Source organism: Oncorhynchus kisutch, linkage group LG10 (assembly GCF_002021735.2).
Source record: "Oncorhynchus kisutch isolate 150728-3 linkage group LG10, Okis_V2, whole genome shotgun sequence".
Lineage (NCBI taxonomy): Eukaryota > Metazoa > Chordata > Actinopteri > Salmoniformes > Salmonidae > Oncorhynchus > Oncorhynchus kisutch.
In genome coordinates, this window is record NC_034183.2 from 65961964 (window position 1) to 66250321 (window position 288358).

The window sequence follows — 288358 nt, forward strand, 5'->3', positions numbered from 1 at the left end:
TGGAGACATCTTTCACCAAACAACCATTGATATAAATATAAGCTTACTATGAAATTGATTTAATCACCAAAACACAAAATAATGATATCTTCTCAATTAAGTTGTTTTAACGACCAGTTAATGACAAATTGCCCTTTGAATGTCCATTACACTGTTTTCACATCAGGCAATACACTTGCACTACCCATCAAAATTGACTGAATAATTTCTATCCCATGTGTGATAAAAAGTATGATCATTAAAGATATCTTTCATAATCATTGATGCAAAAATAAATGTATTGTTCAGATATAATTACAACATAGGTGTACTGTAACCAAATGAAAGAAATGAAAGAAACAGAATGTTTAGCATTAGCTTGCATCAAGCCTGTCTTGAGCACTGTTTCAGTTTTAAATACCCAATATTTAGAAAAAAACGGACGACTTTAGTTAAGGCTGGGAATGTCAATACAATCAAACTAGCAAGGGCAGTTTTAATGATCTAAAGTTGTGCTGCTGCTACTGCCTGTAAACACACAGTCCAGTTCGAAGTGAATGATGGCAGGCCCATGTGGCAAATGGCTTATTTGCATATAGGCCTACTGTAGCTCTGATTGGCTATGGCGCACCGGTCTGCGTAGACTCCGGGCTTGGACGAGACAGATGTTTTTGGTTTTTTTTATTTACTGCAGTGCCTATTAATTATCCTAACGCACTGCCGCTTTCCCACTCCATATTGCTACAGAATTTTTACAAATGCCTTACTATACGTCATTCCCAAGCATTCTATACATTTATGAAAACGTGAAAATTACCATGTCTAAATGCTCGCTTGTCCGATAAAAAAAAAAAGGTGTAATATTCTTCCTGTAGATGTATATGAACAGATGTCAGTTCCACCTTAAGGCAGAACAGGTCTGCGCAAAGTATAGTGTCATTGTTTTCAGGGAGGTATGACCATGACGATAGGAGGGACAGGAGGCAGACTCAGGCCAAGGGCAGGGCAGCCACTTAAAATGGCTTTAAAGTATTTTTTTACTCTCCAGCCAAATATGTTGTAGGTAGATAAGTGATAATGCACTGATATATTATCTTATTATAACCATGACCACTTACCTGACCTATGACCTATGACCCCTGAAATGCTGATACTGCACTCTGCCTTTGTATGACAAACAACTATATGGTAATGCAAAAGAAAAGTACAGTATCTACAATCTAAATGTGTTTATCAAACCTTTTGACTGTCTCATGGTGTGTGTGAGGGCATGTCATGATCGGGATGGCCTGAACTCAGAGCCCAATAGAATACCAAGGCAAACTGCAGGAACTTCACTTAGTAACTTCACTTACTGCTGTTTGCGTTGGTTCTTACGTGGATATTGTAGTTACTGCACATTTGAAACTCAATTTTCTATGAAAAAGGAAGATAATTGAACCAGGAGACTACAAAGCCTGATTTCAGTCTTAACTTAATTTGACCAAATGTGTAGTTACCGCTGTTTTCAATTGTATGACAGAGAACATCTCTGATCTTGTCAATATCAGATTCTAAATGTTTTGCAGTAAAATCCTAATAGTCAAATCAAATCAAAGTTTATTGGTTGCGTACACAGATTTACAGATGTTATCGCATGTGCACAAGTACTGGTACCCATTGAGTAATTTTTCTCTTTTTCTCTCTGCATTGTAGGAAAGGGACCATAAGTAAGTATTTCACTGTTAATCTACACCTGTTATTTAAGAAGTGACAAATACAATTTTATGTTATTTTATTTGTGCAGCAAAATGCTTGTAAAATGCTTATAAATGCTTCATCATCATAATAGTACATTATAGTATATATATATTTATACTTTACAAACATGCTTTTTCATTATCTAGTTCTCTAAAACTGTAGTAGAAAAAAAATCTAAAATCTATAGGTTTACCAAACGGTTAAGTGATTATCAATTAAGAGCAGTCGGTTAATAGTAAAATGTCATTTAAAAAATGAGAAGACAATCATAGCAAAAGTAAAGTGAACATTGCATTGTGAAAAGCAATTACTTTAAACAAACATGTATTCCATTGTGAATGTGAAACATGTATTGCATTGTGAATGTGAAACATGTATTGCATTGTGAATGTGAAACATGTATTGCATTGTGAATGTGAAACATGTATTGCATTGTGAATGTGAAACATGTATTGCATTGTGAATGTGAAACATGTATTGCATTGTGAATGTGAAACATGTATTGCATTGTGAATGTGAAACATGTATTGATGTGAAACATGTATTGCATTGTGAATGTGAAACATGTATTGCATTGTGAATGTGAAACATGTATTGCATTGTGAATGTGAAACATGTATTGCATTGTGAATGTGAAACATGTATTGCATTGTGAATGTGAAACATGTATTGCATTGTGAATGTGAAACATGTATTGCATTGTGAATGTGAAACATGTATTGCATTGTGAATGTGAAACATGTATTGCATTGTGAATGTGAAACATGTATTGCATTGTGAATGTGAAACATGTATTGCATTGTGAATGTGAAACATGTATTGCATTGTGAATGTGAAACATGTATTGCATTGTGAATGTGAAACATGTATTGCATTGTGAATGTGAAACATGTATTGCATTGTGAATGTGAAACATGTATTGCATTGTGAATGTGAAACATGTATTGCATTGTGAATGTGAAACATGTATTGCATTGTGAATGTGAAACATGTATTCCATTGTGAATGTGAAACATGTATTGCATTGTGAATGTGAAACATGTATTGCATTGTGAATGTGAAACATGTATTGCATTGTGAATGTGAAACATGTATTGCATTGTGAATGTGAAACATGTATTCCATTGTGAATGTGAAACATGTATTGCATTGTGAATGTGAAACATGTATTGCATTGTGAATGTGAAACATGTATTGCATTGTGAATGTGAAACATGTATTGCATTGTGAATGTGAAACATGTATTGCATTGTGAATGTGAAACATGTATTCCATTGTGAATGTGAAACATGTATTGCATTGTGAATGTGAAACATGTATTGCATTGTGAATGTGAAACATGTATTGCATTGTGAATGTGAAACATGTATTGCATTGTGAATGTGAAACATGTATTTCCAGATGAAACACTAATTAAGTTTGGTAAAAAAGTGACTGTATGATTTGATGTTGTACTTACTCAATTGAGTTGAGAAATTACTACCTTTCTCATGATGTGGTTTGAGTTCTGTACTAAGTGTTGTGAAAATCTACCACATTCTGCACCAAAGCAAATGAAAAGATCTGTATTCAGAGAGCAGTGACACTCACACACACGCTTCTCTGATCCATAGTATACACAGGCTCAGAAACCATTACACACTTAGATGTTCCCTTTGTCCTTTGCAACAACAGAAAAGCACCCTGTGAAAACATAAGCCATAACCGCATAACTATAAACTACGCCACTTAAGCAATAAACCAATAAACATAACGAAGAAGCGTGCATTTGACCAATGAGTGTGAAGGGGGATCAGGCAACAACAGAACATCTGCCTGGCTCCCTGGTCTCTTTGTGGAAATCAGCTCTATTGTGTTTCCTCCATTCCTCCACACTCATTGAATGGCTGTAGGGGTCTGGTCACGATCAAGTTTAGAAAGAGGGACACCCATTGAGTAACGCCTTCTCAGAGCACAGTGTTTTCAATAACTAACAAGCCAAAGCATCAACTGAGCAATTTTATCATGTAACACTATATCCAGTTATACTGAATTGTGTTATGTCAACTATCCACTTGTTGGTTTTAGACTGTAACAAAGATTCCAATTCAAAATTAACATATTGACCAATACACATGCCAAACACTAGGAATCCACTAAACCAAATTTCGAATAAACATTTAAGTGGACAGACTGCTGAAGCAATTAGAACTCCACAATATCAATTGGAACTCCAAAATACTAAAACAAAGCAGACTGATCAATGCTCAATTGTATTGATGGAAATGAGACTGCCTCATTCTCACCTCTGTTTGAGCGTGGCCACGTCAGCAGCCATGTTGTCCCTCTCTATCTCCAGCCGGGCCTTCCCAGCGCTGAGTCCGTCCACCTGCCTGCGCAGCTCCCTCAGCTCCTCCTGGAAGATGTCTCCCAGACGGCTGGGCTCCTTCCCCCTCAGTTGGGTCAGCTCCGTCACCAGCACTGTGTTCTGCTGCTCCAGGAAGCGCACCTTCTCTATAAAGCTGGCGAAGCGGTCGTTCAGACCCATCATCTCCACCTTCTCGTTGGTGCGCGTCTCCCGGTACTGGGCCTTGAGGAGTGAGTCAGCCGAGAAGTCCAGCCGGTTCCCAGGGGTCCCCAGGAGCAGGGCCCCTCCAGCCGACCCCAGGGAGAGACGGGAAATGGTGCTGGAGTGGGTCAGGTGGCGGGGGGTCCCATGGAGGGAGAAGCGGCTGGAGGAGAGACTGCTGAGCCGCACGCCCCCACCCACGCTGCCGGCCCCCTGGGGCCCGAAACGCTTCCTGTAAGACGACAGGACTCTCTGACTCTCCATGGCTGGAATGAAACCCTGTCAGGGCACACACATGCCTTTTATAGGGATAGACATCCCCCATCCTGAGAGAGAGTACACAGGGAGGGGCGGGAGGGAAGGGCCGGTCACTGAATAGGACAGAGAGAGGGACAGACAGAAAGAGAGAGTTAGAGACAGACAGAGAGAGAAAGAGAGAGAGAGAGAGAGAGAGAGAGAGAGAGAGAGAGAGAGAGAGAGAGGAGGGTGGTTTATGTGACACTCAAAAGCTGTGTGCCAGGTATTGTTTGTGCTCGTCCACTCAGCTACAAATGTCTCCTGGCCTTTCTCTCTCTCCCTCTCTCTCTCGTCCTTGTTTGAATAGGATTTGGTGCAACAGAGCTTGGCTACCAAATCAAAGCTGCCTCCCACACATGCTCAGTCACACAGACACAGATGGGGACAGAGTGTGATTGAAAGGGAAGAAAAGAAGCAGGGAGGTGAAGGAATGAGATCTCTTTTCCTCCATCCCTGTTAGTTGGTGACTAATAGGGTCAGAAAAAGAGAGGGACAGAGAAAAAGGGGACAGAGAGAGGGTCAGATAGTAGCTGTGTTCTTGTGTGGCACTCTGTCTCGCTTGGCGTCCAAAATATCCTACTAAGCACTCCAGATTTATTGGTATTACTCTGATTGGCTCGCGCCACTCTGTGTGTGACAGCAGCACCGTCTAGGAGCGTCTCACACCCCATCCCTGTTCCTCTGCTCCTCTTTAGTCTTCTCCTTGTCGGAGTCAAAATGGGAATGAATATAATTACATAACACAGCAAGAAAATATCAAGTTAGTTCAGGTTGCCTCTCTTTCTTGTCTTATCTAGGTACATCAAATAGAAGTCAAGAACAGTTCATCAATTATTGAATATCTACATTGACCACAGTATCTCCAAACTATTGTGAGATACTGAAGACAAAAGTAGGAGAGTAAACAGAGGGGAGTAGAAACAAAATAACATTATAATAGCTAAATGGCATTATTAGATTAACTCTTATTCAACAGCTGACCTGCATATCAGTATGTGAAAATCATACTGGGAGAAAAACAATTGAATCATTGTCCTTGTAGTCATGGATACATAATAAAAGCCACTGTACTAAACAGTCAACAAGTGACACCATTACAGTGTGCTAGCCGATTGGAGAAGCTTTGGGGCCACAGGGCTGAACAGTAGCAGCTATACATCTCCACCTCTTTGCCCCCCCTGGAGTTTCTGACCATGATGTCACTGACAGGCTACAGATGGATACATAAGACCTATAGACCACATCTATCAGTGGGTTGGAGGGCTTCTCTTTGGACGGACACACAGCCACACACCGGAGCATGGCAACATAACACACACACATTATTAATCCATCACTATCACTACCGTTATTAACTGTGATCAACTACAGAGGAAGCTATGGGTCAGAGGATGGGCCAGTAAGACCAGAGGCAGCCAGTTGGATTGCAGCCTCTTAGCAACAATACGACCACTCCCTCTTCCTTAAGTCACATCTCATAAAGCCCTGTTGTAAGTGATGGCAGCTCATTCAATCAGACTTAATGACTGCTTAGCCTGAAAAGAGGGCAATTGGACCTGGAGAAAGAAGTCTGTGTTCGGCATGGTCAAGAAGCCCAACGAGTTCTGGGTACCTATCCAAACAACAATATGAATGCCAAAGTAAGTATTAGGTTACTATAAAAGGGAACACCTGGTCAGTTGTACAACTGAATGCATCTTCCACATTTAACATAAATCCTCTGAATCTAAGCAGTGCCTTAATTGATGTCATCAGCACCCAAGAGAAGTTGTTGGGGATGAATTACCTTTCTCAAGGGCAGAATGACAGGTTTTTCAACCTTGCTGGCTCAGGGATTCAAACCAGCAACCTTTCAGTTACGAGCCCAATGCTCTTAACCGCTAGGCTATCTGAGGGTGAGGCAGTCTGTGAGTTATTAGATAATTGAAACTGTCACAGGACTCCAGCAGAAGGATGGTTGGAGAATGGGGGGATGGACGTAAAACCTAGTCTGAACCCGACAAACCAGCAGCCAGTCCGTTACGAATCAATTTCCATCCATTGTCATGGCAACCCCAGGGCCAGTTACTTCAAAACATGTTAAACTCTTGTTGACTCTCATCTAATAGGGATGTGACTCTGGGATGGGATGAAGCCTTATATAAACATCCACAGCTATTATACAGTCATGCTGCCCAGATATGATCCTAACATGCACAAACAACCAGGTCTATGATCTCTCAAGCTACTATACCAGCAAGATCCTAGGGCCTTTTCCATCCTGCTCGCCTCTGTTCTCCCTCTCCCCTCCAACCAACTCTGGCCCTGCAACAGGTAGTAAAATCCACATCGCAGACCATAGAAACCCTCTTTGTTACCAAAACACTCTGTTAAAAGAAATGTGTAGCCAGTGGGAGCCAGTGAGACTGGAAGACTGTAAATACAGAAAACAACAGAGTGACTTGAATTCCAATTGGTCCCTGTTGATAGAGGTTAACTGAGTGGGTCCACTGTAAGTCTGGCTGGATGTGTTGTTTTAAAAGCTTCCATCTAGCAGGATTAATAATGTGGTCTCAGCATTAAGGTGACACTAATTGTATCGCCCCCTGGATTTCTGAGACAGTCACTGTGGTTGCCTCAGATCTGGTCACTTAGGCAATATCTGTCAGAGGAGAAACATTCAGAAAGAGAGAAAGATGGAAAGAGACGAGAGAGAGAGAGGGAGAGGGAGAGAGAGAGAGAGAGCGAGAGAGAGAGAGAGAGAGAGAGAGAGAGAAAGAAAGATAGAGAGAGATTGGTCAGAGTGAAAGAGGGTGTCCCCCTCTCTCCTCTCAGAGCCAGTGGAAGGCCAACAAAACATCTGATTCCTGTGGGGCAACATGAGGAGGAGCCCATCTCATTTGCAAGGAGCAGAAGAAAAGGCGCCTTGCCTGGGTGTTGAGCAGAATCTTAATGCTGTTCCTCCAGACTGATCTCCCTCCAGAACCACAGGGACGGCCAGCTCTGTTTGCCTGCACACGGCTCCCCCCACCTCACCATTCGGGCCTTTTGGACCCTTTCTTTTACTGCCGGTTTAAACCCCTTTCCACTCTCTCCTATGGGAACTACCCTACCTCAGACCCCCTTGCATCCCCAGCCTCCTCTCTATGCCAATGAGACCACCCCAAATTCTGACCATTCAGCTGGATACACCTCATCCCCCACCCATAACAGAACTCACACAGCAGCCCCTTCTTCTCCACTAGATTAAGCACGCCCCATCAACTCAATGATATGGGCCCCTAGTCAGCTCAATCACGTATAAATCCCCCCGTCACATGACATAATCTTAGTCCTCACATTGAGCTCAGGGACCCGGGACCCCATCTCTTAAAGAGTCCATTGATAACAGCAGAGCCTGGGGAATGGGGGTCCCAGTGACCCATGGGTCTCACCTCAACTCACACACACATACTATGCCCACACACAGCATGCAGTGTACTAATCACTGATGTACAGTAGCACTGATGAACAGTATCACTGATGACCAGTATCACTGATGAACAGTATCACTGATGAACAGTATCACTGATGTGCAGTATCACTGATATACAGTATCACTGATGTGCAGTATCACTGATGTGCAGTATCACTGATGTGCAGTATCACTGATGAACAGTTTTAACTGATGAACAGTATCACTGATGTGCAGTATCACTGACGTGCAGTACCACTGATGTGCAGTACCACTGATGTGCAGTAACACTGATGTGCATTATAACTGATGTGCAGTATCACTGATGTGCATGCTAGCATTAGCACAGGCCCTCTCAGGTATGATGGGACGTAGTATGTAGTTGTTAGTGTTGGAAGGTGCAGTTGTGAAATCTTAATATGCCAGATGTGGCTGCATAGGTCCAGTCCCCGCTGGTTCCCCCTGTGTGTGTGTGTGTGTGTGTTGAGAGCTTAACTGGAGCAGACAGGCAGGCTGAATCACTGACTATGACTCCGCACCACTGGGTCCAAACTGAGTGTGGTCACAAAGCCTGGGGAGCCAGTTTAGCCTCTGTCCAGCAGTCTGCCTGTCAGCACTAATGCTGGACCCCAGCAGCCCAGAGAAATACCTAACAAACAGAACTGCATAACAAACAGACCCAGACACATAGCACACGAAGAGAACCACATACCTTCCAAACACTACCACATATCACAAAAACACTACCACTGACCACAATAACATACTGACTACAATAACTCACTGACCACAATAACACTAACAGTGACCACAATAACACTACCACTGACTACAATAACAATACCACTGACAACAATAACACCACCACTGACTACAATAACACTACCACTGACACTACCACTGACTACAATAACACTACCTCTGATCACAATAACACTACCACTGACCACAATAACACTACCACTGATCACAATAACACTACCACTGATCACAATAACACTACCACTGACCACAATAACACTACCACTGATCACAATAACACTACCACTGACCACAATAACACTACCACTGACTACAATAACACTACCACTGATCACAATAACACTACCACTGACCACAATAACACTACCACTGATCACAATAACACTACCACTGACCACAATAACACTACCACTGACTACAATAACACTACCACTGATCACAATAACACTACCACTGACCACAATAACACTACCACTGATCACAATAACACTACCACTGATCACAATAACACTACCACTGACCACAATAACACTACCACTGATCACAATAACACTACCACTGACCACAATAACACTACCACTGATCACAATAACACTACCACTGATCACAATAACACTGATCACAATAACACTACCACTACCACTGACCACAATAACACTACCACTGATCACAATAACACTGATCACAATAACACTGCCATTAACCACATCAACAGACCTGCAGGCCACATGGAGCGGTGCATTGCAGGTGTAGGGGAAGGTTATGTAACTGCTATCAGATCCTGGTAGTCAGGGGCCATGGGTCAGATCCACAGGAAGAAAATGGAACAAGCAGCATGCTAAAACACACACAGAGAAAGTGCATCACCAGAAAACAAAGCAATAAAGTATTATCTGCATCCATCCCCTTGTCACAGTAACTAAGAAAAGGAACCTTTGTTGGGTCCAAGCTTTCCTCTGTCCCATGGCCACACAGATTAACAGAGCTCTCTCCGCCTCCTCTTCTGTCTTAAAGGGAGGGAGAAAGAGATGGAGCAAGCATCAGTCGGGTTGCTTCTTTCTCCCAACAATGAGCTCTATTCAGTGAGATGTTCTTTTATTTACTGGACTGGGCCAGTCTGACTTTCCAACCTGCTGGCTGCTCAAAGATAATGAAGACACACATGGACAGACTAGCCAGTGTCTCCCAGAGCCACTGGCCCAAAAACATCTTCTGCAATGCCAAACACACCTCCATCAGAGCGGTGTACATGACTGGAACGTACACCAAACATTACGCAAACAAACAAGTAAGCAGGTCAGAATATTGGACCAGAGACAAAGAACATTTATTTGTTTTTGAAATTAGGCACTTAAAGATATAGAAAAACAATGTCATTTAACATACTGTTCCTTTTTCTACGTAAATACATTTGATAAACTGGAGTGACTTTGCACTGCAAGTCCCCTGTCATGAAACATACTCATTTATACATTTACATACATGTATATATCTAAACGTTTCCGTTTCATTTGTTTACCCCAGGGTTCTTCTGTTAACAGAAACATTTGTTTTGGCTCTTTGCATATAACAGGACCATTTCTAATACTGAACTGATTCTTAGCTGCCTTCTTTAACATCTAGCAGCCACATGATATCCATTTGATTCACTTATGAAAGTATTTTAGAGCCAGTAACACTGAAATAAATGGAAATAAATGGAAAATAAAACTAAAAAAGGTAATTGTAGAAAGCCCTTTGCTCAGTGTGGAGGGCCCCAGACATTGGGCACCGGTCGGTCTCTCGAACCCTGAGCTAAACAAAGTCGTCATGTTGGGTGGAACCCCGGTCTCTGGCATCTACCTGATCAGAACTCCTCCATCCCTTTCCTGCTCAGCTCAGTCTAACTAACACACACATTCAGCCCTTCTGCTCTGCAAGAACGACACTAAAAGAAGGTCATTCTGGTGAGACATAGCATTCTAGTGCATACTCTTAAAATCCCTTCTATTTCCCACACATCACGCCAGCAAGGAGAAATATGGAGGAAGTTCAGCAGCCTTTAAATCCTAGGCAGTGGCCTTGTTAATGAAGTAGTGAAACTGTGAGAGGTTTGACAGGGCAGTCCAACTGGAAGGGTCCAATGGAACAGTGTTGCCATTTAATAAAGCATGGACCATTAGACATAATATATTATACTGGAGCTAGGAATGTGGATATGTTTCTTGTTTTGGAGCAGAGACCAGGTAAGATAGCCAGAGGTCGTTTTCCACCCAAAGTGTTTCACTAATAAACCCCAATGTTGTCATTTCTGCAAAACCAGCTGCTTTAACAATTTATCATTTCGAACGGCAACATTTATCTCATAGGTCTAAATGCATCCTCATTAGATTTCAAATTGTCTAGAGTCATTATATAAAAAATATATTTATACATATATATTTGAATATAAAAATTCAGGAATGGATGAACATAGGGATTTAAATAAAAGTGAAAGAAATGTAATATTTAAAGTTAAAAAAAAAAGTTAATTTCGTAAGGCGAACAATAACCAACAACATTCATTTGACATAAAAGTGCATCTGACTCAAATGAATCCTAAATGGCAGAGTTCCACTGTTTGGCGTAGCGTTTTCCTAGATACACTTGTCAACACATAGAAAGCTGGTAAACCTAATGGCAACTGACTTTCAAATAAAGGTATTAGGATTGTATTTGTCTAAGACTAAAATAAAATCTCTCTTTCAATCACAAAGTACAATATCATTTGTAATATTGTGTAGTTAGCATATCCTCCAACCAAACTGGAAACCAACCCCTTCATGAATGAAATCGGTCATTTTTGGTAAACTCAGAAAACCCTGGGCTGTGATATTGAGGGGCTGCAGTGGAGAGTTGGAGTATAAGGCACAGTCATCACAATGGTCTACTGTGAAGGTCATAATGACAACACAAAAACACTGATGTCTCTGGTTCCATGTTGTATGGTGAGGACAGGACAGATCAGCATGGGCTTCCATCAGGGACTGTGAGTCTTCAAAAGAGCATCAAGAGGCACTTTCTCAAAAATACAAAGAATATCAGAGACGGATCAGAGGACAAAGTGAAAAATTAAATCCATCCCGTCTCTATAACACTGAGTGGTGCATCTGTTGGTTTCATCAGTTACCATGTTGAAGCACTGAGCTGTGGCTGTGGGTCTGCTGTCTTGGCCTAAGTAGACCACACACTGCTCTGCTCAAGCTTACTGTAAGTCCCATATGAACAGTTCATTACCTCAGGGGTCTCATCTAACAGCCCATCTAGAGAATGTAAACTTAGTTTGGCATATTTGAAAGGCACATTCGGTGGCAGTGCTTGATCAAATCCCATCTTGAGCCACATATAATAGATTTGATGTGTTTGGAGTGTCTGTGTGTGTGTGTGTGTGTGTGTGTGTGTGTGTGTGTGTGTGTGTGTGTGTGTGTGTGTGTGTGTGTGTGTGTGTGTGTGTGTGTGTGTGTGTGTGTGTGTGATCCTCTCACAGACCAACAAGGTGATAGCTGAATAGATACAGTTCGTATGGAGTTGGTGGGTCCAGTTCTCCACAGCAGACAGCTGAACACCGATCAGTCATATAGCTCCCCCTAGTGGGGGAAGTTGGAGGTGAATTTGATAATTGTAGTTAACAGCTTGGAATAATGGCACTGTGCTATTATCCATCATAATGGATCATGTGTATTTGTGGGTTAAGGAATGAGTGTGACTGGTGGTGAGTCTGGTTTGGGGAGAGAGCTCTAGGATGGAAAGGGCCAAGTTCCAAATTCCAAGTCTAGAGTCTAGATGTCAGCTGTAGGCCTTGAGTCCCGAGGTGCGGTTGAGACAGAGAGAGTGTACTAGTACTTCCCCTCAGCAGAGGATCTGGGAGAAGGGGTGTCTGAGCAGCTCCTCAGCACTGGGCCGGTGCTTGGCCTCCACAAAGATGCGGTGGATGAAGTCACGGGTGTGGTCCGAGGTGTGTGAGGGCAGCAGAGGTTTGGTGGGCTGGGTGGCGATCTTAAAGATGGCTGCCATGGCCTCGTATTCGGCCCAGGGAGGCTTCTCTGTCAGCATCTCCACCACTGTGCAGCCCAGGCTCCTGGGGAAGGAGACACACACACAGGGTTAAGAGAACACCCATACGAGCTCAAATACACATTTAAACACTTGCCGCCCAATCTCCCCTTCCACAAAACATGTGTAAATATTGGAAAATAAATGGTGCCTTCCTGTATTATACTTAAGCTAAAAAATGTATTCTATTCTACTGAGCCATTTACTTTATGTCTGTATTCTTATCTATTATTATTTGTTGTTGCATTGTTGAGAAGGAACCTGCAAGTCAGCATTTTGTTAGACGGTCTACATGTGTATCCTGTACATACTGTCTGACTAATACAACTTCAAACTTGAAACATGTTCACACTCAAACATCAGAATAGGACATTCAATGCAATACACAATTGTATAACTTATTGACTTGTGTGAATTGACAAAAACAGTGTTAACACACTGAAAAAACAAAGGGCAGCTTTTCCCCACTACAGGCACGAAGGGAAAAGGCCATCCCTCTGCTCTTCTGCTTTCCCAGGCCCCACTGGAATGTTTTGGTGGAAACTTTTTCCCTGTTGACAATTAAAGGGTGCTTTTGCTGGCTACGGGAGGCCATTTCTGTCCTGGAGTCAGACAGAGCAGGGGGCTGGTGAGGGGAGCTAGGTTTAGGGACAGACTCCCCTTTGGACCTATTACCCCCTACCGACGCTTCCGGCCTGGTCTGGACCCCCAAGGGAGCAATGAATTCGGGAACATTCCGAACCCTGTCACAAGCTGGCTGGTTGACTGGCGCTTGGCCAATCACATCCCTTGCCTGATGGGATACTACACAATCAGATTGCACAGGGTAATTCCTGGGCAGCAGGTGGGCCCGACCAATTTCAGGGCCCTGTACGTGGGAGTGATGCAGTCCTTCTCAACATTCTCTTTTAAATATAGCACTTTTACTATTTTATATATAGCAATTTTTCCCTTGAAGAAGAATGGTTTCCCCCTTTTAGAACAGCTATTTTCCTCCCTTCACGTTCCAGCAGTCCAGCCACTCTATCAGGGAAGGAGACTACTTATAAGGAAAGCATCTGACACTTGACCTGAAGATACATTCACACACTCCCAGATGAGACATCTATCCCCCACCTCCCCCCTATCAACACAACTAATCAGGATCACCTGCATGTGTATAAGACCTCTTACCCAAACCCAAACCCCATGTGTCCCGGTCCTTACCAGACGTCAGCCTTCCTGCCGTAGCCCTCTCCACTGATCACCTCGGGGCTCATCCAGTAGGGGGTGCCAGTGACCGAGCGGATGCCCGTGCCAGACATGCAGATGGTCTGCAGCCTCTTGCTGGCGCCAAAATCTCCCAGCTTCACGTTTCCCGCCGAATCCCGCAGGATGTTGGCACCTGGATAAGGAGACGACAGAGTAACACCATGTGACACAGACTCACCCAACCACCTTCCTTGTATTTTAAATGTAGGTTTTAGGTCCTTGTGCTTGAGTCTGGAAGTCTATAGCCATTTAGTTCACTATCTTTACTACAAATGGCCATCTGAGCAGTGTGTTGACATAACTACCTTTGATGTCACGGTGAACGATCATGTTGCTGTGCAGATAGGACATGCCCTCCAGGATCTGCCGTGTGTACTTCCTCGTCACGTTTTCCGTCAGCGCCCCGTAGGCCTTCAACTGGTCTTTGACTGAACCCTGAAAGACAAGAAGGAAGTGCATGGTTTATACTCCTATTCCCAGGAGAGACTGGGACACAGTCCAGGACAGAACACTACAGATACCCTTTAACCCCCAACACTCCAGCCCTGAGCCGATGTGTGAAGAATAGACTGACCCCCGGCATGTACTCCATGAAGATGGTGAGGGTCTTTTCGTTGTGGTCCCTCAGACAGCCGTAGTACTGGACGATGCGTTCGTGGTGGAGGTTCTTTAACAACTGGATCTCACACTCCAGAGCACTCACCTCCTACAGACAGACAGACAGACAGACAGACAGACAGACAGACAGACAGACAGACAGACAGACAGAGATCAACAGGTTTGTTGTACTCGACAACAACAACAACAAATCCTCAACATTACATGATATGAATGAGTCATCTGTCCACCAAAAGCTATACAAAGACAACAAAAAAATCTGACAAATGGAAAAAGCATTTCAGACACACAGACCAGCTCTCTCTGCAGATAGGACATTAGCGGTAACAGTCCAGTTCCTCAAAAGCAGTTCCTCTGTTTACCTCAGAGAATATGGCCACAGAGATCACATCACAGAGCGAGAGCGGAAGAGGGAAATGGAGATATATACAAAGTATCCACAACACAAAGACCCACTAAATAGATAAAAACAATAACAACGGATTAACATCCGCTGCAGGCTGGGGGGCCAGTGACAGAGAGACAGAGAGACAGAGAGACAGAGAGAGACAGAGAGAGACAGAGAGAGACAGAGAGACAGAGAGAGACAGCGAGAGAGAGAGAGAGAGAGAGAGAGAGAGAGAGAGAGAGAGAGAGAGAGAGAGAGAAATAGAGAGAGAGCGAGAGAGCGAGAGAGAGAGAGAGAGAGAGAATGGGAGAGAGAGAATGGGAGAGAGAGGGAGAGTGCGAGAGAGAAGAGGAGAGTTTAAGGGGCAAAGCTGGCTCTGCTATTCTCCCCCTCCTCACCCCCCTGCAAATACTCCACTCAGATACAGGAAGTGACAGTGCATGTTTTCTCTGTGGCAGACAGGAAAAGACATTAAAGAGGGGGGAGAGAGAAAGGAAAGAAAGTCCCTTGAATCTCCTCAAAGTTCATTGCTCTCAGAGACAGAGATGAGCACTCAGTCAGGATTTGACTGTGTTAGTGATTCAGAGCATAAGTTTATCTGATTCCTGACCACATATCGTTGAATAGCGCCTTTTGTGTTTAAGACAGTTGACCAACAATTAGCTAGTAAAACTCAGTCAGGTTAAACACAGCACCATACCGCATTCCTCCACAATCGCCTCTTAAGAGTAAAGTAGCTTGCTGAACACATGACCTCATTCTTGGCATTGCTCCAGGCTAAAGGTGCTCCAGGCTAAGCCTCTGCACCAATCTTTAACAATACACGGGAACTCAAGTCATACAGAGTTTTCCTTCAGGCTGGGGAGTCTGAGTCATCTTGGCATAAATACATTACAGTAGCCTGGTTGTGAACAGTAGACTTTGATATAAAAGCAGAAAACAATCTGTGTAGTAGCATACTGTTCCGGCACCCCCTGCTGTCTCACCTTGCTGGTGTCAGGACTGTCCGGGTCAAACACCACCTGCTTGGCGGCCAGCTCCCGTCCCGTGTCCACATCGTAACACAGGTAAACCCTCCCAAACGCCCCCTGGCCCAGCAGCTTGCCCCGCCTCCACGTCATTGGAGCACTGGGGGCTGTGGAGCGAGGGGCATACACCATACATATCAACCTCTCCATATAGTAAACATGACACCATACACTCAAAACACACTGCATTCATCATACAAACTAACTCCCTTATTTAAAATGTGTAGGATACAAAAATAGATTTATTAGTATTAAATCTCTAATAACTATAAAATATATGTGAAATATGTGTAATATATGTAAATATACGATGAAGAGGCAGGGTCGGGACTCACACTTGTGGGCGACAGGGCGCTCCTGTGGGCGGAGCCTGCCCTGCTTGTCCACTAGCTGCCAGCTGCCCAGACTCTCCTCGCTGCCGTTGAGGGAGCGCCGTGAGGGCACCAGGGTGAACAGGTTACCCTGGGGGCGACGGATCCGCGGGAACGTTCTCCGACCTGGGGGGATGAGAGGAGAGTTGAGGGTGAAGGAGTGATGAGAGAAGAACCAAGAGACCAAGAGAAGGAGGAGATGGTTCAAGGGAGGGGTCAGGGGAGGGGTCAGGGAAAAGGTCAAATACAAAGTAATATGGCACAAAGTGGTTTGGTGAGAGGAACAGTGAACAGTGCCCCTACCTTCACTATGGTCCTTGTGATGCAGGGAGACATGGTACCTGCGGGGGTATGTCCCTCCCTTCCCCACCACCTTATCATACACATGGTTCTCCCGGTCTGAGAGGGAGGAAGGAGTAAAGAGAGCGAGCGAGAGGGTGAAGGTTAGACTACAACAGGATTCAGACTCAGCTCAGTCATACTGCATTCACGTGAGGCTCTGCTGCTAAGAGCTGCCTTGTTGCTCTGTGCTGTTGCTGACTACATTGTTGCATTGTTGCTAGGAGTTGCATTGTGGTTTAGGCCTGTTGCTAAGGGGCTTGCGAGCGGCTCTCTTGCCAGCACTGTAAATGGGTTACCATGAATTTGACAGTAGCTTACAGGAAGCTTGGATGGAAGTAAAATTCTGTATTTCATATTACCGTACACCTGATATAATATGAATACGGTATCAAAGCAAGTACTGTGTAATGACACAAAGTAAAATATCATAAAACTGACTGTATTATACTGTAAAAAACTAAATGCTACCGTAATCAGAATGAATGAATGAATATGTGGATGACTGTATTTTACTGTAATTACATGGGATTGGTGCAATCAGGTTGGCTGCTAAGTGTTTACACATTACAGCACATTAATTCATATTTGGTGCTTTATATCACTTGCACTTCTAGAGGCCTTAACAAAGGCTTCCAAACTGGCCGCGACTTCAGGTCAAAACAGGCCAAAAGGACATGGCAAAATGCTCAACCATTTGCTGCCACTCCAATCTGCCCTAATATTTTTTTTATTGATGGGCCACTTTCACCACATAAGAGTAAAATTGGTCCAGCATTCTCACTCACGGGTGCAACAAATATAGCCTCTTACAAGGCATGCCTCAAAATATAGTAATAAGCCCGAGACAACAATACCATGCACACACTAGTGGTCATAAGGTTTTTGGCGCTCTAAAGATACAGTACGGTACTGTATTCGTGAGGTGGAATTACAGTACCATTCGAAATACAGCAATTTCCCCATAATTTACAGTATGCTACAGTAAAACTTCCAATGTTTTTTACTGTTGATAATACCTCAAATTACTGTATAAATGACAGTTTTCCGTGACAGTGAGGATCTATATCTTATGTAGTGATATCAGGATTCCTCCTGGGCACCCACCAGAGACGTTCTCCTGCTGCCGGTTATCAGGGTAGCTCTTGGCTCGGTGCATGCGTGACTTCCTCAGGGAGGGGCTGGGAGGAAGGACAAATAAAGAGAGAGTGAGAGTTGATGGTCACTTCCTCAAAATACGTACACTGTCTTTATAACCAAAGTCAAGTATTGTGTACAAGTATTGTGTACATGTGAGGTAGAATCAGGGGTAAAAGTAGATTTCTTACCGGTATCGCGCATACACTTTTTAAAAATAGGTGTAATTATATAATTACATATATAATCCGTATTAATTTCAAATATGATCTCTGTGGGCCTAGTAAAGATTTGACATATCACTTTTAACATGTTATACCTGTTTTTTTATTTAGAATTATCCCCAATTGGTAGTTACAGTCTTGTCCCATCGCTGCAACTCCCCTACGAACTCGGAAAAGGCAAAGGTCGAAACAAGACCCTGCCAAACCACACTGCTTCTTGACACAGTGCTCGCTTAACCCGGAAGAGGAAACACTGTCCAGCTGGCGATCAAAGTCAGCTTTCAGGTGCCCCAAGTCAGCTTTCAGGTGCCCCAAGTCAGCTTGAAGGCACTCGACCCGCCACAAGGAGTCACTAGAATGCCAAACCCTCCGCTAACCCAGACGAGAAGGGGCCATTTGTGCGCCACCTCATGGGTCTCCCAGTCACTGCAGGCTGTGACACAGTCTGGGATCGAACCCGGGACTGTAGTGACACCTCAAGCTCTGTGATGCAGTGCCTTAGACCACTGCGCCACTCGGGAGGACCATGTTAGATCTGTTAACATAGGCAGCACATGGGTTTCAAGTTTGGGGAAGCTAATTTACACCATAAAAATGTACCTTTATAATAAAGCATTCCATCCATCCTCACATTTGCAGACGTATTAAAGATAGCCTACTATTCCTAATGTGATGATTAGATTGGATACTCATCATTTAAGCTAATAATATAAAAATAAATGTTCATAAAAAATACTTGAATGCATAATGGATAGAGTAGACTCTAGGCTATATCAGATACACTTCTCCTCCTTTCCAAGCACAGGAAAATGTTGGCCTTTCATGCAATTCTACTACACTTTTTATGACTGGTGACATTAGCAGAATACATTCTTTATACAACAAAAATGACAGGGTAGCCTACTCTGCTGAAACTGACAACCTGATCAATTAAAACAACGTTGTCTGATCCATATAATGGCCCTTGAAAAGGGGAAACATAAAATACAATATAGTACATCTAACCTGGAGGAGGAAATTGTTGTCCAAAAACAAACAAAAGTGTCACTGACTCAATGGTAAAGTGAATATGCAGACTGACCAGGGATATGGACGATGTTCTCCACTGGTGCCAATAAGAGTGGTAGGTAGCCAAGTGGTTAGAGCGTTGGGCCAGCAACTGAAAGAATGGTGGATCGAATCCCCGAGCTGACAAAGTAATAATCTGTTGTTCAGCCCCTGAACAAGGCAGTTAACCCACCGTCCCTAGGCTGTATTTGTAAATAAGAACTGGTTCTTAACTGACCTGCCTAGTTAAAAAAAAGATAGGCTACTGTTTGCTCAATCTCTTCACAGATATAGTCATTTCTTTTTCAACAATTACATTTTTTTAGATCGTCGGCCTGGGTCTCTCTGCTTTTCACTGACAGTTACAACTCAAATGTGGCATTTGCCACATGCTGCCCAAATTGCGGGCCCTTCCAACTGTAGGCTATACAAAACAAAAAGAAGCTAATGATTCTCTGTGGCCAAATCATGCTTTCTGGTGTAGTAGCCTATTTTTATGAATTTATTTATTTCTGTATAGACAGGAGCTATATAATTTTGGCGATTTAATTCAATTTACTTCAGTGAAAGCTTCCCCTAGCCTTATGCACACACCGCCTATGCCTTTTAATGTGGTATAAACACAACCAGTCATGTTTTCATCTGATTGTCAAACAAATAATCACTTCAAAAAAGCGGTCCTGTAGACTAACAGTACAGGTTCGTCCACTCACAAAATAATTCATCCAAAGCATCCAAATCCCAACAGTGCACTGATGAATGGAAAGAGACATCTGTTACAAAACACCCACATGTATTCTAATGACATTGTCATTAGGCCTAAACTTGTAGCCTGAATTGATGCACCCACTGTTGGTCGCGCGCCTCAGTCTTGGCCACTCAGCACCACCTTGTCCACCGTGTTTCGTTCTCGGCCTCTCATCTCCAAGGCATGTAAGTGTTCTCCTCGAACCACAACACAATTTGGGGCGTATACCACCCGGTTTAAAGTCAATTCACTCATTTTTCATGTAGCTGACATTAGGTCATGTTAAATAATGCCATAATAGCCTATAGCTTTCTTGCCATTTTGTGTTAATAGTGATTTACCAGTATGGAGTACCGCCACTATTTATTTTGCCGGGACGCCGTGCCAGACCGTACTGGCTTACTTTCGCCCCGGGGTAGAATGTGGGGTAGAGTCCTGCACTCACCTGTCTGAGCTACTGTCCAGCGACTGGCAACTTCCTGAGACAGAGTTCTCTGCACTGCTCCAGGGGTCCAGCACCTAGGGAGAGGAGACACAATATTAGCCCTACAGTGTGTGTGTGTGTGTGTGTGTGTGTGTGTGTGTGTGTGTGTGTGTGTGTGTGTGTGTGTGTGTGTGTGTGTGTGTGTGTGTGTGTGTGTGTGTGTGTGTGTGTGTGTGTGTGTGTGTGTGTGTGTGTGTGTGTGTGTGTGTGTGTGTGTGTGTGTGTGTGTGTGTGTGTGTGTTCGTGCACTTGTTTGTGTACAGTGCAATGACTCACACACTGGTCGCTCTCTGGGATGAACTCTCCCTCACTGTTGATGCTGGTGTAGGAGCCCTGGCGGGCAATCCTCTGCTGCCGCTCAGGGACATAGCCTGGAGGGGGGGAGCTACGGCCTGTGTTCTGAGAGCCTGGGACGGGAGAGAGGAGGAGGAGGATAAGAAATAGGACTGTGACTTGGCCATATGACACTGTTCTAAACCAAAGGAAATCAATACATGAGATACATGAGATAATGGGATTCTGGTGTACCAAGATCAATGACAGGTAGCCTAGTGGTTAAAAGTGTTTGGGCCAGTAACCGAAAGGTCGTGGATTCGAACCTCTGAGCAGACTAGGTGAAAAATCTGTCAATGTGCCCTTGAGCAAGGAACTTAATCCTAATTGCTTTGGATAAGAGCATCTGCTAAATGAAAAAAATAGATACACAAAAAAAGTTAAACAATGGATTATGTGAGAGAAAAGAAGATACGTCCCTAACACTGATAACAGATATGATCTCTCTCTCTCTCTCTCTCTAACCAAAGAATGAAATGAGGGGGAAAAATATCTAAATGATTAATAATGTGATTGTTTGAAATGTAACTCTGCCTCAGGTGGTGGATCTGCAGAGAATTTAGGATTTGTACAGTTTACCTCACGCAGCACTAATTTTAACCCTCTCCCAAAACAGCCAGTGTTTCTAAAACCAGGACATTGACCCGCCATGCTAATAGTGTCTCTAAATCTGATTGGCGTGTGGCCAGCAGGCCATTGTAGAACAGCCAGTGATGGTTGACAGGAAGAGGACCTACTGCTAAGAGGGGAAGCCAGAGAAATAACAGCAGCTAGAGAGAGTGGGGGGATAGAGAGAGAGTGGGGGATAGAGAGAGAGTGGGGGGATAGAGAGAGAGTGGGGGGATAGAGAGAGAGACAAAGAGAAAGCTAGCAAAATAAATGAGTTAAGAGAGCAAGACATGACAAACACCAAACCAGACAATATACAACATTACTGTCTCTACATATTGAGAGATACCACTACCCTTCCCTTTCTATTGTAAAAAAAAGGTTATAGTGAGAGAAATGGAAAAAGAGGTTGTTGAAAGCAAAGGCAGAAGAATAGAGGAAGCAGCTAAGAGTTGAATCTGCTTGTTCATACTCACTGGTGGAGAGGTGGCGCCCCCTGGGCTCGGAGGGCTGGTACACTGTGCTGACATCACCCGTGGACTGGGAGGCTTTGATCCTCACCTGCTTACTCACCGTGTGGTGGGAAGAGGGAGAGGGAGAGGGGGAGGCCTAGGGGTGGGATGAGAGGGGTGTGGTCAGTGTCCACATATAGACTGTACACACTACCCCATTACATATGATTTTAATAACATCTTATTGATTAATGTGTGTGTTTATTTCTGTATGTCTGTGTATTTATGTGTGTGTGTGTGTGTGTGTGTGTGTGTGTGTGTGTGTGTGTGTGTGTGTGTGTGTGTGTGTGTGTGTGTGTGTGTGTGTGTGTGTGTGTGTAGTACATTGCACTGCTCCTGCGTCAGCAGCAAGATCTTGATGCTCTTAATCTTGGAGCTGCGGTCCAGCAGGTCAATGGCCTTGTCCAGGTCATCCTGACCACGCAGAGGGATGGACAGCTGGACACACAGCACACAGAAATGACAACCAAAGCACAGAGACACTACGGGATAATCTCCATTAAACATGCATCTTAGTACTTAGAGAAATGCAGAGAAAGAGATGTGGGGTTAGCTGTACCTCATTGTTCATATAGTGCAAGTCTAGCTGTTGGCCAAAGACAGTCTTGACCTTCTGTTGGATTTCTTCAAACTGCACAGGCCTCCCAAACATCAGTATCCTACACAAATAAAAAAGACATAGACAAACAGTGGGTAAGATGGACAGACAAACAGTGGGTAAGATGGACAGACAAACAGTGGGTAAGATGGACAGACAAACAGTGGGTAAGATGGACAGACAAACAGTGGGTAAGATGGACAGACAAACAGTGGGTAAGATGGACAGACAAACAGTGGGTAAGATGGACAGACAAACAGTGGGTAAGATGGACAGACAAACAGTGGGTAAGATGGACAGACAAACAGTGGGTAAGATGGACAGACAAACAGTGGGTAAGATGGACAGACAAACAGTGGGTAGATGGACAGACAAACAGTGGGTAAGATGGACAGACAAACAGTGGGTAAGATGGACAGACAAACAGTGGGTAAGATGGACAGACAAACAGTGGGTAAGATGGACAGACAAACAGTGGGTAAGATGGACAGACAAACAGTGGGTAAGATGGACAGACAAACAGTGGGTAAGATGGACAGACAAACAGTGGGTAAGATGGACAGACAAACAGTGGGTAAGATGGACAGACAAACAGTGGGTAAGATGGACAGACAAACAGTGGGTAAGATGGACAGACAAACAGTGGGTAAGATGGACAGACAAACAGTGGGTAGATGGACAGACAAACAGTGGGTAAGATGGACAGACAAACAGTGGGTAAGATGGACAGACAAACAGTGGGTAAGATGGACAGACAAACAGTGGGTAAGATGGACAGACAAACAGTGGGTAAGATGGACAGACAAACAGTGGGTAAGATGGACAGACAAACAGTGGGTAAGATGGACAGACAAACAGTGGGTAAGATGGACAGACAAACAGACAGAAGGATAAAAAGTGTTTCGGTCTAGAAACTATATCCTCTTTAGATCTGCAACACAAGCGTGCACACACACTTTTACAAACATATTCCGTTTCCAGTGTGTGCAGATTCCTCTAAGCACACCTAACATAGCTGTGGTTTCTGCTGGCTGCCACAGATAAACCACAGTCCTTTCCCTTTCCATTCTCCGCTTCACATACCATTCTGACTGGAGATCTGGAGTGCATTTGCGCTGAGCTGACCATGCTCTTCTCATAGACAAAGACGTGATAAAACAAGCACACACACACACACACAAAGACACACACACACACAAAGACACATCCAAAAACAAGAAAACCCACTCACCTCCTCTCTCCACTGAACTCAAACTTTATTCTGACATCGTCCTGAGGGAGTAAAGAAGAAGCCCCGTCAAGAGGGTTCATGGGAGGTTACAGGGTCATGATGGGGTCATGAAGGGAAACAATACTGTATGTCATGTGGAGATGATGATGACATGCCTGTCTGAGGAGAGTGTGTGTTGTTGACTGAGTGGGGTGGTAGATGGTTTACCTGTCTCTTAGCAGGGGCAGGGTTGGGCAGAGTCTTGGGTTTCCCCGTGTCATAAGGGGGCCCAGGCTGGCGCCTCGTCATCTGGAGGGCCACTAGGTCCTTCATTATGGAGTGGAGAGCCTGACGCTCATCTATAGTGGGAGAACGTTTAGTGGAAACACAAATTTACCATGAGATCAAATTGAAGTGTAATGGTGTGTGTGTGCGCATGCACGTATAGCCATATAAATCCCACTTCTAGTTGTGTACACAGAAAATGTGTGTTTTTATATAATCCCACATTGAGAGTGTTCAGCTAGCGACAGGGTAATGGAGCCAGTGAGAGGACAGACTGCAGTGTTTTGATATTTCTATTCCCATGTTTGATCTCTGAGTGATCTCTGCATTGGCTGTGTTAGCTCACAAAGGGAAATATTCCCCTAGTGTAGTTTGGACAGACATCACACAGCAGTAGGGCAGGAGAGAGAACCAGAGCCCCATCTCCATAACACTGAAAATCAATCCTTCACCTGCCGGCCCGGCCAGCGTCTGGAAAATCAGCTCAGCTCAACTCACACAGGCCCGGGGCTGGGGAATAGTGTGTGTAGGTCTGTGTGTGTTTGTGTGTGTGTGTGTGTGTGTGTGTGTGTGTGTGTTCATCTGAGTGTACATTGATGTGTAATACTGTGTTCCAACATCATCATAATCAACACAAGGAACTCACTCATTTTGGCGATGTGTGTGTGAGCACTTTCTAAGCCAACCACCTTCAGAGATCTTCAGATCTTCAGACTCCTCACTCTGCAGTGCCACCCATCAACATCCTGCAGAGAATGCACCAATATGTTAACATGGGAAATATATTTCAGAACCTAAGCTGCAGTTGTCATCAAATTCACAAGTCATCATCATATTCATCATCTTTATGTTCAACGTATTTTGTAGCACTGGCAATAGATGATCTTTTAGTGTGAAGTGTACGATATCATCCGTCCTTAAAAAACATTATATTTATCTTTGATATAAACATACTAAATTGATTGTAATTTAAAGATAGGGTGCATGGAAAATGAATATAAGAAAATGTCATTTCTGAAGTACCATCCATTTCTCAAGGAAAGCATGGAACATAAACTAAAATTACTTTTCTGGGACGAGGCCTGGCCGATCAGGAAACTGCAATTTAAAAAGCACTGGAGCTGTGTGTGTGTGTGTGTGTGTGTGTGTGTGTGTGTGTGTGTGTGTGTGTGTGTGTGTGTGTGTGTGTGTGTGTGTGTGTGTGTGTGTGTGTGTGTGTGTGTGTGTGTGTGTGTGTGTGTGTGTGTGTGTGTGTGACAGAGAGAAACTTTGCACATGACAAAAAGTGAGAGTTGTAAAGCTCTGAAACTTGAGCTCCACTGGCACTGACAGATTTGGTATGAAGCACATGAAAAAGTTTTACTGTGAATATTCTGACAGCTTTAAACTTCTCCGACTGTATGAGCCATAAAACAGTCACTCAACCACGTCATAACTCCACTGTTAATTTTAAGAGGGCAATATTCTCTTAAAAACGATGACAGAATTGTGCCAGGTATACATTTTCCCCTGATTTACCATTACCCCCGACAAGGTAGCGTATTAAGGTGTATAGTGTATCCAAGAAGACAACAGCATTAGACACTCTCGTATGTCCTTTAGCGGAGTAGGTTGCCATATCTATGACAAAGAAACCCTGGAATTCGAAAAACACTGACACAACTATAAGACTATAATTCAGCAGAGATTAGTGTGCTTGGAAAATGTGTGCTTTCTTTGGTAAGTGAAAGGGTATTTTAGTATTCTCTTTACCTAAAGTGGACCAGACACATATATGGGCCTTACACTACAGTAACAATCAGCACAATACTATTGGTCTTATTACACTGTAACAACTTAGTAAGTACAGAAACATATTGAGGACCAATATAGTGCTCAGTAGGGGTGCACAATATCATTTAGCTATGCTAGTTATTACTTTATAGTTTCGTTACTTAGTTTTATTACACGTACTGGATTCATCATCAGAGAATACTGCCTATGTAAGGTAGTGTTGCCCAAGGCACTGCTGTTCCTTTTTTTATAAGGTCAGACCCTCAATCTTCTCTGATCAATATCGTTCTATTATTGATCCAAATAGAGCCGGTCAGGAGAGGAACCCAATCCAGAAGGCACTAGTGTCAACACAGCAGTTATCACCAGTCACCTCCCAATGACCTGAGCATGCCTGGCCACTTTGCCCAGGGGGGTTAGCACACTGTAACTCAACTCTAAGTTCATATATAAATTCAGAGAAACACATTGGACCTCTAAGGTGAGTGACATATATTAACCGAATGAAATGTATATTGTTATTAGAATCTGAGAGGACTGATGTTGAAATGGAATGAAACAGGTGTGCTGCTGATTGAGCATTCTTGTAAATAATACACCACTGCACATATGCCACATGTCAACGCTGCCCCTGCCTCATAAACAACAGGAAAGAGAGGAGGATGAAGATGGGAGGTGAGTGGCTGATGAGGTAGAGTGGTATGATGAAGAGGGGTGGAAGTATAAATGGGCAACAGCAGCAGCAACTGAAGCACTTCAGTGGCCTTTTGGAATTCTGGGTAATAATCACCCACTGGAATGCCAGGTATGTCCGTCTGGCCCCCTCGCCACTCACATTCTCCTCACCCAAGAGACACACTAAATGTGCCTACCCTTTGTACCCACAAACCAAAGGCCTGCTACCATTGGCCCTCCCTCCTCCTATAAAAACATGGAGAGAAATCCCAGGGTCACAGATAGCTTCAGGACACACCAACCAAACATCTTATCTATCTCTGTTATACATTGACTGTCCTCTCAGGTCTGTCGTTCTGCTCCCCCGCTCTCCTGATTTTAATTACCTTCACAGAGGAATGTGGGGAATTCAGCGAGGAGAGAGGCCGCACACTGCCAGCCCAGGCAGCTGTGTTCCCTTTATTTTACTTGCATGGCATTTTCAGGACTCACCGGATTTACATGGCTTTTCCTCCCTCCCCTTCTCTCTGCCTGCTTTTAGGTGTTTAGTCTAAGGCTGTTTTTCCCAACCACGGCCCTTGCGCTGTCTCAGTGGCTTACATCTAAAAAACCCTGATCAGTCCCTGGCCTCACGTCTCTCCTTGCTTAACATGCTCAAGTGCTCTGGGTTGGTGTGACCTGCTATGTTCACAGCTGCACTGCAAGGCTTGAGTAAAAACTTGCCATAAAAGTTTGTAGTGCGGCCTAGTGGTGCAACTCAGAGTACTGTCTGCCAAGTTTTTTGTACAGCAAAACAAAAACACAGATCCAAAACAGCCTCCCAGCAGAGTTAGCTGGAGCCCCACTTATGGATTGACTACCACCTCCATGAGTAATGGCTAGCGAGGAAAGAGAGGAGGCAGATGATCAGGGAGGGAGGAAAATTCCCTTGCAAAACGTTAGTTGGACAACATTTCATGCATAGAACTTCCTGTACTGGTTCAGATGTAGGATCTTAATTGGATCACTCTTCTGTTGCTGAGAATTTTTTTTTCAGTTTTAATAAGTATTCTAAAGTTTGTAATTTCCACTTTGAAAGGTCACACTTGTTTTGTCCTAACAAAAAATATATCAACCACTACAGAAATGTCCATTAAAGGAGCAAGATGCAGAAATTGCTCAGCCATTTTCTGTTTTTTTTATATATTCGAATAGTTCGCCTAATTTCAGTTTATGTGGCAAAACAAACAATGTAATGTGTAGAGAATCATTGTACCATCTAAACCGGTGTGAAATATATTTTCAATAACCAGAAATATTGTATGTTCAGCTGTTTGAAGCTGGTATACAAAACCAAAAGTAAAAAAAGCAAAAACAAAACAAGATAATGGGAAGCATAGAAATAGTGCACATAGAACAGATCTACCACTTCTTAGACTTGCTTTCAATAAGAATGCCATATCTATAACTCAGAATGCTATGTGAATTTGGTTGGGCCACCTAAAAAGTTACATACTGCAGCTTTAATTATAATCCACATAATAATTCACGTTTTCTGTTGCTGCAGGGTAATTTTCCTGCTGTAGCAAACTGGCTCAAATTAAGATCCTACATCTGTATCATTCTAAACTCCAGTTCTTGTGGGCCACAGTGTCTGCTGGTTTTCATCATTGCTTTTTAGGGAGTAATTCACTTTGACTTGGGGGACCAGAACTGGGGGCTGTCCAATTGATCAAGTAATGAATGTCATGGAGGAAGGAGAGAAATCCTAGGCTATGAGAATTACAGGTGATGTAGAACTAGGCCTTAAGAGGCGTAAGGACACTTAACTATTCATTAATTTGATGAAAAATAAATTATAACACTTTGAGTAGAGCTTATTGAGTGGAGTCATTTAGCCATATTCAGCATATAAGGGTGTGAGTGTTTCTATAGGCTGGATTCCTTTTGAAATTGTTCTGTGGTGTGATGTGTTGAATATGCATGAGCTCTCACCTGTGTTGTTGACCTGATGATTAACCTCTGTCTGGAAGATGAGAGCCGTTCCCTCTAGCGGGGGTCCTGGTTCAACTTCTAACTTGGTGCTCAGGAGAGATGCTGCAGCGTCGGTTTGAACCGTTATCTCCAGAGCATCATCCTCATCTTTGATCCCCAGTCTTTGTTGTTGATTCACTCACACAACCACACCGAGATACAGAGGGATGAGGGCGCCATGGTGGGGTTGCCCCCAGGTGCGGGGGCACTAGTGCGCGCGCTGGTGGTCCACGAAAGTTTGTTACGCACTAGCCAGTAAATATAAATTCTAATGAGCAGTAGGCCTAGAAAACACAATGTCGTCACATCGAGATCGTCACTGTACATGCGTATACATTTGGATTTCTCTAATGCCAAATTAATTGAACAGAAATATAGTCCAAAATCCGTTACATTAGACTGCGCTCAGAAAGTGACCAAAAAATAAAGTGTCAACCTTCCGTCACCACAAAAACGTTCGACAACTTGCCCATATTTCCAAACTTTATCAAAAAAGAAAAACGTCCGATGGCATTTCATTGTGGAACAAGAAGCCCAATTTACACACTAGAATAGAAAAAACGAACATAGGCCATCGTCATAATTTTCTCTATTCAATAATCAATATTTCCCAGTGACATTTTGTCAGCATGGAACGGGTGAACTAACACAAAAGATGTAACAATAACCGTGTTGCCTTTATGAAATCCATTTGCAACAGTGTAACAGTACACCAAAGGAAAAGGACGAAGCGATTTCCGTGATTTTGATGGCCTCTTTTCCTGCTAAATTTGCAGCTTTTTCCTTTTTGTTCTATGCCCTTTTTCTCTCCTAACTGTATTGTTCCATCTCTGTACAGAATAATTATTATAAATCCATAAACTGCAAACAGGCACCAGACTTTTTATAACAAAGAAATCAGGTGAAAAAAAAGTAATTCAATACACAACATGGTGGAAATGGGAGATGAAGATTCAACTACGAAAGCAGGCTATTATTTTCGGAATAATTATGTAAGATTATAGGAGACAGATGCAACACATAGTTGACCACAGACAATTAAACATTTGCATCGATAACAAGTTATGATCGAATGGTTTTATCGAGAAAATATAATGTGCGCATAACTGAACTTTTACCATCTCCGCGGTGCCCGATATGCAGTGGAAGAACTCAACAAAAGTGGAAAGAACGGTGCTTTCTTTGTAGAATAGAAGTGATAAACATGCACCAACTGTTCAGAAGACTTAAGCGAAAGATATTCCATAAATTCAGGTCCTGATGCTCACCGTCATAAAGTAAAATGTATTTTTAATGCAACCAATTTCCTGACAGAAAAAACAATCCGTCACCGGAACCCCTATAGAACGCTTCTTACAAAACGAGAAAAAGGTGTACATTCCCAATGCTTTGTAGGCTTATGATTCAATATTCTGAATGCCGTGGTTGGTCATGGGCAAAGGTGCATCATAATAACTCAGATTTGTGTTCCATTTGGGTAAAGCATACAGTAACTAAAACGACTCCGTGCTTTTCTCGGGGGCGCGCTGTTCCTCTGTCGATTTCTTGCTCCTGGTAGCGCGCACAATATTAATGGCGCGCTCAAAACCAGACTTGCGACCATCCACACATACATTGATGACGTAGGCTGCATGAAAAGTAAAGGCCTACAAATTTCACTTATGCGTTCTCCATCACATAAGGACTTTTTAGACAGAGCGCTGACAATAAATACCATTATGAAGACCAAATATCATTCTTAATTAAAAGTATATGGCATTTGACTTCAATTTGACTGAACTCATGAACTTCAGTGACATTTGACACATTAAATTCAACATAGGGTCTTACAAATCTGCACCCAGGGATGTAATATAGTTTGTGTGAGTGTAGATTATTCCATAGAAGTATAAGGTCAGCAAGACTTGATGAATAATGCCACAAAATACATATTTTATAGTGTTTAATCCATGGTTCAATAGCAAAAACATGGCCTATATGGCCTGTTCTGTCAGAGAATTTTCCTGCACGTCAAGAAATGCAAACATGTATGTATTCAAGGTATAAAAAGGCTTCTAAAGTTTGTAATTTCCACTTTAAAATGTCAGACTTGATTTGCACTAATAAAACATTTACAGATGTAGAATCGTAATTTGAGCCTGAACAGAATCCTGCATCAACAGGAAATGTGAATGATGTGGATTTTAATTTATGGACATTTTTGTAGGGGTTGATACAGATGTAGAATCTTAATTTGATCACCCTGTTGGAGGATACATTTTAAATGTGTAGTGTATTTGAGATTTTAAAATGATTCTGAAGTTTGTCATTTCCACTATGAAATTTCAGTCTTGATTTTCCCTTATGAAAAATGTAATGTCAAATCAAGGCTGAAATTTCAAAGTGGAAATTACAACCTTCAGAATCCTTTTAAAATCTCAAATACAATATAGGTTAAAAATTTCTCCTCCAACAGGGTGATCAAATTAAGATTATATATCTGTATTAACCCCTACAAAAAACATCCACTTATCATCCACTTAATAATAAAAATGTCCTGTTGCTGCAGGATTATTTTCCTGCTGAGGGAACTGGTTCGAATTAAGATAGCACATCTGTACCAGGAGACAATATTGATGCTCTGTTCTGTTTTCTTCATCCACCTTGAACTAAAACAACTCCTGTTGTCGAGCATCTGAAAGAGTCTATAATAAACACACTAGCTCCTATACAAAAAAAGCCTACTATTTACCCAACTGAACAAATATGAAATATGCACTGCCTTTACTCATGTAATAAAGACAACCACACTTAGCAACATCAGCATCTTCATTTATTTTTCCAAAAGCATGTAAACAATTAAAATAAACTACTGAAAGAAAATGATAAAACCAAATACATTTGATTGTGTGTGTGTGGGTGGGTGGGGGGGGGACGACAAATCACATTATTTATAATCATGTTCTTCTACAACACAATTTAACTGGAGTAATAATCCAAAAGAAGGAGAGGAGAGGTGAAAGACGAGTAAGAGCCAAAACGTCCTTTAGCTTGTAAGGCCATCATCCACAGGTCAAGTTATACAGAATGTTTTGTTTTTAAATGCATACATTTAGACAACAGTAACACCTGCATTGAAAAATAAATGTTAAGTCTACATCCAATTTTGCACACAACTACATGACTCGCAGAACACAGACAGTCACACAGCTCTCTGACCTGAGCCTCCTGGTACCAGTATGGAAAAGTGTACCTCTTTTTTTTCTCTCTCTATATACAAAGAAAGTTTATTCACAGGATAACGCCATTGTACCTTGGCACACTCCTCACATATTACAGAATATATGGACACAGTTTTATTTGATATGATGTTCTTGGTTACAAAGCATTCTGGGTGGTCTCGAGGACCGTTACAAAATGTTAAAAACAAATAGATAACTTTACAAACTGTGTGGAGGATGAGCGGGTGAGTAAACTTCTGGCTGAGTGAAGCCACACATATCCACCACAGGGACTAAGTGGAAAACAAGCAGAAGGATTATTTTCATTCACAGGGGAATAGGCTGGAACAGGGAGAAAGGTATGTGCATTAAAAAAAAATTACAAATAAAAATAGTTTTGAAAATGCAATAATTTGGCTTTACTTTACAAAAAGTAACATTTTATTTCCTATTCTGCACAACATGCTCTAATTAAGCAATGAAGCCAGAGGTGTGGTATATGTCCAACATAACACAAACCCCCAAGGTGCCATATTGCTATTATAAACTGGTTACCAATGTAATTAGATCAGTAAAAATAAGTGATTTGTCATAACCGTGGTATGCGGTCTGAAACCACAGCTTTCAGCCAATCAGCATTCAGGGCTCAAACTACCCAGTCTATAATTCACAGTAAACTTTCCATCACAATATACATTGAGTCATTCAAGTGTTGTGGCATTGAATACTTCCCAAATGATGTAATTCAATGGTTTTAGTCTCATTCTAAAGCAAAATCTTCCAAATCTAAATCTTGTCTATTGAGTTTGTTGGCCAAAATAGGTGTTGCTTTCAAACTTTTCAACCTAAAAATACCTGTAGCACACCGTTTTATCCCGAGGCCAGTCCCACATCTTAAACAATGAGTAAAAGGTATACAGAAGAAATTACTGGGGGCAAATGTGTTTGACAATTGTGTGATATGTAATATCTCAAGCCTTTACTGGGACTGGCTGAACTGACTCAAGCATTTCCTACCCCTCTTCTCCCACCAGGAGGCGCTACTCTGAAGTTCAGAGCACTGTAGGCCTGGGCTTTACTCACTGCGTAGGAATTCCCCTGAACATGCCCCAGGTCAAACATTTCCTGTTAGCGCCCACCCCTCATATAGTACTTAGTCCTGGTGCTCAAAAATCAAAGATGAAGCAGCAGCGAGACATCCCACTCCCTCACATTAGTCAATAAAGTAGACCAGACCCAGCTGCTATCTATCACATTGGTGTCGATGAGAGATCCACCCTGTTCAGCAGACTGAAACTGACAATTTCCCCCGCCAATGGTAAACGGCCTGAAGTGAACCATCTTCACAAATCCACCACCTCTGCTCAGAATCACGTGATGCAGTCGAGACAAGAAAGCCATGAGGCATTTATATTAAAAAAAGATATTTATGTTCGCAGATGTGATGTCACTGGAAAAGCACGATAATATATACATTTTTTTTTACATTATGTGATTTCACTTGAGGCCCCGTCAGGACATCCCAGTCATATGTGAATTTCTGCCACATTCAGAACATGGAATTCTCAGACTTTCGAGCATTCAAGACAACAGGGAACTCAAAGAAAAAAAACTGATGGATTTTATTTTCAAAACAGTCATCCAACTCATAATTCTGCGTCAGGAACTCGGGCCTCTTTCTAGAGCTGACTTTCCCAACTGGCAGATCACAGACATCGGGATTTCTTCCCCCCACCAGAGTTCACAGTTGTCTTGAAAGATCCGAAAGTCCCACTTAGTTTTACACACCAACTTAGCCCAATTTAGTACATGAACAGACAGCTCTGCATGGACAGGAAGCAGCAGGGGATATTAGCGTGACAGTTGTGGTTTCCTGTTAGGCTATGTTCCCTGTCAATCAAACATTGACTTGTCTGGTTAACATGCATGTTCATATGTGCACAGTATAGTGTGATATGTTCACTAAGCTCAAGCTATGTACAACACCTATGAGATACTTCTCATATTCAGAATAAAGATTAAAAAAGCCTCTACGAGTGAGAGCAACTTATCGCATGACCGTCAAACCAAGCAAATAACAGAGCAAAGAGAGCATTTTAAAACCAGTAAAGTGAGATTAAGAGTCAATGAAGCAGATTAGTTTTAAATCACCCAGAACACAGGAGGGCAGTACAGACTAAAGGTACAGCTAAGACTCATACAGGACAAACATGCAGAACTGAAACCTAGCAGCCATTCAGATCATAGGAGCAAAAAAACATTTGAACAATGAGACAGAATTCAACTAAATGTACCCAGAGAGAGAGAGAGAGAGAGAGAACGTGTGACAGTTTTACAGTACCGTGTTTGTTTCTCAGATAAGTGAACCCTGACAAACTCACAAATTGGCTTCCGCCGGTGCTAACACAATGCAGAGGACTGGTCTTTAAAATTGGTGTTAGATTTAATTGACGATATGGAACTGAAAAGGAGGTCATAAAATACAAACTTGCTAATGAACCTAGCTCAGTATGGTTGACCTGAGTATGCTCTACAGCTGAGGGTGAACGCCAGCTTCTCTAACCATATGTTCACCTGAGCATACGGTCCCTTGCGCCTGTTGCGTCAAAAGGGTGCAAATTTATCCGAAAAATAAACAAGAAACAATGATATGTAGTCCTCAAAAAGACCGCAAAAACATACCACTGGTTTGTGAATAAGCAGTTTGGTCTCAATCAACAATTTCAAAAGAGCAAATGTAAAATGACACCAAAACCAAATTAAAGGAATAAACGCTCCATTAAATAAAATGTCGAGCAACAGGGGGCGACTGGCCAGTCATCGTGGGTGTGTGTCTTCCATGTGGAGCGAGAGCACAGGAGCGTTGACTGCACCCCTCATGACACGTTGGTGCTCTTTATGACACGTTGGTGCTCTTTATGACACGTTGGTGCTCTTTATGACACGTTGGTGCTCTTTATGACACGTTGGTGCTCTTTATGACACGTTGGAGGTGGAGAAGAGGCAGCTTTGGGGATGAGATGGGAAATGCCAGTAGGATACTGCTGACCTGCAAAACTACCCAAAATCTAAAACTAACCCTGACCGTTACCAATTCTGAAAATAAAAGTCGGTTTGCAGGTCAGGAGTGTCCGTATAGCCTTTCCCGTGGGAGAACGGTTGGGACACAGACAGGCGTGGCTACGCAGTCTTAGTTATGTTCTCTCCCTCCTTGGAGGTCCAAAGCTCCTTGTGTTGCTTGCGGCCAAAGCCCTCATCATAGTTGCCTTTGCTCTTGAAGAGCTGCTGGAAGTGCGGCTTGCAGTAGAAATCCCCCGAAAGGGCAGCAAATGTGCCCAGGCTGCAGGGAGGGGCAGAATATAAACAAAAGAACATCACTGTTTCATATGGAGTAATTGAGTGAGAGAGTCTCACCTGAGTTTGGTGTTGCAGTGTTTGCAGCAGAAACAGGCCGAGTGGAATATCAGGTTGTTAGCCACCAATCTCTCCATGGGGTAGACGGTCTTCTCACATGACGAGCACACCTCCCTTGGTGTCTTGAAGCTGAAGGACTACGCACATGAACAAAACCCACACCGTTACTATGGCTTCAAACATGTGTTTCAATGGATAAATGAAGCATCATCTCAACTTGCTCAGTTGTCTATAACCAATCTATCGAAATGAGTTGCTGTTGAGAGTATGTGAAAACATATACTGGTATATAAACTGTAGTTCCATTATGGATGACATTTAAATGACATCTGAGTAAAGGTCAGTAGGGTGAGATACACTGGGCCAGACAGACAGGTAATGGAGAAGGATAGTGATTAAAAGATAATGTCCGGGACAAAGGGGGGGGGGTGATAATGGAGGTATATTTACTTTGGAGCGCTGGACAGGTTTATCTTCAGGGGCATTTCTGTTGTCCTGGAATACAAATGAGTGAACCTCAGTAGTTTCCTATTTAGTGTTATTACAACAGAAGTGTAAGCATTCAGGATTTCCCCTGTTATATTGACAATACCATGTCCATAATATCCCTCTCATCTCAGTCGTTTCTCCACTCCTGCTCTCTCCCTCCCAGCAGCTCCATCTGTCAGTGTACTGTACTCCCCAGAGGGCAGGTCAGCTACCTTCTGTCTGGACATGTGAGTAGGTACACTGAACACACAATCATAGGGAAGCACAACCATTTCAAATATTAACCCCAAGCGTGACATTACGGACATCCTCTGGATGCTCTCGACTTGCACAGCGGTTTAAGAAAGCAACCAATGCCACTGTTACACTACATCACTAAACTGGAATTCTGAAGTACAACTTTGAGTCAATAAAAAACCCATTTGTTCACAAACCTTACAACAGTTCAGTGAGAGCTTGGCCTTAACAGAGAGCACCATTCAGGTCTATAGAACTAAAAGGCCTTATGTAATGGAGGCCTGTCTCATTTCTCTACTCGTGGCTCCAAAGCCCAACACTCTGACACAAACATCCATGGGCTTCCTGCTTCAACTTGACTCTACAGAGAGGCCCTGAACACTCATTCCTCTCCATGACAACTGCATTATACTGTACACAAACAAGTTACTTTCAACATACAAACATGAACTTCTAGACCCTACTGTCGGCACTGACTCCGTCAAAACCCATGAGGGCAGGCTAGGTATCATATTGTCTGCCATATTGCCAACAGATGTTGCCCTAGCAGATCATTGTGGAGTAGCTTAGAGTCGGTTTGAAACTAGGTCACAAAAGTCTGAATGTCCACAGGGCAGATACGGGTCAAGCAATTGGTCTCAGCTGTCACACCTTGCTCCAAACACACCTGGTGAAGAACTATACTGCAAAACTATGTGACCGACAGGCTTCAGAAAATTCTCCACATTGACATCCACGCCCTGAAGCTGGACTAGCAGATTTAGGCAGACGCACTGTAAAGGCCATGTCCACTTGTGTGCAGGCCAGACTGCTCTCTGGGAAAGTCCACTGCTGACTGTTATGGAAGGAGATTGGTGGAAGTAGTCAGGGTGGGCTCATTTGACAGACAACTGTGCGACAGCTCTTTCATGAAGCCCGTGCAACAGAAAGGAAGATATTCAGGCAACATTCACACACATTGAAGGGGAGTGGACACAGAGCACTGACCCACAGGGATATGGGTTGTTTACAACAAATCCAGCTCCTCATTGGGTCTGCTCAATTAGAACGCGTTGGAACGGCCCGAAAAACTAAATTTAAACTTAAATAATGTTGAGCCGTTACAAGCGGTTCAGAGTGAAACCCATCAGACACTGATTCAATCATGCTGCACTTCACAATTGGCAGCTATTAGGGTCAGAGAAGAGCTCCCCAAAAGCCCTTACACATCATCTAGCATGTGCACAGATGATACAGTAACCAAAGAGACTTTGGGAATCCACTTTGTATTCTATTATATTGAAATGATCAAATTAGTCATTTTTGCATTGGCGTAACTGTCGCTCACTCACTACTGAACCCTGATGTGAAAATCATGTCAGATGTCTTCAAACTGAATGACTGAGGAAGCTGGGGTGTTGCCTTAGTTTGTGAGAACGGAATGTCTGATGGAGGGACTGCAACTTCCTGTAGATGCAATCGCCATCCGGACCATCTTCCTCCTCACAAAGTCTCCTTCATTCTCATATTTGGGTAGGGTACAGGGTGCACTGCTTGGTTGGCTGCATGGTAAACTCACTTCCTGTTGCAACCATGAGTAACACTCAACAGGAGCTTCATATTTCATAAGATAAATAAACTGCTTCAAAAGGCAATGGTTTCTGTTTTAGCACAGCATGCAACGTACAGTACATTACAGAAAGGTTCATCACCAATTCAGGCTGCACAAGATAAAACTGTAGCCCAGAATTGCCATAGCCACTAAAAGATAATGAAAACAAGAATAGATACCATGGCAGGCAAGCACACAGTCAGTCCTGGAAGGCTTCTACATGGCTGGTGCCCATCTGTCTTCTTTTGCCTTATTTGTACATGGAGACGCCGACCAAAGAATGACGTTGTGGCAGGAAGTAGTGATGACACAGACTTTAAGAGTCCCTGCGGGGAGCCTGCCACAGCTAACTGCCACCCCACTGGGCTTAGAGCACAGGCTGATTACAGCAGATAAGAACTACCACAGGGAATGATCAGTGCAGACCAAACCTCCCCTTAAATGGTGAGAAGGACAATATGAACATTGTAGTGTGCCAACTGTGCACACAGCTAAAGGTAGGTCAAAAACAGTAGGCTAGATGCAGGCTGCCCATTAGATTAACACATGGCAATTAAATTACAATTTGGTGTACCCATTTAGATTAGTTTGAACCACTTACTGAAGAGAGAAAAGAGCACTTCACAGATTTTGCTAGATCAGGCTCCCACCTTTAGCAACATTAATATTCAGTCTCTTACCAGTCATTTATTCACACTAAGCGGAAGAGACACTGTATCTCTGTTTGAGTTTCAGGTAGGCTACACTTCATGTATGTGAGATTCTTCCATGCAGCCATTTGAAGAGTTAGGCCCTGCTGTGCTGCACCCACAGTCAGATCAGGTTGAGACTCTCCCTCTCTGATGAGGAGCTCCTAATCTCATTACAATGACAAATCCCATTGCCTGTTCCCCTGGAGCTCAGACCACCACAACAATGGCAGGGGGTCTGGGGGTGACTGCACCCTGCCTCGAAGAAAGAGGAGGCCTTCACTGGGGTTGTCTGTTCAGGCCCAGGGAAACCACACTGAGGCTAGCTCTTCCCTAATAAAAGTATTGAGGGAAGGGTTCAGAGCATCAAGTGCCTGCTTGCACGGGTATTTACTTAACTTTTACCCCAGGCTGTTGTCACACACGGAGCGAGAGATCAGCCAGTGTTCTTACGGTAACGTACACAGTTGTGAAACTTGCCCTAGATGTTGAAAGAAGTCAGTGGCCATTCATTTCAGTTAGTCTCTCAGCGCATCTTATTTTTAGACCGCTGACTTGCACCCCTTTATGAGACAGAGGGATGAAAAATAAACAGGAAAAATGCACTACGACTACAGCCTGTTAAAGGGCCACCCATTCTGAATGTTATATTCAGAATGGGTGAACGTCTCCATGAAAAGAAAAATGGCAGACGTTATACACCCCCCCCCCCCCCCCAACAGAATTGTTTTTTGTTCTTGTTTTTTTTTTACTTTAAAAATATATATATATATATATTTTGTACATAATGTTCCCACTAGTCTCTTATGGCCGAAAATAACTGGACATCAGGACCACGATTACTCAGCATGGACAGGCAGAATCCTTTTTTCCTTAAACGAGTCTGACAAGCCCGACATGAACAATATACCGCTTTCTCGGGAATAGGCCAAGATCTCTGTGATTTACGGCCAAAGAGCGGACTGCCTTCTGAGAAATTGTAGGAGATTGAATAAACCCCCACTTCCCTACATTCTGCTAGCAAACATGCAATCTTTTGAGAATAAAATTGATGAGTTACGCTGAAGATTAAACTACCAATGGGACATTAAAAACTGTAACATCTTATACTTCACGGAGTAGTGGCTGAACGACGACACCATCAACATACAGCTGGCTGGTTATACGCTGTACCGGCAGGATAGAGCAGCGGCGTCTGGTAAGACAAGGGGCGGCGGACTATGTATTTTTGTAAATAACAGCTGGTGCACAATATCTAAGGAAGTCTCGAGCTATTGCGTATCTGAGTTAGAGTATCTTATGATAAGCTGTAGACCACACTATCTGTATTTTTCATAGCTGTTTACATACCACCACAGTCAGAGGCTGGCACTAAGACAGCATTGAATGAGCTCTATTCTGTCATAAGCGAACAAGAAAAATGCTCACCCAGAGGCGGTGCTCTTAATAGCCGGGGACTTTAATGCAGGGAAACTTAAATCCGTCATACCAAATTTCTATCAGCATGTTAAATGTGCAACCAGAGGGGAAAAAATTCAGAAAGCAGGAAGCACCAGTGACTAGATCAATATATATTTTTTAAAAGTGGTCAGATGAAGTAGATGCTAAGCTACAGGACTGTTTTGCTAGCACGGACTGGAATATGTTCCTGTATTCCTGCAATGGCATCGAGTAGTACACTACATCAGTCATTGGTTTCATCAATAAGTGCATCAATGACGTCGTCCCCACAGTGACCACAGTACATACCAACCTGAAGCCATAGATTACAGGCAACAGCCGCACTGAACTAAAGCTGCCACTTCAAGGAGTGGGACTCTAACCCAGGAAGCTTATATGAAATCATGCTATGCCCTCCGACGAACCGTCAAACAGGCAAAGCGTCAATACAGGACTAAGACGGAATCTGACGCTCGTCAGATGTGGCAGGGCTGTCAAACCATTACAGACTACAAAGGGAAGCACAGTCAAGAGCTGCGCAGTAATACGAGCTTAACTACTTTATGCTCGCTGTGAGGCAAATGGCACTGAAACATGCATGAGAGCACCAGTTGTTCCAGAAGACTGTGTGATCATGCTCTCCGCAGCTGATGTGAGTAAGACCTTCAGACGGGTCAACATTCACAAGGCCGCATGGCCAGAGTTTACCAGGATGTGTACTGCGAGCATGCGCTGAACTGGAAAGTGTCTTCAATTACATTTTCAACCTCTCCCTGTACGAGTCTGTAATACCAACATGTTTTAAACAGACCACCAAAATTCCTGTGCCCAAGAACCCCAAGGTAACTTGCCGAAATGACTACCGAACCGTAGCACTCACGTCTGTAGCCACGAAGTGCTTTGAAAGGCTGGTCATGGCTCACAACACCATTATCTAAGAAACCCGAGACGCACTAAAATTTGCATACCAGCCCAACAGATGGCACAATCTCTATTGCACTCCACACTACCCTTTCCCACCTGGACAAAAGGAACACCTACGTGAGAAACCTATTCATTGACAACAGCTCAGCGTTCAATACCATAGTGCCCTTAAAGCTCATCAATAAGCTAAGGACCCTGGGACTAAACACCTCCCTTTGCTTCTGGATCCTGGACTTCCTGACGGACCGCCCCCAGGTAGTAAGGGTAGGTAACAACACATCCGCCAAGCTGATACTCAACACGGGCCCTCAGGGGTGCGTGCTCAGTCCCCTCCTGTACTCCCTGTTCCCGCATGACTGCGTGGCCAGGCACGACTCCAACACCACCATTAAATTTGCTAATGACAACAGTGGTAGGCCTGATCACTGACAACGACGAGAGCCTACAGGGAGTTGTTCAGATACCTGGCCGTGTGGTGCCAGGACAACAACCTCTCCCTCAATGTGATCAAGACAAAGGAGAGGATTGTGGACTACAGGAAAAGGAGAACCGAGCAAACCCCCCGTTCTCATCGACGGGGCTGCAGTTTAGCAGGTAGAGAGCTTCAAGTTCCTTGGTGTCCACATCACCAACAAACTAACATGGTCCAAGCTAGAGGTTGAACGATTATGATTTTTCAACGCCGATAACGATTATTGGAGGACCAAAAAAAGATGATATCGATTAAGTCGGCCAATCTTTATTTATTTGTGTAATAATGACAATTACAACAATACTGAATGAACACCTATTTGAACTTAATACAGCAATAAAATCTATTTAGCATCAAATAAATAATGAAACATGTTCAATTTGGTTTAAATAATGCAAAAACAACGTGTTGGAGAAGAAAGTAAAAGTGCAATATGTGCCATGTAAAAAAGCTAACGTTTAAGTTCCTTGCTCAGAACATATGAAAGTGGTGGTGAAAGTGGTGGAAATTGGTGGTTCCTTTTAACATGAGACTTCAATATTCCAAGGTAAGAGGTTTTAGGTTAAAGTTATTACAGGACTATTTATCTCTATACCATTTGTATTTCATATACCTTTGACTATTGGATGTTCTTATAGGCACTTTCGTATTTCCAGTGTAACAGTTTTGCTACCGTCCCTCTCCTCGCCCCTACCTGGGCTCGAACCAGGAACACATCCACAACAGCCACCCTCGAAGCAGCGTTACCCATGCAGAGCAAGGGGAACATCTACTCCAAATCTCAGAGCGAGTGACGTTTGAACCGCTATTAGCGCACACACCGCGCACTAAATAGTTAGCCATTTCACATCGGTTACACCACCCTAATCTTGGGAGTTGATAGGCTTGAAGTCATAAACAGCTAATTTTATCTGTCATAGTTGAAGTGTACCTGTGATGAAAATTACAGGCCTCATCTTTTTAAGTGGGAGAACTTGCACAATTGGTGGCTGACTAAATACTTTTTTGCCCCACTGTATGCAACGCAGGACACGCTAGATAAACTAGTAATTTCAACCATGTGTAGTTAACTAGTGATTATGATTGATTGATTGTTTTTTTATAAGATAAGTTTAATGCTAGCTAGCAACTTACCTTGGCTTATTACTGCATTCGCGTAACAGGCAGGCTCCTCGTGGAGTGCAATGAGAGGCAGGTGGTTAGCGCGTTGGACTAGTTAACTGTAAAGTTGCAAGATTGAATCCCGGAGCTGACAAGGTAAGAATCTGTTGTTCTGCCCCTGAACAAGGCAGTTAAACCACCATCCCTAGGCCATCATTGAAAATAAGAATGTGTTCTTAACTGACTCGCCTAGTTAAATAAATAGAAATACAGATTTCCGATTGTTCTGAAAACTTGAAATCGGCCCCAATTAATCGGCCATTACGATTAATCGGTCGACCTCTAGTCCAAGCACATCAAGACAGTCGGTGCCCTCTTCATGACAAAACCTATCCGCCCTCAGAAGACTGAAAAGATTTGGCACGGGTGCTCAAAAGGTTCTACAGCTGCACCATCGAGAGCATGGTGCATCACTGGTTGCATCACTGCCTGGTTTGGCAACTGCGCGGTCTATGACTGCAAGGCACTACAGAGGGTAGTGTGTGTGGCCCAGTACATCACCGGGGCGAAGCTTCCTGCCATTCAGGACCTCTATACCAGGCGGTGTCAGAGGAAGGCCCTAAAAATGGTCAAAGAGTCCAGCTACCCTAGTCATAGACTGTTCTCTCTGCTACTGCACATTAAGCGGTATCGGAGCGCCAGGTCTAGGTCAAAGAGGCTTCTAAACAGCTTCTACCCCTAAGCCATTAGACTCCTGAACACCTAATCAAATGGCTACCCAGACTACTTGCATTGCTCCCCCTTTACACCGCTGCTACTCTGTTTTCTATTTATAGTCACTTTACTAGCTCTACCTACATGTACATAATACCTCAACTAACCAGTCCCCCCTGTATATAGTCTCGCTATTGTTATTTTACTGCTGCGCTTTAATTACTTGTTAGTTTTATTTCTTATCTGGATTACATTTTTTATATTTAAACCGCACTGTTGGTTAGGGGCTCGTAAGTAAGCATTTCACTGTAAGGTCTCACTTGTTGTATTCGGCGCATGTGACAAATACAATTTGATATTTGTGATCCGAGTGATGTTCTATCGATTCCCTGGGTCATTTCATGTTTTCATATGCATCCGAGTTGATGGCGTTCAAGCAGGCAGAAATACATCTGGTATGACGTAGCAGTGATAAAGTCTCACTATACTGGAAGTTAATAGGAATACGACTTTTAGATTTCGAAAACATCATACATGTCAGATTTAAACATTTAGGAGGATTTCTCCTCTCAAATGAGCAATTTGTGCCAATTCATTTATTTTATACTGGAGCCAAAAAGACTCCGTCACTCCTTGAAGGAGAGCGCTCCTTGTCCCAGAATCGAACGCGTGGCCCATTGACGTAGCATGGACAACTTTTGCACGGTATATCTGTCGTTGTGAATGTCAGTCTCCACTCTGAGGCACATCGATCTACAGATTGAACATGGTGAGATTGTAAACTCCTATATTGATAGTGCAGTATGTTAAGGCGATTTCACAGCTAACTAGCTAGAGATAGATGGTACTGGGGTGATAAGGGAAAGTCAGCGGACATTTCTGGTCACAGGTGGATCTGAAACAAGGCCACCATGTCCAATGAACAAGCCTCAGATAACAAATAAGTGAGGCAATATCGAGGCAGTAAAACCACTAAATTAGCAAGTTTCTTTCCAACCTCTGTCAGTTGAAGTCTTTCTTCACTTGCACATGTCAGGGGAGGCCATTTCCTGTGAGGCTGCGGTGAGAGAGATTGTCCTTATACGACTAGTGACAGAGAGCCTCAATGCCATAATCACAGATGTGAAACCTGTCTAGGGAGGTAACAGCTGACACTGACAAACAGGGGTCAAGATTCCCACTGGCATAACCGAACATTTTAACGACATCCCATCTCAAAAAGGTGAACGAGAAATGTTTAATTAGAGATTTGAACCCACAACATTTGGCTCATGGTCAGCTTTTAACAATATTGCGCTCTATTGACTTTAGTGTGTAGGTACCCAGCGAGAAGCCGCTGATCATGAATTTAATGAAGTCACTCAAAAAACAGCCCTCAGCGTCAAACCTCAGAACTGATACGACGTATCGCACAGAGAAGAGAAAGTTGCGCAACCAAAGCCTGTGGAGGGACAGGAATTCAGGAAGGCAGGTCCCATCGCGTTGACCAAAACACATGCAAATCTGAAGTCTACCATTCCATTGGAATTTCACCAAACATGGGAGATTGTACAACTAAAGCGCAAGATAACTTCTGCCCCCTTTGCCTGTTGTGTCAGGCTGTGTGACAGCAGAGGCAGGAGACAAAAGCATGAACTTTTAAGCCTACGTATCCCAAGATATGAAAGGTGGGTGGTGTGTGATGCAGTAGGCATTCCTCAGTAAACCAGGTTGCCCACAGTACACACTGCACATGTAGGCACTTTGCTGCTGTCATTCTCACGTGAGGCGAGGTTGCTGTGGAGAATGTTGAATTTTTTACTGGGCAGTGTGCAGTTTGTCCTTGGGTCCTCCCAATGTGACTGCAATTGCTTGGTACTAGGTTGTAAGAACAGCCAATAGGAAGGTTATCTAACCGATGGAAACGTTTAAACGTCTTGTTCAGTGTGCATCAAAAAAAAAATAGTGTTATTCACAACAAGCAACGATACAATAGAGCAGGTGTAAACACAATGAACCGTTAGTGCCATTTAGGAGGTTGGTTTTCAAGAGGCTTCCATGTCACAATAATAAAGACAGGAGAGGAAAGGTTTGGGGCAGAAACGGCTGGGATAAATCCCATAATGCTGTGTGAATGAAGTCTTACATCCCTCCAGGGGATTAAAAACAATGATTATTGGATTATTTCTGACATGTTTATCTCCCTGACTATGGTTCATTGCTAGTTAACTATATTTGGGACTTCTACACAAGTGCGCTACATAATTACTGAATCAAATTCATGTTTAAAAAAACATTAATTTTGAAAACGCAATCAACAAGGGAATAGCATTTGTCATTATGCCATGTCTTAGTTTATCTTATGTCAGGCTATTGTTCAATGATACCCTGACTCAAAAACTATGAATAATTTAAAAGCGCCCTTAGGCTAGCTAAAATGGCCATAACCAACTGGGAAGCTTTGGCAATCTACCTTTACTCATTCATAGTCCTCTTCCATCTAGCACACAACAGCTGGATGCATCTCCCACTCACACCCTCCACTGATCTGCACCTAAAACATACAGCACCTGACCGTTCTCTATTTGCACTCCCTGTCCAATGACTGTAGTATGGTGCTGTTATCTACACCATCCCAACAGACCATCTCTGTGACGCCTGTAAAAAGAAAATCTGACACCATGAGGACTTGGCCAGCTATGGAGGAAAGCTCAATGAAGTGCATGTGGAGCTGTTCACTCAAAAACAAGTGGAAACATTTCCCATAGTTGTATAAAGGAAACATGTGCACTATATGGTTACTTCAATTGGACCTGCAAGTGATGTAATGAACACATTTTACATTGTGACCAAAGCCTCCCCTCCACTCTGACAGACAGAGGCAGTATGTGCCTTTGACGAATCATTGGGCAATGGTGCATATGGCTGTACAATGGAAATGTTCCGAGCAAACTGCAGGTGCAATTCTCAATGCATCCTAAGTGTCAATACAAGTAGACAGTCTTGGCACGTTCAACGTAGACAGTGAAACCATCTTCTCTCCGCGCAGAAGACAATCACTCAGAACAAACGTCTCGCCACAGAAGCTTGCCCCACAAATCCGCCAGCAATGACGTAAATTTGTCTTCAACCATGTGTCAATCCTCGGCAAACACTGGGCCAAAATTACAGACAGCACATCTACAGATCCCCAGTCTGTACCCACAAAGTGGTGGTAAACGAAAATTATCATATGCCAAGGCAGTAATTATGGAGATCGGCGTTTTGATTTGATAGAGAGCTGGTCTGGCAAGACCGCAGACAGCGCTGTAAATGTGTTCTCCAAGGTCTCAACTTGGAGAACATTATGCGGGAATGGAAGAGAAGACCATTTGAAACAGGTACTTTACCCACTCTGCTAGTGCCGGGCCATGCTGCTACTGTCATGAGCTCACAGGGAGCCAGATAATTCACAGGAGTGTTACAATAAATCAATATATGATATAATTGATGCATTTCTAGGCTAATACCGTTCACCATGACACAGCGTTGGCTTGCAATGATGCGGTCGGCTCATTGCCTTCCAGTTCTTAACAACCGCCTTGCGCCTACCACACCAGAATCCCTTCCACAGCCCTTTATGTAACCAGGACAGACGCCAGGTTGTGTGCACCAAATAATGGCTGGCATGATTAGGTAATAACAGTACGTAGACATTAAGATTGTCATCAGCCAGCCAGAGAGCGCTTCTGAAGCCAAACTGGGTGATGTATATGATTGGCAGGCGTAAACTTCATAAATGGTCAAAATAAAAACATGTATACTACGCACAGCCACAATCTGTTGAGAAAACCAACAAAGGAGAACGACAGTGCACATTTCCGTCTGATTATACATCAGAATGATCAAACTAAAAGTTAAACAAGTGCACTTTATCCAAAACATGACAGACAATATGACCGTTTAAAGCTTCACTTGAGGCAAAACATAAAATAAAGCCTCAACCAGTGTGAATAGTGCCCGATATTGCGCTAGCTCGCAAGCTAACGTAACTATAAATATGTATCGTTCGAGAGAAGCTCATTTTGAGTGAAATGCCGTTCATAATGCCGGATTGATCAATTAGCGTGCAACAAAAAATTATTAGAGATGGCAAGTTGGCACAGTGCAATAAAATAGCGTTACATTGCACGTTTTTGCCCTATTTAAAAACAGAACAGAAGGGTAAACATGAGTCATTCCACCAAAAAACGGAATGGATGGCTAGCAACCTTGGTAGCTAGCGAGTTAGCGTCGAGTGGACATCACCTCATCACAAAAGGAGAGGGAGGGGGAAGAGGGTATGCTATCGCTAGCTAGCCATCTCTGCACAATAAACGCGAGAAATGGGCGAGAAGCACTTACCATCTGTGTACTTTCGTCAACGTTTAAATAGAAAGACAATTTAGTGATCAATAGGCTGTGATCGATTGCTTTCTCATTCGTTTCCCCGATTTCTGCTGTCAGGATTCTTCCTACAGACCCGGCGAGTTACCTCAGCTTGGCTCCCCTGCTCTTGTTTTTCAAGAGTCGTTTTTTTTGTTCTTTATATTAGCAGGATGTTGCACGCTATTGGTTCCAGTCACCCCCTCTCCCCGCCACCCGGTTCCCCTCCAGCCCACCCCGCTCTCTTACACCACCTCCCTCTACTCAAACGGTAATTCTTAAGAAAAAGGAATTTAAAAAAAAGATTAACAGTGTAAATCAGTCCTAGGTTTAAAAGAAAAAAGAAAGTAACAAATGAATATGCATACATCACAACTAATTGTCACCCCTTTTGCTGACAGGGTTAAAAACAAGCATCTTTTCGACACTTTAAAAAATATATTAACAAATCAATAAAAGTAGTACATGGGGGAAACACCTTTCCACTCTCATCTACACAGTCTGACTGTACTGCCACTAATGTGTTGTGTGCTGCAGATGACAAAGAACCCAAAGTGCACTGTACATGTAACAAGTCTCAGCACATTTCTGTCCAAAGTCCAGTGACTGAGGTTTATGTCTGGGTAGGTAGGTATTCTTTAGCCCAGCATAGAACAAGTTCCACATTTAAGATGCTGAGAAATCCTGCCGAATTCAAATAATTTGTAACAGCTCGAAGAATAGCACCCTCAACCCTTAATTCCTGCTCAGATTAACTAACATTCACAGCCCAATCTTGCCAACAGTTGGCTTTGTGATGGGAACCTGTTTAAATATGACATCCATGCAAAAGTTGAACATGATAATAGTAGCACTTAAAATACCATGAAAGCAATTGGTTGTGTTTGGTAATAAAAAAAAGAGTTGCGTGTGAAATGGCTGTGTCGTTTGCTGCTGATGTCTTCATTAACTGTTAGGTCCATGTAAGTGCATTTTGTGTGGAGTCAAGGGTGACCGAGTCCAGTTACTGAAAACAGATGTTGAGAGGCCTTCATCACACTAGAAGTAGAAGGGTGTGTGGGTCTAAGTGGGGGATGGTGTATAGGCTATCCTGTACTGAAAGAAAAGGGTTGGGGTTGTTACTCTTGAGACTGGAAAACACCTACCATCTAGTGGGGGGTTATTGTGATTGCATTATGGTTGTTGGTGGTGGTGTGGGATCATTTACCATGTTTTATACCAGAGCCCAGTGGCCTGTACACACATTACTTTCAGTATCAGACATACATACTGTACGCTCTGTTTTTGAGGCGACTCAAGTCTGAAGACCTTACAGGTCTATGGCAATGCCTGCAGTAGTATTGCACGTAACACATTGATGTTCGCTCGATGAGTATCAGAGATTGTATCAGATCAGAGGTGTTGTGTGTGGCTGCATTAATAAAGAGTAACTGGTACGATGAAAATCATAACTGGTACTTTACGCATAAGGTCTTTGTAAACAAACATATGAATGTCACTTTGTAAAAGCAGAAGCAGCCTGTGTCCACCACCTTTTTCCTGTCATCTATCCAGCTAGTTTTTCACCCTGTATTTGAATACTGAGTATTGACATTAGTGCAACATTAACTATGAATCCTGCTAACCTTCAGAAAGCACGGCAGTGGGGTGTTTAGTTACTTCAGTGAGGAGTCTGTCACCAAGGGTTTTGCTGGAGCCATCCAGTGCAGTGAATGACTCATTACATAATCTGGTCAAATTTGCAATCAGAAGAGCCACGGCTCTTACCTCTGATGTCTCCCTGCACCACACTGATGAGTCCACCAGAATATCTTTGGCCAACCTCGCAATCTCACAGAGCTGAACAAAAGAGCTGAAAGGACAAGAGTGATGTTTAGGTTCATAGGATGGGGTTGTCTTTTCTAATTGCAAAATAAAAGGAGGGGGGGAGGGAATGCCATGGGTAGCTCTGTAAAGCTTATGACATGCACTAAATTAAATCCACTTGAACAAAAAGGGTTTAGATGCTACAATGCTATTCGATTAGCATACGAGTAAAGTGCAAAAGTATGCACAGAAATCAGGGGTTCTCAAACTTTATGGGGCCATGGACCCCTTATATTAGCAAATTCATCAGCGATCCCCCACAATCTGAACACAATAGCAAAAAAAACACCTCCTTTTACTCTCTATTCCAGACGTTCTAGATGACCAATTCGCATAGCTTTTAGCCGTACCCTTATCCTACTCCTCCTCTGTTCCTCTGGTGATGTAGAGGTGAATCCAGGCCCTGCAGTGCCAAGGTCCACTCCTACTCCCCAGGCACTCTTTTGATGACTTCTGTAACCGTTATAGCCTTGGTTTCATGCATGTTAACATTAGAAGCCTCCTCCCTAAGTTTGTTTTATTCGCTGCTTTAGCACACTCTGCCAACCCGGATATTCTAGCCGTGTCTGAATCCTGGCTTAGGAAGACCACCAAAAATTCAGAAATGTTCATCCCTAACTACAACATTTTCAGACAAGATAGAACGGCCAAAGGGGGCAGTGTTGCAATCTACTGCAAATATAGCCTGCAGAGTTCTGTCCTACTATCCAGGTCTGTACCCAAACAATTTGAACTTCTACTTTTAAAAATCCACCTCTCGAAAAACAAGTCTCTCACCGTAGCCGCTTGCTATAGACCACCCTCTGCCCCCAGCTGTGCTTTGGACACCATATGTTAACTGATTGCCCCCCATCTATCTTCAGAGCTCGTGCTGCTAGGCAACCTAAACTGGAACATGTTTAACACCATCCTACATTAACAGCCATCCTACAATTTAAGCTTGATGCCCTCAATCTCACACAAATGATCAATGAACCTACCAGGTACCACCCCAAAGCTGTAAACATGGGCACCCTCATAGATCACATCCTAACCAACTTGCCCTCTAAATACACCTCTGCTGTTTTCAACCAAGACCTCAGCGATCACTACCTCATTGCCTGCATCCGTAATGGGTCAGCGGTCAAACGACCTCCACTCATCACTATCAAATGCTCCCTGAAACACTTCAGCGAGCAGGCCTTTCTAATCGACCTGGCCGGGGTATCCTGGAAGGATATTGATCTCATCCCGTCAGTAGAGGATGCCAGTTTTTTTTCTCACCATCTTAAATAAGCATGCCCCATTCAAGAAATTTAGAACCAGGAACAGATATAGCCCTGGATTCTCTCCAGACCTGACTGCCCTTAACCAACACAAAAACATCCTATGGCACTCTGCATTAGCATCGAACAGCCCCTGTGATATGCAACTTTTCAGGGAAGCTAGAAACCAATATACACAGGCAGTTAGAAAAGCCAAGGCTAGCTTTTTCAAGCAGAAATGTGCTTCCTGCAACACAAACTCTAAAAAGTTCTGGGACACTGTAAAGTTCATAGAGAATAAGAACACCTCCTCCCAGCTGCCCACTGCACTAGAGATAGGAAACACTGTCACCACCGATAAATCCACTATAATTGAGAATTTCAATAAGCATTTTTCTACAGCTGGCCATGCTTTCCACCTGGCTACCCCTACCCCAGTCAACAGCACTGCACCCCCCACAGCAACTTGCCCAAGCCATCCCCATTTCTCCTTCTCCCAAATCCAGTCAGCTGATGTTCTGAAAGAGCTGCAAAATCTGGACCACTACTAATCAGCCGGGCTAGACAATCTGGACCCTTTCTTTCTAAAATTATCTGCCGAAATTGTTGCCACCCCTATTACTAGTGTGTTCAACCTCTCTCGTGTCATCTGAGATTCCCAAAGACTGGAAAGCAGCTGCGGTCATCCCCCTCTTCAAAGGGGGGGGACACTCTTGACCCAAACTGCTACAGACCTATATCTATCCTACCCTGCCATTCTAAGGTCTTCGAAAGCCAAGTCAACAAACAGATTACCGACCATTTCGAATCCCACCATAACTTCTCCGCTATGCAATCTGGTTTCAGAGCTGGTCATGGGTGCACCTCAGCCATGCTCAAGGTCCTAAACGATATCTTAACCGCCATCGATAAGAAACAATACTCTGCAGCCGTATTCATTGACCTGGCCAAGGCTTTCGACTCTGTCAATCACCACATCCTCATCGGCAGACTCGATAGCCTTGGTTTTTCAAATTATTGCCTCGCCTGGTTCACCAACTACTTCTCTGATAGAGTTCAGTGTGTCAAATCGGAGGGTCTGTTGTCCAGGACTCTGGCAGTCTCTATGGGGGTGCCACAGGGTTCAATTCTTGGACCGACTCTCTTCTCTGTATACATCAATGATGTTGCTCTTGCTGCTGGTGAGTCTCTGATCCACCTCTACGCAGACGACACCATTCTGTATACTTCTGGCCCTTCTTTGGACACTGTGTTAATAACCCTCCAGGCGAGCTTCAATGCCATACAACTCTCCTTCCGTGGCCTCCAATTGCTTCTTGAAATACAAGTAAAACTAAATGCCTGCTCTTCAATCGATCGCTGCCTGCACCTGCCCAACATCACTACTCTGGACGGCTCTGACTTAGAATATGTGGACAACTAGGTGTCTGGTTAGACTGTAAACTCTCCTTCCAGACTCACATCAAACATCTCCAATCCAAAGTTAAATCTAGAATTGGCTTCCTATTTTGCAACAAAGCATCCTTCACTCATGCTGCAAAATATACCCTTGTAAAACTGACCATCCTACCAATCCTCGACTTTGGCGATGTCATTTACAAAATAGCCTCCAATACCCTACTCAATAAATTGGATGCAGTCTATCACTGTGCCATCCGTTGTCACTAAAGCCCCATATACTACCCACCACTGCGACCTGTACGCTCTTGTTGGCTGGCCCTCGCTTCATACTCGTCGCCAATCCCACTGGCTCCAGGTCATCTACAAGACCCTGCTAGGTAAAGTCCCCCCTTATCTCAGCTCGCCTTCTTCCTTTGGCCGCCTCTCCTTCCAGTTCTCTGCGGCCAATGACTGAAACGAACTATAAAAATCTCAAACTGGAAACACTTACCTCCCTCACTAGCTTTAAGCACCAGCTGTCAGAGCAGCTCACAGATTACTACACCTGTACATAGCCCATCTATAATTTAGCCCAAACAACTACCTCTTTCCCTACTGTATTTATTTAGCTCCTTTGCACCCAACTATTTCTCTCTACTTTGCACATTCTTCCACTGCAAATCAACCATTCCAGTGTTTAACTTGCTAGATTATATTTACTTCCCCACCATAGCCTTTATTTGCTATTACCTCCCTTATCTTACTTGCTCACATTGTATATAGACTTATTTTTCTACTGTATGTTTGTTTTACTCCATGTCTAACTCTGTGTTGTTGTATGTGTCGAACTGCTTTGCTTTATCTTGGCCAGGTCGCAATTGTAAATGAGAACTTGTTCTCAACTAGCCTACCTGGTTAAATAAAGGTGTTCTCAACTTGCCTACCTGGTTAAATAAAGGTGAAATAAATCAAATACAAGGAGTTTAACTTTGACTCCGGGCAGTGAATGGCCAGACAACGCAAGTCTCAGGCCCATGGAAGGAATATTTGAAAGGCAGATAATTTCCTGAAATTCTACAGATTGTCATTTGGCAAAGAGATTTAGTTGTTGTTGCAGTTTTAAAACTAATATCCTGCAAGAGAGAAAACTTAGCAGTTTTAATGCTAAAATTACAGTGCATTCATGAAAAAAAATGGGAGAGGGAATACAAGTATTGAGTTGAAAAATGTATAATTGGTGGAGAACTGAGGATACCAATATTCCTGTGAGCCTCCCAGGCCCATGTTGCCCAGGGTTAAGAACATACATTGTAAATTAATTAGTATTACACCCTCTAAATTTATTCCATGGATCCCTTGGCCAAATCGGTTAGTAATATTAATTTAAAAAAATAAAGTACATTTTCGATATACACTGAACAAAAATTTTTAACACAACATGCAACAATTTCAAAGAGTTTACTGAGTTACAGTTCATATAAGGATATCAGTTCATAGAAATACATTCATTAGGCCCTAATCTATGGATTTCACATAACTGGAAATCCATAGATTGTCCATAGTTTATGCCTGCCCATACCATAACCATACCACCACTATGGGGCACTCTGTTCACAACGTTGACATCAGCAAACCGCTCGCCCACACAACGCCAAACACACTGTCTAGCATCTGCTCGGGTACAGTTGAAACCGTGATTCATCCTTGAAGAGCACACTTTTGACGAAAAGATCATGATCATTAGACTCCTCTTTAAGTCTACGTATTTCTCCAAAGCTCAGTTGTCCTAAGTCTGCACAACACTGCTAGGACCTATGATCAAGAGAGACACTCAAGTTTTTTAATACTATATCTCTTGACACTTGACTCTGATGAAAATAGTCTTGGCCTCTAAACCGTCAAGCTGCATATACTGGACTCTATTCCAACTAAACTACTGAAAGAGCTGCTTCCTTTGCTTGGCCCTCCTATGTTGAATATAATACCCGGCTCCCTATCCACCGGATATGTACCAAAGTCACTAAAAGTGGCCATAATAAAGCCTCTCTTGAAAAAGCCAAACCTTGACCCAGAAAATATAAAAAACTATCAACCTATATCGAATCTCCCATTCCTCTCAAAAATGTTAGAAAAAGCTGTTGCGCAGCAACTCACTGCCTTCCTGAAGACAAACAATGTATACTAAATGCTTCAGTCTGGTTTTAGACCCCATCATAGCACAGACTGCACTCGTGAAGGTGGTAAATTACCTTTTAATGGTGTCAGACCAAGGCTCTGCATCTGTCCTCATGCTCCCAGACCTTAGTGCTGCTTTTGATACCATCGATGACCACATTTTTTGGAGAGATTGGAAACCCAAATTGGTCTACACGGACAAGTAATGACCTGGTTTAGATCTTATCTGTCGGAAAGATATCAGTTTGTCTCCTGACAAATAAACTGTACATTTCAGTGTTCCTCAAGGTTCCGTTTTAGTCCACTATTATTTTACCTGTTGGTGATGTCATTTGGAAACAATGTTAACTTTCATTGCTTTGCGGACGACACACAGCCGCACATTTCGATGAAACATGGTGAAGCCCAAAAATTACCCACCCTGGAAGCCTGCGTTTCAGACATAAGGAAGTGGACGGCGACAAATGTTTCACTTTTAAACTCGGACGAAACAGATGCTAGTTCTCGGTCCTAAGAAACAAAGATCTTCTGTTGGATCTGACAATTAATCTTGATGGTTGTACAGCCATCTCAAATAAAAATGAAGGACCTCTGCGTTACTCTGGACCCTGATCTCTCTTTTGACGAACATATCAAGAATATTTCAAGGACAGCTTTTTTCCATCTTCGATACATTGCAAAAATCAGAAACGTTCTGTCCAAAAATTATGCACAAAAATGTATCCATGCTTTTGTCACTTCTAGATTATATCTGAAGTATTTCTCCTGTCTCATCCGGTGTCCTGTGTGAATTTAAGTATGCTCCCTCTAATTCTTTCTTTTCTCGTTCGAGAGAAATTGGCAATACGGCCAACCAGCTTTACAACCGCAGACATGTGGGTGAGCAGTTTGCTGAAGTCAACGTTGTGAACAGAGTACTCCATGGCGGCAGTGCGGTTGTGGTTTGGGCAGGCATAATTAACACAATTGCAGTTTATTGATGACAATTTGAATGACAATCCTGAGGCCCATTGTTGAGCCATTCATCCACCGCCATCACCTCATGTTTCAGCATGATAATACACGGCCCCATGTCACAAGGATCTGTACACAATTCCTGGAAGCCTAAAATATTTGTTCTTCCACGGCCTGCATACTCAGACATGTTGTCCATTGAGCCTGTATACTTTGGACGGTATCAATACACAGCAGTCACTGCAAAGATACAGGTGTCCGTCCCAATCAGTTGCCTGGGAGGAAGGAAACAGCTCAGATTTCACCATGAGGCCAACGGTGACTATAAAACAGTTGGAGTATAATGGGTGTAATAGAAAAAACTAGAGAATAAAACAATATTCCAAAACATGCATCCTGTTTGCAACAAGGCACTAAAGTAATACAGCAAAAACAGTGGCTAACTAATTAACTTTGTCATGAATACAAAGTGTTATGTTTGAGGAAAATCCAATACTTTACCAAGTACCATTCCATATATTCAAGCATAGTGGTGGCTGCATCATCTTATGGGTATGCTTATAATCGTGAGGATCAGACCCCCCCAGTTTTCACCTAAAATGACATACCCAAATCTAGCTGCATGTAGCTCAGGATCTGAAGCAAGGATATGCATGTTCTTGATACCATTTGAAAGGAAACACTGAAGTTTGTGGAAATGTTAAATTAATGTAGGAGAATAACACATTAGGTCTGGTAAAAGATAAAAAAACATGCGTTTTAGTTTCTCTTTTAACCATCATTTTTGAAACGCAAGAGAAAGGCCATAATGTATTATTCCAGCACAGGCACAATTTAGATTTTGGACATTAGACGGCAGCAGTATATGTGCAACGTTTTTGACAGATGGAAGATGGTAGAAAAATAAAATAAATCCTCACCGGTTTTGAATAACAAAATGTGGAATAGGTCAAGGGATATGAATACTTTCTAAATGTACTGTAGGCTGCGACTAGCTGGAGAAGGAGCGCTCTGGGAGGTTTGGTACACTGACCACTGGAAGGAGAGCGACTTGGCGGGGTGTAGCTGGTAGCCTGCGGCGGGGGTAGCAAGTAGCCTGTGGGTAGCCTATTGGCAGGGAATTTAGTAGACCATATGGTACGGCGCTTGGTAGGCCTCCTGGTAGGATGCTTTATTGGCCACTTGGTAGGATGCTTGGTATTCTGCTACACTCCCCCCAGTGTGTTACCATCCCAGGTTTTGGCACCATGAAAATAGCTTAAAGTCTGATTCAGCTGGGTGGGAGTTAACACAATGGGTAGGTCTTCAAGAAAACATGGAGCTAGTAGTAAAACAGGCTTAGTCTTTATGGCTTCATTTATGGGTAAGTGTTCCATGCTGGTTTGGTTTGAAAGGGGCTAGTTAGTGCAGGTGGGGATATTTAAAGAGGTAGTCCCGCCTCTTTCAGGTGGACGTGATTTGGTTGATTACAGTGACTGAGATGTGTGGCGACCAATAAGTAGCAGACTCCCCTCCAGGTAGGAGGGGTTTTGTACACTAAGGCTGCGTTTAGACAGGCAGCCCAATTATGATATTTTTTGCATTAATTGGTCTTTTAACCAATCACCAATCAAATATTTTCACATCAGATCTTTTTCATTGCTGATCTGATTGGACAAAAGACCAATTAGTGAGAGAAAAAAATCTGAATGGAGCTGCCTGTGTAAATGCACCCTGTACCTTTAACAAGTGTACATGTGCACATAAGGAGAACCTCAATTGCATAGTCCATGAGTCCTCTCTCCTCAAAACCCATTGGATGAGAAAGCAAAGGGTCCCTCCTCTCTGACCTCTTCTCATGGGTTTTGGGGAGGCAAAAACAGAGGTGTCACAGTCTGTCCATTTGAATCAGTCTTTACCTGCCAAAGTCATGTTACAATATATCTGTTATCCTGTTAGAGCTTTCGTGCCGAATCCACTGTAGTGTTTCAGGTGCCACATTTATTGTCATGTCACACCAGTATGTAGGAGGTAGATTCCAAGATGTGGGAAGTGTGCAGGAGGGCATTGGACAGAGGATTGTGTAGATTCTGTGGAAAAAGTTGTGTGTGCAACTGTAGGGGTGCCCATGTTGTTAGGGATCTGAGGTGTCCGGTGCGAGAGGCCGGTTGAGGTGGCCAGAGTCAGAGTAGTGTAGAAGGTGTCATATGCTGAGGCTGTGAAGAAGGTAGAGGAGGATGGGTCAAGGGTGAGGGATCCTGGCAGGATCCCTGTGAGTCGTAGATCTGTGCCAGCAAAGAGGGATAGACCAACGAGTGATATATACTTCAGAAATAAAAAATAGATGTTCTGGTGGCAACTGCAGAGAAGGATTTGGTTGTATGAGATTTGACTTCATAAGAGTTACAGTGTGTGTTGAGTGGTGGTGTCCCGTCCTCCCAGGCCGTTGGCATGGTGTAGAAGCAGATAGGGTCAACGTAGTGGAATGGACTAGTGGGTTTTTAATGAGTGTAGGGTTAGTTGAAGGGTGTTTTTATTCAGTATTTTCTATCACAAAGCTGATTTATACTATAGTCCAGTTTGGGGCGGTAAGGCAACATATTGGATGCCAACTGCTGTTAAACCGGCATCTGCTAACCGGATCTGCTAGCTAAACACCAGGAATAGCACTCTCTTATTTCTCACATGGTCAATCAGAAGAACATGGCCTTTTCTCAATTGCATACTCCTCACACCCTCCCTCTTCCTCAAAACCCATTGGAAGAGAAGATCAGAGGGGAGGGACTGGGACCTCTGGGGAGGGACCTCTGGATTTCTCTTCCAATGGGTTTTGAGGAGGTGGCAAGGACAGCGGATACAAGGAGATTGCAATTGAGATTCTCCATATGTGTGAGGAAAGAGACACACCCAGAGTTGTGGCTGGCTCTGGATACCTTCTCAAAAGGTACCCAACAAACCACCCAAAAAGACACAACTAAAAACCACATGATTTTATTAACAAAAATTAGATGTATCTACTCAGTCTTAACCCTATTGTCTATGGAAGTTACATATACACCGAGGAACAAAAAGGCATCAAGGGTTAAATACAAAAAGGAGTTGCCAATTATATCCTCACAATGTCACAGCTTGTGTGCAAATTACAGATATAACAGAGAATCTCACAGGTATTATCATGCCTAAGACTAGTCATTTTCAAAACAGAAGCCGCTTCCAAAATGGAAGCTTTTGAAACATAATGTAATGGCGCTAGAGTCGTTTTTCACAAGCATATAACCACTTCTACAATATCAGGTGTCAAAACGTAGTGAGTGGTGACAAATGTGGGACCAAGTGAATTTATATTTATTACAGTTCAGAACTGCTGTGTCAGCTGCAGCTAAGTTTAGAATGCACACTTATAGAACTGCCATTGACAAATTACAAACAGAAAAGGAAACTATAGACACACAAAATAAACTGCCAAAGCCATTTTTTTTAATCAAAAATACTTGACATCCTCCTGTGAATGAACTCAAGCGTAGCCTCACACAAAAATTAACAAATACATTTTTACATACACTCCACTTTCAAAAGCATAAAAAACACCTACGTGACACAGAGGCACTTTACTAAGAAGTGAATACAAGCTGCAAAGTTCACAAACACAGATGGATTCACAGGAAGTAGTACACTTATAATAATAAAAAAGGAGATCTGTCATTAACGTGGGTTGATAATATACACTCACATTTAGTCCAATAGGGCTATTGGGTTACTCAGGGCTAAGAGTTTAACTAGAACGACAGGGGGTGGACGTAAGAATACAACAGACATCTCAATCACAGGTGTTTTCTGTGGCGTCAAGACTGCATAACAGCTCCACTGCTCCCTTCTATTGACCAGAAAGATTGATCATCTCACTTATGGTGAGGTTAAACTATCTGGATGGTATATTTACGGTAGATTTCTTTCTCCGTGCACAGTAGAGTGGAACTCTATCCAAAATCTCAACACTTCTTCAGACAAGCTGACAATCAGGAGCCATGTTTCTGAATCCCCAACCAATGCAGGATAGCATATCTTTCCCCTTGCATTTAGACCGCGCAGTAGGGTCGGTTCACACATTAACCCTTGAAATTCTGTGCATGTTTCAGCTGAAATGACCAGCTGTGCATCTACAGACTAGGCATGCTCATCTAAGAACAGTTGGTTGGTTGCTTTACAGGTGATGTGTTTTGTGCTTTAGTTGTCCCACCTACTCTTTTTGCGTTTTGGTGGATCTGGGACTGCAAAGCTGTCTTCCTCTCGGTCTCCTTTCCCCTCAGCTCTGTCCCCCCTTCCTTCACTCCCTGCCCTGTCTCCACTCTCCCTGTCACCTCTACAATCGTCTCGCTCTCTGTCCCTTCTACTTCCGTCTCCATTACGACTATCGCCATGGCGCCCGCTGCTGCCATGGCGATCCTTGTCCCCGTATCTGTCGCGGTCTGCGTGGCGGTCCCGCTCCCCATAGCGGTCCCGCTCTCCCCCGCCACTGTGCCGCTCGCTCCTGTCTCTCCTGTCACGATAGTGGCCATCTCCATGGCGACTCCTGTCATCACCATGTCTGTCACGGGGCCCTTCCCTGGGTGAGGGTGGGGCGGCATTCCCCTGAGGAGCAGTGGCCTGGCTGTCTGACACAGAGCTCAGGGAGCCAGCGCTGGTGAAGCCTGCCATCTTGGTGCCCATGCCGAGGGCAGCTGGAGGGGCCATGGCTAAGGAGGGGGGCCCACGGGGCCGGTCTGGGCCCTCAGGGGCCCCGGTGGGGACGGAGCTCAGACTTCCAGCGCTGGTCCAGCCTGAAGAGCTACTGGACTTAGTGGTGAGTTTAGGAACCATGCCGGACGCCGCCACAAAGTGGTTCTTATACTGAGACTGAAAAATAGACAACGATTAAAGAGGGACTTCTAGACGTACAGAAATAATGAGAAAAGGGGATAATTTAAAGCTGACAGAATAGATAGTGAGAGACAGTTTAATTACCTGGAAGGCTGACTTCATTGCTGACATGCGGTCTCCCATGGCTCCGGTAGGCTTGCTGTAGCCCTCATAGTTACCCATGGCAGCACCACCACTACGCTCCTGGAGAAACAACAAAATGTCAACAATTACCAAGAGTTACACTATTATGCCACTGATCTACCAACAAGATAAAACACTACAAATAACACAACTTATGTTACAAATAGACATGGCCAACTCACAGAACTTTCAGCTCCCAATCCTGGCCTCTCTCTGTAGCCCAGACCACCTCCTCCAATGTTTAGCTTCTTCCCTTTGCCGCCCTTGAAGCGTGATTTCCTGAACCAGGGATTCTGAGAGGAATACATCAAAGGAGGTCAGTAAAGACATCATATAAAATCAACCTTTCCATAACCGTCCTCAATGGTCAGTCAGGGACATGTAGAATGGCTTACCTGCATTGCCAAGTCCATCAGCTCCTTAGAGACGCTTTGATTGGCTCCCTCCAGGTTACGCACAAGGTCTCCTGCAAATGATGTGTCTTTACTGGTGAGAAGGGTGTAGGCAACACCCTTTTCTCCAGCACGACCTGTTCGCCCAATTCGGTGTGTGTGTGTGTCGATGTCCCGAGCCACGTCATAGTTCACTACTGTGCGTATTGAAGGGATATCCAGACCACGGGCTAGGGAGGAAATGGCAAAGAAGGAGTGAATGATAGAATGACAAGTATGTAGGAGCACTGGAATTCAGGCAAAAACAATCAAATCATTGTCAGTGTCTGTGCAATCATACACAGATCTCTGATGATTGGAGCGTTGTGCCACATTCATTCCCCACCCCACCTGCCACGTCGGTGGCCACCAGCACGGGCAGACTCTTCTTCTTGAAGTCAGCGATGACCTTGTTCCTCTCACTCTGGTCCATGTCTCCGTGCAGCAGGCCCAGGCTGTGGCCCTCCTGGGTCAGGTTGGTGGCCAGCTCTTCACAGTTGGCCTTCTTGGTGACGAAGATAAGTACAGAGCCAGAGGAGGTAAACTCCACCAGGCGGCGGGTCAGCCAGCCCCACTTCTCCACCCCACTGGGCATGATCTCCACTACCTGGGTCACATCCTCATTGGCCTGGGGAGGAAGGATGGAGGATTGAAGAGCATTAGATGACTAAACTCCAGAAAATGTTCTGCCGCCAGCTGGTTGACTGTTCTGGCAATGTAGAACTTTAAATAAATGATAGAAGTGGCAATCAGAGGGTGTTAGAAGAGCCACGGGTCTGACCTCCCCGATGTCTCCCTGCACCACGCGGATGGGGTCCACCAGGATATCTCTAGCCAGCCTCTCAATCTTCTTACGGAAGGTGGCGCTGAACAGAAGAGCTGTGAGGACAGGAGTAAAGTTAAGGTTCATAGGACGGGGTAGTCTTGTCTAAAGCCTCTAACAAGTGAACATGCACACATACACACACTTACTCTGTCGATCAGGTCGGACATGGCTGGCAATGGATCTCACTTGATACTCTGAAAAAAGTTAGCAAAAGTATATGATATAAATAGGTGTCAAACCAACTTCAGTGAACAATCTTCTGGGCCTAGTGGTCATTGGGAACAAAAGAAAGAAGGGAAAGCCAACTTACCAAAGCCCATATCAAACATTCTATCTGCCTCATCAAACACCAGGTATGTCACTCGCTGCAGAGAGGTGGCCTTCTTTTTCACATGGTCAATTAGACGACCCTGTGTGAAGAACAACATACACAACCCAAGAAGTGAAATGACCTCAGGGGATTATTTTCCTCCAATACATAAAGACTAAACACAGTCTACCACAGTGATTGTCAACTAGAGCTCTTACCGGGGTGCACACAACAATCTCTGCCCCCTCCTGAAGAGCCTTGGCCTGCTCCCACATGCTGCCTCCTCCATACACCGCCACCGAGCGCAGGGAGTAGGCTTTCCCAAAACGCTTACACTCCGCATGGATCTAGGGAGCATAACAATCATTTTCAGGGGCCCAATCAACTTTTTGTAATGGAAATGTTTTGTTCCTGACCCATCTCTCCCTGGCTGTCTTACCTGCTGACAGAGCTCCCTGGTGGGGCACACAATGACTGCGATGGGCCCCTCTCCAGTCTCCAGTTCCTTCTGGTCCATGATGTGAACTAGCATGGGCCAGATGAAGGCTGCAGTCTTGCCACTACCAGTTTTCGCAATGCCAATCATGTCACGCCCACTAAGGGCAATGGGAACTCCCTACAGGACAGATGGGGAAGAAAATACAGGTGAGGCCAATTTGCTACTAAAGCAATATGAAAGTACCAAAAAGAAAGACCTATGAAACAAGCTGCTTAGGTACCTGGCACTGAATAGGTGTTGGCTGAGTGTACTCCGACTTGCGGATTATGTGCATCAGCTGCTCGTCAAACCCAAAGTGGGCGAAGCTGGTGGAGAGTTTAGGAGGGGCGGCACCAGACACCTACCAAAGTCAATGAAGCAAAATAAATAGACAAAGCTTTTGATTAAAGAGACGATGGGATCATACAACAGTTGTCTGTAAGTGGTATGTTGGCTAGGATTGTGTGGTTGTATGTGTGGGTGCCCTTCTCCGGACACTTACCCGCAGGTTGAGTTTGTGTCTCAGCTCAAACACCTCGGTGCCTGTCAGGCTGAGAAGCTCCTCATGCTCGTTGTAGAAGTTCCTCTCAAAAGGTGGGTAGTCAATCTATAAGGGGATGACATAAATGTATGACCTCAGACACTAAAATAAATAAAAATCTTCAATTGACAAGATAACATAACTTCCTGCCTCTTGGCTCAGATAGGTGCAGCTGTTACCTCAGAGTGGTCCATCGGGGGCAGGGGCATGATGATCTTCTTAGTGGTGGGGGCAATGGGATTCCCATCACTGTCGTAGTCTATGTTCTCATCCTCGTCCTCTGCGGTCAGCCCAGCTGTGGGATTCTCTGCCATGTAGCGGAAGTAGGCTTCCTGCACAGAGCACAGCCGCATGAGTCAACCAGGGTCAGCTTAAACGCCTAATGTAGCACACATTCATGCAGGCACTCTTACCACTCTCATAACCGGGGGATATACATTCAAATACAGTCAACGGCAAAATGCTCTGATGATCACCCATATCAATGTCGGAGTCTAAGCCATTTTATGTTTTAACACTCAGTTTAAACCAGTCTTTGCGTTATTCGGGCTGAAATGTTTCAGTGTCAGATTTTATAACCCCCCTTCACAAAGTAGTAAGAACAGCAACAGTTAATAGTAAACATTCATTACAGTATGGCATATTTGAAAAGAGATGATAAACTATTAATCAACATGCTTAGTTTAGGCATGGGTATATATAAAAAAAAGATGTATAATTGACACCACAAGTATGCATGTAGATATCCAAGAAGGATAGGGCGAAGGATTCAACCTGCAATTGGGTTTGTTAGCATAGTGTGAGAGAGCTATAGAGTAAAAGAGAGAAAAAAGAGCGAGAGATGTGGTAGGTGGTGAGACTTGGCCATAGATGGGTCGGGAGGGGAGGTTGGGGTCTGGAGGCTCTCTGATCAGTAGTAAATTAGGAACGTTGGATGGATCACTTACTTGTTCATCTTCCTCTTCAATGTCATCACGTATACCCCTGTAAAAACAAGCGGAGAAAAAAAAACTTCCCTGCGACTCGTTTGTTCACCCATGATTCCCCACAACCTGTCTAATGTCACGCTTATCCCCTCCCTACAAAGTCGCCATGCAAGGCAGGCTTGATTAGTTACCTACAGTATGGACCAACTGGGGAAATTTAAGGTAATTGACAAGGTAATTTAAGGTAATTGGCAAGACAGATTATTTCAAATGAGACATATCTCTGCTCCACAGCGGTGAATGATTGCAGTTGAATTGGGAAATGTATATCTACAGTATCTTAATAACATGCTAGAGTTTTGGGTTGAGAATAGATTAATAATTTTGACACTTGACTAATTACCATGGAAATATGTGCAAATCAATATACAGGTGCATGGGAACAATGTACTACACCTGCTTGCCTGGTGGCCTTGAATAGGGCCTTTGCTAATAATATTTTTGCTTATATTATTGACAAAGTAATTTTGAAGGACCTAAGCTTAAAGGGTAGAAATTGAAGGGATCTTACTTTTCAACCTTCTTTTCCTTCTCTTTTTCCTCCAGTTTCTTCATGTCTTTAGCTGCTTGGTCCTAGAGCAGACAAGAGGGTGAACAATATACCCCTCTGCAATATTTCCCAAAAGCTCTGTGACAATAACCCCAGATTTTAAACAGACGAACTATGGAGAAAATGTGTATATTCCAACATGATCCAGGTCTAAGAGGGGAATCCTTGACTCACCTCCACTTGGGCCATGAAGGCATCCAGAGGATCATCCTCACTGTCTGAGCCCCCTCCAGACCGGAATTGTTGCCGTGTGGGGGAGTTCTCAGCTGGGATATATGGCAAATCTGTGCTGCTTGACTCCTCTTCATCATCTTCAAAATATCTGGAAATGGGTTAGGAAAGTTGTCACCAGTCAAATGTCATTGAAATCAATGTAATACATCCTGCATAACTGGTTGATCATACAGCATACGAAGCACACCAAACCCAACCCTAAAGGAAAGTTTAGTCTATACTCACGCATTCTCTTCATCAAAATTTGCTCTTTTTGTTCCTATCTTGTAGAAGGCAGGGAGTTGCTGGTTCTTGCCATAACCTCCAGCTGTCCCTGCGCCTCCGAAGGACGTGTGGGATTTCTGAGGCACATGAAGTTCTTCTTTCTTTCCTCCTCCACCACCACCACCAAGGGAAAATCCTCCAAAACCGAACCCTCGCTTACCACTTGGGCCACCCTTGCTCCAGTTCATAGCTGTCCTACAGAAGTAAGGGGAAAATAAAAAAACATCACATTTGGTATTTGACTGTTGTACATTGCTGTTGCATTCCAGTCCATTCATCACAGGCCTTGTGTGTCACCCACAAACGTCTGCTAAATGCTAATCATCTCGTAAATCACTGTCTGGGGGATGTCAAAGATTATCTGTGGCTTCTGGCAAATTGAACATAAAATATTGCATTAATCTGTGTCTAGCTAATGTTTGGATCTCATTAATTGGCTAAATTAAACTAGCTAACGTTAGCATGCTACTCTTCTCTAGGGCCGCAGCAGCACGACGAAGAAGTGGGTGTGTGACAAATGATTGACTGAGCAAATATGGCTTGTCAAAGGATATTTGCAAAAGCAGTTAAATCTAGTGTACCTTATACACTATAAACTAACCTCATGGATTCATGTACTGTTTATTTACCTGTTTTCACCACCAAGAAAGATCTGTTTACCACTGCCAAATCTCACAGCGCGACTCGAAAGTGTTTTGCGTCATTACCGTGTGTAGACGTAGATTACGCGCGACGGATTGCTTCTCACAACAACGAACCAATCAACGCAAACATGTGACATTAGTTTCCGCCCCTTTTCGATAAGAGTTGTTTGTTGAAAATTTGAGCTAACAAACTCACTTCACCAGATACTAGCTAGCTATTTCTTCAAGTTAACATCCAGGTAGGTTACTAGCTATCGTGGTTTATATAGCTACCGAATCTGTGTTGTTTAATGTAATGAAAAAGAGAGCGTAAGCTAGCCACGCTAACGTTAGTTATTATTATTTTTACATAGCTATATGTTACTGTAGCTAGCTAACGTTAGCTAGTAGTCCTGATAATAAAATGTTTTTGGGCTTATCTATATTATTTGTGGAATAGTTTTCAAACATTTCAACTTAAATGATTCTATAGGCAATAGGTGGGTTATAGTTAGCTACATGTCTTGTTCGTAGCGAAGTAACGTTAACGTGTTTCCTTTCCTCTGTTACTGTGTTAGTATTTATTTTGGAGGTATTTTTTCTGGATGGGGTTTCAGCGGTTCTAGCTGCCACAATCGACAGATCCATGTCTTTTCTGGTGAGTGAACTCTGTCAGCGCTCCCCTGCCTGATGACGTTAGAGCTCAGTCTAGAAAATGTATCAAATACTTGTGCTGAATCCTTACCAGTCAGAGTCACAGCAGTGATCAGTTATTGGAGAAGTGATTGATCTGTGGTATCTGCCCTATCTGTCTCTTTCTCCCTCTCTCAATCCCAGCGTTGGGTCTCAGAAATTGAGTGTGGAGAGCCTGAGGGATTTTGAGTTTTTTGGAGGTAAGGTCATGCAGCTTCCCCAATCAACTGCTGCTTACACACAAGACCTATCATCAGCTATGAAGTTGCCCAACCCTCATACAGAACCTGCTAGCTATATCCTAAGTGCAGCTTTGCTTTTGAAACAAGATATTGCATTGCACAGTTTTTAAAAAGCAACACACTCTAACAAACAATTGGCATAATACAATTTAAACCTACAGGAATCCAATCAGCATTGGTTCTTTGGCAATATGTGGCTGGATACCTGTCTCCCACATAGATTGAGGACACATAAGAGCTACTGCTTGCTTCAATGTTCTGCAGATGTCAGATGTCTCACTGTACCGTACATGTGTGCCATGAAGAGAGTTTGTTCCAGTGTGATGTCTCCTTGTCTGGCAGACTTGATCAATGCCGTAAATGTGCAGCCTCAGAATACTGCATGTCAGATTAATATTCTGTTGCGCCGTCGGTCATTGTAGTAGATACGAAGTTGACATGATACCTAGGTCAAATATTTATTAAGGGTAACAAGTGTGGTGGGGATGAGGCAGGTTCAAAGAGATGTTTCTACAGTATATGGGTCTTATTAGACACTAACATGAGGACAGGAAATAGCTGAATAGCTGGGGGGGTGGCTTCACTATCAAGCTTTGCATTATCTTAATATTTCTGTGTGCTCAGCTCACATTGCATAATTGTTCTGTGTTCGTTCATATGCTTAATTTCAAGTTTGGTTTTGGCTACTTCCTGTTCCCATGGTGATGCATAATCACTCAATCTTGCTAGACTGAATCCTCAGATTCTTCACTGATTTAACAGATGTATCAGAGGTATCTAATTAGCTTAAACTGAATCGTCCTTGTTATGTGAGCCAGCTAGCAGCATTGATCTGACTCCTGCAACAAACACCACATGCTATACTTTACACTTACAGTGTACCTAATGGTTCCTGAGCTGCTCTAAACACAGATCCTTCTCGTGTGTGTGTTTGTCATTGATGTGGTTTCTCTACCACAGAGCAAGCTCAGGGAAGCTCTCACAGGAAAGTAAGTGTGGTACTCCAGTCACTACTCTCGATTGTTCCATCTGCCTGTATGTGAGGGTGGAGCCAACGTGAATGAATTCACAAGCCCTGTGTGCTTTTGTGCATGGGCATCTGATTCACAATGCTGTGCTGTATGTGCTTTGTATTTTGAGGCCCATCTTCACCCACCAGGGTTTCCTATTGGGGGAGTTGGGAGATTGGTGGAGTTCACAGTAGTGATGTTCTCTTGATGAGACATGGTTGGGTTGGAGGAGAGAGAGCAACTGAGGTTGTCAAGTCTGATGAAAAAAAGATGTGATCAGTATAAGTGGACAGATGGATCACCCCATTAATACTACGTGTTACCTGATGGCTCCATCGGTTGCTCCAGAGATCAAAACAGTCCTTCCTGATTCATAAAGTTGACCACAGTTTGTGTATTTTAGAGTGGGCAATGATGGGTCATCCGTAATTACCTGGCTTAATTGACCTGCACTTGTCTTTTACGGCTGTCACGGAAAACGGCTGTTTGGTCTCAGCTGACATATAATCTCCCTGTAAAGCCGGCCTTAATGGGCCCTTAGGAACCTCGGTGTGGTCTTAACATGGTGTTACTATTTGATTTATGGTTTCTGTTGTTCTTCACTGAAAGTCCTCACTAATTTTGACCAAGCCTGTTTCATGTTTGAAGTAGTGTAAGTCTGTTGCCTGTGTTCACTGTAGTTCTCCCTTACTAGAAAGCAGAGGGCATGTAGGTGGGGGGTGGGAGGGTATTAGCAACTGGTCATTTGTTCATGTCTAATGTGTCACTGTTGTGGAAATCTCTGGATCCACCAATGGTTGTGAACTGGAGTTGAATGGAATGGATAGTGTTCCATGTGTTCCATTTTTGGCAACACATGGCAACCCCGTCTGAGTGATTTAACGTGATGGGCATCTACCTCGCAATGCTGGCTGGAAATTGGTAGAGAAATGGTTATTAAGCTGTTACTGCATATTTATTTTTATTAATAACCTAAAACAGTTGAAGTCAGAAGTTCGCATGCATCTTAGCCAAATACATTCAAACTCAGTTTTTCACAATTCCTGACATTTAATCGTAGTAAAAATTCCCTGTCTTAGGTCAGTTGGGATCACCACTTTATTTTAAGAATGCGAAATGTCAGAATAATAGTGATTTATTTCAGCTTTTATTTCATTCATCACATTCCCAGTGGATCAGAAGTGTACATATCCTCAGTTAGTATTTGGTAGCATTGCCTTTAAATTGTTTAACTTGGGTAGTCTTCCACAAGCTTCCCACAATAAGTTGGGTGAATTTTGGCCCATTCCTCCTGACAGAGCTGGTGTAACTTAGTCAGGTTTGAAGGCCTCCTTGTTCGTACACACTTTTTCAGTTCTGCCCACAAATGTTCTATATGATTGAGGTCAGGGCTTTGTGATGGCCACTCCAATACCTTGACTTTGTTGTCCTTAAGCTATTTTTCCACAACTTTGGAAGTATGCTTGTGGTCATTGTCCATTTGGAAGAACCATTTGCGACCGAGCTTTAACTTCCTGACTGATGTCTTCAATATATCCACATAATTATCCAGTCCCTCCTGCAGCAAAGCACCCCCACAACATGATGCTGCCACCCCCGTGCTTCACAGTTGGGATGGTGTTCTTTGGCTTGCAAGCCTCCCCTTTTTCCTTCAAACATAATGATGGTCATTATGGCCAAACAGTTCTATTTTTGGTTCATCAGACCAGAGGACATTTCTCCAAAAAGTATGATCTTTGTCCCCATGTGCAGTTGCAAACCCTGTCTCGCTTTTTTATGGCGGTTTTGGAGCACTGGCTTCTTCCTTGCTGAGGGGCCTTTCAGGTTATGGCGCTATAGGACTCATTTTACTATGGATATAGATACTTTTGTACATGTTTCCTCCAGCATTTTCACAAGTTCCTTTGCTGTTGTTCTGGGATTGATTAGAACTTTTTGCACCAAAGTACGTTCATCTCTAGGAGACAGAATGTGTCTCCTTCCTGAGCAGTATGGCGGCTGCGTAGTCCCATGGTGTTTATACTTGCGTACCTTTGTTTGTACAGATGAACATGGTACCTTCAGGCATTTGGAAATTGCTCCCAAGGATGAACCAGACTTGTGGAGGTCTACAATTTTTTTCCTGAGGTCTTGGCTGATTTCTTTTGATTTTCCCATGTCAGGCAAAGAGGCACTGAGTTTGAAGGTAGGCCTTGAAATACATCCACAAGTACACCTTCAATTGACTCAAATGATGTCAATTAGCTTATCAGAAGCTTCTAAAGCCATTACATTTTCTGTAATTGTCCAAGCTGTTTAAAGGCACAGTCAACATAGTGTATGTTCATTTCTGACTCACTGGAATTGTAATACAGTGAAATAATCTGTCTGTAAACAATTGTTGGGAAAATTAATTGTGTCGTGCACAAAGTAGATGTCATAACTGACTTGCCAAAACTGTAGTTTGTTAACAAGACATTTGTGGAGTGGTTGAAACACTTAGGTTGCAGTCATTTAAACTAGTTTATGTAAACTTCCTACTTCAACTGTACGTTTAGGCCAACACCCCGTACCAGGGCTCTACAGTGGTACCATTTTGGTCGCATATGCATCAAAATATTTTACTGTTACCTGGAATTTTAATTCGGGAGCACCAGTTGTTGTTTGTAAATGTTGTTAATTCTTGTCATTAATTCTTGTTTTAACTTAGGAGCACGTGTTCCTTGTAAAACATTTTTTAGCATAGAGCCCTACATACATACATTTTTTTCCAGTCAAACATTTTGACAGTGACATTTTTTTTTCTGAGCATCTTTTAAGACTGTTGTTGGATCCCTATTTTGTCTTCTGAGATGATACACGAGATGCTCACATCTCCGCCAAACAATGGGAGTCATTGTTCCAAAGGCAGGAAGGCAGGAAACAAGTTTAAGTCCAAAATAAGCCCATTGAAACACATTAGGCTTATTTTGGACACATTTTGGTGAGAGTGCAACCTCTTGCTTCGCCTCTTCCTCTCTGAACACACTCATTATTATTTTCGGGTACCCACTCTGCATGCATCTTACCACAAGCGTTAATATTTCAAGCACAATGGTGTAATGAGGTTTAGAGAAGGCATGATTCATAATTGATGTAGCTTATAATTTGCCACCAACAGAATTCTAACCTGAAGTTAGATGTTCTCCACTCAGGTTCCACAAGTACTGCTCGTACACACTCTGTTCTGTAGTCTGACTGTATATGATTTAGGATCAACAGTCACGTCTGACCAAGCCTTTGCAGGCCACTCTCACAATGCCACAAGTAATGCCCAACACTAAGGGACAATTTAGGCTATCATTTCCAACGCTGCCGCCTCTCTCCCCAGGCCCATGAAGACAGCCACGAGAGCCTGACCTCAGTCCCACGGCGGGACACCATGGGAAGCTTCCTCCCCGACAGCAGCGCCTATGAGCTCCTGACCATCATCGGTCAGTCAGTCTCAGGCTTCCAACCCCAGTGACTTGGCTGCCAAGGCGCTTGTGTGTTTGTTGTTGAATACATTGTTTGTGCTCCTGTCTCTAGTCTAATTTGGTGTGTTTTGCTGTGCTAGGTCGAGGCCTGAAGGACTTGATGACCATCAACCTTGCCAGATACAGACCCACAGGGGAACAAGTAGCAATCCGTCGGATTGACTTGGAGTCCTGCACCAATGAAATGGTCAACTACCTGCAGGTCTGGACCTGTCACCATCCATCTGTCACATTTCCCTTTGCCTCTGCCAGGCAGACAGACATCAGTCAAATCGTCATTGTCTTTATATCCCTCTTTCACTCCTCCCCTCTGAATGCATTCATCCCTTGCTTTATGACATCACCTGTTATGTTATCTAATCTCCCTCTCTGTCCATTAAACCTAACCCAGTCTAATCTGTCTCTCTCAGGCTGAGCTCCATGTATCTAAGCTGTTCCACCACTCCAGCATCCTGCCCTACAGGAGCATCTTCATAGCAGAGAACGAGCTGTGGGTCATCTCTCCCTTCATGGCCTATGGTGAGGAGTCAGACAGAGCACTGACTGTAAACACTACACCACTCTGGTCCTAGTCAAATGTAGTCAAAAGCTAAATGTAGACCGGAGAACTCTAGTTACCATTCCCACACTAAGGTAATTCGTTTCCACCTAATCCTACTATTCAGTCCTCTGCTCTCTCTCTGACTAATGTAGTGTCTAACATGTCCTAGGGTCAGCCAGAGACCTGATCAGCAGCCACTTCACTGATGGGATGAATGAGCTGGCCATCGCCTACATCCTACTGGGCATGCTCAAAGCCCTGGACTACATCCACCACATGGGCTATGTACACCGGTAAGTACAAAGTACACACAGGCCCAGGACTTTTCATGCAGGATTGTGACATGGCGTCTAATTTTGTGTGTTTAGGAGCGTGAAGGCCAGCCACGTGTTGATCTCGGTAGACGGTCAGGTGTGTATGTCTGGTCTGAGGAGCATCATCAGTCTGATCCGTCACGGCCAGCGGGCCAGAGTGGTCCATGACTTCCCCCAGTACAGCATCAAGGTGCTTCCCTGGCTCAGCCCAGAGGTGCTGCAGCAGGTAACTCCATACCACTCCTGGCTAACACAATACCTTGCTTTTAAACTATAATACCTTAATTTGTTTATCGGTCAACCCTGGTGTGTGTCAGAATCTACAGGGATACGACTTCCGGTCAGACATCTACAGTCTTGGCATCACAGCCTGTGAGCTAGCCAATGGACATGTGCCCTTCAAAGACATGCCAGCCACACAGGTGACTAGTGGCCAGATCAACCCCTCACCCGATCTTTATTCTGAAAGATATATATTATTCTCCTCAATTGACTGTTATCTCTCTCCATTCCTCTTCCTCCCCCCTGTCCTCTTCGTGGTCCTCTGTCTTTAGATGTTGCTGGAGAAGCTGAACGGGACAGTCCCCTGTCTGTTGGACACCACCACCATCCCCCCAGAGGAGCTGACCATGAAGCCCTCCCGCTCTGGGGCTGACTCTGGGATCTGTGAGGGCCCCAGCACCGGAGGGGCCCACCACTCTAACGGAGAGCCCTCCTCCTCGGGGAGCCACCCCTATAGTCGTACCTTCTCTCCCCACTTCCATGCTTTTGTGGAGCTGTGTCTCCAGAGGGACCCAGAGAAGAGGTGAGCCACGCCAAGCTAGGCTGCTGGTCCTCACATTGTCTTATGAATTTTCGCTCATTTAATTGTTTATTCCCCCCCCTCAGACCCTCAGCCAGTGCTCTCATTGGTCATTCCTTCTTCAAACAGGTCAGTAGGATCTAGTTCCTCCCCCCTCAACATCAATGTGAAACATTTGTCATAATGGCTTCATTCAGTCACACACTTGATTATTAGAATCCCCATGAGATTTCTTTCCATTCTTCCCTAGATCAAGCGTCGGCCATCGGAGGCTCTGCCTGAGCTGTTCCGGCCCATAACGCCCATCACAGGCTTTGAGAGTACCCAGCCTCAGGACGCTGCCTCTGTACTGGCCAGCCTGGAGTCTGGCCTCAGCCACATGGATGTGGATGACTGGGACTTCTGACCACAGAGGAACAGGAAAGAGGTGTGTGTAGTAACCAAGAGATGCTCTGAGAAGACTTCGGACTGGATTTACGCTTTGTTCTTATTAAATGGTCCATGTAAATAATTCAAACTAAGCAGTTTCTCCTCCCTTTGACTGGGTTTAAAAGCCAGCTGCCATCTCTAGTCTAAAAGATGCATGAGCAGACAGACCCTTGCACTGACTGATACCCAATTCCTCTCACGCACACATCTCTCCAGATTCTACTACAGCTCTGGACCCGTCGAAGAACCGTATGGGCGAGATTGTCGTCAGCTCTTTCACTTGCCAATGGAAATGTTCCATTAAAGGTATAGCAGCTGTACTTGACCCATCTGACATTAAAGACCAGGAACTGACCGCATTACCAAGGGTTGATCCAATCAGCCTTCTAGCCAGCACAACAGATGGAAGATTCCAGAAGTTTGTCCAAGGCTATCACAAACCAGACAGTGTTTGCATTTCCTCACAGCTGAGAAGAGGCTCTCATACTGAACTGTCAGTTTTACAGAGAGGGAAGAAAATCTATTTCTACCTGAAACCAGCAAAGCAAGTTAACACTAGACTGTGCCAACTGAGGTCCATGTATTTGATTAACCTTCCTGTTATTGACCATTTATGTCCTGTGAATGTTACAATGGTGCTTGTTCCAGATAGTTTGTCTGGGTTTCATGAAGGGAAAGTGTTGGGAGTGTCAACTATTTTACTTGATAATAAATACCTTTCACCTCCGGGCTCTCACTGTCATTGTATTGTAAGTAATCAGTCAACTATTCAAAAATCAAGTTTTATTCCGGAAGGCTTGACAATGAAACAGTGGAGAGGAGACGACAGACGCTGAAATTGGACAGGTACTGTATTTACAGTAGGTTGCTAATCTTCTTCATCAGAGGGTGGCTGGTCTAGCATGGCTTGGTGTTTGGCGATCTTGGCTGCCAGCTCTGTGGAGAGAGAGAACATTTAGGGCTACTGCCTGGAGCTTTAACTCCACTCAGCCTTACACAGCCACGGGCCTGAATATTCGAGCAGTGAGCTTTTTCTATTTGACTGACTATAGACGAGTCCTTTACCCGATTACATAATCTCTTGCCTGACTACCAAAACTCCTTGCTCTGGCCAAACGCCACTGGACATGAATTTCTGGAGCTGAGTACCTCCCCTAAGATTCCTAGAATGGAAATACATTCTTGACTGTCTGATTGGGTCCAGAACACACAGGGGTAAAGCAACTTAAATAATGTGTCATTGGTACTCTGGTTAGAGACTATCCAATTGCTGATGACCTTGTTTTGTACAACACTCATTTTAGCATCACAACAAACTTCAATGATTGTGGTCTCAGACTAATGTATGTAGCGAACGATAGAGCAGAGGAATTCAGCTTGAGTCAGGCAACATAAGCTCCATGGTTAACAAACTGCTTTAGTTTTGTTTTCTTAGCTTAAAGTGATGCTTTGGTGGCCCATCCAAGACCTAATGTTCATGCCATACCACTATGCTGACCATGGTAATTGAGATGCATTATCCTCACCTTTAGCTGGGTTGAAGACGCCGTTGGTCTGGACGTTACATACATAGCAGCGCTGGGACTTGCGGTAGTGCTGAAGAGCACAGGTCTCACAGAAGTAGTGCCGACACCTGCGGGAGACAAGACATGAGTAGTTTGATTAGCTGGAAGTTTCTCTACACACAATTAATGGTGAAGGAGTTCTTAGAGCATTGTCTTACTTGGTGATGACGGGGTTCTTAAAGGACTCTCGGCAGATGAAGCATTTGAAGGGCATGTCCTCCTCGTCACTGCTCACCTCGTAGTTCTCATCATCTACATACAGACCACACATCACTGAACAGCTGTATCACACACACACACATACACGTCAACTCTAATCTGAATCTTAAATCTACACAGCCCTGAGTTTCTCCCCTGTTGTGACCTCACCGTTGGCCCCATAGCGCCCCTCGTCCAGCTCCCTCTCAATCTGCCAGCCATGTTTGTAGTCTGAGCGGTCATGGAGGAATTTGCAGCTGTCTAAGGAGGAAAAAGAAACTTGAAGAGACTTCCACAGATGATTAATTAAAGTTGGGAAAGGAGGACCTATGCAAAGCTCGACATTGGGGGAGGCAACCTTCCAGCAAAGTCCTTACTCACCTCCAAAGCCACAGAAGCCAGTCTCTTTGTAGTCCTTACAGATGTCTGGCTGGTAGTCCCACCTCACTGTGGCTCTCAGGTGCTCTGGGGCCCGAATTGGGCCCTTCCTGACAAAAGAAAAGAGAAAACACTGATGATGCAAATACATAGCAAAAACTATTAAAATTTTCCAAGACATTTCAACTTTACTCTGTCACAACATGCATCCACACCTGACCATGCCAGATGATGCATTTCCCATGGTGGAGTCTTTGGGCTTGATGTGCTTTTTGTAGTTGTTCATTCCTCTGTAGATCTTATCATCCTCTTTACCGGTCAGCTCCTGGTGAGGGAGAGGATAGAGACCCTTATTAAGCATTTGCGGACCAACGCTGTCCCAATTTACAACAAAACTGGGGGAAGAATGCAAATGATACAATACTAAGATGAAGATACATGAAGGAATCAAAGTTCCTCCAACAAGAGACAGAGGTCTTGCCTCCTGGATCTTCTGACTCCTCTCAAAGATGGCCTGAGCATCATTGTCCTTTGCTGTGTCCAGCTCATAGATTGCAGTTGCTCCCATGTCATCTGGCCCCTCTGGTTTCTATACACAGCGAAGGGAGGAGGACGAGATTGATAGCTTTATACAGGGATGAGCAATAAAAGGGCAGGGAGGATATAAATACAAAACATTATTCCTAGATTAATGGGTAGAGAGGTATTTTTCAAAATAACTCACCGCTGACCGTGTGGACTTGTAAGCGACAGTGACTTTCTTTCTTTCTTTCTCCTCGTCACTTTCAGCAGATGACACCACCTCCCTCTCTACTTTTTTTGTCTGGGAAGATGATAAGAATGATTTCACACTATAAAAAATGTTTCGTATAAAGACTGATTCGTTTGTAGTCAGTCATGCGACGTTACCCTTTGAATCATTGGGTTTGCTGAACCAGTCTTTTTTTCTTTTCTGACGACGGCATTCTTGTCTTCGTCACTGTTGCCATCTGGCAATGAGGCAAGCATCAGCATGTGAGTGGGACATTTCAGTGTTTACAGTACTCGGCCACATACACAATCATTTCCATGGCTTGGGTGTTTTATAGTTGGCAGTAGTTTTGTTTTTACTTAGCCCAATCTTAACGCCTTACTAAATAAACGTAAAATGTTAGCTAACTAGGTTAGTTCGCTACTATAGCTAGCTCGAGGACTATTACTAATAGCCATGGTTTTCATGCACAATGCAGTCTTTTTGTTAGCTTTTGAAACAACACTGAGCTCACCTTTGTCGCTGTCACTGGCTTTTCTCTTCCGAGCGTTGCATTTTTTGGTAGATTTTTTAAATAGAAAAGTACAGGTTGCCTTGGGTTCCCCTGACTCCGCCATCTTTCATTCTGTTTACAAAAAAATGGTGAAGTACGATTTTAGAGCGACCTCTAGCGTCGAGGAGTCACAATAATTTGGTACAGTATTCCACCTTGCGGCCAATTATCTACAGTACAACATATACAATTAAGTAGACTACATTTGCATTTATTTCATGCCAATTTCTAATTGTTTTATTGCATATTATTTGTAAGATATCTTGTGGCGCAACTAAATAATATCCTTTTCTATAGTGTTATAAAACCGCAAAGCACATTATGATAAAAAGTAGGATTATTAAATTATAGGATATTTTATGTAGGATAAATCAACATATGTGCATTGGGTATCTTGATGCAGAGGGTATTTTAATTATACTGTCTGTCTATTCACCCTGCCCAACTCGACCCTGCACAACTCCATCGTTGTGCGTCAACGTAGAGCCCACTAATTAAGCATCAGCTTCTCGCGGAGAAGTGAGGACACCGGAATATATGGCATAGGCCTGGGGAGGGAGGGGTCTTGGTGGTGCTGGGCTACGGGAAGGCTCCGTACCGCTGCTGAATGGAATCCGGCTGTGTCCGAAAAGCAATGGCTATGGGTTTGACATCGAAAAAGGCATCTTCTCGGAGCGTCGGCGTGGAGCGAAAAAATCTCATCACCGTATGCAGGTAAACACAAGGGAGCAGAGGTTTCGTGTGGTTGGCACGTCATGTTAACCACACATATTAGTTAATGCATGCATGGAAATCAATGTGCAATGGCTTAGGCTACAATGTATTAAGCGTTCGAATAATTTGCGGCTGCAATAGTTAAGTGTTAGGGCCAGCTGTGTCCTGTGTTTGTTCCCAATCATATATTCTCATAAGAAAACGAAAAGAAAAACAAAATGCAACATAATACCCAGCTATGGACACTGTGGTAGCCTATACATAAGGCTACTTGGGAAAATTTAAATGGATACATTTAAAAAAAAAAATGTATCTTGGTAAATAACGGTGAGAGAATCGGATCGCTTTAAAAATAAACAGCCACATATGCGGTTTCACCTTGGTGGACACCCCGCTGTCTCCGCCGCTATGTCGGCCTATTTGAAAGGAAAGTGGATTAAATGGGGTGTGTGAGGCCTATGTTTGAGAGAGCATAGGTCCACCAGAATTCCCCAGGTCGGTGATGTCGCAATGACGACAACCTTCTTGGAACGAGGACATTATTTACCGCTTATAGAAATGCTGCTCCAAGATAATGACATCACAGTGAAATCGGATGTTTATTATGGTCATTGAATGCTGCTGTGCTGTACTCATTATGCACTAAAAACACCCAGAGGAATTTCACCCGATGGCTCTCAGAAAGAAGTATAGGCCTACAACATTTTTGCCAGCTCGTCTATACCAGAGTAACTGATACCTACAGCTGATACTGCTGATAATATAGCAGTCATACCCCTGTGTCTGGTTGTCATGAATGCTATTTGATAACTTGGTGAAGGACAAGTTATGTTTTACCCAAAGTAGCCTAATGTATCATCAGTGCTCCATCCTAGAATATTCCTATTTGTAAAGGCATAATTAATGTGAATAGTTCATGATGATAAATATTTGTCATGTAAATTAATATAATATAATACTCTATTAAATTGTGTATATATATATATATATATATATATATATATATCACAATTATTTCAAGAGTGCATATGTGTTTTTGCAAAATACCCAATGTGTCTTGTCTCTGTGTCCTTATGCATCTATACTAGAGGTCGACCAATTAATCGGAATGGACTATTAATTAGGGACGATTTCAACAATCGGAAATCGGTCTTTTTGGACACCGATTTGGCCGATTTTATTTCTTAATAATTTTTTTACACCTTTTATTTAACTAGGCAAGTCAGTTAAGTACACATTCTTATTTTCAATGATGGCCTAGGAACGGTGGGTTAACTGCCTCGTTCAGGGGCAGAATGACAGATTTGTACCTTGTCAGCTCGCGGATTCAATCTTGCAACCTTACAGTTAACTAGTCCAACGCTCGAACCACCTGCCTCTCATTGCACTCCACGAGGAGCCTGCCTGTTAACGCGAATGCAATAAGCCAAGTTAAGTTGCTAGCTAGCATTAAACTTATCTTATAAAAAACAATCAATCAATCATAATCACTAGTTAACTACACAAAGTTGATGATATTACTAGTTTATCTAGCGTGTCCTGCGTTGCATATAATTGATGCAGTGCGTATTCGTGAAAAAGGACTGTCGTTGCTCCAAACTGTACCTAACCATAAACATCAATGCCTTTCTTAAAATGAATACACAAAAGTATATATTTTTTAATCTGCATATTTAGCTAAAAGAAATCCAGGTTAGCAGGCAATATTAACCAGGTGAAATTGTGTCACTTCTCTTGCGTTCATTACACGCAGAGTCAGGGTATATGCAACAGTTTGGGCCACCTAATTTGCCAGAATTTTACGTAATTATGACATAACATTGAAGGTTGTGCAATGTAACAGGAATATTTAGACTTATGGATGCCACCCGTTAGATAAAATACGGAACGGTTCCCTATTTCACTGAAAGAATAAACGTCTTGTTTTCGAGATGATAGTTTCCGGATTCGACCATATTAATGACCTAAGGCTCGTATTTCTGTGTGTTATTATGGTATAATTAAGTCTATGATTTGATAGAGCAGTCTGACTGAGCGATGGTAGGCACCAGCAGGTTCGTAAGCATTCATTCAAACAGCACATTTGTGCGTTTTGCCAGCAGCTCTTCGTTGTGCTTCAAGCATTGCGCTGTTTATGACTTCAAGTCTATCAACTCTCTAGATTAGGCTGGTGTAAGCGATGTGAAATGGCTAGCTAGTTAGTGGGGTGCGCGCTAATAGCGTTTCAAACGTCACTCCCTCTGAGACTTGGAGTGGTTGTTCCCCTTGCTCTGCATGGGTAACGATGCTTTGAGTGTGACTGCTGTCGTTGTGTTCGTGGTTCGAGCCCAGGGAGGAGCGAGGAGAGGGACTGAGGCTTTACTGTTATACTGGCAATACTAAAGCACCTATAAGAACATCCAATAGTCAAAGCTATATGAAATACAAATGGTATAGAGAGAAATAGTCTTATAATTCCTATAATAACTACAACCTAAATTGTAATTGTAATCTATACTGTAAGCTTCCTCTTCACTGTGTGTCCTCATCTCCGTCTCGAGTCATCATGGATTATATCCCTGTCTTCATATAAGGAGCTCCAGTAGGAACAGCAACTGGATTGTTGCCTCAGAAACGTGTGGGTCTGTGGCCTGCAGCTTGTATGTTAGCAATGTGAATATATTATCTGTGGGCACCCTCATGATTAGATGTGAAACTATCAGATGAGGCTTGTATGTGTCCAGTGTGTGCTGTCACTCTGTGCGGCCAGGAGACCCATTGTCTTGCTGTCAGGGACACAACATTTTATCTCCTGAGGGAGGCATTGTTCTAAGGGGACCAACGGGAGTGACATCACTCAAGCTCCTGGTGCTCTCACTAAATCATTTCTCGACAAAAAAAATAGCAGAAAATGAGTTATGCATTCAATGTGGAGTGTTGGGAGGCTTATATGGTTCATTGTTACAAATCATGGATATCTTGCCATCCTTCCAATCCGATGACATCGACATTGGCCACATCCTCATGATATGACATGTTGAGTTTAGTGTTTGTTTGCTGCTTGGATAGAAGAATAGAGACAAATGAAAACTCCAGGAACACGATCAAGCACTTTTTTATTACAGCACCTCTCTGTCAAGGGTTCTGTCTGCATTTAGTGGAACATAGTGTAATAGAACACATAGAACAGACATGGATCATGACCATAAATAAAGAATGTTTTCAAAGACATAGACTTCAGACTCCAAGAAGGATTAGCGAGAGAACAAAGAGACATTTGTTGCAGTTCGGTCATTTTTCATACACTGACCGTGCCAAGGACATTTTAATCCAAGACATTTAAAGAGACAGGCACAGGACACAAAACAAAACAAAAAATGTTCACAACAGTTTTTCATCAGTAATGCTAATCATACAGTTGTCTCCACTGGGAAAGACATGAATTACTTTTCAATGAGAGCTATGAATTAAGTTTAATGCAAGGGTAATACATGTATTCCCCAGGCTTTGAATATCTGAAAGCATCTGTGTCGATGTCAAGTCTACCTTTTGTATTGTGCAGTCTAAGATGGGCTGTAAGTCATAGAGGCCTCTTTTCCTGCCAGACAGATGTGTATAATACTTCCATGTGTCAGCCAATGACAGCCCTTGTCCCAGGTGGTGTTCAAGTTGACAAAGGTTGTGAATGTTTGTGACCTCAGGACCTCTGGCTGTGCATAGAGTCAGGCTGATGTTGTGTGTGTCTCATTGTGTAGGCAGGGCTACCAGCAGGGCAGAGCAGGGCAGCCTTGGGGCAAAGAATAGAGGGTGGATCTGTGCTCCAGACTAATGCCAAGAGTAATGGAGGGAGTCATGAAAAAGGTTTGACTGATATGGACACAGTTATCTTCAGATCATTAGCCATCCCTCCCAACGAAGCCCAAATTAGTGTTCAGTTAGCACACCAGCCCAAGCATGATCCTTCTTCTAACACTAGTGCACGTGTATATATTTTCAATTTGAATACAAAACATTTCCTCCACTATCACAACATGCACATTTACCAGACATCGGCACACATAGATTAACATGCTTGGATTTCCTATTTTTCATTTTTTTTGGAAGTAAATCCTTGTTTCGAGGCCTATTTGTGTATGATAATAGAACATTCAGAGTTGTTCTTGATTACTGAATTTGAATCTGTTTACCCTTGGTGAAATGCTGGACCCAGTACTTCATCCCCATGCCAATTTGTCATCAGGGATCATAATGGATTTTGCCAAAGTGGCATCACACTCCCATTCAGAGCTCTTCCTCCAAGTCATTAACATGGTTGTTGTAGTGCTATACTGATATAGTAGGGTTCAGTAATACTAGTAGACCTACTCTGTGATGGCACATCTCATGGGTTGGCCCTGTTTTCGACACCAAAGCCAAGATATAGTGACTTCTAAAATGCAGTGATCTGATGTGTCGAAGTGACCTCCCCATTACATCATGTTTCATCGACTGAACTTATTTTGATGACAGAGATTTCCATGCACAGCAATAGACAGTACAGTGACGGAAATCTGGAAATACTCTCAACATCACAGGAAACTATTGTTGCTTCCCTGGCTCAAAGGTCTTAGGTCAATAGTTAAGTCAGCAGAGGTCATAGATATACAGTATGGTCCAGCTGGTAGTCTCCAAGTGGAAAAGTCTCATGTATTCATGTACTAATTTGATGTGTGTTTGAAAATGCCTGAAGAAATCTGTTGGAACTTGGCACCATGAACTTTTCAAGTCCTGAGAAAAAAATAACTTCAGAAGGAGATACCACTCATGCCTTAAGCTGGCTTTCATTTATAAGTATTTACCATGGCCAGAATAATAATAAAATGTCAAGAATAAAATAAGTCTTACATAACAGTATAGCTGTTGCTATGGGCTACATATGTTTTTAAAACATGGCGGGACCAGAGTGTCATCTGTACTTGGTTCATCTGAGAGAAACAGACTGTACCAATAGCTGCTATTTTACCTTATTGAAAGAGGCCAAACCAGGAGAAACAGCTATCACTAGGGAATCTTGTTACAGGCCAGTTGATATTTTACTTTGTTGCATATTCTGGCCTAAGAGCTCTCATGACGAGGTCCATGACTGGATGAACACTGTTGGTGCCAACACGTTGAACCTAAGAAAACAACATAAATAAGATAGTTAAAGATTTGGAGGTCCTACCCTATTGCACCCGTGCTCCCTGTAAATAAAAGGGGATGAGATGAGAAGGAAGAACAAGTCATCTTTTGAGTTTTGAAGCCTTCAATTGTTTTGGGTGTGGCTGGGGAGAATGTGCCATTACTGTCTCTGTTGCAATATCCTGAGGAGGACATATAAAGTGGGACCAGCTGCACAATGATTGTGAAGTACTTTGAAACTTGAATGTGGGTTCTGTGAGGGACTGGACAGTATGGTTCTTCACTCTGTGTGTGTCCTTTCTTGTGTTAAACAATGGCAAAGCACCACAAATGGTCCCACTCTTCATCTCTCTCTCTCTCTCTCTCTCTCTCTCTCTCTCTCTCTCTCTCAGCCTCTCTCTCTCTCAGCCTCTCTCTCAGCCTCTCTCTCAGCCACTCTCTCTCTGTCTCTCTCTCTACCTCTCTCTCTCTCTACCTCTCTCTCTCTCAGCCTCAGGGTTCCACTGCTCTACATTTTTCCTCATAAAAAACGTTCTCATCCACTCAGAAGTTGCTGTCCCATTGTTCATTGTGCACATTAAAGCAGCACTCAGAGCCTGCCATCCTAGAATAACAAATTATCATTGTAATATTGGTGTTCTTTTCAGCCTGATTATCCTCTTGTTTTCACATATTTCTAGCATATTATTGCACAAATGACCTCTGCCTTACTAAACATAAGCAAGGTTCATTGGCATTGCAATGTGAACGTTACCAGCAGGACCAAACACTTAACATTCCAGTATATATCACTTGAACCTTTCCCCACCTACCTCTTCTCCTATTACCATATCTACTGTCTGTGACATACTATATCCTTCATATCACATCCCCTCATCATGTTCATTATTATGAATTATGCCTTCAGTTCCTCCCAGCCCAGCACCTCTATTTTTCTACTCCTCCAAATGCACAAACACTGGCCATGAGACACCCTGCCTGGTTCCTCATTCTCTTCACATTCACTTCACTGAGATGTGACCACACCGTTCCAGCTATCGATATTGCCTGATGTGACACATTATTTTGGTCATAACATTTGTAATCTCTCCGTCAGAGCAAATAAGTAAACTAATTCTATCTCGTCCCATGATATTGCATGGCGCATAGACACAGGGCTTGCATCTCCTCCCTTGGCTGAGCTCATCTCCCCTATGGGAGGGATCCTCCAGGTGCACGCACACCCAGTAGAGAATCTGAAACACACTATCAGACAGACAGTGTTCACTTCACATGGCCGGGGCCAGGGAGGAATCCTCCAATGTCAGCTGATCCTGCTGGTTAGGCCAAGACTGGAGAGAGGAGAGGGGAGGGGGGCGATGAGGGAGAGAGTCAGACAAAGTGGGGAAGAGATACAATTGTGATTGAGAGCTGTCAATCCTAATCTTCTGAGATTATTTTGGACAAATTAGAGTACCCTGATCCTAAATTGTATTGTAAATGAAGCACAACTGAACGTAAGTACAGTAGGAAAGGTAGCAAAAAGAACAAGAGGACGTTTGAAGAGAGCTGAGAGTGGGTTTGGCTGGGATCCGAGAGGAGTGAGGGGGGCACAAAAGATGTTTGTTTTAAAGCCGGGCAGTTGTTTTTCAGTGACAAATCGTACCAAGTGTATCTTGCTGTGGCACTCAATCCATTAGCATTTAAATCATACCAGTTATTACTGCTCAAACTCCCCTTCATACCGAGAGACATTATCCATTTCTAATCATTCAACCACAGTATTAGATTCGGATGTTGTAATCACATAAACTGATTTTACTGATAATCAGAGATGACCATCTTGCTAACTACGGATTTCCTTGACATATCAGGACTGCAGAAATACCTAAAGTGCCTAATTGTCATAGAATATTGCAACAATGTAGCAGGCCAAATGTTCTCAAAGTTTTGTTCTCTAGGCAACTGAATAGGGTGTCCAACAATAACATGTACAACAGACATTGACTTCTGCACAACACATAACTCACCTGGAATCATGAGTAGAGTCATTGACTTCTGCACAACACATAACTCATCTGGAATCATGGGTAGAGTCATTGACTTCTGCACAACACATAACTCACCTGGAATCATGGGTAGAGTAGAACACATCTAAGAATTCTAAAACCACTGACCTGTTTCTTTGATAAAATCCTGTTTGATCAAAACAGTAAAATGGTCCAAAGCAAAATAATCCAGTGTTTTAGAAGTCAGTTTAGATATAGTCTGTGTAGATGTTGCGGTGATGTCCTTATGTCCCCTGTGATGGTGTTGTTGTATGTTGTCTTTCCGTTTTGTTGAGTTAGCCACCAGTCCCTCCACCCAATGATGTCCCCTCTCATCTAGAGGGTCTTGCGTTTGGCGAAAAAGGCTTTTCGAAACGAGGTGGTGGTGGTGCCCCTGCTGAAGGAGGCATTGCCCATAGTGAGCTTGGTCTTGGCACTGGCGATGGTGGAGGCGCCCAGAGAAGTGGTCTTCTTGCCCCTGGTGATAGACGAGTTGCCCACAGTGAGCTTGGTCTTGCCCCTCTTGATAGTGGTGTTTCCCAGGGAGAGGGCCGTCTTCCCCTCGGTGATGCTGGTGTTGCCCATTGAGAAGAAGGTTGAATTCCTGACCCTGCTGAGGTGGTGGATTTTGGGGTTCACTCGGCGCGACACATTGCACGCTCATGCAGCACACCCCGCTCAGTAAAGCTTGGTTGTGATAGTAACAGTAACGAGAGTCCAGAGTAGACCAGAATGCTAAGTGTGGATAGTGCTACCCCCGTGTCACATAATGCCTTCGTTGAGCTTATAGACGTGGGCTCTGGAAGGCCACATACCACCCATGTGTCCCTGTGATTGGACAGAGGCAGCCGTAGGTGGCTGTAGCCTATCTGAGGGCTTGGTACAGTGGAACGATTGTCCCATCACCACCACGACGCGGCTGAAGGAGACATTGTTGCCCAGAGGACAATATGTGGTGACATCACTTGATCCTGCGGCATTGTTGGCTATATTCCCTGATTGTAAATCCTTAGTTCTGTGTGAAGCTTTATAGAACATGTGCATCATGAAACATATCATGTGAGACATTATTATATAGGAAAGGATGTTGACGTAAGTTCATGTTTTCCATCAATGACCTATGACCTCTCTTCTCAAATGTGCAATGTGGCTTCAGTCTCCAATATGGGTGTGGCTCTTAGGATTTTTCCAAGTGTCTGTGTCCATAAAATGGTCTATTCCATCTAGGGATTATCAGATAATCTTCTATTCCATTTGTCTATGGTCCTTGTCCTTTAGTATGCAAATAATTCATTATTCCACTTCAGGACAGAACATATCATTTGTTTCCTACTACTTGTATGTTATATAATATGTCAAATTTGCAAACAAATAAAATCAAGCCAAACCGTGTTGAAGCAGTTATTTTATAAGCATCAGGTTACATCAATCAATCAGTTATGACAGACACATTTCCTAGTTTAAGACCGTCCTTTATAAACTGAACATAGCATAGTTATTGTAATGTGTTCAACCTTGAAACAGACCAATTTCATCAGCATGCAATTGTTGTTTTATAACAAATGGGGACATTTAAGCTGTATTTTTGCTTCAGAGAATTACTGTTGAGGTTCTCTGTTGAACAGCACACTGATGATGACACATGCTCTGTCCAGTGTCTCCACATACACCACACACAGCTGTGTCCTCCTGCCTCCCTCCCTGCCAACACACCACCAACCTCATCTCCTCTGTCACACATCTGAATATCTGATTTCAAGCCTGTTAGATCCGTAACACATCCGAACAATACTTTCATCATGTGGGATTCATTTTGAAAGACATGCTCAATGTTTCTCTTCGAAAACATGAATGCTTCATTGACACTCGAGCTGCAGAATGCTGCACATTGATCAGACACATGGAATAATTGATTACAAATGGACATGATTTAAGCTACTACTGACCTGCTGAAACTGAGCAGATTAAAGTCCCTCTGTTTTGAGTGTAACGGTATACAATAATCACAGGTGGAAATCCCAGTAGATGTTCCGTGTAGTTTGTCTGCCCCTAGTGAGGCTGGATTTGACCACAGACACAGACTTCTCTCCATGGGTGAAGGTGAGAGTGGTCAGAGAGCTGGTGGTCTGGTCTCGTGTCACGGAGGTCTTTCCCATGGTCACAGTGATCTTTCCCAGGGTAGCGGTGGTTCTGCTCCACGAGACTGAGGACTTGCCCCAGGAGATGGCGTACTTAGTCTTCAGAATCAAGATCCTGCCCTTAGTGAAGCTAGTCTTGCTGGACAGGAAGGTGACTTTCCACTCCTCCTCTTCAGTCAAGTCTTTTTTTGACGTCCTGGTTGCTTTGGGAGTCTTGGACCTGGCGTCTGAGCTCCTGTCCATTTATTCTAGGTGGTCCTGCGCTTTGACATCAGAGCCTTCCGGAAGGAGGTGGTGGTGGTTCCCCTGGTGAAACTAGCTCCGCCAAGAGCTACTGTGGTCTTCTCCCTACTGATGGTGGAGTCCCCCATGGAGGTGGTGGTCACTCCTCTGGAGACAGAGGTGTTGCCCATCGCGACCGTGGTCTTGCCCCTGGCTATGGAAGTTTTGCCCACTGCCAGGGCAGTCTTGCCCTCGGTGATGCTAGTGTTTCCCATGGAACAAGAGGCAGTCAGCCCTAGTCTGTGCCTGGACTCTCTCTTAGCTTACACTCAGCAGGCACAGCATAGCCTCTTGTGCTTAGCTCTCAGTGGGATGTGCAGTGAAATCTTGAGGTCATCAACCAAACTAAATCCGTGGCTACAGCTGTCCTAAATAGATCAGACCACCGTGTATAGAGAGGGGGGGGGGTGTATTTGGTCATACTCTGATGCCGGCTGGTTCCTTACAGGGATCAGACCAAGGGACGGACAGGACCTGGGAGCCCATACTGAACAAAGGCTGCCACGCCGACAACCGTGTCATCTGTCATTGGTTGGGACAAGGGGGTTAATTGTGTTGTTGTCACGGACACTTTGAAGGGGGACATTGTGTTGCACACAAGACAATTGGGGTTGACCTCAGATGCATTCGATGGCATTGTTCCCAAAGAACTCCTCTCAGCTATTGTTTAGCACAAGTCAAGTACAGTAGTACATTTGTCTCTGCCTGTCTGCTTCTACTGTTGTTTTTTACATGATTTCTTTACTTTCAACATACTGTACCTCTTTGCTACTTGCATTTTATTGCATATATAATAGTTTCGCAAATATGTACGTAGTTATCTTGTTTGTTTCTCATTCCTCTGTCTCTCTCTTCTCCTCTCTTTTAGATTTTCGGTGAAGACACTCCTGGAAAAGTACACAGCCGAGCCCATCGATGACTCATCCGAGGAGTTTGTCAACTTCGCTGCAATCTTGGAACACATCCTCAGCCACCGCTTCAAAGGTAACATGGCAGGTATAGGACATGGAACTGTCCATCAGTCTCTCGGTCTTCTAACTCAGGATACGGAAGCCTCAAGGCTTACCCTAGTTTCAAATGTTACTATTTACCCATTTACATAATATGTATAATGTCACACATACAGTGGGGCAAAAAAGTATTTAGTCAGCCACCAATTGTGCAAGTTCTCCCACTTAAAAAGATGAGAGAGGCCTGTCATTTTCATCATATGTACACTTCAACTATGACAGACAAAATGAGGGAAAAAATCCAGAAAATCACATTGTAGGATTTTAAATTAATTTATTTGCACATTATGGTGGAAAATAAGTATTTGGTCACCTACAAACAAGCAAGATTTCTGGCTCTCACAGACCTGTAACTTCTTCTTTAAGAGGCTCCTCTGTCCTCCACTCGTTACCTGTATTAATGTCACCTGTTTGAACTTGTTATCAGTATAAAAGACACCTGTCCACAACCTCAAACAGTCACACTCCAAACTCCACTATGGCCAAGACCAAAGAGCTGTCAAAGGACACCAGAAACATAATTGTAGACCCGCACCAGGCTGGGAAGACTGAATCTGCAATAGGTAAGCAGCTTGGATTGAAGAAATCAACTGTGGGAGCAATTATTAGGAAATGGAAGACATACAAGACCACTGATAATCTCCCTCGATCTGGGGCTCCACGCAAGATCTCACCCCGTGGGGTCAAAATGATCACAAGAACGGTGAACAAAAATCGCAGAACCACACGGGGGGACCTAGTGAATGACCTGCAGAGAGCTGGGACCAAAGTAACAAAGCCTACCATCAGTAACACACTACGCCGCCAGGGACTCAAATCCTGCAGTGCCAGACGTGTCCCCCTGCTTAAGCCAGTACATGTCCAGGCCCGTCTGAAGTTTGCTAGAGAGCATTTGGATGATCCAGAAGAAGATTGGGAGAATGTCATATGGTCAGATGAAACCAAAATATAACTTTTTGGTAAAAACTCAACTCGTCGTGTTTGGAGGACAAAGAATGCTGAGTTGCATCCAAAGAACACCATACCTACTGTGAAGCATGGGGGTGGAAACATCATGCTTTGGGGCTGTTTTTCTGCAAAGGGACCAGGACGACTGATCCGTGTAAAGGAAAGAAAGAATGGGGCAATGTATCGTGAGATTTTGAGTGAAAACCTCCTTCCATCAGCAAGGGCATTGAAGATGAAACGTGGCTGGGTCTTTCAGCATGACAATGATCCCAAACACACCACCCGGGCAACGAAGGAGTGGCTTCGTAAGAAGCATTTCAAGGTCCTGGAGTGGCCTAGCCAATCTCCAGATCTCAACCCCATAGAAAATCTTTGGAGGGAGTTGAAAGTCCGTGTTGCCCAGCAACAGCCCCAAAACATCACTGCTCTAGAGGAGATCTGCATGGAGGAATGGGCCAAAATACCAGCAACAGTGTGTGAAGACTTACAGAAAACGTTTGACTTCTGTCATTGCCAACAAAGGGTATATAACAAAGTATTGAGATAAACTTTTGTTATTGACCAAATACTTATTTTCCACCATAATTTGCAAATAAATTCATAAAAAATCCTACAATGTGATTCTCTCATTTTGTCTGTCATAGTTGAAGTGTACCTATGATGAAAATGTCAGGCCTTTCATCTTTTTAAGTGGGAGAACTTGCACAATTGGTGGCTGACTAAATACTTTTTTGCCCCACTGTATAATAGGCAAATGTAATGATTTTTACATGAGCTCATGGCATGCCCATCTGTTTTGACTGAGTTAAAGTGCTGATGCAAAGCCAATCTGCTGTGTTGCGTTGAGCGACAGGGACACTGTGTGGGCTGTTGTAGGAGATGGGAGTCATTGTCAGTGTTTTATCTGTGGACCAGGTCCTGGAAGCTGGTTCATCTCAGATGGCCAGCGAAGTTTCTGGGACTACATCCGGCTGGCATGCAGCAAGGTGCAGAACAACTGCATCGCCAGCATCGAAAACATTGAGAACATCAGCACCTCACGAGCCAAGGCAAGGACTGGGATCGTGTGTGTGTGTGTGTGTGTGTGTGTGTGTGTGTGTGTGTGTGTGACTAGATCAAAAAATCCCTTAGCTGGCACTCACGCCCTCGTTCCCTCTGACCCCCCCCTTTCGTTCTTTCTCTCCTTCCATTGTTTCCTGCAGGGTCGGGCATGGATCCGTGTGGCGCTGATGGAGAAGCGTCTGTCTGAGTATGTGGCCACAGCCTTGAGGGACACACGGACAACCAGGTCAGATATACCACAAAATAGTATCCCATCTAGCCTATTAACTGCCAAGCTACGTTCGAAACAACATGCAAAACATAACTAATCATAAGGCTTTGCACTGCAGGAGGTTCTATGATGACGGAGCCATCATACTGAGAGAGGAGGCCACTGTTCTGACAGGCATGCTCATTGGCCTCAGTGCCATAGACTTCAGGTGAGGCAGCATTACTCAGGCCTGCAGAATCATAGCATTATTATTTGTTACATTGTTATCTTAAAGTTCACAATTCTTTCTCTGTCCAGTTTTTGCTTGAAGGGGGAGGCGCTGGATGGGAAGTCCCCTGCTGTGATTGACTTCACACCTTACCTGAAGTTCACTCAGAGGTGAGACAACCACATGCCCACTTCGCGAATATATGTCATACTAGTCAGTAGCTTAGTCATACCCATAGATATGACTATAAGCGGTGTGTAACTCCCCTGCTATATGTCCCCTGCTTACAGCTATGACTACCTGAGTGATGAGGATGACCGGTGCAGTGTGGACAGCAGTGCCAGTGACGAAAGTGTCCCAGAACACCCTTACATCCCCCTGGTCACTGACGAGGAGAGCTGGAGGAACAAGTGTCGCAAGATGGAGCAGAGGTTTAAGATTGTGTATGCACAGAAGGTGACCTTTTGACCTCCTGATAACCTTACATTCCTAAAGACATGGGGCATAGAATATCTTCCAGCTTTTCAGGTCTCCAGAGATGTTCCATCGGGTTCAAGTCCAGGCTCTGGCTGGGCCACTCAAGGACATTTCAAGACTTGTCCCCGAAGCCACTCCTGCGTTGTCTTGGCTGTGTGCTTAGGGTTGTTGTCCTGTTGGAAGGTGAACCTTCACTCCAGTCTGAGATCCTGAGCGCTCTGTAGCAGGTTTTCATCAAGGATCTCTCTGTACTTTGCTCTGTTCATCTTTCCCTCAATCCTGAGCAGTCCCCCTGTTCCTGCCTTTGAAAAACATCCCCACAACAGGATGCTGCCACCACCATGCTTCACCGTAGGGATGGTGCCAAGTTTCTTCCAGATGTAACGCTTGGCATTCAGACCTAAAGAGTTCAATCTTGGTTTCATCAGACCAGATAATCTTGTTGCTCATGGTCTGGGAGTCTTTAGGTGACTTTTGGCAACTTCCAAGTGGACTTTCATGTGCCTTTTACTGAGGAGTGGCTTCCATCTGGCCACTCAACCATAAAGGCCTGATTGGTAAAGTGCTGCAGAGATGGTTGTCCTTCTGGAAGAGTCTTGGTGGTTCTAAACTTCTTCAATTTAAGAATGATGGAAGCCACTGTGTTTTGGGGGGCCTTTAATGCTGCAGACATTTTTTGGTACACTTTCCCAGATCTGTGCCTCAACACAATCCTGTCTCTGAGCTCTACGGACAATTCCTTCGACCTCATGGCTTGGTTTTTGCTCTGCACCGTCAACTGTGGGACCTTATGTAGACAGGTGTGAGCCTTTCCAAATCATGTCCAATCAATTGAATTTACGACAGGTGGAAACCAATCAAGTTGTAGAAACATCTCAAGGATGATCAATGGAAACAGAATGCATCTGAGCTCAATTTCGAGTTTCATAGTAAAGGGTCTGAATATTTATGTAAATAAGGTATTTCAGTTTTTAAGATGTGTCATAATGGTGTATTGTGTGTAGATTGAGGAATTTATTTGATTTGAACCATTTTAGAACAAGGCTGTAATGTAACAAAATGTGGAAAAAGTCAAGGGGTCTGAATACTTTCCGAAGGCACTGTATATAGAGTAATAATTATGTACTTTTGGGGTATGCAGAACAGTCTATCTGTGTGCACTCCAGTCCTATCTTCTAACTGTGTGTCTGCGTCTGGGTCTGTGTCTGTGATGCAGGGCTACCTGGAGGAGCTGGTGCGTCTGCGGGAGTCCCAGCTGAAGAACGTGGAGACGGAGAACAAGAAGCTGAGTGCCAGGCTGGAGGAGCTCAGAGTCCAGAGCCTGCAGGAGAAGAAGGAGCTGGAGTCCATCGTACTGGAGCTGCAGGCACAACTGTGAGAGCAGTATACAAATGCACACACACTAGTATACATTGACGGGGACACATAAAACATCATAAACAGACACACACAAATGCAGTACATCACATATCAGATGATGTTAAGAGTTAATCACAAGCGTGTTCCTTCCAGCACTGCCCTCATCCCCTGTGATTCCTCCCACCTGACTAAGGATCTGTCCATCCCTCTGGTCAACCAGTGGCCCTCCATACGAGGCTACAACAACCAGGGGGACGTCAAGCTCTTCCGCAGGTATATCTACTGAATGAGTACATTTAAAGCTGCATTATGTAACTTTTTGGGCGACCCAAACAAATCCACATAGAAATGGGTGATATAGACATGTCATTCTCATTGAAAGGAAGTATAAGAAGTGTATATCTGTTCTATGTGTGGTATTTCTATGCTTCACGTTCTTAAGTTTAATTTTTGCATCTTTTACTTACGGTTTTGTATAGCATCTGCAGCGGGTTTTGGTTATGGGAAATATATTTCACAGCGGTTTAGATGGTACAATGATTCTCTACACTATACTTACTTGTTTTGTCACATTAACTAAAATTAGTCAAACTATTATAATTTTAGCAAACAGGGAATTTCAAAGCGATTTCTACACAGATGTTATTGTAACCGTATTTCATGATGTCACTCATCCCTTCAGGAGAAGCTTCCACAGTTTGGAGCAGCTCTCAGCTGACGTCAGTCTGAACTCTGATTCCCAGAAGACCGATGGGCAACAGAACGGAGATACAGGTTGGTGCTCAACAGATAAATGTACATTATACAAACACATTTGTAGACGCACATCAATGCATACTGATGCTGCAGAAATATGTGAACCGAGTCACCCACTGTCATACATGCATCAACACAAAACCACACAGAAACAGAAACCCACTTAGAAGAATGCATCCACATGTCCTCACAAGCGCACACATACAAAGGCATGTTTGAACAGTGTCTATGGTGTATTTTATGTGGGTGTTTAAGTTATGCTGATAGCCAAAGTGTGCTTTAGGGACATAGTTTTATTGTGTTTTGTCTATTCTCTCCTCTGTAGGAAAAGACTACACCCCTTCTATGCTGGGTCTCTGTGGCTCTCTGTCCTCTCTCCCCAGCTGCAAGTCCATGTCCAGCCTCAAGTCCAGTGAGTGTCTGGTCAACATCAGCATGGAACCCAGCCCTGCACTCTCCCCCAGCTAGGGGGCGCCATGCCACCAGAGCTCTGTCTGCCCAGCGCAAAGCCAACAACCAACCAACCCAAACCGCCTGCCTCAACCTGGAGACACTCAATAGATCATGAACATCTACCTACAAACTATCACTATTAACACAGTTACCAACAAAACCCTTTTCAACCAAACCCTTCTCCATCCAACTCCACTCAACCCACTGCTTCATGTCTGCAAAGATTAGAGGGGGAAAAGCTCTTCAATATTTCTGGATTATTGTGTGGATTAAATTAAAGTTATAATGAAACTAAAAGGATCCTAGTTCTTCTGTGCCCCTCCTCACCCACACCCTCTCTCATATCCTCACACTGTTCCATCCTGCTCTTTCACTGTTGTGTGTGTGTGAATTCCTATGTCAAAATGTTGGCCTTTAATGCCTTTTGAACACATCTAACTAGCGTAATTCAAAGCTACAAAACTATCCAAAAGCATATTTATTGATCTATTTAAATTCTCCTCTCCTCTAGATCTCCTTATCCAAGTCTTTCTCTGCACCTGACTCATCTGGTCATTGTACTGTCTGTGTGTCAGTCTGTCCCAGCCCTGCCTCAGCCTATACTATCCTCTTGCCTGCCTGTCAAAATGACAGACAAACTGGAATGACGCACTTGCGATTAAGTCAGAACACTTGGAGGACAAGGATGAACTGAATTCTAACAAAACCATCAGCTGTTCTTAGGTGTTTGAGTGGCTGCAGGTTGAGTGTTGCTAACATGGTGGCTAGATGTGTATTTGATGCATGTGGCTGAATGATATTGGCATTGTTCCTCCATTGTACTGGGTTTTGGATGGCCTGAATCTCCAAATCATTGACCTGCTTGAGTAATCAGACATTACTGTTTCAGCATGTGTTCATGTGTGCAGCAATTGGTTACGTCTGTCTATCAACAGTTTTGTTGTCATGTTGCTTTTTATATTTTGTTGATGAATCTGATTTTATAAATCAAGTGTTCTGTTATTTTTCCACATGCATATTTGGTTATTTTTGTTCAATGACCAATGCTATTAGTTGCAATAAACTGCCTTATTTTTGTTATGTCAATCACTTTTCAGTGAGTATTTTTTTCTCTGCAAGGGGTGTAAATGTTATTAAAGTATGTTTACCCTGAACTACTCCACTGGTTTCAACAGTATACATCTGTAATACTCATGTTGATTTTCTACTAACATAAGGATTCCATTTAAGCAGCCCTTGATTAAGTTGAGACAAGTATGTTAGTAAGCTATTGGGCCAAGAAAAAAGTAATTGATTTCAGTGCATTGTGCTGCAAACCTGCAGGATATGATTGAATGCACAGAAGTAGAATGGACAAATCATTGTCTTGAATGTGGATACCTTTCTATTCAATATATTTCTATGCATTTAATCCTGTACAAAAGGTGAACTCCAGATGGATAATTTTTTGATAAACTGGGCCCAGGATTGTGTCCAAGTGCTCTATGGTGCTCTATGGCACCATCTAGTGGTCCATTTACTGTGTCCCCAATCAATCAATTGGTGGGCAGTGCGTCTGCAGGGGTGGTGTCCAATTAACCGTCACATCAGGTCATTGTTCTGTTTCTGGAAGGCAGAGGGTTGGTATGTTTGATAGAACTTTGTAAAAACCAAATGTAAGATTTAGGATTGATTTGTAGGTCTATGCATGTTGGTAATGGGACATTTAGATCACTAAAGTTCACATTTAGTTTAGAGTGATTAACACTATGCTTAGCATAATTATATTTTCCCTTTCTGTAACACACATGATGTCCAGTGTTTGTGACACTCAAGGTGTGGGTTGATGGTCAATAGACTTATGTTATGGATTATTATCATATCTGTTGACAGTGGGTGATGCCAGACGATGTACAAGGACACACTTATTATTCACTGTAGTATTGTATTTATGACACTGTGACTCTGTAGCAGCTGACCAAGTCACTGCCTTCTGTTTTGACAAACCTCAAGCTTCTTGGGCTGGTGTTTCTATAGCTTCATAAATCAGACTTTTATACCAAATCTTGGTATACAGTCTGAAGCAAAGCACTGCAGAATCCTGGTAATGTTCCCTACAAGCCAGAATGTTGAATAAAATGACATTTGAACTTACTCTATTGGTTGTCTGTGCAGTTGGTCCTTCAGCTGTTGGAAATTTGAGAGAAAATATCCATCGGAAAGTATTGTTTACCCAGCTTTTTAGCGCACCGGTACTGAAGTAGACATTTCTAGCACTTGGCACAAAACCATGTAAACACCTTGTATTATGTGTGCATGTACTTCCATCTCGTGTGTTCAGTCATGAGCAAACACATCTTGATTGCCACACAGAGCCATGTGTTGAAGTCTGTTTAATACTTTCCTGTGGATATTTTGTCATATTCTGACTAGCTGAACGACCAACACCCAGGACAATCATCAGAGTATGTTTCGTTTTGCCTACACAATTGAAGGCCCACGTTTGTGACAAGAACATTTGGTGCTGTCTGATTAGTATATAAGGGCCAGTCTCCAAGATGTCAGTTAGACATTTTCTGTGCTGGATGTGTCTCCTTGTTACAACTTCTTATAAACCAGATTGTTTTTTGATTGACTTAGTCTGCGAATGCTCTTTTTTGTAAACCTAGACATTACTTTTACAATATGATTTTGTCTTGTGCAGATGATTATGTCTAAGTCCACTTCAAAGCCTTCCAGGCTCTTGGATTTGATGTTCTGTGCTGGCTTTGTGTTGGGGTTCTGTCTCTGTTTCATTGCCATTGCTTACTACAAAGCACATCAGATCTCTCAGGAGACCGTGCCCTTGTCCTCACGGACCAGCAGCCTCTTGGGTGAGCTCCCTTCAGGTAAATTGGAGCTACAGTATTTTTTTTACATCTCTCTGAATATCTCCAATACTCTCAGCCACATGATCATATCTCTCTCTCTCTCTCTCTCTCTCTCTCTCTCTCAGTACACTACTCTGCTGTTGCCACTAATGCCTCAGTCCTCTCGCCATTGCCTCCCTCCCCCACCCCTTCTTCGGGTCGACTGCTCTGCTGGGTGTTGACCTCACCCCAGACTCTGTGGACCAGAGCTAAACACATAGTGAACACCTGGGGGCCTCGCTGTGACACACTGCTCTTCATGAGCTCTAAGCCGGACCTCCTGTTCCCTGGGACCGTGCTGGCTTTGGCAACAGAGGAGGGACGGGCCAACCTGTACAATAAGACCATGGCCGCTTTCAACTTACTGCATGACGGGTAATGCTCCCACAGCACCAGTATGTTCTCCTAATCTCTCTCACATTGATGGAGGACATGATTCTGGTGGTCTAGAATCCATGTGGTATAGGAGATCTACAGTGCATTTGGAAAGTATTCAGACCCCTTCAATTTTTCCACATTTTGTTCTGTTACAGATGTATTCTAAAATTTATAAAATTAAATATACACACAATATCCTATAATGACAAAGTGAAAACAGGTTTTTAGAAATGTTTGCAAATACCTTACACTGAAACACCTTATTTACATAAGTATTCAGACCCTTTGCTATGAGACTTGAAATTGAGCTCAGGTGCATTCTGTTCCCATTGATTATCCTTGAGATGTTTCTTCAACCTGATTGGAGTCCACCTGTGGTAAATTCAATTGATTGGACATGATTTGGAAAGGCACACACCTGTCTATATAAGGTCCCACAGTTGACAGTGCATGTCAGAGCAAAACCAAGCTATGAGCTCGTAGGAATTGTCCGTAGAGCTCTGAGATAGGATTGTGTCGAGGCACAGATCTGGGAAAGGGTCACAACATTTCTGCAGCATTGAAGTTCCCCAAGAACACAGTGGCCTCCATCTTTCTTAAATTGAAGAAGTTTGTAACCACCAAGACTCTCACTAGAGCTAGCCGCCTGGCCAAACTGAGCAATCGGGGGTGACCGAGAACCCGATGGTCACTCTGACAGAGCTCCAGAATTCCTCTGTAGAGATGTGAGAATCTTTCAGAAGGACAACCATCTCTACAGCACTCCAACAATCAGTTATTTATGGTAGTGGCCAGACGGAAGCCACTCCTCAGTAAAAGACACATGACAGCCCGTTGAAGTTTGCCAAAAGACACCTAAAGGACTCTCGGACCATGAGAAATAAGATTCCCTGGTCTGATGAAATCAAGATTGAACTCTTTGGCCTGAATGCCAAGCGTCACGTCTGATGGAAGCACCATGTTGTGGGGATTTTTTTCAGTGGCAGGGACAGGGAGACTAGGCAGTATCGAGGGAAAGGAAAGATGAACGGAGCAAAGAACAGAGATATCCTTGATGAAAACCTGCTCCAGAGCGCTCAGGACCTCAGATTGGGGTGAAGGTTCACCTTCCAACAGGACAAAGACCCTGAGCACACAGCTAAGGCAATGCAGGAGTGGCTTCGGGACAAGTCTCAATGTTCTTAAGTGGCCTACCCAGATCCCGGGCTTTAACCTGATCGAACATGAATATAGCTGTGCAGCGAAGCTCCTCATCCAACCTGACAGAACTTGAGAGGATCTGCAGAGAAGAATGTGAGATACTCCCCAAATACAGGTGTGCCAAGCTTGTAACATCATACTCAATAAGACTCGAGGCTGTAATTGCTGCCAAAGGTGCTTCAACAAAGGGTCTGAATACTTATGCAAATGTAATATTACAGTTTATATTTTGGACATTTGCAAGAATGTATAAAAAACTGTTTTTGTTTTGTGATGGAGTATTGTGTGTAGATTGATTTCGAAAATAAAGAATTTTAGAATAAGACTGGAATATAAGAAAAAGTGAAGGGGTCTGAATACTTACCGAATGTATGTAGTGCAATGTGGATGGATGGGCTGATGTCACTGTCAGTCAGGTGACCTATGTAAAGATGCTCTTTTTTTGGTCACCCATCTACATACAATGTCCCATAAATTTGCAAACATTTCTGAAAACATTCTCGTTTACATGAGTATTCACACACCGGAGTCAATACATGTTAGAATCATATTTGGCTTGATGATTACAGCTGTGAGTTTTTCTGGGTAAGTCTCTAAGAACTTTGTACACCTGGATGGTACAATATTTATACATTATTCTTTTTAAAGATCTTTAAGTTTTGTTGATCATTGCTAGACAGCCATTATGAAGTCTTGTCATAGATTTCCAAAAAATTATTCCACTTCGACTTTATGGGGTTAATCCATTTTAAATTCAGGCTGTAACACAACAAAATGTTGGAAAGGTCAAGGGTGTGAATGTGTTCTGAAAGCACTATTTGTATGTGCTGGTGAAGGAGACAAACTCTGCCTTCTGTCTTTGACCCTCCTCTTTCCCTCAATTTCCAGTTACCTAGACAAGGCTGACTGGTTCCTCAAAGCTGATGATGACACCTATGTAATTGTGGAAAACTTGCGTCTGCTCCTGTCTCGGTTCAGCCCAGACAAGCCTGTGTATCTGGGCAGACGTTTTCGCCGCTTTGTCCATCAAGGCTACATGAGTGGTGGTGCTGGCTATGTACTGAGCCGCGAGTCTGTGAGACGCTACGTCAGGGCCCTGCACCATGGAACCTGCACCCAGTCCACCTCTGCAGAGGACCTACTACTGGGCTTCTGCCTCCAGAAGCTGGGAGTCCCGGCAGGGGACTCTAGAGACCACCAACACAGGGAAACCTTCCACCCCCTGTGGCTGGGTAAACTTCTCTGTACCAAAGACATACTGCCCAAATGGTTCCACCAGTACAACTATTACCCTTCCAAAGTGGTAAGTAGGTCTTCACTCTCAGTAGAACACATATCAAATGACCTCCCTTCAGTGCCATTGAGCTTCCTGCTCATCTGTTTTTTTCCTTTCTTTCTCCCTCTGTCAGGGTCCAGACTGTTGCTCCAATTCATCTATATCCTTCCATTACGTTGAGCCAGTCAGAATGTACATGCTAGATTACTTCCTGTACCATCTCAGTCCAGTGGGGGGCCACAGCCCAAAGCGGGGTGAGACCAGAGAGGAATAAGCAGAGACCCCTTTCTATGGATTTGACAGTGACATCCCTGATAATAAATAATAATATACATGCTCGCACCGTAATTAATGATGTAATTCTCTTGTAAAGAGTTGTCTTGCAAACATTAAAACCAATGTTGTTACTAAACTCTTTAAGGTCCATGCTAGTTCAAACCAATTCATCATGATCTCGTCTGGATATTTGCCTAGTTACAGTATGTATTCATAAATTGAGTCTGTCATTAGTCATAGAGATCCTATTAAATACTATTCTAATTCCTAATTATATGGTTAAAATGCTGTCTTCCAGTGACATACTATGTTAGCTGAGGTTCCATATTGGTGGGTGCGATTTAATAAATCAATAATAATTTAACCTCAACCCGGGTAGTTTGAACTGTATAAGAGGCCCCTTGGAGCCCGTAGATCACTGAAGCGTTACTGGCCATTTGATTTGTTTTCTTCTCCAACGCAGGTCTGTTGCGTCATATTGTTTCAGAATATATGATAAGAGCTCTCATTTTCAATGTCTTACTTCAGCAGCATCAGCGAACATAATTTGGTAGATCTATGGGCAAGCTGCAAGATCTGAACAGAACTCAACATTCTGGCTTGTATATTGGCCTTTTTAACACTCAAGTTGATCCAATATTGACAATGTCTTGATAAATGATATACTAAACAAATATAAACGCAATGTGTAAAGTGTTGGTCCCATGTTTCATTAGCTGAAATAAAAGATCCCAGCCATTTTCCATATGCACAAAAAAGCTTCTCTCAAATGTTGTGCACAAATCTGTTAACGTCCCTGTTAGTGAATTTCTCCTTTTCCAAGATATGCCACACCTGTCAGGTGGATGATTGTCAAGAAGCTTATTAAACAACATCATCATTATACAGGTGCACCTTGTGCTGGGGACAATAAAATGGCATTCTAAAATGTGCAGTTTTGTCACACAATGCAATGCCACAGATGTCTCCAGTTTTGAGGGAGCATGCAGTTGCCATGCATAATGCAGGAATGTCCACTAGAGCTGTGCCAGATAATTTAATGTTAACTTTACTATTATCCACCTCGACGTGGTCTTAGAGAATTTAGCAGTATGTCCAACCAGGCTTCACAACCGCAGACCACGTGTAACCACACCAACCCAGGACCTCCACATTTGACTTCTTCACCTGCGGGCTCATCTTAGACCAACCAGCTGGACAGTTGATGAAACTGGATTTGTCCAACCGAAGAATTTCTGCTCAAACTGTCAGAAACCATCTCGGGAAGTTCATCTGCGTGCTCGTCGTCCACACCAGGGTCTTGACCTGACTGCAGTTCGGTTTCGTAACCGACTTCAATGGGTAAAGGCTCAATTTCATGGCCACTGGCACACTGGCGAAGTGTGGTCTTTATGGATGAATCCCGGTTTCAACTGTACTGTGCAGAATGCGTGTATGGCGTTGTGGGGGTGAACGGTTTGCTGATGTCAACGTTGTGAACAGAGTACCCCATGGTGGCAGTGGGGTTATGGTATGGGAAGGCATAAGCTAAGGACAACGAACACATTTGCATTTTATCATTGACAATTTGAATGCACAGAGATACTGTGACGAGATCCTGAGGCCCATTGTTGTGCCGTTCATCTGCTGCCACCACCACCACATATTTCATCATAATAATGCATGGCCCTATGTCGCAAGGATCTGCACACAATTCCTTTAAGCTGAAACGGTCTCAGTTCTTCCATGGCCTGCATACTCACCAGACATGTCACCCATTGAGCATGTTTGGTATGCTCTGGATCGACAAATACAGCCGTGTGTTCCAGTTCCAGCCAATATCCAGAAACTTTTCCAACCAATTATATGTGAAGGAGATGTGTCACTCTGTGTGAGGGAAATGGTCACACCAGATATTGACAGGTTTTCTGATCCACACCCGCCCTTTTTTTTAAAGGTATATGTGAACAACAAATGCATATCTGTATTCCCAGTCATGCAAAATCAATAGATTAGGGCCTAATTAATTTATTTCAATTGGCTGATTTCCTTATATGAATGAAGAAACTAAAATCTTTGAAATTGTTGCATGTTGCTTTTATATTTTTTTTATCCGTGTTGATAAGGAGTTTAATCCATAATATTCGAACATTAAAGAGGAATGTGTGCGAATGTATTGTGGGGGCAAAGGCATAGGAGTGGGGGGCCCTGGTGTACACTGCTGGTTTGAGATTTAATCAACTAGGAGGGAACATTATGACTTTCGAGGGCAGACCCTTGATAGATAGAGTTTATGACCAATAAAAGGGAAGTCGTATTTTTCAGTACCCAACCAGATCAAGGATGTGTCATTCGCCTCGCCCACTTGTAAGTAAATTGGACACGAGAATTTAGCTAGTTGAGCTGTTGTCAGTTTCAGACAAGATTTGGCAATATTTTGTCAACTGTGTAGGCTGATAGTTTACATAAAGTTAAGTTATAATAGCCAAGGGTGGATGATCAGGTTGGGCATTTAATAGTTTTATTGTGAACTGAATGCAGAGCTAATATTTTAGATTTATTTATTTTAGTTCGAGAGAAAAGTTGGAGGAAATCATGGTCATCACAAAAGAAGGCTGGCTGCTAGCAAGAAGCTAACCATGTTGGATACTTATCATAAATATTGAAATACTGGCTAATTTAAACTGAAGAAGAGGTAGCTAGAACTACTGATTGTGATCTTTGATACGGTTGCCTGTTGAAGTCGAAGTGTTTGGCTCCTTCATTTTGCACTTGGGTTGGGGGGGGGGGGGATGTCGTGCAGAAGTGAAGCGGCTCGGGGGGGCACCCCTTGTCTACAACCACTTCGAGCCACTGTCCCATTCCAGCTTCACAACAAAGCACAACCGCGCTGCAAAGATTCCAAGACTGGTAAATAAAAATTATCATTTTGGTGCCAAATAATGTCACTTGCCAAATATTACACTATGGTGGGAATGTCGCTAGAGTTTGCATTTTTATTGCTGTCTATCACTAGTCTAAGGGGTATGTGGGCTATCTATAATGATGATCTGTTATAGTATTTTACTGCTTAGCTACATGGGTCTATTTTACGTGCAGTAGCCTCTGGCCTCAATTTTTCTAAACAGACCACCGATTTACAGTGAATATAGCCTAATTTCTGCCATGCATCAACCATCACCCACCCTGCTCAAGCTTGTGTTTTGCTGTGGGTCTCTGGTCCAAGCGCACCAAGACCATCGTAAAGAGGGCACAACAAAACCTATTCCACCTCAGGAGACATGGGTCCTCAGATCCTCAAAAGGTTCTACAGCTGCACCATCGAGAGCATCCTGGTTGCATCACTGCCTGGTATTGCAACTGCTCGGCCTCCGACCGTAAGGCACTAGTAGTAGTGCGAACGGCCCAGTACATCACCGGGGCCAAGCTTCCTGCCATCCATGACCTCTATACCAGGCGGTGTCAGAGGAAGACTCCAGCCATCCTAGTCATAGACTGTTCTCTCTGCACCGGAGCGGCAAGTCTTGGTCCATGAGGCTTCTAAACAGCTTCTATCCCCAAGCCATGAGACTGCTGAACATCTATTCAACTGGCTACCCAGACTATTTGCACCCCCCCCCCCCTTTACACCCCTGCTACTCTCTGTTGTCATCTATGCAAAGTCACTTTATTAACTCTACCTACATGTACATATGACCTCGACGAACCGGCGCACCCGCACCTGTACCCCCCTGTATATAGTCTCGCTATTGTTATTTTACCGCTGCTCTTTAATTACTATTAATTACTATTAATTACTATTAATTACTATTTTTTTAAACTGCATTGTTGATTTAAGGACTTGTAAGTAAGCATTTCACTGTGAGTTCTACACCTGTTGTATTTGGCTCATGTGACTAATACAATTTGATTAACCACGTTTCCATCCAGAGTATTAATGCGACTAAAGTGGTACCATATAAGAAATAAGTCACTACAAGTAGTTTCAGTACAATTTTATAAATGCCGACAGTTTATTTGTTTGTTTGAAATGGTGGGATCTTTTTGTGTCAGTAAAATGTATTATGTGAGAATTACTAGTGGAAATGCCTTTATTAGCAAATATTGATATAATAACTGCAATGGAGGCTGGTGGGAGGTGCTATAGGAGGATTGGCTCATTGTAAAGACTGGAATGGTATAAATGGAACAGTATCGAACACATCAAATATAAGGAAACCACATGTATGACTCCATTCCATTAATTGCGTTACAGCCTTTACAATGAGCCCATCCTCCTATAGCTCCTCCCACCAGCCTCCACTGAATAACCATCATATTGAAGTGAACTTGGAGTCAAGATGATATGGTGTGTGTGGTCCTCCCATTATTACTGGGGGAAACCATGCAGTTTATTAGGCTACAGATGAAATAAGTTCTGAACTTCACAGGGTGATGAAAGTGCATGGTGATTTTGATGCTCCATTCCAATAGATAGAGGGTATTGTTCTGGTGACATGATTGATGCCGTTTGACAAATAAAAATATTCTCGCTCTTATCCATTTTAATCTCATCGTGTAGACCACCCTACCCACACTGTATCTTTGAGCTGTTTGGTAGAGCCAGAGGAAGCACATTTTCTATTTAACGCATCAGGTTTGGTGACAACTATCAAACATCACATAGCTTTACTATACGCTACATATCGTGATTATTTTAATCAGTCAAATTTAATCAGTCAAATTAATCAGTAAAATGGTGGAGGGAAGTGGTGTGAGTTGGGGAATAGGTTTCAGGAGTAGAATCGTTGCCAGTCTTGTGCAACATGTCTTTGGAGGGCTTTGCTTTAGGCTCAGTGGCTTGGCTCACACCTGCCAGAGATTACTTACAAAGAGCTGCCAATACACACCTACTTGTACTACGAGCTCACCGAGCCCTACGAGGGGAGGTGGGGGCCGGGGGAGGCCATTTTATGAACTCCTGCTGGTGCTAAAGTAGTTTTGAGCCTCCTTTTATGATGTGACTATTTGTTCCAACTACGTTGCACCGGTAGGCTGAGCATTGAGTTTGTCAGACCAATATGCTATCAAACTGGGGCACCGTCACACAAAACAGCCCTCCATACAAGATTAGCATCTGTCTTCTGTTACAAATATTAACCTCATCACACACACACAGTATAAAGCAGAAACGTTTCATATCAGTAAATGTGATGTCTTTTGGCTGTTTCCTTCAGGCGACAGGAGAAAGTCTCGCCCCCCAAAGCCGACCATTCGTCGCACCCTGTCCCTGGATACAATTGTTGGACCATATCTGCAGGGCCGGTGGCCCAAGGAGGCAGAGAGCCAAGGAGTCACCTGTGTCAATGACAAGGCCACACAGGTAAACACCCCAGACTCAGTCACAGCCCAAATGTGAATTTAACATTAACAGCCATTAACTCCTATAGATCTGAAACCGAGAGGAATATACTCTTGTCAAGCCTGTGTTGATATTGCTTAAAAGCCATTTTTAGGGCCTCCTACAAATCGCCCTACAAATGGCTTTTGTGGTCTAGGGCACTGCATCGCAGTGCTAGCCTTGCCACCAGAGACTCTGGGTTCTCGCCCAGGCTCTGTCACAGCCGGCCGCGACCGGGAGGTCCGTGGGGCGATGCACAATTGGCCTAGTGTCGTCCGGGTTAGGGAGGGTTTGGCCGGTAGGGATATCCTTGTCTCATCGCGCACTAGCGACTCTTGTGGTGGGCCGGGCGCAGTGCACGCTAACCAGGTTGCTAGGTGCACGGTGTTTCCTCCGACACATTGGTGCGGCTGGCTTCCGGGTTGGATGCGCGCTGTGTTAAGAAGCAGTGCGGCTTGGTTGGGTTGTGTTTCGCACGACGCATGGCTTTCGACCTTCGTCTCTCCCGAGCCCTTACGGGAGTTGTAGCGATGAGACAAGATAGTAGCTACTAAACAATTGGATACCGGGAGAAAAGGGGGTAACATTTTTATTAAAAGAAAAAAAAGAAGCCATTTGTAGCTGCACATTCAATTTGTCACCGTTGTTGCTTATAATGGCCAGACTTTTAATCTATGAAAATGTGTGTTATAAACACTTGTCCTATTCTGTAATATAAAGTCCACAGTGAGGCTATCTGAGGCTGGTGCTGCAGGTGTCTAGCAGTTCCATTCTGAAGCTGAGGAGCAGTTGAAGGCAGCCAACTGGATATAGTTGTTTTGTTCTCTTCATCCTCTACTGTCTCTTCAACCTCAACCCCCCCCCCCCCCCCCCCCCCCCCCCCCCCAATCTGGTGCACAAAGCCTGGTCTAACCTAACCACACTCCACCACGGTGCCCTCAATCTTGACACAGTTTATACTGAACAAACCCCCTGCCCTCTATTGTACAGAACAGACCCCTCTCGACCTCATTATACAGCCCCCTCCCCTCACTGCTTTATTTAAGATGATATAACTGTCTCCTATTGTCTGCCATTATCTCCTTTCTTCAGTAATGAAACTGCCACATTTTCCCATACAACCAGCTTCTTGTGGATATGGGGAGTTCCCCTCTGCCACAAACACACAAACTAAAGAGATACCCAATCTAAACAATTTGTAGTAACAGGTTCAAAACCCCTTTGTAATATTTAAAAGTAAATCTACATCAAATAAAACACGAGGCTGAACTGGCATTCAAAGCGTAAAACACCCAGAACATTCCATCACCTTTTGACCGGATCTTTTTATAGCCCTGTGTCCCGTGATCTCTCCGGTCATGTTTGGTGTCAGAAGGGAGGAGGGGGAGGGGGGGGTGTAGGGAGCAGTAACACTACACTGGCAGGGTTGGGTAACTGACTGTCCCTCCGTGACACATTTAGCCACAATGTCTGACCAAGGCTCCACCAGATTGGGCGGAAGATGGCATCAAGGTTTTTTGTCATTTATAGGCTGGGACCGACTCTGTTACACTACTGTGCGTCATGACATCAGTGTGGAACTCTGTGAGATGACTGAGAGCTCTAGGAGACTAGACCCAGAGAGAAGACTGTAAACGTGACCTGGAGAGGAACCTGCATTTGGAGGAGAGGAGGCACAGAGAAAATAGCTAAATTAGGGGGAGGCAGAACAGGAAAAAATAAATTGATGTTGAGGTGAAATTGGCCATCAGCAAGAGGATCCTGTCCAGGCTGTGTGTGAAGCAGGAGTGTGGAGACGAGGGAGGGCAGCTCAGCAGATAGACCGCCACACACCCACATCCTCCCGTCTGCCAGCAACGCTCACCCCAGGGCTTGTGGGCATTAGAGGAGTGGGGCCTATGTCGGTAGGAACTCTCCACTGTCCTCTCTCTTCTTCCTCCTCCTCCTGCATCTGAAGACATGGAGCTCAGTTGTGATGAATGAAGGAGGGACAGCACAGGATGTCACCATGTTGATTACCTAAACTCTGTGGCGGTCTCCTATTCTGTGTGAATGCAGCTGTCGGTCTACATGTTTTGTGTACTAATGTTAAACTGTGTCTGTGCTGTTGTAGTCTTTTTTTTTGCTGTAGCTGACGTGTGTCACTTGTGTATTTGCATTGCTGTGGTTTTTGTTTTACTCCTTTGTAGGGGGTGTTGTCAGCAACAGTGGTTTACTCCTCGTCTGCCTCTGCACAGCTGTGTAGCTGGCAGGTGTGCCTGACAGCTGTAGTGCACCACTTCTGTACTCTAGTCAAATCATGTAGCTCGGGTGATGTTTCACTTCCATAGGTGTCAATTGTACAGCGAGAGAAGAGCAAAATGGGTTCACTGCTCTGTAATGTTCTACTGAAAGGTCAATCTTAGAACTCGTAGATAAAGCTACCAGTTGTGTCGTTAAATGATCGACAAGAACATAATCCTGTCTGACTCCAATCCGATCTGCAAAGTTTCCACAGCAAAAAAATATTTTCAAGTCAGTTTAGTTTTTCAGAAAGTGTGTGTTGTGTGCAGAGTTGTATAAGCAACGTGTGGCTGGTTACAATAACAACCCTGCTCCTTCCATAGACTCCCAGCTCCTGGGCAGAGGAGACTCGGGGAAGAAGAAGTGTTGGCGGACACAAACGCTCAGCATCATGGGGCAGTGCGGAACACTTGAGGGATGTGAGTACTTTTGAATGTAAATGTTTACTAAAAAAGGTCCTTTAACCAGGAGCTTGTCAATCAAACATCATTCTCACAATACACCAGTAAAACTCAGAGATGGGACTATTTTTACTCTCCTGTTGTCTGCAGAGACTCGTCCAGTCACACCCCTCTCTCCCTGTTGAATATTCCTCCCCTCATTCTTTCCTCTGAAAGACGAGCGTCTCTTCTAAGTCCTTTTCCCTCTATGACTTGGCCTCAGGTGGTTAAGCTCAAGCACCAGCTGCAGAAGCGCTCCCGACACGCCCCTCCCTCTGGGGGATATGAGCGTCCCCACCACCCCATACCTGGAGGCCATGTGCCAGGCGCTACACAGGTACATCCTATACAGCCCTCTCCATAATACTGTGGATTTGATCTGTACTCTGAGCCCATCCTTATTTATACTGCAACTTGTTTACTTGAATTTAAAATGTTATTTTTGATTTTGAATGTCCCCTGGATGACTGTAACGTAAGATCATGTATGCAGACAGTGGGACCCAGGAGGTGTTGGGAGTATTCACTGACACAGAACACTGATGGTTGGCCTCCTGAGTTTCTCAGGCAGAGTAGAGGGACGTTAGCAACAGGGCCAGAAAAACAGCACTGCTTTTCTTAGGAGCTGGTGTCATCAAGCTGCCTGGTTGCACCATCGCCACGCTATGACAGGAATGCACATTGACAGGAATAAACTCGTACTCATACGCGTAGCTACATGGCCTTTGGTACATACCCTCACACTCAAGCCCCTTTGTGTGGAACAGATCAAATCAGACCATACACACTCCTGTGCTCCATTTTCATGTGACCTTGGTGACCCCCCCCCCCCCCCCCCCCCCCAGACGGTGCCCCTGAGCAGGTTGGCCCCTCGGCTGCGGCGCAGTGTGGAAGGTCTGAACCTGGAGCTGGAGGGTGTCTTTGTGTCAGAGACACCTGAGGACCAGCACAAGGTGAGCATATTTAAATACAGCCTATCTGCTTGGGTACCGGCTGGCTTAGATCCATGATCTCAACCCTCTATGGATCCACTGGATCCCTCTAGTGACAGCCAATTAGCTCTTATTTCTCTCCAATGACCAGTGTCCCATAGCCTCACCGTACCCTCTCCATGTTCCCCTGTTAGATCCTGGATGTCCCAGATGGCCACAGAGCCCCAGTTCCTGCCCAGAGGTGCAGCAGTGGTACCCAGAGTGAACCCTCCCCTGCCTCGTTCGACCCTGCTTTGCTCTCTCCATCTGAGTCTCCCTGTTCCCTGAACCCAGCTCTACTCTCCCCATCTCAGTCTCCCTGCCGAATGGGAGAGCCAGGTGAGTAAATGTTATTTAAAAAAAATATTTAACCTTTATTTAACCAGGTAGGCTAGTTGAGAACAAGTTCTCATTTGCAACTGCGACCTGGCCAAGATAAAGCATAGCAGTGTGAACAGACAACACAGAGTTACACATGGAGTAAACAATTAACAAGTCAATAACACAGTAGAAAAAAAGGGGAGTCTATATACATTGTGTGCAAAAGGCATGAGGTGGTAGGCGAATAATTACAATTTTGCAGATTAACACTGGAGTGATAAATGATCAGATGGTCATGTACAGGTAGAGATATTGGTGTGCAAAAGAGCAGAAAAGTAAATAAATAAAAACAGTATGGGGATGAGGTAGGTAAAAATGGGTGGGCTATTTACCGATAGACTATGTACAGCTGCAGCGATCGGTTAGCTGCTCAGATAGCAGATGTTTGAAGTTGGTGAGGGAGATAAAAGTCTCCAACTTCAGCGATTTTTGCAATTCGTTCCAGTCACAGGCAGCAGAGAACTGGAACGAAAGGCGGCCAAATGAGGTGTTGGCTTTAGGGATGATCAGTGAGATACACCTGCTGGAGCGCGTGCTACGGATGGGTGTTGCCATCGTGACCAGTGAACTGAGATAAGGCGGAGCTTTACCTAGCATGGACTTGTAGATGACCTGGAGCCAGTGGGTCTGGCGACGAATATGTAGCGAGGGCCAGCCGACTAGAGCATACAAGTCGCAGTGGTGGGTGGTATAAGGTGCTTTAGTGACAAAACGGATGGCACTGTGATAAACTGCATCCAGTTTGCTGAGTAGAGTGTTGGAACAATTTTGTAGATGACATCGCCGAAGTCGAGGATCGGTAGGATAGTCAGTTTTACTAGGGTAAGTTTGGCGGCGTGAGTGAAGGAGGCTTTGTTGCGGAATCGAAAGCCGACTCTTGATTTGATTTTCGATTGGAGATGTTTGATATGAGGCTGGAAGGAGAGTTTACAGTCTAGCCAGACACCTAGGTACTTATAGATGTCCACATATTCAAGGTCGGAACCATCCAGGGTGGTGATGCTGGTCAGGCGTGCGGGTGCAGGCAGCGAACGGTTGAAAAGCATGCATTTGGTTTTTACTAGCGTTTAAGAGCAGTTGGAGGCCACGGAAGGAGTGTTGTATGGCATTGAAGCTCGTTTGGAGGTTAGATAGCACAGTGTCCAAGGACGGGCCGGAAGTATATAGAATGGTGTCGTCTGCGTAGAGGTGGATCAGGGAATCGCCCGCAGCAAGAGCAACATCATTGATATATACAGAGAAAAGAGTCTGCCCGAGGATTGAACCCTGTGGCACCCCCATAGAGACTGCAGGAGGACCGGACAGCATGCCCTCCGATTTGACACACTGAACTCTGTCTGCAAAGTAATTGGTGAACCAGGCAAGGCAGTCATCCGAAAAACCGAGGCTACTGAGTCTGCCGATAAGAATATGGTGATTAACAGAGTCGAAAGCCTTGGCAAGGTCGATGAAGACGGCTGCACAGTACTGTCTTTTATCGATGGCGGTTATGATATCGTTTAGTACCTTGAGCGTGGCTGAGGTGCACCCGTGACCGGCTCGGAAACCGGATTGCACAGCGGAGAAGGTACGGTGGGATTCGAGATGGTCAGTGACCTGTTTGTTGACTTGGCTTTCGAAGACCTTAGATAGGCAGGGCAGGATGGATATAGGTCTGTAACAGTTTGGGTCCAGGGTGTCTCCCCCTTTGAAGAGGGGGATGACTGCGGCAGCTTTCCAATCCTTGGGGATCTCAGACGATATGAAAGAGAGGTTGAACAGGCTGGTAATAGGGGTTGCGACAATGGCGGCGGATAGTTTCAGAAATAGAGGGTCCAGATTGTCAAGCCCAGCTGATTTGTACGGGTCTAGGTTTTGCAGCTCTTTCAGAACATCTGCTATCTGGATTTGGGTAAAGGAGAACCTGGAGAGGCTTGGGCGAGTAGCTGCGGGGGGGGGCGGAGCTGTTGGCCGAGGTTGGAGTAGCCAGGCGGAAGGCATGGCCAGCTGTTGAGAAATGCTTGTTGAAGTTTTCGATAATCATGGATTTATCGGTGGTGACCGTGTTACCTAGCCTCAGTGCAGTGGGCAGCTGGGAGGAGGTGCTCTTGTTCTCCATGGACTTCACAGTGTCCCAGAACCTTTTGGAGTTGGAGCTACAGGATGCAAACTTCTGCCTGAAGAAGCTGGCCTTAGCTTTCCTGACTGACTACGTGTATTGGTTGGATGGTTTGTTAGACATGAATGACTTAAATACCATAGTGGACCTTTTTTAAATCATTTTTTTCCTGCTCTGTGCAGACCCTGTGGACTGTGAGACCGTGTGCCCCTCTCCAGTTGTTCTGGACGCCTCCCTGTTGCAGCCCTCCTCCTCCTCCCCTCGTCCCAACAAGACCTACTCCTTCCAGAGGGAGCCCCCTGAAGGCTGTGAGCGAGTACGCGTAGTGTGTGAAGAGGCTATGTGAGTATTGAAACACATCGACTTTGTGTAATTAGAAATAATTTGGGCTAATCATCTCTTTCTGTCCCTCAACCCCAGGTCTCCCTGTCAGAGAGAGCCTCTCCTCCAGGTATCCTGCCCTGACCCCAACAAGGTGAATTTCACTCCACATGGAGGCTCTGCCTTCTGCCCTGTCAGTCTGCTCAAGCCCTTGCTGCCCTCCATGGACCTCCTGTTCCGCGGCCTGTCAGTCTCGCCTGTCACAGGCTGCTCAGGTCAAGGCTCTGCCCCCTACCAGACCGTTGGGCATTCGGTTGGGGGCTACATGAGTGGACCCCTCCAGGACACAACCACCATGTGACTGTGGAGATGGGGTTGTTTTCAGACTAATGAGGATGGATTTATCCTAATAGGAGATTAAATCAAGATGGCTGCCACCACCTTGTCAGGGACTGTTATGACAAGCCTCCAGATCTATTCAACTAAGATCAACAAAAAGAGAGACCTCTACAGGGGGTTCTCTGTGGGATCAGGATCAAATCTGTCATTGGTGTTCTATCCTGATTCTCAGAGGGACTTGCTGCTCTGGGTACATTGATAGTCACTTGCCCTCTTGGTTAGGGGGGGTAAATAAATTGTACAAATGTTTGGGTCAGAGATGTACTAATTATTGATGCCCGGGTTGACTCATAACCCGCAGTCCCCGCGGTTCTATCTGCGGGGTGGATGGGTTTAGTCATGAAATATTGTGTGGTGGGTGGCAGGCTAGTTGAATAAAGAGAAATAATACCTTTTTAAAAAATCCATAAATGTGTAATTATTGTGCAATTTATAAAGGCTGCATTAAGGTTAATCTTTCATTATTTTCGGCTATCTGGTATTCGTGCATAAACCTAATCTGCAGGGTTTAACTGTAGGCACGCCAAATAGCCCACACAGCCAATCGCCAATATTTTTGGGAACAGGCAGAAAAAGTTATCAATCCACGGAGTCAAAAAGGACATCGTTAAAGTTTTAATTCAATAAGACAAAAGCTACGACAGGAGAGTTGAAAACAAAGAGAAGGGAGGACCAGAAAAGTCATGTTTGGAAACGATTTGTTGAAGCGGTAAAAGAGGATGATGGCCGTGTTGTGTGTGATTGTGAGGCGCTATACGCTTGACAGTTACAAGACGGAACTTCAAATAGGCCTATGGCATGTCAAGGGAACTGTGAAATCTGGGCACTGACTTTGTCTATAACCGCTCACATAGCCTTAATAATAACTCCTGCAGAATTAAGCATTTCTTGCAGTAAAATTATACACTAAATGGCGGGTTAAATTTGGAACAGGAGTGGAGAAATATGATTTATTCTTGAGAGAATGCTATGCTCAGATACCATCTGTAGAGGTGCTGTCTTCATCATAAAAGCTGATAGTATTTCAACCACACAAAAAAATGCATCAAAACCGAACTGAAATCTTAGCAGAAACACGTTGGGTCGTTTTCACAGCTTTACCCCATACAGCCGGTCAAACTGATGTCATTTGGGCAAATCTTTCCCTTAATATTTTTGTTGTTGAGTTATTGTGTTTTCTCCCCAGTCCCTAAAATGTCTTTGCTCCGCGAAAGGTGACCGAGAACTTTACCAATATCAATATGCTGTATGATCTCAACAGTGTAAAGAATGCATTGATCGTTGGGATCTAGAGCCATGCGTTTTGATTTTAAATGCATTGATCGGTGGGATCTAGAGCCATGCGTTTTGATTTTAAATGCATTGATCGGTGGGATCTAGAGCCATGCGTTTTGATTTTAAATGCATTGATCGGTGGGATCTAGAGCCATGCGTTTTGATTTTAAATGCGTTTTTGATTGCGGCCCTGTTTCTACCCTTTATATAAATGTATTGATGTATGCAAATACACCCAGTGTATGTATGCAACTGAGGCACATATAATATTTTTTTATCGCAAAAATATATAAAAAATGCGTGACCTACACAAAAGAAAATGTACATCATCCCACCGTTGGGGCATGGACTCTACAAGGTGTTCAATGTCGGCGCGAATGCTTCCCACAGGTGTCAAGTTTGCTGGATGTCCTTTGGGTGGTGGACCCTTCTTGATACACAAAGGAAACTTTTGGGCGTGAAAAAACCCAGCCACGTTGCAGTTCTTGACCCAAACCGGTGCGTCTTGCAACTAACGTTACTACCATACCCCATATGTATGTGTGCACTCCAGAGAGTAAATATGTTATTCATACCCTGATTATTTATCTCCCTTTACAATACCTATGTATTCTCATGAACATTTGAACTGAAAGTTGAAGAACAAGTTAATTGGGCCTCAGTCAGTTGTCAATAGTGCATGTCTGAAATTGTACTGACTCTGTCAGTATACTAGCTAGCTACATCTACCATTTCTAAGTGCTCAACTCCTCATGGAAATTTTGCTTAGTAGGCCTATGACACACTCATTTTGCATTAAAAAATAATTACATTCACATAGTTTAACAATAATCTTTGCTTCAAACATTTAGGATTATGTCCATTGTTGCCATCACACAAACCTGTAAGAAGATACACATACAGTATGGATGCAACATCAAATGTGCTTCATCAACACCATGCAGGAGATCATAACTGAACAAAACATTTGGCTTCCGGATCACTTCCCCAAAATATAGTTAATGGAACTTTTGTTCACAATACCTAAGTGTTCATTAGACTTCCATATGTCTATTTAACATTCCCATAAGTTTGCAAGGGTCTGCAAAAGTGTTAAAATGTTAAAAAATATATATAACAGTTGGACAATGAATGAAGATACTCTAAAAATTTAGATTTTTAAAAATCAAATCAGATATTGTTCAGACATTTTGGTGGGAAATCAGGTATTCAATTTATAAAAAAATGTCTCAATTTTTTCTTATGTATTCATATACATAAGTAAATGTTTGGAGGTATACAAAACATGACAGACTATCCAGGTGAAAGCCATGATCCACTTCAAATGTGAAGATGAAGGGGAGGAGACAGGTTAAAGAAGGATTTTTAAGTCTTGGGACATGGATTGCGTGTGTCCATTAAGAGGGGGAATGGTCAAGACAAAAGTCAGAACGGGGTATGTCCGTTTCTGGGTCCCAATGTTTATCATGAATTTGGATCTTGTCTTTCTATTCTCTTGTCCCATTGATGGGGGTGAATGTATTGTTTTTGAATCAGTTTGTGAAGTAATTGTTCATTATGATAGACATTTCCCATATTTAGGGCCTAGTAGAATGTTTTTACAGTTGGTTTGTGAGTATACCTAGCGAGTACTCACTTTGTGACTTGACCTATCCCTTGCTCAGGTTGATGAGGAGCAATGTTTATGGCAATAGTGGCTGTTCCTATATCAGTTTGAAATGCATGTAGTGTCATGCATGAGCATGAACCTCTGCTCTCTTCTGATGTAAAGGCACAGTCTGAATCGTTTCGACATAGTTGTCTTTCCCCCCAGCTTCGGATACGTTTTACCTTACTGTTTTGTGGTGTAAAATGACATTGTTTCACCAATATGTAGGTGTTCTTCCATTACTTTCCTGTATAATTTCACGTTTTAAGCATTGAAGTTGTTTAAACATGTTTTTAGTTTGACAGTGGACACTAACACTAAATGGACATTAAACCAATAGTGAATGGGTTCAGTCATGATTATTGAACAATGCTAAAATGTGGTGCATTACAATGTTGTTAAATTTGTCTTCACACGTGTCGCTGTGTCTCTGGATTAGAAGCCCCGCCCATTCTCTCGTCCGTCTGTTTCAATGGCCGAATCTAGTGGTTTGTTGTCTTATTTGAACCAATAGAATCCATCCACATCCCAGTACGAAAAAAGACACGCGACAAGTTCGAGAAAGCCCCGCAAATGTTTTCAATAGTCGTCTGTGTAGACTGCCATTTAAATTAACAATAAATCAAAGAGTATAGCTCATATATATTACAGCTGAATATTTTGATACATAAACAAAAGTAAGAACATTTACGAGCTACCTTGTATGCTGCATATAAGTTGATTCAAATGAGAAAACAAATCACATGGTTCATGCATAGTTATAAAATTGTAGCATCTGCCAACACTGTTTTAAATGAATGGTATAGTAGCTACAAACTCAGGCATATCCGTTGAGGGCTCCTAATGAACCACTGAGGTCTTTGAGCCAGCTTGTTCTCTGACGTATCTCAATGAAAACAACTACACTCCGGTATCCTTTCCACCGGGAAAATTGTCTGAATGGGATGCCTTTGACATAACCTGGATCGGGAAAGGAGTAACGTTTGCTAGTACGAGAGACCTGCAAATAAGGACATATATTCCGGAGTCAACACTATACTGCGACAGCTGGATTGACAACAATGATGGATTTAGCTAATTGCTAACAACCAACCCACCAATCTAACGTTGGCTAACTAACGTCAGCTAGCTAACAGGGACATTTAGCTAAATATTTGAAGAGGAACCACGGACTGATCTGCAGTCACATTAGCAACTGTCTGCCCAGTTAGGGTAACGTTATAGCGTCACCATTTCCGGGCTTGTGATATCTGAGATTGTGGAGCGGGACGTTGCTTTGAGGGGTACGGGGATCGGATCTGTATCGGTTTCCATACCCGGACAGCTAGAGGACAGCATGGCTGCAGGAAAGGGAGCGGGGAAGCCCTCGCTACTGCAGAACGAGCGTATACGATTCATTGTCTGTTTCCTCGGAGTCTTCGTTTGTTATTTTTACTATGGCATATTACAAGAAACAATGTAAGTAGTTTCCTGGTCTGACATCCGAGCGACATCATTGATTTCAAAACATAGGCTCTTGATGCACATTGCTTTTATTGGCTGTTTCTTTGTGCACATATGTTAGTTGGTGATGCTGTATGCAACAAGTTCATGTCATTATTGAATGTAGGAAGGGGCCAACTCTACAGAGCTGAAAATGTTCAAAAAACTATATCCCTATGTAGATATGTCTTGAATGTTATGTCACTCAAGGGTGAGGAATCTCATCTTGTTTCCAGTGATGATTTGTATCTGTAGTCAACCAGAGCAGACTACTAGCTACTACAGACTACTACCTCACCTCTCATTCTCTTTTTATAGCCTACAGATACTCCACAGTTTAATTAACAAATAATTCCCTTGCTGAATATCAAGGCCTGTGTGTTGCTGTGTGTCACACCTGTTTTATATGTGTAATAAGAAGTGGATTAACTCTGGATTAACATGAGTGGTTGCACTGATAAACTGTCATAATGCTGTTTGTCTGACTTACCCAGTACCCGAGGACAGTATGGTGAGGGGGAGAAGAAGGAGAAGTTTGTTTATGCCACAACGCTGGTATTCATCCAATGCATCATCAATGCTGGGTTTGCCAAGATCTGTGAGTAAACCACACATAGTCATCAATCGTGGCCTTTCACCTTCTGTCCAACACAGTTATCTCCAACATATCTTGCCCCCTGTGGGTGTTTGAATGGTCTGTTGGTATTGAATCTCCATGTATTATAGATGTCTCTTCTCTACCTGCTCCCCATTAGTGATTCAGTTTTTTGAGGGTTCCAGACCAGACCACACCAAGAGCTGGCTCTATGGAGTGTGTTCCCTGTCTTATCTTGGAGCCATGGTATCCAGCAACTCTGCCCTACAGTATGTCAACTACCCCACACAGGTCAGTCTTATCCCTCAGCCCATACAGTATCTCGCTGTCATCATCATAATTTGTTGTGATATTTTGTTATTTTAATATCTAAACAACCTCTCTATTGTTGTCACAGGTGTTGGGGAAGTCTTGTAAGCCCATCCCAGGTAGGTGTAATAATTATATTATTGCTCATCCTGACCCCACTCTCAACACCTGAATATGTAATTAACAAGTCATATGCAGCCTTTGGCTTGGTGACCAGTGCAGGTTTGAGGGGTTAGTTTGCCTTATTTCATTGCATGGCCTCTTACTGCAGCAGTGTGTCATGTTTCAGTGTCAGCCAGACTCCCTTATCTGCATTTCCAGTGCCATTTTTAAAGCTGCAATATGTAACGTTTTGGGTGACCGAACCAAATTCACATCGAAATATGAGTTATAGATTTGTCATTCTCATTGCAAGCCAGTCTAAGAAGCGGTCTATCTGTTCTATGTGCACTATTTCTATCCTTCCCTATCTTAAGTTTTGTTTTTGCATCTTTTACTTTGGGTTTTGTATGGTACAATGATTATTTACACTATACATGGCTTGTTTTGTCACGTACACTGAAGTTTGACAAACTATTAGAATTCTAGCAACCAGGATATATCTGTGTGATTTCCGCATATTTAACCTTTTTTAAACTACACATCCCATCAGCCCTTCCAAACTCAGTGTCCCTGTTTAATGAACATACATTCTATTTGCATGCCCCTGCTGTGAGTCTCTGACTCCCCATGTAGACAACCCTATGACTGCAAGTCTCATGCTAACAATAAGTTAGCATGAGCCTAGTCTTCTGTCCCACCCAGTATGTTGCAATATGTAAACACTGTCTAAGGTTAGTGTGTTCTATAGTAATACACTGACCAGTCTTATCCCTTGAGCACGTGCAGCCCATTAATCTACATAGCCATGGTTTTTACCCCGTGGCTGACTTGTCTTTCTATGTGCACATCAACCTAATAGACCAGTGATGGTTGCTGCTGATAACCGCCCCTCACATCCCTTTGCCTTTGGTTCTACAGTGATGATTCTGGGTGTATTTGTACTGAGGAAGAAATACCCACTGGCCAAGTACCTGTGTGTGCTGTTGATCGTCAGCGGAGTGGCCCTGTTCCTCTATAAACCCAACAAGAGTGTCACTTCCACAGAATCTGCTTTCGGCTTCGGGGAGATCCTGTTGGTGAGTGTAACTGTCCTCATCTGCCTGTGGTATTATCTCTGTGACCTCGTCTGTGTTTCTCTCTGCCTATATGTGTATTTGCTGTCTGTGCCTCTGTGGGTTTGTAAATGTGACCTTCTCTCTCTCCTTGTATCCTAGCTGCTATCTCTGACCATGGACGGTTTGACTGGTGTGGCCCAGGACCACATGAGGAATCTCTTCCAGACCAGTGCCAACCACATGATGCTCAACATTAACATGTGGTCCACCCTGGTGCTGGGACTAGGTGAGACACCTGTTGTCCCTCACTAGTGTGAAAATATACACTTTGTTTGATCTTTCTGCTTTGTGTTTCTTCTGTATATCTATCTCTGCCAACTCCCCGTCTCTACTAAATACACCATTATTTATTCAATAAAATATCTTCATCTCAGATCCTCCTTCTCAGTCTAAGTGTCCAAATCTCATGCTTTTCTACAGCCTTACTTTTATCAAAAAACTTTTTTTCGGTTTTGGCCAAAGCAGTCCCCACTTCCCCAGTTCTATTCAACCCAATCAAACTGCTGTTACTGCCCTGTACCAGTAGGGGGAGCCCTTAACCCACTGTTGATTTTGAGGCATTTTCACCATAAAGTCATGGAACCAAATCTCAGCATGGGTTTGATTCCAAAACAATTAAAATAATTAATTGACTTCTCCCCCCATTTGTAGCAGAAGAAAAGGCTAACCAATCCTTTAACTTGAGATTAAAAAATAAGAATCAAACAGCCTAGTTAAATAAAGGTTACATTTAAAAATAAAAAGCAATTGTTACATGCATGAAAAAATAAATAAATTTATGCTGAATTGTGTCACTTTCAGTAAATTATCCCATGTGTTTTTCTTTCAGGGGTGTTGTGGACAGGTGAGGTATGGGACTTCCTGAGCTTCACAGACCGTCACCCCAGCATCTTCTGGAACATCCTTTTGTTTGGAATAACTAGTGCTTTAGGCCAGGTGGGTCTCACATGGGTGTGACTGTGTGTGTTAAAAGGAAAACATTTCCATGTCTGCAAATCACATTCTACATTTGAATTGGTTCACATGCGTGTGATTCTTATGGCTAAGTGCCAGTATGTGGTTTACAGTGGTCTTTCTCTATTTTGCTCTCATTCTCATTGCAGTGGGTCTTTTATAGTAACAGTCATTCACTCCTCTTCCTCTCTTAGACCTTCATCTTCATGACTGTGGTGTACTTCGGCCCTCTCACCTGCTCCATCGTCACTACCACACGGAAGTTCTTTACCATCCTGGGCTCTGTCCTTCTGTTCGGCAACGTCCTCAACACCATGCAGTGGGTCGGCACTATCCTGGTGTTCCTTGGTGAGTAACAACATTAACTTGTTAACTCTTAATATCTCTCTGATGTTGTGACCATCTCTCTGTTTCTCTCTCTCTCTCTCTCTCTCTCTCTCGCCATCTCCCTCCACCATGTGCTCATGTGTCTGTAGTAACTTTATGCTTCACCTCGTAGTTGAAATGCTGAGCTGCTCTTCAGCTGCTTATGGAGATGTTCCATTAGAGCTCATAGGCCTCAACTAGTAGTGAAGTCTCTTTTTGGTTGATGAGATGACTAGACACCTCTACTGTCTTAATTGTATCATGTGCTTTTTCATTTTAAGGTCTCGGGTTTGATGCCAAATTTGGCAAGACACCAAAGAAGACCACACACTAAGGAACCTGGAATATGTGTCATGGCAAAACTGACAAACTGAAAGTCCAGTGGACAGAAATCCATCTCTCTCTGATTTTCTTACCACATCCTGCCTAGGCAGTACACCTACATACACTTAGTCATTGTTAGTTACCATATTATCATTTGTTTTTACATAATCATGAAAGAAGCCCCTATGTTCTCAAACGTCCCCATTCTCCTGAACCTACTAAGACAGACAAGCATCATCTACTTAGACCGCAAGACCACATCCACATGAAGAGTAAATGGGGCAGAATGAGATGGGTGGGCGGAGGAAAGATGACAACATGCACGTCAAATCCCTTGTGGTTGTTGAGGCTGCTCCTCCCTTTGGACTACATCTGAACCACACAGGCCTATGAATCTCAGCTCCAAGATTTACCTCATGAACTCATCACCAAGGAATGCCTGGTTTTCACTGGGATTTGTAACCGTAGTAAAGATATTGGTTACAGAAAAACAGCCTAATAAACGAGTCGATTGTCTCGTCAGTTAGAGGTTTTCCAAGTAAAACTCTATTATCAGATCTCAAGTTGGTGAGACCTGCACAAGATTCTGAACGTTGACATGCTGTAGATGAGGAGTTTTACCACTTCCATGTAGTTGACTCAGGATGTTAGTCGTCATTTCCATTATTATCTTGGCAGACAACTAGCCTCTCTGTATTATGGAAATAATAAACATAAAATACTGTAAATGAACCAAATTGTTTATGATACTCATGACCAATCTGATAGCTAAATTGTGTTGCTTTTAAAAAATAAAAGTAGGATATGCCATGAATACATAGTAAAAGGAAAACAATAATATGGTATCAGCATAGTTATGTTTAATAAATTGCTGTTATTGAAAGTTTTGGCCAAACTGGATGAAAATCTGCCAACGTACAATTATTTTCCAGAGAATTAAAACCAGATGAAATTAAACAGAAGGAGACATGATTTGGCTTGAATCTGTGTTTTGATATGACAATTAAACATGTTTTCCATGGTTCTAGGATTGGAACACCAGGCTGACAATGACCTTGTTCTTTCTCAAAATTATAGATGTATCATGTGAGCATGTCATGGGAGTGAATTTGTTTGACTTAATACTGAAAGACTTTTGGAAGGTTTGTTCATTGTAGTCTATCAAATTATGTCTACTTCACTGGTTGGAACTTTCCCACACAGCATCATAGACAGGCTGTGCAGAAACTCTTATGAGTTTCTCATATGTTAATGACCAATTTTCTGTGAAAATACAATTCAGAGGAAACTAACGTTGGTAGATGTTGGCGAGGCAATCTGATTAACAGGGTGAGCTGCAGGACAGAGCACACAGAAAATGAAATTGTCCAGCTCACTGTTTGGGCAAGCTATCCCGAGGTCCTGCTGATAGAATGAATGAATGAATTACAACACATGTAGTGTGAGGATGCTGTTCTCTGATGTAGCATCACCCTTATAATATACAAGAATGCTGTCAAATAGCAGTAGTTGAACAGTACGATACTGTTTTACAGCCTCCTTCGTTCAACACCAGAGGACCTGATGGTGCAGTGGTTTGGACGCAGGTTTGAGTCCCGGTCGGGTACCCAACAAAATTGCTGTGTTATCAGAAGTGGAATGATGTGCGCTTCCTAGGGGATAGTGTTGCATCCCACCTAGTTAAGAGCTTCCGACAGCTAGGCATCGTGGCTCAGGTATAGGATGAACAGATGAAGGATTAGTTTGATTCAAGCTTGGTCTACCCCTGAAGACGCTGGAGTATCATTACTGAAAGTACTGTAGGTGTGTGAGACAGAGTCAAGTGAAAGTAATCTTCCATCCCTCTACAAATATTCTCCCATGATTGCTTCTGTTGTATGACTGGTGGGATTCATCTTCAAACCTACTGAGGCCTTGTTCAAATACTTTGAAAAAGCATCCTTCCTTATTCCCTTCCTTGAAGTAGGCTAATCAGTGATTGAATATAATCAGATATAATTGGACTGGTAAAAGGTTTAGTAGGTTGAGGTACTTTATTTACTGTCAGATGACAAACATATTATGTGGTGGGATGAACTAAACCATCTCTGCCTACTGGTTGAAAATTAAGACTGCAGTGTAAAATGTATTTTTTTGAGAAGAAGGAGAGGAATGGAGACTTTGATCAAGGGAGAAGGAAAGTGAGTCCCATGAGAGGATAAAAACTAGATGTATGTTGGGAGAAGTGCAATATTATCACATGGGGACATATTTTTGGAATACGGTGGAAGAATGGAGGGAAAGAGAGGGGTGGTGGTTGAAGAGAGTGAGTGTGGTAGAGGGTGAAATTGAAGATGGCGAAAAAAAGGGAGATGGGAGATGGAAGAAGGCTGGTAGCAAGTGCAAACAGAGTGAGCCGTACACTGGATCCAGTTCTGGAGGCGAAATGGAAGTAAATGAGTGCTAATTACCAGAGGTGGCCCAGTTTTTGGTACCAGGTTTGGTGAGGTTCTTGGAGCCTGAGCCTTGTACAGATGTTCAGGATAAATATGAGTCTGTTACAGTAGGAGTGACATTTTTGGAGAAAGTAGGCCCCTGCTTTTTGGCTGATCCATATGTGGTTTCAGGGTGGGTGATAACGGAGTTGGGTGCTGTGTAGTCGGTGTAGATAACCCGAAGTGGGCTTGTGATAATTATTTGTATTTCTGTCAGTCAGAGGGAGCGGTAGCTCCGCGCCACACGAATGGGGACAAGAGTGATGACTTGTTTCTTTCTCAAGAACAGGGTGCCATTGAAAGGAGTGATTACTGGGGTAGCGGTGAATGTGGACCAGATGAAGGGGAAGATACCCGGTGTTTGTGATGCTTGTCGTTTGGTGCGACGCAGACAGGGTGGCGTGAGTGGTGAAACAGAGGAGTCATTATCTGTTCTTTTGAGTTTTGAGGTTGAGTCTTTGTCTGACAAAGTGATGTTAGGACATTTCAGTAATCCCGAACAAGCTTTTGAGCTGAATCCATTTGGTTGTTACAGGTGTCAAGCTTATGGGCACATGGCAGCAGGGTGTAGGAGGTAGGTTCCGAGGTGTGAGAAGTATGCAGAAGGGCATGAGACAAAGGAATGTGTAGTATTGGAGAAAGAAGCGCTATGTGTTAATTGTAGGGGTGCCCATGGATCAGAAGTGTCTGTTGCGAGAGAGGCAGGTTGAGGTTACCAGGATTAGAGAAGTGCAGAGGGTGTCGTATGCTGAGGCAGTGAAGAAAGTAGAGGAAGATGGTTCAAGGGGGAGGGATCCTGTGAGGATCTGTGTGAGTCGTAGATCTGTGCCAGCGCAGAAGGATAGGCCTATGAGTGACATATGCTTCAGTAAGATTGGCTTCTTAACGTTTATAGCAATGGTTATCAACCACAGGGATGGAACGTACTGTTTATCAACCACAGGGATGGAACGTACTGGTTATCAACCACAGGGATGGAACGTACTGGTTATCAACCACAGGGATGGAACGTACTGGTTATCAACCACAGGGATGGAATGTACTGGTTATCAACCACAGGGATGGAACGTACTGGTTATCAACCACAGGGATGGAACGTAAGTCCCAGAAAATAGAGGTTCTGGTGGCAGCTGCAGAGAAATATTTGGGTGTACAAGATTTTACTTCAGAAGAGTTACAAGGTGTGTTGAGTGGTGGTGTCCAGATAGGGTTTTAAATATTGGAATAGGGTGGTGGGTTTATAATCATTAGATGACAGTTTTTTCTTCATATTATTGTATTTAATTTTGTTCCGTAAAGCATAAGGGATAGATAGACCCGAGTGTAGTTAGTGGCAGTAATGCAACATATATTGGATGGATGCCAACCGCCGTTAAACCACACCAAAGAAGAAGAACGAGTTGAGGACTCAAGGGCGTGAGGAATCTCCACAGACAGAACAATGAGACAGATATTTTACCGGATGTATAAATGTGAAGCATCCGGTTTGCGTTTCCACTTACTACCAGATATGGTGACGAGGAAGCTAAGTGGCCGGCAAGGGAGAATGGATCTCACTGGCTCGTGATTTTCTCCCACCTCCTTGCTTGTTCTACCCACTATGATTCGTTCATCTGCTCCCATTGGAAACGACAGACTGTGGTCTATCTTGGGTTAGTTATAAAAATCATTGATGTCTCTGAAACGCATCTGAAAATACGCTCAGCTACTTCCTGGCAAGGCCTACATTAATCCGGTTATTTCTGTACAAATTGGGAGAAGTAAACCCTCACAATGCTGAGCACAGTTAGCCGGCAACTTAAAAGCCACCCAGCAGTAAGTACATGTGAAATCGGGAAGTTTGCTAAATCGTATATATTTTTTGGGGGGCGGGGGATTTGCGTCGTGCTAACGTTAACTTCGAAGCTAATCACATTGCGACTTTTAATACATTACTTGTTAACCCCAAATGTCGCCTTTTTGCCATGTATTGTTTCGTTTTTCGAAAAAGACAAGATTGAATATAACGATATGGTGTTTGCTGCATTGATCGTTGATTGACAAGTGATGGCATTTACCACAGACCGTAACGGCCCTGTTTGCTAACTAGTTAGCTACTGTAGCCAGTTGGCGCCAGTATGGGTTATGTACTTGAAAGGGCAAGGTCTCAAAAATAATTGAATGTATAGTTACTTATTTACACTTTTTAAGTGGGAGGGAGCGAGCGAGCGTGTTTAGCTAACGTTAGATGGTTAGTTGTTGGAATTGCGACCTGGCAAAAAAGGCCTCAACTCGGTCAAGGACGAGGCGGTTAACCGAGGACGTAACGTTACTAGCTATGAAACCACTTGTTTTTTTAAATGACACTTTATTTGGTGTGTATTAGGTAACTGTAGTCTTGGGACTTTGGCGAAAGTATTTTTTGGGGGGAGGAAAGCAATCGAGTTAACTAAATATTTTTAGATTTACCCTCGGTCCTGCCATTCTGCAGGTTGCAGGTAATCGTCTCCACCAGAGGTCGGGAGTATTTTTCTTTTCACGTGGAGTGCCAATGTACAATTTATCTAACCAGTTATGGTTTTCATGCACATTTTAGTGGAACATTTTAATTTCCATTACAATAATGTATTTGTTTAGTATTGCCAACTAGGTAAAAAATAATCAACATAAAGCCAACAAATAACATTGCAAGTAAATCATATCCTGTTTAAACTAAATATCATGTAAATCACACTGACTATGCATGAAGTTTTGTTCATTTCTTGTTCTTCAATAGCTTTAATCTCTCTACTCTGTCTGCAACGAACTTGAAACATTGTATTAACTGGGTCTGGCCCACAGTTTGAACTGGCAACTATATCAACTCTTCTAGGTCCTCCAGAGTTTAATGAGCCACTGGATCAGAGCATTACTTTTTTATTTTCATGCCGAGGCTCGGTGGTTATCGAAAGTGAGCAAGCTGGAAAGATTTTTCGAATATAGTGAGCAACTAACTAACTTTTGTCATTATCAATGGATGTAAAGTAAACAGACTGACTTGCTGTTTGAGGAAGAGAAAATAAAGACTTTGAGAAGCTCCACAGCTCATTAGTGGTAGTGAGTTAAGACCATCAGAAATACTATCGGACATCCCCAAATGGGCACATTCATACCTTTTGCGTGTAGGCCATGTAGCCTAGATTTACTTCTGTGTAATCAGGTGTGCGTCCTTACTCAACATTGACAGGAGCGCCCCAAACATAATACAATGAATAAATTGACCAAACTTGTAAATGGAATGAAACAAGTGTAGAATACATTGTGAGCTCTGTAAACGTGTCCACTCCGACAATGAGAATGGTAAACGACTAATAATATATTTTATTAACTTAAATTACCGTAACCAAACAAATGTAGATTGGAATTGACGTCAAATGTACCACTGGTCATAAGTCCCCTTTTCAGGACCCTGTCTTTTGAAAGATAATTTGTAAAAAAAAATACGTAACTTCACAGAACCTCATTGTAAAGGGTTTAAATACTGTTTCTCATGCTTGTTCAATGAACCATAAACAATTAATAAACATGCACCTGTGGAACGATCGTTAAGACACTAACAGCTTACAGACAGTAGGCAATTAAGGTCACAGTAATGAAAACTTAGGACACTAAAAGAGGGCTTTCTACTGACTCTGAAAACACCAAAAGAAAGATGCCCAGGGTCCCTGCTCATCTGTGTGAACGTGCCCTAGGCATGCTGCAAGGAGGCATGAAAGACTGCAGATGTGGCCAGGGGAATAAATTGCAATGACCGTACTGTGAGACACCTAAGACAGCGCTATAGGGAGACAGGAGGGACAGCTGATCGTCCTCGTGGTGGCAGACCTCGTGTAACACCTGCACAGGATCGTTACATCTGAACCTCGCACCTGCGGGACAGGTACAGGATGGCAACAACTGCCCGAGTTATACCAAGAATGCACAATCCCTCCATCAGTGCTCAGACTGTCTGCAGTAGGCTGAGGGATGCAGGACTGAGGGCTTGTAGGCCTGTTGTAAAGGCAGGTCCTCACCAGACATCACCGGCAACAACGTTGCCTATGGGCACAAACCCACCGTCACTGGACCAGACAGGACTGAAAAAAGGTCTCAAAGTGCTCTTCACCGACAAGTCATGGTTTTGTCTCACCAGGGGTGATGGTCGGATTCGTGTTTATCGTGGAAGGAATGAGGGTTACACCGAGGCCTGTATTCTGGAGCGGATCGATTTGGAGGTGGAGGGTTCGTCATGGTCTGGGGCAGTGTGTCCCAGCATCGTCTGCCTTTTGACAAGCTCCGTCTATCTCAACACTGTGCTTTACAGGGAAGACATCCTCCTCCCTCATGTGGTACCCTTCCTGCAGGCTCATCCTGACATGACCCTCCAGCATGACAATGCCACCAGCCATACTGCTCGTTCTGTGCGTGATTTCCTGCAAGACATGAATGTCAGTGTTCTGCCACGGCCAGCGACGAGCCCAGATCTCAATCCCATTGATCACGTCTGGGACCTGTTGGATCGGAGGGCTAGGGCCATTTCCCCCAGGAATGTCTGGGAACCTGCAGGTGCCTTGGTGGAAGAGTGGGGTAACATCAAGAACTGGCATATCTGGTGCAGTCCATGAGGAGGAGATGTACTGCAGCTGGTGGCCACACCAGATACTGACAGTTACTTTTGACACCCCCCCCCCCCCCCCCCACACACAAAAAAAAAAAAATTGGTTTGAAAGAGTGAATGCACACGAATTGGTGGGAGAGAGCAGATTCTGGAGAGACACGAACCGTATACATCTAAGCCACACTTACCTTCACTCAACATGTTTTAATTATACCTAAGACACATTTTCTTCACACATACTATAGACCAAAGGAATACTCTCAAACAGCTACAGGTCCAAAGCAGTAGCCATTTATGGAAAGCCAATGGAATTTAATTTGTTTTCACATTTTTCTCAAATACCCACACTGCACCCGTGCCTTGCGTTGCCGATGCTCATCTTAGTGTGATGAACTGTGTCGTCCCCAGCGGCCTCCGCAATGGATTAGTCCACTGAGACGGGCACGAATCAGACAGGTGTCTACTGTGCCATTTAAAATAAAAAAAACATCTATCGACCAGTTGACTGAATGGGGTCAGCCATTTTTCCCTTGATTGCCACCTTACCCTGTCCTCTATTGTTCCCCCTAAATCTTTTCTATTCCCTCCAGCTGGTCCCCCTTTTCATCTTCATCGGTGGTGGGACGGTTATGTCTGGAGCGTATCTCTTGCGCCTGGCAATGGGACCCCATGTCAGGTAAGGGCCCTTGTAGAACACGCTGCTAATAAGGCTCCATTCCAAATGGAGAACGTCTGAAATGAGAACCGCATAGTAACTGGATTGACCTTGAGTGTTTTAGTCTTAAGTCAGACGTCAATTTCAATGTGCAGGACGGGTATATTGCTATTGGTTAAACGTTTCATGTCAATATTTATGTTGTAGTTGGAATCGCAATGGCAACCCCGAGCCATGGAACAAGACGGAACCCACACAGCAGCACAAGGTAGGTCACTCACTTACAGGATGATCCATTATGTCTGGATTAATGTATCACGATGGTCAGTGCATTAAACTTGGTCCCTGCCGCACATGGTCTTGAGCAGAGGTTGTACAGCACAGTGAGGGAACATGTTAATGTAGTGGATTGAGCCAAAAATGTAATTGAGCTGTCGTCTGATTCCACTCATCCCATAGTAGAATTAATTACACAGTATAATCCTGTTAGTTTAAGTAATCTGATCAACCAATCTAAATGTCAGTTACAAAAACAAAGCAAGTTTGACACGTACTAAATAACAAACCTGGGAATGATTCAGAAAGTAAAGGCAGGTTTTTGCTTAGAATGTTATTCATCAATATTTGATTTCTGATTTCCTTAAACTTTATTGTTCCTCTATTTCATTCATAGTTTTACTCCGTGAACATGGACTACAGCAAGCTGAAGAAAGAGGGTCCTGACTTCTAAACTCTTCTGCTGGACCAAAGGCTTGAGGAAAAAAATGACTTATTCTGACACTGACTTCCCTTACACCTCTAACTTGAACCAGTTGATGCAAAGAGGCTAAACCGCACAAGTTCTGTCCCCTTTGACCTTTGAACTATATTTAAAAAATATATATATATAAATAAATAAAATCCCTCATACCTCATGGTTGTGCAGCAATAAAGTGAAGGAGTATTTTCTTCAGTGTACAGAGGAAATTGTCTTTCTTTTTAGTCGGTGTTTAAAGGGATTCAGGACTGATTTAATCCCAAAACATGATATTCTGGTACCATGTTCTAGTTTGAAATCATGAAGTCAGTCATTTTTGTTTCCCCCACACTAGCTTGACTCAATATTTTGCTCTTGGTTTTTGCCTCATGCCACCTTTTGTCCTTGCCCTCCTTTTCCGCCTGGCGGCTCTATCTGCGTGCATGTATATCATAATACGCTTGACTACGGTCCCGTATGTAATTTACAGTATGACAACATGCTTGGTCCTGCATATGCTCACCCACAAGTTATCAGGTGAGCCCTTGACGTGCTGTGTGCCTTTGATAGATCTTCACATGGTCTGACCATCTGTTCAAGGCTGCACTGCACCATTATAGGCAAATGTTGTCTGAAGGTCTGCAATCACTCACTGACTAAGACCAGGCAGGTGGGAGTAAAGGATAACAGACAAACTATAAAGGTTGTCATTGTATTAGCAACCAATAAAGCAATGATAATGTTCCCAAGAGTAATAAACGGAGCAGGTAAAACCGGCTTCTCAGGGAGACTGGTGCGGAGGTGTTTCTCCTAGAATGTCATGGCTCTGCCTGATGAGTTTGTGAATGTCATCAGGTCACACTGCGTCTCTCAGGCTGGGAAAACTCTGAAAACGATGTACAGCCAACACAACACTGGAAATGTCAAGGATGGCTTCACATTGGCATAAAACTCCACATAAGAACTTCTTCAACCCTCTTAAAGGTTGGAACAGGCTTTGTCTCCAATACAATAATTGTTTCAGTTGAGAGATGACACTGTTTCCTTCACAACTTTAATTTGTTTTACAAAGAACCCCTTTGATTACACTGAAATATTCAGGTTGTAGAAAACTAATCTGAAGGCTACTTTCTGTGCTTTCAGAGACCACTGTAATTGGGGCCATGAGTATTTTTCTGACCGTGAGACCTCTGCTTAGTCATACAAAATATTGTCACAATATAAAACTGGATATACACTGCTCCAAAAAATAAAGGGAACACTAAAATAACATCCTAGATCTGAATGAATGAAATCTTAAATACTTTTTTCTTTACAAAGTTGAATGTGCTGACAAAATCACACAAAAAATTATCAATGGAAATCAAATTTATCAACTCATGGAGGTCTGGATTTGGAGTCACACTCAAAATTAAAGTGGAAAACCACACTACAGGCGGATCCAACTGTGGTGTAATGTCCTTAAAACAAGTCAAAATGAGGCTCAGTAGTGTGTGGCCTCCACATGCCTGTATGACCTCCCTACAACGCCTGGGCATGCTCCTGATGAGGTGGCGGATGGTCTCCTGAGGGATCTCCCAGACCTGGACTAAAGCATCCGCCAACTTCTGGACAGTGTGGTACACACCTGTGGACGTCGGGCCCTCATACCACCCTCATGGAGTCTGTTTCTGACCGTTTGAGCAGACATGCACATTTGTAGGTGGTATGAGGGCCCGACGTCCACAGGTGTCTACCACAGACTGTCCAGAAGTTCATTTTGGTCATTTTGCAGGGCTCTGGCAGTGCTCCTCCTGCTCCTCCTTGCACAAAGGCGGTTGTAGCGGTCCTGCTGGTTTGTTGCCCTCCTACGGCCTCCTCCACGTCTCCTGATGTACTGGCCTGTCTCCTGGTAGCGCCTCCATGCTCTGGACACTACGCTGACAGACACAGCAAACCTTCTGGCCACATCTCGCATTGATGTGCCATCCTGGATGAGCTGCACTACCTGAGCCACTTGTGTGGGTTGTAGACTCCGTCTCATGCTACTACTAGAGTGAAAGCACCGCCAGCATTCAAAGTGACCAAAACATCAGCCAGGAAGCATAGGAACTGAGAAGTGGTCTGTGGTTATCACCTGCAGAACCACTCCTTTATTGGGAGTGTCTTGCTAATTGCCTATAATTTCCACCTGTTGTCTATTCCATTTGCACAACAGCATGTGAAATTTATTGTCAATCAGTGTTGCTTCCTAAGTGGACAGTTTGATTTCACAGAAGTGTGATTGACTTGGAGTTACATTGTGTTGTTTAAGTGTTCCCTTTATTTTTTTGAGCAGTGTATATTATTGGTCCTCTTTATTACGTGGGACGGCTCCCTAGAACTGGAAGAACAGTCAACAGTGACAAACTGTGTGCACTGTACAAAGAAACGTTTGCATGACTTCAAGGGTCCTGGGCTCACATTAACCACTGGCCAGCATTGTTACCCTTTTTCACATGACCTCTTGGTCACATCTGCCAGCAACACCAAAGTCTAGCAACACACTGTCCATTCAGAATGTACTTTTTATTTTTATTTAACAAGGCAAGTCAGTTAAGAACAAATTCTTACTTACAATGACAGCCTACCGGGGAACAGTGGGTTAACTGCCTTGTTCAGGGGCAGAAAAACAGATTTTTACCTTGTCAGCTCCGGGAGTCGATCCAGCAACCTTTTGGTTACTGGCCCAACGCTCTAACCACTTGGCTACCTGCCGCCCCATGTACCTATCTCCTGCTTCATATTTTCTGACAATCTGAGTAGGTACTTGGGATGCTTCCACCACAGTTTGTATGTGAGCACACAGGTACTAATGACATATTTACATTAATGTGTACTTGATGCTATGCAGACAAAGTTGTATCATTTTTTATTTATAGTACCAGTCAAAGGTTTGGACACACCTACTAATTTCAGGGTTTGGACACACCTACTAATTTCAGGGTTTGGACACACCTACTAATTTCAGGGTTTTAATTTATATGTACTATTTGTACATTGTAAAATAATAGTGAAGACATCAAAACTATGAAATAACACATGATATCATGTAGTAACCAAAAACGTGTTAAACAAATCAAAATTATATTTTATATTTGAGATTCTTCAAATTAGCCACTCTTTGCATTGATGACAGCTTTGCACACTCTTGGAATTCAGATTCACTACATTATTTCATATGTGTTATTTCATAGTTTGGATGTCTTCACTATTATTCTACAATGTAGAAAATAATAAAAAATAAAGAAAAACCCTTGAATGAGTAGGTGTCCAAACTTTTGACTGGTACTGTATGTCTGTACTCGATAGACATTAGTTCTGTCACACAGGCATGTTTAGGTTACATAGCAGTTTAGCCTGGTATAATGTATCACTGGATGGCACTCAGCATTTGATGCCAATCCCAGACACCCAGGCAATCTGAGTCACATGATAATACCTGCATGCACACACAGGCCAGCAGGGTTTCAATAACAGCATAAACAATACAGAGATCTGTCTCCATGTTTGGTGAGTAGTGAATCTGAAGGTATTACGAATCGGTGGTTTCACTGGTAAACGCAGCAACACTGGTCACATAGTTCACATGCCACCAGCCCACTTTCATTAGTTTTCAGATTCAATATACAACAGCAATAATTCTGCAATGCCCCCCTCCCTCCTTTGCTCATTCCCCCAACATCACTGTGGTTCACAGAGTTCAACTGCAATTTCAAATCTGAAGTAAACATGACATTTAGTCTTCTGATATTAATCATGTTTTCTTTGACAATTTCTAACCCATTAAGGCAAAGAGCCGGGGTTTCTATCTTTACCAGAACAGTCACTGCTCTCTCTCTCTGGCTATATGAATGTTTACCCAGGATCATAGCATTCTCAGTAGAAGGATCCTCTGGTAAATCTGGGATATGAATATCTTATATTAGATATATTTGCAGAGATATTGAGAGATTTAGATGGCTTCAGTGCTCTGTGCTGTGTATTATTATTTGATGAAAACAATGAAGAATCGGAATCATGAGGTGGATTTTAATGATAAACTGTACAGTATATCAAGATTTATTGCACTACAAATAAGGTTTGACAGGCAGCAGGTGACCCCTCACACCTACAGCTGTGCAGTACCGACCCCAGTGTATAATACCAACGACACACTCTCATCTGACATGCAGATGTGGTGATGACAGGTGGCAGGGGTTGCTAAAGGGGAAACCAGGCTCATTATTGAGTTACAGGCTGACTGTGCTAAAATCTGATTCAATTAGAGTGATGGATATGCTCATGTGTTGACAGCCCTCTCTGTCTCCAGAACTGTGGTTTCACAGGCACCCTACACACCCAGACCAGAAACGGCTGTAGTTTACCACTCCGTACATGATCACTCTCATAGTCACCCAACACGATTCTTCTAAATACCTGTCTTCCTTTGGCCTAGTTTCGTTCATTCAGAGAGAAAAGGGGCGAGGTTGTGGAGAGGTCATCTTAGCTATATTTTTCCTGTCTAAATAAAAGTTTGGCTCTTTCTCCGCTCCCTTTCTCACACTGATCACTATCATTCTTCCTCTGCCATCATTTTGTTATCTAATACAACTCAATCATGCACAGATAAACCCATAGGCATATGTACAGAGTGAAGTCAATGCTGTTGTATACCAAGACAATCACATTGATCCTAGGGCTCCTTCACTCCCTCTGACAAAGTGCCATTTGCTGCAGACACCCAGAAAGGTCAGGGCTGTCGATGTAGTTTTGAGTGTTAGATTGAGTAAGGACACTGCAATTTCACAGCCAATTCAAAGGAAATACCATTGGAATGAATCAGGGACTGTGCTGGAGTCTAGGGTGCCTAGTCACTTTGGAAACATTTCCTGATTCTGAAGTTAAATGGCAGCTACTGTCTGTGTGTTATCGACACCTTTACTCAGAGGAGTAAGATACAATAGGAGAATATAGACAACAAAAAAACCACAACAGATTAACAAACATCTATAACCAAGTTCTTATCATCCATGGCATCTGTGTGTTGATTGAAATCTAATCTAATCTTTTCTTCAACCGTGGAAAGAAAGCAGGTCAAAATGTAAATAGCTGAAAATAGAACATCTGGCTGGGCCTTGTCAGTCACCGGTGCGTAATGAAATATGGAAATGAGGGCGCTCTTCAAAGAGATGCGGGCCTTCCGTGCCGTCTTGGGTCTCCAGCAGGCCCCTCAACAGCCCTGGTAGAACCCCGCCCCCCTGAAACACACGATGCATTTTCAGGTGCTGTGGCCCGAGCCACCAGCGCTGCCAGCTCGTTAGCGCTTGCAGACTGGCAAGGCTGGCAGGTGGCATCATTAAACTTCAAACCCGCTTTCGACCTGGGGTTCCGCTGCAAGAAGACCGCCCGCTCACACGCTTGCCAGCAGCTGATTAGCGCCACACCACCACCCAACACCCAACACACCTTACCCCCCTCTGCTACCATCACCAGCCCAAATAGAAAGCACCCTGTCTCTGGCCAAGCATAATATCTTTATCAATAACACCAGTCTGTCTTCCTTTTGTTTTCCCCAACATCACGCTTCTCTTTTCTTCTCCTCCACTGAAGGCTGACGGCATGTCTTCCCCTGGCAATTTCCTCTGTGATTGAGTCATGAATGATAATGGCTGAATTATTTGCTGAAATGGTCTCGTAGGATTAATTTTATGTTCACTGATAATGGAAGGGCTTTGCCTGTCTTGATAATGGTAAACTGGTGAGAGAGACGGATCATATGTCTTTGTAGGCAGCCTGACTGTATTTTCATTGCCAAATTGTAGAATCATCGATGTATTTTTATATTTTGTGTAGTGATTCAACTTATGGACGACAGGATCCATTTCCACATGTTCTGCTTTATTACCACAATATCTAAGAGTGACCAGAAATCCTGTGAGTCTTTCAAACTTCTACTTTCAGATCCACATGATCTCACCATCGCTTCAGATCCCAACAGGCTGTGTAACTGACCTCCCATCATGACATGCAAAGCCCCAGAGTGTTGTCAGGGATCTGTGGCCCTCCCATTGGCCCCCTTGGTCAATCTACATAGCACAGTCTGTCACTATAACAGCCAGAGCCCTGAGGAGGTACAGTCTAGAAAGACCCAGTGAGATTCCCTCAGTCCTGTCTCTTAATATAAATCACAGACATTTCAGTTGGGACTCTTTCTATAATGCTGAGAGGAAGCTTTTGCTAACTGTACCTTTTTAACTAGACAGAAGAAGATCTGATAATGTGCTCCAAAAGCACCCCTGGGAGATGTAAGGACTGCTGTGAGGAGAAACAAGAGTTTTGCTGCTGTAAGACTATAAGAAAAGGGGCCTTACTCATAATTCAGATCTGTAGCTAATGAACACGGACACCCACACAACTGAGGCAGACTCCAGGAGAAACTGGAACAGGACTGAACCAAAATGTCTTCTGACGGGAGTGAGACAGATGTAGGTCTAAGGAAGCCCTAGAGTAAAAAATAAACACATTTAGAAATATGTGTAGCTTGTCTCTCCTTCTGCAAGGGAAACAGTTTCCAGTTTTTGGATTGTTATCTTTTATGTCACGTTGCTATCTTGGTACCAGTAATTAGTGTCCAGGGCATGAACACAAACAAATGAGCATGAGGCTAATAGGAAGACTGGTAGATCAAGCAACATTGGCTTGTTTATGTCCCATAACACTCCACTCTGTATGGCTGTAGAGATCTTCTCCATTGATTTGCCACATGAGCAGTGGCACAGAGATCACACAGTTACTCTCATCAACTTCACAGCCTTGGGGCTTTGACACAATCCAGTGAACCCCACTATGCTGTTCCTCCTGAGTCAGGACTGGCTTCTCATCATGTTGTCACACAGTGCACACAAGCCACGCGTACAAAGAAGTCATAGTGGACCACAGACAGAAATGTTCCACTTCCTTATTGCAGAGGATTGCTGGGTATGTTACTGTAGCTCTCAACATGACAGCTGATGAAAATGAATGTACATTCATACACACTCTGTGAGTTGGGGTGAAAAGCATAAGCCTCCGAAGATATTGTCACGACTTCCGCCGAAGTCGGTCCCTCTCCTTGTTCGTCACCGGCCTTCTAGCCATATCCGATCCACTTTTGATTTTCCATTTGTTTTGTCTTTGTCTTACACACCTGGTTTCAATCCGCCAATTACCTGTTCATTATTTAACCCTCTGTTCCCCCATGTTTGTTTGTGAGTGATTGTTTCTATGTAGGAGGGTCCGTTATTGTGGGCTCTGTTTTTGTATTGCATTTATTATACAGTATGTTGAGTAAAATACGTTTGTTTACTCACATCTGCACCTGACTCCTATACACCAGCTACACACAGACTTCCTTACAGATATCGAACACTCCTCTCTAATAGGAGTACATGCAACAGGTTCTTCATCACAATTATTTCTCCCTCTGCATTGTTGGGAAGGGCCCGTCAGTAAGCATTTATTTTTTTCTTTCTCCCCAATTTCATGGTATCCAATTGTTACTAATCTTGTCTCTACGGGCTTGGGAGAGACGAAGGTTGAAAGCCATGCGTCCTCCGAAACACAACCCAACCGCACTGCTTCTTAACACAATGCGCATCCAACTTGGAAGCCAGCCGCACCAATGTGTCGGAGGAAACACTGTGCACCTGGCGACCTGGTTAGCGTGCACTGTGCCCGGCCCGCCACAGGAGTCGCTAGACAAGGATATCCCTACCGGCCAAACCCTCCCTAACCCGTAAGACGCTAGGCCAATTGTGCATCGCACAGACCTCCCGGCCACGGCCGGCTGCGACAGAGCCTGGGCACGAACCCAGAGTCTCTGGTGGCACAGCTAGCACTGCGATGCAGTGCCCTAGACCACTGCACCACCCGGGAGGCCCTTCAGTAAGCATTTCACTGGTAGTGTACACTTGTTGTCTACGATACATGTGACAAATAATATGTGATTTGAATTCACAGATTGCTTTGACAAAATAATTGATTTGTTGTTATTTCCTCCACATGGAGGCAGCAGAGTGTGTGTGTGTTTGGCAGCAGAGGTGAGGACTAGGCAGGGCGACCCCTCTCTGTAAGCGTTTGACCCCCGGGGTTTGGCATGGCCACCATGTTCCCCTGGCTGCTGGCCCTCATCCTGAGCAGTCAGAATGGTAGAGCAGCGCTGGGACTGGAGCAGAACCTTCGGACTCCATCTGTCGCCTTCTCCACAGTCACAGCAGAGCAGAGGGAGACAGAGAGAGCCACAGACAGGCGTGCCCACCCCCACCAGCTGCCAGCACTCCCAGCATCTGACTTTCCTTCCTCCTCATCTCCTCTAGTTCTCCTTCCCGCTTAGCCTCATTCTGTTAAAGCTCAAAGTGTCTTCACCCAGGATGTTATTATTTTTGGTGGCTATTTGTGATAACCTACAATTTCTACATTTGGAGTAAAAGTATCTGTAGAAAGCACCAGGTCAGATGGGAAGTGCTCTTGCTACAGTGAGAATATGAGTGTGTGCAATATATGACGCTGGCCCTAGGGGGCGGTGTCACCTCTTTTACATGCCAGCCACTGTATTTTAATTATGTGAAGGTCCCAAACACTGCTGGGACACAAGAGTCGTGTTCTGATACACTGGGACTGGTTTTTGTATTCTGAGCTCAAGTGCTTCTAAATGGTACCACAAGGTTTTCACATTGGGATTCACTATTCACATTCTGTCCTTCCCCTGTCTTACAGCCTACTGCAGAAATGAACCTGTGACCGCAGATGTGTTTGACTGAGAGAGAGAAAAAAAACGTGACTAATTCTGATACATCTCTGGTGGACCGTTCCCATTTAGTTGCAAATTGATACAGGCTAGAGAGGAATTTTCAAAACAGACAATCAGCCAGACCTGATTAGGCTGTATGTAGCCAATTAACTCAGCCTCAACAGCTACAGACAAATCGTCTTGCTGTAGTCTTTAGTATGTATGCTACCCCGTTCCCCATAACACATTGGACATTCAATATTATGGATGTGTAACTCCATAATATAGCAGATTTAATTTGTCCACAAGGTTGATGTTACTTATTGAAAACTGAATCGTATAGTCAAAGCAAAAATGTTATGAGACCTGGAGACTTCTAGCATAGTTAAAACCAAAACGTTATGCACAGCTAAAGTGAAAACTCATCAGGAGCTATGCTGGTCATTATAGCTGGAGCCTCGAGGCAATGATATGAAAATGCAAGACAAATAAATAAACTAAACTATTTGACTAGACTTTCATATCAGTTTTTCCTTCCTGACAAATGCGTACGTGCATGAGGCAGAGTTGAGATTATCACAATATAGTATTCATGCTGGCAGTACTTTGATGAGAGACAGGGATATAACCTAGGCCTACATCCAAACCACTGTGCGTAGACTGCTGTTCAGTGTCAGACGCCACACGGGGGCCACGAAATGCACGCTCTCCTAAAACCGGAGAGCTAAACAATCATTTGTCCCTGCAAATATCCTCAGCAATAGCATCCACAGTCACGTAGTCCATTAAGCGACACATTGTGACATGGTGCGAATTTGGCGTCTGATTTCTTAGGGCCTCTATTCCCCCAGACAGACCTGGCACTGATTGTGTCCCTGCTGGGTCACTAAACTCAGCGCTTTGTGAAACCTGCAGGCTATCAATTGCAAGAAGATTGATGGATGTGCAGCAGAGCATTTATTCAATGGCCCAACATGACATTATTTGTTTACAAATGCCTATGATGTGATGGCCATCCTCATAAAATCATTTAAAACATATGCTTATGCTGAAAGGTGCTTATACCTCTTTTCTAAACTCATTGACCTCTCTTACAGTGACAAATATTTGCCTATCCTCCCTGTCCTATTGACACATGGGTGGTTTGATATGCGAGTGTGGTGAAACATTTTCATTTTCTACCTTGGTTTGCTCTAACGTCCCGTGAGACGGCAGATGGTTGTGCTGCGGCTCAGCTCACAATCACACTGAAGAAATGGTCAAGCGCTACTGGGACGATTACCGCCTACACCTTTGACTTTCCGCTCTGGGCCTGCTGTGATGCATCACATTCGGAATTCCGACAGTGGTTTTATAAAGCTATTTCAGCCACCCAGGTGCTTTTATACGCATGCTTCCCCCCTGCCCACACAGAAGAACAACCATCCAACTAAAACCCCATTTCATCATCTCTTTGTGTGAGGATATTGGGCCACATATCAAAGAAGTCTGGTCATATGTTTAGCCAACTGAAAAGAATATGGTGGATGTGCAACCAACCAGGCTAGCCTAGTACAGCTTGGCTCAGCTTGGTTTGGCTCAGTGTTGTGAAAAGAGTAATAGGCTAAGCAGCAAATGGGAGCGAGTGCTAAATAGTAGCATAGCCATATGCTTTTCTTGTGTTTTCTGTTAGAAATCTGTCTACATAAGTGACATCACTTATTTTCAATGAACATCTCCCTGTGTGTTTTACCTGAGTTGAGTAACAGCTGATGCAGGAATTCTGCTCTGGACCATGCTAATAATTGTAGGTCTATTCCTGATGTTTAAAGCACCAGGCTCGTTAACCATATGAGCCTACTGTATTGCTGCCATATTTGCACAATATAGTGGAGACAAATGCATATCTGCACTTTCATAGGAAGTCTAATCCCATTGCAAGTTATTGCCTTCATTTGTCTCCCGTGTTATCATTACTGTGCATGTGATTGACACTCCCGCAAGAATCTATTTGGCAGGCTCACCTTCTGTTCCTCTCCTGTAATGTGCAAGCCCCGCGTGATGGAAACTTCTCTCGGGGCCGATGCACCTATCTTCTGATCATCCTTTATCTCTGACTGAACATATTGGATTATTGATTTTGCGAAAAGACTCGGCGTGTCGGGAGTGTGTGGTTGTGAGCGTTCAACAGACCCACATTCCTCTGTTGCAAGTTGATCAAAATAACCCTGACATCTATCAACATACAGACACAAAATGGGACATAAAGAGCAGGTTATTTATTATTTATTCCATTGCAGTTTAAATTCCATTCGCTATGTAATTGGGCCTATGAAATAGGGGACAGAGCTGTCCATGGTGCTGAAATTTCTCACACGCAATATCGAATCTCAGAGAAGTGGCGAAAAGAGATTGAGAGCAGATGATTACGGAAACCCTTCCTTCCAAACCTTACTCTACTCTCTGTGCCGTTGTTGGGTTGACTCGTGGGTGTTTTTTTTACGCAAGGTAGGCACACATATGGCTCCAATGTGGAAGTGGATTAGGCAAAGTGGAGTGAGGTCATTAAACACAAGTTAATAATCACACACACACACACACACACACACACACACACACACACACACACACACACACACACACACACACACACACACACACACACACACACACACACACACACACACACACACACACACACACACACACACACACACACACACCATCAGAGACGGACCATCTGGAATCTCACTCGTCCTCTGAAGAGATTAATTACTGGACTGTAGCTCCAGCGCCAGCAGCATCCACAGGCAGTCCTCCTCAGCAGTACAGTGGGGGGAGGAGGAGAGGGGAAAGCTGGGAAGAGAACACAGACAAAACAGGTAGCACTTTCATGGCTCCTCAGGAGACTGTGTGAATTAGGGCAGTCTGATAGGGAAATCAGCAGGAGGAGGGAAGAGGCTTCAGTCAGGAGGAAGACATCAACTTGGGACATGGATTTTATTGATATTAGTGTGTAAACTCAGTCGTGTTTGTGTGAGAGAGGGAAAGAGGCAGAGAGAGAGAGAGAGAGAGAGAGAGAGAGAGAGAAAGGCAGAGAGTCAGATGGAGCGAGAGATGGAGAAAGAGAGAGAGAGAGAGAGAGAGAGAGAGAGAGAGAGAGAGAGAGAGAGAGAGAGAGAGAGAGAGAGAGAGAGAGAGAGAGAGAGAGAGAGAGAGAGAGAGAGAGAGAGAGAGAGAGAGAGAGAGAGAGAGAGAGAGAGAGAGAGAGAGAGAGAGAGAGAGAGAGAGAGAGAGAGAGAGAGAGAGAGAGAGAGAGAGAGAGAGAGAGAGAGAAAAAGACAGAGTCAGATGGAGCGAGAGATGGAGAAAAAGTGAAAGAGGCAGAGAGAGAGAGTATTTGTCTGCAAAGGCCTCCCCAAGTGGGACGCCTCTCGCTGTTCACTGACGTCAATGGAGCAGTGACATGTGACTCATTAGAGCAGCAGACACATGACTTGTTTGCTAGCTGTTCAGTTTCAAGGCCCCCAACCACCCCACCACAACCAGCACCCTGTCCCCTACCCTCTACCAGACAGCTTGTGGCATACAGTGTGTAAAGCAGAGAAAGCCCCAGGGACCCGCTCCCCGTGTCCCCCCGCTGTCTAAATGAATTAGTAACATGCAATGCTACAAACACTAGCAGATCACAGATTCATGCAAAGCAACATCTGTGCACACCTGAGCATCACAGTGACAGCGGGAACCCTCTTGAACTTACTAGGAAAGTACACCTAAAGGAAACTTGTAACTGTCACCATATGGAATGTGTAGTTGTTTGAGTACAAATACTCACATGATGTGCCAAAACTGAGTGTCTCAGCATAACTGCATAGACAATATGGTTGTCCTCCCTGTAATGTGTTTACCAGTGTGGTTGTCTTGTCTTGTCATATTTAGAACTCAGATAATTGGTGTGTGTTCAGGTGAAGTCATTCCCACTTGATTCACTGACTGTGTGTATAACTGGCTTGTGTTGACAAAGCCCTACCCCTCCCACTGCTTCCTCAACACTTCAGTTAGACTGCAGAGAATCTCAATATCTCGTCTCCTCTGCCTGGCTCTCTGTTAGGACTCTCTCTCTGTCTCTTCTTGCTATCTGTCCATTTTTTCTCAACATTTCCACCTATGTCATGTTTCTTCTCCTCTCTTCCCGTCTTTCCTTCTCTCGTTCTCTCTCTCCTCCAGACAAATGCCTCCAGTGACAGAAACAGCTCTGCTGGTCTGCTCTGAATTTACATACTGTATGTAAATGAGTGCCAATGTTGTTCATAGATCTGTAATTAACCAAACAGCCGAAGCTTACAGACAAACGTCTGTCTCCATTACTTTTCCAATCATAGAGTTTCTGGTGCGCTGCTTTTAAGTGGCTAACCCAATTACCTTCTCACTCCTGCCTTCCCACGATTGGTTGAAACTAATGTCCTAGATGGGACTGCAGGTCTTTGACTATTGGAGCTGGAGGTTGTTTCAGGATGAAAAGAAGCTCTCCCTCTGAATGCCTGAACGGATGCAATTATATTCATTATTGGTTCTTGGGCCGAGCGTTTATATAATAATGTGATACTTTCATGTTTTTAACATACCACTGCCTGGGAATATGTGTCATCTATATGAATTATGTGCTGTACAAAGAAGACTTAAGCCATTCCCAGTCTGTCAGTTGATTTGAGGAGGTAGGACACAGTTTGATCTGGTGATGCCATGTGAGAATGGCCCTAGGAGTGTCACCCCCCCAAAAAAGGTTATTTTCATATACACCAGATAAGTGCAGTGAAATGTGTTGTTTTACAGGGTCAGCCATAGTAGTAGGGTGCACCTGGAGCAAATTGGGTAAAATGCCTTGCTCAAGAGCACATCAACAGGTTTTTTAACTTGTCGGCTCAGGTACTCGAACCAGCGACCTCTTGGTTACTGGCCCAACGGTCAAACCCGTTAGGCTACCTGCCAACCTTCCAACCCTCTATTTGTTAGTAACATGTGTGATGATGGGTCAACCCAGGTCCTGCTAGTTCAGACTATGAAGATTTGAGGTCAGTGTGACCTGTCCCAGTGTGAGGTCTATGAAGGTTTTCCAATAACACCTTGAACCTGGATAACTCCTCTACAGACTGGGATTCAAAGGATTCAAAGGCCATTTGTGCCTCTGAGAAGTCAACGTCTGAAGCTATCCAAATCCAGGTCATGCATTTCTGATCTCTCTCTCTCTGGACAAATCAACAATGTGATTGATGGCTGAAGTGAAGAGGGAGCGGTAATAAGAAAAGTCAGTATTGCTTTGGGAGATGATAAGGTATTACTAAGACACTGATGACAGAGATGTTAAATGTTTCTCTTTCAGCTCTTCTCTACGACACTGAAATGAGAACACACTATTCTCTGCGTCTCAGAATCTCTGAACACACAACTGAGATAGGATGGGCTTTACTCTGTATCACTTCATAGTGCCTTAATGAGGCTTAAGTTGATGGCATCTTTAAAGGCCACAGCAGTTTTTGTTTCTCTATAAGCACTGCTGCACTAATGGCTTAATTTGGGGATGGAAGAGAACAAAAAGTGCATTGACCTGCGGCTTGGAGTCGTTACGCCCTTTCAATGACAGGAAAACAGATTGATAAAGACAAGTACAAACCCATACTGAGCTGATTGGTATCTACTGCAGTGAGCAGACATACAGTATGAGCTAAACAGTGTGAAGAACATGACTTGTGTGCCAGAATGTCTTAGTTGGAAGTGCAGCAGTGCAGGTACAGTATATGGCACAGGGCCCTGAGATTCACCTCGCTGAGAAGTCAATCATAGCAGAATGTTTTTATTCCCTGGCTTCATGATGCAATTATCATTCCAATTGCATAGTGCTGGCTACAGCCTAACTGTGTCCAAACAGCTTCCACTTCAAATATTTCTCCCTCACTTTTCATCTCCTAGTAGCTAATTAAGATATTAGTAATTGGCTCCTTTGACAAGCAATGTGGGGAGAAAACTGAAATAGCAAATAGGACATCTATCTGGGAAGCATTATATTGGTTGTGTATAGAAAATATCCCCTTCCCATCTTGGGCAAACTGAGAATCTGGTTCCCACAAATGTATGCTAATGTCCCAGAGCACACAAACTATCTTGTTATGCTCTCAGTCCTCAAGAGGCCTTTCTGGAAATGTTCAAACTATCTTTTCAACTTAATAACTTCATTGCAGGACTCCTTTCCACCCGGGCTGACTGATTGAGTATGCATTTCAAGCTCGTCATAAGAGAGGTAGCAAGCACAAACAGCACTGATTTCTTCTTTACAATAAAGAAAACGACCTCAGTTTGGAATAGTGGAACTGTCTCTAATTGGAGGAGAAAGAGTCCCTTTCTAACGGCGTTGGGATTTTGAAAAAGTCAATTTGCCAGAGTAAGGAATCATTAAACACACCATTAAAGCCCTCTCCTTTAATATCGTTGAAGGGAGTTTTAGCCCATTTAGTCTGTGGATTGGGAGTTGTGAGCTTTTTCTATGCATATTTTCATTTCCTTGGCAGGGAAGTCAAGGATACAAGCCTGATCAAGCAAACACACACTGAATCTGCATTATCCATTGAGTGTAGGCCTAAAGTCCAGCATTCATTTCCATACAAACCACAGTGAAATAAAGTAGAATACCATGTGACAGTAAGCATCTAAATGACAGAGTCTGACTTGTAGTTTTTTGTTTCTGTCTTTACAGTTGATTTTTTTCACTCAGCGGTCTGACATGGCCTGCAGCGAGGGGCTTGTGAGTCTCGGTGGATATGTTGGCCTAAGCAGCCGGGTCTGAAGTGATTATGTGAGTGCAGTGGGAGAGATTCCTTCAGGGCCTGTGGGAAGACTACACACCCTCTATGTTGACCAGAGAGAGAGAGAGAGAGAGAGAGAGAGAGAGAGAGAGAGGGAGAGAGGGAGAGAGGGAGAGAGGGAGAGAGAGAGAGAGGGAGAGAGAGAGAGAGAGAGAGAGAGAGAGAGAGAGAGAGAGAGAGAGAGAGAGAGAGAGAGAGAGAGAGAGAGAGATCTGAGGTCTCAAATTCCGTTCTAATTATTATTATGCAAAGCATGTGGACAATGGACATATCATTGCGGGACTATTACTTTCTAGTACAGGAGGCTAATATGCTTCAAGTCATTCCTCTGTGACTGTTCACACATTTTGTGTGGGGATATTTTAAAAAAAATATATATATATTTTTTCATTAATTATGATATATTGTGATATAAGTTTGACTGAATAATTTTAAACAGATTTTTGCCACTGTATTTCCCCTGTTCAAGTTATCCCTTTGAAATGAGTCTTGATTGTGTAAACAACACAAACAGTAATTAAGCAGTAAAAGCCCGCCATAATGACCTGTAACAATTAATTATTCATATTATCTCGCTTTGTCTTTTAAAGTGCTGCCAAGCAATCAAATTCGTTTATTTTTCCTTCTTGCCATTGCCTTGTTTACTCTATAAGCACGTCCTGCAACGATCTCGTTTTCAGAACTGAGGAGCTAATCCAAAGAAAGGCAAGCTGTCGTTTATCGCTGCCTAACAGACAAATCCACTCTAAATGGCCGGAGATATTCACTCATTGGCTCAATAAATCCATTTGTGAATTTACCCAGGGACTCCGGCGCATTGTTGTGGTTGATGTTGTTGTTTACTCTCCTTTTTTACTGACTCCTCGGTCTAGACTCTTCAACTTTAAGGATAATTATGTAAATAAACAGCACATAAATGGAAAATGGGGAGATAAACACTTCAACATACAAAAATAAATTGTTGGATTGAGTGGTTGGTATCCACTTGTTTTTAAAATTATTATTAAAAAAAAATGTACCCTCTTTTTCGTGGTATCCAATTGTTAGTAGTTACTGTCTTGTCTCATCGCTACAAAAAAAGCCATGCGTCCTCCGAAACACAACCCAACCAAGCCGCACTGCTTCTTAACACTGCGCTCATCCAACCCAGAAGCCAGCCACACCAATGTGTCAGAGGAAACACGGTGCACCTGGCGACCTTGTGCACTGCGCCCGGCCTGCCACAGGAGTCGCTGGTGCGCGATGAGACAAGGATATCCCTACCGGCCACAGACCTCAGACCGGGAGGTCTGTGATGCTATATCCCTACCGGCCACAGACCTCAGACCGGGAGGTCTGTGACGCTAGGCCTGCCCCACAGACCTCCCGGTCGCGGCCGGCTGCGACAGAGCCTGGGCGCGAACCCAGGGTCTCTGGTGGCACAGCTAGCGCTGCGATGCAGTGCCCTAGACCACTGCGCCACCCGGGAGGCCCAGTATCCACTTGCTTTTAATTAAATGTAGAGAAGTGCACTGGGAATGTATTCAACCTTCCTCTCTGCTCAATGTTTCATAATTCTCTTCATTTCTTAGGGTCTTCCTTTTACCCCATCTATTATTTATTCTCACTCTCCTCACATGTCCTCAGTACAGTCCACTAAATGACCTAAACTGCACCTCAGCCCCTCATCCTGTCATATCCAACCTTCCTCATTTCCTCCTGTACCTTCTCTCTCCCAACCCTAACCCTCCCGTTCCCCCTCCCTGCTGTCCCTCCTCCCATGGTGTGGTTGGTGTAGTAATTGAGTGAGAGCGGTGAACCTGGAGTGCTACGTGTAATCCACACTCTATAAGCACTCTAATTAAAGTGCAAATTCAATACTCCCTCATCAACATTTTACTGGCTGCACATTTGCTCGCCTGACACCCCTCAGGTAATTACAGGGAGACTGGTAGTTCAATCATTCACCAGCAAAAAACATGAGCAAAAAACATGAGCTAAAAACATGAGCAAAAAACATGAGCAAAAAACATGAGCAAAAAACATGAGCAAAAAACATGAGCTAAAAACATGAGCAAAAAACATGAGCAAAAAACATGAGCTAAAAACATGAGCAAAAAACATGAGCTAAAAACACGAGCAAAAAAAAGACAATGTGCTGGCTTTTTATGGTGTGGGGATAGGAGTGCACAACTGAAGCACACTGACTGTACCACCACTTGAGCTGCCTCCCGGAAATCTTGCCTTCACTTTTTGGCTTTCACATTCAGGTAATCATTCAGGTAATCTAATTCCTTTCTTTCTAATGATAATGATTACATTATCAAAACCAATGAAGTGATAAGTGTGGCCAAATGAGAGGATATTCTCCAGATGCTACGCATAATGAAAGCCCATCCATGAGCACACATATGCACGCACACACAACGATTTTTCCCCAGTATGTGTTTGTTTGTGTGTTTCACTAAGTGTGTGTGCTTGTGTGTGTGTGTGTGTGTGTGTGTGTGAGTAGGAGTATGGTTTTGCAGCTTTAATTAAACTTCCACTATTTTCTCTCAGCTTGTCCCCAAAGGGCCCGTCTTCTTCCCCACCACATGCTTATTTATTTATAATTGCATTAAAGTCCTTCAGAGTGGAGCTACTGGAGAACATGGTGCCAACCCTGCAGACTGAGCAGACACTGTCACAGGGTAATACACTACTATGTGGTGACTGCATTCTATTGGCTTGGAATAACAAGGATTTTGCATAACTCATGAACATGTGTGTTATGTTTGGTAGTAAAAATCACAAATGAAATATGTCATTGTATTCCTGTCAAGCCTGTTCCCCTTGCTATGAGTGGGAAAGAGCAAACACATTCACTGTTTCGGGAACATCACCAATGTTCAAGCCAACATCCAGATGCCGGTGTCAATGCATTTTTTTTGTTTTAGTAAGAGTTCAATAAACGTTTAAAGTTATCTTTTTTCTTCTTGACAAATATTTTACATTTCTTTACTATATTTCTATAAACGTCTTCTGCCTTCAAAACTATATATCCCGGTAGACAACTGCTTGAAAGAAGATCACAGAAATAGAATCTAAGAACTTCAGTTTAAGATGAATTGGAAGATGGAAGATTAAAGTCCACAAAATAATATGCAATCTGTCTGTGAAAATCACATCTTTCATTTCAAAGCTGTGACATTGTCACTTTCTGCTTCAATAGTTTTCACAAGGGCCACACAACGTTTTGGAACGTTCAGATAGAACAAACATGCCTCTCTGACATCTAGAATAAGGAATCACATCAGCTCTATTTGTGGTATTTCTATCTACAACATTTTAGTAATGAACATGGCCCTGGTATGAGATTTATTTAACTAGGCAAGTCAGTTAAGAACAAATTCATATTTTCAATGATGGCCTAGGAACAGTGGGTTAACTGCCTTGTTCAGTGGCAGACCTACAGATTTATACGTTGTCAGCTCAGGGATTTGAACTTGCGTTTACTAGCCCAACTCTCTAACCACTAGGCTACCTTGCCGCCGCCTGGCGAGTAGTGCGGACAAAGTGGAGGAAATGGAGAAAAGGTTGGGGAAGCAACAGCTGTGCTGGAATGCGATCTTTATGGGTGACAGTTCTGATGATATGGAGTGGAAGGATGAGGCTCAAGGATCTGAATGGTCTGTAGTGGAAAGACATAGGAAGAAGAGAGATCATGATACTGAAAGCAGTGGAGCGCCTAGTATGGAAAGCATAAAGACACCATAAGGTAGGAAGTAAGAGTAAAAATGTCTCGGGGTGGAAAGTTGTGATGGTGTTTGATGAGAACACAGGGCCTTATTTACACCCTATCCGATTAAAAGAGAGGCTAGAGAGGCTCAGAGATAAAGAATCTGTCATGTTGTATCATATGCAGATTGGTGGAACTACAGTGCGAACTCCTGTAGTAAGTGGACTTCCTTTCGGGGCTGGTGCTTCTGCTGGTCCTGGCATGGTTTCAAGACCTGTTCAGAAATCTTGGGCTTTTGAATGTGCTTTGTCAAAGGACACTTTGATAATGAATGAAGTTGACTTCATAGCTTTCATTGGTAAGGTTATCAACACGGCTTTGGTTGTGGAAAGCAGAAATGCCAGGTTGAAGGTTATTGTGGAAATGGCAAAATAGTTATTGGAGGTAACAAATGTTACTGTGGAAAAGTTTGCTGACATGCTGAATAATCCTAAAGGTGGATTGTTTCAGAATGATATAGATTAAGTTTAATGGGATTGGGGGGCCTGGGAGGGATTTTGGGGGGAGCATGTGCTAGAAGTTAGTAGGGATTTATTTTATTATTTTATTTTATACCTAACAGAAATATAAACGCAACATGTAAAGTGTTGGTCCCATGTTTCATGAGCTAAAATGAAAAGATCCCAGAAATCTTCCATATGCATAAAAAGCTTATTTCTCTCAAATGTGGTGCACATGTTTGTTTACATCCCTGTTAGTGAGCATTTCTTCTTTGTCAAGATAATCCATTGATTGGTGTGGCATATCAAGAAGCTGATTAAACAGCATGGTCATTACACAGTGCACCTTGTGCTTGGGACAATTAAAGGCCACTCTAAAATGTGCAGTTTTGTCACAAAACACAATGCCACAGATGTCTCAAGATTTGAGGGAGTGTGCAATTGGTATGCTAATTGGGGGAATGTCCACCACAGCTGCTGCCGGAGAATTTAATGTTCATAAGCCTCCTCCAATGTCAATTTGACAGTATGTCTAACCGGCCTCACAACCGTAGGCCACGTGTAACCACGCCAGCCCAGGACCTCCACATCCGGCTTTTTCACCTGCGGGATCGTCTGAGACGAGCGACCCGTACAGCTGATGAAACTGTCGGTTTGCACAACTGAAGAATTTCTGCACAAACTGTCATAAACTGTCTCAGGGAAGCTCATCATCCTCAACAGGGCAAATGCTCACCTTCGATGGCCACTGGGACACTGGAGAAGTGTGCTCTTCACGGATGAATCCCAGTTTTAACTGTACCAGGCAGATGGCAGTCATGGTGTATGGCACGTGTGGGCGAGCGGTTTACTGATGTCAACGTTGTGAACAGAGTGCCCCACGGTGGCGGTGGGGTTATGGTATGGGCAGGCATAAGCTACGGCCAATGAGCACAATCACATTTTATCAATGGCAATTTCAATGCAAAGAGATACCGTGAGGAGATCCTGAGGCCCATTGTCGTGCCATTTATCTGACGCCATAACATATTGTTTCAGCATGATAATACACGGTCCCATGTCGCAATTATCTGAATACAATTCCTGGAAGCTGAAAATGTCCCAGTTCTTCCATGGCCTGCATATTCACCAGACATGTCACCCATTGAGCATGTTTAGGATGCTCTGGATCGACATGTATGACAGCTTGTTACAGTTCCCGCAAATATCCAGCAACTTCACACAGCCACTGAAGAGGAGTGGGACAACATTTCACAGGCCACAATCAAAAGGCTGATAAACTCTATGCGAAGGAGATGTGTTGCGCTGCATGAGGCAAATGGTGTGACCAACAGATGCATATCTGTATTCCCATTCATGTGAAACCCATAAATTAGTGCCTAATGAAATCATTTCAATTGATTGATTTCCTTATATGAACTGTAACTCAGTAAAATCTTTGAAATTGTTGCATGTTCTTACAATGTTCTTATGGGGATGGCTGCCGTTTTACGGGCTCCTAACCAACTGTGCTATTTGTTTGTTTTTTGCATTGTTTGTAACTTATTTTGTAGGGTGGTCATGGTTCACATCAAAACCATCATCCCGGAAACCCTAGACCCACTCCAATGCGCATACCGCCCCAACAGATCCACAGAGGACGCAATCTCAATCGCACTCCACACTGCCTTTTCCCACCTGGACAAAAGGAACACCGACTGTATGTGAGAATGCTGTTCATTGACTACAGCTCATCGTTCAAGCCCACATAGCTCATCGCTAAGCTAAGGACCCTGGGACTAAATACCTCCCTTTGCAACTGGATCCTGGACTTCCTGACTGGCTGCTTCCAGGTGGTAAATGATAGGCAACAACACATCTGCCCCACTGATCCTCCATACGGGGGCCCCTCAGGGGTGCGTGCTAAGTCCCCTCCTGTACTCCATGTTCACCCACGACTGCATGGTTAAGCACGACTCCTACACCATCATTAAGTTTGCTGACGACACAACAGTGGTGGGCCTGATCATCGACAAGGATGAGACAGCCTATAGGGAGGAGGTCAGATACCTGGCAGTGTGGTGCCAGGACAACATCCTCTCCCTCAATGTGAGCAAGACAAAGGAGATGATTGTGGACTACTGGAAAAGGATGGCTGAACAGGCCCCCATTAACAATGATGGGGCTGTAGTGGAGAGAATTTCAAGTTCCTTGGTGTACACATCACCAACAAACTATCATGGTCCAAACACACCAAGACAGTCGCGAAGAGAGCACGACAACACCTTTTCTCCCTTCGGAGACTGAACAGATTTGGAATTTGTCCCCAGATCCTCAAAAAGTTCTACAACTGCACCATCGAGAGCATCCGGACCGGTTGTATCACCTCTTGATATGGCAACTGCTCGGAATCTGACCGTAAGGTGTTAGAGAGGGCAGTGCATACGGCCCAATACATCACTGGGTCCAAGATTCCTGCCATCCAGGACCTATATACTTGGTGGTGTCAGAGGAAGGCCCAAAAAATTGTCAAAGACTCCAGTCACCCAAATCATAGACTGTTCTCTCTGCTACCGCACAACAAGTGATACCGGAGCCCCAAGTCTAGGTCCAAAAGGTTCCTAAACAGCTTCTACCCCAAGTCATAAGACTGCTGAACAATTAATAAAATGGCTCCCCTGACTATTTACACTGGTTTTTTTTGTTGTTGAATTTTTTGAATTGTTGTAGTAGCTACTATCTTGTCTCATCGCTACAACTCCCGTATGGGATCGGGAGAGACGAAGGTTGAAAGTCATGCGTCCTCCGATACACAACCCAACCAAGCCGCACTGCTTCTTAACACAGGGCGCATCCAACCCGGAAGCCAGCCGCACCAATGCGCCGGAGGGTGCGAACCCAGGGACTCTGATGGCACAGCTGGCGCTGCAGTACAGCATCCTTAACCACTGCGCCACCCGGGAGGTCTTATTTACACTGTTTTTACACTGCTGCTACTTCACTGTTTATTATCTATGCATAGTCACTTTACCCCTACCTACATGAACAAATGACCTCTACTAACTTGTATCCCAGCATATTGACTCGGGACCGGTACCCTGTGTATATAGCCTTGTTATTGTTATGTAATTTTATTGAAGAAGAAGAGGAAGAAGAAGACTGTATCATCAGGATTTTTCACATACTGACGGTCCTATCACAGCATGGCAATTATATACTGTATATAATTGATACTTTATTGTAAACCAATTCAAAATATATAGAAAAACAGTACGTTTACAACAGAGTATACAAGCATTACAAACGACAGTGAGGGGAATACAGACAATACATTATAAAAATAACTTGTCTTGATTGTTTTTTTTTTGCTATGAGAAGAATGAATTGTGTTTATTTAATGTTCAATTTAATTCTCAAAAAGAATAAACAGATGTTTTTGACTCTTATATTTACATTAATAAATGTATTCATAAGACATGTACATACATTAAAGTATTTAGCTAAAATAACAAAGCATGGCAATGTTTTGGTATGGGCGTGCATACTTTCGTCACAGGCATAACCCGGATGTAGAGGGCCAGTGCTGACAACAAAAAAATCTTATCCTGTCGTGGAACAGACTGAAAAAGGGTGAGTTTTAAAACAAAAGGAAACATTGCTTTGAACAAATTCTAAACTTTGCTTGTACTCGCTTTCATTCTGAGATCAAACACAAGTGAACGTGTGAGTTTGGTATCTGACAGGAATACGTAAGGCACTAAGCCAACTTGTATCTATCTATTTTACCTTCTCAACAATCTCGACTGTTGATGTTCGAGATAGCTCGCTAGCTGGTTAAGTGTAGCTTGCTAACGTTAGCTAGCTAACTAGCCAACAGACTGGTAGCTAGCTCGTTGGAAGCAAGCCCTGACAAATCGTCTACCAAACATGAGCTAATCGTGCTAAAATGTAGCAAACTACTTGTTGTAGTTTCCTACTTAACCAGCTTGCTAGCTAGTTGGTTAGCCAGCTGAGCTAGTTAGCTAGCCAATCTACGCTGCCTCGCGCTTGTCTGACAATGGTTTGACAGCTGGTTTTAGCTTGACCATTTGTGAAGGAAATATTCATTTTATGCAGTTGCTGTGCGGGAGAGAGGTGGGTTATTCCTAGAAATGAATACATGAGTAATTCTCACAGGGGCCCTGTGCGTAAGTAAAAGCTTCTTTTTTTTTGTTGCCACATTATGAACCCACAATTTGCTCTGAAGCCACCATCCCACAACTGCCTGTATCCTGCCAAATAGTGACCATCACTTGTCTCCCGTATTTGTTTGCATGAGTTGTGCAGCACAGTGTCATTTGCCAGAAACGGAACCGTTTTCTTTTGCCAGAAACTGAGCTCCATAGAGAATGTGAAGAGCCAGGCTGAGTGGTTGCTGCATTGCAGAATAAGGTCATGCCTAAAGATGAGCAAACTCTGAAATTGTCAGTATGGTTAACAACGCACAGACAGAGAGAATTAAGGTGGCAGATGTTTTTTAAGTGGGCGTTTTGGGGCACGGCTGGTATTTCACCAAATAAAATGTTGACGCAAGATTCGTTTTAGTACATGAAGTGCTGTGGGAATTCTCAATCATTCTTGTGTGGTCCTTCAGCATTTTTCTAGATTGTAAACACATGCAGGTTGAAACTGAGGGAGCAATGTTGGAGTTTAGTTGAGCATCTGAGTGGTTTAGTGAGGTATGCTCTGAGACAGCATAGATAACTACTGGGACACCCACTACAGTCCCAGTCCTAAAAGCTGCCCTCAAGAAGCTGCACTAGAAGTACTCATTCACCTGCCACACACCTGCTCCAACAGACACCTCAAAACTGATAGGCCTACACTATTTCAGTGTAAGTGAGAGTTTTGGCTCTATTGATGAGGAAAATGGGGCCTGTGAAATTCTGAAGACAGACAGGTGTTTAGTTGTGGCTTGAGTGTAGAGACTTCATCTTGGAAGCTGTTTAACTGGGAAAGTAATTTTGGTGTGAGTGGAGTACTTGTCTGACTGGAGTACTTACTTTGATTTGACATGCTGGCCTCAACAGTCAGTGTGGCTGTGCTGAGAGACAGCCATCTCATAATGGTAAGAGAAAACCGTTGTCAACAGGAATGTTTTTCTCTGTATGAAGACAAATTTTGTACGTGCTTCCAGACTGCGTTGACAGGAAAGGATCCTCAGAGCAGGCACAAGGTTCCATTGTTCCGTAGTTAGTCAGGCTGTAGTCAGTGATTTGTCCAAAATGGTAAAATACATTTCCGTTGCATAACACCTTCATGACCATGACTGGCGATGGAACACTTCAAAAGTTACCGGTACTGCAATGCCTACCTAGTCATTTCACTGCACACAAACTCCTAGCCAGCCATCACTTCCCAGCCAACTCCATCCATTCTATGTTATGATATGCTAAATTGGACAGCACTCGATTTAGCGGAGATGCACTCTACACAACATCCCCCGGCCCTCCTCACCATCCATAGGACAAAACACTTTGTTTTATTTACGTGAGGTGCTTCTGTAACTGCTAGGAATAACAGCCAATCGAAGTGCATAGCGGAGGGCAAGCTAATGTAATCTGACAGCAATGGAGTGGTAGAGGCCGCTCAGGCATCGTAAAGCTGTCGCTGTTTAAGCTCCTAAATTTGTCGCTAATACCCGCCAGCCTCCGCTTCCACATGGCCACAGAGCCGTGAGGAGAAGAGCACCGGAGTGTGCATCCAGGCAGTTTAGTTGTGTAACTGTGTCTTACCACCTGTGTTAAGTGTATATATATATGTGGTAATGGGTATGTGTGCAGCTCCAGTAAATGTGTGTGAGTCAGTGTGACACTACAGGTACAGCTTTAGAAGAAGCCCATTTCTCACAATGCTGATTACTTGTGAGGGAATGCAACAAGTATTGAATTAGTTTGCTGAGAGGTTGGAAATTGAAATATGGATTGGGGTCGCAAACGCCTGCCTGTGCTATTGGCTGTTTCAGATGTGTGGGATGAAATGTATTTTGTGTGACTGATGCAGACAGTGGTGGTATCTAATGGTTTTCCTCTGCTCGTTCCTGCATTCCAATAACAAGATGGGAGCAGGAGTGACACAGACAAAGTGGATGTTTTTAGTCACCTTAAAGAGACGCCAGGCCATTTTTCAGCCAGACGAACACCAAGCCTGCCGCTCTTCCATTACATTATGGCGTCCATTTTAAAGTGAAAGACACACCCAGGGCAGGTTTCTCAAAAGCATCATAAGGCTAAGTTCATCGTTAGAGCCTTCGTAGGAGCATTGTTAAATCCAAGCTTTTTCTGCAAACCATCGTTATTAACGTTGCACTTGAAAATGCTTGGAATTTAATGCTTGCCTCAGAACAGCTAAATGCGCAGAACAGAACAGCTAAGTGCGCTGTTAGATGCCCTCCCACGTAATTTTAAACACAGAAGATCTCCGCGAAACAGAATCAAATGGTTTATCTGTCTCTCTGTGACTGCCGATAAATAGAGTTGTCAATGTCTTTGCAATTAATTCCAAGCTTCGTTAAAAAATATTATTCAAATGAAAACAAAGATCTACATTCAAATATAAACAGTAAGCTATAGGCCTTTTTCAATCAAAAAAATACATTTCATGTTCAATCAATTGTTCTATTTTGCTAAGTTCTCTAATTTGACACAATATATTTCATCGTGTGTAGCCTAACATGTGCAATGATGTGCCAAATCTGTGACTTAGTGCATTTTATTTGGTAAGCAATACGAATAAGACGCCTCAATATTTGCAGCCTTAGGTGGTAACTTCTGTCTAAGTTCTGATCCATCGTCAGTATTGTGAAATCATTCTAATGTTAAGGCAAGATTTTTAATGGAAAAAGCTAATCCGAGAGCAGCACTGCCTTTTCTTTCCAGCCTATCAGTATCGACACATGCTCCTACAATGCACTTAGCGACCATTCTCTCTGCGTGGTGTTTTGGGAAAGGCGTATTACATCTTTGCCCGTTATTGGAAAGATGCATTGTTGAAACACTCGTAAGTGTAAATTCCATCGGTATCGGGAAACCGGACACAGCTCATTCCATCTGCCATTTAGATGTATTTAAATGTGCTGCCTTGCTGTGCTGGTGGCAGTTTAGCTTAGTGAGCATCTGGCTGGCTGGGTGTGGAGAGTTTGGGCTGGAGGCCTGCCTGGTCTGGGGGCTTGAGGCCTACTTCTCCCTGGCCGAGTGGCCTTGCCGCTGACCCCGAGAAGCGATTTGAATATCAATGACAATGCAGTGATTTAGAAGCGGCTGTGGCCCCAAAGTCAGATCTAATCGTGCTGGTATTTACTGCCATTTGAGCTTGGACAGCAGCAGTTGACCATCTTGCTGTTGTGATGCGAGGCCAATTGAATTCAAAGGTAATTTCCACGTGGCTGTTTGGTATTTGGGGAATGAATCACCCATCTAGGGTTGGGTGAGACAGGGTTTAAGCGCTGTGCAAATTCAAGTTCAAAGGTGAAATGATTCAAAGAGATGCCCAGACAGGGATGGAGGGAGTAAGATAAGGGAGAATTTACAGAGGGAGATACTAAACTATCCTAAATTGGGAGTGAGAGCAACAGGTTTAATGCAGGTGGAGTGAGGAGTGTTATGTGCAAAGATGGCGATAAAAAGATGAACAAATCTAGATAAGATGGAACGAGAAAGGGAGTTGTATAGTAGGAGAGGCGGAGGTATAGAGAGAGTGAGTGAGATGGGCGGGGGGGGGGGGGGGGTGTGATGTTGGGGGGAATAGGATTGTGGTAGTGAAATCAATAGTTCATACCATTCTGAAATGGAGTTTTTTTTTTTCTTCAGAGAAACAGGTATGGAGGGTATAATATGAAATGGCTCTGGCTGAGGACTGTTACTCGAGCAGCAGTATCGATTCCTGGGTCGTGTTCCAATTATAGTTGGGTGTTTTTGTCCGAGGCCCTCGTTCCGCAGCCCTTAAAAAGCTGGGGACAAGGCTGGACAAAGGTTTTGGGTGCCGACTGACTTTGTCTTAACGCGTCCCCAAAGCGGCCCACTTTTTCAGTCATCAGAGAAGTTAGCTGGGAAATATCGTGTGCTGTCTCACTGGGTGTCTGAGGACATCACCAGAGAATGGAGATTTCCCCCATGGCCGTCCCTCTTAAGAGATTCACTGGCATTACAGCATAAAGAGAAAATAATCTTGTTTGTGTGTAGGTTTGTCAGTGTGTGTCTGTGGCTAAGTGGATTTGAGTTTCTCTGTTGTGGGAGTGGGTTTGCATAACCTATGTGCAGGAAACCATACATTTTTGTACACTTGTGTGATTGAGTGTGTGTATTTGTGGGGGCAGGTTGGAAAAACAACACCAGGTTGCTGACTGGCTGAATGGCAGTAGAATGACAGCAGATTGCTCTGTGGCTTCCTCCACGCTGCACTTAGCCGTTCATTGTGTGTGCAGCCAGACATGAGCAGAGAAATTGCAGCTGTTTGTTGCCTTTGTTCCTGGAGGATTTCCAAGGTAAAATGGCATGTAATTCCCAGCCTGATGTCCTTGCCTTTGTGCCTGCTTTTAGAGGGCCTTATCTGGGTTTGGAACGGGGCTGCTGGATCGTGGAATAATGTAGGACAACTTTCTGGTACTCTTGAGGTTCTGTAAAGAGTTATTGTGTTGTTTGTCTCTACTAGTGGACTCTCTTTCTCTAGCGTCTGTCCCGTCTGTATTTTATTCCTTCTCTCTCCCTCCCATCTCTCCAAATAATGTCAGGCTCATGCAATATGTTGTTTCCCCACTTGTGTGTTAATGAAGTGGATGAATATTCATGAGGCAGAGCTGACATCGCTGTGGAGATCTTGTCAAGGGAATATGGAGTGGCAGGGCTAGACATGAACTTTTTGCTTGTCATGCCACTAACACCATTTGCACATCATTGTATGATCAAGGACCCATGCATTACTATATTTTTTTACCATAGAGAATCAGACCAAAATGTATGCTACACTCTTTGCGTAGTCGAGCCCGTCTCAAAATACAACAGGATGGTTAGCCACCCTTGGTAGCCTATAAAATAGTGCAACGTTACAATTACAACAAAATATTTTTCCCTACAGGGCTCGACATTAAGGGAGTCCCGTTGTCCCTGTGATGATGATAAATGTTTTAAAACGGACTGTTTTAAATTCATCCAACCACTGCACATAAAATAAAAAATAAAACATTCCACTGAGGCTGATGCAACAGATCAGACCGTTTAGCTTAAAATGTTTTATTTCTTTATATTTTCAGCTCAACAATGCGATCATGGCTGTAGGCTATGCGCGAATGTTCCCGAATGCAATTAGCAGGACATTTTTCTTTCTCAAAAGTGCACCGCATGCACCAGTGGTTTCATGTAAAATTTAAGGGGAGATCTAAAGATGCATTAACTAGCATTGCTTACTAATATGACTAGGATTATGCTGTTGGACAATAAAATAACGTTGTTTCGAAAACCAGTAGAACATGAGAATCATGCTGTTTTCAATAGCGTGTTAATAAAATAATTCCCTCAACATTCCTATGGTTGGATTTTGGCTATGCTACTTTGAAACAAGGTACATGCTTCATAAAATTACATTATATGGCCAGGTTTTAAACCATTGTTTATGGTTAAATAGTTAAAAATGCAAACCGCCACCTGCTCAGATTTAAGGTGGGTGACGTGTGGTGCGCCACAGGCACTGTCCTTCACTCTCCAGTCTTGTGACCATTTGATCTGAAGGAACTGTGCCTCCAGTATGTCGACAGAATCAAGCCTTTAGATGCTCATGTTAATTATCCTTCATTATATTTGTCAATCATCACTATATTTTTGTAATTAAGTCTCATTAAAGTTTGGTCACATTTTTTTAGCACCTCATGTCCGCATTGGTTTGAACATGAAGCTGTAGCCAATATGCATATCACCTACATTTTGACATGTAGGATTTTTTTTATTTCTGTACATTAATAAAACTAGGGGTGTGAACATTTAAATAATGTTGGGATCCTTAACGTTAAGAAAAAGCCCTAACCGAACCCCCACCCCACATATTAAAGTCATAATGCACTTATCCCACTTTCCCCCCCCCTTTGTTATAGCCTAACTAGACTAGGGTCTTCGAAAGCCAAGTCAACAAACAGATTACCGACCATTTCGAATCTCACCATACCTTCTCTGCTATGCAATCTGGTTTCAGAGCTGGTCATGGGTGCACCTCAGCCACGCTCAAGGTCCTAAACGATATCTTAACCGCCATCGATAAGAAACATTACTGTGCAGCCGTATTCATTGATCTGGCCAAGGCTTTCGACTCTGTCAATCACCATATCCTCATCGGCAGACTCGACAGCCTTGGTTTCTCAAATGATTGCCTCGCCTGGTTCACCAACTACTTCTCTGATAGAATTCAGTGTGTCAAATCGGAGGGTCTTCTGTCCGGACCTCTGGCAGTCTCTATGGGGGTGCCACAGGGTTCAATTCTTGGACCGACTCTCTTCTCTGTATACATCAATGAGGTCGCTCTTGCTGCTGGTGAGTCCCTGATCCACCTCTACGCAGACGACACCATTCTGTATACTTCCGGCCCTTCTCTGGACACTGTGTTAACAACCCTCCAGGCAAGCTTCAATGCCATACAACTCTCCTTCCGTGGCCTCCAATTGCTCTTAAATACAAGTAAAACTAAATGCATGCTCTTCAACCGATCGCTACCTGCACCTACCCGCCTGTCCAACATCACTACTCTGGACGGCTCTGACTTAGAATACGTGGACAACTACAAATACTTAGGTGTCTGGTTAGATTGTAAACTCTCCTTCCAGACCCATATCAAACATCTCCAATCCAAAGTTAAATCTAGAATTGGCTTCCTATTTCGCAACAAAGCATCCTTCACTCATGCTGCCAAACATACCCTTGTAAAACTGACCATCCTACCAATCCTCGACTTTGGCGATGTCATTTACAAAATAGCCTCCAATACCCTACTCAACAAATTGGATGCAGTCTATCACAGTGCAATCCGTTTTATCACCAAAGCCCCATATACTACCCACCATTGCGACCTGTACGCTCTCGTTGGCTGGCCCTCGTTTCATACTCGTCGCCAAACCCACTGGCTCCATGTCATCTACAAGACCCTGCTAGGTAAAGTCCCCCCTTATCTCAGCTCGCTGGTCACCATAGCATCTCCCACCTGTAGCACACGCTCCAGCAGGTATATCTCTCTAGTCACCCCCAAAACCAATTCTTTCTTTGGCCGCCTCTCCTTCCAGTTCTCTGCTGCCAATGACTGGAACGAACTACAAAAATCTCTGAAACTGGAAACACTTATCTCCCTCACTAGCTTTAAGCACCAACTGTCAGAGCAGCTCACAGATTACTGCACCTGTACATAGCCCACCTATAATTTAGCCCAAACAACTACCTCTTTCCCAACTGTATTTAATTTTTATTTATTTATTTATTTTGCTCCTTTGCACCCCATTATTTTTTTATTTCTACTTTGCACATTCTTCCATTGCAAAACTACCATTCCAGTATTTTACTTGCTATATTGTATTTACTTTGCCATCATGGCCTTTTTTTGCCTTTACCTCCCTTCTCACCTCATTTGCTCACATTGTATATAGACTTGTTTATACTGCATTATTGACTGTATGTTTGTTTTTACTCCATGTGTAACTCTGTGTCGTTTTATCTGTCGAACTGCTTTGCTTTATCTTGGCCAGGTCGCAATTGTAAATGAGAACTTGTTCTCAACTTGCCTACCTGGTTAAATAAAGGTTAAATAAATAAATAAATAAATAAATGGCTATAAAGGCTGACAGAATGTAGTGTAATTTAAATAAACTCCGAGAGGAAGAGGTGAACTTGAGGCTACTTTGGTGGAAGACAATTAAGACATTGCGAGATGCAGATTACCAAGACGAGTACGGTTCTGCCTGCCCCTCCTCTCTCTCCCTCATGCTGGCCTGCCTGCTCTTTCTCTTTGCTAATGACCCAAGTGTGTGTTCAGTCTGGTCTGTTGCATGTAGAATATCCTCGCTTAGGCTATTCATGGCACTGGTGTTGGCGGTATACAGTATCTTCGGGCCGGTCTTGCACGGGGTAGGCTTAGCCTAGCTACGCGTAGCTACAGAAAAACATAAATTTTCCAAAGAAGGAGAGGTGTCACAAAAGACAGGAATAGTGTTAAAATTAATCACTAACCTTTGATCTTCACCGTACGGCACTCCCAGGACTCCATGTTTGACAATAAATGTGTGTTTTGTTCGGTAAGGTTCATCTTTATGTCCAAAAACCTCATTTGAAATTGGTGCGTTACGTTCAGAAATGCATCGTCTCAAACTAGAGGTCGACTGATTAATCGGAATGGCCGATTAATTAGGGCCGATTTCAAGTTTTCATAACAATCGGAAATGGGTATTTCTGGAAACCAAATCTTTTGTATTTTTTTTTACACCTTTTATTTAACTAGGCAAGTCAGTTAAGAAAAATTCTTATTTACAATGACGGCCTAGGTACGGTCGGTTAACTGCCTCGTTCAGGGGCAGGATGACAGATTTTTACCCTGTCAGCTCGGGCCGCCTGGCTCGTTGCGAACTAATTTGCCAGAATTTTACGTAATTATGACAACATTGAAGGTTATACAATTTAACAGGAATATTTAGACTTATGGATGCCACCCGTTAGCTAAAATACGGTTCTGTATTTCACTGAAAGAAAAAATGTTTTGTTTTCCAGATGATCGTTTCCGTATTCAACCATATTAATGACCTAAGGCTGGAATTTCTGGGTGTTGTTTTGTTATAATTAAGTCTATGATTTGATAGAGCAGTCTGACTGAGCGATGGTAGGCACCAGCAGGCTCGTAAGCATTCATTCAAACAGCACTTTTGTGCGTTTTGCCAGCAGCTCTTCGTTGTGCTTCAAGCATTGCGCTGTTTATGACTTCACGTCTATCAACTCTCGAGATTAGGCTGGTGTAAGCGATGTGAAATGGCTCGCTAGTTAGTGGGGTGCGCGCTAATATCGTTTCAAACGTCACTCCCTCTGAGACTTGGAGTGGTTGTTCCCCTTGCTCTGCATGGCTAACGATGCTTCGAGGATGGCTGTTGTCCATGTGTTCCTGGTTCGTGCCCAGGTAGGGGTGAGGAGAGGGACGGAAGCTATACTGTTACACTGGCAATACTAAAGTGCCTATAAGAACACCCAATAGTCAAAGGTATATGAAATACAAATGGTATAGAGGGAAATAGTCCTATAAATACTATATTAACTACAACCTAAAACTTCTTACCTGGGAATATTGAAGACTCATGTTAAAAGGAACCACCAGCTTTCATATGTTCTCATGTTCTGAGCAAGGAACTTAAACGTTAGCTTTCTTACATGGCACATCCTTAAGTCTAAATATTCCTGTTAAATTCTACAACCTTCAATGTTGTCACTTTTACTTTCTTCTCCAACACTTTGTTTTTGCATTATTTAAACCAAATTGAACATGTTTCATTATTTATTTGAGGCTAAATTGATTTTATTGATGTATTATATTCAGTTAAAATAAGTGTTCATTCAATATTGTTGTAATTGTCATTATTACACTTTAAAAAATTAAAAAATAATAATAATTGGCCGCTTAATCGTTATCAGCTTTTTGTTCCTCCAATAATCGGTATCGGCGTTGAAAAATCATAATCGGCCGACCTCTATCTCAAACAAACATCCGGTGAAAGTGCAGAGAGCCACATAAAATTACAGAAATACTCATCATCAACATTGATCTAAGATACAAGTGTTATACGATTATAGATCAACTTCTCCTTAATGCAACCGCTGTGTCACATAAAAAAAAAACTTAATGGTAAAAGCACACCATGCAATTATGTTAGGTCAGCGCCTAGCCACAAAAAAAACAGCCATTTTTCAACCAAGGAGAGGTGTCACAACTCAGAAATAGCATAATAAATATTCACTTACCTTTGATCTTCATCGGAATGCACTCCCAGGAATCCCAGTTCCACAAATGTTTGATAAAGTCTATCATTTATGTCCAAATACCTCCTTCTTGTTAGCGTGTTTAGTTCACAAATCCAAATTCACAAGGCGCAGGCACTTAGGCCAGATGAAAAGTCAAAACAGTTCCATTACAGTTCGTAGAAACATGTCAAACAATGTATACAATCAATCTTTAGGATGTTTTTTTATCATAAATCTTCATTGATATTCCAACCGGACAATTCCGTTGTCTTTAGAAATTAAAGGGGTGGAAAGACCTTGGGCCATTGTTACTCTAACTTCCGCGACGCATATAAGGCCCTGCCCCGCCCCCCTTTCGGAAAAGCTGACCACGACTCCATTTTGTTGATCCCTGCCTACAGACAGAATCTAAAACAAGAGGCTCCCACGCTGAGTTCTGTCCAACGCTGGTCCGACCAAGCTGACAAAACACACTCCAAGACTGCTTCCATCACGTGGACTGGGATATGTTTCGTATTGCGTCAGATAACAATATTGACGAATACGCTGATTCGGTGTGCGAGTTCATTAGAACGTGCGTTGAAGATGTCGTTCCCATAGGAACAATTAAAACATTCCCTAACCAGAAACCGTGGATTGATGGCAGCATTCGCGTGAAACTGAAAGCGCGAACCACTGCTTTTAATCAGGGCAAGGTGTCTGGTAACATGACCGAATACAAACAGTGCAGCTATTCCCTCCGCAAGGCTATCAAACAAGCTAAGCGTCAGTACAGAGACAAAGTAGAATCTCAATTCAACGGCTCAGACACGAGGCATGTGGCAGGGTCTACAGTCAATCACGGACTACAGGAAGAAATCCAGCCCAGTCACGGACCAGGATGTCTTGCTCCCAGGCAGACTAAATAACTTTTTTGCCCGCTTTGAGGACAATACAGTGCCACTGACACGGCCTGCAACGAAAACATGCGGTCTCTCCTTCACTGCAGCCGAGGTGAGTAAGACATTTAAACGTGTTAACCCTCGCAAGGCTACAGGCCCAGACGGCATCCCCAGCCGCGCCCTCAGAGCATGCGCAGACCAGCTGGCCGGTGTGTTTACGGACATATTCAATCAATCCCTATACCAGTCTGCTGTTCCCACATGCTTCAAGAGGGCCACCATTGTTCCTGTTCCCAAGAAAGCTAAGGTAACTGAGCTAAACGACTACCGCCCCGTAGCACTCACTTCTGTCATCATGAAGTGCTTTGAGAGACTAGTCAAGGACCATATCACCTTCACCCTACCTGACACCCTAGACCCACTCCAATTTGCTCACCGCCCAAATAGGTCCACAGACGATGCAATCTCAACCACACTACACACTGCCCTAACCCATCTGGACAAGAGGAATACCTATGTGAGAATGCTGTTCATCGACTACAGCTCGGCATTCAACACCATAGTACCCTCCAAGCTCGTCATCAAGCTCGAGACCCTGGGTCTTGACCCCGCCCTGTGCAACTGGGTACTGGACTTCCTGACGGGCCGCCCCCAGGTGGTGAGGGTAGGCAACAACATCTCCTCCCCGCTGATCCTCAACACTGGGGCCCCACAAGGGTGCGTTCTGAGCCCTCTCCTGTACTCCCTGTTCACCCACGACTGCGTGGCCACGCACGCCTCCAACTCAATCATCAAGTTTGCGGACGAAACAACAGTGGTAGGCTTGATTACCAACAACGACGAGACGGCCTACAGGGAGGAGGTGAGGGCCCTCGGAGTGTGGTGTCAGGAAAATAACCTCACACTCAACGTCAACAAAACTAAGGAGATGATTGTGGACTTCAGGAAACAGCAGAGGGAACACCCCCCCCTATCCACATCGATGGAACAGTAGTGGAGAGGGTAGCAAGTTTTAAGTTCCTCGGCATACACATCACAGACAAACTGAATTGGTCCACTCACACAGACAGCATCGTGAAGAAGGCGCAGCAGAGCCTCTTCAACCTCAGGAGGCTGAAGAAATTTGGCTTGTCACCAAAAGCACTCACAAACTTCTACAGATGCACAATCGAGAGCATCCTGGCGGGCTGTATCACCGCCTGGTACGGCAACTGCTCCGCCCACAACCGTAAGGCTCTCCAGAGGGTAGTGAGGTCTGCACAACGCATCACCGGGGGCAAACTACCTGCCCTCCAGGACACCTACACCACCCGATGTTACAGGAAGGCCATAAAGATCATCAAGGACATCAACCACCCGAGCCACTGCCTGTTCACCCCGCTATCATCCAGAAGGCAAGGTCAGTACAGGTGCATCAAAGCTGGGACCGAGAGACTGAAAAACAGCTTCTATCTCAAGGCCATCAGACTGTTAAACAGCCACCACTAACATTGAGTGGCTGCTGCCAACACACTGACTCAACTCCAGCCACTTTAATAATGGGAATTGATGGGAAATGATGTAAATATATCACTAGCCACTTTAAACAATGCTACCTTATATATTGTTACTTACCCTACATTATTAATCTCATATGCATACGTATATACTGTACTCTATATCATCGACTGCATCCTTATGTAATACATGTATCACTAGCCACTTTAACTATGCCACTTTGTTTACATACTCATCTCATATGTATATACTGTACTCGATACCATCTACTGTATCTTGCCTATGCTGCTCTGTACCATCACTCATTCATATATCCTTATGTACATATTCTTTATCCCCTTACACTGTGTATAAGACAGTAGTTTTGGAATTGTTAGTTAGATTACTTGTTGGTTATTACTGCATTGTCGGAACTAGAAGCACAAGCATTTCGCTACACTTGCATTAACATCTGCTAACCATGTGTATGTGACAAATAAAATTAGATTTGATTTGAAGGGAACGTAGCTCGCGCTCACGGCCGCGCTCGTGACTTAGCTCATGGCATTCTGCCAGACCCCTGGTTCAAATGGCTCTTATTCGCTCCCCCTTCATAGTAGAAGCCTGAAACAAGGTTCTAAAGACTGTTGACATCTAGTGGAAGCCTTGGGAAGTGCAATATGACCCCATAGACACTGTATATTGGATAGGCAATGACTTGAAAAACTACAAACCTCAGGTTTCCCACTTCCTGGTTGGATGTTTTCTCAGGTTTTTGCCTGCCATATGAGTTATGTTATGCTCAGACATCATTCAAACAGTTTTAGAAACTTCAGAGTTTTCTATTCAAATGTACTAATTATATGCATTTTCTAGCTGTTTACTCTGGGCACCTTATTCATTAAAGCTACTCAATACTGCCCCCCAGTCCCAAAGAAGTTAAACGGACCCCCCCCCCCCCCCCCCCCCCCCCCCAAACATGGCAGTTTAAACGTTTAGAAAAAATGTCCATTTGGCACATCCCTAGATATAACATTACTCTAATGTTGGCCTCTGATCCAATTCTGATTAGAGTAATTGTTTGATATTGTGATTTTTGTATGAGGCATTTTTACTTCAACTTAAATCTATATTCTTCAGCCCATTTCAGAAATAAAAGCTCTGTATATGAGCTATGTATATGATGTATGCTGTGCTTACTTCTCTCACACATTGCCAATGTATCTCTCATCGTCTTTCATTATTTCTGCTTTGTATTGCTTTTCAGTGTACAAATACTCAACCTCTTTTTGCTTGGCAGCCTTTCATTTGAATTCTCGCTCTCTCATTCTTTTTCCCTCTCTTCCTTTCTCTCCTCCATTGCTCCAAACCTCTGTCTCCATGGCAGGGGATGTCAGACCCCTGCAGTCCACTGCTAAAGCATCTCATGCGGTCTGTAAAATCTTTGATCTCCCATGCACTGAGCCACAACAGCAAAGTGTGTGGATGTTGCGGCACAAGAAAGAAACGTGTGCATGTGACATTGTGTGTGCTCAAACCTTTCATTTGGCAGTGTGAGGGTGTCAGCATTTGTGGGAGAAACTCTTTAATAAGAGGGAAGAGCTTGTCCTCTCTATACTTGTTTCTGTTGGGCTTTTTCCTAGTGTGTCCTTTCCTTTCTTCTGTCGTTCGATAGAGCAGTAGTTTAATCAGTTGATATTTAACCCTGTCAGCTCCAGACAGTTTGACAGATCTCCAGTCTCATTCTCCCAGACATGCTCCCTATGGTCAGGGAAGGGTGGAGGTTGGTCAATTCATCAACACTCTATTACAAGACACCTCCATCTTCATAAATCCATTCACCAGATATCTATAGGCTATACACAACCCACTGCTATAGGCTTTATACAACCCACTGTCACTTTACCTGTCTCATCACTCACTAAAACTGCTGCTGGGAGAGCAAGAGCATGTGTTGTTGATGATATTGAAAATGGGGTTACATTCCCCACTAACCTTGGGGGTAGCACCCTGACTTTGGGGGCAGCAGCCGAACTTAAGCAGCTAATTACAGTGTAATTGATCCAAGCTTCTTGGGGGCAGCTATGGAGGCAGACAGCCCTTTGAATATGCCCCACTGTCATCTCCTTGGACACCTCAGGGTCCTGATGACAGGGAAGGACACTCATCTTGTCTGTCTCTCTGTCCCTCGCTCCTCTGACGGTGTGTGTGGGCTGTGTCCTGCCTCCCCCCTGTCCGTCCGTTCGCTCTCCTCGCCCCTCGACTGATCAAAGCCCCTTTGAGGGTCCTGAGTGGTTCTGAGCTAATAGCTGATAGTGATCTGATGTGTGTGTCTTCTCAGTGATTAGACACCCAATGACAGGCTGAGCCAGCCCTGCCTACCGATTTTATCCTTTAAATGGGCGATCTGCAGTTGCGGCATCCATTTTTTTATTTTTATGTATGAATGGTAAGTACCCATTTGATTCTTGAAGAATATAACTTAGAAATGCCTCATGAGCTTAGTTCTACTGTCGTACCCAATCAGAACCCAAAATGTAAGCTTGTTTTACTCCACTGTTTGTAAACTAAGTGTAAACAAATACTATATAGCCTCAAAACATAGTTCAAGCTTACATTTTGTCAGTCCTTGCATTCATAGCTCTGCCTATGAATTTCATAGTGGTTACATTTCTCCAGCCCCATCCCTCAACTGCAGATTGCCCCTTTTAATGTTGCACCTTCCCCAGCAGCCGACTCAATTATCAGTGATTAAGTTAGTGTCAGTCTTTAGCGCTGAGCCATACCTCTCCTCCCCGCCGTGTGGCACAGAGGCCCCGAACAGAGCTACTGATCCCAAGTCAGCACTGTGGAGGGACGTACAGTATGTAGACAGCTCTAAGTATAACCCCTGTCCTCAACTCCGATCCCCAGACAACAAGGTGACAGCGTACTGAAAGTTGGCAACACCCCCAAAGCCTTAACCTCGGCGAGGAGGAAGAGGCATTGCATTACATTATAGGATAAATGTATAAAGCTATCCTGGTGCTTAGGTTCTTATCCAAGCTGAGATGACCCTGCTTTCAGAAGGAGAAACAAGGACAGGGCCTTACATTGCAGAATGATATTAGTGATTCTTATTATTCCATTTAGATTTTGAACTTGCAGGGGGTTACCGAAGATAGCATGGAGATATATATCCCCCCCCACCCCTCCACCAGCTTCTCTCTAGAGTAGAGGACTGGCCTTGGTGGTGGCACAGGCGTGTGTGGATTATTGTGAGGCGTCTCAAAAATAAAAAAAACTTGGCTGCAAGGTCACGTCGCTTCTCTGCCTCATCCCCCTAATCCTGGCCTGTAAATAAATATCTAACACCCCCCACACTAACACCGTAATACCTCCCCTTAGCTACACACACCCTCTAACCCTCTCTGTTCTGCCCTGAAGTCTCCAGGAGGCACACCTTGCATGTCTTTGCCTGTAGCGTTTTGACAAGTGAATAAACATCAGCTGCTTCATTGCACCCCTGCCTCCCAGCCTCTACCAAACATATAATGCTCCCCTCTCTTCCACCTCTATCTTATCTGCCCCTCACTTGTCCTCTACTCTCCCTCTAACTCTACCGTATCTCACAGGCTGTAAGTGGAAGCCAACCCTTGTAGGCTGGTTATGGATCCCCACAATCACTGGGCTATTACCTCTACCCTGTCATTACATATAGACTAAAGACTAGAAGTGGGTCTTATCTATCTATAGAAAACCTAGCTAAATGCTCTCTCCTTAGGCTCTGAGTCCTCTCAGGGGACAGACAGACGGGTGTGGGTTGGACAGGTAGGGAGTTCTCAGTTTGGATTTAAATGTATACACCTCTGAATTAGGATGCAAATACCGTTTGCAGATTTGGTGGGCGTAGCTCTCTCCTGGTTTGGGGCTCTAACCACGATCTCCCTCCCTGTGCCTCCCTCCCTGTGTTGTCCAGTGAGCAGCAGCAGTGATCAGTAAGGAGAGCTGGTAATCTGCCGTAGCCTTAGCTAGCGCTCTCTGAGCGAAGATTGATGGCCCTCCTGGAAAGGCTGCTATTGTGGATGGGCAGAGAAAAAGAGGGGAGGGTGGAAATGGATTTAGAATGGGAAATTTCAAGGAGAGGGATAGAGGGAGATGGTGTGAGAGGAAGTGTGATAGTGGGAAAAGTAGATAGAGATGGTGCTTGAGAGGTTAGGAGATGAATATGGGACGAGTTGATTAAATTATGTGAAGGAGAAGGGGGCTGTGTTTATCTGAATGTGTGTTTGTGTAAACATGACCGGAGATTAGGCTTGGACTCATCAGTCCTCACTCATTATTATCCGACTCTAACACACGCAGTACTCACGCACACACAATTGTCTCTTGGTTTAAGCCATTTGAATTCAATAAAAAAAATGTTTTCAATCCCCTTTGATTTAAGCAAAACTTTCCATTGATGTTTGATCATGGAAGAAAGGGCCAGAAAGTGACTTTTTGGACCTGATTGCCAAAACATTCAGGAGATAAAGGTGCTCAAAGTTAATCCACTTTGCATACCATACCATGAGACTAGAGGTCGACCGATTAATCGGAATGGCCGATTTAATTAGGGACGATTTCAAGTTTTCATAACAATCGGAAATTGGTATTTTTGGATGCCGATTTGCCAAATTATTATTATTATTATTAGAATAAAAAATAAAAAACTTTTTATCTAGGCAAGTCAGTTAAGAACACATTCTTATTTTCAATGACTGCCTAGGAACGGTGGGTCAACTGCCTCGTTCAGGGGCAGAACGACAGGTTTATACCGTGTCAGCTCGGGGGATCCAATCTTGCAACCTTACAGTTAACAAGTCCAACGCAATAACGACCTGCCTCTCTCTCGTTGCACTCCACGAGGAGCCTGCCTGTTACGTGAATGCAGTAAGCCAAGGTAAGTTGCTAGCTAGCATTAAACGTATCTTATAAAAAACAATCAATCAATCATAATCACTAGTTAACTACACATGGTTGATATTATCTAGCGTGTACTGCGTTGCATATAATCTGACTGAGAATACAAGTATCTAAGTATCTGACTGAGCGGTGGTAGGCAGAAGCAGGCGTGTAAACATTGATTCAAACAGCACTTTAGTGCGTTTTGCCAGTAGCTCTTCGTTGTGCATCAAACATTGCGCTGTTTAGGACTTCAAGCCTATCAACTCTCGAGATGAGGCTGGTGTAACCGAAGTGAAATGGCTAGCTAGTTAGCGCGAGCTAATAACGTTTCTGAGCCGTGGGGTGGTTGTTTCCCTTGCTCTGCATGGGTAACGCTGCTTCGATGTGGCTGTTGTCGTTGTGTTGCTGGTTCGAGCCCAGGGAGGAGCGAGGAGAGGGACGGAAGCTATACTGTTACACTGGCAATACTAAAGCACCTATAAGAACATCCAATAGTCAAAGGTTAATGAAATACAAATGGTATAGAGGGAAATAGTCCTATAATTCCTATAACTACAACCTAAAACTTCTTAGTCATGGTCTAGTCATGGTGGGTTTCAGTGCATTCCTCTGGATGTTTGCAACACAGCCAAATCTCATTTTTTTTTTTTTTGCGTGGAGTATTGACCGAAGTGAGCTGATTTGAAGACAACGATAAATGACTACCTGACGCACCAATAATTTTAGCGAAGCTTCATTGATTGACTATATTTCTGCCCAATGACCACTGATCTTCTTGAAATCTAGCTGGGTAGATAGCCAATGAGCTGAGGTAAACGCCAGTATGTAATGGTTTTGGGTTGGACCACAATTCCTTGTTTGTTATCGCACGCGCAGGGAACTCCATTCTCGCCTTGACGATCAGAGGAGGATTTTTACGAGCAGCTGTATTTCGGAGAAGTTGTAGTTTCAACGATTTCATTGAAGATATCATGGCGAATAAGTCAGGTAAAGCGAAGTCAAACTCTAAAGTGAAAGTGAGACAGATTTTTTGTTTGAGGAATCTTGGAGTGTTATGATTCAAACAAACTGAGGAGCTGTTTCTGCAAGGACAGGACGTACTTCTGGACGGGTAAGTGCTAATGCCGTTTTATGAAATATAAAAATATATATATTATATATTTTTTTAAACATACACACACACACACACACAACAATGGCCGGAGTTGAATGGAACAGCACTTCACCTTAGTGACTGTTCCCTCTGCTCTATACAATACATATCTGTTTATTTTATGTGATGATAAAAGGCTCATACAATACACATTTTTTTTGTTTTCTTTCACAGTGATAGCGACTCCGACTGGGAGCCCCCGGTGCCTTACTGCCCGCTCTACCTGTGCCCCCAGTGGTGTTCATATGCCACAGTTCATTACTGCAGGCATGACTGTGCCTCAGGGCCAAAAGGGCACAGCATGGAGGCGTCGTTGTGTTCTGTGTCGCATGAAATGCACCACTTGTTGAGTTTGCCTCTGCTTTACATCAGAAAGAGACTGCTATGGGACATGGCACAGGCAGCAAAATATTATGACGAGGACTTCCAAGGGGTGTACCGTTTTTTAAATATTTTTTTATATTTATTTTCTAATATTTTTGTAACTTTTTTTTTTGTGTGTGTGTGTTAGAATTGCTTTTTGATATGTTGTATATAGTTATTTGCACTGCTGTATATAGTTATAGGTCATTTCACCAATTCGGCCACTTGGGTACATTTGGGCAACTTGTGTGGGACACCTGGGTGACTTCATGCTAAATGTCATGTAGCTCACCCATTCCTGAAGTTATCAGTCTGAAACTTTGCACACCTACAGTTGCCCTCTTGTGTTATCCATCAAAATTATATCCAGCATCCTATCTGACTGTGTGGCTATTCTAGTACATGTGAAAGATGATGCTACAACAATAAAAAACAGAAAACGTATGCTCTTATATTCTCCTACATTCAATTAACATTTCCACAAACTTCAGAATGTTTCCATTTAAATGATACCAAGAATATGCATATCCTTGCCTCTGGGGCTGAGCTACAGGCAGTTAGATTTGGGTATGTCTTCAGGTGGAAATTGAGAACAAAGGGATGCAGCCATAACAGGTTATTAACAGTTAGGTGAGACAATACATCACAATTGTATCAAGTACATTTCCCTCAACACATTTCTTCCAGATGTTTTTGAAAGATGGGCAGGGACTCCGCTGCCCTGACTTTAGGGGGAAGCTTGTTCCACCAAGTTGCAGGAGTTTGATGGCAGAATCATCACTGCTTTGATGTTTGCAGAGAATGACAGTGTTGTCCAGGGTCACGTCAAGGTTCTTTGCGCTCTGGGAGGGGGGCACCTTGGAGTTGTCAACTGTGATGGAGAGGTCTTGGAGTGGGCAGGCCTTCAACGGGAAGAAGAGCAGCTCTGTTTTGTTGAGTTTGAGGTGGTGGGGCGACATCCAAGCTGAGATATGCCAGCCAAGCAGAGATGTGTATCTCCACCTGGCTGTCAGAAGGGGGGAAGGAGAAAAAGTAGTGTCATCTGCATAGCAATGATAGGAAGACCATGAAAGGTTATAACAGAGCAGAATTACTTGGTGTAAAGAGGAGCGGGAATAGAACTGAGCCCTGGGGGACACCAGTAGTGAGAGTAAGTGGTGCAGACACCGAGTCAGCTTTGGCAGAGTGGAGAGCAGTCTTGGATGAGTGACACGACTTGAAGCCTAACTGGTTAGGATCAACAAGATCTTTCTGAGAGTTACAGCACTCTCAAGTGTTTTGGAAAGAAAAGGGATACCGGACTGTAGTTGTTGATGTCGAGGGATGAAGAGTCGGTTTCTTAAGGAGAGGCAAACTTCAAGTCAGAGGGGACTTAGCCAGTGGTCAGGGATGTGTTGAGGAATGGGAGAAGGTCTGTAGAGTTGGTCTGGAGGAGGTGATGTGGACAGGTTATTGGGTAGCCAGCCTTCATTAGTCGCAGGATTTCATCTAGAGAGGGAGGAGAGTAAGAGGTCAAATAGTTCTGTGGGAGTTATGTGTCCCCCGCAACAGGACCTGCCGCACTGCTCTGCTTCACTGCTTCTTAACACACTGCTCACTTAACCCGGAAGCTAGCTGCACCAATGTCCGCCAATGTGTTGGAGGAAAGACCGTCCAACTGAGGTCAGCTTGCAGGCACCCGGTCGGCCACAAGGAGTCGCTAGAGCATGATGAACCAAGGAAATCCCCCGGCCAAACCCTCCCCTAACCCGAATGACGCTGGGCCAATTATGCGCCACCCCATGGGGCTCCCGGGCCACGGCCGGCTGTGACACAACCCGGAATCGAACTGGCCTTAGACCACTGTGTCACTCGGGAGGCCATATCTTATTGTTTTGACAATATCGCAATGTTATTTTTGCGCTAATTCAAAACTACAGTATTTTTCCTTCTTATTATTGTTCTCCAACTTATTTTTTTAAATAGATTGATTAAAATGCATTTTCTCATGGTTCTCTGTTGTGCCTCTGCAGCAGACCATATGGTGAGCAATATGGTTGAAACATCGAGTTGCAATACATACAGAATCGTGAGAATCGCAACACGTATTGTATTGGCACCTAAGTATCATGATAATATCGTATTGTGAGATGCCTGGCAATTCCCAGCCATAGTATTAAGTAGCCACCAGATTGGCTGATGGTGTACATCCCCTGGACAGGATGCTAGTCTATCGTATTAGGCATATTACTCCTTTATGGCCCTGTGTGTGTGTGAATAACTTAGATCCTCCACTGTGTGTGCAGCAGCAGCACAGGGTTGACTGGCCCAGTTATGCTCATAATTATGACAGTTATTCACTCTTAGTGGCTCTTTTTGAACATAGTCAAGGGCTTGATGTGACCCCCTGGCCAGCTGCCGCTCTCTAAATATTCCTCTTTCAAGTCTTAGGGGGTTTCAGCAGCGGTGAACCTGTGAGGAACAGTCCTTTTTTCTTTATTTTTCCCCGTATCATGGCTGACGTCTTTTAATGTCTATCCCCATCTCTCCCCGTCCCTTTCCGCCCTCTGCTTAATTTGTCTTCAATCCTTTCTAGTTTTGTTTTTATCCTCTCCTTGTCTAGTCTGCTGCCCCCTTCTCTCTTTTTCATCAGCCTGTAGTACATCGACCCATCTTTCATCCTGCCTCTCATCTCCCATTCTTCCTCTCACTTTGCTTTTTCTGCTATCCATTTGTTTTCTTCTTACACTTTTGTTTCCCCCCCCTGCTACTCTCCTGTCTCTCTCAGCTCCATCCTCCTCCCCTCCCTCTCCCTCCATCCTCCTCCCCTCCCTCTCCCTCATTTCCCTCCTCACCATCCAATCCCTGCTCTCTGAAGCTGAGGAGATGTAGGTTTGCTCTGCCATGGAGTCTTGACAGGATGGATGGCAGCGGGTGTCTGTGTTGTCATCTCATCTCCCCTCCAACCTGACTAAACGATCAGGCTCACTGGTGGACAGACAGACAGGCCGGGGCAGGGAGTGCAGAGGCAAGGAGGGTGGCAGTGCGCGGCCACAGCGTTTACCCAACCTGATTACAGGATCACACACTGCAGGTCAACCCTAATTTCCTGGAGTCCCAACTCATTACCACACCGCTGACCAATGCCTATCAGTCAGGGAGGGAGGGAGGGGAAGAGAAGGAGGAAGGTGGGAGACTGATGCATAGAAAATGAGTACAGGTCAGAGAAAGGAGAAAAGTGGGTGAAGGAGGGATGGTCAGAAGATATTGAGATGAGAGAAATCACAGAGTAAATGATCATAGGTCATAGACAGGGCGAGGAGGATAGCTGTTGCAGTGAGTCAAGGGGATTTTAGTCTCCGATTCAGACCGTAGAGGTAGTAGATCTAAGTAGCTGTTCCGCTGTTATGTAGTTCTGAAGGCTGGATTAGCCAAATGACTTTCACTGTACAGACCAACCAGGAAAGCTCTGCCCACCACAGGACCACGGAGACACACCCTCTTCACCTCACACAGTTGACTCATTATTTTGTACACAGTCTGACATAATCACAGCATATTGTCAGACCTAAGTTTCTCTTAATCCCCATTTTGCCTGTTAAAATGGTGTTTGAACCAGGAGGCATTAGTGATTTTGGAACCAAAAAATATCGACCGGACTCATGCTTCTGTTGTCAGGTTTTGAATACACATCTGCTTGTCCAGTCAATAAGAACACTCACATATTCATTGCAGGTGAGCTATTGATCAAGCCTCTGTCCCCCTGAGACACACACCTCTGAGAGTAGCAATGCCTCTCAAATTCTGTGCTTGCATTTTCCCCCTATATTTTGCATCTGATTGACATTTGTGACTGGCTTGTGTAAACCTGAGGGTGTTAAGATGATTCCATTCATTCCTTCAGTCCACCTCTCTTCTCTCTGAGTTTCTGACCCAGGGGCTATGGCAGGGTCTGGATTAAAGAGAAGGGGGAAGAGTGTTCTTTATTCAGAGCATGTCACAGAGAGACATTGTTAGTCAGAGTGGTATTGCACTTGGCTTCGCATTGTGATTCAGGTTGGATTGGCTTTCTTCATGGTCTCAAGTTGGGCCTATTTGTTTTAGATTACTGCTCTGAAACAGTAATTTGTCTTACAAACCAGAAGAGCTTGAAGTGTCTCACATTCCTCAGCTATTGTCTTTGTACATGTCTGTAGGCTTAATTATATAACTTATCTTAAACCTGATGAAGTTTATATCTTGTTCAGTTATGTGGGAGTCTCTGCAGGAACTAGAAGTGCTAGTGTTTATTACTAGACATTAGGGATGCACCGATATGACATTGTTGGCTGATATCCAATATTTTCATTGTCAAAAAAAAACTATACTGATAACACATTTTGGGGAATATTCAGAGGTGGCAACTTTCCATGGGAATTGATATTAATACCATTTTAAATGTAGATGTTTTTTGCATTGGATATATTTACCATATCATATGGAGACAGAAACATAAACCTTATCATAAGTAGACATAATTGCAAATGATTAAATCCTTCCAATAAAAAAAAACAACAACTATTTAGTTACAAATTGAACTTTAATTAAATGAGTTGACTCTTCAGATGGGATGATTTCACTGAACAACAAAATGGAATATTGAATGATCCCCAATGATCCATCAGTTCTTCCAAAAACATATTCAACATAGGTAAAATGACAGTCTAGAAACTTAAGCTTTAGATGTCTTCTCCCTGGACCTCCTCAATGTCCACCTCTTGAACATCAGACTCTGAGGCCTCATCTTCACTGTCACTTTCCAACCTTGTTGAGGATGGCTCGTTGTCAGGTTCAAAAAGCCTAAAATTTGCCCCGATGGCCACCAATTCTTCAACCCTTGTATTGGTCAGCCTGTTGCGTGCTTTGGTATGTGTTCCCAAACAAGTTCCAGTTGCGCTCTGAGGCGGCTGATGTTGGTGGGATTTGGAGGATGATGGAGGCAACAGGGATAAGAGCCTCAGATCCAAGTCCCTTCCACCAGGTGGCTGATGAGATATGTTGGCACGACTGCCATATTGCGTCTCCATCCCAAAGCCCTTGCTTGGAAGTGTACTTCGCTAGACTGTCTAGAACCTTGCCCTCATCCAGGCCAAGGTGGCGAGACACAATAGTGATGACACCATAGGCCTTGTTGATCTCTGCACCAGACAGGATGCTTTTGCCAGCATACTTGGGGTCCAATATGTACGGGCTTCAGGCAGAAGTCGTCATGCTTTTTGATTTATTTCAGAACTACAGTTTCCTCTGCTTGGAGCAACAGTGAAGTGGGAAGGGCAGTACGGATTTCTTCTCTTACATCTGCAAGCAGAGTCTGAACATCAGACAGGATGGCATTGTCTCCCTAAATCTGTGCAATGGCTACTGCTATAGGTTTCAGGCTGCTTACCACTCTCTCCCAAAATACATAAAGAGGATCCTCCTGGATGAGGGGGCTGTCCATTTCAGCAGACTGTGATATGGACATTTCTTGGAGAGACTCCTTCCCCTCCAGGAGACAAACATGATGACAGCACCACCCCAACGGGTGTTGCTGGGCGGCTTCAATGGGGTGCTCTTATTCTTCTCACTTTGCTTGGTGAGGTTGATTGCTGCTATAACTTCATGACCCTTCACATACTAACCATTTCCTTGGCTCTCTTGTAATATTGTTTTCAGGACCATGATGTCCTTGAAGAGCAGATTCAATGCATGAGCAGCACAGCCAATGGGTGTGATGTGAGGGTAGGACTCCTCCACATTAGACCAAGCTGCCTTCATGTTTGCAGCATTGTCTGTCAGCAGAGCAAATACCTTCTGTGGTTCAAGGTCATTGATGACTGCCTTCAGCTCATCTGCAATGTCGAGACCGGTGTGTCTGTTGTCCCATATGTCTGTGCTCTTGTAGAATACTGGTTGAGGGGTTGAGATGATGTAGCTAATTATTCCTTGCCCACGAACATTCAACCACCCATCGTAGATGATTGCAATGCAGTCTCCTTTCTCTATGATTTGCTTGACCTTCACTTGAACTCTGTTGAACTATGCATCCAGCAAATTAGTAGATAAAGCATGTCTGGTTAGAGGGGTGTACGCTGGGTGAAGAATATTCAGAAATCTCTTCCAATACACATTGCCTGTGAGCATCATAGGTGAACCAGATGCATACATAGCTCGAGCAAGACATTCATCACCATTTCTCTGACTACGTTCCTCCATTGAGTAAAAAAAACTTCTGATTCCAGGAAGACCGTGAGCTGTTGCTATCAATAAGGTGTCTGATTAGGGTCGCAAAGGGTCGAACTTTCCGGTAAATTTCCAGAATTTCTCCCAGAAATTTTACATGGGAAGTTAAGCTTTGGAATTTTGGGAATTTTGCTTAAATTCATCAAAAGTTAGCTTATAACAGTGAACCTTTTTTTGTGGGATTTTTATTAAACTATCCCCAGTTCAATGGAATTGCAACCCTCTGCATGCACAGTTCATTCTTCAATCACATGTACAGCTGATTCTCAAGATCTTGCACACTTATGAGATGCTATTGAGCCCACACTACTACACTGTCTGAGCCAAGGACTACATGATTTCTGGTTTTGATGATAATTCTGGGTGGGGTGAATATGTTTTATATGACATGTTTTTTTTGTTGTTAACTAGTAAATAGTAGCCTACAGCTACTATTTAATCATTTCTAACTTGTTAACAATTTCTGCTAGTTAGTATTTGCTACCATGTGGATTTTTGCTTGCTGGAGCCTGCTAACTGAGGAGTGTTAATGCACCTGTTTCCATCCTCTAGGACCTTTCTGAGAGTATCTAACTGCTTAACTATTTATCTGTACATGGAATTGTGTTTTTTTTCTCCCTTTTTTTCTAATCTTTACAGGAAAATGCCATGGGCACTATCTGATGTGTAGAGACATTTCACTGCAGCTAATGTAGAAGGAAAAGCTGTGTACATTTGCAAATAATGTGCCAAATGATATGTGAAGAATGCAACAAAGATGCATAATCATCTGGCCAAGTGCATAAAGTTCCCTCAGCGCTCACAACAAGCAACCTCTGACAAAAGTCCCTCTATTTCTATTCGAGGTGGAAATGATGAACTAGACCTTATCGATAGCAACAGCTCACAATCCTCCTGGAATCAGATGTTTTTTTTGACTCAATGGAGGAACGTAGTCAGAGAAATGGTGATGAATGTCTTGCTCGAGCTGTGTATGCAACTGGTTCACCTCTGATCCTCACAGGCAATTTCTCAATGTTCTTTGCCCAGTGTACACCCATCCAACCAGACATGCTTTATCTACTCATTTTCTGGATGCATAGTTCAACAGAGTTGAACTGTCTGCATCGAAGTAGCGGTCCTTGTACCTAGCATCGAGATTGATGGTGACACAGTAAAGAGGCTCAGAGAGAATGCCACTGAATTGCTTGTTCACAGCCTCGAGTACTTTTGTAAGTTTTAACCTCCCGGTCTGTTGGCAGTTTTGTTAAGCAGGCGTTTCAATGCCATGACAGAGGGTATCCCGTCTGCTGCAGACGCTGTTGATTAGCTTATTTCTCCAGTTGTTCGAATAGCGCTAGGAGTGTGTTCATGTTTCAAACATGTTCTCAAATGCCATTGAAATGGCAGCAGCGGTATGAGAACCAGCACATTATTGAGCGTGCAATACGTCCTTCCTCAGTACGAAATCCTCGTCGACCCACTGTGCTGTCAAACTCAGCATGCTCACGGGGCTGACATCGCTGGTCCAAATGTCAGTCGTGAAGCTAATAGCAGTGAGCTCATAGATGTGCGTCTCAACAATACTGTGTAATACTGCCTAACTCCGGTAGGGCAACATCTGAAAAATAGTGTGTACCGGGGCTTGACCAGTCGGGGAAAGCCAACATCCACAACAGAGAAGGGTTGATTGTCAAGGGCAATGAATTCCTTTATCTTGGCGTTAATGGATTTTGCCTTTGAGTTGTCTCGCGGACATTTTCTTACTCTTTCAATTGACTGCTGGACTCGTTTGGTTGTTGGAAGAGTGCGCTTCGTATTTTTCTGCTTTTGTTCTGTGAAGCGCTGTATTTTTCGTGGCGTCATTACGTCATCTACCTACGTTATATTGGTATGCACGTCAGCTTTAACATCGGTTTTGCATATTGGCGTAAGACATCGGGCCGATGTTGGCATTTGTTTCTAATATTGTCCCTTTCCGATATGCTCACCGATTTATTGTGCATCCCTACTAGACATAATGAAGTGTTTTAATAATTCTGCTGTGTGGCATCAGTCTGGTTTTTACCTCAAATCAGACACCTCACAAAATGAATCCCGCTCCTCCATGGGGGAGACAGGGCCACCTCAGCCATGTCGACAGAGGGCGAGGGAATGAGACAGACATACTTCTCCTACACCAGAGACTCGAACTGTTCAGCCAGGGAGAGAGAGGCCAGACAGACAGCACTGTTATTAGAGTCTCACTGAGATCGTCTTCTGATTGAACTACTGGGGCCCTACTTTGTACTGTCTGGCTGGACTTTCCTTGCTAAACTTACACTACACATTCACAAAAGTATTATTAAGTAGAGGTACCTGAGTCCTTTCAGATTGGAGGTCGACTGATTTATTTGAATGGCTGACTAATTTGGCCCGATTTCAAGTTTTCATAAAATCGGAAATCGGTAATTTTTTCTTTTTTTCTTTACACTTTTCTTTAATCTTTATTTAACTAGGCAAGTCAGTTAAGAACACGTTCTTCTTTTCAATGACTTCCTAGGAACGGTGGGTTGACTGCATTGTTCAGGGGCTGAACAACAGATTTGTACCTTGTCAGCTCAGGGATTCAATCTTGCAACCTTACAGTTAACTAGTCCAACGCTCTAACCACCTGCCTCACGAGGACCCCGCCTGTTATGCGAATGCAGTAAGAAGCCAAGGTAAGTTGCTAGCTAACATTAAACTTATCTTATAAAAACAATCAATCATAATCACTAGTTATAACTACACATGGTTGATGATATTACTAGTTTATCTAGCGTGTCCTGCGTTGCATATAATCGATGCGGTGCGCATTCGCGAAAAAGGACTGTCGTTGCTCCAACGTGTACCTAACCATAAACACCAATGCCTTTCTTAAAATCAATACACAGAAGTATATATTTTAAACCTGCATATTTAGCTAAAAGAAATCCAGGTTAGCAGGCAATATTAACCAGGTGAAATTGTGTCACTTCTCTTGTGCTCATTGCACGCAGAGTCAGGGTATATGCAACAGTTTGGGCCGCCTGGCTCATTGCGAACAAATTTGCCAGAATTTTACGTAATTATGACATAACGTTGAAGGTTGTACAATGTAACAGGGATAGTTAGACTAATGGATGCCACCCATTAGATAAAATATGGAATGGTTCCGTATTTCACTGAAAGAATAAATGTTTTGTTTTCGAGATGAGTTTCCGGATTCGACCATATTAATGACCTAAGGCTCGTATTTCTGTGTGTTATCCTGCTATAATTAAGTCTATGATTTGATAGAGCAGTCTGACTGAGCGATGGTAGGCACCAGCAGGCTCATAAGCATTCATTCAAACAGCACTTTCGTGCGTTTTGCCAGCAGCTCTGCTGTTAATGCATTCAAGCCCATCAACTCCCGAGATTAGACTGGTGTAACGGTGTGATGTTAAATGGCTAGCTAGTTAGCGGGGTGCGCGCTAATAGTGTTTCAAACATCACTCGCTCTGAGACTCGTCGCAATCTCTTGTTTGTGTTCTCCTTCTCTGCAGCCGGACAGGAGGCCCAGGCAAACAGAGGGACACAGCCAGAGACGCAGACAGACAGACGTACAGATAGAGGACTGCTCCCAGACTGACAGACAGAGGGCCCAGCTGGCCCAGCCATGGCATCAGCCAGCAGCACAGATGTTTGAGGGACTTTGATCTGGGTGAGTACCAACTGGGTTGGAGATAAGGGGTGAGGGGGAGTGTACCAACACAGGGAAGTTGGGTGATTTTGGGTGGGGCAGTGACTGGTGGCTGGTTTGAAGAGACTGAGGGAAATTTTGAGAGAGAAAAAAATAACTAGGTGTGGGAGAATTTTTTTTGACAGGGGAAGGTTACTTTTAGATGGGAGAAGGTGTGAGATTTAGGGTTTGAATAAATGAATGACGCAAAGAAATGAAAGAGGAAAGAGGACAAAGATAGACAAATGAGAGGAAAGAGGGTGGATGCAAAGACGGCACAATTAGATGTAGGTGGCAGCATTGAATCATTCAATATATGATTCAGATGTCTGTCTTCAAAAAGCTAAAGTAACACTTCATTTCTAATAAAGGACTTACATGTGTGAAAAGGGGAATAATTATCAGTGTTGGTGTGAGAGATGAGGGAGGGGAGGATATTGTAACTGTAAATGACCTGTGACAGAACTGTACACTGGAGAGAACAGAGGATTTTTATGAAATAAAGTGTTTGTAGAAGTTCTAGTCAACTTAACAAATCGTGAAATATGATCTGAAACAACCCTCTAGGTGGAACAAAAGGTGAACAGAATCCGTTATGTAGAAATTGACCATCGCCCACACGGTATTTCTCAGATTAAATTACACGTATGTATGTTAAAATAGTTCTGTGTGCTTATTGTGTGTGAAGGCCCTCGTGCATGCTGTTGTGTGTATGAGTCATGTGCGGGGCAGTGATCAGAGACCAGTGTCTCTTTATGGAGACAGAGTAATTAGTTCAGGGCTTTAGAGGACCTGTCACTGGTTTTCTCACATACCCCAGCCCCCTTCCACCTCACCTCATCCGCTCCTCGGTCAGTGGCTCCATCTCCTGTCCCCCTCCCTCACGGCTGCTCCAGGTAATTGACGCTACTTAATTGACGCTACAATTCTCCCGGATCCGGGATGGGTAGTTCCAAGAGTTAATTAAAACCTCTTGGAACTACCCATCCGGGAGAATTGTCAGCAACTACACTAATTAGCATAGCGCAACGGCCAAATAATCTTACTAGAAAATATTCATATTCATGAAATCACAAGTGAAATATAGTGAAACACAGCTTAGCCTTTTGTTAATCACCCTGTCATCTCAGATTTTGAAATTATGCTTTACAGCGATAGCAAGACAAGCGTTTGTAAGTTTATCGATAGCCTAGCATAGCATTATGTCCAGCTAGCAGCAGGCATCTTGGTCACAAATCAGAAAAGCAATCAAATTAACCGTTTACCTTTTGATCTTCGGATGTTTTCACTGACGAGACTCAGTTAGCCAGCAAATGTTCCTTTTGTTCCATAAAGATTATTTTTATACCCAAATACCTCCGTTTGTTTGTCACGTTATTTTCAGAAATCCACCGGAAATAGCGGTCACGACAACGCCGAATTATATCCATAATATCGACAGAAACATGGCAAATGTTTTTTATAATCAATCCTCAAGGTGTTTTTCAAATATCTATTCGATAATATATCAACTGGAACAATTGGCTTTTCAGTAGGACCGGGAGGAAAAATGGCTACCTCTCTCTTTTACGCAAGAATCACTCTGAGAGCCATCAGCTGGCCACTTGCGCAATGTGGTTGTTTACGCTCATTCTTCAACATAAAGGCGTGAAACTACGTCTAAAGGCTGTAGACACCTTAGAGAAGACGTAGAAAAAGGAATCTGGTTGATATCCCTTTAAATGGAGGATAGGCATGAAAAGGAACAGAAGGGTTTCAAAATAAGAGGCACTTCCTGATTGAATTTTCCTCAGGGTTTCGCCTGCAATATCAGTTCTGTTATACTCACAGACAATATTTTAACAGTTTTTTGGAAACTGTAGTGTTTTCTATCTTAAGCTGTCAATTATATGCATATTCTAGCATCTGGTCCTGAGAAATAGGCCGTTTTCTTTGGGCATGTTATTTTTCCAAAAATGAAAATAGTGCCCCCTAGCTTCAAGAGGTTTAAAGGTCTTTTCACAGTAATTATTTGGGGACGTATTTACCACCCAGCGGCCAACTTTGATCAACTGTGCTCTACATTTACTGACTGGCATCGCCTGTCGCTTGGCAACCTGGAAAGGTGTTTGATTCCTCTCCCTTTATTTCACTCTTTCACTTTCTTTCACTCTCTCAATCACTCTTCTCTTTCACCTGGTTTCTGTCTCACATTCGGCCTCCTGGTTCTAATTCCTGTTGCTGCGGCAACCCTGTAGCTGTTCTGCCGGTGGCTCCCCCAGTCTCAAACAGGCTGCTTGTGTGGAGTTGCTTAATGATTTGGTTTTATTTCTATTTCTCCCCCCGAAGGGCCACAATCAAACTGTGATCAGCTCCTCTACCACCCTGTCTATCCCTCTTTCCTTCTTTCCTTTCCTCACCTCTGCCTATTTTCCCAGCCACACCTTCCCTTAAGCATCTACAGGTACTTGCTCTGTGATGTGCTGTTTACGTTTACTGGTTTGTGAATTGTTTCCTTTGAGTGGGAACTTTCTCACTCCATCACTCTCTCTGCGTCATTGTCTGGTGTTGTCACCATGAGTCTGTGGGAACTGAATCAGTCTCGGTGGTGAGTTTGACTGGCCGGGTGGAGATTGGAATGTGCCAGACTCTAATGACCATTAGAGTGTGTTAATCTGTGAGATGTGTGGCTGGGGGAAAGTTAACTCTGGCACAGACTGACAGGATGGACTGGAAGATTAAAGGGTCTGGCTGCTGAGAGTGATGGCTGGAGTATTATGTTGAGGATAAGCTGCAGTGAGGAGAATGGGTAATGTTAAACTAAACTGGTGTGCTCTGAGAAGCAGTGAGGACTTTTAAAATGTCACCCGGGACTGTGCGTGCGTGCGCATCTGTGCACACCTAACACCTGAGCAGCCTTATCTGCCTGGCATTTCCAACCTCAGAGAATACTGCTGCAGCCGGCGCTATCTGCTGACTCACCAAAAGGCCTCCCTGAGAGAACATATTGAGAGGCAGCGAGCACAGGTACACTTAACCTTAACTTGAATTAGGAAAGGTCAGACGGGGAGGGTGAGGTACGAGGTGGGGACAGCCACTTACAGCACTGTTATTGTTTGGATCTTATCTTAATAGACTCTGGCTGGGTGGATGTGATGCCTGTTGCCTGCCAGGCAGCTTTGCACAGCGCTCTGTGGCCAGAAAATACACTGATCCAGGATCAGACTGGATGTTAGGTCGACAACATGCATCACTGAGATGGCGAAGTGGTCTGGAATCAGGTTGCAAAAGTTGCAAAGCTTTACAATTCTGTATATTTGTCTCAGTCCCAGTCCTGAGTCAAGACTGTGTTTGGTACTGACTAGACGCGGTGGCATTTAGAGGCCAGCCACCACACACACACACACCAAGGTGTCTGGAGTCTAGATGTACTCAACACTCAGCGTAAGCTCAACACTTCATCACAACCGCAGGGCTTTAAAAATAAACAGTTTGGCCACAGCTACAGGTGGTGGCATCTCTGTTAGTCTTCAGGCACTGCTTCGTCACCTTCCACAGAGAGGCGCTGCTCATTCTCAGCTTTCACTGTATAACTAACTCACTGTTTAATTCATGTATGGATAATATACATGTAGAAAGGTGAGATGGAAGTACGTAAAGCATTTAAAATAGCGCTGCAGAAATGTAAATGAGGGAAGGAGTGTGTGTGCATGCGGTACGAAGTGCAGTGTGTAAATGTGGTAATTGGGAAGCAGAGTGACGTCGGGGCACCAGAAGAGTAGCCCCTGTCGCATGACGAGCAGCAGACGGATAGAGCTGAACTTATTAGTGCTGCTGCCTTCCCCTCCTTTCCGCAAGTTGAAAAGAGCAACACGAGAAGACGGAAAGAGGGAGAGCACAGCTTTTCCTTCAGCTTCTCCAACCCCCCCCCCCCTCTCTCTTCTCTCCCTCCTTCCTTTCTGCTTGTCTACTTTGTTGAGTATTCGTCCAAAAATGGCCAAGAAAAAGGCTGTTGTCCATGTTACTTGTTGTTGTATCGTCTCTGTCCATGTATTGCACTTCACTTGGACCCTCCATCATCTGACTAGCCCTTCTATCTCCATTACTAGCAGCTCTGGCGATTGTGTACTACAGTGGGCTGACATGCCTATTCCACAGGGTGTTTGTGCTGTTGAATGGTCCTGCTTAGTCTCATTGTGTGTGGGGGAGGCACATGTTCTCCTGGGAGGGGCAGGAAGGGAGGCTGTGTTCTCTCTGTTAGAAATGAGGGAGACTCTTCAGAGATTGGGTGACGGCTGTACTCCGTTATCTCCCTGTGGCAGGCGTTTGCCCTTGATCGCAGTGTCTCAGCACACCAGCATGACAACTTAAGAGAGGGGTTGATCTTAATTGGATCTGCTGAAGTATGTGCTTTTGAAGCTGATATGCTGGTGGCGATTGCAGCTATAGGTGTTCACATTCTTCCATGACTGTATATTGCTCCTAAAGTAGTTTAGTCTCTCTCTGTGAGATGCCTTGTGGAGAGGCAGGTGGGCAGTGGGTGGTCTGGGCCTTGGTGTCTGACCCTCACTGTCAGCCGTGTCTGTGTGTGTTAGGGAGTACATTTAGAAATGACAGGTTTCCATTTTTAATGAGAAGAAAAAAGCCTGTCCTCAGCTCAAAATGCTCGCCCCCTTGTCTTTCTGTTTCTCTATGCAGCGGTGGACCTGAGTAGACCCACACACTCTGGCGGCTCTCTCTGGCGGCTCTCTCTGGCGGCTCTCTCTGGTGTAGAGGTCGACCGAATATGATTTTTCAACGCCGATACCGATTATTGGACGACCAAAAAAGCCAATATTAATCGGACGATTTTAAAAATATATTTTTTTAAGTATTTATTTGTAATAATGACAATTACATCAATACTGAATGAACACTTATTTTAACTTAATACAATACATCAATAAAATCAATATAGCCTCAAATAAATAATGAAACATGTTCAATTTGGTTTAAATAATGCAAAAACAAAGTGTTGGAGAAGAAAGTAAAAGTGCAATATGTGCCATGTAAGAAAGCTAACGTATCAGTTCCTTGCTCAGAACATGAGAACGTATGAAAGCTGGTGGTTCCTTTTAACATGAGTCTTCAATATTCCCAGGTAAGAAGTTTTAGGTTGTAGTTATTATAGGAATTATAGGACTATTAGATGTTCTTATAGGCACTTTAGTATTGCCAGTGTAACAATATAGCTTCCGTCCCTCTCCTCGCACCTCCCTGGGCTCGAACCAGCAACACAACGACAACAGCCACCATCGAAGCAGCGTTACCCATGCAGAGCAAGGGGAACAACTACTAGAAGGCTCAGAGCGAGTGACATTTGAACACTATTAGCACTCGCTATCTAGCTAGCCATTTCACTTCGGTTACACCAGCCTCATCTCGATAGTTGATAGGCTTGAAGTCCTAAACAGCGCAATGCTTGACGCACAACGAAGAGCTACAGTCAAAACGCATGAAAGTGCTGTTTGAATGAATGTTTATGCGCCTGCTTCTGCCTACCCACCGCTCAGTCAGATACTTAGATACTTGTATGCTTGTATGCTCAGCCATGTGTAGTTAACTAGTGATTATGATTGATTGTTTTTTATAAGATAAGTTTAATGCTAGCTAGCAACTTAACTTGGCTTACTGCATTCGTGTAACAGACAATCTCCTTGTGGAGTGCAACGAGAGTGAGGCAGGTCGTTATTGCGTTGGACTAACTGTAAGGTTGCAAGATTGGATCCCCCGAGCTGACAAGGTGAAAATCTGTTGTTCTGCCCCTGATCAAGGCAGTTAACCCACAGTTCCTAGGCCGTCATTGAAAATAAGAATGTGTTCTAAACTGACTTGCCTAGTTAAGTAAAGGTATTTTTTTTTTAAACTACAAAAATCAATACAAATAGTTTTAAAAAATCGGCAAATCGGCGCCCAAAAATACAGATTTCCGGCCATTCCGATTAATTTGTCGACCTCTACCCTGAAGTTTCTAAAACTGTTTGAATGATGTCTGTGAGTATAACAGAACTCATATGGCAGGCGAAAACCTGAGAAAAATCCAACCAGGAAGTGGGACATCTGAGGCTTGTAGTTTAAAACTCACCCAATATCCCACTGTATCTACAATAGGGGCTATGTTGCACTTCCTAGGGCTTCCACTAGATGTCAACAGTCTTTAGAACATTGTTTCAGGCTTCAACTGTGAAGTGGGACCGAATGAGAGAGGAATGAGTCAGGTGTCTGGCAGATTGCCACAGGCTCTGAGGTGCGGTCACGAGAGAGTTAGCTCTCGTTCCGTTGCTTTTCTACAGATATAGGAATTCGGTTGGAACATTATTGAAGAATTATTATAAAAACATCCTAAAAATTGATTCTATACTTAGTTTGACAAGTTTCTTCGGGCTGTAACTTTTCGTCCGACGTTCGGCTGGACCTGAACGCCTTTTGGATTTGTTTACCAAACGCCCTAACAAAAGAAGCTATTTGGACCTAAATGATGGAATTTATCGAACAAAACAAACATTTATTGTGGAACTGCAATTCCTGGGAGTGCATTCATCCAAGGTAAGTGAATAGTTTTATAATGCTATTTTTGACTAATGTTGACTGCGCAACATGGTGGATATTTCTTTTGGCTGGTTTTGGCTCTGAGCGCTGTGCTCATTATGCTTTTTCCGTAAAGTTTTTTTGAAATCTTACACAGCGGTTGCGTTAAAGAGAAGTGTATCTGAAGTTCCATGCATAACACTTGAATTTTCATCAACATTTATTTATTGCTGTGAATTCATGTGGCTCTCTGCACAATCACCGCATGTTTTAGAACTACTGAACGTAACGTGCCAATGAAATGATAAAAAAATATAAATATACACTTTATCGAACAAAACATCCATGTATTGTGTAACATGAAGTCCTATGAGTGTCATCTGATAAAGATGATCAAAGGTTAGTGATTAATTTGATCTCTATTTCTGCTTTTTGTGAAATGTGAAAAATGTGTTTTTTGTGCGTTGGTGGTGACCTAACATAATCGTTTGTGGTGCTTTTGCTGTAAATCATTTTTTAAATCCGATACTGTGGCTGGATTAACGAGAATTTTATATTTAAAACGGTGTAAAATACTTGTATGCTTGAGGAATTTTAATTGAGATTTTTGTTGTTTTGAATTTGGTGCCCTGCACTTTCACTTGCTGTTGGCGAGGTGGGACGCTACCGTCCCACATATCCCCAGAGAGGTTAAATAAAGGTGTAAAAAAATCGGCGTCCAAAAATACAGATTTCCGATTGTTATGAAAACTTGAAATCAGTCCCAAATTAATCGGCCATTCGGATAAATCGGTCGACCTCTAGTCTGAATGCCGTCGTTCGTCATCCTTCTCTGGTGAAACAAACCTTATTGAAAAGGGGTTTTGTTAGCCTTTCCTGTTGGCAACTTGTACACGCTCTGATTGTCCACCAGAGGTCACAATTTCCTTAGTTGTCCGGTCTCCAATGGGCTGTTTCATAAGAGCAGCTACTTAGCTGTACTAGTGATTATCTGAGAGGATTTTCTCGTTTCTACCTCTGGTGGATAGTCAAAGTTCCAAACTCACTTTACATGCGCAGCTTCAGACTTGCGGTGTCCTGGTCTGGTAAGTTCATTTTCATCACCTCGTGTTGAGTTTCAGAGTTTCTAACCATTTCAACGTGTGGACCACGGACAAGTTTTTCTTCACCTCGTGTTGGTTCAATATTTCAACCATTTCCCACATGTAGCTAACGCTCCATGCTTTTCTGGTCTGATATCTTAATTCTTAACTCTGCCTTTTTATATCTGGTGAAAAGGGGCGTTCCATTATCCTGACACGATCTATGAGCTCCCTCGGGGCGTGGCTACTTACTGGTGCAAAGCGTCATCAAAACTATGATCTTGTTAGGAATGTGGTGTTAGTTTTCTATCTTAACAAAAAATAGTTTAATCATTTCATATTATGTTCACATCAGATTGAGTTAAAATATTTTCATTTAATGTTTTTAATGACAAAATATACATTTGTTTTCCACATCTACACTTTGACCATTTCCCACATTTGTTCTAATGTTCACTTTTTGGATGTTAGAGTTTTTGGCTGGCAAAAGTCTTTTGTAGAAAGACATTCCGATCCCAATACTAGAGACCCAGAGAGTTCTCTTCTGCTTGATTTACGACCGGGTGTGAGGTGTCAGAAGTCTCCCCCCTCAACCATTGCCAAGTTGATCTGACCCATTGTGATCTTCATGTGTAGTCATGACAGAACTGAGGATTGTGGAGCAAGACTAGATAAGACCTTGTGTTAGGCCTCTAAGTAAACTGCATTTATAGTATACATGTTATGTAATGTAGCCTTCTATATTAGACCATAAATCTAATATAGATCTAAATCTAAGTCTGTCTTAGCTCTCATATCTGTCGGTATAGACCAGTCAAGTTGTCAGGGGCAGGAAGAACTGTCACAGAAATGTTGTATTTCAAGAACAGAAAATAGGCCGAATGTTGACCAAAGCTGCCAGACATATGTTAAAACTACAACATTTAGGCACATTGATTGTTTCCAGGCAACATGATTTGCGAGAGGAGAGGAATCAGAAGAGAAGGTATGGAGAAATGGAGCTTAAGACAGGCTTAGTTTTTGGTCCCTTTATGAGCAAGGACTGCTAATTACCAAGCTCTCTGGTCCTCAAATGTGTTTTGAAATCCACTTGATGTGGAAAATGGAGACGAAAGTGTGTTACCTGGCAAAGTCAGACTGAAGGACGTCTACTTCAAAAACATTATCTAATTCTCTTTTTGTTTGCTTTTTCTCTCATGCTCTCCTTTGAATTTGAACACTTTTAGAGCATTTTAGAGTATCTCTCTGGGTTGTTTATCAGGTTGCAGTTTTAAATTCAAAGGAGATTTGGGTCCACATTGAGACACTTTTTATGGTCGAAGGGGAGAGTCTTGGGGATCCCCACTGTCTGTCTGAAAGCGCTCTTCTTACCTTACTGATGGCTTGGAAGTCAAGTGTGGAAGTCAAGTGTCGCTTCACATTTACAGATAGTTACATCTATATTTACACCTCTTCTAGGTGTAATTATTGCTTTCACAGGCCTCCAGACGATAGGAGTGTGGTTTGTAGAGACTTTGCTGAGAGAAGTGCACAGGTCAATGAGAGAATACAGTAGATCGGCTGTGGGGTTGCACCATCCATCTAAGTTGCACCATCCATCTAAAAGGTGGTTACTGCCATGTTATGGCAATCAGCAGCCTTTCATGCTCCTCTGTTGGAGACTAATGGAACAATGGAGAAAAAATGAAAACATTTAAACAAGGCGAAGAGAGACTCCCTCTCACTTAATTTGCATTTTCATTATAAATCACATAATTACGAGTAAGGTATCACACCAGCCCCCCCCCCCCCCCCCCCCCCTCTTCCTCCCAGCTTCGCTTCATAGGTTAGAAGAACTAACTCCCAAGTATTTTTTTAGGTTAGATAAATAAATAGGGGGAGTGGGAAAACAGCAGACTGCGGCAAAGGTTAAAGCAGCATTACTATTAGCTCTGAAGTGTGTTGGTTTATACACAATCCCCCCTGGCAACTTGATGTGCAGGAGATGGTTATATAGCTACGGTCTACTGTTATGTCTGTTCAAAGTGCTTCTATGGCCGCTGTCATCTTTAATCAGGAGAAGGTTGGCGTGTTAAGGGCTCCTAAAGCTCAACACTATATGTCTTTGTCAGGAAATCCTGTACATTTGGATTTTTTTTTAACTTACATGTGGTGTTTGACTGTGCCTATGTGACTGTTTGTGAGCTTACAACTGTGTTTATTTGTCTGCCCTTACAATTGCACACAGGTGTTCTTTTGTGAGTGTAGCTCTAATTGATCCTACTGGAACTGTGAGCAAGGCTTCAGACCTGTGATGTAATGAGAGGGGACTAGGTCACATGGCAGCTGGCCAGCTTTGAGGGGAAGCAGGGAGGGGAGAGGGTTGGGATATAAGATGTGATGGAGCCAAAGAAGGGGAGAGAGTGAGATCTAGGTTTAATGCCATGTCAACCTTCTGGGGGCAGAAGGTTTTGCAGAAAAACAACCCCAAAGCATGATGTTTCCACCCCCATGCTTCACAGTAGGTATGGTGTTCTTTGGATGCAACTCAGCATTCTTTGTCCTCCAAACACGACGAGTTGAGTTTATACCAAAAAGTTATATTTTGGTTTAATCTGGTCATATGACATTCTCCCAATCTTCTTCTGGATCATCCAAATGCTCTCTAGCAAACTTCAGATGGGCCTGGACATGTACTGGTTTAAACAGGGGGACACATTTGGCACTGCAGGATTTGAGTCCCTGGCGGCGTAGTGTGTTACTGATGGTAGGCTTTGTTACTTTGGTCCCAGCTCTCTGCAGGTCATTCGCTAGGTCCCCCCGTGTGGTTCTGGGATTTTTGCTCACCGTTCTTGTGATCATTTTGACCCCACGGGGTGAGATCTTGCGTGGAGCCCTAGATCGAGGGAGATTATCAGTGGTCTTGTATGTCTTCCATTTCCTAATAATTGCTCCCACAGTTGATTTCTTCAAACCAAGCTGCTTACCTATTGCAGATTCAGTCTTCCCAGCCTGGTGCAGGTCTACAATTTTGTTTCTGGTGTCCTTTGACAGCTCTTTGGTCTTGGCCATAGTGGAGTTTGGAGTGTGACTGTTTGAGGTTGTGGACAGGTGTCTTTTATACTGATAACAAGTTCAAACAGGTGCCTCTTAAAGAAGTTGTTACAGGTCTGTGAGAGCCAGAAATCTTGCTTGTCTGTTGGTGACCAAATACTTATTTTCCACCATAATTTGCAAATAAATCCATAAAAAATCCTACAATGTGACTTTCTGAATTTTTTTTCTTCTCATTTTGTCTGTCATAGTTGAAGTGTACCTATGATGAAAATTACAGGCCTCATCTTTTTTTAAGTGGGAGAACTTGCACAATTGGTGGCTGACTAAATACTTGTTTGCCCCACTATGTTGTATTCTCTTGCCCTTAAGGCCAGTATCTCTTCCTGTCTTTATTTACAGTAGCCATCATACTACATTATCCTCTCGCCAATCTCTGTTACCTTATCCTGTTACCTTTTGATTCCTGTATCTGGAAATCAAGTTACCCCTTTACTCCTCTCTGTATGTCACCTGTTCCTTTGACCCTCACTGATCTTGGAGCAGTTTTTATCCCAGACTCAGTGAGACTCCAAGATCATATCAGCGCTAAGATCACACTTCAATTGCTCACCACACAGCAGCCGGCTAGCATGCAGGGAAAATTGTACATACTCTAATAGCAGAGTGTTTCAGTGATCAGTTATGACTGGTCTGTTTGTCTGTCTATTTGGTGGGGAACCTTCAGTCAGTACCATGTGTGTTTTTCAGTTGGGGGGGTCAGAGCCTTCAGCTGATCAATCTAGTCTGGTCTGGACACACTGCTTTAATACGCTCCCTTTCATCGCTCTACCACCCTAGCCGCTTTTAATTCAACCTGACCTTCTAATTAGCAGACTTCATTAACCCTCTGTCAGATGTCTCGCCAGAGCTGGAGGAAAGGAAGATGTGGGGGAGGTGGGGGGTGATGTTAAAATAAGGTAACGAGAATCTACGTATTTTGATATGTGGATAAACTTCACCTCCCACTTCCTCTGGCTGCACATCCTCCCCCTGGCCAGGTGGTGGCGGTGTCTGGCTGCTCGGCACGAGCTAGCGTGTGTCTTCTCTCAGCAGGAAGCGGGCCCGGAGGGAGAGGCTGCTGGGTGGTGCCGTGTATTTGATGTTTCTCTTTCATGTTGCAAGTGAAAGGGAATTTAAATGGAGAGCCGTTATGCGTCTGCTTTTTTCCCCCAGAATGAATGTTTATTTTTTTCTTGAGTAGAGCAGTAGCCAGCTGTAATGAATTCCAGAAGGGGTTCCATCTTCTCTTGTCATCCAGCAGGACCTCCTATTTCACAGCAGGCCCGGCATCTTTAAGTCCCTGCCATATGTTGACATGTTGTTCAGGCTAAATTTGAACTACTCTATATGGATGTATTTAGACACTCACTAGTCCAGGGTTGAGCAATAACTTCGGCTTGAGGGCCACCCCGGGATTCCAAAATTCAGCAGTTTTTTCCGGACTGATTTGTTTGTCTAAAGCAGTTTGTGGACCAGAGAAGTTATTTGAAAATGTAGAGGTCCATTATCACTTCTCGATACATTGTCTAGTTTTAGAATTTCAAGTGACCTGGATTGTTTTTTAACCTTTAACCTTTAACCTACTCAAACCACCCCGAGGACTGACTGAATGGGCTCGGAGGCCGGATACGGCCGTCACTACACAAATTGACTACACTTGCACTAGTGTAGGATTATGTCTATCTACAAATGTTCAATATATACCCAGGGCTTTCTTCATGTGGTTCCTTTTTATTTATGTCTCTCAAACTAGAGTATGTAATATCTTGTGTTTATTAAGAAGTGGACTGTTGAATCTGCAAGCTCCCCACAAGCTACTGTCCAGCTGTATATTAACTCTAGGAGAGAGAGAATGGAGTGTTCTGAATGCTGATAGATTGGAATCATGGCTGGTCTGCCACATACAGTGGTATGTGTATTTAAGTATTTAATACACTGCCGATTTTGCAGGTTTTCCTACTTCCAAAGCATGAAAAGGTCAATTTTTTTAAAATCATAGGTACACTTCAACGGTGAGAGACATAATCAAAAACAAAAATCCAGAAAATCACATTGTATGATTTAAGTAATTAATTAGCATTTTATTGCATGACATAAGTATTTGATCACCTACCAACCAGTAAGAATTCCGTCTCTCACAGACCTGTTAGTTTTTCTTTAAGAAGCCCTCCTGTTCTCCACTCATTACCTGTATTAACTGCACCTGTTTAAACTCGTTACCTATAGACACCTGTCCACACACTCAATCTAACAGACTCCAACCTCTCCACAATGGCCAAGACCAGAGGGCTGTGTAAGGACATCAGGGATAAAATTGTAGACCTGCACAAGGCTGGGATGGGCTGCAGGACAATAGGCAAGCAGCTTGGTGAGATTATTAGAAAATGGAAGAAGTTTAAGATGACGGTCAAATGCAAGTTCTCACCTCGTGGGGCATCAATGATCATGAGGAAGGTGAGGGATCAGCCCAGAAATACACGGCAGGACCTAGTCAATGATCTGAAGAGAGCTGGGACCACAGTCTCAAAGAAAACCATTAGTAACACACTACACCGTCATGGATTAAAATCCTGCAGCGCACGCAAGGTCCCCATTGGATGCCTCGACTGTCAGTTAGACTACCTGAACTCACCTGGGATGACTGAGAAACATTCATATTGCCCAGGCTTTCCCCAGTTCCAAGATGGCGTAGCAGTCAGACGTCTTTGTCCTTGTCGTGTCCCGTGTATATATCTTTTTTCTTCGCATATATTTAAAAAATATATATTTTTCTTAACCACATCTTCAACATACTCTCCTTCAATCCGCCTCACCCAATGTGGTATGGATCTGCTATTTTCTTTCTTTTGAACCGGAACCCCCAACAGAAGCTAGCCAGCTAACTAGGTCGTATTCATCGGCTAACCTTGCCAGTCTGCACAGCGTGACTCAAACCAGAGCAAATCACCTTTTCTCCATGTCTCTGGTTTCCTACCGCAAGCTCTGAACCTTTTCACCTGGATCATCGCAACTAGCTAGCTGCTATCCGAGTGGCCACTCCTGGCTAACATCTCTGTCCTGAAGCAAGAACCAATTAGCCTGGAGCTAGCCTTTGCTAGGACCATCTCCCGGCGAGCTGAAGATGTCCATCAGCCACTCCTTGGGCTACAATACCTTTTTGCCAATTGGCCTGGACCCCTTTTACTGCAGACACGGAGTCCCGCCGATCCATCATGACTGGACTACGGATGTCATCTGCCCGAGAGGGTTTTTCAACTGGCTCCTCCGTTGCGTCGTCCACTGAATGCCCATCTGCTAGCCGCGGCCCGCTAGCTGTCGAGAGCATATTGGACTGTTAGCTGAATATGTCCATCGGCCAATTTCAAGGGCCACTATGCCTATTTTGCCAATTGGCCTGGACCCTTTTACCACACGGAGCCCTGCTGATCCATCACGACTGGACTGACGACATAACAGCACGAGGGGGCTACAACAGACTTCTTCCTTTGCGACGTCCCCCTTCTGCTAGCTTGCTATCCCAAGGCCCGCTAGCTGTCTGCATCGCCCCGTCTCCAGGCCGCCGAGCTACTCACTGGACCCCTATGATCACTCTGCTTCGCATGCCTCTCCCTAATGTCAATATGCCTTGTCCATTGCTGTTTTGGTTAGTGATTATTGCCTTATTTCACTGTAGACCCTCTGGCCCTGCTCAACACGCTTTAGCTAACCATTTAGTTCCACCTCCCACACATGTGGTGACCTCACCTGGTTTTAAAGACCTAGTAATATTTTACATCAATAGCAGTCAATATTAATCGTCACCTTAATTCAGTCTCATCTGAAAGTTGTAAATTCTTGGTTATCTTCACGAACCCTGGCTAACAGGTTGAATCAGCAATACAAAATTGGATTTAATTATTTATTTACTAAATACCTAACTAATCACACAGAATTACATATACAAAGAATGAATCATACCTTGATTACAAATTACGTCATAGGGAATGACCCTATGACAGCTGGTTACACAAAAAAGAGTCTGGGTTTGAGTGAAAGAGCGGGAAGACTAAGGGACAAAGGGAGAAGCTGTGCTATCGTAAATACAGTATCTTATACATTCTAAATTACCGCCCATTTGGAAAAGGAAAATGCAATAAATATTTACTCTGAGCTGCGCTTCGGTAGGTTGGTGGTAGATGGAAGGCCGTGTCGCCAAACCGAGTCCTTTGTCCTTTGGAGAATGTCTCTGGTGGTCAATTGGATACGTTGTAGTAAGGTCGTTGTGTGGTAGACGGGATCCTCTGTCTGTTCTTTCCTAGCCCGCGTTTGCAGCTGCTGTAGCGAACTCAATGGCTAGGAGGTATCACTTCTGTAGTGAATAAGAGTTCAAAGTTCATACCATTCGCAACCAAAGCTCACGCTGAGGTTGGCTTAGTTCTGTAGTTGACATGTTAGTCCTTTTAACGCAGAGGCTGCAGACCTCACATACTTGTAACAGGAGGTTATATTGTCGTCAAGGGCTTATATAGTGGAGTGAGAAGGGCGTGTTTCACAGTCTACAGCCCATGTCTCTTCACATGGGGCGGGTCACTGATTGAGCAGAGCCCAAACCTTATGAAAACCCAAATCTCTCATTTGGAAGCAAAAATTACGTTTAATCTCTTCACCAACAATTTTATATTTAAACATTTAAATTGAACAACAATTCCATGTGGATCCGATAACTACAATGTGCAGACTTTCCACTGTAGAGTTTGTCATCTTATCATTGATGAGAATGTCTCAGATGACAATCGGATTGACATCATATTCATTAAGTACCACCGCATATGTTCAATTGGTCGGATTACCAGAATATAGTTCATTTCCCCCCACCTTCTGATGTTCCCAGAATCTCTATGTTAACCAAGGGGTTTTCAAATTTCACATCAGTAGGGTAGAGAGAGGAGAAAGGGGGGAAGAGGTATTTATGACTGTCATAAACCTACCCCCAGGTAAACACCCCCCATCTATCTTCAGAGCTCGTGCTGTTCGGTGACCTAAACTGGGACATGCTTTAACACCCTGGCCATCTACAATCTAAGCTTGATGCCCTCAATCTCACACAAATGATCAATGAACCTACCAGGTACAACCCCAAATCCGTAAACACGAGCACCTTCATAGATATCATCCTAAACAACCTGCCCTCCAAATACACCTCTGCTGTTTTCAACCAGGATCTCAGCGATCACTGCCTCATTGCCTGCGTCCATAATGGGTCTGCGGTCGAACGACCACCCCTCATCACTGTCAAACGCTCCCTAAAACACTTCAGCGGGCAGGCCTTTCTAATCGACCTGGCTCGGGTATCAAAAAAGCCCTTGGTTCAAAGAAGTTCTGAGACACTGTAAAGTCCATGGAGAATAAGAGCACCTCCTCTCCTATCCTCAGTGTAGTAGGCAGCTGGAACAATGTCATCACCGATAAATCCACGATAATTGAGAATTTCAAAAAGCATTTTTCTACGGCTGGCCATGCTTTCCATCTGGCTACCCCTACCCCGGTCAACAGCACTGCATCCCCCACAGCAACTTGCCCAAGCCTCCCCATTTCTCCTTCACCCAAATCCAGATAGCTGATGTTCTGAAAGAGCGGCAAAATCTGGACCCCTACAATTCAGCCGGGCTAGACAATCTGGACCCTTTCTTCCTAAAATTATCTGCCGAAATTGTTGCAACCCTTATTACCAGCCTGTTCAACCTCTCTGTCGTATCGTCGGAGATCCCCAAAGATTGGAAAGCTGCCTCGGTCATCAGACACTCTAGACCCAAACTGTTACAGACCTATATCTATCCTACCCTGCCTTTCTAAGGTCTTTGAAAGCCAAGTTAACAAACAGATCACTGACCAATTATAATCCTACCGTACCTTCTCTGCAATGCAATCTGGTTTCCGAGCTGGTCATGTGGGTGCACCACAGCCACTCTCAAGGTCCTAAACGAAATCATAACCACCATCGATAAGAGACAATACTGTGCAGCTGTATTCATCGACCTGTCCAAGGCTTTCCAAGGCATTTGACTCTGTCAATCAGCCTTGGTTTCTCAAATGACTGCCTCGCCTGGTTCACCATCTACTTCTCAGACGGAGTTCAGTGTGTCAAATCGGAGGGCCTGCTGTCCGGACATCTGACAGTCTCTATAGGGGTGCCACAGGGTTCAATTCTCGGGCCGACTCTTTTCTCTGTATACATCAATGATGTCGCTCTTGCTGTTGGTGATTCTCTGATCCACCTCTACGCAAACGACACCATTCTGTATACTTCTGGCCCTTCTTTGGACACTGTGTGAACTAACCTCCAGACGCGCTTCAATGCCATCCAACTCTCCTTGTGCGGCCTCAAACTGCTCTTAAATGCAAGTAAAACTAAATGCTCTTCAACTGATCGCTGCCCACCTGAACGTTTCTGACTTCGAATATGTGGACAACTACAAATACCTAGTTGTCTGGTTAGACTGTAAACTCTCCTTCCAGACTCTCATTAAGCATCTCCAACCCAAAATTAAATCTAGAATCGTCTTCCTATTTCGCAACAAAGCATCCTTCACTCATGCTGCCAAACTGAACCTCGTAAAACTGACTCTCCTACCGATCCTAGACTTTGGTGATGTCATTTACAAAATAGCCTCCAACACTCTACTCAGACTGCATCAAGTTTGCTATCACAGTGCCATCCGTTTCGTCACCAAAGCCTCATAAACCACCCACCACTGCGACCTGTATACTCTCGTTGGCTGGCCCTCGCTTCATTTTCAGGCGCCAAACCCACTGGCTCCAGGTCATCTATAAGTCTTTGCTAGGTAAAGCTCTGCCTTATCTCAGCTCACAGGTCACCATAGCAGCACCCACCCGTAGCACGTGCTCCAGCAGGTATATTTCACTGGTCACCCCCAAAGCCAATTCCTCCTTTGGTTGCCTTTCCTTCCAGTTCTCTGCTGCCAATGACTGGAACAAACTGCAAAAATCACTGAAGCTGGAGACTCATATCTCCCTCACTAACTTTAAGCACCAGCTGTCAGAGCACCTCACAAATCACTGAACCTGTAAATAGCCCACCCAACTTCCTCATCCCCATACTGTTATTTATTTTGCTCCTTTGCACCCCAGTATCTCTACTTGTACATTCATCTTCTGCACATCTGTCACTCCAGTTTTTAATTGCTATATTGAAATTATTTTGCTACTCTGGCCTATTTATTGCCTTACCTCCCTTATTCTCCCTCATTTGCACACACTGTATATAGATCTTTCTATTGTATTATTGATTGTTTGTTTATTCCATGTGTAACTCAGTGTTATTTGTGTCACATTGCTTTTCTTTATCTTGGCCAGGTCGCAGTTGTAAATGAGAACTTGTTCTCAACTAGCCTGCCTGGTTAAATAATTATTTATTTATTTATATATATTTATTTATATATATATATATATATATACAGTGTCTTGCGAAAGTATTCTGCCCCCTTGAACTTTGCAACCTTTTGCCACATTTCAGGCTTCAAACATAAATATATAAAACTGTATTTTTTTGTGAAGAATCAACAAGTGGGACACAATCATGAAGTGGATCGACATTTATTGGATATTTCAAACTTTTTTAACAAATCAAAAACGGAAAAAATGGGCGTGCAAAATTATTCAGCCCCCTTAAGTTAATACTTTGTAGCGCCACCTTTTGCTGCGATTACAGCTGTGAGTCGCTTGGGGTATGTCTCTATCAGTTTTGCACATCGAGAGACTGAAATTCTTTCCCATTCCTCCTTGCAAAACAGCTCGAGCTCAGTGAGGTTGGATGGAGAGCATTTGTGAACAGCAGTTTTCAGTTCTTTCCACAGATTCTCGATTGGATTCAGGTCTGGACTTTGACTTGGCCATTCTAACACCTAGATATGTTTATTTTTGAACCATTCCATTGTAGATTTTGCTTTATGTTTTGGATCATTGTCTTGTTGGAAGACAAATCTCCGTCCCAGTCTCAGGTCTTTTGGAGACTCCATCAGGTTTTCTTCCAGAATGGTCCTGTATTTGGCTCCATCCATCTTCCCATCAATTTTAACCATCTTCCCTGTCCCTGCTGAAGAAAAGCAGGCCCAAACCATGATGCTGCCACCACCATGTTTGACAGTGGGGATGGTGTGTTCAGGGTGATGGGCTGTGTTGCTTTTACGCCAAACATAACGTTTTGCATCGTTGCCAAAAAGTTACATTTTGGTTTCATCTGACCAGAGCACCTTCTTCCACATGTTTGGTGTGTCTCCCAGGTGGCTTGTGGCAAACTTTAAATGACACTTTTTATGGATATCTTTAAGAAATGGCTTTCTTCTTGCCACTCTTCCATAAAGGCCAGATTTGTGCAATATACAGCTGATTGTTGTCCTATGGACAGAGTCTCCCACCTCAGCTGTAGATCTCTGCAGTTCATCCAGAGTGATCATGGGCCTCTTGGCTGCATCTCTGATCAGTCTTCTCCTTGTATGAGCTGAAAGTTTAGAGGGACGGCCAGGTCTTGGTAGATTTGCAGTGGTCTGATACTCCTTCCATTTCAATATTATCGCTTGCACAGTGCTCCTTGGGATGTTTAAAGCTTGGGAAATCTTTTTGTATCCAAATCCGGCTTTTAACTTCTTCACAACAGTATCTCGGGCCTGCCTGGTGTGTTCCTTGTTCTTCATGATGCTCTCTGCGCTTTTAACGGACCTCTGAGACTATCACAGTGCAGGTGCATTTATACGGAGACTTGATTACACACAGGTGGATTGTATTTATCATCATTAGTCATTTAGGTCAACATTGGATCATTCAGAGATCCTCACTGAACTTCTGGAGAGAGTTTGCTGCACTGAAAGTAAAGGGGCTGAATCATTTTGCACGCCCAATTTTTCCGTTTTTGATTTGTTAAAAAAGTTTGAAATATCCAATAAATGTCGTTCCACTTCATGATTGTGTCCCACTTGTTGTTGATTCTTCACAAAAAAATACAGTTTTATGTCTTTATGTTTGAAGCCTGAAATGTGGCAAAAGGTCGCAAAGTTCAAGGGGGCCGAATACTTTCGCAAGGCACTGTGTGTATATATATATATATATATATACATATGAGGTGAGAATACACATGGCAGGGGAAAAAAATATCACCACAGCAGTACGTCAGAGAGCGTTGAGGGTTGTGTGGATTATGTGCTCCCCTGAAAACAATCACTAGACAATGTATGAGGTAAGGATGGCAGTGGTGTGTTGAGGATGGGATAGGGAAATGAGATGTGGGCGGTAGGCATTCACGCATGTACACACGTACACAACCCGAGAAACACTCAACACACCACTGCCATCCTTACCTCATACATTGTCTAGTGATTGTTTTCAGGGGAGCACATAATCCACACAACCCTCAACGCTCTCTGACGTACTGCTGTGGTGATATTTTTTTCCCCTGCCATGTGTATTCTCACCTGTTAGTCCTCCTGTCCATTGGTGCTGACTGTCACCAACTGAATCACCATGATGAATGAACCGTCTCAAGATTTTGAAGTGAGGGAGTACAAGGATTACCACACACACACACACACACACACACACTACCACACGCCCCACTATCTCTGAGTTGTTCCTGTCATTTGTCTGCTTCTCTGCTCCTGATGATTGTCATGAAAAGACAAATCAATCCCCAGCTTTATTCTGTTTAAGTGTCATCTGGGTGTATTTAGAAAAGCTGTGAAGTTGTTAGCGATGGTGCCAGTATTGTCATGTTTTCTTAGTGGTTCCCTCGTGATCGCTGTTGGCAGCACACACGTTGGGAGACATTAGCCTATACAGAGACATGCAAACACACAGCTTAAGGAAACATACGGGGGCACACATTTATTGCACACATGCAACGCACACACTCCGCCACACAGCAGTTTGCATGTGTGCATGCATTTGTGCACTTAAGCTGCATATTTGTTACACCCATGAACACACACTAGTTCACACAGACTATAATTCATTGTTAGGAAGTCTCAGGTAATTTAAATTGCAAATCAGTGCTGCCTTGTTCTTCATCTTTTGATTAATATTGTATTGTTTTACTGAGTGAAAATGCCACCAGTGTTTTTCATCAGATGCAAATAGAACAAAATAAGAAACAGAAAGATCAGATCCAACAAAGTTCTCTAAACATTCATGAAGTCCGTGGAGGTCTGTGTGTCATCTCACCCGTCTCCACTCTGCCAGGCAGAGGTGGACCCCCCCATTGCCCTTTCCTTCCCTTTCGCTCTCTCACACACAGATTCTGGGAAGTTATCTAGGTCCTGAACTTCCCATCCAATCAGCCACTAATTAAGAAGCAAAGCGAAGGGATTGTCTGGCTGCGAGACAGGGGGACTTGCAGGTTGACTGAGAAAAGAGAGAGAGAACGAGAGAAGTCTTTGCCCTGAAACCCTGTGATAGCTTCAATTTGACATGTGCAGGATGAGTGAGAAAATAGAGAAAGGAGCAGGGGGGAGAGGGAGGAAAGGAGCAGGGGGGAGAGGGAGGAAAGGAGCAGGGGGGAGAGGGAGGAAAGGAGCAGGGGGGAGAGGGAGGAAAGGAGCAGGGGGGAGAGGGAGGAAAGGAGCAGGGGGGAGAGGGAGGAAAGGAGCAGGGGGGAGAGGGAGGAAAGGAGCAGGGGGGAGAGGGAGGAAAGGAGCAGGGGGGAGAGGGAGGAAAGGAGCAGGGGGGAGAGGGAGGAAAGGAGCAGGGGGGAGAGGGAGGAAAGGAGCAGGGGGGAGAGGGAGGAAAGGAGCAGGGGGGAGAGGGAGGAAAGGAGCAGGGGGGAGAGGGAGGAAAGGAGCAGGGGGGAGAGGGAGGAAAGGAGCAGGGGGGAGAGGGAGGAAAGGAGCAGGGGGGAGAGGGAGGAAAGGAGCCAGGGGAGAGGGAGGAAAGGAGCCAGGGGAGAGGGAGGAAAGGAGCCAGGGGAGAGGGAGGAAAGGAGCCAGGGGAGAGGGAGGAAAGGAGCCAGGGGAGAGGGAGGAAAGGAGCCAGGGGAGAGGGAGGAAAGGAGCCAGAGGAGAGGGAAGAAAGGAGAACAAAAGATCATTTGTTTTTTATTTAACCAGGCAAGTCAATTAAGAACACATTTTGTGTGGTTCTGTAAAGGTGATATTGAAGAGAAGTCATTGGTTAAAGTCACAGTTCTCTCTCATATATTGTAGATCTATGGTTCAACTGAAGTCAATGCTGTTTTTCTATTGTGGCTGTATTCACACATGTACCTTGAAAAACAGAGTGAATAACTTGTGCACACAAATTGATAGAAGTTTGCACATTTTGGAATAGGCTATGACATTTCCAAGTCAATGTGCTTTTTGAAAGTTGTATGTGACCTTGTGTAGGCTACTTGAGTGAGTGGAGATTGGCAGGCAGGCGTGGGATGATGGTCTTAAGCCTTGCTCTTCACTCGGTCACAGATCGGCTGGCGCTCCACTCCGCTCAAAGCAAAAGAAAGGCAGAGCCATGGCAGATAAACGAGGGCTTTTCTCACTGAAGCCGAGTGAGCAGCGTTCACAGCCTCTCTGCTTTGAATGCAGAGGCCCTTTGAAAACAAATGAATTCAGAGCTGTTTTGTCCTACTTACTGAGCAATACCGCTCAATTACAATTAGCCTTTTAGCACGCACGCACTGACTATAACACCTATGATAATGCGACTCTCTCTGGTTGTAGTGTGTTGCTGTGGGTTAGCTGGACATTCCCCAGACGTTATCCTTGGCTGGACCCTGGTGCTGTGTGTGGCGGTCTGGTTGAATACTTAGCCCATTCAGTGGTGTTTTGTTGGGCTCAGCCACCCCTCCACTCTGCCTTCCTCCTGGCTGGTGCTCAGGCTCCACTCAGGCCCCCCCTGCCTCAACGCTGGCGATGTCAAGAGTCCCGAGTCCCCCTCCCCCCGCGGACATGTCCAGCGGCCCTGTGGCTGAGAGCTGGTGTTACACTCAGGTAAGCGTGGGGATTGGTGTGTGTGTGTGTGTACATGTATCTGTTTTTCTATGTACAGTACTTACACCTGTCAGTCTGTCTGTCAGTCAGTCAGTACTGGTGTTTTTGATAACAGCCTGTTTAAAGAAGAGGGATGTATTTCTATTGATGTGTTTTTCATCTCGCTGTCCTTGAATTTTTTTTTGTTTGCAGCATTTTAATATCCTTTCTTCTCCCCCTGTTTGTTGTCAGTGTTTATTGAGATGAAAGGCAGGTTTGATGTGTGGTTTTGAAGTCCAGCCTGACCAACCAGCCACTTAGCTACCTGTATGGAATAGATAAATAAATTAAAGTCATCATGTCTGATTCCTGCCGTGTGTGTGTGTCCCTACCTCTGTTAGATCAAAGTGGTGAAGTTCTCTTACATGTGGACCATCAACAACTTCAGCTTCTGTCGTGAGGAGATGGGCGAGGTCATCAAGAGCTCCACCTTCTCTTCGGGAGCCAATGACAAGCTTAAATGGTGAGTGGAGGCGGGGCCAAGAAGTGGGTGCTATGGATAAGCCAGAAGGGAAGACAGGACCAATAACTTGTCCATGATTGATCTGATTTAGACTCCTGTTGGACAGAGTTTGGTCTCTATTATTTTGGACAGTTACTGAGCATAGTTGACTGACCTCGTCTCTGTATGACTGAGTCTGATGATCACTGATGCTGATCCCTCCCTCTGTGTTCAGGTGTTTGCGTGTAAACCCTAAAGGCCTGGACGAGGAGAGTAAAGACTACCTGTCCCTCTACCTGCTCCTGGTCAGCTGTCCCAAGAGCGAGGTGCGTGCCAAGTTCAAGTTCTCCATCCTCAATGCCAAGGGAGAGGAGACTAAGGCTATGGGTAAGTCACACTTGATTTTAGTTGATTTGGATCCCCATTAGCTAATGCCATGACGACAGCTAGTCTTCCTGTGGTCCGACACATGACAAATGGCATTACAGACAAAAATACTTTAAAATGTACATGCATTAATAACATTAACAAGTAGACATTACGGACATTTAAAATACCTGAAAGGTAACAGTCAATTCAGGTGTCAGTATCTGTCCAGTCATATGGCCAATCTTAGTAGATGTACTTTTTAATGTTTTCTTGGATGTGAATAATTTTTTTGCTTGGGAAATATCTATCCCCAACAACCCACCATCTCTATAGGGTCAGTGGTGCTCTGCCATTGTAATCCCATAGTGTACCTGGCTTGATATTATGTAGGTGTGTGAGAGGTAATGTGATAACAGAACTACTAATAACAATCCACTCTTGAACCTCTCAGCTCAAACCTGTAGCTTGGCAGTAGAACATGGAAGACATGTTGACTAATAGGAACAAGGTTATGAGGTTTGAGAGATGTATTACCTGTGTCTCTGAGGTTTACTAAGTGAGTGTGTGCATAGGAGGGGGTGAGGGAGCCAAAGTGTCTAATTCAGTGTGCGGGCCGAGGTGTTGATAGCCATATGGGTGTGTATAATCACTGCAGGTGGGATTTGTTCCCCCCCATATTTAATTCAAAGTAGCATGGAGCAATTTTTGTCTTCTGCCTCTTCTCTGGCTGATGAATTGGAAAGGATGTGTTTCTTCCAATGCCTGCTCTTTTTAATTAGGTTATGTTATGGGGAGGAAAAGCAAAGTTGTGTGGAATTGAATTAGAGTGGGCCAGATGTGACCGCTTCCTGGTTACCAGGCTCTCTACCTGGTTGGTTGTCTCTCCTCCGGCACCCCGTCGAGCACAGGAAGTATGGGAGGAGGTGAGGAGAGAGGCAGAGGAGGAATGCTTGTATCAGAGGTGTATGCAGCAAGACTGTTTACAACCACCCGCAGTGCAGGTCGTGTAGAAAGGGAAATGGTTTTCCTGCTGAGAAACGTCTACCGCGTGAACTCAACCCCTCCCTCCCTCCCTCACACACTTTCCCTCTCTCCGTTCTACACTCTACATCTTCATTGTGGCAGTGCATTTTCACTCCTCAACAACAACAACACATTCACAAACACTGCTGTTATGAAACAGGCCCTGGGCCGCATACTGTAATTGTGCATCAAGCACACTTGAGAGGCTCTTAAGGTACAGTTAATGCATAGTTGGCTGTGCCCATTTCGCTGCACCACTCTAAGAGGGTAGCCTGCAGAGTGGGTGGTAAACACCACCTAGAGCCATTTCATTCCTTCACTCGGTCAGCTCACCTGAATCTGCCTCTCCACATGACCACTGAAATAGATTAAAGAAGGAGAATATTGAGAGAAGTGGAGAAAATGTCTTCTGTTCTCCTCTTCGTGTCTCTGGGGGGTTTGCTGTAAATTGTGTTCTTTGGTGGTAGACCCCCCCGTCCCCCAGATGCACCCCATCTTCCCATCAGCTCTCTGCTCGCCTTGTCGCTGGAGAAAATTACCCGCAGCCACCGTATTCGTGACAAGGGACTTCAGCGAGCACTCTGTCTGAGAATATGGCAGTGAAGATAGCTCTATCTGTTCTGGATCATTTAGAATCCAATTAAATCCATGCCTCCTGAAGAGAACCCAGGCCAAATAAAACCAAAGTGCCTTAATTAAGAAGGCTGTGGCTCAGAGTGTGAGGACTGTTTATGTGGCATGTCACTGCTGGGGCTCTCCACACAGTCTCACAGGGCCACACACTCCACTGAAATGGATAGTAAGTCCAAGTACAGATTGGTGTGATACATAGCTAAATAAACAGATACATAGGTGGTTAGAAATATGGTTAAAGATGATTGTGAGTAATGTAAATATGCTGCATATATCATTTGCTGCCTTAAACATGAACTGTTTCAAGTGGATCTGACCTTCAACCTCATACTGTTCAGCCACACCCACCAGAATAGAGCACCTCAATCAGTAATGTATGTTGGTCTCCTCTGTTGGTCTCTGATGGTGTTACTGCCTGCTAATGGAGATAGATTTGGGCTCCACTGGCAGCCCCCTACCTCTCTCCCCCGAACATCCTCTCTTCTCTGCCACATAATTTCTCTCCCTGGCTTAGTCGCTAGCTAGCTGGCTCTCCTGTGGGATTGTGGATGAACGGTTTGTAACGTGTCTCTTGCCCCCCCCCCCCCCCCCCCTCTTCTCCTGTGCCAGATAAAGCAGCCTGCTGGCAGACACACTGCTGCACCGACAGCTCTGAGAACACACAGAGAGAGAGAGGAAGTCTCCTGCTATATGGCGGTGGTGGCTAGGGTTTATTTAAATGGCGCAGGGCTGAGTGTTCTTCTCAGACAGTGGGCTTTGTAGTGCTTTTTAGGTGCAAAGTGCTAAGGAGAGGTTATGTCTCCAGTGTGTTTGGTCACAGGTTCAAGTTCAGGTTAATTTGCTGTGTGTACACAGGTCTTCACACACTGTATATTTTAAAAGAACTATCTCATTTGCCAGTAGAGTGTTTGTGGTATTGTGGTTAGTGTGTTTAGTTCCACATGGTCTCCTGGCTGATTGAAACCTCTGTCTGAATGCTTGCCTGTGGTTGTCAGAGCTAGTTGCCCGCGGTTACTGATGGGGGCGGTCAGGTATTCAGTGTTGTTGTGTTGTGGGAAGAGTCATTGGACAGTCTTTCCATAATCACATATCGACACGGCTAGAAGGAACGTCATTACACATGTTTGTGCTGACACTTGCTTATAGAGCTCATTATTCAATAGAGATGAGATTTTCTTCGGGAATGGCGTGTGTGTGTGTGCTCGTTTGTGTATTTGTGGTGTGTGTGTGAGTGAGCTTGTGTGTCTGCCTTCCTTGGTTATATGTCAGCCTATGTAGGTGCGTGGGGGTTGATGCAAATGCAGGTGCTCCATTACACATACTGAAGTGTTGTCTATCATGCTGTTAGACATTGGACTGTATGTGTTGTGTACTGTATTTAATGAATGGGATTTAGACTAAAGGGCAGCTATTGAAGTGGAGGGAAGAAGTGGGATGGGGATGTAGGCAGTAGTGGTTGGGAGGATGGTTGGGAGGATGGGGTTGAAGTGTGTCTGTGTATGAAGGTCTAGGTGTGTGAATGCTTGATTGTGTTTGTGGAATGGGGAAAAGCTCCAGGCTCCTTTTGGGATTCTCTAAACCTCCTTCCAGAGAACAGATGATCACGGAGGGATGGAGGGATTAGAGTTGTCTTTTGAACTGATGTACATACTGTACATTACACTTTCTCTGTCATGCCCGCACACACACTCTTAGTGTGACCCACACTATTGATTAGTGCTCCTTTGTTGGCCCGGAGTGTGATGTTTGCCAGCCAGTCTTCTGGGTGACCTTCTCACTGTGTGTTTCAACCATGCCCCTGAGCCACAGCCTGAATATGTATGCTATGCTCTCTAAAACAGCCTGGCTCTACTCTCGTTCTATCTTTCCCTTCTCCTCTCTAAAACTCTGTCCCGGTCTCTCTCGCCTTCCTATTTTTTTCCCTTATCTCTTGTCTCACTCCATCTATCTACATATCTCACCTCACATGCCACCTCTGCCTGTACTGTTAGTGACTGCTTCTATCCACTGTTTGAGTGACATGCTTCCATCCACTGTTTGAGTGACATGCTTCCATCGCTGGTCTTCTCACTCCTCTTCCTCCTCTCCTATTTGTTATTCCTGGTGTGTTCCTCCCCTCCTGACTTGGTGACCCAGCCTGCTGTGACCCGACCGTGACCACATGCGGTCTGACCTGAGGTTGATCCCATGCCAGCGTGAGGTTCTGGTCCTGCTCAGGAGACCCAGTCGAGGCAGCAGGGTCAGCTGAGCTCAGCTTAATACACACACGCATACAAACGCACAGGCGCACGCACATGTGCAAACAGACATACACCTTAGTGTGGAGAGTGAGCAGGGACTGAGCAGTAGAGGAGAAATCTCACCTCTCTCCCTCTTCCTGCCGTTGGACTCCTCACCCTTTCTCCTCCGTCCTCTGTGCTCCCGTTCCGTCCCTCCCTCCTCCCAGCTAGCCCTCTCTCCCTCTTCCTGCCGTTGGACTCCTCTCACCCTTTCTCCTCTGTCCTCTGTGCTCCCGTTCCGTCCCTCCCTCCTCCCAGCTAGCCCTCTCTCCCTCTTCCTGCCGTTGGACTCCTCTCACTCTTTCTCCTCTGTGCTCCCATTCTGTCCCTCCCTCCTCCCAGCTAGCCCTCTCTCCCTCTTCCTGCCGTTGGACTCCTCTCACTCTTTCTCCTCTGTTCTCTGTGCTCCCGTTCCATCCCTCCCTCCTCCCAGCTAGCCCTCTCTCTCTCTCCTCACACCTCCATTAGGCTGAGACCCAGCCCCGTAGGAAGTTGTCACAGGCTGCTGGTCTTCTTCCATATACCCTGATAACACACAGGACAATCCCTCCACCACACAGGGAGAGGAGCTGCTGGCCAGGGGACCATGCCTGAGTCTCTCACATATCGGAAAGGAAATAGAGAAAAGGCAGACTGAAAGATTTCAGACAAACAGGCAGACAAGGATAAGACTAAGATGCAGTGCTTTTGCTCTGTGTGTTTGTGTATCCAACCATACACTACTTGGCATGTCAAGTCCATAAAAGTTTGACGTGGCTTTCAACAACACAGGTTTCAGATGAGGGAGAGACTGACGCAAAGCCTTTAAAGGAAAGTCTTCTGACATCAGTTCCTATTATGCAGAGAGGAAAAGAGGAGAGTGACGATGAATAAAGTAGGAAAAAAAGAGTAGAGAAAAGAGCCTTTGGAGTGTTTGGATTTCTGTCAGTCTGAGAGGGTGGCTGTCAGGGCCTGTTTGTAGCCCATCTCCAGAGGAGGGATTAGAGGGAGAGGACCCCCTGATTGAGCACTGGGGTGGAGAACTGGATATGCGCTCAACTCCACCACTGTCTGTAGACATCCCAAATGACAGCATATTCCCTATTCCATATAGCCCATAGGGCTCTGGTCAATGTAGTGCACTATAAAGGGAATAGGGTGCCATTTGGAGTGCAGCCCCTGCCTGCCTGTTTGACTACTGTACCCACCCACTGTATCATACCGCTGCTGGTGAATTTCACATGGGGTAACAGCTCTGCTGAAAGCTCTATCTGAATGACTCCCACTTGGATATGGCAGGAGATCTCTTAAGGCTTGGACACCAGTAGTGTTAGCTGGCCGATGGTACTCAGCACCCCTGCACAGAGTTCTGGCTGTAATTTGCTAACCAATTCTTCATGTAGAATCAGGTGAAAACGTCTGCAGCCAGACGTCCATCAGTGGGTTTTTCCTAAAACACACCACGCCGAAAGAGCGGCAGACGAACGGCAGATGGGCTGTCGGCCTGGTGTGTGTGTGGTTCTTTAGACCCCAGGGATCCTCATCCTATATAGCAGGAGGGGCCTGCCCCACAGGAGCTTCTTAGATGGGATCATGTCATTCTATACATGACCAAGGATCTTTATGTGACGTTTCATTGGAGATCTTTGAGAGGGTCTTGGAGTAGTAAAATGTCTGGGCAGGGAATTCATTGTGATCTGACTTGGCAGACTCTTTGATCCAAAGCCATTTACTACAAATATAAATGCACTCACTTTACTGTATGTGATCCCTGAGGGACTTGAACCCATGGCCTTGGCGTTGTTAGCATCTGTCTTACCAACTGGGCCATCAGAACCACTATGGTACAGCAGTGTCTCTGACTGTAGTTATTGTGTTATGTACGTTGAGTATGTCCTCAGTGGTTGTGTCCCAAATAACACCCTATTCCCTATGTAGTGCACTACTTTTGTAGTACACTATATAGGGAAAAGGGTGCCATTCTGGACGCAGCCAGTGTATGTACGTATTCCTGGTGAAGGACCGCATGAAGGCATTTCTCTTGTGTGTTTGTAGTGCACAGAACCCTCCCTGCCTCTTCTCAGGCAGACATACTTGGCAGTCCATAAGCACTTTATAATGGGATGCTTTGATCCCTGCTTATCCCACCTGCTTATCGTGCCTGTGTGCCAGAGATGAGGGAGTGTATGAAAAATGTCTGTGGAGTGTGGCATCGTTTTCTTATGAGGTGTTAAAAGTCCCCTGCAGGTGACACTTCCTTCATTCAACCTCCTGTCTGGCTGTGCTCACTCTCACTTTCTCCTTTATCATGGTCATGACAGACACACGTGCACTAACTGTCTGTGTTGTTCCCTTTTACAGAGAGCCAGAGGGCATACCGGTTTGTCCAGGGGAAGGACTGGGGCTTTAAGAAATTCATCAGGAGAGACTTCCTGCTGGACGAGGCCAATGGGCTGCTGCCTGACGACAAGCTCACTCTCTTCTGTGAGGTAGGACACAAGTTCACACAACATAGAGATATAGGTAACTGCCAAAATAAAGGAAATAAAGTAAATTAGGCCTTCAAAGTATATTAAAAGCAGGTGCAGGTGTTAATTAAGAAATTAACATCCCATCATGCTTAGGGTCATGTATAAAAAAAGCCCAGTTGTCGATTAATTTGTCTACCCTGGCTAGAATAATGGATGTCAATGACTTTGAAAGAGGGTCTCAAAGGAGCATATGGTGTGTGTCAGTCACCAGATCTCAACCCAAATGAACACTTTATATTAGATTCTGGAGTGGCGCCTGAGACGGTGTTTTCCACCACCGTCAACAGAACACCAAATGATGGAATTTCAATGGTGTCGGATCTCTCTAATAGAGTTCCAGACATGTGTAGAATGTATGCTAAGGCACGTTGAAGCTGTTCTGGTTCGTGGTGCCCAACGCCCTATAATGTTGGCAGTTAGATGTATCTCTATAGACGGGTTGGTTGTTTAGCAACTACATTGACTTGTGCTCTACTGTGGGGCAAAACAGACGGGGTTGACTTATATTGTTGATAACATGTAAACAATATTTTGTCCCCAATGTTTATTGAAAACCTAAATAAAGTTGCACAATGAGAGCTTGTCTCAATACTTTGTTGCGGTTGTTGGTTAACCTCTCTGGGATATGTGGGACGCGTCCCACCTGGCCAAAAGCCAGGGAAAATGCAGAGCGCCAAATTCAAATAAATTACTATAAAAATCAAACTTTCATTAAATCACACACGCGAGATAGCAAATTAAAGCTACACTTGTTGTGAATCCAGCCAACGTGTCAGATTTCAAAAAGGCTTTTCGGCTAAAGCAAACGATGCTATTATCTGAGGATAGCACCTCTGTAAACAAAGAGAGAAACCATATTTCAACCCTGCAGGCGTGACACATAACGCAGAAATAAAAATATAATTCATGCCTTTGACGAGCTTATTTTGTTGGCACTCCAATATGTCCCATAAACATCACAAATGGTCCTTTTGTTTGATTAATTCCGTCGATATATATCCAAAATGTCAATTTATTTGGCGCTTTTGATCCAGAAAAACACCGGCTCCAACTTGCGCAACGTGACTACAAAATATCTCAAAAGTTACCTGTTGCTAAAACATTTCAAACTACTTTTGTAATACAACTTTAGGTATTTTTTAACGTAAATAATCGATACGATTGAAGACGGGATGATCTGTGTTCAGTAAAGGAAGAAAACAAACTGAAGCATGCTTTCTGGTCACGCGCCTCTATCTAACAGTACACTTCAAGTGACCCTCGTTCAAGATGGCCGTACTTCTTCATTACACAAAGGAATAACCTCAACCAATTTCTAAAGACTGTTGACATCAGTGGAAGCGATAGCAACTTTTATTTTTTATTTTACCTTTATTTAACTAGGCAAGTCAGTTAAGAACAAATTCTTATTTTCAATGACGGCCTAGGAACAGTGGGTTAACTGCCTTGTTCAGGGACAGAACGACAGATTTGTATATTGTCAACTAACTGCAAGAAGGTCCCTTAGAAATCTGGATTCCCAATGAAAACCCATTGAAAAGAGTGTGACCCCCCCAAAAAATCTGAATGGTTTGTCCTCGGGGTTTCGCCTGCTAAATAAGTTCTGTTTTACTCACGGACATGATTCAAACAGTTTTAGGAACCTCAGTGTTTTCTATCCAAATCTACTAATACTATGCATATCTTATCTTCTGGGGATGAGTAGCAGGCAGTTGAATTTGGGCATGCATTTCATCTGGATGTGGAAATACTGCCCCCTGTCACCAATAAGTTAACTAGCTAGATAGCACATGTTTTGCCATGTTAGCATAGATGTAAGATCAGTCAAAACACTTCACACAAGGCATGGTATCAAAAACCAGATCAAATGAGCTGAAACGAGACACTTACAATTCACCACATCCTAGTTTCTTGTCGTTGTTGCAAGCAATCTGGCCATCCAAAACCATAACACACGGCCTTATGCCGCTTTGAAGTGTGCACACCGCTAACCCGTTTATAGGACACACACCGCTAACCCGTTTATAGGACACACACCGCTAACCCGTTTATAGGACACACACCGCTAACCCGTTTATAGGACACACACCGCTAACCCGTTTATAGGACACACACCGCTAACCCGTTTATAGAACACACACAGCTAACCCGTTTATAGGACACACACCGCTAACCCATTTATAGGACACACACCGCTAACCCGTTTATAGGACACACACCGCTAACCCATTTATAGGACACGCACCGCTAACCCGTTTATAGGACACACACCGCTAACCCGTTTATAGGACACACACCGCAAACCCGTTTATAGGAAACACACAGCTACACTGGGACTAGGGCCAGGAGTCTGTCCTAACCATGTGACCTGACCAGGAAAACCTCATGGGTCATCACTAGTTGCCACAAAGTCATAAACCCTGTCTATTTCTGCAATTACTCTTCGCCAACCCCAACCACACTGATAACCTTATGCCTAACTTTTTAAATTAAGACCAAAAAGGTCTGTGTGGATTCTTATTCCGTCAGTTTGTCAGTAGGGCTCAGGTCAGATGCTGTGTAGGGTTGGGCTAGATTATATCCCCTGTTATTACTAGGCTGTAACAGAGGGGGCAGCAGAGGTCAACCATCTCTCTCTCTGTGTCGCCCAGCCCCCCCTGTTGGATCGGGGAACAGATTAGAGGTTAACTTTCTGGATATGCTAATGTTCTCGTCATGCATTCGCCCATGAATGTTTAAAAAGCATGGTGGTGGCTGTTTAAAGCAAACCTAATTAACCCTGTGGGTATGGTGCTGGAATCCATGTCTTGAAGTTCCCAACTTGTTTGTTACGAGAGAAAGCGGAGCGATGTGCAAGTCTGTTTAAAGTGCTTCCATACTGGGCCTATTGACAGACGAGTAGGAGGGGCATAGCAGCTACTACAGAGCTGTAGGGGTGGTGAGGTGTGACTGCGTGTACTGTGTGTGTGACTGCGTGTACTGTGTGTGTGACTGCGTGTACTGTGTGTGTGACTGCGTGTACTGTGTGTGTGACTGCGTGTACTGTGTGTGTATGCACATGTGTATGTGAGAGAGGCTTGGCATAGAGAGTACTTCCAACACAGCCCTCCCCAGTGGTGTTGGCTGCTGGTTGGTTATAGTCCTGGGTGGCTGCCCCTCTCTTGTGTTAATCTCTGGTAATTACACCAGCTCCGTTAATGAGGAAACCCATGTGGATTTGGCTGGGCGGTACACTGTATTTTACTATATACCAGCATTGATGCGGACCAGTTTAGGTTTTTACCTTAACTTCTATAACGGTATTTGAATGTTTGGTTTGTAATATGCCATGTGTAATGTCCATTTCCTCGCAGACCTAGCCCTGCCCCGTCTCACTCAAGGAGCTCATTTGTTGTTGCTTAACCACAAGACACTTGTGTTCTGTCTGCATGATCAATGCAGCACATGCAACAACGATGTTTCCACTTAGCTTCTTAATATAAATCCACAAGCGTTCTATAAATACACTATGAGTTTGAGTTTCTTACAACCAGACCTCAACGAACACCTTTGGGATGAATTGGAACGCTGACTGCAAGCCAGGCCTAATCGCTCAACATCATTGCCCGATCTCACTAATGCTCTTGTGGCTGAATGGAAGCAAATCCCTGCAGCAATGTTCCAACATCTAGTGGAAAGCCTTCCCAGAAGAGTGGTGGCAGTTATAGCAGCAAAGGGGGGACCAAGTCCATATTAATGGCCATGTTTTTTGCCATATCACCCAGCCCTAGTGTGGGTTACTGTAGTGAGTTAGTGACCCTGGAATAAATGAAAAGGGTTGGAGTGTGAGCGTGCAATAGAGAGAACACTCTTACTTTCCGTGGGAAAGTAAGAGTGTAAAGTACTTCAATATTCCTGGTCCTTGTTCCCCCTGGGATGCAGTCTTTACTACCATTGGAGAACTGTCTCCTCGTTCTCTCATTCTCTTTCCTTCTCTTTTTTTTTTCTTTCTCTTCATTTTTGTATCTCTTTCTCTCCCCTCTCTCTCTCTCTCGCTCCACTCTTTCTCTCTCCTTTTGTAAGAATGCTGTTCATTGACTACTGCTCAGCATTCAACACCATCGTCCCCTCTAAGCTCGTCACCAAGCTTAGGATCCTGGTACTGAACATCTCACTCTGAAGCTGGATCCTGGGCTTCCCGACGGGCCGACCCCAGGTGGTGAAGGGTAGGCAACATCACCTTCACCAAACTGACTCTCAACATGGGACCCCCACTGGGGTGTCCAAATCTCTAAGGATTTAAAATGGTCCACGTGCACAGTCATGAAGAAGGTGTGACGGCGCTTCTTCCCCCTCAGGAGGTTGAAAAGGTTTGGCAATGGGCCCTCACATCCTCAAAGGTCTACAGCTGCGCTATTGGGAGCATCTTCACTGGCTGCATCACTGCTTGGTACGACAACAACACCGCCCTCGATCGCATGGTGATAGAAGATGGTGCGAACAGGCCAGTACATCACTGGGGCCGAGTTCCCTGCCATCCAGGACCTCTATCAGGCGGTGTGAAAGGAAGACCCAGAAAATCATTAGACTCCAGCCCCCCAAGCCATAGACTGTTCTCTCTATTGCACGCTCACAGGACTCTACACACTAACGCACACTGACACTCCAACACACACACACGCACAACACGCACACATTTATACTGAATCTACATACATGCACACACACTCACATACAATCATAAACAGAGTAGCAGCAGTGTAAATTATCATACACTGAGTATACAAAACATTAAGGACGCCTGTTCTTTCCATGACAGACTGATGAGGTGAATCCAGGTGAAAGCTATGATCCCTTATTGATGTAACTTGTTAAATCCACTTGAATCATTGTAGATGAAGAGGAGGAGACAGATTAAAGAAGGATTTTTAAGCCTTGAGACAATTAAGACATGGATTGTGTGTGCCATTCAGAGGGTGAATGGGCAAGACACCATTTTTAAATGCCTTTCAACAGGTTATGGTAGTAGGTGCCAGGCGCACCTGTTTGTGTCAAGAACTGCAATGTGGCTGGTTTTTTCACGCTCAACAGTTTCCTGTGTGTATCAAGAATGGTCCACCACCCAAAGGACATCCAGCCAACCTGACACAACTGTGGTAAGCATTTGGGTCTACATTGGCCAGAATCCCTGTGGAACGCTTTCAACACCTTGTAGAGTCCATGCCTAGATGAATTCAGGCTGTTCTGAGGGCGAAAGGGGTGGGGGTGCTACTCAATAAATAGGAAGAGGTTTCTAATGTTGGGTATACCCTGTGTATATCCTGATGCCTAGTCACCTTACCCCTATACAGTTGAAGTCGGAAGTTTACATACACCTTAGCCAACTACATTTAAACTCAGTTTTTCACAATTCCTTACATTTAATCCTAGTAAAAAATTCCCTGTCTTAGGTCAGTTAGGATCACCACTTTATTTTAAGAATGTGAAATGTCAGAATAATAGTAGAGAGAGTGGTGGGTCAGAAGTTTACATGCACTCAATTCGTATTTGGTAGCATTGCCTTTAAATTGTTTAACTTTGGTCAAACGATTCGGGTAGCCTTCCACAAGCTTCCCACAATAAGTTGGGTGAATTCTGGCCCATTCCTCCTGACAGAGCAGGTGTAACTGAGACAGATTTGTAGTCCTTCTTGCTCACACGCCTTTTCAGTTCTGCCCACAAATTTTCTATCGGCTTGAGGTCAGGGCTTTGTGATGGCCACTCCAATACCTTGACTTTGTTGTCCTTAAGCCATTTTGCCACAACTTTGGAAGTATGCTTGTGGATATTGTCCATTTGGAAGACCCATTTAACTGATGTCTTCAATATATCCAGATAATTTTCCTACCTCATGATGCCATCTATTTTGTGAAGTGCACCAGTCCCTCCTGCAGCAAAGCACCTCCACAACATGATGCTGCCTCCCCCGTGTTTCACGGTTGGGATGGTGTTCTTCAGCTTGCAAGCCTCCCCTTTTTCTTCCAAATATAACGATGGTCATTATGGCCAAACAAGTTCTATTTTTGTTTCATCAGACCAGAGGACATTTCTCCAAAAAGTACGAACTTTGTCCCATGTGCAGTTGCAAACCGTTGTCTGGCTTTTTTATGGCGGTTTTGGAGCAGGGGCTACTTCCTTGCTGAGCAGCCTTTCAGGTTATGTCGATATAAGACTCGTTTTACTGTAGATATAGATACTTTTGTACCTCTTTCCTCCAGCATCTTCACAAGGTCCTTTGCTGTTCTGGAATTGATTTGCACTTTTCGCACCAATGTACGTTCATCTCTAGATGACAGAACGTGTCTCCTTCCTGAGCGTTATGACGGCTGCGTGGTCCCATGGTGTTTATACTTGTGTGCTATTGTTTGTACAAATGAACATGGTACCTTCAGGCGTTTGGAAATTGCTCCCAAGGATGAACCAGACTTGTGGAGGTCTACAATAGTTTTTCTGAGGTCTTGGCTGATTTCTTTTGATGATCCCATGATGTCAAGCAAAGAGGCACTGAGTTTGAAGGTAGGCCTTGAAATCCATCCACAGGTACACCTCCAATTGACTCAAATGATGTCAATTAGCCTATTAGAAGCTTCTAAAGCCATGCCATCCTTTTCTGGAATTTTCCAATCTGTTTAAAGGCACAGTCAACTTAGTGTTTGTATACTTCTGTCCCAATGGAATTGTAATACAGTTAATTATAAGTGAAATAATCTGTCTGTAAACAATTGTTGGGAAAAATAACTTGTGTCATGCACAAAGTGGATGTCCTAACTGACTTGCCAAAACTATATTTTGTTAACAAGAAATTTGTGGAGTGGTTGGAAAACGAGTTTTAATGACGCCAACCTAAGTGTATTTAAACTTACGACTTCAACTGTACATGCAGTGCATTCGGGAATATTCCGGCCCCTTGACTCTTTCCACATTTTGTTAACGTTACAGCACAATAACCCATAATGACAAAGCGAAACTGGTTCTTAATGTTTTGCAAATTTATAAAAAAAAGAAATACCTTATTTACTTAAGTGTTCAGACCCTTTGCTATGAGACTCGAAATTGAGCTCAGGTGCATCCTCTTTTCAATTGATCATCCTTGATGTTTCTTCAACTTGATTGGAGTCCCACTGTGTTCAATTCAAATAATTGTACACTATTTGGAAAGGCACACCCCTGTCTATATAAGGTCCCACAGTAGACAGTGCATGTCAGAGCAAAAACCAAAGTAATGCGGTCGAAGGAATTGTCTGTAAAGGTCAGAGACAGGATTGTATTGAGGCACAGATCTGGGATAGGGTACCACAACATTTCTACAGCATTGAAGGTCCCCAAGAACACAGAGGCCTTCATCTTTCTTAAATGGAAGAAGTTTGGAACCACACAACTCTTCCTGGAACTGACCGCCTGGCTAAACTGAGCAATCAGGAGAAGGGCCTTGGTCAGGGAGGTGAACAGGAACCCAAATGGTCACTTTGACAGAGCTCCAGAGATCCTCTGTGGAGATGGGTGAACCTTCCAGAAGGACAACCATCTCTGCAGCGCTCCACCAATCAGGCCTTTATGGCAGAGGGGCTTGTCGGAAGGCACTCCTCAGTGCACATGATAGGCCGCTTGGAGTTTGCCAAAAGGATCCTAAATACTCTGACAGACCATGAGAAATACAATTATCTTGACTGATGAAACTAACTCTTTGGCCTGAATGCCCAGCATTATGTCTGGAGGAAACCTAGTACCATCCCTACAGTAAACCTTGGTGGTGGCAGCAGCATGCGGTGTAGATATTTTCAGCAGCAGAGACTGTGAGACTAGTCAGGATCGAGGGAAAGATTAACGGAGCAAAGTAGATATCCTTGATTAAAAAAATCTGCTCCAGAGCACTCAGGACCTCAGGCTGGGGTGAAGGTTCACCTTCCAACAGGACAATAACCTTAAGCACACAGCCAAGACTACACAGGAGTGGCTTCGGGACAAGTCTCTAAATGTTCTTGAGTGGTTCAGCAAGAGCCCTGACTTGAACCCGAACTAACATCTCTGGAGAGACCTGGAAATAGCTGAGCAACGGTGCTCCCCATCCAACCTGGCAGGGCTTGAGAGGAACACTCCAAATACAGGTGTGCCGAGCTTGTAGGCTCATACCCAGTAAGACTCGAGGCTGTAATCGCTGTCAAAGGTGCTACAACCAAGTACTGGGTAAAGGATCTGAATACTTAAGTAAATGTGGTATTTATTTATGAACTTATTTTTGCTTTGTCGTTATGGGTTAGAATAAGGCTGTAATGTAACTGTGGGAAAAGTCAAGGGGTCTGAATACTTTGTAAATGCACAGTCCGTACCTCTATCACTCCAGCATCCCTGCCTCAAACTGACCCTGTGCATAGCTTCTTACTTTCTTGTGTTCTTCTTTCTCTGTACTAGTGCATTTGACATTAAAACTTAAACCTCTTATCTCTCCTTCCTTCCTTCCCTCTCTCTCTCTCCCTTCCCCCTCTTTTGCTTTCTTGGCCACATGTTCCTGTCCTGCTTCTGAGAGAGAGAGGGAACACCCCAGAGTCCAGTGCTCTTCTATCTTCTCTTGGCTCTTTTCCCAATGCCACCCCTCTTCCCCCTCTCCTGACTTTGCTCATCTCCCTTCTCTTGTTTCCTCCTCACTGCTCCCTCCTCTCCCTTCCTTTGCTATATGCCTCCTCTCTTTTATATCTCTCGCTCTCCTCTACATCTCTCCTCGCAGGTATTTAATGAAAGGATAGTTTCCATTAAAGTTTCTGTGCTTGCTGTCATTAGAGGTGGTCTGAGAGGAGGAGTAAAGGAAAGGAGCGGTCCCTTCGGAGGAGGAGAGAGAACAGGAGGTGGCAGGAGGGGAGGAGGCGAGAGGGTAAAGGAAATGTGGTTATCCCGCTCGCTCGTTATCCCGCTCGCTCGTTATCCCGCTCGCTCGTTATCCCGCTCGCTCGTTATCCCGCTCGCTCGTTATCCCGCTCGCTCGTTATCCCGCTCGCTCGTTATCCCGCTCGCTCGTTATCCCGCTCGCTCGTATCCCGCTCGCTCGTTATCCCGCTCGCTCGTTATCCCGCTCGCTCGTTATCCCGCTCGCTCGTTATCCCGCTCGCTCGTTATCCCGCTCGCTCGTTATCCGCCGCTCGGCTCGTTATCCCGCTCGCTCGTTATCCCGCTCGCTCGTTATCCCGCTCGCTCGTTATCCCGCTCGCTCGTTATCCCGCTCGCTCGTTATCCCGCTCGCTCGTTATCCCGCTCGCTCGTTATCCCGCTCGCTCGTTATCCCGCTCGCTCGTTATCCCGCTCGCTCGTTATCCCGCTCGCTCGTTATCCCGCTCGCTCGTTATCCCGCTCGCTCGTTATCCCGCTCGCTCGTTATCCCGCTCGCTCGTTATCCCGCTCGCTCGTTATCCCGCTCGCTCGTTATCCCGCTCGCTCGTTATCCCGCTCGCTCGTTATCCCGCTCGCTCGTTATCCCGCTCGCTCGTTATCCCGCTCGCTCGTTATCCCGCTCGCTCGTTATCCCGCTCGCTCGTTATCCCGCTCGCTCGTTATCCCGCTCGCTCGTTATCCCGCTCGCTCGTTATCCCGCTCGCTCGTTATCCCGCTCGCTCGTTATCCCGCTCGCTCGTTATCCCGCTCGTTCCGCTCGTTATCCCGCTCGCTCTCGTTATCCATATCGTTATCTACATCTCTCTCGTTATCCATATCGTTATCTACATCTCTCTCGTTATCCATATCGTTATCTACATCTCTCTCGTTATCCATATCGTTATCTACATCTCTCTCGTTATCCATATCGTTATCTACATCTCTCTCGTTATCCATATCGTTATCTACATCTCTCTCGTTATCCATATCGTTATCTACATCTCTCTCGTTATCCATATCGTTATCTACATCTCTCTCGTTATCTATATCTCTCTCTCTCGTTATCTATATCTCTCTCTCTCGTTATCTATATCTCTCTCTCTCGTTATCTATATCTCTCTCTCTCGTTATCTATATCTCTCTCTCTCGTTATCTATATCTCTCTCTCGTTATCTATATCTCTCTCTCTCGTTATCTATATCTCTCTCTCTCGTTATCTATATCTCTCTCTCTCGTTATCTATATCTCTCTCTCTCGTTATCTATATCTCTCTCTCTCGTTATCTATATCTCTCTCTCTCGTTATCTATATCTCTCTCTCTCGTTATATATATCTCTCTCTCTCGTTATATATATCTCTCTCTCTCTCGTTATATATATCTCTCTCTCTCTCTCGTTATATATCTCTCTCTCTCTCTCGTTATATATATCTCTCTCTCTCTCTCGTTATATATATCTCTCTCTCTCTCTCTTTATATATATCTCTCTCTCTCTCGTTATATATATCTCTCTCTCTCTCGTTATATATATCTCTCTCTCTCTCGTTATATATATCTCTCTCTCTCTCTCGTTATATATATCTCTCTCTCTCTCTCGTTATATATATCTCTCTCTCTCTCTCGTTATATATATCTCTCTCTCTCTCTCGTTATATATATCTCTCTCTCTCTCTCGTTATATATATCTCTCTCTCTCTCTCGTTATATATATCTCTCTCTCTCTCTCGTTATATATATCTCTCTCTCTCTCTCGTTATATATATCTCTCTCTCTCTCTCGTTATATATCTCTCTCTCTCTCTCTCGTTATATATATATCTCTCTCTCTCTCTCTCCTCTCGTTATATATATCTCTCTCTCTCTCGTTATATATATCTCTCTCTCTCTCGTTATTATATCTCTCTCTCTCTCGTTATATATATCTCTCTCTCTCTCGTTATATATCTCTCTCTCTCGTCTCTCTCTCCTCGTTATATATCTCTCTCTCTCGTTATATATCTCTCTCTCTTCTCGTTATATATCTCTCTCTCTCTCGTTATATATCTCTCTCTCTCTCGTATATATCTCTCTCTCTCTCTCTCGTTATATATATCTCTCTCTCTCTCTCTCTCTCGTATATATATCTCTCTCTCTCTCTCTCTCTCTCGTTATATATATCTCTCTCTCTCTCTCTCTCTCTCTCTTATATCTCTCTCTCTCTCTCGTTATATATATCTCTCTCTCTCTCTCGTTATATATCTCTCTCTCTCTCTCTCGTTATATATATCTCTCTCTCTCTCTCGTTATATATATCTCTCTCTCTCTCTCGTTATATATATCTCTCTCTCTCTCTCTCGTTATATATATCTCTCTCTCTCTCTCGTTATATATATCTCTCTCTCTCTCTCGTTATAGATCTCTCTCTCTCTCTCGTTATATATCTCTCTCTCTCTCTCGTTATATATCTCTCTCTCTCTCGTTATATATCTCTCTCTCTCTCTCTCTCTCTCGTTATATATATCTCTCTCTCTCTCTCGTTATATATATCTCTCTCTCTCTCTCGTTAATAATATATCTCTCTCTCTCTCTCGTTATATATATCTCTCTCTCTCTCGTCGTTAATATATTATCTCTCTCTCTCTCTCGTTATATATATCTCTCTCTCTCTCTCGTTATAATATCTCTCTCTCTCTCTCGTTATATATATCTCTCTCTCTCTCTCTCGTTATATATATCTCTCTCTCTCTCTCTCTTTATATATATCTCTCTCTCTCTCGTTATATATATCTCTCTCTCTCTCTCGTTATATATATCTCTCTCTCTCTCTCGTTATATATATCTTCTCTCTCTCTCTCTCTCGTTATATATCTCTCTCTCTCGTTATATATCTCTCTCTCTCTCGGTATATATCTCTCTCTCTCTCTCGTTATATATATCTCTCTCTCTCTCTCGTTATATATATCTCTCTCTCTCTCTCGTTATATATATCTCTCTCTTCTCGTTATATATATCTCTCTCTCTCTCGTTAATATATCTCTCTCTCTCTCTCTCGTTATATATATATCTCTCTCTCTCTCTCGTTATATATATCTCTCTCTCTCTCTCTCTCTCGTTATATATATCTCTCTCTCTCTCGTTATATATATCTCTCTCTCTCTCTCGTTATATATATCTCTCTCTCTCTCTCGTTATATATCTCTCTCTCTCTCTCTCTCTCGTTATATATATCTCTCCTCTCTCTCTCGTTATATATATCTCTCTCTCTCTCTCTCTCGTTATATATATCTCTCTCTCTCTCTCGTTATATATCTCTCTCTCTCTCTCTCTCGTTATATATATCTCTCTCTCTCTCTCGTTATATATCTCTCTCTCTCTCTCGTTATATCTCTCTCTCTCTCTCTCTCTCGTTATATATCTCTCTCTCTCTCTCTCTCGTTATATATCTCTCTCTCTCTCTCTCGTTATATATCTCTCTCTCTCTCTCTCTCGTTATATATATCTCTCTCTCTCTCTCGTTATATATCTCTCTCTCTCTCTCTCGTTATATATATCTCTCTCTCGTTATATATCTCTCTCTCTCTCTCTCGTTATATCTCTCTCTCTCTCTCTCTCTCGTTTATATCTCTCTCTCTCTCTCTCTCGTTTATATCTCTCTCTCTCTCTCTCTCTCGTTATATATCTCTCTCTCTCTCTCTCTCGTTATATATCTCTCTCTCTCTCTCTCGTTATATATATCTCTCTCTCTCTCTCTTATATATATATCTCTCTCTCTCTCTCGTTATATATATATCTCTCTCTCTCTCTCTCTCGTTATATATCTCTCTCTCTCTCTCTCGTTATATATATTCTCTCTCTCTCTCTCTCTCGTTATATATATCTCTCTCTCTCTCGTTATATATATCTCTCTCTCTCTCGTTATATATATCTCTCTCTCTCTCTCTCTCGTTATATATATCTCTCTCTCTCTCTCTCTCTCGTTATATATATCTCTCTCTCTCTCTCGTTATATATATCTCTCTCTCTCTCTCGTTATATATCTCTCTCTCTCTCTCTCGTTATATATATCTCTCTCTCTCGTTATATATATCTCTCTCTCTCTCTCGTTATATATATCTCTCTCTCTCTCTCTCGTTATATATCTCTCTCTCTCTCTCTCGTTATATATATTCTCTCTCTCTCTCTCGTTATATCTCTCTCTCTCTCTCTCTCTCGTTATATATTCTCTCTCTTCTCTCTCGTTATATATCTCTCTCTCTCTCTCTCTCGTTATATATCTCTCTCTCCTCTCTCTCCGTTATATACTCCTCTCTCTCTCTCTCCTGTTAGTATATTCCTTCTCTTCGTTATATATCTCTCTCTTCTCGTTATATCTCTCTCTCTGCGTTTATATCTCTCTCTCTCGTCTATATCTCTCTCTCTCTCTCGGTTATATCTCTCTCTCTCTCTCTCGTTATATCTCTCTCTCTCGCTCTCTCGTTAAATATATCTCGTCTCTCTCTCTTCTCTCGTTTATTATCTCTTTCTCTCTCTCCTCGTTATATCTCTCTCTCTCTTCTCGCTTATTAAGCTCTCTCTCTCTCTCTTATATCTCCTCTTCCTCTCTCTTATATCTCTCTCTCTCTCTCGTTAATTCTCTCTCTCTCTCTCGTTATATCTCTCTCTGTCTCTCTCGTTATATATAGTCTCTTCCTCTCTCGTTAAATTATCTCTCTCTCTCTCTCGTTATATATTCTCTCTCTCTCTCTCTCTCGTTATTATAATCTCTCTCTCTCTCTCTCTCTTTATATATATCTCTCTCTCTCCTCCTCGTTATTATATATATCTCTCTCTCTCTCTCTCGTTAATATATATCTCTCCTCTCTCTCTCTCGTATATATATATCTCTCTCTCTCTCTCTCGTTATATCTCTCTCTCTCTCGTTATATATCTCTCTCTCGTTATATATCTCTCTCTCGTTCTCTCTCTCTCGTTATATATCTCTCTCTCGTTCTCTCTCTCTCGTTATATATCTCTCACTCGCTATCTCTCTCTCGCTCTCTCTCGTTATATATCTCTCGCGTTATATATCTCTCTCTCTCTCTCTCGTTATATATATATCTCTCTCTCTCGTTATATATCTCTCTCTTGTTATATATCTCTCTCTCAATTCAATTTGCTTTATTGGCATGATGTAACAATGTATATATTGCCAAAGCTTATTTTGGGTATTTACAATATAAAAATGAGAATCAAAATTGTCAACGGGACAACATTAACAACAATAAGCAAGTGTCAAAATAACCATACATTCAATAATAACAATAAGTATACAGTAGAGTACATGTGCAGGTTGATTGGTCTGTCAGACACTGTCCCTCAACTTATGGCAGGCAGCAATGTAGTGCGCTGCCAGCCCACAGCTCTCTGCGTCCTCCCCCAACAGGAAGGGTAGCCTACTCTCATCTGAGAGGTCTTTGAAACATTGAAAATGGGTTTCAAATTTGGGAAAATGTCACTCTCTAATTGTTTTATATTTTTTACATTTTGTCAGGATATCCAACTCCGTCTCAGGTTCTGCTGTTCTGTAGTGGTTGCACAGCCTTTCCTCTACAGGGAGCCAGGTTTTCTGTCTCTGCCCTTCTCAATGGCAAGGCTGTGCTCACTGAGCCTGTACTTTGTCAAGGTTTTTCTAAGGTTTTGATCAGTAACCATGATCAAATATTTCGCCACTGTGTACTGTCGATTTAGGGCCAGATAGCACTCCAATTTGCTTTGTGTTTGTGTTTCCCAATAAGCAATATAGTATTGTTTTGACTGTGTTGTAATTTGGTTTATCATGATTTATTGGATGTTCTGGTCCTGAGGCTTCAGTGCGTTAGTAGAACAGGTTTGTGAACTCAGCCCCAGGACCAGCTGGACTCTTTTCTTTGCTCAGCTCTCTCTCTCATTATACATCTCTCTCAGGACCAGCTGGACTCTTTTCTTTGCTCTGCTCTCTCTCGTTATACATCTCTCTCGTTATACATCTCTCTCGTTATACATCTCTCTCGTTATACATCTCTCTCGTTATACATCTCTCTCGTTATACATCTCTCTCGTTATACTTCTCTCTCGTTATACTTCTCTCTCGTTATACATCTCTCTCGTTATACATCTCTCTCGTTATACATCTCTCTCGTTATACATCTCTCTCGTTATACATCTCTCTCGTTATACATCTCTCTCGTTATACATCTCTCTCGTTATACAACTCTCTCGTTATACATCTCTCTCAGGACCAGCTGGACTCTTTTCTTTGCTCTGCTCTCTCTCTCGTTATACCTTCTCTCTCTCTCTCGTTATCTCTCTCGCTCTCTCTCGTTATCTCTCTTGCGCTCTCTCGTTAATGGCCATATGGTCCCGTCCTGCCTCTGAGAGGGTGGAATAGCCCCAGAGCCCAGCACACATCTCTTCCCTCTCTCCTGGTATTTGTTCTCCAACTCTTATCCTCTCCTGTGGCCCCCTTCCCTCTCCTATCCTCTCTCCCTCCCCTGGCCCCTCATCTTCTCCCCTCAGGCAGAGATGTAGAACAGGGTGTGTGGTGGAGAGGAGACATGTACCCGTGTGAATTGGTGCCAGCTGAAAGCCCTCTTTCTGTCTGCTCCTTAGGCAGTTATTTAAACCCCACACCAGCGAACTGGCTGGGTGTCATGTTATCCCTCATGTTATCTCTCACTCTCTTGTTATCTCGCTCTCGTTATCTTGCACTTGTGATCTCGCTCTCTTGTTATCACGCTCATGCTCTCGCGCCCGTGATCTCGCTCTCTCTATAATCTTCTTCCCTCTGTTCATCTCTGCCAAAGCTCCAGACACCTGCAGGTATTTAATGAGAAGATAGTTCCCATTAAAGGTTCTGTGCTGGCTGTCACGAGTTGTTCTGAGAGGAGGAGTGAAGGAAAGATGAGGTCCCTTCAGAGGAGAAGAGAGCACAGGAGGGGGTGGAGGAGGAGAGTGAGAGAAAGGACATGTATGTGGATGACAGGAAAAAGGGGAGATGATGGGCAGAATTGGATGGATAGAAGTTTAGGAGAAATGTGCAGGCAGACAGATTAATGGGTTGGTATGTGGAGGAGAAGTGTCTACTTTCCTCACTTCTCTAATGAGACACCCTGGTAAATGGCTGGTCTCTCTCTAGCCTCCTCTCTTCTCTGACAGGACTAACCTCACTCACCAAGGTCACAGTTTAAATACACTGTATGGATCTAGTTTTAAAGCAGTGTAATGTATGGATCTCTAGCTCCGGTCCTGGAGAACTAACTGTATATAGGATTTTGTTCCAAAACCAGCTGGGATGAAGCAAAACCTGCACACCAGTAGTTCTCAAGGACTGTAGTTTTTCACCCCTTCACATATGTTAGTTGGAGAACTTCCTCATAAAACTTACTGTATCTCTGCCTAAGGGGTTTTGCTTACTGTTAAGTGTGGCTAGCTCTATTCAGAAAGTTGAACAGAAGTGTCTTTCGGATACTCAGTCATCCTAAATTGGTAAGTCAGTGGTCCACCTTTAGGCAGACAGAGGTAGTGTCAGAGAGCATCGGCTGGTGGTCATGATTGTCTTGTTTCAGGTAGCCTCCATCTTTTTCACCCACTCTGTCACCTCAGGGAGTGAATGAACCACTGAAGGGTTTTCTCATTCTACCCCAGCATAACTCTTACTTCATAACAGTGATGATTCAATAATGCTTCTAGTCTCATCCTAACCACCCTACAGCCTCTTTGTATCCACAGAGCTTTCTTTCTATCTTTCTCTCTCTCCTCTGTATCCTCTCTCCTCTTTTCATCTCCACCGTCTCCTCCCAGGGAGTGTGTGAATAAATGAGGTGGGTGCTGATGTTCAGCTGTTTCCTCCTCTTACCCCTGCTCTTTCTCTCTCGCTGTCTCTCGTGTTCCCCCCCCCCCCCCCCCCCATTTCTTTCTCCTGGCTGTCTGTGGGTAAGCACTTTGCCGGGTGACAGCGCCCATCCTTCACAGGGCCCTGCCATATGCCACGCTGCTGTCAGAGGAGACTGCTGCAGATGCTCCAGCTGCTCTCTTCGCCCCTATCTACCTCCCTACACACCTCCCTTTCTCGCCTCGCACACTTCCCCAAACTGAGACGGGGAGATGTGTAGAGGCTCAGTGAGACTGAGACACAAAGTAAGAGACTTGGTTAGGAAGGATAGACAGAGAAAGAATGGGAAGGATGGAAGATGGGTGGAAATAGTTTGAGAGAAGATGTAACAGGGTTTGGAGTAGGCTTGGGCGGTATCCAGATTTTCATATTGTCATATCGCCCTTCTCATATACCAGGATTTACAGTATAACTGGCATAGCACGCAAGGGGGGTGCTAAAAACTCAAGGAAAGCCCATTGGGCTTGTATTACCACAAACTACTATAATAGTGAAATCACATAGCTAAATGCTAACGGGCAAAAATTGACAAACTAATTGCAAAGACTGGCAAACCCAGCTCATAAAGTTATTACAAGCATAGCTACTAGCTACCGGATATCATTTTCGATCTGTATGGACATTTACAAGCGATAAATTGTGCAAATGAACAAAGTTGTGATGCTTGCTTTTCTGAAGGAAGAGAAGCATGTGTACATGGAGCAGATGGGAGAAGAATGGAGGGGGGGGGGGGGACACTAGTATGAAGCACAGGGGGGAAATAACTCATCCAGAGATCTTTGACTTCTGGCAGAAAGCCATACTAAGATATCTGATGGAAAACATTCAGTAGTGAATTGCACATAAGTGTAAGTACATCACCTCATTGCGCTGCACAACAGAGACTCACTGATAGGTATAGAATGCTATGGATTCACCACATGGCTTTCTCCCAGTGTGCTGTTTATAGACAAACGCGTGACTGGCTCAACTGTTCTGGGGCGCTACGATAAGCTTCATCGTTTAAAATGGGACAGGTGAAATGAAGAAAGCTTTATCTCCTAAAGTATTGCACAAGTGGACTGCAGGTAACAACTTAAAAAGTAGCTACAAATATGAACATTTATTGAAAAAGTTTGAATAAATATTTTTGAATATTGGGAGAACCATCCCGTGGCTTTTTCCAAATACACCGCTATACGATATACAATATATTGCCCAAGCCTAGTTTGGAGTAGGGATAGAGCGAGGGTAAAATGGCATAGAAATGAGTTGGCGACAGAGAGAATAAGTGAGGGAAATAAAGCAAGGTGACACTTGAGAGAAAGAAAGAGGGTTAGAGACCCAGTAACTGAGACAGACAGATGAATAGTGATAGATGGAGAGAAGATGAGACAGGAGAAAAGTGCCATTGTTTCATGTTGATCCTCATCTGATCCCCATGGGGCGGCAGGCAGCCTAGTGGTTAGAGCATTGGAACAGTAACCGAAAGGTTGCAAGATCGAATCCCCGAGCTGACGAGGTAAAAATCTGTCCTTCTGCCCCTGAACAAGGCAGTTAACCCACTGTTCCTGGTCGTCATTGAAAGTAAGAATTTGTTTTTAACTGACTTGCCTAGTTAAATAAAGGTCAAATAAAATCTACTGGGCTTTCACCATTTCTTTCTTTTTTTTATACCCCTTTTTCTCCCCAATTTCGTGGTATCCAATTGTTGTAGTAGCTACTATCTTGTCTCATCGCTACAACTCCCGTACGGGCTCGGGAGAGACGAAGGTTGAAAGTCATGCGTCCTCCGATACACAACCCACCCAGCCGTACTGCTTCTTAACACAGCGCGCATCCAACCCGGAAGCCAGCACCAATGTGTCGGAGGGTACACCGTGCACCTGGCAACCTTGGTTAGCGCGCACTGTGCCCGGCCCGCCACAGGAGTTGCTGGTGCGCGATGAGACAAGGACATCCCTACCGACCAAGCCCTCCCTAACCCGGACGACGCTAGGCCAATTGTGCGTCGCCCCACGGACCTCCCGGTCGCGGACGGTTACGACAGAGCCTGGGCGCGAACCCAGGGACTCTGATGGCACAGCTGGCGCTGCAGTACAGCGCCCTTAACCACTGTGCCACCCGGGAGGCCCTGGCTTTCACCATTTCGCTGTGTCCCCAGCGCATCAACATTGATCTCACGTGTATCTGTTCCTAGTTGGGTTAGGCGGTATCCAGATTTGCATACCTTAATACCGTGCTTGTGCCTTCCCGGAATCCTCCAGATCGTTTCCTTCAAGCGCTGTTAAATCGGGCCTCCATCTCAAAGCTATCAGTTTAGTGTCTCTGTGATCTTCCTCGATAGTTTCAAGGGATCTGAATGGCTGGCCTGCCTGTGTTCCTGCATCCGTGTGTCTGCGTCGGTCTGTCTGCCCTTCTCTCTGCCACCCAGGCAGTTGTTTGTCTCTGTGGAAGAACAAGGCTGGCGAGACAACAGTAACACATGACTCCGAAACTAGCTGCTGTGGCTCTGGACCGCTCTCTCTCTCTCTCTCGTGCGCGTTGTTCACCAGCTTGACTTCAAATCATGCATGAAATATGCCTCTGCCCCCGTCTGTGTGTAGATCCACTCAAAAACATCTGTGGCGGACGGGTGCAGGCTGGTCTGCTGAAATACCAACTGTAGATCTAGTCCAGTACCCTGGTGTGAATGGTGTCTCCATGGACTCAATGGAATGCTCATCAGTAGTGTTAACTGTCACTCACCATCTAAAGTATGGGAATAATTTGGCTCATCCGCTATGAAGCTTTAATGGGTTGCCAGCAGGGTTGACTGGTATGTTTTGCCCCAGTTAAGCACCTAGATTTAAGTCATTTGGTTTAATGTCTGCATGTGTGAGTGTGGGGTTTTAGATGTGTGTGGCCTTATTTTGGGGTTTGCTGATACCTCTGAGGAAAGTATGTTTATAAAGACAGTGTGTTTGCATTCAATATAGTTTGTGTGTCTTGAGCAGCACTGTTTACTCTGGTTGACTGGAGAGGAGCTGGAGAGAGAGCGGATGAAGGGCCAGTCATGCATTATAAAAAGCTGCTGATGAGTTCTGCACTCGGGGGTTCAGACGACAAGTTTAAAAGATCACACACCTATTAAGGCAGAGCTGAGGAAAGGTGTGTGTGCGTGTGACCCAGTCTGCTCTGGATTGATCAGAGAAAAGTCTCATATTGAACATAAGACACAGTGGAGGGAAAAGAAAGTGTTCCATAACTTAATGAACTTGATTTGCTCATTTTTTCAGGACTATTTCACTCATGGCGTACTGTAAATCTATAAACAGCCACGTAGAGGAGTAAAAGAGACTGACGCAGAAATGAATGAATCTTCTGGGCTCTGAGATTCCATAGCAACTGTCTGGTCTGCAGAGATCAAGAGGGCTGCTGTGAGTCGATAGAGAAACCAGCAGGTCAGGGGTTAAGGCCATTAATGAACATCGCCACCATAATGATGGTAATATACGGCCTTGCTGACGAGGATGATGGTGATGATTGTTGAACATGCTGGTTATGAAGATGAAGATGATGATGACAGGAGAACATGACTGAGGGGTGAAGACAGAGAGTAGTTTAGTCAGTTTGTGTAAATAGGAGCTTGCTGCAGAGCTACAGCAAAGTGTTGTTTCCACCTGGTTAGTTGATGGAATAATGGGCCAGGTTAGCCAGTGTGATTAGCCTAGCGTGGCTAGCCTAGCGTGGCTTGCCGTGCTATACAGAGGCTGAGTGCACCGCCATGCTTATTTATACCAACAGACACACATGAAACAGAAACACTCCCATCTGAATTTACCACTATATATAATGAGTGCAGCCCAATTTACACCCTATTCCCTACAGTCAAAAGTTGAGCACTATATAATAGGGCGCTATTTGATACGCGGCCATACAGAGTGCATCTCAACAGACCCAGTGCTGTCTGTGTTGACTTACCTGTTCCCTCCCTCTTACTCAGTCTCCAGTTTACCTCTTTTAATATGCCTCCTATACTGTCTTCTTTCTCCTTCTCTCTCTCATCTCACTCTTCATCTCTCCTCCACATGTGTGTCTCTCCCAATCCGTATGAGTTGCTAATCATTGTCTTATGAGTGCCTTGTGAATGTACTTTTGAGTGTGTGTGTGTGTGTGTGTGTGTGTGTGGAGATGGATGTACATCATTCATACTAAAGTCCCCCTGGAGTGTGATTTATGGAGCCAGCTGTGGGTACCAGACTGTGCCACACACACAGTGATACACAATACTCATGGTCACAATGCTCTCCTCTCAACATCACCATTTTCTTTGTACTGTGCCCCTGCAATGTCATCACAGGAAATGAGCTTGTGTTTATGAGAGTCTATTTCCTCCATGGGATCCTATACCCTCCTATTATTTCTCTCTGTCTGTCACCCTGTCCTGCCTTTTTTCTCCCAGTCTTTTATTCTCCATGTCTAACCCTCCCGCCCTGTCTTTCTCTCCCCTCCAGGCTAACACTTACACCTCCATCAGGAGCAAACAAGGGTCCTTGACATTCAATTTCCTGCTTGCCACACACTTTTTCATTGTGTTTTTCTCCCCTTCCGTCTCTGCCTGAGTCAGATGGGGAGACAGAGGGACGGGCGGACTGTGGAACGGAGAGAGGAACAGACAGGGAGGGTGTTTTTCATGGGGGGCAGCCTCCCTCCCTGTCTGAACAGCCCAGTAGCAAGGTCAACTTACTGGGATGCATTTGGGAGTTTGTGGTCATGACACAGCTTTTTCTGGGAACAGTTTTAGCGGCAATGAAATATATTTTTGGGAACCGTTTCAGTGTCTTAGGAGTGCTGCTTTAAAATGTTTGGATTCTTCTTGGAAATTTTTGGGTGATGTTTAGTTCTTTAATTCTGTGGTTTTAAAGGTTGCTGATAACCTAATAGGAGTGTGTGTGTGGACGTGTTTAACTATACTTGTGGGGACCCACAAGAACAGTAAACAAACAAAAACTGGGTACATTTTGTTAGTCCCCACAAGGTCAAATGCTATTTCTATGGGGTTTATGGTTAAGGTTAGAATTAGTGTTAAGGTTAGGATGGAAAATAGGATCTTGAATGGTACTACATTTGGTGTCCCACACTGTGTCCCACAATGTGGGAGTATTAGTATGTTCGATGTTGTCTTGAACAGGTGGCTAAGCCAGCATGGAGAATATATATACACACACACACACACACACACACCCTAATGATTAATAGACTGAGTCAAGTCCCTGTCTAGTGTCTTGTTTGTGAGTGGATGTGGTATATGAGCAGAGCACACGTTAATTGTTGGGAGGTGTGTGTTTGCATGGCAGCTTTATTTAACGGTTGATGTATTGATTGGTGTGGCAGAGATCATCTGTTAATGGCTGGTCTTCCTGTATATGATTTGATGTGTGTGTTGTCTGATTTGTCCATTAGAATGTGTAAGGTGATAGATGGTCTAATACTGCTGATGTCTGTCTATCTGTCTGGTTACTGTAATGTATACAGTGTGAGTAGACTGACTGACTGATCTTCCCTCTGTCTTTTTCTTTTTTTCTTGTATTAATTTTTCTCATTCTTTTTCTCTCTCGTCTCCTGTCTCTCCGTCTAACTCTCCCTCCATGTAGGTGAGTGTGGTGCAGGACTCGGTGAACATCTCAGGTCAGAACACTATGAACATGGTGAAGGTGCCAGACTGCAGGCTGGCCGATGAGCTGGGAGGGCTTTGGGAACACTCCCGCTTCACTGACTGCTCCCTGTGTGTGGCGGGACAGGAGTTCCAGGCACACAAAGCCATCCTGGCAGGTAAGACTACTTTTGTCTCGCACGCCACGCACGTGCATAGTGACCACACAGAACACCAGGCTGACACCAGACCGACTTCTTACCGATATTGACACATCAATGACAGAAACACTGACTATGGGCTCTATTGTAACAAACCTAATGCTATGTTAAATCTTAGCGCTGGCGGTAGTATTAGAAATATTTTTGCTATTTTCACAACCAGAATTATGGCCACAGTAGCCGGCGATGGAGCGAAAGGTCTGGACTTATAAAACACATTGTAGGTGTGTCGAGGCTTGGTCCCACACTGACCAATCGGAACATGCTCCATGACTAAATGTGTAGTTGCTTTAAGTTGTTTATTTACTGTCTTTTATGTATAGCGTTGTCATCAACTCCAATTTGAATATTAGTCCGTTATAGCCTAGTTCGTTAAATATCCTTCCCCATATTTGCTAAATATTTTCAACATGTTTGCATTCCACATTGTTTTAATTACATTGCTATAATATGGAAATACATGGTCTAACATAGGCTAAACCATTCACACTGATATATGGGCTAGGCCTACTGTAAATTGCAGTGTGGTCATGCCAAACATAGTCAATAAGCAAGACTAAATTCACTTGGCTATCGATAAGGCCTAAAAAGAAAGTGTATAATTATAATAACTAAATAGCAGGGCCTCCTGAGTGGCGCAGCAGTCTAAGGCACTGCATCGCAGTGTTGCGGCGTCATTACAGCCCGGGGTTTGATCCTATAGTGCGGCGCACAATTGGCCCAGCGTCGTCCGGGTTAGGGGAGGGTTTGGCCGGGGCGGCTTTACTTGGCTCATTGCGCTCTTGCCACTCCGGCGGGCCGGGCATCTCCAGGCTGACTTCGGGCGTCAGTTGAATGGTGTTTCCTCTGACACATTGGTGCAGCTGGCTTCCGGTTTAAGCGAGCAGGTGTTAAGAAGCGCGGCTTGGCGGGTCATGTTTCGGAGGACGCATGACTCAAACTTTGCCTCTCGTGAGCCCTTTGGGGAGTTGCAGCAATGAGACAAGATCGTAATTGGATTGCAATTGGATATCACGAAATTGGGGAGATAAAAGGGGTGAAATTACAATAAAAAAATAAGTACTAAACAGCAACTTGCTTGTTTTAAATAAGCTATGTTTACATTTAGAGTTGAAGGCACGTTGGCATATCATACAGAGAAAACATGGACTATGTAGGGTTTTACAAACATCCATACTTTTTAAAGGAGCTGGATAAAAGATCCAAAATAAAAAAATAGAGAGGGTGAATGTCCACTCACTGTTATACTACTCGTAAATGTAATATTTTATAAACTTGACAGATCATATTTGCACTTCTACAGAAATAGTAGTTAGGGTCTCAACTTACTGTTGCGAGTTAGAATAGTAGAAACACAAGGTGCAATTTCTAAATGTGTTTATCAGCAGGTCTAGATTTTTTTATTTTGAACCTTTATTTGACTAGGCAAGTCAGTTAAGAACAAATTCTTATTTTCAATGACGGCCTAGGAACAGTGGGTTAACTGCCTGTTCAGGGGCAGAATGACAGATTTGTACCTTGTCAGCTCGGGGGTTTGAACTTGCAACCTTCCGGTTACTAGTCCAACACTCTAACCACTAGGCTACCCTGCCGCCCAATGTGAGTTATAGATCTGTCATTCTCATTGAAAGCAGGTCTAAGAAGCTGTAGATCTGTTCAATGAACACTATTTCTATGCTACCCGTTCATAAGTTTGTTTTTGCGTCTCTTTACTTTTGGTTTTGTACAACAGCTGTAAACAACTGAAAATACATGATTTTTTGTTATTGAAAATGTATTTCACAGTGGTTTAGATGTTCCAATGATTCTCTACACTGCTTGTTTTGTGACAAACTGAAATTAGGCGAACTATTAGAATTTTAGCTGCCAGGATATAGGGGAGGGATTTCTGCATATTGCACCTTTTTAAAACTGCAACATTTCCTCTACACCCCATGGCAAAATAAAAAAACGTCAAACTTAAAAACATGGCTTTCTACTGTCAACGTGGGGGGCGGGGGTCAACCAAAATGTTCTATTTGCAGACCCTCAAGCAATCGTGGCCCGTCATGATAAGTTTGGATTTTTGGGGGCCTTCCAGTCCCATCAAAGTTTCCCATCCTTGCCATAAACCCATAGATGGCGAATCTTTCAAATAAGTAGTTTTTTAAGCAAAAAAACAAAGCAAAGGCCTCCCGGGTGGCGCAGTGGTCTAAGGCACTGCATCGCAGTGCTAGCTGTGCCACCAGAGACTCTGGGTGTTTCCTCTGACACATTGGTGCGGCTGGCTTCCGGGTTGGATGCGCGCTGTGTTAAGAAGCAGTGCGGCTTGGTCGGGTTGTGTTTAGGAGGACGCATGGCTTTCAACCTTTGTCTCTCTCGAGCCCGTACGGGAGTTGTAGCGATGAGACAAGATAGTAACTACTAACAATTGGATACCACGAAATTGGCGAGAAAAAGGGGGTCAAATTCCAAAACAACAACAACAAAAACAAAGCACTTTAAAAAAATATATATAATAATTAAACTAACAACAATATTTCTAAACAAGATCGGGTCAGAAGCATGATATCATAAATCACATCTCTCGTTCCATGAGCGTAAGGCAATGTGTGCACACGTAGACTTAGGGCTCTTGGGCCGGAGGCATGGATGTTTGTCCTATCCATTGAATATAGTTTACACACTAACCATACAATAGGCGTAGTTAGAACAAACATAGCCAATGTATTTTTAAATAGTCTATTGCAATAACTTAATTTTCCTAAACTGACTTCCTACAGTCACTGACACCTTTCATTCCATGGGCATCGCACATAGGCCTAATGAGTCCAAACTTTTCACAGTAGCTGCATGGATAAATATCATGTCCAATATAAAGAAAAAACTTGAATGTCTTACTGTTTTTATGCCCATGCAATTTTTAAAAATAAAAGATTGCTTATAGGCTACTGATTATGCTACTGTGAGTCTCTACTGAGCAAATCAATGCTATAACCAATTGCATTTCCACAAAATCCAGCTTTTGGTGAGTCTTAAATATCACCAGAAGCTCTGCTTGAAATTGGGACAATGGCACACGTATTTAAGGACACCCCAAATATTTCCACTCTTCCCACCGCAGCGCACTTGAGCTGATATAAGACAGGTAAATTACCAACCCTTGCTCCAGGGTTGTTAAATAGTGTAGTTCTGGCTTTTAGAAGTTGAAATTGCCAAAGAGCAGGCAATCCAGTCATTTTGAGACATTTTAATTGTGTGCTACTGTGGCATTGGGGTCTTCACTCTCTCTCTCCAACCCCCTCATCTGGCTGTCTGCACCTCCCTCTCTCCTTTTCTCCTTCTCCCTCGCTTCTTCCACTACCTGGGTTAGGTGACACCCACTCCCCTCATTGTTCTCCTTCTCCACTACCATTCCTGTGACAACTCTCCGGGCCGTTAATCGCTGTGGAGACGGACAGAGCAGGGTCAAAAGGGCTGTGGAAGTGTGTGTGCTGGCTGAGCGGAACGCTTTAAATTGGCTTCTTATTGGTCATGTGATCTAAAACAGTGTGTGGTGCTTCTCTCTCTGTCTACTGCAGAATGAGCTCGGCACTGCATCTCTATAATACCCTCACACAGCTATGGTACAACACTCACACAAAACAACTCTCAGCTATGGTACAACACTCACACAAAACAACTCTCAGCTATGGTACAACACTCACAGCTAAACGACTCTCAGCTGTGGAACAACACTCACACAAAACGACTCTCAGCTATGGAACAACACTCACAACAAAACGACTCTCAGCTATGGAACAACACTCACAACAAAACGACTCTCAGCTATGGAACAACACAACAACAAAATGACTCTCAGCTATGGTACAACACTCACACAAAACGACTCTCAGCTATGGTACAACACTCACACAAAACAAATCTCACCTATGGAACAACACTCACAACTAAACGACTCTCAGCTATGGAACAACACTCACAACTAAACGACTCTCAGCTATGGAACAACACTCACAGCAAAACGATTCTCAGCTATGGAACAACACTCACACAAAACGACTCTCAGCTATGGAACAACACTCACAACAAAACAACTCTCAGCTATGGAACAGCACTCACAACAAAACAACTCTCAGCTATGGAACAGCACTCACCACAAAACAACTCTCAGCTATGGAACAACACTCACCACAAAACAACTCTCAGCTATGGAACAACACTCACACAAAACAACTCTCACGTATGGAACAACACTCACAACTAAACGACTCTCAGCTATGGAACAACACTCACGCTAAACGACTCTCAGCTATGGAACAACACTCACGCTAAACGACTCTCAGCTATGGAACAACACTCACCACAAAACAACTCTCAGCTATGGAACAACACTCACACAAAACAAATCTCACGTATGGAACAACACTCACAACTAAACGACTCTCAGCTATGGAACAACACTCACGCTAAACGACTCTCAGCTATGGAACAACACTCACAACAAAACGACTCTCAGCTATGGAACAACACTCACAACAAAACAACTCTCAGCTATGGAACGACACTCACAACAAAACAACTCTCAGCTATGGTACGACACTCACACAAAACAACTCTCAGCTATGGAGCAACACTCACAACAAAACAACTCTCAGCTATGGAACAACACTCACAACAAAACAACTCTCAGCTATGGAACAACACTCACAACAAAGCAACTCTCAGCTATGGAATAACACTCACACAAAACAACTCTCAGCTATGGTACAACACTCACAACAAAACGACTCTCAGCTATGGAACAACACTCACACAACTACTCTCGGCTATGGAACAACACTCACAACAAAACAACTCTCAGCTCTGGAACAACACAACAACTCTCAGCTATGGAACAACACTCACAACAAAACAACTCTCGGCTATGGAACAACACTCACAACAAAACAACTCTCAGCTCTGGAACAACACAACAACTCTCAGCTATGGAACAACACTCACAACAAAACAACTCTCAGCTATGGAACAACACACAACAAAATGACTCTCAGCTATGGAACAACACACAACAAAACGACTCTCAGCTATGGAACAACACACAACAAATCGACTCTCAGCTATGGAACAACTCACAACAAAACGACTCTCAGCTATAGTACAACACTCACACAAAACAACTCGCAGCTATGGTACAACACTCACAACAAAACAACTCGCAGCTATGGTACAACACTCACAACAAAACAACTTGCAGCTATGGTACAACACTCACAACAAAACAACTCTCCACTATGGAACAACACTCACTACAAAACAACTCTCCGCTATGGAACAACACTCACACAAAGCAACTCTCAGCTATGGAACAACACTCACACAAAACAACTCTCAGCTATGGTACAACACTCACACAAAACGACTCTCAGCTATGGTACAACACTCACAACAAAACAACTCTCAGCTATGGAACAACAAAACAACTCTCAGCTATGGTACAATACTCACAACAAAATTACTCTCAGCTATGGAACAACACTCCAGGTGTCCTACTCCCAAGCACACTAGGTGCTCTACTACTCTACTCATAGAGAGGGATCCCATTTCTTTATTAGAAAAACACATGTAGACTATGAAACAATGATGTTTTAGAGGGGGACCCCAAATTCTATCCTATTCCCTAGTGCGCTACCCCGGTCAAAAATAGTGCACTATATAAGAAATAGGGTGCCATTTGGGGCACATCCTTAACCCCTGGTTCTTCAGTGAGAGCTAGTGCTGCTGGTCAAACTCATTGAAGATGGCTTCATTAGGCCTTTGGCGTAGTAGTAGCAGGACGGTGTGTACCGGAGACTGTTCGTTCTTTCCACTGCCCCTGTGGCAGACAGACAGATGGGAGACACTAAACTATTCTTTCTCCTCTCTCCTTCTCTCTCCCCTTCTCTCGCTCACTTGCTCTATCAATCTATCCATGTACAAATGACCTCAACTGACCTGTACCCCCGTACATTGACTCGGTACCGGTACCCCCTGTATATAGCCTCGTTATGTTACTTTTTATTTGAGTTTATTTAGCAAATATTTTCTTAACTCCATTTCTTGAACTGCATTGTTGGTTATTAAGGGCTTATAAGTAAGCAATGTATTTGGCGCATACATTTTGACCATACATTTTGATGTGTTCTCTCTACCCCTCCAGCCCGATCGCCAGTGTTCAGTGCCATGTTTGAGCATGAGATGGAGGAGAGTAAAAAGGTGAGTGTTGTTGACAGTGTTGTGACCTGAACAGTCCTGTGTCTCAGTGGGGAGTGTCTTCACATCTTTCTCTCTGTTGCATCATCACTAGTTCAGACAGGGATCAAATCAAATCAAATGTATTTATATAGCCCTTCGTACATCAGCTGATATCTCAAAGTGCTGTAAAGAAACCCAGCCTAAACCCCCAAACAGCAAGCAATGCAGGTGTAGAAGCACGGTGGCTAGGAAAAACTCCCTAGAAAGGCCAAAACCTAGGAAGAAACCTAGAGAGGAACCAGGCTATGTGGGGTGGCCAGTCCTCTGCTGGCTGTGCCGGGTGGAGATTATAACAAAACATGGCCAAGATGTTCATAAATGACCAGCATGGTCCAATAATAATAATAATAATAATAAGGCAGAACAGTTGAAACTGGAGCAGCAGCACGGCCAGGTGGACTGGGGACAGCAAGGAGTCATCATGTCAGGTAGTCCTGAGGCATGGTCCTAGGGCTCAGGTCTTCCGAGAGAGAGCGAAAGAAAGAGAGAATTAGAGAGAGCACACTTAAATTCACACAGGACACCGAATAGGACAGGAGAAGTACTCCAGATATAACAAACTGACCCTAGCCCCCCGACACACAAACTACTGCAGCATAAATACTGGAGGCTGAGACAGGAGGGGTCAGGAGACACTGTGGCCCCATCCGAGGACACCCCCGGACCAAACAGGAAGGATATAACCCCACCCACTTTGCCAAAGCACAGCCCCCACACCACTAGAGTGATGTCTTCAACCACCAATTTACCATACTGAGACAAGGCTGAGTATAGCCCACAAAGATCTCCGCCACGGCACAACCCAAGGGGGGGGGGGCGCCAACCCAGACAGGATGATCACATCAGTGACTCAACCCACTCAGGTGACGCACCCCTCCCAGGGGCGGAATGAAAGAGCACCTGTAAGCCAGTGACTCAGCCCCTGTAATAGGGTTAGAGGCAGAGAATCCCAGTGGAAAGAGGGGAACCGGCCAGGCAGAGACAGCAAGGGCGGTTCGTTGCTCCAGAGCCTTTCCGTTCACCTTCCCACTCCTGGGCCAGACTACACTCAATCATATGACCCACTGAAGAGATGAGTCTTCAGTAAAGACTTAAAGGTTGAGACCCGAGTTTGCGTCTCTGACATGGGTAGGCAGACCGTTCCATAAAAATGGAGCTCTATAGGAGAAAGCCCTGCCTCCAGCTGTTTGCTTAGAAATTCTAGGGACAATTAGGAGGCCTGCGTCTTGTGACCGTAGCGTACGTGTAGGTATGTACGGCAGGACCAAATCAGAGAGATAGGTAGGAGCAAGCCCATGTAATGCTTTGTAGGTTAGCAGTAAAACCTTGAAATCAGCCCTTGCTTTGACAGGAAGCCAGTGTAGGTAGGCTTGCACTGGAGTAATATGATCACATTTTTTGGTACTAGTCAGGATTCTAGCAGCCGTATTTAGCACTAACGGAAGTTTATTTAGTGCTTTATCCGGGTAGCCAGAAAGTAGAGGATTGCAGTAGTCTAACCTAGAAGTGACAAAAGCATGGATTAAATTTTCTGCATCATTTTTGGACAGAAAGTTTCTGATTTTTGCAATGTTACGTAGATGGAAAAAAGCTGTCCTTGAAATGGTCTTGATATGTTCTTCAAAAGAGAGATCAGGGTCCAGAGTAACGCCGAGGTCCTTCAGTTTTATTTGAGACGACTGTACAACCATTAAGATTAACTGTCAGATTCAACAGAAGATCTCTTTGTTTCTTGGGACCTAGAACAAGCATCTCTGTTTTGAGTTTAAAAGTAGAAAGTTTGCAGCCATCCACTTCCTTATGTCTGAAACACATGTGTCTAGCGAGGGCAATTTTGGGGCTTCACCATGTTTCATTGAAATGTACAGCTGTGTGTCATCCGCATAGCAGTGAAAGTTAACATTATGTTTTCGAATGACATCCCCAAGAGGTAAAATATATAGTGAAAACAATAGTGGTCCTAAAATGGAACCTTGAGGAACACCGAAATTTACAGTTGATTTGTCAGAGGACAAACCATTCACAGAGACAAACTGATATCTTTCCGACAGATAAGATCTAAACCAGGCCAGAACTTGTCCGTGTAGACCAATTTGGGTTTCCAATCTCTCCAAAAGAATGTGGTGATCGATGGTATCAAAAGCAGCACTAAGGCCTAGGAGCACGAGGACAGATGCAGAGCCTCGGTCTGATGCCATTAAAAGGTAATTTACCACCTTCACAAGTGCAGTCTCAGTGCTATGATGGGGTCTAAAACCAGACTGAAGCATTTCGTATACATTGTTTGTCTTCAGGAAGGCAGTGAGTTGCTGCGCAACAGCCTTTTCTAAAAGATGTCTACACGGTTACTGTACCCTTCCAGAATGTTGCCTCGTCTGCATGGAGTTGGCAGGCTCACTGTAAGATCTATAACTGTAGGATTTGTGGGAGTTTGACCAAAATAGATCCTTGGTGTGTGTGTGAGCCCCGTGCCATGGTGGGTCCTGCTCATCTGATAGGGATGTGGTGAGATTGAACATCAGTGATTTAGAGGTTGTGTTGGCAGAATATTGATGCGGGCCCTGCTTAAATGGGGAAATTATAAAGCACACAGCGAGGAAATGCATCTTAATTGGTATATAAGTGGGCGTCTTCATCAGGGAGAGGGGGAGGAATGTGTCCCCATTTGATAGAGATAACAGATTCACCAGTCTATAGAGGGAGAATAAATGCGTTTGTAAATAAACACAATAATAGCCAAGTCTTGTGTGTGTGTGTGTGTGTTGGTAGATCATGAAAGATCACGTGTACTCTCTGTACAGCACAAATGTTTGTGTCTGTTGGTGATAAACAAACACGTGTATGTCTGTGCTAATGTGTAATGGGTTGATTTGTAGTGTGCTGTTTTGTTAGTGTCCAGAGTGGAACATTAATGTACTATGAGCTGTCTGTATACCCGGCCTGACCCCGCTGAAATACCTCAGGTCGCTGTGACGACGATAAACCAGCAACATAATTGGTTTACTGCCTTGTTCTGCCTCTCGGAGCAGAGAAAAGGGTTCAGGGTTACCGTTACCGTGCCGACGAGCGATAAAGAGCGCTTGCCGTTGGCTGCAGGCACCGTTCGTTGGGAACGAATGCTCCGGATTAATTCCAGGAATCGACTGTGGAGGAAAAAATACATCTAAAATGCTGTTTTCAATTTTGGGGTTGAACGTGTTCAGACTGTTTCAGAGGTGTTCTGGTGCTCTGGTCTGCTCACAACTATTTGGTGTGTGTGTGTGTGTGTGTGTGTGTGTGTGTGTGTGTGTGTGTGTTTTATATGTATAAACATGAATGATAAAGTAGATAGTAAAATTTGCTTTACTGAGCAAAAATATAAACGCAGCGATTTTACAGAGTTACAGTTCATAAGAAAATCTGTCAATTTAAATAAATTCATTAGGCCCAAATCTATGGATTTCAAATGATTGGGCAGGGGCGCAGCCATGGGTGGGCCTGGGAGGGCATAGGCCCACCCACTGCGGAGCCAGGTCCAGCAAATCAGAATAGGTTTTTCCCAACAAAAGGGCTTTATTACAGAGTTACAGGCAGACAAACACTCCTCAGCACCCCCTTCCTCTTCCCCCCCCCGACTGTCCCGCAGGTGAAGAATCCAGATGTGGAGGTCCTGGGCTGGCGTGGTTACACGTGGTCTTCAGTTGTGATGCCTTTTGGATGTATTGCCAAATTCTCTAAAACGGCGGTTAAGGCGGCTTATGGTAGAGAAATGAACCTTAAAATCTCTGGCAACAGCTCTGGTGCACATTCTTGCAGTCAGCATGCTAATTGCACGCTCCCTCAACTTGAGACATATGTAGCATTGTTTTGTGTGACAAAACGTTACATTTTAGAGTGGCCTTTATTGCCTCCAGCACAAGGATCACCTGTGTAATGTACATGCTATTCAATCACTTTCTTGAGATGCCGCACCTGTCAGGTGGCTGGATTATCTTGGCCAAGGAAAAATGCTCACCAACAGGAATGTGAACTGATTTTGTGCACAAATTACCTTTTTGTGTGTATGGAACATTTCTAGGATCTTATATTTCAGCCCATGAAACATGGGACCAGCACTTTACATGTTGCGTTTATATTTTTGTTCAGTGTAGATAGATGGTTAACTTCACCTGTCTGAAATGAGTTAAGCATACTGCGTCATTGGAAGACTGCTGGAACAGGATCACAGTCAATGGAGTGTTCATAATGGAGTGTTCATAATGGATCTGATGTTGGGAAGTTGTGGTAATATAGGCTCTGAGCACTGCCCTCGGTCTCTTCTCTCCTCCTCCAGAACCGTGTGGAGATTAACGATGTGGAGCCCGAGGTGTTCAAGGAGATGATGTGCTTCATCTACACGGGCAAAGCCCCCAACCTGGACAAGATGGCTGACGACCTGCTGGCTGCGGCTGACAAGGTTAGTGTGGGTGGAGGAGGAATGAGGTGTGTATATCGTATCTGATATTATATTGTATGGATGAGTGAGTATATCATATGTTATAATGTTCCCTGGCGTACAGTATGTTATGTTCATGTGTGTGAGGTGTATGTGATGCTATGTACCATATGTAGTGGTCCTGTGTGCAGAATGATGCTAGGTCTATGTGACTCTAAATAAATTAACTGAATGTGGCAGAATTCAACCTCCATAACTTCCTTGGTTTTCTGTCAACATATTTGAGTATTTTCTAGGACCCTGTTGATACACGAGCGCACACACACACAAACACACACCCTACATTGTTTGTGTTAAGTGCTGCCCTTCGCTCCTCAAGGATTCCTTTTGTGACACTCCCTCATCTTAACTCTGCATTCATCCTCTCTCCTCCCATTCATTTCCTTCCCTCTCTTTTCTCATGCAGTGTGTGTGATTTATTTAATAACGGTGCATGTGGTTAACTCTGTAGGGAGCTGCTGGAATAACTGGAGGCCAAGGCCAGGTCTCACTAAGATCCTCCTTACCCCTCTGATGCTATCCCAGCAGCCTCTCTGGCTACACAATAGTACAGCTCTTATGTAATACACACACACACACACACACACACACACTTCTGAATCAGTTCTCCTGGCTGCAGTCTGAAGATTAGCTTGTTGTGGGGCTTTGTGTGTGGGTACGTACACTATATATTAGAGGTCGACCGATTATGATTTTTCTACGCCGATACCGATTATTGGAGGACCAAAAAAAGCCGATACCAATTAATTGGACAGTTTAAAAGTAAAAATTTTAATTAAAAAAATTAATTTAAATGTCTAATAATGACAATTACAACAATACTGAATGAACACTTATTTTAACTTAATATAATACATAAATAAAAAAAATCTAATAAATAATGAAACGTGTTCAATTTGGTTTAAATAATGCAAAAACAAAGTGTTGGAGAAGAAAGTAAAAGTGCAATATGTGCCATGTAAGAAAGCTAACGTTTCAGTTCCTTGCTCAGAACATGAGAACATATGAAAGCTGGTGGTTCCTTTTAACATGAGTCTTCAATATTCCCAGGTAAGAAGTTTTAGGTTGTAGTTATTATAGGAATTATAGGACTATTTCTCTCTATACGATTTGTTTTTCATATACCTTTGACTATTGGATGTTCTTATAGGCACTTTAGTATTGACAGTGTAACAGCATAGCTTCCGTCCCTCTCCTCGCCCCTACCTGGGCTCGAACCAGGAACACATCGACAACAGCCACCCTCAAAGAAGCGTTACCCATGCAGAGCAAGGGGAACAACTACTCCAAGTCTCAGAGCGAGTCACGTTTGAAACAGTATTAGTGCGCACCCCGCTAACTAGCTAGCCATTTCACATTGGTTACACCAGCCTAATCTCGGGAGTTGATGTGCTTGAAGTCATAAACAGCTCAATGCTTGAAGCACAACGAAGAGCTGCTGGCAAACGCACGAAAGTGCTGTTTGAATGAATGCTTACGAGCCTGCTGGTGCCTACCACTGCTCAGACTGCTCTATCAAATCATAGACTTAGTTATAACATAATAACACACAGAAATATGATACTTAGGTCATTAATATGGTCGAATCCGGAAAATATAATCTCGAAAACAAGACGTTTATTCTTTCAGTGAAATACGGAACCGTTCCGTATTTTATCTAACGGGTGGCATCCATAAGTCTAAATATTCCTGTTACATTGCACAACCTTCAATGTTATGTCATAATTACGAAAATTCTGGCAAATTAGGCGGCCCAAACTGTTGCATATACACTGACTCTGCATGCAATGAACGCAAGAGAAGTGACACAATTTCACCTGGTTAATATTGCCTGCTAACCTGGATTCCTTTTAGCTAAATATGCAGGTTTAAAAATATCAACTTCTGTGTATTGATTTTAAGAAAGGCATTGATGTTTATGGTTAGGTACAGTTTGGAGCAACGACAGTCCTTTTTCACGAATACGCACCGCATCGATTATATGCAACGCAGGACACGCTAGATAAACTAATAATATCATCAACCATGTGTAGTTATGATTATGATGATTGATTGATAGTTTTTTATAAGATAAATTTAATGCTAGCGAGCAACTTACCTTGGCTTACTGCATTCGCGTAACAGTCAGGCTCCTCGTGGAGTGCAATGTAATCAGGTGGTTAGAGCGTTGGACTAGTAAACTGTAAGGGTGCAAGAATGGATCCCCCGAGCTGACACGGTGAAAATCTGACGTTCTGCCAATGAACAAGGCAGTTAACCCACCTTTCCTAGGCCATCATTGAAAATAAGAATGTGTTCTTAACTGACTTGCCTAGTTAAATAAAGGTGTAAAAAAAGCCACAGCCATTTCTGACAGGTGTACAAAATCAAGCACACAGCCATGCAATCTCCATATACAAACATTGGCAGTGGAATGGCCTTACTGAAGAGCTCAGTGACTTTCAACGTGGCACTGTCATAGGATGCCACCTTTCCAACAAGTCAGTTTGTCAAATTTCTGCCCTGCTAGAGCTCCCCTGGTCAACTTTAAGTGTTGTTATTATGAAGTGGAAACGTCTAGGAGCAACAACGGCTCAGCCGTGAAGTGGTAGGCCACACAAGCTCATAGAATGGGACGGAGTGCTGAAGCTCGTCGCGCTTAAAAATGGTCTGCTCTCGGTTGCAACACTCACTTCCGAGTTCCAAATTGCCTTTGGAAGCAACGTCAGCATAAGAACTGTTTGTCAGGAGCTTCTATAGCCGAGCAGCCTAGCGTCGTCTGGAGTGGTGTAAAGCTCGCTGGAGCAGTGGAAAGCGTTCTCTGGAGTGATGACTTGCGCTTCACCATCTTGCAGTCCGACAGACGAATCTGGGTTTGGCGGATGCCCCAATGCATTGTGCCAACTGTAACATTTGGTGGAATAATGGTCCAGGGCTGTTTTTCATGGTTCGGGCCAGGCCCCTTAGTTCCAGTAAAGGGAAATTTTAACTCTACATCATACAATGACATTCTAAATGATTCTGTGCTTCCAAATTTGTGCCAACAGTTTGGGGAAGGCCCTTTCCTGTTTCAGCAGGACAATGCCCCCGTGCACAAAGCGAGGTTCATACAGAAATGGTTTGTCGAGATCGATGTGGAAGAACTTGACTGGCCTGCACAGAGCCCTGACCTCAACCCCATCGAACACCTTTGGGATGAATTGGAACGCCGACTGCGAGCCAGGCCTAATCTCCCAACATCAGTGCCTGATCTCACAAATGCTCTTGTGCCTGAATGGAAGCAAGTCCCTGCAGCAATGTTCCAACATCTAGTGGAAAGCCTTCCCACGAGGCTGTTATTGCAGCAAAGGGGGGACCATCTCCATATTAATGCCCATGGTTTTGGAATGAGATGTTTGACGTTCAGGTGTCCATACTTTTGGTCATGTAGTGTATATGTGATGTGCCCATTTTCACACAAGGACACACTCGCCTATCTGTCAGTGTGTGGACAAAAGTGGCCTTTTGTGAGTGACTTTCTGCCTCAGAGTTGTGTGTGTTTGTCTACACTGTGGGTGTACTGCACCGTGGTGTGTTGAGTTGGACACCCAGGGTTTAACAGGACATCAGATAAATCACCTTTCAGTGTTTACACACTACCATGATCTCTGCTCTCTCTCCCTGGTTCCCGCGCTCCACCTCCACCACTCACTGTCAACACTCCTTTTCAAACCCTCTCCCTCTCTCTCAAAGTCAAACTAGCTTCATTGACGTGACAGGAGCAATTTGATGTTATGAAATCATTACACAGTCCAGCATTTCCTGTTGTAAATGGTGATAGATAGCAAATGTATTAGTTTTCTCCCCCCCGTCTCTCTGTCAGTATGCTCTGGAGAGGCTGAAGGTGATGTGTGAGGATGCTCTGTGCACCAGTCTGTCTGTGGAGAACACTGCAGAGATCCTCATCCTGGCAGACCTGCACAGTGCAGACCAACTCAAAACACAGGCTGTGGACTTCATCAACTAGTGAGTGGCACACACACACTGCACCCCGCTCTCATTCTATACCTCTCATTCACACACACTGCACCCCGCTCTCATTCTATACTCCTCACTCACACACACACTGCACCCTGCTCTCATTCTATACTCCTCACTCACACACACACTGCACCCCGCTCTCATTCTATACTCCTCACTCACACACACACTGCACCCCGCTCTCATTCTATACTCCTCACTCACACACACACTGCACCCCGCTCTCATTCTATACTTCTCACTCACACACACACTGCACCCCGCTCTCATTCTATACTCCTCACTCACACACACACTGCACCCCGCTCTCATTCTATACTTCTCACTCACACACACACACCGGCACTGTAGCTCTCACTCAGAACACACTCTATATACCTAACACATACCGTTACTGTACCCCTCACTCAGAACACACTCTATATACCTAACACATACCGTTACTGTACCTCTCACTCAGAACACTCTCTATATACTTAACACATACCGTTACTGTACCCCTCACTCAGAACACTCTCTATATACCTAACACATACTGTTACTGTAACCCTCACTCAGAACACTCTCTATATACTTAACACATACTGTTACTGTACCCCTCACTCAGAACACTCTCTATATACTTAACACATACCGTTACTGTACCCCTCACTCAGAACACTCTATATACCTAACACATACCGTTACTGTACCTCTCACTCAGAACACTCTCTATATACCTAACACATACCGTTACTGTATCCCTCACTCAGAACACTCTCTATATACCTAACACATACTGTTACTTTATCCCTCACTGAGAACATTCTCTATATACCTAACACATACTGTTACTGAACCCCTCACTCAGAACATTTTCACATTTTCGCTAAATGCCTAACACAGAAATATCGTCATTAATTTTCACTGGGAGCTCGATTACTCTTTTTGGAAATAGTATTTTACCTCTTCTCAGACCAATTTTATGCCATATTAACAGGGGCAATTTAGCAGCAAACATGTTTTGACAAATCTAAACTTGTATGGCAGGTGAAAAAAATGTATACTTTGGGTTTTCAGAATGAGGCCCTTTCTCTACTTCCTCAGAGTCAGATGAATTGGTGGACACCATTGTTATAGCAATGTGTCCAGTATGAAGGAAGTTAGAGGTAGCATGCTAGCAGATAGCCATAGACTTCGAGGCATTGACTTGCAAAACTACCTCTTATCTTCCTTCATACACAGAGACGTTAAAATGGTATCCACAATTGTATCTGTCTTTGGGGAAGTAGACAAAGGGCTTCATTACCAATGTCCCGAAGTATCCCTTTAACTAGAGCGATCCTCAATGACCGAGGCCATACACGGCATGAGGTTGCTCCTCAATGTGCTGGTTGTTTATGATTCGTCAACATTAATGTGAACACGACATTACTCTTCCCTTTAGTCAACACTGACGAAGGCCATCCATTGAACTTGCCATACCAATAAGGGCATTTTAATTATGTGAAGAGGGCCTTGGTCCTCTATATTCTGTACTCTCTTCAGTCCCTACTCCTGCACATATCCACTCTTTTCTTTCTCCGTCTGAGTCGTTTTTTCCTTTCTCAGTCACCCTCTCCCTGTTACCTCTCCCCCTCTCTCATACTCTGTCCTCTCTCTCTCTCTCTCTCTCTCTCTCTCTCTCTCTCTCTCTCCTACTCCTCTGTCCTCTCTCTCTCTCTCTCCTCTACTCCTCTGTCCTCTCTCTCTCCTCTACTCCTCTGTCCTCTCTCTCTCTCTCTCTCTCTCTCTCTCTCTCTCTCCTCTACTCCTCTGTCCTCTCTCTCTCTCCTCTACTCCTCTGTCCTCTCTCTCTCTCCTCTACTCCTCTGTCCTCTCTCTCTCCTCTACTCCTCTGTCCTCTCTCTCTCTCCTACTCCTCTGTCCTCTCTCTCTTCTCTCTCTCTCTCTCTCTCTCTCTCTCTCTCTCTCTCTCTCCCCTCTACTCCTCTGTTCTCTCTCTCTCTCTCTCCTATGTTCTCTCTTTCTCTCTTTCTCGCTCTTTCTCGCTCTCTTTCTCTCTCCTACTCCTCTGTCCTCTCTCTCCCTCTCTCTCTCTATCCTCTCTCTCTGTCCTCTCTCTCTGTCCTCTCTCTCGGTCCTCTCTCTCTCTCTCTCTCTCTCTGTCCTCTCTCTCGGTCCTCTCTCTCTCTCTCTCTCTCTCTCTGTGTCCTACTCCTCTGTCCTCTCTCTCTCTCTGTCCTACTCCTCTGTTCTCTCTCTCTCTCTGTCTCTCTCTCTCTGTCCTACTCCTCTGTTCTCTCTCTCTCTCTGTCCTACTCCTCTGTTCTCTCTGTCTCTCTCTCTCTGTCCTCTCTCTCTCCTGTGATTCCACTCCTAATCCTGGTCATTAATTGTGGTTATGGGCATTATGCCAGTTTAATTTGACTGTATTGTTGTTGTTGTGGAAATTGACCATGAGGGACTCTGGCTTGCAAAGCGCTATCAACCCTCCTCCCTCGGACAACATCGACAACAACTGAAATCAATAAAGAGGACGAATATAGAAAAGAAACTACACAATGTAACCAATAAACCCCAGACCTCCCCCCCGCCCTGCATTCAACACCACTGTTAGCCCCCATCTCTCTTCCTCTCGCTCTCCTTCCATTTTCTCCCTCCCTCTCTCCTTCCTTCCCTCCCTTCGCTTCTCCTTCATCTCCCCCTCCCTTCTTTTATAATTTTTTTATTTTATTTCACCTTTATTTAACCAGGTAGGCTAGTTGAGAACAAGTTCTCATTTGCAACTGCGACCTGGCCAAGATAAAGCATAGCAGTGTGAGCAGACAACAAAGAGTTACACATGGAGTAAACAATTAACAAGTCAATAACACAGTAGAAACCAAAGGAGGAGTCTATATACAATGTGTGCAAAAGGCATGAGGAGGTAGGCAAATAATTACAATTTTGCAGATTAACACTGGAATGATAAATGATCAGATGGTCATGTACAGGTAGAGATATTGGTGTGCAAAAGAGCAGAAAAGTAAATAAATAAAAACAGTATGGGGATGAGGTAGGTGAGAAAGGGTGGGCTATTTACCAATAGACTATGTACAGCTGCAGCGATCGGTTAGCCGCTCAGATAGCTGATGTTGGTGAGGGAGATAAAAGTCTCCAACTTCAGTGATTTTTGCAATTCGTTCCAGTCACAGGCAGCAGAGTACTGGAACGAAAGGCGGCCAAATGAGGTGTTGGCTTTAGGGATGATCAATGAGATACACCTGCTGGAGCGCGTGCTACGGATGGGTGTTGCCATCGTGACCAGTGAGCTGAGATAAGGCGGAGCTTTACCTAGCATGGACTTGTAGATGACCTGGAGCCAGTGGGTCTGGCGACGAATATGTAGCGAGGGCCAGCCGACTAGAGCATACAAGTCGCAGTGGTGGGTGGTATAAGGTGCTTTAGTGACGAAACGGATGGCACTGTGATAGACTGCATCCAGTTTGCTGAGTAGAGTGTTGGAAGCCATTTTGTAGATGACATCGCCGAAGTCGAGGATCGGTAGGATAGTCAGTTTTACTAGGGTAAGCTTGGCGGCGTGAGTGAAGGAGTCTTTGTTGCGGAATAGAAAGCCGACTCTTGATTTGATTTTCGATTGGAGATGTTTGATATGAGTCTGGAAGGAGAGTTTGCAGTCTAGCCAGACACCTAGGTACTTATAGACGTCCACATATTCAAGGTCGGAACCATCCAGGGTGGTGATGCTAGTCGGGCATGCGGGTGCAGGCAGCGACTAGCATCACCCCCAGCCCCCTGGGCCCGGCCTGCTCTCCAGCTGTGGCTGCTCTCTCTGTGCCCTTTGCTGGTCTGCTAACCTCAGGCACAGCTCATAGCTCATAGCTCACAGCCCATTGGCCATTAGAGGGAGCAGGGGGTACATGTCCCTACCAGGGAACTGGGTCAGAGGTGGGCTTGGATGTCTGGGAGGTATTCTGCTGGACACACATTGACTTTCATTAACACACACACACACACTAATACACAGAACAAATGTCATTAAAGGCCATGTATGTGTGTGCGTGATAGTGCAGTACTGCACCCTGAGGGTGTGAGGAGGCTGGGGATTCCCACAGGGCCCAGTGGTATGCAGTCTGTCAGGTTTGTGTGGAGAATGGAGGGAGAGGCCAGGTTAGAACAGTGCTAATATCTCTCCTTCTCGCTCTCTGCCTCACTCTTTCCTCCTCTCCTTCTGACTTTTCTCTCTTTGTCCCTCCCCCTCTCTCGCCCCTTCCTCTTTCTCCCCCACCTCTCTCTCTCTCTCTCTCTCTCTCTCTGTCTCTCTCTCTGTCTCTGTCTCTGTCTCTGTCTCTGTCTCTGTCTCTGTCTCTATTCTCTAGTCATGCTGCTGAGGTGATGGAGACGTCTGGCTGGAAGTCCATGGTGGCATCCCACCCCCACCTGGTGGCTGAGGCCTATCGCTCCCTGGCCTCGGCCCAGTGCCCCTTCCTAGGACCCCCACGCAAACGCCTCAAACAGTCCTAGTGTCCCTGGATCCCTTGCCCAGCTCTGCTCTGCCCTGGGACCACAGAGGGGTCTGCTCTCCTCCTCCTCCAGGCCCCCTCCAGAACCTAGAGATGCCCAGATTGATACCAGAGCTCCTCTCTCCCTCCTCCCTCAGCTGAAAATACAGGGGGGATGGTGTGGATTTGGTACAAAGACGATGAAAAAAAGGGATGATCCACCCTGATAACTGAATATAGACAGTGACTACCTTGTCTTACCCTGTACACCTGTAGAGAACAGAGTGTTTGGGTATAGGAGGGAGGTAGAAGTTGTAAATGCATTTTTTTTTTACTTTACTTTTTTTTTAAGTCCTCCTTGTAGCATTGTGTAAAAACCCAAGCTTTATGTATGAAATCAGAAAAACAAACAAAAAAGACAATTACCAAAAATGGACAAAGAGAAAGTTTTGGGTGATGAAGTGCCACCATGTCCCAGTCATCTTCCCTGAGCAGAGAAACACCCTGTAGTTCATGTTTGACATCCATCTTGTACAAAATAACATTTTAAGCATTTTTCTTGCCGAAGGGCAAAAAGAAAGGTGATTTTTGCAAGAAACAAGATGGAGATGAACACGTTTTAATGTTCAACATGTCCAACCTTTTTCTCTAAGAAAAACGACATACAAAAACATATTATATCAACTGTTTTTACTCTGACCCTTTTCAGGACTACTTTCCTCATTGGTGGAATTAGAACGCACTCCTGCGTCACTGTCAAAACGCTAACAAATGTTTTGTCTCAACACAAAATACAGCTATTTTGGATTGTAAAAGCCTTGTTGTCTTTCAGTATCTACTGAGTTGTCATTAGTGTGTGTGTGTGGTGACCATGTCTGCCAACGATTGACTGGTTAAACACTCATTTGAAACCGCTGCACTCAGCCCTATTTACATCTCATCCACACATGATCAAAGTCTGCTAAATCCCCTACACACACCTCATCTTACTGTACTGTAAGTGCCAGGGTGTGTCTGGTGTATAGCCTTTCCTGTTGGCACTGTCAGTTCTAGTTGTGTTTGACTTGGTCTTAGTGTGCTTCCTGTCTGTGACTACAGATGTAATCTCCTCGGTCCGCTGGGCTAATGGTGTGTATTTGAACAGGATTTGTCTCTGTTGACCGAGGTTGTAGCTCAGCAGGACTCCTATCAGCACTCCCATCACCCTGAAGTCTCTAGAGAAGCTGTTTCCACACCAGTCTATCAGTCATCATCTGCCAGATGTCCCAGCCACCTCTGTCCACTAGCTAACACACCGTCCAGACTGTACAGTAGCTACAATTGTGGCCCAAAAGGCACCCTATTACATGTTTAGTACAATACTTGTGACTAGGGTGGCCATTTGGGAGACAACCTACATCTCTTTTAGGATAGAATTTGTGTGATCCCTGGTATTATTAGTGTAGAGAGAAGGAGCATGTAGGAGATGGACACCTGAGTGGTCACAGGCTAAGCTAGGCTAGTGGGGGGGGGGGGTCACAGGCAGAGCTAGGCTAGTGGGGGGGATGGTCACAGGCAGAGCTAGGCTAGTGGGAGGGGAGGGAAAGTGGTCACAGGCTAGGCTAGTGGGAGGGGGGGGGAGTGGTCACAGGCAAAGCTAGGCTAGTGGGGGGGGGGGGGGAGTGGTCACAGGTAAAGCTAGGCTAGTGGGGGGGGGGGGGAGTGGTCACAGGCAAAGCTAGGCTAGTGGGGGGAGGGGGGGGGGAGTGGTCACAGGCAAAGCTAGGCTAGTGGGGGGGGGGGGGGGAGTGGTCACAGGCAAAGCTAGGCTAGTGGGGGGGGGGAGTGGTCACAGGTAAAGCTAGGCTAGTGGGGGGGGGGGAGTGGTCACAGGCAAAGCTAGGCTAGTGGGGGGGAGGGGGGGGGAGTGGTCACAGGCAAAGCTAGGCTAGTGGGGGGGGGGGGGGTCACAGGCAAAGCTAGGCTAGTGGGGGGGGGGGGGGGGTCACAGGCAAAGCTAGGCTAGTGGGGGGGGGGGGGGTCACAGGCAAAGCTAGGCTAGTGGGTGGGGGGGGGGGGGGTCACAGGCAAAGCTAGGCTAGTGGGGGGGGGGGGGGGGGTCACAGGCAAAGCTAGGCTAGTGGGGGGGGGGGTGGTCACAGGCAAAGCTAGGCTAGTGGGGGGGGGGGGGGGTGGTCACAGGCAAAGCTAGGCTAGTGGGGGGGGGAGTGGTCACAGGCAAAGCTAGGCTAGTGGGGGGGGGGGGGGGTGGTCACAGGCAAAGCTAGGCTAGTGGGGGGGGGGGGGGGTGGTCACAGGCAAAGCTAGGCTAGTGGGGGGGGGGAGTGGTCACAGGCAAAGCTAGGCTAGTGGGGGGGGGGGAGTGGTCACAGGCAAAGCTAGGCTAGTGGGGGGGGGAGTGGTCACAGGCTAGGCTAGTGGGGGGGGGGGGAGTGGTCACAGGCAAAGCTAGGCTAGTGGGGGGGGGAGTGGTCACAGGCAAAGCTAGGCTAGTGGGGGGGGGGGGGGGTGGTCACAGGCAAAGCTAGGCTAGTGGGGGGGGGAGTGGTCACAGGCAAAGCTAGGCTAGTGGGGGGGGGGAGTGGTCACAGGCAAAGCTAGGCTAGTGGGGGGGGGGGGAGTGGTGACAGGCAAAGCTAGGCTAGTGGGGGGGGGTGGTCACAGGCAAAGCTAGGCTAGTGGGGGGGGGAGTGGTCACAGGCAAAGCTAGGCTAGTGGGGGGGGGGGGTGGTCACAGGCAAAGCTAGGCTAGTGGGGGGGGGGGGGAGTGGTCACAGGCAAAGCTAGGCTAGTGGGGGGGGGAGTGGTCACAGGCAAAGCTAGGCTAGTGGGGGGGGGGGGGGGGAAGTGGTGTAGAGGCCAGAGAAACTATGCCATTCTGATATAGTACTGTTTGCACAATAGCCTCTGAGTATGCTTTCCAGACACTGCAACCATGGCAAAGACTCTGCCGTTAAGATAAAGGTTTGTGTGTGTGCATGTCATCTTGAACCACATTGAGTGTATTTCTATATGTACTGTTTAGTCACACTTCCTCTTACTAAGCCTTGTCCTTGAATTGATGTCAGGTCTCCTTTATAATACCAATAAGTCTGTCTTTGAGGAGAGAGAACTCCTCTGAGCTGGCTTCTTTACTTTACATACTCATGTTCTAGCTTCCCTTGGGTGTGTTGGGGCTCTGTCAGCGGTTTAGACCATTGGGGAGAGATGGCTGGATAGAGGGATAGATGAGGAGAGGCGTGTGCTATTGTCATACATGCTGTAAAAGTCTGTCGCTCTGTCCTTCCTTCCCCTCCTCCCTCTCCCTCTTTCCCATGCCTCTCTTAATGGGAGTGAGAGATGAGCCAGCAGGTCAGTGCTGTAAACTGGGTAACAAGCTCTGTGGCCGTGTCAGCCCGCCACAGCTAAAGACGAGAAGCCGGCCTTAAGATTGATGTCCACTGCTCCACTCTGCCCTGCAGCAGGAAGAAGAGGGATGGAGAGAGGGGTGAGAAGGGGAAGGGAGAGGAGAGGAGGAAGATGGGGGGGAGGAAGATGGGGGAGGAGGAGGAGAAAAGATGGGGGGGGGGGGCGGGGCGGAGGAGGAGAAAAGATGGGGGGGAGGAGGAGAAAAGGAAGAGGGGGGGAGGAGGAGAAAAGGAAGATGGGGGGAGGAGAAAAGGAAGATGGGGGGGGGGGGGAAAGGAAGATGGGGGGAGGAGAAAAGGAAGATGGGTGGGGGGGAGAAAAGGAAGATGGGGGGGAGTGCGGAGGAGGAGAAAAGATGGGGGGGGGAGGAGAAAAGGAATATGGGGTAGGAGAAAAGGAAGATGGGGGGGAGAAAAGGAAGATGGGGCGGAGGAGGAGAAAAGGAAGATGGGGGGGAGGGAGGAGGAAAGGAAGGTGGGGGGGAGGAGGAGGAGGAAAGGAAGATGGGGGGAGGAGGAGGAGGAGGAAAGGAAGATGGGGGGGGGAGAGTAGGATGGGGAGGAAAGGAAAGATTGGGGGAAAGGAAGATTGGGGGGAGGAGGAGGAAAGGAAGGGGGGGAGGAGGAGGAAAGGAAGATGGGGGGAGGAGGATGGGGAGGATAGGAAGATGGGGGGGGGGGAGGGAAGGAAGATGGGGGGGGGGGGGGGAAAGGAAGATGGGGGGAGGGAGGAAGGAAGGAAGATGGGGGGAGGGAGGAGAAAAGGAAGATGGGGGGGGGAGGAGGAAAGGAAGATGGGGGGGAGGAGGAGGATGGGGAGGAAAGGAAGATTGGGGGGAAAGGAAGATTGGGGGGAGAGGAGGAGGATGGGGAGGAAAGGAAGATTGGGGGAAGGAGGAGAAAAGGAAGAGAAAAGGAAAATGGGGGAGGAGGAGGAGGAAAGGAAGATGGGGGGGAGGAGGAGAAAAGGAAGATGGGGGGGAGGAGGAGAAAAGGAAGATGGGGGGAGGAGAAAAGGAAGATGGGGGAGGAGGAGAAAATGAAGATGGGGGAGGAGGAGAAAAGGAAGATGGGGGGAGGAGAAAAGGAAGATGGGGGAGGAGGAGAAAATGAAGATGGGGGAGGAGGAGAGAAAAGGAAGATGGGGGGGAGGAGAAAAGGAAGATGGGGGGAGGAGAAAAGGAAGATGGGGGGGAGGAGAAAAGAAGATGGGGTGGAGGAGAAAAGGAAGATGGGGGGAGGAGAAAAGGAAGATGGGGGGAGGAGAAAAGGAAGATGGGGGGAGGAGAAAAGGAAGATGGGGGGGAGGAGAAAAGGAAGATGGGGGGGAGGAGAAAAGGAAGATGGGGGGAGGAGAAAAGGAAGATGGGGGAGGAGAAAGGAAGATGGGGGGAGGAGAAAAGGAAGATGGGGGGGGGAGGAGAAAAGGAAGATGGGGGGAGGAGAAAAGGAAGATGGGGGGAGGAGAAAAGGAAGATGGGGGGGAGGAGAAAGGAAGATGGGGGGGAGGAGAAAGGAAGATGGGGGGGAGGAGAAAAGGAAGATGGGGAGGAGAAGAAAGGACGATGGGGGGAGGAGAAAAGGAAGATGGGGGGGAGGAGAAAAGGAAGATGGGGGGGAGGAGAAAAGGAAGATGGGGGGAGGAGAAAAGGAAGATGGGGGGGAGGAGAAAAGGAAGATGGGGGGGAGGAAGGAAGAGGAGAAAGGAAGAAGATATGAGGAGAAGGAACTGAAGATGGGGAAGGAGGAGGAAAGGAAGATGGGGGGGAGGAGGAGGATGGGGAGGAAAGGAAGATTGGGGGGAAAGGAAGATTGGGGGGAGAGGAGGAGGATGGGGAGGAAAGGAAGATTGGGGGAAGGAGGAGGAAAAGGAAAGAGAAAAGGAAAATGGGGGAGGAGGAGGAGGAAAGGAAGATGGGGGGGAGGAGGAGAAAAGGAAGATGGGGGGAGGAGAAAATGAAGATGGGGGAGGAGGAGAAAATGAAGATGGGGGAGGAGGAGAAAGGAAGATGGGGGGAGGAGAAAAGGAAGATGGGGGGGAGGAGAAAAGGAAGATGGGGGGGAGGAGAAAAGGAAGATGGGGGGAGGAGAAAAGGAAGATGGGGGGGAGGAGAAAAGGAAGATGGGGGGAGGAGAAAAGGAAGATGGGGGGAGGAGAAAAGGAAGATGGGGGGAGGAGAAAAGGAAGATGGGGGAGGAGAAAAGGAAGATGGGGGAGGAGAAAAGGAAGATGGGGGGAGGAGAAAAGGAAGATGGGGGAGGAGAAAAGGAAGATGGGGGAGGAGAAAAGGAAGATGGGGAAGGAGAGGAAAGGAAGATGGGGGGGGAGAAGGAAAGGAAGATGGGGGGGAAGGAGGAGATAAAGGAAATGGGGGGGGGGAGAAAGGAAGATTGGGGAGGAGGAGGAAAGGAAGATGGGAAGGAGGAGGAGGAAAGGAAGATGGGGGAGGAGGAGGAAAGGAAGATGGGGTGGAGGAGGGAAAGGAAGATGGGGAAAGGGAAGATGGGGTTGGAGGAAGAGGGAAGGAAGATGTGGGGGGGAGGAGGAAAGGAAGATGGGGGGAGGAGAAAGGAAGATGGGGGGAGGAGAAAAGGAAGATGGGGGGAGGAGAAAAGGAAGATGGGGGAGGAGAAAAGGAAGATGGGGGGAGGAGAAAAGGAAGATGGGGGGAGGAGAAAAGGAAGATGGGGGGAGGAGAAAAGGAAGATGGGGGAGGAGAAAAGGAAGATGGGGGAGGAGAAAAGGAAGATGGGGGGAGGAGAAAAGGAAGATGGGGGGGGAGGAGAAAGGAAGATGGGGGGGGAGGAGAAAAGGAAGATGGGGGGGAGGAGAAAAGGAAGATGGGGAGGAGAAAAGGAAGATGGGGGAGGAGAAAAGGAAGATGGGGGGAGGAGAAAAGGAAGATGGGGGGAGGAGAAAAGGAAGATGGGGGGAGGAGAAAAGGAAGATGGGGGGAGGAGAAAAGGAAGATGGGGGGGAGGAGAAAAGGAAGATATGAGGAGAAGGAACTGAAGATGGGGAAGGAGGAGGAAAGGAAGATGGGGAAGGAGGAGGAAAGGAAGATGGGGGGGAGAAGGAAAGGAAGATGGGGGGGGAAGGAGGAGATAAGGAAAATGGGGGGGGGGGAGAAAAGGAAGATGGGAGAGTAGGAGAAAAGGAAGATTGGGGAGGAGGAGGAGGAAAGGAAGATGGGAAGGAGGAGGAGGAAAGGAAGATGGGGGAGGAGGAGGAAAGGAAGATGGGGGTGGAGGAGGAAAGGAAGATGGGGAAAGGGAAGATGGGGTTGGAGGAAGAGGGAAGGAAGATGTGGGGGGGAGGAGGAAAGGAAGATGGGGGAGGAGGGAGGGAAGATGGGGAGGAGGGATGGGGGGGAGGAGGAGGAGGAAAGGAAGATGGGGGGAGGAGGAGGATAGGAAGATGGGGGAGGAAAGGAAGATGTGGGGGGGGGGGGGGGGGAGAGAGATGGGGGAGGAGAGAGGGATTGGGGGGAGGAGGAGGAGGAAAGGAAGATGGGGGAGGAGGAAAGGAAGATGGGGGGGGGGGGGGGAGATGGGGGAGGAGGCAAGACGGGCGGAGGGAAGCAGTTGTGAAAGGGAAGGCTTAGAATTTACCTAGATTTCCCAGACCCTGACAACTCCAATGGCAAAGCCTGGAGATGGATTATAAAGGAGCCTGCACACAATGTGTTCATATGCATACATTCAGCATATCCACTAATAACCTAACACATGGCTGATATTTTCTATTGATACAGTATACTGTTGTACAACACTGTCTGTACACTCACCAATCAATGTATACATGGTCATGTCATATTCCTGTGGTCTATTTCTGTACAGTATGTAACGGGCTTCACTGTACTGCTGAGCGTGTTGTTTCCTCTCCCACAACATGCTTGATCTCGTGCTCCCTGCCACGCCAACACGTCTACCTCGCCGCCATGCTTGACAACGTACTCACCACTGAAAAATATCTAATTCAATGGCACCATTGGCTCCTTTTCAAGCTGTGGGTGACTATCCTGTACGATCTGACTCCGTTACACACTACAACACGTATGATAAGTCTTCTACTTCATGGGTGACTATCCTGTATGATCTGACTCCGTTACACACTACAACACGTATGATAAGTCTTCTACTCCATGGGTGAGTATCCTGTACGATCTGACTCCGTTACACACTACAACACGTATGATAAGTCTTCTACTCCATGGGTGACTATCCTGTATGATCTGACTCCGTTACACACTACAACACGTATGATAAGTCTTCTACTCCATGGGTGACTATCCTGTACGATCTGACTCCGTTACACACTACAACACGTATGATAAGTCTTCTACTCCATGGGTGACTATCCTGTACGATCTGACTCCGTTACACACTACAACACGTATGATAAGTCTTCTACTCCATGACCCCTCCCTCTCCTGTGACAAGTGAAAAAGACTGAGGCCTCGGGGGAGAGATGGAAGAGGAGACAGATGGGGATAATAGCTAGATAGATGAAGGGAGATGATCAGGTGACAGAGATGGGACAAGACAGTGAGAGAAGGAAAACTAGACAGAAAAGGAATTGATCCTCTTGTACAAATCTGTCTGGTTTATTGACGGATCTTGACTAAATAAATCACAAAACTTTGTTTCGACACCAAACATATGACTTTTTCCCGGTGTGTCTGTTTAGTTTTGTGTAAAAGGTAGGTGTTGTTCTGATTCCACCGTAGTGTTCTGAGAGGATAGTCTGCAGCACACAGAGGGCAGACAGACACGTTCTCCCCCAGATATGTGAAATGAACCGGCTTCTAACAACGGATGGAGAAATTAGAGCAGGGAACGAATTAGACCAGGGTGCTGAGAGCACACTAACACATAAGCATACACACACGCACACACTCATATATAAACTGCTAATTACTTTGTGAGCTCCAATCTGTGGTGCGATGGAGCAGGAGCAATATTGTGCTATTGTGGGTGTTTGCCTGGATCATAACAACAGACCAGTGAGGGGGAGACAAGCTCATATATTAAGATAACCCTGAAATGGAATTGTATTTCCCTGGCGGTTCAAACGACTTCTGTGGTTGTGAACTGATAGTGGATGAGATTTGGCTTTAATGAAGCAAGACTTATTGTGCACAATGCAGCAGAGGTAGGGGGGGGGGGGGGGGGGGGGGGGGGGGGGGGGGTTTGTGACTAGGTGCCCTGTTATCAGTATGTGTTTGTGTAGCCACAGAGGAGACTTTGTTGCTATTATTCAAGCTAGGTTGAAGTGTGTGTCTGAGTGCGGAGAATCATTTGGCTTGAAATAATCAAATGAAAGAGTTCTATTCCGTGAGTGTCGGGCTCATCCCTGGCTTAATCTTTCTCAAGATCCCCAAAGACGCATTGGAGTGTGTGTTAATTTGTGTGTTTGCACGTGTATGCATTCGTGTGTGTGTGTATACCCACTGTTGTGGCAGTGTCACATTCATCTATTTATTAAAATGTTCCCTCCTGGCCTGGCCCGTCCCTAATGAGACCTCTGGAGCAGATGAGTGATGGAGCTGAACTCTGCCTGGGAGGACAACACACACCTCTAGGAGAGGCAGGAAGGGGGAGAGCAAGGCAGGAAGGGGGAGAGCAGGAGTGAGGAAAGGGAGCTGGTAGAAGGAAGGAGAGCGAAATGGTGAGGAGAGAGGGGTAGAGGGAGGGTATGTGATCGATAGAGATGCACTGTTGGTTAAGACAAGGAGAAGAGGTAGGAGAGGGAAGGAGCTGAAAGACTAGAGGAGTAGATGACGAGATAGACGGAGAGAGGCGGTAGAGGATGAGCGCCGGAGAGAGGCGGTAGAGGATGAGCGCCGGAGAGAGGCGGTAGAGGATGAGCGCCGGAGAGAGGCGGTAGAGGATGAGCGCCGGAGAGAGGCGGTAGAGGATGAGCGCCGGAGAGAGGCGGTAGAGGATGAGCGCCGGAGAGAGGCGGTAGAGGATGAGCGCCGGAGAGAGGCGGGTAGAGGATGAGCGCCGGAGAGAGGCGGTAGAGGATGAGCGCCGGAGAGAGGCGGTAGAGGATGAGCGCCGGAGAGAGGCGGTAGAGGATGAGCGCCGGAGAGAGGCGGTAGAGGATGAGCGCCGGAGAGAGGCGGTAGAGGATGAGCGCCGGAGAGAGGCGGTAGAGGATGAGCGCCGGAGAGAGGCGGTAGAAGTGGAGAGGCATTAGAGGAAATGAGCGCGGTAGAGGATGAGCGCCGGAGAGAGGCGGTAGAGGATGAGCGCCGGAGAGAGGCGGTAGAGGATGAGCGCCGGAGAGAGGCGGTAGAGGATGAGCGCCGGAGAGAGGCGGTAGAGGATGAGCGCCGGAGAGAAGGCGGTAGAGGATGAGCGCCGGAGAGAGGCGGTAGAGGATGAGCGCCGGAGAGAGGCGGTAGAGGATGAGCGCCGGAGAGAGGCGGTAGAGGATGAGCGCCGGAGAGAGGCGGTAGATGGAGAGAGGCGTTAGAGGATGAGCGCGGTAGAGGATGAGCGCCGGAGAGAGGCGGTAGAGGATGAGCGCCGGAGAGAGGCGGTAGAGGATGAGCGCCGGAGAGAGGCGGTAGAGGATGAGCGCCGGAGAGAGGCGGTAGAGGATGAGCGCCGGAGAGAGGCGGTAGAGGATGAGCGCCGGAGAGAGGCTGAAAGAAAGATACTGCACAAGGACAGGCAGAGACGGGAGGGAAAAAGACGGAGGGAGGGCGTGAGGGTGGGGAGGGAGGAGAGAGCACGCTAATACAGAGGGGAAGAAACAGAGATGGCGTGAGCTGGAGAGAAGGAGACAGACAGTGTCATAACAGTGAGATTTTGAAGGACAGCGAGGGAGGGGGGTTGTCTTGCGTGGGGCCAGGTCCATTTGTTACCCGCATGTGGGTAAATGAAAGGCTTCTCTCAGCCTCGTTAAGCTTGATGCACTGCCCCAGCCATCCTAGCGCAGCGCTGATTAAAATTCACCGTCTGCAGTGGCAGGGCTGGAGGAGCCAGAGGAGTGGGCAGCAGACCAGGGCTGAGGCTGCACTCCTGTCCCCCTGCTGCAGTGCCACAGCAAATGGGCCGAAAGGTCACGCCTCAGTGACCCCACAGCCATGCCTTATTTATCTAGCCTTTTACCTCAGCCAGAGGGGTTGGGAGAGATGAGGCCAGAGGGAGGTTCTTTGGCTCATTTGTCCATTTTAAGGACAAGTGATTTACAGGTTATACAGAAGCTTGAACTTGCAACTCCTCGTGAGTCATTGGAATAGCTGAAATCCATCTTCTTGGAATATTCAGTTCAGCCACACATGCTCACCCTGGCTAGCACTAAGGCGCACCCTGGCTAGCACTAAGGCTCACCCTGGCTAGCACTAAGGCTCACCCTGGCTAGCACTAAGGCTCACCCTGGCTAGCACTAAGGCTCACCCTGGCTAGCACTAAGGCTCACCCTGGCTAGCACTAAGGCTCACCCTGGCTAGCACTAAGGCTCACCCTGGCTAGCACTAAGGCTCACCCTGGCTAGCACTAAGGCGCACCCTGGCTAGCACTAAGGCGCACCCTGGCTAGCACTAAGGCGCACCCTGGCTAGCACTAAGGCGCACCCTGGCTAGCACTAAGGCGCACCCTGGCTAGCACTAAGGCGCACCCTGGCTAGCACTAAGGCGCACCCTGGCTAGCACTAAGGCGCACCCTGGCTAGCACTAAGGCGCACCCTGGCTAGCACTAAGGCGCACCCTGGCTAGCACTAAGGCGCACCCTGGCTAGCACTAAGGCGCACCCTGGCTAGCACTAAGGCGCACCCTGGCTAGCACTAAGGCGCACCCTGGCTAGCACTAAGGCGCACCCTGGCTAGCACTAAGGCGCACCCTGGCTAGCACTAAGGCGCACCCTGGCTAGCACTAAGGCGCACCCTGGCTAGCACTAAGGCGCACCCTGTCTAGCACTAAGGCGCACCCTGTCTAGCACTAAGGCGCACCCTGTCTAGCACTAAGGCGCACCCTGTCTAGCACTAAGGCGCACCCTGGCTAGCACTAAGGCGCACCCTGGCTAGCACTAAGGCGCACCCTGGCTAGCACTAAGGCGCACCCTGGCTAGCACTAAGGCGCACCCTGGCTAGCACTAAGGCGCACCCTGGCTAGCACTAAGGCGCACCCTGGCTAGCACTAAGGCTCACCCTGGCTAGCACTAAGGCTCACCCTGGCTAGCACTAAGGCTCACCCTGGCTAGCACTAAGGCTCACCCTGGCTAGCACTAAGGCTCACCCTGGCTAGCACTAAGGCTCACCCTGGCTAGCACTAAGGCTCACCCTGGCTAGCACTAAGGCTCACCCTGGCTAGCACTAAGGCTCACCCTGGCTAGCACTAAGGCTCACCCTGGCTAGCACTAAGGCTCACCCTGGCTAGCACTAAGGCTCACACTTATACCATTGACGCAGGGTTCTCAGAATGAAGTCTTAACACACACCTGCCCTCTCCCCCTCCCTTCCTTCCTCTTCCATTCACTCAGTGTAATGAGCCTGTACCTGAGAATAAGCTAGAAAGACAGAGAAAGTGCAATAATCTCCTCCTCGTTTCATCTCTCGTCTCTTTGATAGTTACAAACACCAACCATAATCTCTGTGAACAGTTTTGGCGGCTTGGGGGGGGAAAGGAAATGAGGAAGAAGATTTAACCTGCTTCTGTCTGCCCACCTCCTCCGCCCAACCTTCACTCTTCATGTGATCTGTGGCTGCCTGCTGTGCTGTTCTCCGTGAGCTGATGACGGAGGCTAAAAGGAAGGAATTAGGTTAGAACCGTAAACAACTAGACTGCTAGTAAACCAACACTAGCTGGGACTCAGAAGACCGATCTATAGATCTGGCACAGTTCCTTATTCAGTTGGAGCACAAGGCATAGTGATGGGATTGGTCTGGTGACAACGGGCGCTTCCCAATTGTCACCTTTTCCTCATAAAAGTGCACTTCTTTTGATCAGTGTCCATAGGGCTCTGGTGAAAGGTAGGGTGCCATTTGGGATACAACCGTACTGTTGAAGGGCAAGGCATTGGATAGCGACAGGTAGTTACTGTACTGTCAGTCCAGCCATGCTGATCTATGGTCTTGTTATAGAGGAGGCTTAAAAAGACTTGGCTGTTTGATCTGTGGATGCACCTGGCTGCACATGTTGGGTGGTGTGACAGGCTTTTGTTCATTTGAATTACTCCGTATTTGTCTCGTTCAGCTCTCCCTTTTCTCCCTCTATTGCACCCTTGTGTTTCCTCTCTTGCTTTCTCTTGGACCCCCACTTGGTCTGTTTGCACCCTCCCTCTCTTTTCTCTCCTGTCTCTCCATCTTCTCTTCACATTCTTGCATACACTGTCTATCTCCTTCCTTCCTTCCTTCCTCTCGCTCCTACCCCCCCCCCCCTCTCTCTCTGTGGTGCAGGTCCAGAGAGGTATAATTGGGCTGTGCCCTGTAAGAGAGCTGCTGGGAGAGGTGCTTTAATCTTTAGTCTCGCTCAAAATGCAAAGTGAAGGCTTGAGGCTGCTTGCTACACCACGGCCAGGATTTTACTCTACTTCAGACACATACACACAAACACATATATATATATACACATACACATACAGTGGGGCAAAAAAGTATTTAGTCAGCCACCAATTGTGCAAGTTCTCCCACTTAAAAAGATGAGAGGCCTGTAATTTTCATCATAGGTACACTTCAACTATGACAGACATAATTAGGAGAAAAAAAATCCAGAAAATCACATTGTAGGATTTTTTATGAATTTATTTGCAAATTATGGTGGAACATAAGTATCTCCTTCCTGAGCGGTATGACGGCTGCGTGGTCCCATGGTGTTTATACTTGCGTACTATTGTTTGTACAGAAGAACATGGTACCTTCAGGCATTTGGAAACTGCTCCCAAGGATGAACCAGACTTGTGGAGGTCTACAAAATACATTTTCTTTAGATTTTCCCATGATTTCAAGCAAAGATGCACTGAGTTTGAAGGTAGGCCTTGAAATACATCCACAGGTAAACCTCCAATTGACTCAAATTATGTCAATTAGCCTATCAGAAGCTTCTAAAGCCGTGACATCATTTTAGGAATTTTCCAAGCTGTTTAAAGAAACAGTCAACTTAGTGTATGTAAACTTCTGACCCACTGGAATTGTAATACAGTGAAGTGAAATAGTCTGTCTGTAAACAATTGTTGGAAAAAATACTTGTGTCATGCACAAAGTGCATACATACATACATACATACATACATACATACAGACACACACAGTAAGCATTTCACTGTTATTCTACACCTGTTGTTTACGAAGCATATGACAAATACATTTACATGTATTTACATATAAATACACAAACACACATGCTGCTGTCTGTCCAGCAGTCCGTTTTCCATAAGTTGTTGGGACCTATGAATACTGATTAGGTGTTTGTACAGAACATGTCAAAGAAGCCGTGTCTCAATCTGTGGAGGGTATAGAGACGTGTTGTGTTGACTGGTTAATGCTGTGGAGGGTATAGAGACGTGTTGTGTTGACTGGTTAATGCTGTGGAGGGTATAGAGACGTATTGTGTTGACTGGTTAATGCTGTGGAGGGTATAGAGAGGTGTTGACTGGTTAATGCTGTGGAGGGTATAGAGACGTGTTGTGTTGACTGGTTAATGCTGTGGAGGGTATAGAGAGGTGTTGACTGGTTAATGCTGTGGAGGGTATCGAGAGGTGTTGACTGGTTAATGCTGTGGAGGGTATAGAGACGTGTTGTGTTGACTGGTTAATGCTGTGGAGGGTATAGAGACGCATTGTGTTGACTGGTTAATGCTGTGGAGGGTATAGAGACGTATTGTGTTGACTGGTTAATGCTGTGGAGGGTATAGAGACGTGTTTTGTTGACTGGTTAATGCTGTGGAGGGTATAGACGTGTTGTGTTGACTGGTTAATGCTGTGGAGGGTATAGAGACGTGTTGTGTTGACTGGTTAATTCTGTGGAGGGTATAGAGAGGTGTTGACTGGTTAATGCTGTGGAGGGTATAGAGAGGTGTTGACTGGTTAATGCTGTGGCGGGTATAGAGAGGTGTTGATTGGTTAATGCTGTGGAGGGTATAGAGACGTGTTGTGTTGACTGGTTAATGCTGTGGAGGGTATAGAGAGGTGTTGACTGGTTAATGCTGTGGAGGGTATAGAGAGGTGTTGACTGGTTAATGCTGTGGAGGGTATAGAGACGTGTTGTGTTGACTGGTTAATTCTGTGGAGGGTATAGAGAGGTGTTGACTGGTTAATGCTGTGGAGGGTATAGAGAGGTGTTGACTGGTTAATGCTGTGGAGGGTATCGAGAGGTGTTGACTGGTTAATGCTGTGGAGGGTATAGAGATGTGTTGTGTTGACTGGTTAATGCTGTGGAGGGTATAGAGACGCATTGTGTTGACTGGTTAATGCTGTGGAGGGTATAGAGACGCATTGTGTTGACTGGTTAATGCTGTGGAGGGTATAGAGACGTATTGTGTTGACTGGTTAATGCTGTGGAGGGTATAGAGACGTGTTTTGTTGACTGGTTAATGCTGTGGAGGGTATAGAGACGTGTTGTGTTGACTGGTTAATGCTGTGGAGGGTATAGAGACGTGTTGTGTTGACTGGTTAATTCTGTGGAGGGTATAGAGAAGTGTTGACTGGTTAATGCTCTGGAGGGTATAGAGAGGTGTTGACTGGTTAATGCTGTGGAGGGTATAGAGAGGTGTTGATTGGTTAATGCTGTGGAGGGTATAGAGACGTGTTGTGTTGACTGGTTAATGCTGTGGAGGGTATAGAGACGTGTTGTGTTGACTGGTTAATTCTGTGGAGGGTATAGAGAGGTGTTGACTGGTTAATGCTGTGGAGGGTATAGAGAGGTGTTGACTGGTTAATGCTGTGGAGGGTATAGAGACGTGTTGTGTTGACTGGTTAATTCTGTGGAGGGTATAGAGAGGTGTTGACTGGTTAATGCTGTGGAGGGTATAGAGAGGTGTTGACTGGTTAATGCTGTGGAGGGTATCGAGAGGTGTTGACTGGTTAATGCTGTGGAGGGTATAGAGATGTGTTGTGTTGACTGGTTAATGCTGTGGAGGGTATAGAGACGCATTGTGTTGACTGGTTAATGCTGTGGAGGGTATAAAGACGCATTGTGTTGACTGGTTAATGCTGTGGAGGGTATAAAGACGTGTTTTGTTGACTGATTAATGCTATGGAGGGTATGGAGATGTGTTGTTTTGACTGGTTAATGCTGTGGAGGGTATAGAGAGGTGTTGTGTTGACTGGTTAATGCTGTGGAGGGTATAGAGACGTGTTGTGTTGACTGGTTAATGCTATGGAGGGTATGGAGACGTGTTGTGTTGACTGGTTAATGCTGTGGAGGGTATGGAGATGTGTTCTGTTGACTGGTTAATGCTGTGGAGGGTATAGAGATGTGTTCTGTTGACTGGGTAATGAGTGTGGAGGTAATTGATTGGAGGCTGTAATTAGTAGATTGCTGTCCTTGATTAATCACAGTCCAGTAGAGCCAACATTATCACCTGTTGTTCATGTTATTCTGAGCGTGTGTGTTTGCTCTGGTGAGCAGACTAGCTCTATTCATCCCTCTCACACCATGTACCATCACTGGAGACTTCCTGTCTTCCTTTCAACAGGACAGGACACAGAACCTTCTGTATTATCTTTCCTATGCTCATTCACTTCTCCTTTTAAATGTCCTCCATTTTACCCATCATTCCATCCTTCTCATATTTTCAGTTTTCTGTCATCCTTTCCTCTCTTACTTTTCTTCATTCCTTGCTTCCTTTTTCATCCTCTATTTCTCATTGTCTTGTCTCCCTCTCTCTCTTCACTGTTTGTTAGGTCTCAGGTTCTGCCGTTGTCATTTCAGATTAGTGCTGATTAGTCTAATTATTATGATTTCGTCATTGCTTTTTGGACAAGGTATCAGATGGAACTCTTCTAAATGACTCATGTATTTTATCACTTGTTAAGTCACTTTGCTAATAGAATAATTATTCTGCTAATCAGCAAGTTTCCTTGAGATACTAAAAGTTTAAGGATGTTCTGTCACATCTCCAGATTCTTGTCAGATAGCTGGTGCTCTTACAGTACATGCTGTATGGTACAGAATAAAAGGGGGAGAAATGTCAAATATTGCCCATATACATGTGTGTGTGTGTATATTACTGGCTCTAGAGGAAGTGTGTCGGGAAGGCTCCCTGATTGATAGTCTGGTTGTGTAAGAGAGGCTGGATGGACTCCAGACAGGCAGTGTCATGGTAACAGACAGTAACCCACGGTAGCGTGTCCTTCTCAAGCTGAGGTGTGTGTGTTCATATCATGTGGGTGTATGCACATGTATGCGTGTGTGTATTTCCGCACACGTGTGTGCATGTCTTTGTAAGAGCAGGGGGGACAAAATCCCTAATTTCACTGTGAGACCAGCAGAGTCCCAGGGTGATGTATGAGGTCACTCAACCATTCAGAGGCTCAGCCTTCTCCAGAGTTATCTAGTCACCTGTCCTTCCAACACACACACACACACACCTGAAAGGTCACACTGGAAAGTGTTTGTCATGTCCGCTTGAGCTATTGCCCCATTATTACCCTTACTAGAAATCTGTCTCTGTCACCTTCTATCTCTCTACCTCCCCATCTCCCTGTTTCTCTGTCTACTTGTCTGTGTGGATAGATGCTTTCATCTAAGCAGCTTTTTAGAAATATGAATAAGACATGTTTACCAGCCTAAGGTATCACTCAGTAAAATGGTCAATAGCACCATCAGAGGGTCCTTGAACAGCCAATTAGAATTGCTCCAGACACATCTAAGTGTTCAACCAATCATATAGTCCTAGATTGGCTTATGAAAACATCATCTATTCTTCAAGGGACCCATTGCCTTCCTCCTGGACTTAAGCCCAAGTCATAATGCCTTCTCATCACTCTGGCTAAGGTGAGTGTGTGACTGCTTCACATCATCAGTGTGACAATCGCTCAGTCAGCCTTGTTAAAAAATTCCATCAAAACCCAACGCTGAGGTTGTTGTGTTGCTTTTTTGTCATGTGGAAGTGTAGTTCTGTATTCTTTCCTTTATTTACATTCCATTCAAAATTTTCATTAAAATGCAAAGGATTTTCTCCCCACCTCACTTTTTTACATATTTTTTTAAAATCTCCCGAATCCCTCAGCACTTGAGAATTATCTTGATTTGTAAGGCTTTGTTCTTTTCTCCTCTGCTTTCTCTCTCTCTGTCTGAGGACTCCCTAGTGTTTGGGGGGTTCTGTGTAGAGGGGTAGAGACAGGGGGTCTATCTTTGCTGTACTGGGATGATTGCACTTAGACTCTTTCTGTGAACTTTAGAGTTCAACGCCGAGGATTAGAGCGTGGAGTTGCATGGTAACCCACTCTAAAGCACTGATAACCAGCCTGAAGGACAGAATCCTGCCATCAACACTGGTTTACATCTGATAATTGTGTTTTCTTAGAGAAATGTAAATAAATCAATTAACCTATTCAACTCAAACAATATAACCATTTTCTGATGACTTACAAGGTATTCTTTCGATTTAGTTCAGAAATAATGTATTAATGATGTGTAAGTGTAGCAGGATAGAACGTCTTGTGAACGTACAAACAATGCCTCTTACATTGCAGATGGTTTGCATTCCCCGTTTCACTCTTTCTCCCACTTTCTCTTTTCTTCCTCTTCATCATGATGTTCTCTTCTCTCTCAGATCACTTCTCTTCTGGTAGGACTCTTCTGCTCTTTTCCATTTGTGCTAACATGATTTACTGTATTCTCCTCTCTTGTTTGGTTGGGCTTGGTTACTGTGCCAAATTGATCTGGAATCCAATGTCCCCTGAAACTATTCCAGCAAGGTGTGCCAGTAGGGATGTGTGTTTCTGTGTGTGCGGTACAGCACGCACAGTAAGTGTTTGGGTATGTGTGTACCTGCGCAGCCTGCAAAACACAGAGGGCATGTGTTGGTGCTTCAACAATCTGTATCATCACTAGATTTAAAATGAATAAATAAATGAAGGAATTCGCCGCACAAAGGTGCGAGTGCAATGAGGTGAAAAATAATCCTCATTACACTGTGGCTCTGGCTAATGAGTACTACTGTGATAGCTGCACAGTACACTACCCACTCTGTTTTATTAACTTAGTCATCAGGTTTATCTGGAACCCAACCTAAACATTACGTATCCTCTCCTGTAACTCTACCCAGATCTTTAAGTATATTTGGTTTGATGCACGGAGGAATTACACTGAAAATAGATACTAATTTGATGCCATTTCAAAACAATATTTTTTTCAACGTTATACAAATGCAGGCTATCACTTAAAAAAAATATATATATATTTTTTTTTACATTTTACCTCCTTTTCTCCCCAATTTCGTGGTATCCAATTGGTAGTTACTATCTTGTCTCATTGCTACGGGCTCAGGAGAGACGAAGGTCGAAAGCCATGCATCCTCCGAAACACAACCCAACCAACTGCTTCTTAACACAGCGCGCATCCAACCCGGAAGCCAGCCGCACCAATGTGTCGGAGGTCGCGCGCTAACCTGGTGACCTGGTTAGTGCGCACTGGGCCCGGCCCGCCACAGGAGCCGCTAGAGTGCGATGAGACAAGGATATCCCTACCGGCCAAACCCTCCTTAACCCAGACGACGCTAGGCCAATTGTTAGTCTGGTTGCGAGAGAGCCTGGGCGCGAACCCAGAGTCTCTGGTCTCTGGTGGCACATGCAGCCAAGCGATGCAGTGCCTTAGACCACTGCTGTGTTGAGTCTGGACGGGTTGTCAGGCAGACCGTTGTGTGCCTGGTGTTCTGGGCTGATATCGTTCTTCTCTTAGACAGCAGATATGTATGCTCTTGAAGTTTCCTGTCCTTTCTTCAATGACTCCTCTCCTCTCCATCTAGCTTGGATATCTGATCGACAAACATCTGTTACCAGCCTTGAAAAAAGTTGGATGGTGTGACAAGTAATAGCACTTGTCTCTCTCTCTGTCTGTATGTGTCTGTCTATCTGTCTGTCTGTCTGTCTGTATGTGTGTGCTAGTGCATGTCTGTCTGTGTGACCCACCACATTTTGTACTGTAGTATGTGCATGTCTGTCTGTGTGACCCACTACATTTTGTACTGTAGTATGTGCATGTCTGTCTGTGTGACCCACTACATTTTGTACTGTAGTATGTGCATGTCTGTCTGTGTGACCCACTACATTTTGTACTGTAGTATGTGCATGTCTGTCTGTGTGACCCACTACATTTTGTACTGTAGTATGTGCATGTCTGTCTGTGTGACCCACCACATTTTGTACTGTAGTATGTGCACAGAAGTCTTAACAAACATCTGTTTTGTGCAACAGTCCCCTACTGCACAGTATTAGACTGACATGTTTATCAGATTATGACTGATTATGGTGAGGGCATATAGCCAAGCAGCTGAAGCAGGGGAATTGGCTGTGGAAAGATAGGGAGAACAGTTCTCCAGATGATGGAGGGAAGGCCAGAGGGGAAATGAGACCAATACAGATAAACTGATGACGTATGATGGGACTTTTGCCTTTGTGAAAACAACCTCATTGCAGCAGTCTGGGAGTAAGTTACTCCTTCAAAAGAAAGTATTGACTTGTGTTTGTATTGTTTTTAAGATATGTCACAGCACTTGAACAGGGGCAGATGTCTGATGTTACTACTTTACAGGAGAGGCATTTTAAAGTCATTTTCTTTCATTTTTTTTCATTGTCATGTTAATTTAGATTTCTGTTGCAAACAAAATCATCTGAAACACAACCAAAACAAACAGCAAATGTGTCCAACAAAGCTTGATGTGCTAGGAATATGGGACCAAATACTACACTTTTGACTGCTTTAATACACAAGTGCATTTTTTGCAATTCTTTTGGCCCCCTAAAATGGCGGACTATGTACAAAAAGTGCTGTCATTTCTAAATGAATAACTCTTATTGGCCTTGGCTTATTCACAAGGAGCCTCTTAGAATCCCTCGCCCTGGACGCCTGCTCCTCTACTACTCTTCACTGCCTCAGCATATGACACCTTCTATACTACTCTGATCCTGGACAACTCAACCTGCCTTTCTCTAACTGCATTTCAACTCTAGGTATTCACACCTGTGCTCTAGCCAACAGCTCACAGATACAGTGTGGGTATAGTCTACATGATGACATCATTATGGAAAAAAGAGCAGGATGGTTTTTATTTGTCAAATGGCAGCCAAGCATCGATCATCATGTCACCAGAATAAGAGCCTGCATATTTATTTGAAAAGAGCACCAAGCTCATCACTGTGCACTTTCACCACCCTGGGAAGTTCATCGTAACTTATTTCATCTGTAACCTAATTAACTGCATACTATCAAATCAAATGTTATTTGTCACATGAGAATACATCAAGTGTAGACTTTACCGTAAAATACTTATGAGCCCTTTCCCAACAGATCAGTTCAAGTAAGAAAATTTGCAAATAGATAAAGGACACACACTTATTGGGAGGATTGGGAGGACCACACTTATTGGGAGGACCACACTTATTGGGAGGACCACACTTATTGGGAGGACCACACTTATTGGGAGGACCACACTTATTGGGAGGACCACACTTATTGGGAGGACCACACTTATTGGGAGGATTGGGAGGACCACACTTATTGGGAGGACCACACTTATTGGGAGGACCACATTTATTGGGAGGACCACACTTATTGGGAGGATTGGGAGGACCACACTTATTGGGAGGATTGGGAGGACCACACTTATTGGGAGGATTGGGAGGACCACACTTATTGGGAGGACCACACAACAGTTATGAACAAATTCTTATTTTCAATGATGGCCTAGGAACAGTGGGTGTTCAGGGGCAGAACGACAGATTTGTACCTTGTCAGCTCGGGGTTTTGAACTTGCAACCTTCCGGTTACTAGTCCAACGCTCTAACCACTAGGCTACCCTGCCGCCCCAGGCGTGACTCCAAGTTAACTTAGATATGATAGTTATTATATCAATATTTGTGCATAAAAGCATTTTCCACCATTTCTCGCATTATACATTTTAGACACTAAAAGATCACGCCTTATCAGGTGTGTTTTGTCGACATTTGAAAAGTTTACGGATGCATTTTCTGCATGTACTTTACTCACATAAAAAGCCATTTAGAGGATGCTGGAATTTTTGCCAAACGTGCGCATGCCTAAATAAGAATTTTGAAGGAGCATGTCAGATACAAACATTGGACTGGTTGTATTTATGGCAGATATTAAAAGTAATACATTTGAATAAGTTAAATGACATATTTAGGCTATAAAGCGTTAGGTTCTAGGTCAGCGGAATAGCTACATGGATTGGAGATGAGGCAGAGCGCGTGTTAAGTTTCCTGAATAATGGCCTGCCGGGAGCATATGTGGCCACATCATTATAGGACGACTTGGGAGAATGATGATCCAGAACAGACAGTGCATCTCAGTATCAAAAGTAAAAATACAGCCAGACTGGCCTGCTACTGTGCCTTTTGAGATTTGATCAACTGTCTAGAGTAGACCCACAAGTGATCCAAATGGAATGAAACATTCAAATCACAGGTCTTTGGCGCCATTATTCAAATGTCATTTTCACTGCAGCCTAGAGTATAATTTTGGAATCGAATGAAAACAATTATGCAGTTATTCATTGTATTATGGCGTTGTAGGCTAGCCTAGGTGATTGTATTGTCCCTTAAAACAAGATAAATAGGGGAGCATTTTGAGCTGTGTCTTCACTGTTTCCACTGGCCACACACTGGTTGAATCAACGTTGTTTCCATGAAATTTCAATGATACGTTGAACCAACGTGGAATTGAGGTTTGTGCCCAATGTGTTCTTTCATGCACCAGGCCTCAGCTATTCCTATTTGTTCTTGTGGATTCATATTGGAGCAGCTTTGAATGCTTTTATGTGTTGTGTGATTGCTAGTTAGCCTACTGCAGATCTGGACAAATGATCCACCTACCACTATTGTCACTATGAATGGTGGATAGATGGCAGGATAGACCGTTAGACTGGTAGACTATATTGACCTGTGGTATTGAAAAGGTTAGCGTGCAGAAAAGCGTAGTGCGTAAGGGATGTATCAAAACGCCTTGACATAGGGGAGTCGCATGAATGCAGATGAGGAAATTTGTTAGGATGGAAGAAATTATATAGTAAAACCTGCAACAGAGTGAAAAAAACACACTAGCCTCCCCTGTGCCCAATAGAAAACGACACAATAGTACACCCCCCTGTCTCTAACAACAACCTAGTATGCAAAGTCTAAATACAAAAATATCTATTAGAAGTTGGTAAGGCATGGAAAAAGACAGACGGGAACCTTCCCGTTAGCCATGATTGGTTGAGATAATAGTGGGCCTGGACATGCCTAGAGATGAGTTCTGATTGGTCTTGCTATGTTACAGGCTTCTGTCAATAACCGGAATGGGAGCTTCATTGCTGTGTGTTGCATTTTGTTGAAGGGCGTTTCTTCTCATAAACATTTGTATGCATATGTTTCCACTTACACATGATTTACATATTTAACATCCTGATGTTATGTTGCTCGTTTGTACGTTGCTTGTTTGCTTGTGTTTCCTGCTGCTGTGTTACTTGTCTCTGTATTCTTCATGCTGTGCAGTATGTGTTCTTTCTTGGTCTCCTACCCTCTCTCCCTACCCTCTCTCTTTATGATAGTGCATCACGTGGTGATATGTAATATATGCCTGGGGCCCAGTGACCCTGAAGCCAAAGCGATATTGGCCCACTCTGGGTTCTTTAGTGATATGGATGGTGATAAAATAAAGATGAGACGGGGCCCATGATATTTACAGAAGGACAACGTGATTATGTGAGCCCTGTTTGTTCTGCTATGGAGAGCTCAGGTTGTGATGAAAAGCAAGAGGACGATATTAAAACAACCATTTTGTAAACGATTGAAAGATGGACAGACAGAATGAGAGAGAGTGAAGGACAGACGGAAGGAGAGAGAGTGAAGGACAGACGGAAGGAGAGAGAGTGAAGGACAGACGGAAGGAGAGAGAGTGAAGGACAGACGGAAGGAGAGAGAGTGAAGGACAGACGGAAGGAGAGAGAGTGAAACAGACGGAAGGAGAGAGAGTGAAACAGACGGAAGGAGAGAGAGTGAAGGACAGACGGAAGGAGAGAGAGTGAAGGACAGACGGAAGGAGAGAGAGTGAAGGACAGACGGAAGGAGAGAGAGTGAAGGACAGACGGAAGGAGAGAGAGTGAAGGACAGACTGAAGGAGAGAGAGTGAAGGACAGACGGAAGGAGAGAGAGTGAAGGACAGATGGAGGAGCGGGAAAGATGGCAAAAGATTGAGGGAGGGAGAATGTTTCTTGGTTTGTTTGTTGCATGACTGGTCACTGGGGCGTAGCTGCGCGACTGGTCACTGGGGCGTAGCTGCGCGACTGGTCACTGGGGCGTAGCTGCGCGACTGGTCACTGGGGCGTAGCTGCGCGACTGGTCACTGGGGCGTAGCTGCGCGACTGGTCACTGGGGCGTAGCTGCGCGGCTGGTCACTGGGGCGTAGCTGCGCGGCTGGTCACTGGGGCGTAGCTGCGCGGCTGGTCACTGGGGCGTAGCTGCGCGGCTGGTCACTGGGGCGTAGCTGCGCGGCTGGTCACTGGGGCGTAGCTGCGCGGCTGGTCACTGGGGCGTAGCTGCGCGACTGGTCACTGGGGCGTAGCTGCGCGGCTGGTCACTGGGGCGTAGCTGCGCGGCTGGTCACTGGGGCGTAGCTGCGCGGCTGGTCACTGGGGCGTAGCTGCGCGGCTGGTCACTGGGGCGTTGCTGCGCGGCTGGTCACTGGGGCGTTGCTGCTCGGCTGGTCACTGGGGCGTAGCTGCGCGGCTGGTCACTGGGGCGTTGCTGCGCGGCTGGTCACTGGGGCGTTGCTGCGCGGCTGGTCACTGGGGCGTTGCTGCGCGGCTGGTCACTGGGGCGTTGCTGCGCGGCTGGTCACTGGGGCGTTGCTGCGCGGCTGGTCACTGGGGCGTAGCTGCGCGGCTGGTCACTGGGGCGTTGCTGCGCGGCTGGTCACTGGGGCGTAGCTGCGCGGCTGGTCACTGGGGCGTAGCTGCGCGGCTGGTCACTGGGGCGTTGCTGCGCGGCTGGTCACTGGGGCGTAGCTGCGCGGCTGGTCACTGGGGCGTTGCTGCGCGGCTGGTCACTGGGGCGTTGCTGCGCGGCTGGTCACTGGGGCGTTGCTGCGCGGCTGGTCACTGGGGCGTTGCTGCGCGGCTGGTCACTGGGGCGTTGCTGCGCGGCTGGTCACTGGGGCGTTGCTGCGCGGCTGGTCACTGGGGCGTTGCTGCGCGGCTGGTCACTGGGGCGTTGCTGCGCGGCTGGTCACTGGGGCGTTGCTGCGCGGCTGGTCACTGGGGCGTTGCTGCGCGGCTGGTCACTGGGGCGTAGCTATTTCAAACCTGAGGTGGCTACATTGCTTTTGTCCCTTTGAGTCTGGCACTAAAGCTGAACTGCTCTGCTGGGTACCAAGCAGCTTTAACTTCATTTGTATAATCAAAATCCCCAAGGTACTGTAAGTTTGTGTGGGAGACGAAGACAAATGTGTAAACATGAACAAAATGGATCGTTTGTGGTAATAACTATGTAATAACACCATAATAGTAGTATTAAAGCTGTGATCATAACAGTTATGCTAATGCAATGACTGAGGGGCAACATCATGGACAGTTTGGATGAGGTGTTGATGGAGGGAATGTGAGTCTCCAGCCTCCCAGTGGCCTAAAATGTCATTAAACTTCTGAAGATGGTGCTTCTCTTCTACTACATCTCAATTTCCGAGTGGGTGAATCTGACAGTTTCATAGACTTTCACATTGAGCTCCATGTGAGAAGACGGTGTGAATGCACTGTGTCCAGTGACGTGACAGGGTTTTTGACCTGAGAAAGCCCTGAATTGAAGCTTGTGCTGCAGGCCTCGTCAAATCGGAAGTGGAAGTGGAAAAGTGGGAGGTCAGTAAAGGTATGGTGCTGATGGTTTGGGGGTGTGAGCAGCGGGCCAGCTCCTCTGGCTTGAAGGTCGCCAGGCTCGGCCAACTCTAAAAGCTGCTCGACCATTTCTCCCCTGCTAATAGAATTTGTGCACCATCTGTTTTCTCGCGGCGTGCCAGCCCAGAACCCCTGCTAATTATGATATAATATCCTGTTCTACGGCAGTCCAACGTCTTTCATATTCCCAGAGCAAACACACCGGGGGCGGCCGCAGCAGCACATAGACCCACAGAGACAGAAACCGCCACGCTACCAGCTAATAAAATAACGTTTCTATGCTGAAAGAATATATCTTACCACAAGTAGAGCTAGGAAATATGTTTAGAGCCTTAACGATGTTGCCAGGCGACTGTTGCCTGGGCTCTGGGGTCCCTGATGGCAGACAGAGGGACAAGGCTGGTGGCAGAGCAGAGGCTTTGTACACAGTGTTTAAGGGAGATTTTTGCTGCTCGGCTGTCACCACCGTGACTATGATAGGTCTGTTCACAATGTCACGCTCTAACAGGGAGCAGGGAGGCTAACACTTCCCTTGTTCACTCTCTTACTCGCTCAGGGGTTTTTCTTTTGAAAATAGCCCACCATAAACTACAGCATTATTGTTATCTCTACTTCAATTTGAGCAATTTTCTCTGACCATTGTGTGTCTTGCTGAATTTGTTATAATGCAAGACTATGATCTCAATATGAAATCTGTGCTTCAGTTCAGTGATGCCATCCCTGTTTGTGCTGGGTTATAATCTGGCTACTTGACTCTCCCAGGTCGCCCTGGCTCTGTCTTGTTGATGTTTTCCCTGCATGCCCTTGTTTTCACAGATTAACCTTGCTCCAGACAAAGTGAGACGGCGACTCAACAGAGCACGCAGCGCGTGCCTCATTAAATTAAGACACTGTCAGAGGGGAATTGAAGTAATGCTGTAACACCATTGTCTGGCCCTCTTTGTCACCTCAACAAGGCCTCTGCTAGATTATTTTCTCATCACCTCTCCATGTGTAGAGGTGTTATGGTGCATGACTACAATAAACATGACAACAGAAGGGACTACTGGTGCTGCTGTGTGGAATTGGGAGTTCTGAATATAGGCATAAAAGAGAAATATCTGTGAAATTGTTAATTTCACCACATGCTCCCTTCACTAAGACTTTACTTATTATAACCATAAGTCCCACCTAGTTATCTGAAGAGGAATGCACTTACTGTAAGTCGCTCTGCTAAATGTCTAAAATGGAAATGTAAAAATGGAAATGTAATGCTTGCTATGGTTACTGTGTTTGTTTTTGCAGTTGCTACATTTGCTGTTTGTCTGTCTAATGTGTATTCTGGTTACCAGATAGATCCCTGGTTACAACACTTCCAAGTTTTGTTAGCATGCTGTATGTGTATGACATGACAACATGTACATGTATAGCATGACAACAAACTTAACATGAGATGGCTAGAGTAGAAACAGATCTAGTGACCAGATATGTCTCCAAGCAGACAGCCAAGACAGCACAGGAGTGTCTCTGAATGTCCTTGAGTGGCCCAGCAAGAGCCCGGACTTGAACATATCTGGAGAGACCTGGAAATAGCTGTGCAGCGACACTCCCTTTCCAACCTGACAGAGCTTGAGAGGATCTGCAGAGAAGAATGGGAGAAAAGTAAAGAGTCTGAACACTTAAATGTGATATTGCTGTTCTCTATTTTTTATACATTTACTAAAATTTCTAAAAACCTGTTTTCTAAAAACCTTCTTTGTGATTATGGGGTATTGTGTGTTGATTGAGGGGGGGAAACTATTTAATTATTTTTAGAATAAGGCTGTAACGTAACTCAATTTGGAAAAAGTCTAGGGGTCTGAATACTTTCTGAATGCACTGTAGGATAGTATTGGAAGATGCTATGAGGACTGAGGGATTTGAAAGCGATATGGAAGTGAGAAAAGGAAAATATCCTTTTGGAATTGGAAGCGTACATACCAAATTACCATGCTGCTGCTATGTCTGTCTGACTATTTGTGATGATTGGGATTTCCCCCCTGAGGTAATGGGCCCTCTGACCAGATTTGGGTCATTTGCCGTCCGTCAGATGCCTGTCTGTAATTTGTGATTACAGTACAAGCAGAAGGGGTGGCAGAGATTAATTCAATCCAACACGCAAATCTGATTGCCTGCATTTGCATATTAATGAGAAAAATGTTGGAGTGTTTTTTGGCAGGTGGCAAGGCAGAAGATGGTTAAAAGCTGGGAAAATTTGATATTTACTGCTTTCGTCTGGCAAGTTGAGGTCAGTGTCTGGTTGTGCATGGATTTGCATATATTAGCATACCAAATGTAGGAAGGATATGAGAAGATTCCAGTGGCCTTCTCTTTTGTGTGTTAAGTTTTTAATATGAAAGAGGCATTTACCAACCACTTGTAAGTGTCATTTTGAGAGACACTTTTAGTCTGCTTGAAGACTAAAAGTGTCATGGAATTGTCCTTATAGCAAACTGCAGGGAGGGAGGAGGTCAGAAAACTGGCAGTGTGGTGCCAGGACAACAACCTCTCCCTCAATGTGAGCAAGACAAAGGAGCTGATCGTGGACTGAGGGGCGAACAGGCCCCCTTTAACATTGATGGGTGCTGTAGTGGAGCGTTTCAAGTTCCTTGGTGTCCAAATCACTAACGAACTATCATGGTCCAAACATACCAAGACAGTCGTGAAGAGGGCACGGCAAAACCTGTTCCCCCTCAGGAGACTGAAAAGATTTTGCATGGGTCCCCAGATCCTCAAAAGGTTCTACAGCTGCACCATCGAGAGCATCCTGACCGGTTGCATCACCACCTGGTATGTCAACTGCTTGGCATTTGACCGTAAGGCGCTACAGAGTGTAGTGCAAACGGCTCCAGTACATCACTGGGACCAAGCTTGCTGCCATCCAGGACCTATATTCTAGGTGGTAGACTTTTCTCTGCTCCCGCACGGCATGCGGTACCGGAACGCCAAGTCTAGGACCAAAAGGCTCCTCAACAGCTTCTACCCCCAAACCATAAGACTGCTGAACAATTCTTAAAATCGCCACCGGACAATTTACATTTACCCCCTCCCCCCTCCTTTTTGTACCCTGCTGCTACTCGCTGTTTGTTTGTTACCTATGCATAGTCTCTTACATGTACAGATTACCTCAACTAGCCTGTACCCCCGCACACTGACTCGGTACCGGTGCCACCTGTATATAGCCTTGTTGTTATTCTTATTGTGTTACTTTTACTATTTTTACTTTTTATTTTTGTCTACTTGGTAAATATTTATATCTTCTTGAATTACACTGTTGGTTAAGGGCTTGTAAAGTAAGCATTTCACGGTAAAGTCTACACTTGTATACAGTGCATGTGACAAAGTTTGATTTGATTTGCATTCGTTGTGGGCAAATTCCCGACCCAAATAACCAAAATATGTCTGTCCCAGACTTCTTGATATTGTCATGAAAAGGACATTTAATCATCTGATGTCTCTGAACAGAGATCTGGACTTCAACCAGGAAATTACAAAATTATGTCATCCCACGCCACATGATCCCTGCTGGGTCTCAATGGTTCAATAAGCCTTTTGATATGCAAACTTGGTTTCATGGTTGTGGTAGTGTGTAGCTCAGCCTCCATGGTGGTCTGGTGTGATTGTGGTAGTGTATAGCTCAGCCTCCATGGTGGTCTGGTGTGATTGTGGTAGTGTGTAGCTCAGCCTCCATGGTGGTCTGGTGTGATTGTGGTAGTGTGTAGCTCAGCCTCCATGGTGGTCTGGTGTGATTGTGGTAGTGTATAGCTCAGTCTCCATGGTGGTCTGGTGTGATTGTGGTAGTGTATAGCTCAGCCTCCATGGTGGTCTGGTGTGATTGTAGTAGTGTGTAGCTCAGCCTCCATGGTGGTCTGGTGTGATTGTGGTAGTGTATAGCTCAGCCTCCATGGTGGTCTGGTGTGATTGTGGTAGTGTATAGCTCAGCCTCCATGGTGGTCTGGTGTGATTGTGGTAGTGTATAGCTCAGCCTCCATGGTGGTCTGGTGTGATTGTGGTAGTGTATAGCTCAGCCTCCATGGTGGTCTGGTGTGATTGTGTGTAGTGTATAGCTCAGCCTCCATGGAGGTCTGGTGTGATTGTGGTAGTGTATAGCTCAGCCTCCATGGTGGTCTGGTGTGATTGTGGTAGTGTATAGCTCAGCCTCCATGGTGGTCTGGTGTGATTGTGGTAGTAGTGTAAAGAAACTGTGAGCAAAACACTACTACCACAACCACACCAGGCTATACACTACTACCACAACCACACCAGACTAAAGAGACCGTGAGCTAGACACTACTACCACTACCACACCAGATTATACACTACTACCACAACCACACCAGACTTTACACTACTACCACACCAGACTACTACTACACCAGACTATACACAACTACCACACCAGACTACTACTACACCAGACTATACACTACTACCATAACCACACCAGGCGATACACTACTACCAACACACCCACACCAGACTATACACTACTACCACACCCACACCAGACTATACACTACCACCACAACCACACCACACAATACACTACTTCCACAACCACACCACACAATACACTACTTCCACAACCACACCATACAATACACTACTTCCACAACCACACCAGACTATACACTACTACCACCACAACCACACCAGACTATACACTACTACCACAACCACACCAGACTATACACTACTACCACCACAACCACACCAGACTATACACTACTACCACCACAACCACACCAGACTATACACTACTACAGTGCCTTGCGAAAGTATTCGGCCCCCTTGAACTTTGCGACCTTTTGCCACATTTCAGGCTTCAAACATAAAGATATAAAACTGTATTTTTTTGTGAAGAATCAACAACAAGTGGGACACAATCATGAAGTGGAACGATATTTCAAACTTTTTAAACAATACAAAAACTGAAAAATTGGGCGTGCAAAATTATTCAGCCCCCTTAAGTCAATAATTTGTAGCGCCACCTTTTGCTGCGATTACAGCTGTAAGTCGCTTGGGGTATGTCTCTATCAGTTTTGCACATCGAGAGACTGAAATTTTTCCCATTCCTCCTTGCAAAACAGCTCGAGCTCAGTGAGGTTGGATGGAGAGCATTTGTGAACAGCAGTTTTCAGTTCTTTCCACAGATTCTCGATTGGATTCAGGTCTGGACTTTGACTTGGCCATTCTAACACCTGGATATGTTTATTTTTGAACCATTCCATTGTAGATTTTGCTTTATGTTTGGATCATTGTCTTGTTGGAAGACAAATCTCTGTCCCAGTCTCAGGTCTTTTGCAGACTCCATCAGGTTTTCTTCCAGAATGGTCCTGTATTTGGCTCCATCCATCTTCCCATCAATTTTAACCATCTTCCCTGTCCCTGCTGAAGAAAAGCAGGCCCAAACCATGATGCTGCCATCACCATGTTTGACAGTGGGGATGGTGTGTTCAGGGTGATGAGCTGTGTTGCTTTTACGCCAGACATAACGTTTTGCATTGTTGCCAAAAAGTTCCATTTTGGTTTCATCTGACCAGAGCACCTTCTTCCACATGTTTGGTGTGTCTCCCAGGTGGCTTGTGGCAAACTTTAAACAACACTTTTTATGGATATCTTTAAGAAATGGCTTTCTTCTTGCCACTCTTCCATAAAGGCCAGATTTATGCAATATGCGACTGATTGTTGTCCTATGGACAGAGTCTCCCACCTCAGCTGTAGATCTCTGCAGTTCATCCAGAGTGATCATGGGCCTCTTGGCTGCATCTCTGATCAGTCTTCTCCTTGTATGAGCTGAAAGTTTAGAGGGACGGCCAGGTCTTGGTAGATTTGCAGTGGTCTGATACTCCTTCCATTTCAATATTATCGCTTGCACAGTGCTCCTTGGGATGTTTAAAGCTTGGGAAATCTTTTTGTATCCAAATCCGGCTTTAAACTTCTTCACAACAGTATCTCGGGCCTGCCTGGTGTGTTCCTTGTTCTTCATGATGCTCTGCGCTTTTAACGGACCTCTGAGACTATCACAGTGCAGTTGCATTTATACGGAGACTTGATTACACACAGGTGGATTGTATGTATCATCATTAGTCATTTAGGTCAACATTGGATCATTCAGAGATCCTCACTGAACTTCTGGAGAGAGTTTGCTGCACTGAAAGTAAAGGGGCTGAATAATTTTGCACGCCCACATTTTCTGTTTTTGATTTGTTAAAAAAGTTTGAAATATCCAATAAATGTTGTTCCACTTCATGATTGTGTCCCACTTTTTGCTGATTCTTCACAAAAAAATACAGTTTTATATCTTTATGTTTGAAGCCTGAAATGTGGCAAAAGGTCGCAAAGTTCAAGGGGGCCGAATACTTTCGCAAGGCACTGTACCACCACAACCACACCAGACTATACACTACTACCACCACACCAGAATATACACTACTACAACCACAACCACACCAGGCTATACATTACTACCACAACCACACCAGACTATACACTACAACTACCACCACCACACAAGACTAAACACTACAACCACAACCACACCAGATAATACACTACTACCACCACCAACCACAGCAGACTATACACTACCACCACCACAACCACACCAGACTATACACTACTACCATGACCACACCAGACTATACACTACCACCACAACCACACCAGACTATACACTACTACCACAACCACACCAGACTACACACTACCACCACGACCACACCAGACGATACACTACTACAACCACAACCACACCAGACTATACACTACTACAACCACAACCACACCAGACTAAACACTACCACCACGACCACACCAGACTATACACTACTACCACCACGACCACACCAGGCTATACACTACCACCACGACCACACAAGACTAAACACTGGTGGTAGTAGTGTATAGTCTGGTGTGGTTGTGGTAGTTGTAAATGGTGTGGTTGTGGTGGTAGTAGTGTATAGTCTGGGGTGGTTGGGGTGGTAGTGTATAGTCTGGTCTGATTGTGGTGGTAGTAGTGTATAGTCTGGTCTGATTGTGGTGGTAGTGTATAGTCTGATTGTGGTGGTAGTGTATAGTCTGATTGTGGTGGTGGTGTATAGTCTGGTGTGGTGGTGGTGTATAGTCTGGTGTAGTGGTAGTGTATAGTCTGGTCTGATTGTGGTGGTAGTGTATAGTCTGGTCTGATTGTGGTGGTAGTGTATAGTCTGGTGTGATTGTGGTGGTAGTGTATAGTCTGGTGTGGTGGTAGTGTATAATGTGTTGGTCGTAGTGAATAGTCTGGTGTTCTTGTGGTAGTAGTCTATAGCCTGGTGTGGTTGTAGTGTATAGTCTGGTATGATTGTGGTGGTAGTGTATAGTCTGGTGTGGTGGTAGTGTATAGTCTGGTCTGATTGTGGTGGTAGTCTATAGCCTGGTGTGGTGGTAGTGTATATTCTGGTCTGATTGTGGTGGTAGTGTATAGTCTGGTGTGGTTGTAGTGTATAGTCTGGTGTTCTTGTGGTAGTAGTGTATAGCCTGGTGTGGTAGTGGTAGTGTATAGACTGGTCTGATTGTGGTGGTAGTACTGTATAGTCTGGTGTGGTTTTGGTAGTGGTGTATAGCTCACAGTCTCTTTAGTCTGGTGTGGTGGTGGTAGTAGTGTAAAGTCTGGTGTGGTGGTGGTATTACTGTATAGTCTGGTGTGGTTTTGGTGGTAGTACTGTATAGTCTGGTGTGGTTTTGGTGGTAGTGTACAGCTCACAGTCTCTTTAGTCTGGTGTGGTGGTGGTAGTACTGTATAGTCTGGTGTGGTGGTGGTAGTAGTGTATAGTCTGGTGTGGTGGTGGTAGTACTGTATAGTCTGGTGTGGTGGTGGTAGTAGTGTATAGTCTGGTGTGGTGGTGGTAGTAGTGTATAGTCTGGTGTGGTGGTGGTAGTAGTGTATAGTCTGGTGTGGTGGTGGTAGTAGTGTATAGTCTGGTGTGGTGGTGGTAGTAGTGTATAGTCTGGTGTGGTGGTGGTAGTAGTGTATAGTCTGGTGTGGTGGTGGTAGTAGTGTATAGTCTGGTGTGGTGGTGGTAGTAGTGTATAGTCTGGTCTGATTGTGGTGGTAGTACTGTATAGTCTGGTGTGGTTTTGGTAGTGGTGTACAGCTCACAGTCTCTTTAGTCTGATGTGGTGGTGGTAGTACTGTATAGTCTGGTCTGATTGTGGTGGTAGTACTGTATAGTCTGGTCTGATTGTGGTGGTAGTGTACAGCTCACAGTCTCTTTAGTCTGGTGTGGTGGTGGTAGTACTGTATAGTCTGGTGTGGTGGTGGTAGTACTGTATAGTCTGGTGTGGTGGTGGTAGTACTGTATAGTCTGGTGTGGTGGTAGTAGTGTATAGTCTGGTGTGGTTTTGGTAGTAGTGTACAGCTCACAGTCTCTTTAGTCTGGTGTGGTGGTGGTAGTAGTGTATAGCTCACGGTTTAGGCTGTGGTTTATGATCCTCGCTGCCAGCCCATTAAACTTGCTGCTCTTTTGTAAAGGTTGTCTGGCTCTTAAATGGTGTCATCTTTATTGATGTTTCTCCCTGCCCCTCTCGTGTACAGAAATATGCTGGATGGCCCTGGTTTAAATTCAATTCCCTAACACAAGCCTGAATGGATACAGCAAATTAATGTCTTCCTTTCACAGACACACACACACACCTCGCTCCACACACACACCTCGCTCCACACACCACGTCCCGTTTAGCCCTGACGATATAGCGGCCGTAAATGTGGCTGCCTGCGTGAATGGGTCCACAAATCACGGCAAGGAAGATGAGATGACCGTGTACCGTCGTCCCCAACGCCAGCGTCAGGAAGGGGCGTGGCAGAGGACAGGCCGTAAAAAGGAGGACAGAGGACAGGCCGTAAAAAGGAGGACAGAGGACAGGCCGTAAAAAGGAGGACAGGGGACAGGCCGTAAAAAGGAGGACAGGGGACAGGCCGTAAAAAGGAGGACAGAGGACAGGCCGTAAAAAGGAGGACAGAGGACAGGCCGTAAAAAGGAGGACAGAGGACAGGCCGTAAAAAGGAGGACAGAGGACAGGCCGTAAAAAGGAGGACAGAGGACAGGCCGTAAAAAGGAGGACAGAGGACAGGCCGTAAAAAGGAGGACAGAGGACAGGCCGTAAAAAGGAGGACAGAGGACAGGCTGTAAAAAGGAGGACAGAGGACAGGCTGTAAAAAGGAGGACAGAGGACAGGCTGTAAAAAGGAGGACAGAGGACAGGCTGTAAAAAGGAGGACAGAGGACAGGCTGTAAAAAGGAGGACGAGGACAGGCTGTAAAAAGGAGGACGAGGACAGGCTGTAAAAAGGAGGACAGAGGACAGGCTGTAAAAAGGAGGACAGAGGACAGGCTGTAAAAAGGAGGACAGAGGACAGGCTGTAAAAAGGAGGACAGGAGTAAAAAAAAAAAAGTGAAGCATTTGCTGTAACTATCTTTTCTGCATCATTGTACTGTTCTACAGGTCACTTTCCACCCAGTCTCTTTGCTGCTGTTTATCAATGACCCTGGTATGTTCTTGTTGCTCAGACACTAAAACGCTTCTGTAACAGCCACTTACGGCGTCTAGCTTCAACATCTCTCTGTATTACTTGATGTGTACAGTAGATGCTCTGTTGATAGGGTAGCTCATTTGGCTTTCATGGAGACTGGAGCTGTGTCTCTGAGCTAAGGTCCCAATCTAAATGTGATGCACAGAGGACTAACAGACAAACAGAGCCTAACTATTGATCTTCTGAGACTTTCATGCTCACTTAACTACTGTACCCTCGAATGCTTCTGTCTTTACGTGACACAGTCAGTCTCTGTCTGTGGTTGCTTTTATGGTCTGGCTGGTTATCTGTTCTTCAGTATCACACGAGGGATCTGAGGAGTGGATGAGTGGAGCCGGGGGATGGAAAGGAAGCACTGTGTGATCTCTCCCCATGCTGTCTGAGGCGAGCCCCCCTCGCCCCCATGCTGCTAATGACTGCTAATTGTGGCACGGCAGGGGGAGAGATGCTATGAGCTGATAATTGTACCCTCACTGCCTGGTCTGGTGCTGCTGGGGTCCTGGAATAACAAACTTCCATTCAATCAAGTCGATCGATCACAAAGTCCATTAATTAATAAGGGTATTGACTCCTCTATCCATTTTGGTTTATAGTCACTAGATCAAACCACAAACCGCTCCCTCCTCTCTGTATCCAGACTACTGATTTACACCCTTGTTTTTTGGGCTCAAAGATTGGTATTGAAGAAGTATCCCTGGGAGATGCTCCTCTCAGTTCAGCTGAAATTAGGACATGTTTTACGGTAGAAGGCTGATCTAAACAGTGCAGGGAAGGCCTGTTCCAAAGGGAGGCCTGTGTTCTATCTATTTCTGGAGGAGTTTTGATCTGAGATACGCAAGCTGCTGGTGTCTGGCACTTACCGAATTCACTCTTATTTATCCTTTGACAGATGAGTTTCTCCATTTGTAAATCTACTCCTAATCTCTCTCCATCCCTCTGCCCCTCCGTTGCCGAAGCTCGCCTTCAACTTTCTCTCAATTTCAATCTCTTCCTCACCTCTTGTTCCTCCCTCTCTCCTCTCCTTTTCTTCTTCCTCCTCTCCTCTTCTTCCTCTCTCTCTCCTCACCTTCTTCCTCTCTCCTATCCTCACCTTCTTCCTCTCTCCTCTCCTCACCATTTCTTCCTCCCCCTCTCCTCTTCTTCCTCCTCTCTTCTCTCCTTGTTAGACAAGTAGGAGCATGTTGTCTGACCAGTTGAACTAGACTGATGAGAGCTTATCCATGATAGACAAGCAGGGATATATCCTCAATGTCCTATAGCTGCTCATTGTATGAACCTGAGCTGCCAACGGTTAAGCCACAGAATGAGAGA

General features: G+C 44.4%; 12 protein-coding genes across 28 annotated transcripts in view; 7 read left to right on the forward strand and 5 right to left on the reverse strand.

Annotated features, from left to right (window-relative positions):
• Positions 1 to 4547, reverse strand: part of gfap (glial fibrillary acidic protein) — a 9254-nt gene extending 4707 nt beyond the window's left edge. The window contains exon 1 of one of the 2 annotated variants that reach the window (XM_031834811.1): positions 4005 to 4547. In XM_031834811.1, coding sequence (XP_031690671.1) covers positions 4005 to 4531 — 527 coding nt within the window. In that variant the 5' untranslated portion in view covers positions 4532 to 4547. The remainder of the gene's footprint in view (positions 1 to 4004) is intronic. The other variant, XM_031834812.1, reaches the window with a different exon arrangement.
• A 5515-nt stretch (positions 4548 to 10062) lies between these two features.
• On the reverse strand, positions 10063 to 30041 carry LOC109878689 (mitogen-activated protein kinase kinase kinase 3-like). The gene is made up of 17 exons (XM_031834813.1): positions 28435 to 30041; positions 24659 to 24758; positions 23956 to 24086; positions 23749 to 23789; positions 22479 to 22578; positions 22244 to 22357; positions 21884 to 22016; positions 20742 to 20872; positions 20427 to 20500; positions 17933 to 18006; positions 16790 to 16885; positions 16451 to 16612; positions 16074 to 16222; positions 14656 to 14787; positions 14387 to 14516; positions 14037 to 14214; positions 10063 to 12855 (listed from the first exon to the last, which is right to left on the reverse strand). The coding sequence occupies exons 2-17, from the start codon at positions 24660 to 24662 to the stop codon at positions 12627 to 12629; spliced, it is 1878 nt and encodes a 625-aa protein (XP_031690673.1). The 5' UTR covers positions 24663 to 24758; positions 28435 to 30041; the 3' UTR covers positions 10063 to 12626.
• A 1227-nt stretch (positions 30042 to 31268) lies between these two features.
• On the reverse strand, positions 31269 to 54664 carry limd2 (LIM domain containing 2). 5 transcript variants are annotated; one of them, XR_004211338.1, is made up of 4 exons: positions 53867 to 54664; positions 35538 to 35582; positions 35088 to 35224; positions 31269 to 35013 (listed from the first exon to the last, which is right to left on the reverse strand). XR_004211338.1 is itself a non-coding variant. In XM_031834815.1 (4 exons), exons 1-4 carry the CDS (start codon positions 47107 to 47109, stop codon positions 34854 to 34856), a joined length of 345 nt encoding a protein of 114 aa, XP_031690675.1. In that variant the 5' UTR covers positions 47110 to 47292; the 3' UTR covers positions 31269 to 34853. The 5 variants fall into 5 exon arrangements, 4 of the variants coding, with proteins under 4 accessions (XP_031690675.1, XP_031690676.1, XP_031690674.1 ...); XM_031834815.1 differs by lacking the exon at positions 53867 to 54664 and adding an exon at positions 47107 to 47292; XM_031834816.1 differs by lacking the exon at positions 53867 to 54664 and adding an exon at positions 37584 to 37605.
• A 3036-nt stretch (positions 54665 to 57700) lies between these two features.
• On the reverse strand, positions 57701 to 65105 carry LOC109882217 (ATP-dependent RNA helicase DDX42). 2 transcript variants are annotated; one of them, XM_031834818.1, is made up of 18 exons: positions 65015 to 65105; positions 64347 to 64580; positions 64062 to 64209; positions 63849 to 63910; positions 63299 to 63335; positions 62531 to 62683; positions 62313 to 62417; positions 62052 to 62171; positions 61772 to 61948; positions 61551 to 61679; positions 61333 to 61432; positions 61169 to 61216; positions 60978 to 61075; positions 60548 to 60824; positions 60161 to 60387; positions 59948 to 60058; positions 59727 to 59825; positions 57701 to 59618 (listed from the first exon to the last, which is right to left on the reverse strand). In XM_031834818.1, the coding sequence occupies exons 2-18, from the start codon at positions 64571 to 64573 to the stop codon at positions 58950 to 58952; spliced, it is 2787 nt and encodes a 928-aa protein (XP_031690678.1). In that variant the 5' UTR covers positions 64574 to 64580; positions 65015 to 65105; the 3' UTR covers positions 57701 to 58949. The 2 variants fall into 2 exon arrangements, with proteins under 2 accessions (XP_031690678.1, XP_031690679.1); XM_031834819.1 differs by lacking the exon at positions 63299 to 63335 and having other exon boundaries at positions 58055 to 59618; positions 63849 to 64209; positions 65015 to 65099.
• Positions 65106 to 65144: 39 nt separating this feature from the next.
• Positions 65145 to 73259, forward strand: LOC109882215 (STE20 related adaptor alpha). 8 transcript variants are annotated; one of them, XM_031834825.1, is made up of 13 exons: positions 65185 to 65268; positions 65587 to 65666; positions 65846 to 65901; positions 70303 to 70405; positions 70528 to 70649; positions 70858 to 70966; positions 71158 to 71281; positions 71357 to 71528; positions 71620 to 71724; positions 71857 to 72107; positions 72191 to 72233; positions 72355 to 72531; positions 72750 to 73259. In XM_031834825.1, the coding sequence occupies exons 4-12, from the start codon at positions 70354 to 70356 to the stop codon at positions 72508 to 72510; spliced, it is 1134 nt and encodes a 377-aa protein (XP_031690685.1). In that variant the 5' UTR covers positions 65185 to 65268; positions 65587 to 65666; positions 65846 to 65901; positions 70303 to 70353; the 3' UTR covers positions 72511 to 72531; positions 72750 to 73259. The 8 variants fall into 8 exon arrangements, with proteins under 8 accessions (XP_031690682.1, XP_031690681.1, XP_031690684.1 ...); XM_031834822.1 differs by lacking the exon at positions 65846 to 65901 and having other exon boundaries at positions 65145 to 65268; XM_031834824.1 differs by having other exon boundaries at positions 65146 to 65268; positions 72355 to 73259.
• Positions 73260 to 73301: 42 nt separating this feature from the next.
• On the reverse strand, positions 73302 to 76074 carry rnf113a (ring finger protein 113A). Its single transcript, XM_031834829.1, has 10 exons — positions 75940 to 76074; positions 75584 to 75663; positions 75399 to 75497; positions 75156 to 75263; positions 74890 to 74999; positions 74678 to 74784; positions 74468 to 74557; positions 74257 to 74350; positions 74060 to 74166; positions 73302 to 73469 (listed from the first exon to the last, which is right to left on the reverse strand). Exons 1-10 carry the CDS (start codon positions 76040 to 76042, stop codon positions 73402 to 73404), a joined length of 966 nt encoding a protein of 321 aa, XP_031690689.1. The 5' UTR covers positions 76043 to 76074; the 3' UTR covers positions 73302 to 73401.
• Positions 76075 to 76420: 346 nt separating this feature from the next.
• On the forward strand, positions 76421 to 93919 carry LOC109882221 (RUN domain-containing protein 3A). The gene is made up of 11 exons (XM_031834820.1): positions 76421 to 76692; positions 87147 to 87262; positions 89152 to 89285; positions 89439 to 89524; positions 89628 to 89717; positions 89807 to 89887; positions 90008 to 90173; positions 91411 to 91568; positions 91707 to 91826; positions 92236 to 92327; positions 92635 to 93919. The coding sequence occupies exons 1-11, from the start codon at positions 76586 to 76588 to the stop codon at positions 92775 to 92777; spliced, it is 1293 nt and encodes a 430-aa protein (XP_031690680.1). The 5' UTR covers positions 76421 to 76585; the 3' UTR covers positions 92778 to 93919.
• Positions 93920 to 94041: 122 nt separating this feature from the next.
• LOC109882226 (glycoprotein-N-acetylgalactosamine 3-beta-galactosyltransferase 1) lies at positions 94042 to 99465 on the forward strand. Of its 3 annotated transcripts, none has more exons than XM_020474322.2 (5): positions 94042 to 94417; positions 95446 to 95629; positions 95737 to 96025; positions 98117 to 98531; positions 98638 to 99465. In XM_020474322.2, exons 2-5 carry the CDS (start codon positions 95446 to 95448, stop codon positions 98776 to 98778), a joined length of 1029 nt encoding a protein of 342 aa, XP_020329911.1. In that variant the 5' UTR covers positions 94042 to 94417; the 3' UTR covers positions 98779 to 99465. The 3 variants fall into 3 exon arrangements, with proteins under 3 accessions (XP_020329911.1, XP_020329909.1, XP_020329910.1); XM_020474320.2 differs by having other exon boundaries at positions 94042 to 94385; XM_020474321.2 differs by having other exon boundaries at positions 94042 to 94381.
• A 1683-nt stretch (positions 99466 to 101148) lies between these two features.
• Positions 101149 to 111436, forward strand: fam117aa (family with sequence similarity 117 member Aa). Of its 2 annotated transcripts, XM_020474316.2 has the most exons (8): positions 101149 to 101669; positions 103976 to 104121; positions 106746 to 106841; positions 107086 to 107199; positions 107707 to 107814; positions 107988 to 108171; positions 110494 to 110653; positions 110732 to 111436. In XM_020474316.2, the coding sequence occupies exons 1-8, from the start codon at positions 101552 to 101554 to the stop codon at positions 110991 to 110993; spliced, it is 1188 nt and encodes a 395-aa protein (XP_020329905.2). In that variant the 5' UTR covers positions 101149 to 101551; the 3' UTR covers positions 110994 to 111436. The 2 variants fall into 2 exon arrangements, with proteins under 2 accessions (XP_020329905.2, XP_031690690.1); XM_031834830.1 differs by lacking the exons at positions 101149 to 101669; positions 103976 to 104121 and adding an exon at positions 105590 to 106043.
• A 3053-nt stretch (positions 111437 to 114489) lies between these two features.
• Positions 114490 to 120237, forward strand: LOC109882219 (solute carrier family 35 member B1). Its single transcript, XM_020474311.2, has 9 exons — positions 114490 to 115412; positions 115931 to 116034; positions 116192 to 116322; positions 116429 to 116459; positions 117361 to 117518; positions 117657 to 117783; positions 118387 to 118493; positions 118706 to 118859; positions 119159 to 120237. The coding sequence occupies exons 1-9, from the start codon at positions 115291 to 115293 to the stop codon at positions 119209 to 119211; spliced, it is 987 nt and encodes a 328-aa protein (XP_020329900.2). The 5' UTR covers positions 114490 to 115290; the 3' UTR covers positions 119212 to 120237.
• A 3097-nt stretch (positions 120238 to 123334) lies between these two features.
• On the forward strand, positions 123335 to 127907 carry LOC109882223 (cytochrome c oxidase subunit NDUFA4-like). The gene is made up of 4 exons (XM_020474313.2): positions 123335 to 123490; positions 126881 to 126966; positions 127153 to 127213; positions 127619 to 127907. The coding sequence occupies exons 1-4, from the start codon at positions 123449 to 123451 to the stop codon at positions 127673 to 127675; spliced, it is 246 nt and encodes an 81-aa protein (XP_020329902.1). The 5' UTR covers positions 123335 to 123448; the 3' UTR covers positions 127676 to 127907.
• Positions 127908 to 151003: 23096 nt separating this feature from the next.
• Positions 151004 to 252811, forward strand: LOC109882227 (speckle-type POZ protein). The gene is made up of 11 exons (XM_031834831.1): positions 151004 to 151090; positions 180030 to 180187; positions 202605 to 202874; positions 203255 to 203376; positions 203591 to 203742; positions 210000 to 210127; positions 232547 to 232724; positions 238945 to 239000; positions 243352 to 243474; positions 247355 to 247497; positions 251874 to 252811. Exons 3-11 carry the CDS (start codon positions 202797 to 202799, stop codon positions 252016 to 252018), a joined length of 1125 nt encoding a protein of 374 aa, XP_031690691.1. The 5' UTR covers positions 151004 to 151090; positions 180030 to 180187; positions 202605 to 202796; the 3' UTR covers positions 252019 to 252811.
• The last annotated feature ends 35547 nt before the right edge of the window (positions 252812 to 288358 follow it).

Bases quoted from the DNA above. Each gene is read 5' to 3' on its own strand.
- fam117aa (XM_020474316.2), top strand. From the start codon at position 101,552: ATGTCGTGCAGAAGTGAAGCGGCTCGGGGGGGCACCCCTTGTCTACAA. The intron at 101,670-103,975 runs GTAAATAAAAAT...TGTTTCCTTCAG, and splicing joins CTGCAAAGATTCCAAGACTG to GCGACAGGAGAAAGTCTCGC. The intron at 107,815-107,987 runs GTGAGCATATTT...TTCCCCTGTTAG, and splicing joins CACCTGAGGACCAGCACAAG to ATCCTGGATGTCCCAGATGG.
- LOC109882223 (XM_020474313.2), top strand. From the start codon at position 123,449: ATGCTGAGCACAGTTAGCCGGCAACTTAAAAGCCACCCAGCA. The intron at 123,491-126,880 runs GTAAGTACATGT...TATTCCCTCCAG, and splicing joins AACTTAAAAGCCACCCAGCA to CTGGTCCCCCTTTTCATCTT. The intron at 127,214-127,618 runs GTAGGTCACTCA...TTTCATTCATAG, and splicing joins AACCCACACAGCAGCACAAG to TTTTACTCCGTGAACATGGA.
- LOC109882219 (XM_020474311.2), top strand. From the start codon at position 115,291: ATGGCTGCAGGAAAGGGAGCGGGGAAGCCCTCGCTACTGCAGAACGAG. The intron at 116,035-116,191 runs GTGAGTAAACCA...GCTCCCCATTAG, and splicing joins TGCTGGGTTTGCCAAGATCT to TGATTCAGTTTTTTGAGGGT. The intron at 117,519-117,656 runs GTGAGTGTAACT...CTTGTATCCTAG, and splicing joins GCTTCGGGGAGATCCTGTTG to CTGCTATCTCTGACCATGGA.
- limd2 (XM_031834814.1), bottom strand. The intron at 35,225-35,537 runs GTAAATATACCT...TCATGTGCGTAG, and splicing joins AACCTGTCCAGCGCTCCAAA to TCCTTCAGCTTCAAGACACC. The intron at 35,014-35,087 runs GTGAGACTCTCT...CCCTCCCTGCAG, and splicing joins CACTGCAACACCAAACTCAG to CCTGGGCACATTTGCTGCCC.
- LOC109882215 (XM_031834821.1), top strand. The intron at 70,967-71,157 runs GTGAGGAGTCAG...AACATGTCCTAG, and splicing joins CTCTCCCTTCATGGCCTATG to GGTCAGCCAGAGACCTGATC. The intron at 72,234-72,354 runs GTCAGTAGGATC...ATTCTTCCCTAG, and splicing joins GTCATTCCTTCTTCAAACAG to ATCAAGCGTCGGCCATCGGA.
- LOC109882217 (XM_031834818.1), bottom strand. From the start codon at position 64,573: ATGAACTGGAGCAAGGGTGGCCCAAGTGGTAAGCGAGGGTTCGGTTTT. The intron at 63,911-64,061 runs GTGAGTCAAGGA...TGTCTGCTCTAG, and splicing joins CCTTCATGGCCCAAGTGGAG to GACCAAGCAGCTAAAGACAT. The intron at 61,076-61,168 runs GTAAGTGTGTGT...CTGTCCTCACAG, and splicing joins TGTCCGACCTGATCGACAGA to CTCTTCTGTTCAGCGCCACC.
- LOC109878689 (XM_031834813.1), bottom strand. The intron at 22,017-22,243 runs GTACTACACACA...TCCCACCCCTAG, and splicing joins TGACGCAGGAGCAGTGCAAT to GCCTCCCCCTCTCCCTCTCC. The intron at 16,886-17,932 runs GTGGGTGCCCAG...CCTCCCTCTCAG, and splicing joins GCAGCAGGAGAACGTCTCTG to ACCGGGAGAACCATGTGTAT.
- LOC109882221 (XM_031834820.1), top strand. From the start codon at position 76,586: ATGGAATCCGGCTGTGTCCGAAAAGCAATGGCTATGGGTTTGACATCG. The intron at 89,525-89,627 runs GTCAGATATACC...TTTGCACTGCAG, and splicing joins AGGGACACACGGACAACCAG to GAGGTTCTATGATGACGGAG. The intron at 89,718-89,806 runs GTGAGGCAGCAT...TTCTCTGTCCAG, and splicing joins CTCAGTGCCATAGACTTCAG to TTTTTGCTTGAAGGGGGAGG.
- rnf113a (XM_031834829.1), bottom strand. From the start codon at position 76,042: ATGGCGGAGTCAGGGGAACCCAAGGCAACCTGTACTTTTCTATTTAAA. The intron at 75,000-75,155 runs GCAAGACCTCTG...CTCCCTCACCAG, and splicing joins GGAGTCAGAAGATCCAGGAG to GAGCTGACCGGTAAAGAGGA. The intron at 74,558-74,677 runs GTGAGTAAGGAC...TTTCCTCCTTAG, and splicing joins TGGCTTCTGTGGCTTTGGAG to ACAGCTGCAAATTCCTCCAT.
- LOC109882226 (XM_020474322.2), top strand. From the start codon at position 95,446: ATGATTATGTCTAAGTCCACTTCAAAGCCTTCCAGGCTCTTGGATTTG. The intron at 95,630-95,736 runs GTAAATTGGAGC...TCTCTCTCTCAG, and splicing joins CTTGGGTGAGCTCCCTTCAG to TACACTACTCTGCTGTTGCC. The intron at 98,532-98,637 runs GTAAGTAGGTCT...TCCCTCTGTCAG, and splicing joins ACTATTACCCTTCCAAAGTG to GGTCCAGACTGTTGCTCCAA.
- LOC109882227 (XM_031834831.1), top strand. From the start codon at position 202,797: ATGTCAAGAGTCCCGAGTCCCCCTCCCCCCGCGGACATGTCCAGCGGC. The intron at 203,377-203,590 runs GTGAGTGGAGGC...CTCTGTGTTCAG, and splicing joins GCCAATGACAAGCTTAAATG to GTGTTTGCGTGTAAACCCTA. The intron at 210,128-232,546 runs GTAGGACACAAG...CCCTCCATGTAG, and splicing joins AGCTCACTCTCTTCTGTGAG to GTGAGTGTGGTGCAGGACTC.